The sequence below is a fragment of the Capricornis sumatraensis genome, chromosome 9 (assembly GCF_032405125.1).
Source record: "Capricornis sumatraensis isolate serow.1 chromosome 9, serow.2, whole genome shotgun sequence".
Lineage (NCBI taxonomy): Eukaryota > Metazoa > Chordata > Mammalia > Artiodactyla > Bovidae > Capricornis > Capricornis sumatraensis.
Genome location: NC_091077.1, coordinates 107,449,071 through 107,737,428, shown reverse-complemented (window position 1 = coordinate 107,737,428; position 288,358 = coordinate 107,449,071). Strand labels below are relative to the sequence as shown.

Genomic DNA, 288,358 nt, shown 5'->3' with positions numbered 1-288,358 from the left:
GCTCACAGCAGGCATGCCAGCAGTAATGAGCTCACAGCAGGGCTGGCAGCAGTACTGAGTTCACAGCAGGGATGCCAGCAGTACTGAGCTCACAGAGGAGATGGCAGGAGTACTGAGCTCATGGTGGGGATGGCAGGAGTACTGAGCTCACAGTGGGATGGCAGCAGTCCTGAGCTCACAGTGGGATGGCAGCAGTCCTGAGCTCATGGGAGATGGCAGCAGTACTGAGCTCACAGTGGGATGGCAGCAGTACTGAGCTCACAGTGGGATGGCAGCAGTACTGAGCTCACAGCGGGGATGGCAGCAGTACTGAGCTCACAGCGGGGATGGCAGCAGTACTGAGCTCACAGCGAGGATGGCAGCAGTACTGAGCTCACGGCGGGGATGGCAGCAGTACTGAGTTCACAGCGGGATGGCAGCAGTACTGAGCTCATGGCGGGGATGGCAGCAGTACTGAGCTCACAGTGGGGATGGCAGCAGTACTGAGCTCACGGCGGGGATGGCCGCAGTACTGAGCTCCCAGTGGGGATGGCAGGAGTACTGAGCTCACAGCGGGGATGGCAGCAGTACTGAGCTCACGGCGGGATGGCAGCAGTACTGAGCTCACGGCGGGATGGCAGCAGTACTGAGCTCATGGCGGGGATGGCAGCAGTACTGAGCTCACGGCGGGATGGCAGCAGTACTGAGCTCACAGCGGGGATGGCAGCAGTACTGAGCTCACGGCGGGGATGGCAGGAGTACTGAGCTCACAGCAGGGATGGCAGCAGTACTGAGCTCACAGCGGGGATGGCAGCAGTACTGAGCTCATAGCGGGATGGCAGCAGTACTGAGCTCACAGCACCTCTCTGAGAGTCACCGAGCACTGTCCAGTATACACTAAGTGTTCAGTGTACGGTAGTCATTGTTCCTGTTCCACACCCAGTACAAGGGAATTCGGCACATAAAGACGCCCAATCCGTGTTTATTGAATACACAGCTTCTACAAACGAACAAGAAAAGGATGTGTGAACTGTGCTCAGTCGCTCAGCCGTGTCTGGCTCTTTGTGGCCCTGTGGACTCTAGCCCATCAGGCTCCTCTGTCCAAGCCTCAGAAAAATGAGCACAGGGGACGGTAGGAAACACACAGGAAACGCACTGTCTGCAAACGCGTGGAAAGAGGCTCAAGCTCAGCAGTGATGGTAGAGACACAGATTAAAGCAACATTATTGTTTTAACCTCTGGATTGAAAAAAAGGTTTAAATGGCTGACTGATTATATCCAGTGCAAGTAAGGTTGTGGTGGATTCTTCCTACACATGGTTGATGGAATAGAAAGTAATAGAATAGCCCTAGAGAAATATTTGGCAATAATTTTGAAACCTTAGGTATACACATTAAGGAATCCCACCTCTAGGTATCTAGCCTGCAGAAATAATACATGGGTATGGAAAGATACTTCTTTAAGGATGCTCATTACACATTGTTTGAAATTTAAAACATTAGAAATAACATAAATGTTCATCAGTTAAAAACTACTTTAGAAAATGGTGATGCATTCATATAAGTAAATGAAATAGATTTAAAAAACGTCCATGATATGTATTCTTAAGGAGATATATTTAAAGAGAGAGCAAATTGCAGACCAATATAATAATAGCTAATATTGGTTGAGCACATGTTAGGATGGTAAGCAATCTACATGAATTACCTTATTTGGTCATCTATACTACTTCAGTTTCTTCAGATGTAAAATAAGGGATAAGACCAGATAAGCTCTAAGATCCTTCTCGTCCTAGCTCTAAATGCTACCTATACTAAGGTCCTTTTTTGAGAGCCATCTCCCTTGGAAAAGGCTGGGGCATGATGGTGCCTCTGGGAGCTGGACAGTCAGATTGATGTCTATTCTTACGGTTTCTACCATGGAAACTCTGTAGGAGATGATTCTGCTTCCTGGAAAATATTCACAGTCTTGTCCTCAGACATTAAACAAAGTGAGATCACTGCTAATTGGTGAAGAATGACTTTCTTACATTAAGTGACCTGGCTTCCTCTTACAGCCCGCCTTTAAAGCAGGGCGACCTCAAGTCTCTTAACTGTGCAGGAGACACCAGCCACATGCTCTCCTGAGTGTCTAATTATGGAGGGGCAACACTTTTCATCACCTCCCACATGCACAGAGCTTGACCTCCCAGTGGCCCTGGGGCTGTGATGGTGGCGAGGGCCAGCTCTCACCCTGGTGTCCGGCAGCGGGGGTGGCAGTGAGGTGTGCCAGCTGGAGGCAGTTGCCCGTCCTAGCAGAGCCTCGTGCTTGGTCCCCTCACCATCCACACCAGGCATGTGCAAAGGAGTGCCCCCCGTTCTGTCCTGTGGAGAAAGGGCAAATTTAAGGGCTGAACATGTGTGAAACAGTCTGGGAGTATAAGAACATGAGTAGTGAGTTCAATATTTTGACTGTGCTTTTCATATTTTTAGAAAAATCTTATCTTTTGTGAAAACATAGCAAAAAGGTTACTCCTACAACTGCTCTAATTTTAAGTTTTATTTCAAAGCAGAAAAAAGTGTCTCTAGTATCTGAGAAAAACAATGTATTTATTAGTAGGTACAAATTCAAAGTACAAAATAAACTCTGATTTTTGCTTATTTGATAGAGACTCTTCATCAAATAAAAACACTTATTGCATAATCCTATCCCAGACAGTATCACCTCTGTTGTGAAATCTGCTGGGACTTATTTGGATACCATTAGAAGCTCTGGTGGCAGAGGATGAGGTGGTTAAATAGCATCACCATCTCAATGGACGTGAGTCTGAGCACACTCCAGGAGGCAGTGAAGGACAGGGAAGCCTGGCGCGCTACAGTCCATAAAGTCGCAGAGAGTCAGACGTGACTTAGTGGCTGAACAACAGGTAGCACTGGTGAGAAAAACGTCCATCCGGGCGCTGGAAAAATGGGAACGATCTAGTCCAAGAGAGAATGAAAGCCAGCTTCTGGCATGTGTCAGACAACTGGGTATCAGTTTGGAAGCCGATGACTGTCTGTTGCCAAGGTCAGAGGCATGCATCCTCTTACATGGCCTGCAAGAATCCATGCAGACAGGGTGCTTAAAATTAAAAAGAAGATGAGGCAGGAGAACAGAACACAAGTGTATTTTCCTCTTCTGGAAATTTTTGTTTTCTGTAACAGGTTACTACCAGCTCTGACTCTCAGAGCAGTGTTAATATGCAGATGTTGTATCAATAATCAAGTTTCTACATTACACCTAAAAAACCATCTGCTGTCTTCTGCACCAAAGCCTGAATAAAGGCCAATAAAGTCACAAATAAACTAACACTATTCCTGAAGGATTTTCCCCCCAAGGCTAACAGAATCGACAGTGGACTAGCCTACCTATTCCCTATAAAAGATATTGGCTTTGAGAACTGCAGAGTGCAGACTGACTATCTGGCTTTACTCCATTTTTGTGTCCAACAATCTAGCAAGTAAGAAATGTAAACCTACAGCTCTAAAATGAGACCGAAGCTCAGCGCGCCGCTTCTGTCTCTGATACTGGCTCCACGGACCTTCAGGCTCTACAGAGACATAGCTTGGGCTTCCCTAGCGGCTCAGTGGTAGAGGATCTGCCTGCCAGAGCAGGATACGCAGGTCCGATGCCTGCTCTGGGAAGACCCGGCGTGCCAGGAGGTAGCTAAGCCTGTGCACCACATCTAGGGAGCCTGCACTCTGGGACCTGAGCTCTGCAGCGCGTGAAGCCACCGCCACGAGAGGCTTGTGCACGGCCGCTAGAGACAAGCCTGAACAACAACGAAGACCCAGCACGGCCAGTAAATAAACATTCAAAGAGCTTTCTTTAAAGAAAGACCTCGCTTGTTGCTACTTTGAACTCACGGCCAGAGTTCCACTTTGTCCGTCACCACCCTCCAACACCGACTTACTGGAGGGAGTAAAATGCTCCGCCCCCGTGTGGGTGCTCCTCCGCTCCTCCGCGTCCTCCCGAGGGCTGCGTCCTCCCGGAGCCTTGGGGAAACCCCGGGAAGAGACAGGGGTGGAGGCCAGTTTCGGAACGGCAAGAGGACCAGCTCAAGAGTGCACGCACGTGAGCCGTTTTCTCTAAGACTTGTCTTCAGCGGCAACGCGTGTGCCCAGTGCTGACTTCTGTGGTGTCCTCCTCATGCAGGTTCTATCCGTTGTCTGTTCACAACGAAGTTAGCCCCCTGAGGCTCCTGTACTTCCTCTGGAAAGCCCACCCGCCTCCTGGAGAAGGCTGAGCACCCCCAGGTATCCTGGCCTGGATTCTTATACTGGGGACTCAGCCACACAGTAAGAATAGGCGAGTAACTGAGTCAGGAATTCCTGTGCCTGAATTCTGGAGAGGGGAATAATTGAGGGAAATACTGGTTATTCAGTTTATTTTGAAAAGGGTAAGTTTTTAGTTTAAAAATTAGTGCCCCTCTTAGCCAACTTGCTTAAATGTTCTAGGTCTGTTGAAAAACTAGTATACCTGCTCTTATTTCTCCAGGTGGAAGAATTCATTACTCTTAGTTTTCCCCTTCCAGTTCAAACACAGACGGTCTTCCAGAGAGGCCCAGGGAGACCGATCCATTAAATCCCCCAGGGCTGTCAACCGCGGCTCTGCTTCAGAATGGGAAAGAAAGACACAGCCATCCTTCTGTCAGAAGGACTTTGGAGAGAATAAAAGAATCCTCTAGACACCATTTTCTGAACTTCAGCGTTTACTTATTTCTGTTGCATCACCAAATGATTTCAATTTGGGGTAGTATTCTAGTATATTTGATATTTGAAATTACACTGATTGGCATATATTTTTAAACATATAAATAAGACAGCCATTACTGTTTGACAGTTTTTTACACAAAATGGATTGTAAGAAACAAGTGAAAGGGAAAGTGTCAACAAAATTTTTAATAAAATTTAAAAGACAAATGCACAGAATTTCAGTAGGTGTATTAAGTCCATGTGGAATTTAAAATGACTTTTGTGGTTTATAATCCTTTTAAGATTCAATCTGGAAAATTGCTTTGGAACAATGAAAACATGAAATCAAATCATAAAGCAGACTAACGGATAAAGACTATAACACAAATGGACATATTTTATCCTGTCTGTTCACGATGAGAGCATATTTCTATTTCTTTTATGAGCACAAAGAAGGGCCTACATTAAGTTGCCTCACAATATTCATGACTTCTTTGGCAATATCCTAAGTAATTTTAAAGCTCTAATCTGATCATATATTTTTTTAATGTTCACAGTTGCCTACTGGTTCAATTCTTGTATATATATAAAAAAAAAGGTCAAAACCGCAGAGGTTCTGATGGCCCACAGACCAGCTGCTTCGAGGATTAGATCGTAGGTGCGGCCTTTCGCGCATTTACATTTTACTTTAAAATTATCGTCTTTGGATGTGATAATCAGTGTCTGCCAGGCACAGACTAGATAGACGAGATCAGAAACCACATCTTCTCATTGAGGTTTATTCCCTCACTATTTCTGTGCAACTTTTCAGAGCACATTGAAATTCTCTGCTGCAGTCGCCATGTGACTGGGTTTTAATGTACGGCTGCATGTCCCAAGGGCAGAGCAAATTATGCTCCCTGAACCCTTTATCTGTAGGCAGCAATACAACAGGGTAATGTAAAATAGAAGACAGATTTATTTAGACATAAACAATGTAAAAAATATTATTCGATACAAGAAACATAAAATCCAATATCCCAATAAATCTAGCTGGCAAGCCTCGCCTTATTGCTAAATGATCGCACAGAAGAACAAACTCCCTTTAATGTTTCCAGGTTGACAAATGCAGTATGTTCTGTCTACAGCCTCCTAACTTTGTCAGGAGCTATAAAGTCCTTCCCTCTTGGGTGCCAATATTTCTGAGGAGGTTTACAGGATTTCAGAATCTATCCTGTTGGAGCTTTCGGGAGGCCCTGGCCTTGTTTTTATCCCCCAATATTTATGGAAAACAGTGGGCACTACTGGAGTGTAATGTTCTAGAGTTGCTTCTATTTTGTCTTAAAATTATAATCAGTTATAAAAATGATCTGGGCCAGCACATCTCAGACCTTAGTGTGCTTATATATCACCTGAGGATCTTGTTAGAACGCAGACTCTGAGTCAGTTGTTCTGGGTGAGACCTGGGAGTCTTTATTTTGAACAAGATGTAGACAGTACTGCCTGTCTCAGGGCCTGTATCTGGTGTTGCAAGAATCTAGATGCCCTTGTTTCCAAAGGAGAAAAACCTGACCCAAACTGGACTGAGAAACTTGAGTTTGCACAGATCCTTAGGACAGTTGTGCCGGGAGGTCTATGACCCTCTTCCTGTGTGCGGGCCTGGGTCAGGCCCAGGGGCACAGGTTAGGGTGCATGGCGCCTCCTTTCTCTTGGTGCTGGTAGGGTTGTGGGGAGCCCAGGCCGGAAGGGGAGGGCTGGCGGAGCTCATCGAGGGGGCCGGAAGTCCACTTCCTCAGTCCAGCCCGCGGTCCTGCCAAGCCCTGAGGACTTCTGCATTCCTTCTGGCTCTCTCATGTGCTACCTACCTCCTCCCAACATTCCACGTTCCCCAGACTTTATTGTTCAGTTCAGTTCAGTCGCTCAGTTGTGTTGACTCTTTGCGACCCCATGGACCGCAGTACGCCAGGCCTCCCTGTCTATCACCAACTCCCGGAGTTCGCCCAAACTCACGTCCATTGAGTCGGTGATGGGCTTTATTGTAAATCTCTGCATCCCAGAGTCCTTTTTTTTTTTTTTTTTTTTTACTTTATTTTACTTTACTATACTGTATTGGTTTTGCCATACATTGACATGAATGAATGACTCACTGTTCCCTGATGATGGACCCGAATATTATCCTGACAGTGAGGTGGAACCCTGCAAAGTTTCTAGCAGGGAAACGGCCCTGGAAGAGCTAGAGTTCGGTCTGAGCTGTTGAATATCACACCAGCAGCGCCTAGGGCAGTGGCCGGCAGTAGGACTTCAGTGAGCGCTGCTGAATGAAGGGATGAGTGCGTCCATGCCTGTTTCCATTTCGGGCTGGCTTACTGCTTGAAGGGCCAAGAGTGACTTAGGGGATGTGAGAGTCTCACCTGTTCCGAGTCCCTACACTAAGCTCCGAGGCTGACCTCATTATTTCGTTTTATGAAATCCTTCCCAAAATCAGAGAGCAGTAAGTACAAACTGGTTTCTGTCTGGGTTTGAACCCAGAGCTCTCTAACCCCAGCACCTTTATTTTTAGCCCACTGCTCTTTCTGCTGCTGCTAAGTCACTTCAGTCGTGTCTGACTCTGTGTGACCCCATAGACAGCAGCCCACCAGGCTCGCCCGTCCCTGGGATTCTCCAGGCAAGAACACTGGAGTGGGTTGCCATTTCCTTCTCCAATGCGTGAAAGTGAAAAGTGAAAGTGAAGTCGCTCAGTTGTGTCCGACTCTTTGCGACCCCATGGACTGCAGCCCACCAGGCTCCTCCATCCATGGGATTTTCCAGGCAAGAGTACTGGAGTGGGGCGCCATCTCTGTTGCCTATAACTGTGCCATGCAGAGCAAGTGCGTTTCGGATGAAACTATAAAATGGCAACAGAAAGTGGGGCAAAATAATTAAATTCTCAGGAGGCTTAGGAGCCGATCAGATCTGGTTTCAAATTTGCTTCTTTCACTTAATAGTGACCTTGGGCAAATTAGTTGCCCTCTCTGTGTCTGATTTCGCTTCCGCCAATGGCAGTAACAAGGCCTGCTTCGCAGAACTCTGTAGCACAAACATAATACAGTGGAGGAAGGGTTTAGCAGACTATTCACCATATGCACAGTGCTCAGAGCATGGAAATTCTATTATTTATCTTTATTGTTGTTAACAAATGTGCTTACATTTTACTTGGAAAGATATAGACTGAATAATTCAGGAAGATTCTTTTTAATTAGGATGTTGTGAATAAGCTAGAAATTTCTCAGAATAAAATGCCGGATGGCTTATTGCTGATGACTTAATTATAATCTTGCCTAAGGACCACGGCCTGAAAATGCTTTCTAGGCACACAATTCTATTTTTTCCATGTTTTCTCAGCTAAATAAAGAGGGCAGTCATAGTACTGACCTACTTCATAAGTTTTTTGAAGAATGTCAAACTTGAGTGTCTTAAATAGTTTGAAAATGCAAGTAATATATACATTCTTATTAATAATTATCTTTTCTTCTGAGGTCCAATCCAAAACTACTTTGGTAAGCCACTGACTGAACAGTCTTTCTCTATCAGGCACTTGTCAATTGGTAGAACGGAAATTCCCCCAAGTAGTGTTGGAATATATTTTGGTGAGTTTCCATGGCAACCTATAGACTGCTTTAGAACGCCTTGACTCCGTAAGACTCACTTCTGTTACAATCAAGATAATCAATCACAATATTAGACCAACTTGAAGTATAATTCAAGCCAATTTCCATTTTTATTGAGTATATCATACTTTAATAATTTCTCTTCCTAGTACGCCTTTCACCTTATGTGAAAACACAAGTAACTTGCTTCATCTGGCAACTGCCATCTCACCGCTCATACACAACCACATCTCATGGATAAATATTGCTTAAACATTTCTTTTTCTTGGAACTATTTCCTTGATGACACTTGCCAGGCCAAAATTTTGGAATTCTGTTAAGTTCCTCAGTGTATTTTTATGCGAGACTAAATGAAAACCTGGCTTTAGTATTAGAACTCTTGCAAGAAAAGCGGATGATCATTTGATGAGAGTCATATAATATTTTCTTTGAACACGATCTTCTGTTAACCTGATTGATAATTTCTACTCAGAAATCTAGTTACAGAGAGAGAAATCGAGGACAATGAAGTCATTAACATTTTAACAATGCACTTTCCTGGCTGAGAGGAAGGTGCAATTAAGTTGTTTGGATTAATCTCAGGACAGAAAGGAAGGCTGTTCAGAGTAATGGGGGCCTGCGGGCTGAGGCCTCAAGTAGAAAAGAACAGTTATGTTCAAACCACTGTTTAACTTCCAGGAAAATGTTTCCATCATTCAGTGAGTCACACCTTTAGGGCACCTGTCAGTTGCGTATCTCTGCCCACGTTGGACAAATACTAAAGTCCTGTGGGCAACTTTAAATATATTTGCCTGTAGTTTGTATACCAACTTTCACTCCTTCCCTCTCCCTGTGGAAAACTCATAAATAATAGTTGAGGGATTTTATTTTCTCCTCTTATCCTTCTTTAAAAATAAAAAAAGACCTGCTAATTTTTAGAACTGTGATAATTTTCCTGATATTTATATAACAAGAGGAAAAAAATTTGTCAGACTCCCAAAACTCCCTGGGAGTTTGAGGTTAGCACATGTAAACTGTTATATATAGAATGGACACACAGCAAGGTCCGCGCTGCACAGCGAACTGTGCTCAGTCACCTGTGAATAGCCATCGTGGAAACAATATGGAAAAAGAATATCTACGCATGTGCATAACTGAATCACTGTGCTCTACAGCAGAAGTTAACATTGTAAATCTACTATGTTGCTGTTGTTGCTGAGTTGCTAAGTCGTGCCTGACTCGCTGCACCCCGTGAGCCCACCAGGCTCCTCCGTCCATGGGATTTCCAGGCAAGATTACTGGAGCGGGTTGCCAGTTCCTACTCCAGAGGATCTTCCTAACCCAGGGATCAAACTCTCATCTCCTGCTTGACAGGTACTAAACCACCAGGGAAGCCTGTAAATTAACTTTACTTCAGTGCCTGGAGAATCCCAGGGATGGGGGAGCCTGGTGGGCTGCCGTCTATGGGGTCGCACAGAGTCGGACACGACTGAAGTGACTTAGCAGCAGCAGCAGCAACAGCGGTGGGGAAAAAAAAAAGTTGTCAGAATTCCAGAGAAAATGTTTTTGCCAGGCATCTGAGTGAGGCAAGAGAGTAGAGAATGCCTTGGTGTCACCCAGGTTCCTTCGGTCGGAGCCTTACTGACTTACTAGTGGCTTAAGTAGAAAGAGTCAGTGGGGAGCTGAGAGAATGCGGGGAAACGCGTTAGAAAGGAGAGGAAGAAGAGCCCCTCACAGGCGATTTCTCGGGTTCTCGGGTTTGCAGCTCCGGAGGAGGCGCTCCAGCCTCCTGAGACACCGGAAGAGGGTAGCTGACAAGGGGCCGAGCTCCGAGGCTCTTTCCCCAGGGCCCTCAGGGCCCCCAGGGCGCCGTGATGGACGGCTGGCCTGAACCAGGCTGCAGTGGTGCGGGAAGGGGGACAGAGGTACCATTACTACAAGAGGGGGCCACGGAGAATAAGGAGTCAGAACGGGCGTGGAGGACTCTAGAGCTAGTCCTGGGCTCCATGCAGGAGGGAGCGTGTCTGGTGGAAGGAAGGCAGGCTTTGGGAGTGACAGCTAGAGGAGAATCTGAGAAAAAAGATGACCAGGGAGGGTGGGGGCTGTGCAGGGCGTGGGATGGCCCAGGCTGTGAGTGTGGTTCTGTCCCCAGGGCCCACGGGTCTTCAGGAACCCCCTTCCCCTCCCCTGAATCATCACATACCTGGTGGGTTTGCAGAAGTCAGAAAGAAGTGGCTCTGTGAAGGTTTGGTGCAGAGAGCAGAGCATAAACATCCAACGAGGGTTCCGAAGGGGAAATTCAGAGGATTCCCAGAGAGAGACAGCTGGGACTGTGTGGATTCTGCGAATATGGTGATAAGGCGTTGGGTGAGTTTCAGTTGCCTTCCAGTAACAAGGAGAAAGAGCCTGAATTTGGGGAGAGTTTAGGTGAGTCTGTTCCTTTCCTTGTAATTGTTTCCAGGCAGGAAGAGGTCCAGAGTGATCCGAGTGAGTCCTGACCCAGACCCAGTGATCCAGGGACTCAGGGCCTGAAAACAGTGTTCACACAGTAATAGCCGTGCTAACATCGAGGACGCGTCTGAAAGAACGTAAGCAGTGTCTGACGTTAGGATGGGGTCTCCTGGGGTTCACTCTGGCAGCAGTGCGTGCATTTCGATGGGTGTTGTGTGTTACTGACTTGGGTCCTGGGATCCTTTAATCAATATAAACTGATGAGGAATTCAGGCGAGGCTTTATTGGGACTCATGCTGTAACACAATGGAGCAAACACGGAGTCTCCCTTGCCGGCTCCCTGGGGAAGGCAGCTGTTGCTGGAATGGGCTGATGGCGGGGAGAACGGCAGGGCCACCTCCTGGCGGTGCTGTGTGCAGGGGTCTACCCTGCTTTCTGGCGTTCCGTGTCTTATTATTCATATGCACACAGTTACTTTAGTCTCTTACAGTTTCTTCTTATTCTGTGGCTCATGTAGACGTTTGTTTAGGTGCGAGTGCTCCAGTGAAGGGTCCCAGCTCCCAGCCTATCTCGTGTCCAAACCTCCACTGTTTGTGAGCACAAGTTGCTGGGGACCCTTCTACCCGCCTTCTGTCCAGCTGTCACCACCATGCCCCTCCATCCTCACTTAAAAGGGTGAGGTGGTGGCCCTGAGTTAGTATACCCTACACAGGAGTCTGTCTGTCCCCATTATATTTGTATGGAGTCTATGAATTTTCCTCTGGGCAGTACTTGGGAAACTAGACAAAGCGTCCACCTCGGGGACTGTCTGCTTTTCCAATAGGCACTTGATAAATTATTGGCAAGGGTTACGGAAGGAATCTCTTGGCTCTCCTCTTCTGGAAACCTTAGGTAGGTAGCTTGCCACCTTGACAGGTTTCGGACGCTAAGATCCAACCTTTTGGACTGTAGATACCTTCTCTATTTGCTTTATTTTATTATACCAAAGCATTCTTCTAAGAGTATGTTAAGGCATGTCTCTTTAAAGTTAATTAAATTAGAGTATATTTTGAAATCCCCTTGTGATTCCCTCAATTAAATGGATGTCACAAAAATAAATGAAAATTCCTGGTCTGGGGCATTCACTTGCATGAACCAAACAAATGAGTCAAGTCTCTTTGTAGTTCTAATATTCTAATAAATTTGTGTCAATATTTAGCTTCTATTTTATTTGAGGTATATTAGTCTTGGCATTTAGAAAATGAATGTTGAATAGTTATATTGGTTATACGGGATGAAGAGAAAAGCATCCTGACAATGATAAGATCTTTTGAGACTTGTAAACACTATTTTAGTGACCTAAAATAGATTTCAGGACTAAAAAAAAACGGGTTTTCATTCAGCCAGGAAACACCTACCAGTGTTCACCTAGGCACAAGTCTTTCCAGAGCTAAGAACCACTAAATGTTGCCTGATTATAACAAATTGTTCTCTTAGTTTAAACAAATAGTCTTTTCAGAGCAGTCAACCGTATCTTTATGTGAAACCTGAAGCTGTGTGTAACAGCTGTTTCATATTTTTAAAGTACTGAAACTGGCTGGATGCCACGTGCCCATGTAATACACCGTCTCTGTGTTGGAGCTGTGGTCTGCCAAGGAGGACACCCCAGTCACTGAGCTTCGGGCAGCCCAGGTGACATGTCCACAGAGGCAGCAGGGTCTGGAAAGGACGGGCTCTGGCTCTTCCTATTCCACGTAGCCACCGGATTCCCAGTCTAGCTCGGAGGAAAAGTCCTGTTCCAGTGTCGGACCCACACACGTGCTGCAGCCAACAAACTAATAACTTGGCACTCCTTAGAATCTGTATTTCTTTCTTCACACTTTGAGTACTATATTGGGGTACAGCTGATTAACAAATGAAGCAACCATTTCAGGTGAACAGTGAAGGGGCTCAGCCGTCCATGTATCCACTCTCCCCCAGCCTCCTCTCTCATCCCGGCTACCACAAAGCGCTGAGCAGAGTTCCATGTCCCGTACAGCAGCTCCTTGCTGGTTATCCATTTTAAACACAGCAGTGTGTCCCTGTCCATCCTCAAACCCCTGACTACCCCTTCCCTGTCCTTACCCCGGAAGCCATAAGCTCGTTGTCTGAGGCTGTGAGTCTGTCTCCGCCCCATAAGTACGTTCACTTGTACCATTTCTTTCTAGACTCCACATGTGAGGGGCACCATGCAGCATTCCCCCTTCTCTGTCTGACCCCCTCACCGGCGTGGTACTCTCTAGCCCATCCACACTGCTGCACACGGCGTTCTCTCGTTCTTTTCAATGGCTGAGTGACATTCCATTGCGTACGCGTGCCCCGTCGTCTTTATTCGCTCCTCTCTCGACGGGCATTTAGGTCGCCCCCTGTCTTGACTGGTGTGAGCAGTGCTGCAGCGAATACTGGGCTGCGTGGATCCTTTCAGATCATGTTTTGCTCTAGATATGCCAGGAATGGGATTGCAGGGTCGCATGGTAGCTCTATTTTTTGTCTTTTATGGACTGCAAGGAGGTCCAACCAGTCCCTTCTGAAGGAGATCAGCCCTGGGATTTCTTTGGAAGGAATGATGCTAAAGCTGAAACTCCAGTACTCTGGCCACCTCATGCAAAGAGTTGACTCATTGGAAAAGACTCTGATGCTGGGAGGGATTGGGGGCAGGAGGAGAAGGGGACGACCGAGGATGAGATGGCTGGATGGCATCATGGACTGGATGGACGTGAGTCTGAGTGAACTCGGGGAGATGGTGATGGACAGGGAGGCCTGGCGTGCTGCGATTCATGGGGTCGCAAAGAGTCGGACACGACTGAGCGACTGACCTGAACTGAACTAAAGGAACCTCCATACTGTTATCTATAGTGGCTGCACCAAGGTACATTCCCACCAACAGTGCAGGACGGCTCCCTTATTTCCACACCCTCTCCAGCATTTATTGTTTGTGGATTTTTTGGTGATAGCCATTCTGGCTGGTATGAGGTGGCATCTCATTGTAGTTTTGATCAAATCTGTATTTCTTACATATCGTTTTCCTCTCTGAAGATTGCTGGGGGCAGACTCAGCTCTTCCTCACTCTCCCTAGGCGATTCAGTCCCTGCCTAGACTTACACACCCAGCTCTGCGAAGGACACCTACCTTGCACTAAAGTCGACTTTGCACCATCCACTGTTCCTCAGGCATTCTTCTGGATATAGCCTTGAAGCTAAAACAAGTAGAACCCAGTAAGACTCAAAGAGAAAACAGGGTGGTTTTTTCCCTCCAAGTTCCCTTAAACCCTTTGTGTGCGTTAGGTCTTTCCCTATCAGTGGATGGAATCTTGGCTTTTACGTTCACTTGAAGACAATGTTTTAAAAGTCCTCCAGGAGCTTCTAGTCAAAGCACAATATCAGTAATTAAAATGTTTATTCCAGTATAGTAGTCAAAGCTGCAAACTTCAATCAAATGGAAAGCTTCTCTCCCTCTGTGTTGCGCTACTTCCAGCTGGATGCCGATGGTGGTAGAATGCATGCCCGGTCAGTCTCTTTATTCTCTGACTTATTCTTATTTTAAAGCTTTCCGATTCAATCAGCCTGGCTCTGACTTCTGCTCTGGGGGTGGGGTTAGAGAAAAACATGAGGCGGTAGGAAAGGTCTGTGCTGCTGCTGCTGTGATAAGATGTTGTGTGGTCTCTGGGCTTCCTTCATGCTCAAAGCTGACTTTTCCCCTGCTGGGTGCTTCTGAATGCTTTTCTGATATTTACGTACTGAAAATATCCAACTGCCTATTCATTTAATTTGGAGATGAGTCTCTTCCCCCTTGCATCTCAGGATTCCTGGTCATGTTCACATAGTTAATCTCCACTCTTGGGACTCTCATCCATCCTCCAAGCTGTCTTTTTAGGCAAAATCCAAACAGTTCCCAAAACAGCCTTCTTTTAAGTGTCATACCAAGGCGCACTTGGGTAAGCTGCGCTCTGGCACCCTGACAGCCTGTTCTCCACAGAGGCCACATGGGCAAAGGCCCGATCACAGTCTATCCAAGTTTTGGCTGGGTGCCCTGTGGTTCCCAGAACAAGGGGAGATAAACAGTCATGTGAAGAACCGTTCAACGCATTTTTTCATCTGCCTTCCTGTCTTGTGAGAGACTTCCATGAGACTGTTTCTCATCCTGATTTCAGCCAAGCACAGGGCTTTCTATTCACTTCTCTTCTCCCTCCTTCAGTTCAGTCGCTCAGTCGTGTCTGACTCTTTGCAACCCCATGGACTGCAGCAGGCCAGGCCTCCCTGTCCATCACCAACTCCCAGAGCTTGCTCAAACTCATATCCATCATGTTGGTGATTCCATCCAACATAGCATCCTATGTCATCCCCTTCTCCTCCTGCCTTCAACCTTTCCCAGCATCAGGGTCTTCTCAAATGAGTCAGTTCTTTGCATCAGGTGGCCAAAGTCTTGGAGTTTCAGCTTCAGCATCAGTCCTTCCAATGAATATTTAGGATTAATTTCCTTTAAGATGGACTGGTTGGATCTCCCTGCAGTCCAAGGGACTCTCAAGAGTCTTCTCCAACACCATAGTTCAAAAGCATCAATTCTTCAGTGCTCAGCTTTCTTTATAGTCCATCTCTCATATCCATAGATGACTAATGGAAAAACCATAGCCTTGACTAGACAAAACTTTGTCAGCAAAGTAATGTCTCTGCTTTTTAATACACTGTGTAGGTTCATCATAGCTTTTCTTCCAAGGAGTAAGTGTCTTTTAATTTCATGGCTGCAGTCACCATCGGCAGTGATATTGGAGCCCACGAGAGTAAGGTCTCTCACTGTTTCCACTGTTTCCCCATCTATTTGATATGAAGTCATGGAACCAGATGCCAGGATCTTAGTTTTCTGAATGTTGAGTTTTAAGCCGGCGTTTTTACTCTCCTGTGTTAGTCCATAACACTGACTGGCTATAGTTCAGGGTTGACTCCTTAGCATTTGACTGACCACCCTTCTTATTTGGTATCATCTCCCACCTGTCCTGTGGGAGAGCGGAACGGAGAACCGACACCGTGGTGGCCCTGACTTTGCTGTGCGAGCAGAGTCTATGCACCTGAATCCGCTGGGGCTCACTGTCACACTACCAGCCAAATCTCCGGACGTGCGGAGGCCAAGCTAGCGGTTTCCATGGTGACCCCAGGGCTTCAGCAGTTTCCATGGTGACCCCAGGGCTTCTGCCCACCTGCCACTACCCAGAGACTGCTTAACTGCTGGACAGTAACAAGCCAGCCATGCTCTCTCATCTTTATACTTTTCCAGTCTCTGTTCCTGACAAACTTCAAGATATAAGTCAAACTTTTAAGTCGTTTTCCTGAAGTTCTTCCTTGAGGTAGAGGAGTGGTGCAGACCAGCCTGACTGAATACGAGGCCCCAGTGCTCCGACAACTCTCCCACCACAGCAGTCCCCTCCCCAGCATCTTCACCAAGCTTGTTACATCCGCAGATATGCGTCTGTCTGCGAGACTGGCCAGCTGTCTTTCCATGCAGGCTTAGCGCTTTATTGTGGACTGGGAGCACAACTTGAAACCTGTAACCTGTTGTTTTAGTCTCAGTTTTTGAAGCATCAGTTTAAACGAAGACGGAACGATTCTAAGCAAAGTCTTTGGCGTTGACATCAACCCTGCATAGCACATTCAAATTATTCCTTGTGATAACCAAATAACCTTCCTGAAAGAACTTTCGCTCGAAAGCAAAATCACGTGTGCCCGTTTTGTTGCATCATCACTAATGATTTACCGCCCTTTACAAATTCCAACTCTTAGATACTGTCCTGACTGGCCCCCGCTTGATCTGGCTCTGGCATCAACCACGGGAAGGGTTAAATTCCAGGGTCCGGGCTCTGCCCTAGGCCGCCACGCGGGCAGCTTTAATGTAGAGCGCTGGCTGTCTGCTGCTCCCCTTTGCAGTCGCTTGTGAAGGCGAGGGTTCACTTCTGACACATTAGTCTCAGTCGCAAAGTTGCTGAATTTATAACCCTCTTACTTGCCATAATTAAATAACTGCAGAACCCGAAAATGCACAAGCTTCTCAAGAGCTCGAAGCCCTGGGAGCTTTCATATACCTTATTTGTCTCTAGTTAAATGTAGCTACAGCAGAGCCTCCGAGGTATGACCGTCTCTGGGACAAAAGTCGTGAAATAGCTGCTTTGGTTCCGGCACCTCTAGGGTCCCCTTTTGTTGCCTTCCCTCCCCTCAGGAGCGCCTGACGCTCTTCTGCTTAACGGAGGCAGAATTGCCGTATAACATTCTATCACTTTAGGTGTGCCGCATGGTGATCACTTATATATGTGGATATAGCTGGAATCACCAGTGTCCAGTCACCGCCCATCACCATACAGTTACAAAGAACATTTTCTCTCGTGCGATGAGGACATTTAAGATTTACTCTCCGAGCAGCTTGAGAGTAGTGCGGTGCAGTATTATTGACCAGAGTTGCCATGCCGTATATTGCATCCTCAGGACCTTTGTTTTGTTATCAGTTTGCACCTCCTGACCCCTTCACCCTTTTCTCCTGCCCGCTAACATCTTCAGTCCCCTGGCAACCACCGTTCTGTTTTCTGTGTCTGTGCGTTTTGTTTTGATGTTACTTTGTTTCGTTTCTTAGAGTCTGCACATAAATGAAATTATATGGCATTTGCCTTTCTCAGGGTACACCCATGTTGTCGCAAATGGCATTTGCCTTTCTCAGGGTACACCCATGTTGTCGCAAATGGCGACGTTCCACCCTCCGTTTGCAGGTGAGTGATATTCCGCTGCATGTGTGGACACCACGTCTCCTCCATGCGTTCATCCGGCAGCTGACTCTTGAATTGTTTCTGTATCTTGACTCTCATAAATAACCTACAGTGGACATGGAGGTGCATATTTTTAGATTAGCATTTTCATTCTCTTCGGATAAATGTCCAGAAGTAGGGAATGCGGAATCGTGTGGCAGTTCTACTTTTAATTTTTTGAGGAAACTTCATATTGCTTTCCATAGTAGCTGCAACGATTTGCATTCCTGTCAACTCTGCACAAGAGTTCCCCTTTCTCCACCTCCTCCGTAACACTTTCGTTTGTTGCCTTTCTGGTAATGGCCATTCTGACAGGGGTGAGGTGGTATTTCGCTGTGGTTTTGATTGGCATTGCCTCGATGATTAGTGATGTTGAGCATCTTTTCATGTGCCAGTTGGCCATTTGTGCCTAACACTCACATAGTTTCGCTAAAACACACCCTCTGAGGGCTGAGCCATGGCTCAGAGCCACACAGTCTCCCCGCTTCCCACTCAGACTCAGTCCTGTCTTGTTCTGACAGGTGCCTGCCTTGAGTTGATAAAGAGGGTCCTGGCCTTCTGTTCTGATTTTCCTCGCTTCTCCTACCAAGTGGGAGATTCTTGCTTCTCCATATATATTCTTCTGGACTTTTATAAGAATACAGGGAAAGAGGGCAGGGAGTGAGACAGGAGAAAGATGGTAACAGCTCATAATAACATTGTAATGCTCACTCCCCATGTATTCAAAGAAATTAGACCCTAATGGTAAAATTTCCAAACATTGCAAGAAAATGGAAGAAGCACAACCTAAGGCTATGAATCTTCATATTAAGACAAGAAATGTATATTTATGCCAGGCTTCTGTTTCCACTTAAAATAAGGCTTTGCTGGAAAGCTCTTTGAGACCTTTTAACTTATTAACATTTATTTATAGTATTATTCCTATAATAGGATAGACACTAACTGCTGAGCACCTCTGAATTAGCAGGTGCTTTCACTTTTCACTTTCATGCATTGGAGAAGGAAATGGCAACCCATTCCAGTGTTCTTGCCTGTAGAGTCCCAGGGACGGGGGAGCGTGATGGGCTGCAGTCCATGGGGTCGCACAGAGTCCGACACGACTGAAGCGACTTGGCAGAAGCAGCAGCAGCATACTTAGTATTTAACAAAAATTAGCCTCTGCAAACTGATAGCTGGCTTCTAGTGTATTCTCTCCCTCTTCAATAGTAATGAAGTTTCAGACAAGCACGGGGTTTTCCGCCTTGAGAGTATTTCTCAGCCTGCCTTAAGCAAGGTAGGTGGCCATGCAACTAAGTTCTTGTTTTCTAAGAATGTGGACACTGTGCAATTTCTGCATCACTTAAATAAAATTTTCTTATCCTTTGTTGCCTGACTCTTGCCCTTTTCCTGCTGGGTGACTCACAGATGTGTCCATAAACGAGCTTGGCCACACACAGAGCAAGAACCCAGGGAGCGCAGGAGCAGCACCGTGGAGCCATCTGGGCCCCTGACTGGCCGCGCCGGGCAGCGGTGTCTAGCTGTTCTGGACCAACTAGACCTTCCACAGAGACAGAGACGACTGGCCTTGCTTGAACTCCTGCCATTTTTATCACACTGTTAAGCATGTTCGCCTACATTCTAGGTAATATCTAAGCATAATTCGGCTTAACCATTTTAATTCCCAAGATATCTGTATCATTATTTCTGTTCTACAATAAGGAAATTAAAACTAAGAGGTTAAGAAAAAGTATGAGTATAAAAATAACAATCAGTTCAGTTCAGTTCAGTCGCTCAGTCGTGTCCGACTCTTTGCGACCCCATGAACTGCATCACGCCAGGCCTCCCTGTCCATCACCACCTCCCGGAGTCCACCCATGTCCATTGAGTCAGTGATGGCATCCAACCATCTCATCCTCTGTTGCCCCCTTCTCCTCCTGCCCTCAATCTTTCCCAGCATCAGGGTCTTTTCAAATGAGTCAGCTCTTCACATCAGATGGCCAAAGTACTGGAGTTTCAGCTTCAACATCAGTCCTTTCAATCAACACCCAGGGCTGATCTCCTTTAGGATGGACTAGTTGTATCTCCTTGCAGTCCAAGGGACTCTCAAGAGTCTTCTCCAACACCACAGTTCAAAAGTATCAATTCTTCGGTGCTCAGCTTTCTTTATAGTCCAACTCTCACATCCATACATGACCACTGGAAAAAACATAACCTTGACTAGACGGACCTTTGTTGACAAAGTAATGTCTCTGCTTTTTAATATGCTGTCTAGGTTGGTCATAACTTTCCTTCCAAGGAGTAAGCATCTTTTAATTTCATGGCTGCAGTCACCATCTCCAGTGACTTTAGAGCCTAGAAAAATGAAGTCTGACACTGTTTCCACTGTTTCCCCATCTATTTGCCATGAAGTGATGGGACCGGATGCCATGATCTTTGTTTTCTGAATGTTGAGCTTTAAGCCAACTTTTTCACTCTCCTCTTGCACTTTCATCAAGAGGCTCTTTAGTTCTTTACTTTCTGCCATAAGGGTGGTGTCATCTGCATATCTGAGGTTATTGATATTTCTCCCAGCAATCTTGATTCTAGCTTGTACTTCATCCAGCTCAGTGTTTCTCATGATGTACTCTGCATAGAAGTTAAATAAGCAGGGTGACAATATGCAGCCTTGACATACTCCTTTTCCTATTTGGAACCAGTCTGTTGTTCCATGTCCAGTTCTAACTGTTGCTTCCTGACCAGCATACAGGTTTCTCAAGAAGCAGGTTACGTGGTCTGGTATTCCCATCTCTCTCAGAATTTTCCACAGTTTATTGTGATCCACACAGTCAAAGGCTTTGGCATAGTCAATAAAGCAGAAATAGATATTTTTCTGGAACTCTCTTGCTTTTTCCATGATCCAGCGGATGTTGGCAATTTGATCTCTGGTTCCTCTGCCTTTCCTAAAACCAGCTTGAACATCAGGAAGTTCACAGTTCATGTATTGCTGAAGGCTGGCTTGGAGAATTTTGAGCATTACTTTGCTAGTGTGTGAGATGAGTACAATTGTGTGGTAGTTTGAGCATTCTTTGGCATTGCCTTTCTTTGGAATTGGAATGAAAACTGACCTTTTCCAGTCCTGTGGTCACTGCTGAGTTTTCCAAATCTGCTGTCATATTGAGTGCAGCACTTTCACAGCATCATCTTTCAGGATTTGAAATAGCTCCACTGGAATTCCATCACCTCTACTAGCTTTGTTTGTAGTGATGCTTCCTAAAGGCCGAGTTGACTTCACATTCCAGGATGTCTGGCTCTAGGTGAGTGATCACACTATCATGATTATCTGGGTCATGAAGGTCTTTTTTGTACAGTTCTGTGTATTCTTGCCACCTCTTCTTAATATCTTCTGCTTCTGTTATGTCCCTGCCATTTCTGTCCTTTATTGTGCCCATCTGTGCATGAAATGTTCCCTTTGTATCTCTAATTTTCTTGAAGAGATCTCTAGTCTTTCCCATTCTATTGTTTTCCTCTATTTCTTTGCTTTGATCACTGAGGAAGGCTTTCTTCTCTCCTAGGTATTCTTTGGAACTCTGCATTCAACTGGGTATATCTTTCCTTTTCTTCTTTGCCTTTCACTTCTCTTCTTTTCACAACTATTTGTAAGGCCTCCTCAGACAGCCATTTTGCTTTTTTGCATTTTTTTCCTTGGGGATGGTCTTGCTCGCTGTCTCCTGTACAATGTCATGAACTGCCGTCCATAGTTCTTCAGGCACTCTGTCTATCAGATCTAGTCCCTTATGTCTATTTCTCACTCCCACTGTATGTCTATTTCTCACTCCCACTGTATAATCATAAGAGATTTGATTTAGGTCACACCTGAAGGGTCTAGTGGTTTTCCCTACCTGTTTCTTAGTTTTCTTTTTTCCCCCTACAAATTTACATTAGAAAAGTCTTTAAATACATGTTGGGAAACTACCAAGTTCATGGTTTAGAGTAAAGATTTTCAAAGTGTTGTTTTTTACATGAAGCCTTGAATTTTTGTCATTGGCAGCGTACAGTGTAAATTGTTTTTCTTGAAGTGACAGGCTCGTTTTGTTCATTTTGGAGATCATATCTGCCAAATGCTCACGTCTGAATAAGGAAGGTTTGTCAGTCATTCGCTTAAGTAAAAATGATGTTGTGTGTAAAATGCTAGTTAGTTCAGCTCCCCACTCAGTGACAGAAGTGCTCTTCCTCGAGATAGCATCACGCTTCTGCATGCAGCAGAAGCAGTTTCCAGAAGTGCCTGGCATTTTATTACAAAGAAAACGAGAATGATAGATATGCAAGGATTAATAGCTAATAAAGTAACATTTTTATTACTTCATCAAGGATTATTAAGTGAAAGTGGCATTTGAATTTTATTTTTAGAATGTGAGTACATGGTGCCCAAGAGTGTACTGACTGAGACAAGAACAGCCTGGTGCCCTGCTTTGAATCTTGCCACATTGCCAGCAGTTTTACCCACCGTTGCTTTTGCACACCTGTAGAAATTTCATCATGGTGAAAAATCCAAACAATGTTTTGGTATTATTACAAAAATAACGCTGGAAAGCTCTTGGGGAACTTCAGGGGTCTGTGGACCTCCCTTGGAGGGTCTCTGCGGTAAACAGGCATACAAGAAAATGCAGCAGACAAAGGAGTCTCAGGACGATTAAAATGCTTTACTTGTGAAATGCACAGATGTTTCACCAAACGCGTCTAAACATCCTTTTTCCCTCCCACCCCAAGCTCTCATATTGCTGCTACTTTTGAGCCTTCCTCTCCAACCTCCCGAAGTCCCCCCCCCAGTAACTGCCCATGATCCTTTAATCCTTCTCTACCTACCTCCTACCTCCTAAAGGCGCAAAATGACTGGCTCAGAAATGTGAGGAGAAAGGAGACACAGACCACTGGGAAGCTAGAATCCTCTGCTTATTGAAAGGCAGTTGGAAAAGTTGAAAGTCCATATACTAATTTTTGTTGCCACATTTAAAGTCTTTTTGAGAAGCTGGTGGTTATCTGCTGTGTCAGATATTGACTGTTTATACTCAGCATGATCTCCATCCACCCAAACTCTTCCCTGTATTATAGTGCCTGGAAGTCTGGACAACACCACGCTCAAGCTCCCTCATCCCCTCCTTTAGGTTCTGCCAATGAAAGGCATCTTGCGGAAAATGTGGAAGGTGAAGGAGGAGACAGCCGTTATTCTCCCCCTGACTGGCTGGTGGATGTGTGCGTTGATAGTGGGCATGAACTGTACAGACGCTTGTGGGTGAGCTCCTGTGAATTTCCTACCTTGATGCTTCATGGGCTGTAATCACCAATCCCTCACTGTCATTCCTAGATTTCCAAATTCCCTTAAAGCCGTCAGGGTGTTTCCATGAGCCTGCAGTTCTCCTAGAAATGTTGTGAGTTTGTGGTTCCCTTTGTATTAAATCACGCCTTCTTCTGTAAACTGAAGAGGTAAGTGCTTCCCTGGCAGAAGCTTGACTGATGAAGCAGTGTTTGGTTTCTGAGTTCCCGGATGCAGAACCCCAAAGACAGGAATCTTGGATTAGTTCTCTGCCTTCCTTAGATTAGAAAGCAGTTAAGACTTCATTGCCCGTGAAAAATGGAATACTAGTAGTCTATAGAAATCAGTGGTAAAATATTTATCTGTAGTTTTCTGGAATGAAGTGTTTTTTTGCAGAAAATCCTTCAAGAGACTGCTGTTCCAATAGGATGTTTAGAGGGAATAAGGACTGATGATTAATCCATGCCAACAATTTCATCTTCTTAGTTCTTTGACTTTCTTATTATACAAATTATCTTTAAGGAAGACCACTGTTGGGTCCTCACTTCAGTTAACCAATAAGGCGAACTCTTTTTAGGGCTCTTTGCAGTCACTCAAAGTGAACCATGAATCCAGAATAGCTACGGTACTATTGGTACCATGGTTAACTGGTACGATGGTTACTGCACCCACGCTAATACATTTGCCTGTACTCAAAATGACCTTTCTCCATCTCTTGTCTAAAACCATTAGTTCCCATTCCCAATAATGCTTTTCAGGTTGCTGAGATCCTCCCCGGATCTGCTGGGCTCTGACCCTAGTTATAAATGAGTAGTGGAGCTGGGCCAGGAAGAGAATCTGGATCCCTGTGAAAGGTGCATCGTCAGTACCTTTAGGCTGGGGAGGAAGGGCAACTCAGTGGGACTTGGTAGCTGGTGAGTCTCAGAGTCATTGGAATTCACCCAAATGTCCTCATTTTTTGCTCCTTCTCAATCAGTCTCTAAACTTTCACATAAGACACCTGGCAGGTCTGTGAATTCTATTTGGGTTATAATTGTGCAACCTACAGAATAAAACAATCTTTATACACTAGCCACACGGCTATGAGATATTTTTAGGGCAGCCTTAGATCTCTGATTCTCTGTGCCTTGAACTGAAATCTGAAGTCCTACCCTTTTATTTAGAAGAAACCAGTCCTTCAGTTCAGCTCAGTTCAGTTCAGTCGCTCAGTCGTGTGTCACTCTTTGCCACCCCATGGACTGCAGCACGCCAGGCCTCCCTGTCCATCACCAACTCCCGGAGTTTACCCAAACCCATGACCATTGAGTCGGTGATGCCATCCAACCATCTCATCCTCTGCCATCCCCTTCTCCTCCTGCCCCTGATCTTTCCCAGCATCAGAGTCTTTTCAAATGAGTCAGTTCTTTGCATCAGGTGGCCAAAGCATTGGAGTTTCAGCTTCAGCATCAGTCCTTCCAATGAACACCCAGGACTGATCTCCTTTGGGATGGGCTGGTTGGCTCTCCTTGCAGTCCAGCCCATGCTATGATCTTATTGTCCTTATTCCTCTAAAAACCCTATTGTAGCAGCTAGTAGTCTCTTGAAGGTTTTTTCTGCAAAACAAACACTTCATTCCAGAAAACTATAATTATTTTGCCACTGCCTTCTGTGAACTACTGGTATTCCATTTTTCACTGGCTCATCCACCCCTTACCAGAGTCCTGAGTAGAGTCCAGAGGACAATTCCATCATGAAATTATTGAAAAGTATATTAGTAAGGGAAGCACCAGCATCCTTGAACATCGCAGTGGAGTCTGTCCCTTTTCAGATTAGACATGAAAGTGTAATAATAACAGAAGGATTACTGGGAATTGTAGAGGCCGGCTGACACAGCACTCAGCCACCAGAGAAATCAGGTAGCCAAGATTACTGTGCTGGGCAGCAGGCCAAAGTTCTAACCTGAAGGACTTCATCCACAGAGGTCTTTGGCAGTGACTTTTGGTCATAGTGTCCCTGGGACCAAAATGGATGGCCAGGCTAATAAATCCTTAGTTCATTTGCAAAATGTAGAAAAGTTAAATCTGGGTGAACAGGCATCTGATTTAATATTCACAGTAGAGAGACATGGACTTCGTCCTCAGACCTCAGCTAGTTTACAAGGTCCCTTAAAAAAAGAGGAGGAGGCGGGGCCCTTTGAGGAAGAACCCAGTGCGATTGTAACAAAAACGTAAAATTGTAAAATGTTCTGCTAACTTTCCCCCAAGGAAGTGCATTCGTCTATCACGGTGATTGTATGCTCTGCAGAAAGGGAGATCTCCAGATATTGCAGAATTTTGGACATTGGCTCTGAAATCACCCCCAAATTTTAGGTTCCAGCAGTGAGTGTGGGGACTTAGGAATACTGATAATGAATGGACGTGGAACTTGAGGTTTTCTCCCAGAGGGCTCAGAGGGTTTGTAAACCTAGCCTTGTTATTTCCCAAGTTTCCAAAAGCATATTTGGCAACTGGTCAAACTCTCACTTCCTGGCTGTTCACTTGAGGGTGATTATGATGGGAAGGGCCAAGAGGAAGCCCCTGGAACTGTCCCCTTTCTAAAAGTAGTAAATTAATAGTGCTACAACCCTGGGGAACCTTCAGAGATTAATATTATCACCAAAGGCTTGAAAGATACAGGGGTGATGATTCCTATTGCATCCAATCAACCTCTCCTGTTTGTCTTGTGCAGAAGAAAGATGAAGTTTGGAGAAAAACAGTGCATTATCATAAACTTAATCAGGTTGTGACACTAATTACAACTCCTGCCTCAAACGTGCTATCTTTTCTGGAGCAAATTAACACATCCTCTGGCATCCAGTTATGCCACTATTGATCTGGCAAAGGCTTTCTTCTCTGTACCAGTGCATGAAGGCCTCTTGCTGCAAATGGAAATGCTTTATTAAGCCTCTGACAAAGCCAGATAAGAGAATTACCGTGCAAGCATCGGGGTTTTTGAGCAAAACATGCTCTCTTCGACAGACAATTCCTCTTTTGAGAAACAGCTCTTGGAGTAAGTCTGGATCCAAGTAAAGAGTGAATGACAGAGCCTTCAGGCAACAGTGCGGCCTGAGCTGCCCGTCACGAGCTGGAAGTTGCTGAATTCACTGAGCCACCGTGGGGCGTGGGGCGGCATCACTCCAGAGTCGAGTGGAAGTTTACAAACGAGACCATGCTCCCCGAGGCTCGAAGGCAGAAAAGCTGTGTGAGCAGTTGGCTCAGCTTTCTCGTGGCTCCTCCTCCGGCCTCTTGGTTAGCTCTGCCTTGACCCACGCGTGCAGTCCTTGGTGGCATTGCCCCGTGATCATCTGGCTGATAAACGCCCACAACTTGGGCCTAATTTGGGGATAATTCTGCAAGGCCTACTGGCACAATCCAAAACTGGAGTGGTGCTACATTTTCACCTTAATATTCAGGGGCAGCCTGGAAAAGTAAGGTGAAAGGGTCTATCGTGGCTGTAAGAAGGAGCCACCAAAAGGGTGAGATAGAGGTCCTCGTATTCAGTTCAGTCAGTGCAGTCGCTCAGTCGTGTCCGACTCTGTGACCCCATGGACTGCAGCACGCCAGGCCTCCCTGTCCATCACCAACTCCCGGAGTTCACCTAAACTTATGTCCATCGAGTCGGTGATGCCATCCAGCCACCTCATCCTCTGTCGTCCCCTTCTCCTCCCGTCTTCAGTCTTTCACAGCATCAGGGTCTTTTCCAGTGAGTCAGCCCTTCCCATCGGGTGGCCCCCTCATATTACTCTTCGCACCCTCATCTTAGTCTTCCTGAAGCCATATAACGCACGCGACTTGACACATCGGAGGTTGCAACTTCAGCATCATCACCCCCTCACGCCTGCCCTCACGGCACCTCACTCTGCCGCTTATTCCATTCAGACTCACTAAGCGCTCTCCCCCTTCAGGACTTGGTTCAAGACGACACTTTCCTCTCAGTGACCTTTTCTGTGCTGCCCCCCGTGCCGCCAAGGCATTGAAGCCCTTTCAGATTTTCTACTATCACTCTCTTTATGTGTCTTATCACCCCATGCAATTTCTTCTATCTCTTCCTCCCAGTTTAAACCAACATCCCCTAAAACAGGGACCCCACACTCACATGCTCAGAGAGGGGAAGCAGATGACTGAAATCAGTGCTGAAGGTCTACCAGTTGCTTGTTAAACGCACTGGGTTATTTTCACTTCTCTAGTGGGACACTGTCTCCGCTATTTTTCTTAAAATGTGACCGTTTCGACCACAGAAAATTTTCCCTAGTGTCTTTTCAGACTCGTTGGTAAATGGGCACTAAGACTCACCCTTAGTGTCAGGAAGAAAGGGGCTGATGAAGACCAATGCAGACTGTAAAGCTCACACCCTGATGAGATGAGGAGGCTGCCGTTCAGGGTCAGGGTCGGACCCACCAGGAAGGCGGACTCACAGTGCCCGACATCACGACCTTTCTGTAGAAACTGCATCTCACCATTTCAAGTTTAGTCTCAAAGCTGCTGCAGCAGTTTGCCAGAGTGGGCCTGCAGGCCCCAATTTGCGAGCACTGCCCTACGGTACAGTGAGTTCCCTGAGGGCATGGAAGCAGCCTTCTTCACTTGTGGGTGCACACAGCCCAGTGCAGTGACTGGCCTGCAGTACCTTCTCCTTAGGTTTAGGTTACCTTGACTTAGATTTTAAAAATCTAATACCATTGTGTATTGTCTAATTCTATAGGTAGAAATCCTTAAAGAGATCTTTTTCTTTAAGTCTTGTTGGAGGATAGTTGATTTACAATGTCGTATGAATTTCAGCTGTCAGCAAGGTGGATCACCTCCTCTTTCAGATTCTTTTCCCATATAGGCCACGACAGAGTGCTGAGTAGAGCTCCCTGCGCCCTAGGGCAATTGTTAGAAGCCATCTCTTTCATATACAGTAGAGCATATATGTCAACACCAATCTCCCAGGTTATCCCTTCCCTCTCACCCCCCAGAAACTCCAGCTTTGTTCCTGTATCTGTTGCTCTGCTTCCGCTGTGTCCTGCTTTTAGATTCCACGCATCAGCAAAGGCTTGTGCTCTTTGTCTTTCTCTCTGGCTTGCTCCTCTCAGTATGGCGATCCGTGCAGCAATGGCGTCCTTTCGTTCCTTTCTGTGGCTCGGCAGTGCTCGTGTACCTGTGTGCCGCCGCTTTGTCCATCGCCTGTCAGCGGGCGTTTGGGTTGTCTCCATGTCTCGGCTACTGTGAGCAGCGCTGCTGTGAATATAGATGTGCGTGTATCTTTTTGACTTACAGTTCTTTCTGGATATACGCCCAGAAGTGGGATTAGATCAGGTGGTAATTCTATTTTTAGTTTTCTGAGGAACCACCATACTATTTCCCACGATGGCTGTACCAACTTACGTTCCCACCAATGGTGTGGAAGGGTGCCCTGCCCTTTTTTCCACACCCTCTCCAACATTTCGCTATTTGTAGACTTTTTAATAATTGCCATTCTGACTAGTGTGAGATACCTCATTGTGGTTTTGATTTGCATTTATCTAATAATTAATGATATTGAGCGTCTTTTCATGTGCCTATTGGCCATCTGTATCTCTTCTTTGGAGAAATGTCTAGTAAGGTCTTCTGCCCATTTTTAGATTGGAATTTTTTTAATTGTTGTATGAGCTGTCAGTATATTTTGGAAATTAAGCCTTTGTTAGTTGTGTCATTTGCAAATATTTTCTTCCATTCTATGGGTTGTCTATTTGTTTTCTTTATGGTTTCCTTTCCTGTGCAAAAACTCATACGTTTGGTTAGGTCCCAGTTATCTATTTATTTTTTTTTAATTTCTGTTGCCTTGGGAGACTGACCTAAGAAAACATGGGTATGATTTATGTAAGATTTATTGCCTATGCTTGAGATTTTTTTCCCAACTCTATTCATAGACAAGCAGAGCCTATCATATCACTTGTACATAATAGATGTTCAAACATGATTTGAGTTGTTGAAGGGAGATACATCAAGTGTTCATGAAGAGTTTAGTTTGTTTCTTTTATTAGATGTGTGGCAAGATATCACCGAAGACTTCAAGGTAGAGAACATTAAGACATGATTTTAATAAGGAGAATTAGGTCAAAAGAGATAATCAGTGCTGCCCTCAGAGGCGCAGTGGAGCAGCTCAGGGCTTTCTGAGCAAGAATGGGGGTGTGGGAGAACCCTGAGTGTCTGGGCGTTTGGTAACACAGTAAACTTTGCTTACTTGATATCTGTGGCTCAGGGTCATAGCAAGGCCCAGGGCTCTGCTTGGGCAATACCGAGCAACTGTGGGGCTGTCTCTGCTGGAGGCCACTCTCAGGAAGGCTCCTCCGATATCTGTGGCTCAGGGTCACAGCGAGGCTCAGGGCTCTGCTTGGGCAATACCAAGCAACGGTGGGACTGTCCCTGCTGGAGGCCATTCTCAGGGAGGCTCCTCCCCCAGGGTGGCCACCTTAAACATCACTGAAATGTCCACTCTGAGAAAGAAGCATAGTAAATGAAAGAAAGCTCTGAATAAAAAGCTAAAGAAACAGACTTGCTTTTTGAATTTTGTAACTTGAGAAAAAATGCTCAACATAATAAATGTTTTCAAAGATTAACAACTGCAAAGTAGTTGCTTTTGCAAATATTAGTAAGTGGTGCATTTATAAGGGAAACCAAATAAATAGTAACTGCCTATCTACTCATGTATACTACTGCTATAAAATGTAACTTTAGAAAAACGAAGACAAGAACTATTTTATGTAAACTTAAAAAATGATTGATAATTTGTTGAGTAAATATTGATTTGCATCCAATTTGCTTAGAAAAAAGATCAGTTGTGAATGTTTCCTGTTAAATTATCATGCCATAATTTAAGTGATGTATTTGTCTTGTCTAGTATATAATGAAAACGTTTTTTGGCAAACATTTGCCACATATGTTAAATAATGCACTTTATGATAATGATAATATTTAATTATGCTTATATAAAACTCATATGAATGTGAACAGCATTTAGAATATGGATAAGTTAGCGAGCAAAACTTTTCTTTCAAAATGCCCTTAGATAGGACTTTTAGATAGGACTTTGCTTTTATTTCTTTGAGATAATCAGCCACCTACACTTCCCAACACACAGTCCTAATTTGATACTGGATAAACAAGAAAATATTCAATTGTTGTATAGAACTAGGTAATAGGTCCTAGTGTATGAACTTTGATCAAAGTATTTAACACCTCACAGTAGTGATGCTATCTTATAAATCAGACCACATATTTTTAAAAGCTTCACTCACTGGTGTTTACTGAGTGCCTCTCGTGTGTTGGACACTGTTGCATTGAGAATATCTCAGTGACCAGACAGAGACGTCAGTCCACCTGGAGCTGAAATTCTGCACCATTGCAACACTAATAGCCCCGTTTTGTATTCTTCTGCGTGTTAGATATTCTGAAGTAAATAATAATGATAACACTAATTTACATTTATGAAATACAGTGTCTGACTTTTCAAAGTACTTTCAGATATATTGCGAGTTAACCTTTACACTCCCTTGGCCTTGAAATAAGCTTGGCAGAGGTCACTACCTCCGTGTTACAGATGAGGAAACCGGAGGGTAGGGTCTCACAGCCACTGTCTGAGGACGAGGCTCCTATCTCTGCAACCTGCACAGCTGTGTGAGCACAAGAATAAGGCAGAGGCAGAGGCTGAACAGGTGGAAGAACTTCAGCATCAGCGCCGTGGAGAGAGGAAGCTGACTGCCAGGACATGAAGGACGCCGGAGTGGCTGACGCTGGTGGCCGTGGCAGTCCCTGGCTGTTGGTAATCGCTCACGCTGGTCTCTCATCCTTCCTGGCACGTGGGCAAGGTTGCACCTCAGCGTCGTGAACTCAGGTCGGTGCTCTTGTTGTTAGTCCCTCAATCGTGTCCGACTCTTTGTGACCCCATGACCTGTAGCCCACCAGGCTCCTCTGTCCATGGAATTTTCCAGGCAAGAGTACTGGAGTGGGTTGCCATTCAGGGATGGGGAAGATCCCCTGGAGAAGGGAACGGCAACCCACTCCAGTATTTTTGCCTGGAAAGTTCCTGGCCACCTGAACTCCTTTGGCCAATCTAAGATGAACAGGAGGCTTTCAAAGCGGATGCATCTGCTGCCATGTCTCCCACCCCTCTGCTGCCATGCTCTGGGAGGCAAACTCAGGCGTGGCCTCCATCCCAGTGAATGTCTGAATGATGGAGGACAAGCAGGCCCCATTCTGGACTTGTAGCATAGATAAGAAATAAACTTATATCAAGGCGCTTCCCTTGTAGCTCAGTCAATATAGAATCTGTCTGCAATGCAGGAGACCTGGGTTCAATTCCTGGGTCAGGAAGATCCCCTGGAGAAGGAAATGGCCACCCACTCCAGTATTCTTGCCTGGAGAATCCCCATGGACAGAGGAGCCTGGCGGGCTACAGTCCACGGGGTCACAAGAGCCAGACACGACTTCGTGACTAAACCACCTCCACCACAAAGTTATATCAAGCCGTCGGTGTTTGGCATTTGTTGTTTATGTTTTGCTTCGCTTCACCTTGTTTCATGGTGGTTGTTACTGCCACGTAACCTGATCTCTCCTGGTTGATAGAAAGCACGGGCTTATACTGACATTAGTTTGTCAGATTATGTCCTTTCTTTTTCTACAGCTGTCTCAGCAGCTCAAGTATAGGTGTGAAAAGCAGGTAGTGAATTCATCCAGGGTTGAGATTTTGTCGGGCGGCTACAAAACTGTGGACCATGGTATCTAAGCTTAAGTCGGAGGGGGTCAAGCTGGAGAAGGCCCATGAGTGAAGAGAACGTAGAGGGGTCAACTTCTGCTATTTTATAATGTGGATGATCAATTATAGAGGAAGTAAATGAATATTTACTTTTCAAAAATAGGAGCTGTGATTGAAGTGTAGGATGGTATAATCAGAGATTAGGAAGTGGCCAGATTTCAGGTCATGACAGGGTACAGCACCAGGTGACTCAGCAGGAGAGAAGATGTTGGAAGAGACAGCAGTCGCGGGCCCGAGAGGCCGAGCGCTGCGCAGGCCGGCCGCCTGGCCGTCTGAGTGCTGTAGGACAGCCGCAGGGACTGGGGGAGGGAGGCAAGGGAGCTAGTCAGGCTGAGGACTGCGTCCAGTGGTCACATGCTTCCGAGAGACCGGCGCTTCCATTTATGAGACACGAGAGGCAGAAGCAATGGGCTGACACTCTGCGTGCAGTGGTGATCTACACAACGTGTGGAAGAGAAGACACAGCCGGCACTCGAGACGCTTGTAGGCCCAGGGGCTTCTCAGGGTGATGGCCAAACGCCTGTGCAGGTGAAAAGACTGAAGGAAGGTCGCTTGAAGAAGTTGAGGGTGTAGGTTACGCTTTGGCCATGGAAAAGGAGTTGTAAAGCGTTGAAGGAGAGCTTGGTGGCAGAGGAACAGGGGATTGGAGCAGGGAGACCAACAAAGCACTGATAGAACGAAAGTGAGAGGCGCTCAGTCGTGTCTGACTCTTTGCGACCCCGTGGACTACACAGTCCATGGAATTCTCCAGGCCAGAACACTGGAGTGGGTAGCCTTTCTCTTCTCCAGGGGATCTTCCCGACCGAGGGATCAAGCGCAGGCGTCCCACATTGCAGGCGGATTCTTTACCAGCTGAGTCACAAGGGAGACCCGTTAGAACGAAAGTTAGAGGTTAAAGCATAACTAGAAGGTGTCCTCGGAGAAGGCGATGGCACCCACTCCAGTCCTCTTGCCTGGAAAATCCCACGGGCGGAGCCTTGTGGGCTGCAGTCCATGGGATCACGAAGAGTCGGACACGACTGAGTGACTTCACTTTCACTTTTCACTTTCATGCATTGGAGAAGGAAATGGCAACCCACTCCAGTGTTCTTGCCTGGAGAATCCCAGGGACAGGGGAGCCTGGTGGGCTGCCGTCTCTGGGGTCACACAGAGTCGGACATGACTGAAGTGACTTAGCAGCAGCAGCAGCAGAATGTGTCCTTAGGAAAATAGGCATTTCAACCTGGGAGGACTTAGGTAGCTGTGATACTGTGACTTATAATAAGAAATATCCCTAGTGTTTAGTCTCCCTCTCTGGCGGCTCACATGGTAAAGAACCTGCCTGCAATGCGGGAGACTGGGGTTCTATTCCTAGGTCAGGAAGACTCCCTAAAGAAGAGCATGGCCACCCACTCCAGTCTTCTTGCCTGGAGAATTCCACGGACAGAGGAGCTGGAAAGACACACTCCATGGGGCCACAAGGGTTGGACACAACTGAAAAATTTTCACTCACTTTCACTTTTCCTGCTTCTTGCCTAGAGCTTCTAAAACTCTTGCAACTTGAGAACAGCAAAAGTATCTTTTGTTATGTTAATGGCATAACAAAATTAATGTGACTTTTAGGAAGCACCTAAGGATAAAGGAAATGGTACCCCACTCCAGTGTTCTTGCCTGGAGAATCCCATGGACGGAGGAGCCTGGTGGGCTACAGTCCATGGGGTCGCAAAGAGTCGGACACGACTGAGTGACTTCACTTTCACTTTCACTTTCACTAAGGATGAGGGCTGGTTTACCAGGAAACAATCGTGTGATTAAAAGGTTGGAACTTGCAGTCCCAACCTTAACTTCCTGAATGGCAGAGAGGGGTTGGAGGTTGATTCCGTTGCCAGTGGTCAATATTTTCATCAATCCTGCCTATGTAACGAAATCTCTATAAAAAGAGACTTGGGTTGGGAGGCCTTCCAGGTTGGTGAATGTTTGGGCCTAGAGAGGGCATGGAAACCACAGTCCTTCCAAAATCCCTTGCATCTCTTCCACTGGATGTTCATCTGTGTTCTTTACCATATCCTTACTGAACTGATGAGCGTAGGTGTGTTTCCCTGAGTTCTGTGAGCCTCTCAAATGATCAAACCTGAGAAGGGAATGAACAGAACCTCTGATGTGTGGCCTTGGTCAGAAGAACAGGTGACAACTTGAGCTTGGGAACAGAAGTGAGTCACATCTGACAGGACTGAGCCCTAACCTGTAGAATCTGATGCTGTCTCTGGGAAGATGGTGTCAGAATGGAGTTGAATTCTCGGGCATGCTGCTGGTGTCTGAGAATTGCTTGCAATTATGTGGGAGCCCTCCCCCTTTGCTGTAGCCAAACTCGCAGGAAATACTCAGAACTAAGGCTTTAGATGGTTTTGCACTGGTTATATCATAGAATCCAGAGTTTTCAGAACAATCTGGTAGGAAGTGATTCATCCAAAACCTCCTCCTTCTGAGATGAGTGACCCGAGGTCCTGTGACCTGCCCCGAGTGACATCTGTGGCCTGTCACAGAGCTGAGTCTACAGCCCAGGTCTTCTGACCCCAGCACTCGCCCTGCTGTGGGCGTTCAGCCTCCTGGAAGAGCAATGGCAGGCCACTGCCGCACAGCAGTTGCCCACATTCACAGCTAATGCTCACAGAGGACTCACAAATAGCATCCGGCTCATTCTTCCGGCAGTACTGCAAGAGGCAGACACTAGCATTATCCCCATTCTAGCTTCACAGGTGGAAAATAAAGGCTGGAGAAGGTACGTAACCAAGGCACACAGCTACGGAGCTGCAGCCTCGGGTCTGAACTTCCGTCCTCCCCGCCAGAGGCCTGCCCCTGACCAAGAACGCACTTTATCACTCGCTGTCACACGTGTTGCGGTTTGCCCCTCCCCTCCTTGTTAGCAGCATTAGCAGAACGGTGTCCCCCGCTGTACATGCCATCCCATGTGCCGGCCCCTGCCTGTGTGCAGGAGCAGATACCGTGTGTGAGACTAGCTCTTCCCCGTCACCCGTGGCCATCCGTTCCTGAAGCTCCTCGCCTCTGGGGAATGAAGCCAGAAAGAAGGATAAAAATGCAAGGGTGAGGAGCTGGGGTTTTACATTTTATTTTGATTTCCTAAATGACCGTAATTACCTAAAAGTGATACCTGTCTGCTCTTCCGCTGTCAGAAAGTAGCTGAAAGGCTTCGTAGCTGCTTAATTTGCGGGGTTCTCAGGCAGGCTAGTTCGATAGAACGGCGGGAGCCGCACCGAGTCACCTCTGCGGTAAACTGGGGCATGTGGGCCGGTCTCACACATCCCCTGCGCCTCGTGTTTCCTCGGGTCTGGGCAGAGATGGCTCTGGCTAGCGGGAGGGAAGGCAGGTTTATTCCGCTCCGGGCACAGGGTTCATTCACTAGGCCACAGCGTGTAAGTTCCCCCGTGTTCCAGGCGTGTGCGAGGTGACCGTCAGGAAATCAGGCTTACCTGACAAACCAGTGGGAAATGGACACTCGCGGTTCCACGTGGTGATTCCTGCAGGGCAACACATCCGGGCGCCAGGGAAACCTGGAGGAGGGGCTTGAACGTCACGGTAGGCTGTTCCCAAGAGATGTCGTGGGGCCGGAATGACGCAGAAGCAGCTGTTTCCCTTCAGAGAGGCGGAGCGGCAGTGCTGTCAGGGGGTGTGGCCGTGTTTCTTCTTTGGAGCAGACGTCTGCGTGCAGACCAGGGTGCCTGCAGCGCCCTGGGGGAACTCGGTGAGGGGGGCTCTGCGCCCCGGCCCCAGGCTCGTCGTGGTGAACGGAGTTCCCCGCTGTTGCTGCCCTGCCACTCTGGCAGTGCGGGATGGCCTCCAGGTTGGTTTCATGACGCGCTGGTTTGTTACTCTGAGCAGTCCCTACTTCAGGTGCCAATTCGCTCTTTCTTCTTAAAAGAAGAGTTGGAGGAAAAGAACGAGAGGAATGGCTGAACAGTTGCAGATCCGGCCTGTTGAAAAGGTCACCGTACTACTTCCTAAATGTTTCAGGCACTGTAAGTCCTTTCCACGTTCCATTCTACTGACAAGCACTGAAAGGGGACTGGGAAAGGGCACCAATTATTCATCTGCTTGTAAACCATGGTGGAGAGAGGAGGAGATGGTGCCCAGGCTATCCATGCCTTCTGCAGGCTTCACTTGGAGGCCTGTTTCGCACATGCCTTCTTGTGAGAAAGCTAACAGGGGTGACCTTGCGGGGTTTACCACAGAGATAAAGGAGAAACCAGGTGTACTAAATGAGTGAGCATTTGACCTTTCTCTTCTTATATATGTTCCTCCTTCTCATCTACCATCTACTCAGTGACCAATTTACTCGCAGGAAGCTTTCAACTAGAACACTCATAACTAACATTGGCCCAGAGCTAGCACTTGACAAAATGCTCGTGGCAGACACTGTTGATTATCTTATCCAACCTCCTTCCCTGCCCAGCTCTCTCCCACTATAGAGGCTGAACACCAAACACTTGCTTAGCCTTCCAAGTGTAGATGTGGCCGTGCCATTGAGTTCTCAGCTCAGTTCAGTTCAGTCGCTCAGTCGTGTCTGACTCTGCGACCCCATGAACCACAGCACACCAGGCCTCCCTGTCCATCACCAACTCCTGGAGTTCACCCAAACCCATGTCCATCGAGTCGGTGATGCCATCCGACCATCTCATCCTCTGTCGTCCCCTTCTCTTCCTGCCCTCAATCTTTTCCAGCATCAGAGTCTTTTCCAATGAGTCAGCTCTTCGCATCAGGTGGCCAAGGTATTGGAGTTTCAGCTTCAGCATCAGTCTGTCCAATCCTTCTAGTCCTTGGTTCTAGAGACTATGAAATATAAGTGAAGTCTGCTAAGAAGGCTCTGAGAAGATGGGAACAGACAAAACTCACGCACACTTCTCGGGTCACTTGGGACCATCTAGAGATCCAGCAGTCAGGCTGTGAGCCTGAAGCGTAATGCCCGCTTTGCTAAGGAAGTTGGAATGTTAAGATAAACGGGTCCTGAAACTCTGACGATGTCATCAAGCTGCTATACCTGCCAACCCCCCTGCAGATGTCTTGTTACAAGCACAAAATAAGCTTCTATTTGTTTCAAGTACTAGAATTTTAATTTTCTGTTCCTTGTAGCTGCAAGTATTTCTGACTGATGAGTGCTTTTATAGACAGTATCTGATTTGAGCTCCATGATAAACCTGTACTAGATTTTTAATATCCCCGTTTTACCAACGGAGAGAGAGAAATTAGTGTCAGTTGAGAGCACACTGGATGCAGGCCAGGACTTAAGTATGAGAAATCCTAAATTCTCTGAGCTTTCCCCACCATTCTTCCATCCCTATCTTGGATAAAAATTCAAACTTTCATAGGAAAGAAAGACAATCCAATAAAGAGTTATCTGATCCATCTACTAAGTGAATTCAGGTTCTTCTCTCACTCTTCAGCGACCAAAGTATTAGACAGTGTGTCGTGCTTTTGCTGTCTCTAAGTGTCTTACTTGCATAATATTTTCCCTGCAAAGTTAAAACTGAATTAGAGCTAGGAATATGTAAAATGTCTCTGAGTGTAGAAAACACAATGAACCTTGCTCATAACCAGAAAGATGGACAATATTATAAGTGCAGCTTTTGAAACTGAAGGCAGTTTTTTTTTTTCTTTTTAACTTGAAGGTGAACAGTCTCAGCATGAGCAGTGGTCCTCCTATAGTGCACGCAGTCGGAGGCCATCCCCAACCCTTTCCCCGTTACCATGTTGGCAGAGTAGGTGTCTGGGTTTCTTTCCTTCCAAATGCCTAAAGAAAGAGAACTGTCCCCCTCTGTAGGGCTTCGATCAACCGATCACAGCGGCTCCATCCCCCTCACCAGTGTTGGCCTAGGGCGGAAACGTGACCTAGCAACAAACCATGAGAAAAGGTCTAGAAAGATGGTTTCCACTTTGGACATTAGACGTTAACTCCCAGCTTGTGCATGCATGCTCAGTCATCTCAGTCGTGTCTGACTCTCTGCAACCCTATGGACTGTAGCCCTGCAGGCTCCTCTGTCCGTAGGTTTCTCCAGGCAGCAAGACTGGAGTGTGTTGCCATGCCCTCCTCCAGGAGATCTTCCTGACCCAGGGATCGAGCTCACATCTTCTATGTCTGCTGTATCGGCAGGCGAGTTCTTTACCGTGGGACCGCTGGCAAAGCCCCACCTCCTAGGTTGTGACAGGACGAATCCACTTCACTGTGAATGGCAGAGTGACAAATGGAAAGAGCCTGGATCCTTCTTGATAATCTTGAGCCACTGAATTCAATCTTGGAGTATCCCTATCTTTTGTCCATCTAGTCAAAGCTATGGTTTTTCCAGTAGTCATGTGTGGATGTGAGAGTTGGACCATAAGGAAAGCTGAGGGCTGAAGAATTGATGCTTTTGGACTGTGGTGTTGGAGAAGACTCTTTGAGAGCCCTTTGGACTGCAAGGAGATCCAACCAGTCCATCCTAAACCAAATCAGTCTTGAATATTCATTGGAAGGACTGACACTGAAGCTGAAACTCCAATACTTTTGCTACCTGATGCAAAGAACTAACTCCTTGGAAAAGACCCTGATGCTGGGAAAGATTGAAGGCAAGAGGAGAAGGGGACGACAGAGGAAGAGATGGTTGGATGGCATCACCGACTTGATGGACATGAGTTTGAATAAACTCCAGGGGTTGGTGATGGACAGGGAGGCCTGGCGTGCTGCGGTCCATGGGGTCTCAGAGTCAGACGTGACTGAGCAACAGAACTGAACTGATCCCTACATTTGGGCTTCTTGATGAGCCAGAAAAAATTTTTTTGTTAATTATTTACGTGAAGCTGAGTCAGCTAAAGGTGTAGTAACTGCATAGTTTCCTGATCTCAGGGGGATTTGGCCCTATTTGAAAGCATAGGAGTAGTTTAGTTGTCATCTTTGGCCACTGGGTCCAGGCAATATTGGGAGACTCCTCCTAGGCAACGCCTGAAAACTTCCCTGCATCTTGTTTCTCTCCCGGGTGGCCCGAACATTCATGACTATGTACACAGAATTCATAGTGTGACCCCAGGCTGGAGACCTTTAACAAAGACAAATTGAAAACCCAAGCCTAGTTATTGTGAATTGGGATTTCTTAAAATAGAACTGTTAATGCTGTTAACTGAATTGAGTTATGTTGTGGAAAATGCTTTATGTGTGCACCAAGATGTAAACATTTATCTTTTTCAGAATGAAAAGTACTTTGGGATTTTCTCTCTGGAAAACAGTATTGTGCAGAATATAGCAGTCTCGGTTCTGAGTGCAGGCCACCAGAATCCAACTTGCATATGTCTCACTAACCAAATGTGTGGCATGGAGCAAGTTACAACATGTCTCCGTGCTCCAATTTCCCCACCTGTGAAATGGATACAATAATAGCAATATGTGAACCAGGAACTTCCAGATGTTCAAGCTGGCTTTAGAAAAGGCAGAGGAACCAGAGATCAAATTGCCAACATCTGCTGGATCATGGAAAAAGCAAGAGATTTCCAGAAAAACATCTATTTCTGCTGTATTTTCTATGCCAAAGCCTTTGACTGTGTGGATCACAATAAACTGTGGAAAATTCTTCAAGAGATGGGAATACCAGACCACCTGACCTGCCTCTTGAGAAACCTATATGCAGGTCAGGAAGCAATAGTTAGAACTGGACATGGAACAACAGACTGGTTCCAAATAGGAAAAGGAGTATGTCAAGGCTGTATATTGTCACCCTGCTTATTTAACTGCTATGCAAAGTACATCATGAGAAACGCTGGGCTGGATGAAGCACAAGCTGGAATCAAGACGGCTGGGAGAAATATCAATAACCTCAGATATGCAGAGACACCGCCCTTATGGCAGAAACTTAAGAAGAACTAAAGAGCCTCTTGATGAAAGTGCAAGAGGAGAGTGAAAAAGTTGGCTTAAAGTTCAACATTCAGAAAACTAAGATCATGCCATCTGGTCCTATCACTTCATGGCAAATAAATGGGGAAATAATGGAAACAGTGGCTGACTTTATTTTTCTGGGCTCCAAAATCACTGTGGATGGTGATTGCAGCCATGAAATTAAAAGATGCTTACTCCTTAGAAGGAAAGTTATGACCAACCTAGACAGCATATTAAAAAGCAGAGACATTACTTTGCCAACAAAGATCCGTCTAGTCAAAGCTATGGTTTTCCCAGTGGTCATGTATGGATGTGAAAGTTGGACTGTGAAGAAAGCTGAGTGCCAAAGAATTGATGCTTTTGAACTGTGGTGTTGGAGAAGACTCTTGAGAGTCCCATAGACTGCAAAGAGATCCAACCAGTCCATTCTAAAGGAGATCAGCCCTGGGTGTTCATTGGAAGGACTGATGCTGAAGCTGAAGCTTCATTATTAGGCCACCTGATGGAAGAGCTGACTCATTTTAAAAAACCCTGATGCTGGGTAAGATTGAGGGCAGGAGGAAAAGGGGACGACAGAGGATGAGATGGTTGGATGGCATCACGGACTCAATGGACATGGGTTTCAGTGGACTCCGGGAGTTGGTGATGGACAGGGAGGCCTGGCGTGCTGTGGTCCATGGGGTTGCAGAGTCAGACACGACTGAGCAACTGAACTGAACTGAATAGTGCTTACCTGGTGGGATTCTTGTGAGGGTCTATCAGTTTTCATCATGTAATAGGCTCCAAGCAGTTGTTAGCTATTTTCATTATTTGCTGACTGGATTGCAGGCATCCTCTGTCTACTTCTTCCCTTTCTTTTTTGGGTGATATGTAATACTTTCGCTTGATTTTGGGAGGGTTTCCATGATTCTTCTGGAAAATTTTGACTATAATATGACTTCCTAATTCCTTCAGAATGACAGAAAATAGTATCTTGAAAAGTAGTTATACTACCTTCTACGTTTTTGTAACGAATATTGTTTCTACTAACACCATAAGTACACAAAGAGTGCTCTCAGTCACAGAATCCTCATGCTCTGTACCCTGGTGAACAAATCCTGGGTTATCTTAGTGTCCAGACTGTGTACGCGATACTGATTTCAGTAAATAACTCCAGTAAACTCCCTGTCTTTAGCCCACACTTCTCAGTGACTCCGTATTCTTATCGTAACTATCATTCACTTGTATACTATAACTTTAAAACTTCCTCCCAAGTGCAGCCAGTTCAGTTCAGAGAAGACTCTTGAGAGTCCCTTGGACTGCAAGGAGATCCAACCAGTCCATCCTAAAGGAGATCAGCCCTGGGTGTTCATTGGAAGGACTGATGTTAAAGCTGAAACTCCAATACTTTGGCCACCTCATGTGAAGAGTTGACTCATTGGAAAAGACCCTGATGCTGGGAGGGATTGGGGGCAGGAGGAGAAGGGGACGACAGAGGATGAGATGGCTGGATGGCATCACCAACTCGATGGACATGAGTTTGAGTAAGCTCGTAGTTGGTGATGGACAGGGAGGCCTGGCGTGCTGCGATTCATGGAGTCGCAAAGAGTTGGACATGACTGAGTGACTGAACTGAACTGAACTGAAAGGGTTGCACTTGGGGGGGAAGTTTTAAAGTTATAGTATACAAGTGAATGATAGCTATGATAAGAATACTGAGTCACTGAGAAATGTGAGCCAAGACCCTCACAAATGTTTTCGCAATGGGGTGTCTTTCCTCAGCAGTTTAGTATTTTATTCTTCTTTGCATATAATTTAACTTTACTATTTTTAGAGAATTATCTCTAAATATCCTGTGAGCAAAAGATTCTGGAAGGAAAGTTATTATACCTGATTTTTTTTTTTTTTTTGCATTTGAACTGAAGAATTCTGTAGCAGAATAAATATTCTTGTTTGTTATAGGCACCTTATCTGCAGAAAACAGTCCTCACGGTTTCAGATAAGGCCACTGGATGTATCAGTGTTTAAGTCATAATTATGATGTGAAGATTAACCTCTGACTTTTTTGCTTAGATTTTTCTCTGATACAGCTTCACTTTACTTTTTCATAAGTTCTCTACCATAAATAAGCATAACTACTGAAATCCTTTTCCTGCATAAAAGTCCTTTACTTATTTATTCATTCAAAGTTCTGCTGCTTACTCTAGCAGGGACAGAAAGATAAAGAGAACATAGGCTGTTTTCTATTTTAATAAAATTATAATGAAAATGTTCATGATCACCTCTTAACAGTTAAAGTACAGAAGGATGGCATAGACAAATACTATTTAAATAAAATGAAAATGTTTTATTAAATCACTAGCTTTTACAAGAAGCATCTTTTTCTCAATGTTAACACACAAAAGCTGCACTGTCTTGTGTTTAACTGTGCCAAAGAAAGTATCTAGAGCGGATTGAAGAATGATTCCTAAAGAAATTCAGATCAAGAAGATAAAAACGTGACAAGACTGAGAAGGTAAAATAACCTGAAAATCAGGCAGTAGACACAAGGCCAGGGGAAGCCGAGTCACAAATGGAAAATATTTTTTAATGGAGGGTACAGAGAAAAATGGCCACGTTTCCCCTCAGAGGGGAAAAGCTGAGAGAGCCTGACAGACTCAGTAGATAACGAATAACATGAGATTATCTTTGAGAGATACAGAGCATTAATTAAAGTCATCATCCTGTCAGCCAGGAAACACTGGCTACAGGCGTAGCTTTAACCGTAGAGTTCTGGAAGCGAGCAGTCCCAGAGGCGCTGATCCCGGAGAAAGGAAGAAAGAAGATGGTGGTGGGGGTGATGATGATAAAATAGAGTCGCCACCTTGCAGGGCGTCTGCTGTGTGGCAGGCACTCTGCTCACGGCGCCCCTGCCACTTCGTACCCTCCTCTGAATGGCCCCTGGCGAGCGCGGAGGATGCGCCGTGGGGCAGAGCGGCGGCGGGGCTCGCGCTCGGTCACCGTCGGATCGGTCGCTCCTCGCCCCTCTCCCACTGGGGCCTCATCGCGTCTGCACCCCTCCTCCACCGCACCGGCAGCTCTGCACCCTCTAGGGGACACGCGTCCAGGCCCGGCAGGGTCAGCAAGGGCGCAGCTGTACGACGCCGCGCCCCTCTGCGGGCGCAGGAGCCTGACTCCGCCCGTGTAACGGGCAGACAGATCCTGCTTCTGCGGCAGCACCGTCCACGCGCTCGATTCTGCGTGCGACACATTCCTTAGATCACGAATAGCTCCTGGAGTCAGCGATGTCGCCCGTAAATAGGGCTTCAAGCTGTGTGTTTAATGACTGTTGAATAAGAAAGTCGTTTTACTCAGGTTGTTTCTGTTTAGCTTATTTCCATATTTCACATCGAAAGCGCCTTTCTGCAGTAAGTAGCGGCCTACCTGGGGAGGCCCGGGGAGGTTAATTGAGGGCCCAGAGCCACGGAAGTGATTTGCTAGCAGAGCAAAACAGACCGGAGAAGCACTCGTCCCAGCCGATCGTCGCCTTTCTCCGTGTGAAATGTCAGTCTCCGGCCGACCTGCTTTGTTTTTCCGTGCATGCACTTTTCCGGTCATAACGGTTTTCATTCTAGGATGCCTAACCAAACACACGTTTCCTAGACGAGCTTGACATGTCCTATATAAGGAAGATAGCATTTGTTCTTGAATATTTTCCATTTGAATCCTAGCATCTCAATCTAACTGGATGGCATCAATAAGCATTGTTACTGATCAAGTTTCAGGCAAACAACTCCATTTAAAACAATCACATTTTTTAAAAATTGCCTAAAGGAACCGTATATAGATTTTAAAAATAAAGCTAAATAATTTCATATGATTGCATATGGATAGTGGTAACACACCATTAAATGTAAGACATTATTTGGCTTCCTATGTATTCCTAGTTTAAAAAAGTCAGCTCTATGAGACATAAAAATTCATATGTAAATAGCAATAGAAAAAATGCATCTTTTTCATAAGTGGTTAGTAATATCTTGTCTTAATGCAGTAACTAGTGTTCAAGATGATCCAAAGTAATTTTCTAAAAAAGAAAAATTGGTAATTGAGCCTTAAATTTTATTAAAAGTAACAATGATGAAATATAATAAATTTAGTATTCCTTTTCCCCGCGTACTAGTGAACTAGAATTTACATATAGAATAAAAATGACATGTCTCCTATAGCTTAATGATTGTTTTTCTGCCAGTCACTTTTTTGTTCATCTAAATGAACTTCTGCAACAAATGGTATCCTGTATAAATGGAATTTTACCTTTTCATCAAATGAAAGCGATTTAATTTTCTGCCTCAGAGAGAGTCCAATGCAAGGTAGGGCCAGCATAATTAATATGTACCTTTATAACTCCAATATCACAATATTTTGATTTTGCTTTACATCAGACACGTTGCCAGCTGGTGGGCAGCTTCTGTTTTTAGCTTTGTGGATTACATTAGTAACAGAGAAAAGCGCTATCATACACATTGTGATAAACTAATGAAACCAACATTCTGGTGTCGTTTGAGGAGACGATAATACAGCTGTTCGATAGTCTGACCTGCTTTGTTGTAACTCTTCATACTCCAGGTGCAGGGGGACTTACAATTATTTATAGCACGCTGGGGCTTAGGCAGCAGGGGCAGAACAGAAGCCCAAGGTGGGTATCCAGGAAAGGAGAAAGACTTAGGAAAGACTGATGAGGAAGACAGACAGCAAGGGATGAGTCAGAGCAGATGATGCCGACCGAGTGCTCACAGTCGGGACCAGTCGAGGGACAGATGACGAGAAGCAGGAGGCGGCCTGCAGAGAACACCTGAGTCTTTCCTAGGGTCAAAGTCTAAGGGAAGCGGCAGTTTCCCGCCTCAGTTTCAGGCCTCCACTTCTCAGGCGAGCTCATTCTTCAATGTGGTGCATATGAATCCCCTGAGGGTCTTTTACGATGCAGATTCTGATTTAGGAGTTCCAAGATGAGACCTAGGGTTTCCATTTCTGGCAAACTTCTGGATGATACTGATGCTGCTGGTACAGGTATCGTGTGTAATGCAGCAGAGTCTCAGGCCAACCCAGAAAGAGGCAAAGCAGATAACTAGAAAGCTAGCTGGAGTGGGCAGCAGAGGACTGGGGGGCAGTGTAGTTCCTAGCCGAGGCAGTCTTTGCGAATTTAATGTATTTCAGCTGAAAACCACACTTTGTTGGTGGCTGCTTGTTGTAGAATTTGAATTGCCCTTCAAAAAGATGCTGTCAAAATCCTAACCCCTATCAACTCAGAACGTGACTTTATTTGGAAATAGAGTCTTTAGCAAGGTTATCAAGTTCAAATGGGGTCATTCGGATAAGATCTAATCCAACATGACTAGTGTCCTGATAAAAAGGGAAAATCCAGACACAAAGACAGACATGCATGCTGTGTAGACAGACAGAGAGACGGTGGCCACACGACAGGAGCGATCCATCAGTGAGCCGGCAGCGCCGAGGGCCGCCGGCCATGCAGAGGGCTGCCGGCAGCGCAACACCGGAAGCCAGAGGAGGCCAGGCAGGGCCCTTCCCTAGAGCCACCACAGGCATGGCCCTGCCCACGCCGCGAATTCAGGCCCCTCGCCCCCAGAGCTGCCAGACAGAAAGCTCCTGTTGCTTTAGGTCACCTGGCTTTTGATATTTTGTTACAGCAGCCTAGTACATGTCTAACTGATAAGAATATTGGCTTGCCACATTTTTTAAAAATTGAAGTATAATTGACATATGATACTGTATTAGTTTCAAGCGCATAATATAGTGATTCATTATCTTTGTACATTACAAAGTCACCACAAGTCTAGTTATCACGTGTCACTGTGTAAACCTATTTCCGTATTAATAACTGCATTCCCTGTGCTCTAAGCTACATCCCCACGAGCTCTGTGCTTCACAACCTCCCGGGCTCCCTCGCCCATCACTCATCCCATCCCTCTCTACACTGGCAGCCCCACATAGTCCTTTGTATCTATGATTTAGGTTTACTTGTTTTTCAGATTCCACATATAAGTGAAATGGCACAGTATTTGCTTTTCTCTGACTCATCTCATCTAGCACAATACCCTGTAGGTCTCTCCATGTTCTCACAAATGGCAGTATCTCATTCTTGTTACGGCTGAGTAATATTCCGTTGTGTACGCACACCGCTTCTTTATCTGTTTATGGGCACATAGGCCGTTCCCATACCTTGGCTGTAAATAATGCTGAAGTGAACGTGGGAGTGAAAGTGTCTCTTCAAACGAGTGATTCTGTTTTCTCAGAGAAATACTGGAGTGTGGAGGCTCTACCTTCAGCTTTTTGAGGAGCCCACACGCAGTTCTCCATAGTGGCTGTGAAATTTGTGTTCTCACTGACAGTACACAAGGCTTCTGTTTCCTCCATTTCCTCACCAACACTCGTTATTTCTTGTCTTTTTGATGATAGCTTTTCTGATAGGTGTGAACGGGTATCTCGTGATTCCGAGTCGCGTCTCCCTAATGATTAGTGATATGGAGCATCTTTTCATGTGCTATGAGCCATCTGCATTGACGTCATATTTACACCTTTTTTGTTCTGGTTTCCATTGAGACTGCTTATTGTGGCTCTGTGCCACTCTCGCCTTCTGCCCTTCCTTCCATCGTAAGTGTTGACCACTACCTTTCCTGTGTGTTTGCCTTTACCAATGAGAATTTTCCTTTTGTAATTTTTTTCATATTTAGTTGTGGTCTTTCCTTTTCTACTAATAGAAATCCCTTTAAAGTCTATTATAGAGCTGCTTAGTGGTGATAAACTCCGTTAACTTTTGCTTGTCTGTAAAAGCTTTATCTTTTCTTCAAATTTAAAGGATAGCCTTGCTTTTGTACTGTCGTGTTGGAGGAGACTCTTGAGAGTCCCTTGGACTGCAAGGAGATCCAACCAGTCCATCCTAAAGGAGATCAGTCCTGGGTGTTCATTGGAAGGACTGATGCTGAAGGTGAAACTCCAATACTTTGGCCACCTCATGTGAAGAGTTGACTCATTGGAAAAGACCCTGATGCTGGGAGGAATTGGGGGCAGGAGGAGAAGGGGACAACAGAAGATGAGATGGTTAGATGGCATCACTAACTTGATGGACATGGGTTTGAGTAAGCTCCGGGAGTTGGTGATGGACAGGAAGGCCTGGTGTGCCGTGGTCCATGGGGTCGCAAAGGGTAGGACACGACCGAGTGACTGCACTGAACTTGTCATGTAGAGTACTCTTGATTGTACATTCAAGGGCTCTCTTCCCTTCATCACTCTGAAGGTATTAGGCTGCTCCTGCAAAGTTTTTTCTAAACGTTAGGTGCTGCTCATATGGGCATTCCTGTGCACGGAACTCAGTGGTTTTCTCTTGCAGTTTTTAATATTCCCTATTTTATCTTTTATTTTTGCCATTTTAATTGCCGTGTATCTTGGCATGGACCTGTCTGGATTCGTCTGGTTTGAGACTGTGCTTCCTGGATACCTGTTCCCTTACACAAGTTAGGGAAGTTTTCAACCATTATTTCTTCAAGTAAGGTTTCTGCCTCCACCCCTTCTGGGGCCTCTGCAACGTGAATCGATGTTGTCCTAGAGGTCTCCGATACAGTCCTCCTTTCTGTACCTTTCTCCCTCTTTTCTGTTCGGCTTGGGCGATCTCCAGCAGGAACATGTGCAGGCCCGCTCCTCTGCACCGCCCAGCCCACCGTCGCTCCCCCAGCGTTTCTCCTCCTCTTCCAGCTGCCGCACTCTCCAGCTCTCCGGCTCTTCTCTACACTCGGTCACGGTGCTGAAACGCCGCTGTTCGCCCACTCTCCCGAGCTCACCGAGCACGTTCCCGATCACTGCCCTGAGCCCCTCCTGGCAGACTGCTTACTTCCACTTTGCTTAGCTCTTCTTCTGGGGGTTGGTTTTGTTCCTTCGTTTGGAACATATCCCTCTGTCTCCCCATTCTGCCAAATTCTCTGCTTTTCTTTCGACGTCTGAGATGGTTTTGTCATCTTTTCACATCTTAGAGAAGCAGCCTTCTGCCGGGATAATCCGTGGGGCCGATCAGCACACTCCCATCAGTCACCAGCAGGACTCGCTCTGGGAAGGGGCCCCCCTGTGGCTCCCTAGGCCCCTCTGTTGAGTCAGGGGCAACACCTTCGGGGGCTCCTGCAGGTGGACACGCCCTGGCCTGAGTGCCGGCCGCCACCCACTGGGGCAGGGCTGGGTGGTAACAGGCTGCGGGGCCTGTTGGCCCTCAGGGCTGGTGGCTGGCCCTGGTGGGAAGGTCAGGGCTGGCAGAGGAGCAGGGGAGTCCCATGAGAAGTGCTGCCTGCTGGCAGGCAGCAATCCCCTGATGCTAGGAGGCCAGAGGGAGGGTCCCAACGGCGCTCGCCAGCACCAGGGGCCTTGTGGTGGAGTGAGCTCTCCCAGACAGCTCTCACCAGCGTCTGTGTCCCCAGAGCGAGTCCTCGCTGCCTCCTGCCTTGCCTGATGCCCTCCAAGACCAGCAAGTGGGTGTGACCCTGGCTCCTTCCAAATTACTGCCCCTGTGCTGGGACTTGGAGCACGTGAGATGTTGTGTGTGTCGTTTAGGAAGAGAGTCTGTTTCCCACAGACGTCAAGCTCTTCTGTATGCAGGCCACCAGTGAAAGCTCCACTGGCCTTCAGAATCAGTCTAGCCTGCAAGAGCCCCGGGCAAGGGAGACGAGGGTGGGCTGGGACCTCCTCCCCTTCGGGAGCATCTCTGCACTTACGACGCTATTCCCGTGACGGGCCACCTCCCTGGGGGCGCGGGTCTTGCCTATACCGCCTCTCTGCCTTTCCCTCTCATCTCATTGGGAGTCCTCATATCTTCAGTCGTGGGAAAACCCTTTCTGATAGTCTTCAGCCCGTCTTCATAGGTAGTTGCTCTGAAAACTGTTTTAAATAGTCGTAATTATAGTGTATCTGTCGGGGGAGGTGAACTCAGGGTCTTCTCACTCTGCTGTCTTGACCACATTTTGACTTGACACATTTTTGAACAAATATTCAATGAGAGGAAAACTAGACATAGAAATACTTAGTTCGTTGCCCAAGGTATACAACTACTTCATTGAAAGAAGGCTTGGAAACGCGATCTACTCGTTGTTAGTCAATGCCTTTCCTCTTCAGGAGGCTTCTTCCCAAGAGCACACACAGATGAACTCACCAATAAAGCAATACAGGTTTCCCAAACCTGTATTCTGCAGAACCTTTTCCAGGGTTTATTAACTGGTGCTGCTAAGAGTTTATGGTTAAACTGCAAAACACCTTAAATTCAAATACGCATTGACTTAAAGATCTAGGTAAAACCTATCAAAACCCAAACCATTAGAAAAACTTACAGAATGTATGAAGTGCGAAAAGCCAGCAGCCCCTGGTTTCTACAGTATAGGATCCCTTCTCCTCCCTGCACTGCTTAGCATCCTACAGAACACCACTTCAGAAAATGTAAGATGAGAGAGTGAGATTCACTCCAAATGAGAAAATCCATATGAGAAAATCCACGCTGACATAACAGCCACTTTAAGATTAATTGCGTCTCCCTCTAAGCTATCCAGCAGGCCGCCTGAGTTGCTGGTTGTTGTTTCCTCAAGGCAGAAAAGACGCTGCCCACTGGGCAGTATTTAAAAAGTGAATTTAAAGGTCTACCACACAAGGGAAGTAAGAGGTCAGTCGGAGTGACATGGGCAAAATGGAATCGAGCAAAACTGATAGGGTTTGCGAGGAAGAAATGGGAACAGGAAAGTCAAATATTTAAGGCCTATCTATGAGGTTACAGTCTTGCTTCAGAAAAATCCAACGAGCATAAAGCAAGATTTTTGACATTTACTATCCTTCCTATCCTAGTGAAGAGAAACCACGGCCCGAGGACCCGATGGGTGGCACTCTTCGGTGTTATGTTCAGTAACTGTGGTACCTCCCAAGGCTACTGTGACCTTGTGTGGGCACCGTGACACCACCGGGGGACGCCACTCACGGTGTGGACGCTGCGGACTTGTGCAATGATTAGAGCACTTTCGGCAGCAAGAGTCCAGCAAAACGAGCTCTGTATTATGACAGTTGCAAACAGGAGCAAAGTATCCTGAGGAAGGGGGAGCTTTTTCAAAGCTTCCCATGAGTTACCTGAGTTAGCAGCACCCCTGGCATCATTTCTCACAGCCTGTCTCATTCAGAACCCCATTTCAGCCAGGAAAGCTGTGCCATCCCACCATTCGACATTGGGATGGCACCAGAATGCCATCGGAAAAACAGTGTGGCTCCATCCAGTGACCCAGGCCGTGTGCCGTTGCCTTTAACCTGAGGAGCTAAGACTCCAACTAGACAGGGAGAGTACGTCTCTCTTTCAGGTACGTTCACAGACTCTTCAACAGTGTTCATTGCCCTGATAGGAAAAAGCAGCAGCTATACACGGAATTGAGTTTTGAATGCCATTTTCACACACAAGGACAATGCATTTTGAAATGTTAAAGGTGAGGATTTTAAAGACATGAACTGTATTACTCATTCAACACTGAAATTAAGTCACTACACTTGAGACATTACCTTAACTATTGGTGATAGCAGGATCAAAACAGGTGCAGTTCCACCTCCTTGGAGCTTATAGTCTGGTGGGGAAGACAGACTCCACAAGTTGTCGCACAAATAACAACACAATTACAACTGTAAAAACTTTAGGAGCTGAAATTACAGAGTGCGCTAAGCACTTGGAGCTTCCCTGGTGGCTCAGATGGTAAAGAATCTGCCTGCAGCACAGGAGACGCCGGTTCAATCCCTGGGTTGGGAAGATCCCCTGGAGAAGGAAATGGCAACCACTCCAGTGTTCTTTCCTGGAGAGTCCCATGGACAGCGGAGTCTGGAGGGCTACAATCCGTGGGGTCACAAGAGTCCGCACGACTGAAGTGACTTAGCACACACCGTTGCTCAGCACTGAGGCCCCAGGGCCCCTGTTAAGATGAGCGGGTCAGGGAAGCCCTGGGTGAGGAAGGCCCCGTACACTGCGGTGTGACACTGAGCAGGAGTTAGACAGGAAAGGCCTGGAGAAGGACGTCCAGGCGGAGGAGAGCTATGTGGCCCCCCTCAGGCAGGGGCGCCCTGGGGTGTTGGGGAAACAGAGTGAGCTGGAGGGGCCGCAGCGTTGACGGGAGAGGACGGGATTGAGTGTAGGGGCAGGTAGATTAGATGGTGCAGGCTCCTCCGCGGTAGGCTGGAAGGGTTACATGCTTTCAGGAGAGCGAAATGAAGCCTTTGAAGCTTTTTAAGCAGGAAAGGGATACCAGGTGCTTAAAAGCCTGCTTTGGTTCTGGGTGTGGCAAGATCGAAATAGGAAAGAACAGAGCTTGGAGACCAGTTGGCTATCGTATTTGTCCAAGTGAGAGGTGGTAGTTTCGTCTTGAAGGATGTCAGTAAAGATGGAGAGAGGTGGACAGGCTAGAGATATATACTGGAGGCGGAATCTAAGGAAATATAATCGGATATGAAACTTGTCATTTGTGGTAATAAAGGTACGTGAGTGAATATGAGATAATCCAAACAAGTGTGTATTTACACGGTGTTATACGCAGTTTATAATAAATGACATTTCATGTTTCCATGGTACATGGAAGTTTACTAAGCATTTTCTCAAAGATGAAAACTATTGAGCACCTGCTATGAGCCGGACACTGTTTTAGGTTCTGATGGCACAGCGGAGACAGGCCCAGGCCCTCGCCGAGCCTGCTTTCTGAAGATGGGGGCGGCCAGTGCAGTAAGGGGAAAGGGCATAGCCGGCGGCACTCACGTTTATAAGCTGAGGTGAAGCAGAGTGGCGAGCTGGAGGGGGCAGGCCAGCCTCTGCTGGCCACTTGCCGTGCCAGGGACGTCCTCCCTGGTGAGGCCACCTTCAGGGAGATAGCAAGTGGAGTGAAGGAATTTCGGCTGCAGGGATGTGGGGAAAACGGTAGGAGATACGGTTGGGGAGCCCGGCGGGGGGCCTGCAAGACGCTGCTCTCAGGGCATTTGTTCACTAGCGCCTTTCTTGTGAAACGATTGTGAACTGGCTGGATTTTTCTGCCAAAGATCCCTGGTCTCTCAGAGCGGTCTGCCTGGTACAGTTAACTCTGTCTTCCCCCAGGACCGAGGCTGGAGAGCTGTGATTCCTGAGCCCTCCATTACCATGCCCCCATCTTTGTAATCAGTCCTTTGTGAATAAACCCTCCTCAGATTATGCCAGTGTGTGCCAGCTGTCTATTTCCTGTTGGAACTCTGGTTGATGCAATGTTCAGTGAGTGTTTAAATAGAAAGTGAGATGGAATGATGGCCCAGACGTGCATTTGGATTTCAGCTTTTACGGGTGAGACACAAAGTTATTCTATAGACATTGATTCAGGGTTGATAGGACTCTAGGGAGATGTAAACACCAACCCATTTTTCCTTGAGGGCTTTAGTTTTTTCTGTTAACTTTAAAGAAGAAACATTTAAGATGCCTTTAGATTTCTCCATAAAAACCTTCAAGTTTTCCTTTGGTTCTGATTTAGAACATTGAACACACCAAGTCATTTTCATTTCTACATTAAAATTTTCAGCTTTTCCTCAAGTCTTCTCCCATGTAAGAATTGCTTCTGATATAAAGAAGCAATTTGCTGATGAAAAACTGTTCAACCTGACTGATAATCAAAGAAATGCATACACCAAATAATAAAATTAGTCAAAATATTGTAAAATTATAATATTTACCAATATTTAGTTATGATGCAAAGAAACAGGGAACCTCATTACATGCTGATGTTAGAATACTTTGGCAATACATTTCTGCAGGATGATTTGGCAATGAAAAGCCCTCAGTTAAAACAAACCAGCAGGTTACTTCTAGGAATTTAATCACAGAAAATAATCAGAGATGTAGCCATAGATACTTGCTACAGTATTTCTAATACCCCAAAAAAGAAAGTGAAAGAAAGAAAGTGAAGTCGCTCAGTCATGTCTGACTCTTTGCCATACCATGGACGGTAGCCTACCAGGCTCCTCTGTCCATGGGATTTTCCAGGCAAGAGTACTGGAGTGGATTGCCATTTCCTTCTCCAGGGGATCTTCCCAACCCAGGGATTGAACCTGGGTGTCCCTCATTGTAGACAGACGCTTTACTGTCTGAGCCACCAGGGAAGTCCAATACCCAAAAAAGGGGACCATAAATGTCTAATAATAATGAAAACAAGTTAAAATATAGTCCATTCATATGATAGAAATCTATGCATCTATTAAGAGAAAAAGACTCTATTAATGCATATGTATGGAATCCAGAAAAATGGTACAGAAGAACCTATTTGCAGGGCAGGTTAGAGACACAGATGTAGAGAGTGGACTTGTGGACGCAGAGTGGGAAGCGGGGAGGGACGAAACCAGAGCGCAGCGTTGCCATGTGCTCAGCACCACGTGTGAAACAGCTAGCGGGGAGCTGCTGCAAGGACAGGGGTCAGCTCGGCGCTCCATGATGACCGGGGCAGGGGCCGGGGAGGGAGGGAGGGGACAGGTGTGTACACGTGGCTGACGCTCAGTGTCGTACAGCAGAAACACTCAACACGGTGAAGCAACCGTGTTCCAGTCAAGTGAAGAGGAGACAAAGCATGGCCTCAGTCCTGGTTCTGAACTGAGGTCTAGTGGGAAACGTTCTTAAAAGGCCCACATCTAGGTCTCAGGAAGGAAAGAACCGAATCGGTAGGTTGGAAGTAAGATCCAACTTGCTCTATTTTTTAAAATCCACACAGGGGGTTCACTGCATGAAGAATTTAAAGCCATTAAGTAGAGGGCAGTATCCAACAACATGGGAATGTGTCCCAAGCATAAAGGTAAAGGTAGAAAGCTTGTTGTATACAGTAGAGCCTGCTTAAATAAAACCAAGAAAGTAAGTTCTAACAATGGGTAGGTACTGACCTCTGGGTCAGGGGACCATAGATGATTTTTGTTTCCTTTCTATTCCTTCGTGTACCATCTAAATTCTCTATCCCCAAATTGTCTTCATTTTCATTTTTAGAGAAAGACAGCATCTCTTCTTCGTTCATTTTGTTTCATGCTTGCTCAAGACCGTTCACACCTCATTCCTATCATTCAATTCTTGCTTCCCATTTTTAGCCAGTTTTAGAAAGCTCCTGCTAGTTTCAGGGACATTTAAATCCTAATTCTAAATGATGCATTTCTCGTTTGCTTGTTTTATAGCAAAGCAAACACTTTTATCTCCATGGCATATGAATTTTTATCTCCTGGACACTCTTCAGTAGCATCACAAATGTGACTGAACCTGAAATACTTCCTTGCTTCCTTTTAAGAATATAGTATTCCCAAGGAAATAGTCACAACCTCCTTGAATATACATTTAAGAAACTCGATAAAGAGCAAAGGAAATGTAAACATTATGAAGTATTTTCCTATAATGTACTATTAGCTTGCACCCTGCCTTTCTGATGAAAGAAATAAAAACTAGTAAAGTTGTCTGTTTCCACTATTCAATTCTGTCAGAATTATTCTATTTATTATTTGGGGTTAAAAAACTTGGAAATGGAAAATAATCTTGTTGTTCTGTGATCCCTTTAAGTGGGAAGTGCTCCTGTCTGAGTCCCCATTAGTTTTACTCAAACAAAATTTTACGGATGTAATACACATCTATGCAAACGTGTAAAAATTGTAATTGTTCTGTCTGATTAATTCTGTTATATGAATATGCCTCTGTAGTTGCCACAGAAGTCAAGAAACAGCACCTTCACTGCACAAGAGAAGCCCTAGCAGACGCCAGCACTGCCATACCCTAAGGCAGCCGCCGTTCACACCAATACCACAGACTGGCCTTAAATGGTTCTGAATTTTATGTGAATGGAATTATATACTACTTGTTCTTGTTTTTTTGTTCCTTAACATAAACATCTGTGAGATTAATCCACGTTTTACATGGATCAGTCATCTGCTCTTTGTTACTACAGCATAGTATTTCTTTATACGAATACACTGCAATGCATTCATCCATTCCACTGTTGACGGACTTGTGAGTTGTCTTCAAGCTTGGACCATTATGACTGTGAATAATGACGGTACCTTTTCCAATCCTGACGTCTTTTCCTTACTTTTCTTGACTTATTGCCCAGGCTAGAACCTCCGAGACAGTGTCAAATAAAAGTATAGGTTGCACATGTCCTGCTCTCATTCCCAACCTCCAGGCAGTGCTTTCTGCTGTTCACTGTTTGTTCTGAAGCTGGCGACCGGCTTTTTAAATAGATGTTGCTGTTGCTGTCCACTCTAAGTCACGTCCGACCCTTTGGACTATGTAGGACTGTGAACACAAAATAAATCTCAAGAGAAGATTTAAATAAAGAATGAAATAAGTGTGATAAAAGGGTGAACGAGAAAATTACTGTCAGTTATATGTATTTAACCGGTTAATTTGTTTACATTCAACAACCTGCAAAGCGTTAGTTATCTTGTACTTGCCGTTGTTTGGTCACCAAGTCATGTCCAGCTCTTTTGCACCCCACGGGCGTGGCTCCTCCGTCCAGGGGATTTCCCAGGCAAGAACACTGGAGTGGGTTGCCATCCCCTTCTCCAGGGGATCTTCCCGACCCAAGGATCGAACCCAGGTCTCCTGCATTGCAGGTGGGTTCTTTATTGCTGAACCAACAGAGAAATCTTTTTAAAAGATAGAGTTGGTCAAATTAAGGAAGTTTCCTTCTATTATGCTGAGAGGTTTTTTATTTTTGCTGTTTTTGAATGGGTATTAAATTTCATCAAATGTTTTAAACAGTTCTATGAGATATGATGTTTTCTTTGTTCTTTTAATGCAATGAATTATACTGACTGTTTCTGTGTAACTAAACCAAGCTTACCTCATTGACCATGCTGTCTGCGTCTTTTCTGCATATCACTGGCTTTGGCTTGCTAGCATTTTGTTTACATCCATGTTCATGAAAGGGATTGACTCTAATTTTTCTTTTCTGTAATATTCATATAGGCTTTTCTTCTCAAGATTATGGTGGCCTCAAAAAATAAGCTGACTGTTGTTTTCTGTTCTCTGGAAGTGTTTGTATAATATTAATATTATTTTGTCCTTTAATGTTTAGGAGAATTCATCAATGGTGTCATTTTGGCCTGGAATTTTTTATGGGATGAGTTTTAAATAGAAATCTGATTACTTATATTTAGTGATAATCATATATTTTTTCTTCTTATATCATTTTTTGAAAAAGGTTGTGTTTTTTCAATCAACTTGCCTATTTTATTTGACTTTTCAATTTGTTGGCAAAAAGTTAATACTATTCCACTATGTGTTTGTAACAGATGAAGAATTTATGTGATGTCATCATTTCTACAAGTGGTGTTAGGAATTCTCTTTCTCTCTCATCATTATTGTCAAGGGTTTATCTTTCTTATTAGACTTTTAAAGGGACTAGTTTTTACATTTGTTTATTCTTATTATTGGATTTAATGCTATTTCATTGTTTTTTTGAACTTTTATATATTATTTTTTCCCTCTACTTTTGGTGATTCTGCTGTTTTCTTTTCTTTACCTTTTGGGGCAAACGCTTAGATAATTGATTTTGTCTTTCTTTCTTTGAAATATATGCACTAAAAGTTATACATTTCCCTTTTAATGTAAGTTGCATTCTATAAGATTGGATATATTCTATTTGATATATTTAGAATATATCTAGAATATATCTGTATATTTAGAATATATTTGCTATATTCTGTTCATACACTTCAGTCCAAAATATTTTATAACTTTTATTGATCTCTCCTCTTTAAACAACAGATTTTGTGTAAATACACTCCAAATCTAGGGGCATTCGGTGGCTCCCTACTTTTTAGGTAGCTTTTTGGCTTCATTTCACCGTGGCCAGGAGTATGCTCACTATTGCGTCATTTGAAGTTTGCAGGGACATGTTTTATGGTCCAGTGTAGCTCAATCTGTAAATAACTCAAAAGCACTAGAAGCATTGTTTCTATTCTGAAGTTTGGGGTGCAATTTCCTAGATGCACCAATAAGTTCCATTTTGTAAACCATGTTGTTAAGTTATCTATATTCTAGCTAAAGTTCGTATGCCTCGTCAGTCTGTTACTGAGAGACGTAATTGAAATCGCCCTCTGTGATTCTCTCTAGTTTGAGGTGATTACAAATAAAGTTACTGTGGACATTCATATACAGGTTTTGTGTGAATGTAAATTTTTATTTGTCTTGGGAAAATAAATAGGAGTAGGATTGCTAGGTCTTATTTTAAGTGTATGATTAGTCTTATAAGAAATGGAAACCCTTTCATTTCCCAAACTGACTGTGCCACTTTCCATTCCCCCCAGAAATACATGGACGCCAGCAACTCTAGTGCATCTTTGCGAGTATTTGACTTTGTCTCTTTTTTTCATCATTGTAACTAGAATGTGTGGCATCTCGTTGTGATTTTAACTTACGTTTCACATCCTTAATAACTGAGGATGGTGAGCATTTTTCATGCACTCAGGTGTCATGTATATGTTGCTTTTGGTGAAGTCTCCTTTCAACTCTTTTGTTCATTTTTAATTGAATGATTTGTTCTCTTATTATTGGGTGTTTTGAGAGATCTTTACATACTCTGGATTCAAGTCCTTTATCAGAAATATAATTTACAAACGTTTCCCATCATTCTATAGCTTCTCTTTCTGTCCTCCTGAAAGTGTCTTTCAAAGAATAGGAGGTTTCAGTTTTGAGAAAGTCTAATATATCAATTTATTCCTTGATAGATTGAGCTTTTGCTACCATGGCTAAGGAATTTGTGCCTAACCTAAGTTCACAGACTTTCTTCTATTTTTTTCCTGGTAATTTTAAAATTAAATTCCAGACCTTGTCTTTGAAAGACTGTAGATATACTTTGAGGCTCTGGGTGATGTCGTCTTCCTCCTCAAGAGAATAAACTTCAGCTTCTGTTAGGCAGTTAGGTTAGAGGCAGACTATTTTAATCTAATTGGGGTTTGAAACAACTCAAATCTTGGTTTCAATTTTTGTGAGGGCAAGTATGTTCCCTCTTGCCCTAAAGTTTAAGCCTCCATGGGCCTCCCTGATAGCTCAGTTGGTAAAGGATCCATCTGCAATGCAGGAGACCCTGATTCGATTCCTGGGTTGGGAAGATCTGCTGGAGAGGGGAGAGGCTACCCACTCCAGGATTCTTGGGCTTCCCGTGTGGCTCAGTTGGTAAAGAATCTGCCCACAATGCGGTTGACCTGCGTTCAATCCCTGGGTTGGGAAGATCCCCTGGAGAAGGGAAAGATTACCCACTCCAGTATTCTGGCCTGGACAATTCCATGGACTGTATAGTTCTTGGGGTCGCAAAGAGTCGGACACTACTGAGAAACTTTCACTTTCACTTGAAGCCTTCATAGGGGCTCATTGAAAGTATAGAGTTTTTACCAGCCCTCTTCTCTGATGGGGCTTAAACTCAAATTTTTGTCTCATCAGCCTTGTGAGCCTGCCAGAAATTCTGCTTAGTTTTTATTCATTTCATCCATTGTTGGCAAATCAGCAAACGGCTCAGGAGAAATGTTCAACCAAATGTCAGGCTCTCCCTAGCTTCCCTTTTCTTCAGCATCACAGCTCTTCAAGCACAGGGGAAAGGCTCTTGGAAGCCCTTGGATGGCTTCAGATGTTTTCCTTATGCAGCTTTTATGATTTTAGTCAATGAGAGGTTTGGTCTGCTATATAAGCTAGTCTGACGTAATCAAAAGCCGAATTCCTCACCATCAGGTTTTCACACTGACAGTTCTAGAAGCATCATGTTAACTCCGTCTCAGAGATTAAGTTTCCTTTCTAGCAATCAGCCTATACTGGAAGCTAAGACATTATAGCACATAGGGTCGCACAGATGTAGGAAATGACTTTCTTTCCCTACAGAAGCAGAGATGAAGAAGAGGGCTTCTCTCTCCAGTGTTTCTGGGAAAATGTGTTTTACCAGCTTAGAATGAAAGAAGCTGATAACTTAACCACCTGTGCAAACCTGATGTAACAGTTTCTTTGCCTGAGCAGCATCTAAACTGAATTCCTCCTTCACTCATTTTATGTTTATTGCCCCACCCCCTGTGCCCTCTAATGGCTCACCATAGCAAACACGTGGGTCAAGTAATAGTTAGCATTCTATCCCGGACTTAAGGTGTGGTTCCCTAGGATGACCCAGGATGAAGGGACTTATCTTCAAAGTGTCAGATGAGAGAAAGCTTACATAGTCAACATTAAATCTTTGACAGCAGCTCAAAAATAACTGAAATGCAAGAAATACCAGACATAAATGTATATGTGCCAGCTTTCAAAATTGAAAGTAAATCCTGCTACGGATCCTAACTGGAAATGCTATAGAGTTTTTCAAGGGCTGCACCAATGGTCACACCAAGCTGAGTAAGGTTACAGGTAAAGCAAGCGAAGGTGAGCTTTATACAGAATGTGTGTGTGCACGCTCAGTCGCTCAGCCGTGTCTGACTCTGCGACCCCATGGACTATAGCCCGCAGGCTCCTCTGCCCATAGGATTTCCCAGGCAAGAATACTGGAGAGGCTTGCCATTTCCCGCTCCAGGGGATCTTCACGACCCAGGGGTTGAACCCGAATCTCCCGCATTACAGGCAGATTCTTTACCACTGTGCCACCTGGGAAACCCTTGTATACAAAATACAGAAATGGAAAAAGAAGGAGAAAGGGGGGACTCTTAAAAGAAATGTTTAGGTTATAAGGATAAATGAAAGGTTTAGCTTAATAATAAGCAACTGGACTAAGATACACAGCTAAAACAAAGACTCGTAATGTAAGGCTATTCTGAGCCTTCTAAACTGAGCATCTTTAAAAGATAGGTAGCAGGTGTCATCTGTGTCCATTTGCTCCACGCACAGAGGACAGAGTCGGTGGGATTAATCCACAGAGGAAAGGTCGGATCTCCAGCTCTGCTGCTAAGCCATGGACTGACCTTGGGAAGCTCACTTTCCCTAGGCCTCTGCGAAATGGCAGGTTTTCAGTGACCTTAAAGGCCTGTATGAGCCTAACCCAGCACTGGCTGTTGATATGAGGGAGTACTGGACTTATATTTCCCGGACATTTCACGCTCAGTGGAATTTACTAGGGTGGCATTCAGGCTGCTTTTTAAAAAAATCATAGAAGTATGGATTGTATAAATTTTTTTTACTCTTAATCATCAGTCATTTAATATATACAGATCAAACTGTAAATACAAGTACATACAATTTGCAGAGAACCTGGATTCATAAGCCTAATTGCCCATGGAAGTCATTACTTCAGACTCACACTGAGCTAAGTTTTGTGGATGATTTTACCCGCTGTGTACTCACTTTTGGATAAGTAGATATTTACCTCACTCAAGGAGAAAAGAGACTTTATCACCAAACAGTTATGTTAAAACTAAAATTTCCTATCAATTGTTTTAAAAGATACAGTGCTAACTCCATCCTTTACCTGGTATCACCCTAACTCTCTTTTTATTATTATATTTCTAGTTTAAAACAAAAATCTATATAGTGAACTATTTAAAAAATTTTTAAATTGGGGTATAATTGCTTTCCACTGCTGTGTTAGTTTCTGCTACACAGCTATAGGAATACACATATCCCTTCCCTCTGCACCTCTCTCCCAAGCCCCCCCTGCTCGGCCATCACAGGGTGCTGCCCCACTAGCTGTCTTCAATAGTGAAGCTATAATAACTCAAAAGCAGCCTGTGAAGCCAATCTTAGAAACGTCCATGCTTCTTTCACAGATGTCTTAGTAATTTATCTTATTTTTAAACTCCAACCCCCTCACTTAAAAGGCAGCTAACACTAGAGTACCCACCTGCAGTTATCTTAACATTTCACAAATGCAATTTAGTGACATTCAGGGGAGGCGGGAGCCTTTGAAGACAACGCAGGCCAGCCCTAACGTCAGACAGTTAAGGGATCAGAAACTCCAGACGTGGAAGTCACTTATCCAAGAAAACACTGCCTTATTTCTAACAGAGTCCTGTTCTCCTGTCTCTTTGCTAACTGCTCCTTGAGTCTAAGTTTATCAAATGTCCATGTAAGTGAAAACCATTTTACCAGTTGTTTAGACAGAGTTACAAAGCAAGAAAAACTCAGTTCTTGTTCTCAAAATCGGAAGTCCCAGGACAACCCGTCCCACCTGTTTCTCGTTCGCCCGTGTCCCTCAGGACCTGGTGAGAGCTCAGCCAGGGCATCAGGCGAAAGGGGACAAGATGGCCTAACCAGGAGCGGGCGCCCTCGGTTCAGAGATGAAGGCAGGCCGTGGGGCAGAAGGAAGCTGAGGGGAGCGCTCCGGGGGACACAGATGTGACAAGATGCACTCTTCAAGGGGAGACAGGAAGCAGCCAGGGGTCTGAGCATGTATGACCTTTACCATTAAAAGCCATCCAGTTTGCCCCAGTGTTAACCGGCATTTTCACTCTAAAGATTTTTTTTTTTCAAATTTTATATACAAAGAGCTAGCCTTATTTCTTCAGTCAAGTTGTAGCCTTGGATAATCCATTCAAGGGAGCTCACTTCATCTAATTTCACGAAGCCCACATCCTTCGTTTTCTGATGGAAGAAAGGGTGGCGCGCATTGAGGCTGCGTTTCTAGATTTTTGAGCAAGCATGGCAGCAGCAGCACCCGCAGGATTTCCATGAGTGGCTTCACCAGAGCTCTCCCGGGTGTGACTAGGCAAAAGGGAAGAGCCGGTGCACACACGCGCCCTTCAAGGTTTAGGGACAGGTTAGCACCTGGCAGTTTAGATGTGTTCTGTTCTGAAAGCACTTGGATCGGGTTTACTGTGTCCCAAGCCTGTTCTCAGCAGTTCCCAGGACTGAACTGTGTGGCTCCTGAAACAGCCCTGTCAGGTAGGTACTGTCCTTGCCTTGCGGTTGAGGAAACTGAGGTGTGAGGTTAAGGAACTCCCTCTAAGTCATCAGCTAGTGAACGGTAGAATCAAGACTTGAACCCAGGCAGTCTGGCGCTAGGATTCCTGGTGGCCTTCAAACACAACATCACGCTTGGTCCTGGGTGTGAGGAATAGGACAGGGACCCGGAAGAAATAAAGTCAGCCTCTTCTCTCCACTTGACCTGCCCTGGGATTCTCTCGAGGAGTAACGGGGCTTGGCCTAAGCTCAGCCCTTCCCTGCTATACTCGGCATCTCTTTATCCAAACCATCACTGTGCCCAGGTGACGCATGAACTGTCTGTGGGAACCCCATGTTTCACAGGCACTGCGTCATCTGTTGATGAGGGGAATGGGCAAGGGACCAGGGGCTCACCATGGAGGGCCTGAATAAGACAGGCTGCCAAATGTGGGGAATGGACACTCAAGAGCTAAGCTGGCTAACAGTCAGGCGCAAGAGTGGAGGCTGGCCCGTTGAAGTGAGGGTCTGAGAGAGAAGGAAGTGCTTGCTCTCCCCTGCTTAGCACAGTTACGTGCTGAGCAGTTGACCTGCATTACCTCATTTAATCCTCCTCACAGAGGAGGTTAAAAACTATATTCTGCCTTGAAGTAGAAGTCCTAGCGTCTGGGAGGGTTAACTATTTTGTTCAATACCTCGCAGCTTCTGTAAGCAGAGAAGAGGGGTCAGAATGCTCATCTGAGGCCCAGAGCAAGCCCGTCCTAGCCCGCCCTCCTGAGCCCCGCATTAGGACAGCCGATGGGGCCGAGCTAAGGGCAGACGTGCTGGGGCTTCTGGTGCGACGGTACAAAACTCAGTGTAGGCTCCTTGCCAGGGCCAGCCAGGACTGGAAAGGCAGCAGGAAGCAAGCCGATGTGGCTCGTAACCTGTGGATGAGTGCACAGGAGTCAAGAGGCCAGTGTTCAGGAGTGTGACCAAAGCTACCGTCCATGGCTAGGATTTCCGCCTCCAAGACTGGCTGAACAGGCTTCTTGGAGACCGAAGTCTATTTTTTAAAATGCATTTGAGCTCTTCTTGGGCAGACCCTCCAAGGATTCCCTGGTGGCTTAGAGGGTAGAGTCTGCCTGGAATGAGGGAGACCCGAGTTCGATCCCTGGGTTGGGAAGATCCCCTGGAGAAGGAAATGGCAACCCACTCCAGTATTCTTGCCTGGAAAAATCCCACTGATGGAGGAGCCTGGCGGGCTAAAGCCCATGGGGTCACAAAGAGTTGGACATGACTGAGCGACTTCTTGGCCATGACACTTGAACAGACCCTGGTGGACCCCAGCAGGGCAGGCACACTCTGTTGGGAAGCCTGGGAAACTGCCCTGGATGTGAAGGGCGCCAGTATGTAGTCGGACACACTGCCGCCCCCTGCTGTAGCTTTTACCACTCGGACCATGTGCAACAGAAGGGGCCAGTGGAGAGGTAGGGATTTGGTGCTTCAGGTTGTGGAATAAACCTGTTTGTTCATTTCAAGCCTCTACGTGGTTTTTCTATACCAGGTAACTGCTATATAACTGAGGATACGCAGCGGGTCTTGTCAGGCCCTCACTTCAGTGCTTTTTCTCGTGGTAAGGGTGAAAATAAGTGTCGGATGAATGACTAAATCCTACTGTGTTTTCATACATTGGACTTTAATTATGTAACCAGTAGCAAATCAAACTGGGGCTCCATAACGTCAGCTATTCTGGTTCCCGCCTTTTCTTCCATGTTTTACAGAGACGGGAAGCTCTGAGTTCACATTTAGTATTTGCTCAGAGGATGGATGGGGTGCCTTTCTTAGTTGTATTTATGTTGTTCATTATTCACGGTGAACCCCACAAGAGCATTTTGCAGTTCCTTGCCTGGTTTGTGGCATTGCGCTTAGGCACAGATATACAGTAAACAGAGCTCTTCTCTGGATTTCTTGAAACCAAACTGAATTTGAGATGCCAAGACGTATTAAAGGAGTTACTTTTGTTAACTATCTGATAAGCCAGAGGCCTTGCTCTTAGAGAAAAGTTCTCCAAAACTATTCTTTTGTCCCAAGGTTAACTTGATTTATGACAAGCTGCTATATATGAGATGGCTTCTCTCATGCTATGAGCTGCTTTAGAAGCAAAATTCCTCCTGGAATAACAGCAAGCACACCCCAGCATCTCTCTTAGCCCCTCTGTAACTTACCAAGAAAATCCACCCTCCAGCTGCATCAGCTCTTGCCATGAATAAAACTGGATTTACTTCTAAGAGTTATAGAAAGTGAGCAAAGTTAACAAGTATCTGCCATTAACACTTAATGCTGGAGAAAATGAATGCCCATACAAATGTCCAGTTTGTTGCTACAGTCTTTTCTAATTCTGGTCTTAAGTAGCCTAGTTCTCAGATTCACATACTAGGGGTACAACTCAGAAAATACAGCAGGGAAGAAGGTTTTGCTCCGAGAGATTGTAGCAACTACTTCCTTAATAAATTAACCAAATCTGTTTTCACAGATGTCTCAACTAACAAATTATTCACAAGCTTCCTTCTAGCAAGTTAATGAAAAACTAAATGTTATAAATGTTTGCAAGATTTCCTAAACCTAATATAAATTCATGATACAGTGATTAATGCAGCCTCAGTTCAGTTCAGTTCAGTCGCTCAGTCGTGTCCGGCTCTTTGTGACCCCATGAATCACAGCACGCCAGGCCTCCCTGTCCATCACCAACTCTCGGAGTTCACTCAGACTCACGTCCATCGAGTCGGTGATGCCATCCAGCCATCTCATCCTCGGTCGTCCCCTTCTCCTCCTGCCCCCAATCCCTCCCAGCATCGGAGTCCTTTCCAAAGAGTCAACTCTTCGCATGAGGTGGCCAAAGTACTGGAATTTCAGCTTTAACATCATTCCTTCCAAAGAAATCCCAGGGCTGATTTCCTTCAGAATGGACTGGTTGGATCTTCTTGCAGTCCAAGGGACTCTCAAGAGTCTTTTCCAACATCACAGTTCAAAAGCATCAATTCTTCAGCACTCAGCTTTCTTCACAGTCCAACTCTCACATCCATACATGACCACTGGAAAAACCATAGCCTTGACTAGATGGACCTTTGTTGGCAAAGTAATGTCTCTGCTTTTGAATATGCTATCTAGGTTGGTCATCACTTTCCTTCCAAGGAGTAAGCGTCTTTTAATTTCATGGCTGCAGTCACCATCTGCAGTGATTTTGGAGCACCCCAAAATAAAGTTTGCCACTGTTTCCACTGTTTCCCCATCTATTTCCCATGAAGTGATGGGACCAAATGCCATGATCTTCATTTTCTGAATGTTGAGCTTTAAGCCAACTTTTTCACTCTCCTTTTTCATTTTCATCAAGAGGCTTTTTAGTTCCTCTTCACTTTCTGCCATAAGGGTGGTGTCATCTGCATATCTGAGGTTATTGATATTTCTCCTGACAATCTTGATTCCAGCCTGTGTTTCTTCCAGCCCAGCATTTCTCATGATGTACTCTGCATAGAAGTTAAATAAGCAGGGTGACAATATACAGCCTTGACATACTCCTTTTCCTATTTGGAACTAGTCTGTTGTTCCATGTCCAGTTCTAACTCTTGCTTCCTGACCTGCATACAGATTTCTCAAGAGGCAGGTCAGGTGGTCTGGTATTCCCATCTCTTGAAGAATTTTCTACAGTTTACTGTGATCCACGCAGTCAAAGGCTTTGGCATGGCTTTACCCTCCTCTTTGCAGATGAAGAGAGTAAGGCACAGAGGAGGCAGGAGGCTTTCTCAACTTGGCACACCTACTAAAGGACACGGTGGGATATGGAACCGGGCGATCTGACCCCCGAAATTCATGCCCTCAGCCATTATGCCGCATGACCTCTCGTAGAGTCAAAAGCTCTAGAAAGACACCTGTGTGCCACTCAGCGCTCTTTCCCTCCTTCACTGATTGTGATGTACACCATGACAGCAGCCACTGATTTCCATCTCCCCACACTCTTGTGGGCTTTTATAGATGAATAAGCTTTCTTCCCTTCTTTCTCCTGGGAAAAGCTCCCTGCCCTTATCTGGAGGGAAGAAAAAGGGTGTTCCTACATTCCACTCACTCACTATTAGCTCTGCCCTAACTGCACATTCCTTGGTTTTCTTCTCTAAGAATTAGCCTTTTTGACCTTCAAAATCAATAGTGTCTTATCCTGAGCAGAGCTCAGAAAATCAAAACAGTAGGAGAATATGGGGCTGTCATTGTCTATGAAAAATGTCCTGACCTTAGTGGCACCCTGGCCACACAAACGGAATTTGCCTGTGCAGAGAGCAAAGGACTTTGCTGCAAGATAAGAGGGCTAGAATTCTTCTGGCTTTTAAGAAGTGGAATTTGTAACACCACCAATAAGTTCAATGACAGATGAGTTCCAGGTAACCTGAGGTAAGAATCTCTGTGTTTGAATTTGCTGGTTAGCCAGGTACAGGTCCATCCTAACAGCAGCCACCTAAATCTCATAGGCTGAGACTCGTGAAAGAATGGCTCCCAAAAGAAAATTACGGCGCTATGAAAAAATAAAAATAAGAGTAGAGGTGGGAAGAAACAAACCAACAGTAGGCCAATATGGGAGCCCAGTCTCCATCCTTCAGTTGAAAACCAGGGAAACTTCCTTAGCAGGACAGCTTTCTGGAGTGTTCTGGATTTAGCCCAGGATTTTCTGGGAGGAAACTAGACAATATAGAGGACGGATGAAAAGTGACATTTTTGAGCTCTCTAGTACCAAGAACAAGGGACAGGGGTTGGGTTACTCACCTCTTCAGCACTGCTTGTGGCTTTACCACAATTTCCTTGAAAGTTATCACATGAGACGTATTGTCATTCAGCCTAAATTACTGTACTGATACTCTGAGACCCTTAATTATGTTCAGGAAAAATCAACAGTCAGGTGGGTTTTTTAAAGTGAATATTTTATCAATTCAACAATGAGTATGGAAATGGGGAAGTAATTATATTTTTAATTTCATATTGGTCCTGTTTCACATTACCAGAAGTTGTATCTAGTTGGAAGTTAGGTTAATTTCTGAGATTTGGTGACTCAGAAGTCCCATATTTTGATGTCCTCACAAGACTTCATGCTAACACTTGTGTCTGCATGTTTTAACTGTCCCAGTTGTTATGAGTCTGACTCGATCAGTTATAAAATTTGAGTGTTAACATTGGATGCAGACTTGGAGAATTTACTGGTTAGAGACCAGAGACCCTGAAAGCTAGGGATAAAATTCAGGTCAGTCGTATCAGGGGAAAAAATTCTATGTAAACAAACAAGTTTGAGTATCGCAGTTCAGTTCAGTTCAGTTCAGTTCAGTCGCTCAGTCGTGTCCGACTCTGCGACCCCATAAATCGCAGCACGCCAGGCCTCCCTGTCCATCACCAACTCCCGGAGTTCACTCAGACTCATGTCCTTCGAGTCAGTGATGCCATCCAGCCATCTCATCCTCTGTCGTCCCCTTCTCCTCCTGCCCCTAATCCCTCCCAGCATCAGAGTCTTTTCCAATGAGTCAACTCTTCGCATGAGGTGGCCAAAGTACTGGAGTTTCAGCTTTAGCATCATTCCTTCCAAAGAAATCCCAGGGCTGATCTCCTTTAGAATGGACTGGTTGGATCTCCTTGCAGTCCAAGGGACTCTCAAGAGTCTTCTCCAACACCACAGTTCAAAAGCATCAATTCTTCGGTGCTCAGCTTTCTTCACAGTCCAACTCTTACATCCATATATGACCACAGGAAAAACCATAGCCTTCTGGTCATCGTATAAGATTAGGTCTATCATACTGGTCAACTGTGAGACCATCTTTTTTCTTATATAGTTTCTGAGTCCTTTTTCTTTGAGAAATGTAGGTTTCTTATCAAACCCTAGGCTTTTGTTGACTTGTAAATTTACACTGGATAAAAAGAGAACTGATGGGCCCCCAACTGATGGGCATCGTGCACAGTCGTGTAGGCTCTGTGGTTAGAATTCAGTGAACAGAACACACTGCTATGGTCTATGCCCATCCTTATGGCCTCTGGACTGGGGGCTGGGACAGCCCAAGGCAGCCTGTCTTCTGTGAGGAATACCTGGGCCTGGAGCATGTCCTTCACAGTTGAATCCAGTTCGCCTACCCACTCAGGCTGCTGCTGCTGCTAAGTCGCTTCAGTCATGTCCGACTCTGTGCGACCCCATAGACGGCAGCCCACCAGGCTCTCCCGTCCCTGGGGACTCTCCAGGCAAGAACACTGGAGTGGGTTGCCATTTCCTTCTCCAATGCGTGAAAGTGAAAAGTGAAAGTGAAGTCGCTCAGTTGTGCCGGCCCCTTAGCAACCCCATGGACTGCAGCCTACTAGGCACCTCCGTCCATGGGATTTTCCAGGCAAGAGTATTGGATTGAGGTGCCATTGCCTTCGCTGACCCACTCAGGCTAACCCTCCACAAAGGGACTCTGTTCACAAATCTTTCAGTATTCTTGGAACACACTGACAACTGCTTGTGTGTAGCATCTGAGCAGTCAGCACTGTGCTGCCCAAAGGCCCTCTTAAGCTCTGTCCAGGTTTTGTAGAATTATGGAACAGAACTCTACTTTTTCACCTCTATGAGATTTCTTTTGCTACCATTATTCTTTATCCTTCCACTGGTCTTGAAATAAGAACAGGGACTCTTAAATAGAACTCTTGAAAGAAACTGGCCTTCAAAACTTCACTCTTATATTCTTACTGTTTTGACTAACGACACAGCTGCTGATAAGACTAGTGACTTCCCTTCTGCTCATTTTCTAGCAGAATTAGTTGCTGCTTTTATACCCTCTGCTGCTAATTTTGCCGGCAAATCTCCGGAGGATTCTAGCCTAATTTTCTGCTACTAGAAGCAGAACTGCCGTTCTAGGAGGTCACCTAACATTATTTAATTCCTTCAGGGGATCTTGAAGAACAAAACCTATGGCAGTAATTCACACACAGGCATCAAATACAAATTAGGACCAATTTTTCAGACTGGCAAATTGATTGCCCTGAACCAGATAATTACTATTTCCCATAATCCTTGTGCCATGGGGTTGTTGTAAGAAGTAAATTATGTGTGTATGTTTATATATTATTAATAATATCATATATAATTTATGTTATTGGCAATATATTACATTATACTATATTATGTTGTATATTCAAATATAACCTAGCACTGGGCCTGACATATTGAAATGTAATAAATTTTAAGGTTTTAACAGCAAGTCAGAACCATTTAAGGTTTATAAATATGTCTCTAAGCCATCCTTTGTTTATCTGGAATTTGAAACATGTAGTCTATGGATTATACAAGCAATTTCCAGCTCTTCTCTCCTATTGAATCCCTTTTCTTCATTTCTTGTACTTCGGAAACACTGTCAGAAGGAAGACTGGAAAAGACAGAGGTGAAGCATTTCGCATTTCTCCAGACCGGCACTGTCAATGGAATGAGCGGTGTCTTGACATGTATGTCTCCCATCAAGGATAATGAACACTGGGAACAGGCAAGGTCCAGAACATTCCAGGACAGTAGCTGGGAGGTTAGACTTGGTGTCCATTTCATCCAAAACCCAAGGGGAGTCCCGAGGAAGGAGGCAGCTGGGAACAGGGCCTCAGAGTGAGATACCATGAACCATTCCAGTAAGAAGGAGAAATTTAAACTATCGAAGGGGATGAAAGTCAAAACCAGAGGAAACGGGGCCAGATTGAAGATAATAGGATGCCTCGTGGGACTCCTGTGCTAAATTTAGATAAATGTCTCTCTAGAGGTGAGAGCCAATGATGATTTTCACGCCGTGGGATTTCCCTCAGGCATTAAAGGCACTGATCAGCCTCTGGCAATACCCTCACCTTGATCATTGAGTAAGAGACGTTTGGGCTATTAACAAAACGGTAGATTTTTTTCTGAAGAGAAACACATATACAGATACAAACACACACACATACTTTTCTCCATTCATGAGCATGGAGCCACAGCTAATTTATATTGAAGGATGTGAGGATTGTGGCAGAAGGGTCATTGACAGGATAAAAGTTCAATAAGGTGATGGCGCAACTCACAAATCAACACCACCATAGGCCACAAAATGGTCTGTGATTGACACTATCGGCTGGGATCGGAAGCACCGTACGTAACTAGCCTGTGGACTTGATTGTTTGGGATGCCTTGTAACTGAAGAAAGCAGCAGTTAATGTTGGCTGGTTACAAGGTTTTGTTTAAATTTGTAATTATTTAGAATCAATTGCAGATTATGTGGAAAGATACAGGAAGCTTGAGTGGACACCACAACAATGTAATATTAGCAACAGCATAACCTGCTGTCTTCAATAGAAAGTAAAGAAATGGAGGGGGACAGAGCAAAGCCCAGAGTTTTGGCTGAAAATCAGTGCTGATCGCAGAGCAGGCCCCACACCTGCAGTTTGATCGGCATGGTTTCCTGACACTGTTTTTCCTAGACCGTGCTTTAGTCATAATGTCAGGACTCATAATGAATCAGAATCCAGTGCAGTCTGCTATCTTTGCTAATAATAATAAAGGCCAACCTGTAGAAATGATTCCCCTTTTCTCCTTAATACTGGGCTTCCCTGATAGCTCAGTTGGTAAAGAATCCGCCTGCAATGTGGGAGACCTGGGTTCAATCCCTGGGTTGGGAAGATTCCCCTGAAGAAGCAAAAGGCTACCCACTCCAGTATTCTGGAGAAATCCGTGGACTGTAGAGTCCATGGGGTCGCAAAGAGTTGACAGGACTGAGTGACTTTCACTTCACTTTCTCCTTAATAAACTAGGGAGGATTCAAGATTATCCTGAGCCCAGGGCCATTGCCCCTTCCGAAGTTCTCACACACACTCCTGGGTGAGAGAGAGAAGCTGCCTAAGAAATGAGGTCCTTTATGTACGTGAAGGTAAAAACCGGGGGTGGGAAGGGGAAGAGAGACGAGGAAGGACACCCCCTGCTTTGTCTGCGCGCAGGACTTGCCCTCGTTTTCTCCTAAGCGCTTGCTGCATCTCCTCAAATCCTCTGGTGGACACATGCCATTGTTTGGACCAACCAGTACCTGAACCCCTTTCCTCTTTGGGGGCACCCCCAGGGTATAAACCAGGGTATAAACTCAACTCCCCCTTGAAGAGGAAGACACCTAAGAGACATTTTCCCAGTCTCCCCTATGGTCACTGCACAGACACAAGATGTAAGCCTGTCCGGTCTGTCCAGCCTGCCCTAGACACGATTCCAAAGGCGGTGACGAGTCGAATCCGGGGCCGCAAGGATGCAGTCTGGCCAGGCCTCGGCAGGGCGGCCACGGGCTCTGTGGTCTGGTGGCTCATCCCTGCTCCAGGGCCTGTGGCGCTGGGGGAACCACTGGCCGCCTGCGCCCACTGCAGAGGCGGGGTGTGGCTCCAGAGAGTCCTGCATGGGGTGCAGCTCATTCCCTGATGACATGGCCTCCGAGCCTGATTCCCAAACTCTCCTGGAGGTTCTGTGATCAATCTAAATCCTTTAATTAAATAACTTCCTGCTCAAGCTAGCCAGCGTTATTTCTGTTGTGTGCAATCACAAATCAAACCTCGACGGAAACACTGTTCTGTGTTGCTTTCAAAAACAGTGGTAGAAAATGAGTTCCTACTGATTATGGAAGGGAGATTAATTTTTTTTAATAGATTAAGCTAAGGTTAACTGAACGTTACTAGTAACTGGTGCTGTGGTTTAAGTCTCACTACATACAGTCGTTATTATTACAACTTCACAAATAGAAAAAACAATACTCAGAAAGATTTGCCTGACATCAGTAAACAGGAGTCAGAATTCAAATTCAATGCTAATTCTTTATCCTACAGAAAGGAAACAAGGCTAAGTAACATTAGCACCTTAAATTACAAAGTGCAAATTTAAATAGGGTTACATCAAAATAATCAGGACATATGGTTTATGGTGATCCCATGTTCTTGTAGCAATTGTGAGCTATGGGGGGTGAAAAGAAAAGGCTTCTGAACTGGCTTAGTAATTGCTTCACCCACACACAAAATGAAAATACCAGAGTTCCCAGTCTTCCCTTGATCGTCTCGTTATTTCATCACAAACCGACGGTCGTGAAGAGCGGCTAGTGCTGCGAGAGACAGAGGAATGTGTTAAGGAGATAATTGACCCCTGTGTAAAGCCAGCCAGTTAAGGTTTCGATTGTCCGGAGTAGTGAAAATTGCCTATGGTTCCCTGTGGCTGTCAAAAAAGGCAATGGTTGCTGCATAATTGACAGAAACAAAATTATCTCTTTGCTGTTTGATCTTGCTTTTAACCGTTGCTCTAAATGGAGTGTCAGTTTAAGGTTAAAAAGTCTAAACAAAGAATGACGTGCTGTTTGTACGGAAAGCAGTATAGTTAGTGTAAAAAGCACGAAAGTGAGGAATGAATATCTCTGCTGGCCTCCTGTGTCCAGTCCTGAAAAACCCTGGCCTTAGTAACCAGTAACCTCTATGCTTAACCAACTGGCAGACCATGGGCTCAAATGTGCTTAGTTGCTCAGTCGTGTCCGACTCTTTGCGACCCCGTGGACAGCCCGCCAGGCTCCTCTGTCCATGGGGTTCTCCAGGCAAGATCCTGGACTGCGTGCCACGCCCCCTCCAGGGGATCTTCCCGACCCAGGGGTCCCATTCAACAGGTGGGTTCTTACCACTGAGCCACCAGGGAAGCCTGCGCATTCGAACAGTAACAGCAACACCGAAGAGACCTGGAGCCATGTTCTCCTCACACTCACTATTCCTTCCTCACTCCTCTGCTCTCTCTGCCCCTTTCCCACCCTGCCCCACCCCATAGGGAACCAGTTTCTTTAATGTTAGGATGATAGCGCTAGTGAAAGTCGCTCAGTCGTGTCCAACTCTTTGCAACCAGGCCAGAATACTGCACTGGGCAGCCCTTCCTTTCTCCACCGGATCTTCCCAACCCAGGGATCAAACCCGGGTCTCCCGCATTGCAGGTGGATTCTTTACCAGCTGAGCTGCCAGGGAAGCCTCAACGTTAGGACTATACTTCCTTCTTTTTGCACAAATAAGCAGATTTATTCATGCCCTTCTTTCTTTCATGACGGGGAGCTTATTATATATGTGAAGTATACAAAACGGCACCCTACACCATTATTCTTGCCTGGAAAATTCCAAGAACAGAGGAGCCTTCAGAGCTACGGTCCATGCGGCCGCAGAAAGTCAGACACAATTAGGACTGGCACAGTGGAGCACAATGTGTATGTGAAACATATATTGATATATACATCTGTATGGGTATACATGTATTTGTTGCTGTTCACTAGCTCAGTTGTGCCTGACTCTTTGCAACCCCGTGGACGGCAGCACACCAGTCTTCCCTGTCCATCACCATCTCCAGGAGCTGGCTCAGGCTCATGGCCATTGAGTCGGTGATGCCATTAAAGCATCTCACTCTCTGTCATCCTGTTCTCCTCCTGCCTTCAATCTTGCCCAGCATCAGGGTCATTTACAATCAGGCGGCTCTTCACATCAGGTGGCCAAAGTATTGGATCTTGAATTTCAGCATCAGTTTCTTTAACCACTGAGCCACCAGGGAAGCCTGCGCATTCCTTCCAATGAATATTCAGGACTGAATTCCTTTGGGACTCTCAAGAGGCTTCTCCAACACCCAAACTAAAAAGCATCCATTCTTTGGTGCTCAGCCTTCTTTATGGTCCAACTCTCACATCCATACATGACTACTGGAAAAACCATAGCTTTGCCTCTACGGACCTTTCTTGGCAAAATAATATCTCTGCTTTTTAAAACACTGTAGGTTTGTCCAATACTAAAATCAGATTGATTATATTCTTTGCAGCCAAAGATGGAGAGGCTCTATACAGTCAGCAAAAACAAGACTGGGAGCTGACTGTGGTTCAGGTTATAAACTCCTTATTGCCAAATTCAGACTTAAATTGAAGAAAGTAGGGAAAACCAGACTTCCCTTGTGGCTCAGCTGGTAAAGAATCCACCTGCAATGCGGGAGACCTGGATTCAATCCCTGGGTTCAGAAGATCCCTTGGAGAAGGGAAAGGCTCCCCACTCCACTATTCTGGCCTGTAGAGTTCCATGGACGGTACAGTCCATGCAGTCGCAGAGTCGGACACGACTGAAAACCACTAGGCCACTCAGCCATGACCTGAATCAGATCCCTTATGATCATACGTTGGAAGTGACAAATAGATTCAAGGGACTAGATCTGATAGACAGATTTCCCGAAGAACTATGGTCAGAGGTTTCTAACACTGTACAGGAGGCAGTGATCAAGATCCCCAAGAAAAAGAAATGCAAAAAGAAAAATGGCTGTCTGAGGAAGCCTTACAAATAGCTGAGAAAAGAAGAGAAATGAAAGGCAAAGGAGAAAAGGAAAGATATGTCCATCTGAAGGCAAAGTTCCAAAGAATACCTAGGAGAGATAAGAAAGCCTTCCTCAGCAATCAATGCAAAGAAATAGAGGAAAACAACAGAATGGGAAAGACTAGAGATCTCTTCAAGAAAATTAGAGATACCAAGGGAACATTTCATGCAAAGATGGGCACAATAAAGGACAGAAATGGCAGGGACCTAACAGAAGCAGAAGATATTAAGAAGAGGTGGCAAGAATACACAGAAGAACTGTACAAAAAAGATCTTAATATCTATGATGGTGTGATCACTCACCTAGAGCCAGACATCCTGGAGTGTGAAGTCAAGTGGGCCTTAGGAAGCATCACTATGAACAAAGCTAGTGGAGGTGATGGAATTCTAGCTGAGCTGTTTCAAATGGTAAAAGATGATGCTGTGAAAGTGCTGCACTCAATATGCCAGCAGTGGCCACAGGCCTGGAAAAGGTCAGTTTTCATTCCAATCCCAAAGAAAGGCAACGCCAAAGAATGCTCAAACTACCGCACAACTGCACTCATCTCACACACTACCAAAGTAATGTTCAGAATCCCCAAAGCTAGGCTTCAACAGTATGTGAACTGAGAACTTCCAGATGTTCAAGCTGGAGTTAGAAAAGGCAGAGGAACCAGAGATCAAATTGTCAACATCAGATGAATCATAGAAAAACAAGAGAGTTCCAGAAAAACATTTACTTCTGCTTCTTTGACTACACCAAAACCTTGGACTGTGTGGATCACAACAAACTGTGGAAAATTCCTCAAGAGATGAAGACCACCAGACCACCTGACCTGCCTCTTTAGAAATCTGTATGCAGGTCAGGAAGCAACAGTTAGAACTGGACATGGAACAACAGACTGGTTTCCAAATAGGAAAAGGAGTACGTCACCCTGCTTATTTAACTTATATGCAGAGTACATCATGAGAAACGCTGGGCTGGGTGAAGCACAAGCTGGAATCAAGATTGCCAGGAGAAATATCAATAACCTCAGATATGCAGATGACACCACTCTTATGGCAGAAAGTGAAGAGGAGCTAAAGAGTCTCTTGATTAAAGTGAAAGAGGAGAGTGAAAAAGCTGGCTTAAAAATATTCAGAAAACTAAGATCATGGCGTCCAGTCCCAACACTTCATGGGAAATAGATGGGGAAACAGTAGAAACAGTGAAGAGAGGCTTTGTTTTCTTGGGCTCCAAAATCACTGCAGATGGTGATTGCAGCCATGAAATCAAAAAACGCTTGCTCCTTAGAAAAGCTATGACCAACCTAGACAGCATATGAAAAAGCAAAGACATTACTTTGCAACAAATGTCCATCTATTCAAGGCTATGGTTTTTCCAGTGGTCATGTATGGATGGGAGAAATGGACCATAAAGAAAGCTGAGTGCCCAAGAATTGATGCTTTTGAACTGTGGTGTTAGAGAGGACTCTTGAGAGTCCCTTGGACAGCAAGGAGATCCAACCAGTTCATCCTAAAGGAAATCAGTCCTGAATATTCATTAGAACTGATACTGAAGCTGAAGTTCCGATACTTTGGTCACCTGATGGGAAGAACTGACTCATTAGAAAAGACCGTGATTCTGGGAAAGACTGAAGGTGGGAGGAGAAGGGGATGACAGAGGATGAGATGGCTGGATGGCATCACTGACTCGATGGACATGAGTCTGAGTGAACTCTAGGAGTTGGTGATGGACAGGGAGGCCTGGCATGCTGTGGTTCATGGGGTTACAAAGAGTCAGACATGACTGAGCAACTGAAAGTGAAAGAAAGTGAAAGTGAAAGTGAAGTCTTGTCCGACTCTTCGTGACCCATGGACTGTAGCCCACCAAGCTCCTCCATCCATGGGATTCTCCAGGCAAGAATACTGGAGTGGGTTGCCGTTTCCTTCTCCAGAGCAACTGAACTGAACTGAACTGAATTTCAGACTCTTGTTGACTATGAGGGCTACTCCATTTCTTCTAAGGGATTCTTGCCCACAGTAGTTGAGATAATGGTCATCTGAGTTAAATTCACCCATTCCAGGCCACTTTAGTTCACTGATTCCTAAAATGTCAATGTTCATTCTTGCCGTTTCTAATTCACCTTGACTCATGGACCTGAAACTCCAGGTGCCCACGCAATGCTGCTCTTCAGAGCATCAGGCTTGCTTCCATCACCAGTCATGTCCACTACTGGGAGGGGCTTTTGCTTTGGCGCCGCCTCTCTGTTCTCTCTGGAGCTATTTCTCCACTCTCCTCCTGTAGCACATCGGGCACCTACTGACCTGAGGAGTTTATGTTTCAGTGTCGTGCCTTTTTACCTTTTTATATAGTCAGTTATATACATGTATTATATGCATATGTAATAATATGCATCTGCTAATCCCAAACTCCTGATCCACCTCCCTACCCCCGCCCACGGCAACTACACGTCTGTCGTCTGTGTCTGTGAGGAGTTCACTTGTATCATATTCTCGGTTCCACATATAAGTGATATCAAATGGCACTTGTCTTTCTCTTTCCTACCACTTCTCTTGGCCTGGTCATCTCTGGGCGCATCCCTGTTGCTGCAGATGGCGTTACTCCAGCCCATTCTTTTTTACGGCTGAGTGGCGTTCTGTCGTATGCATGTAACACGTCCGCTTCATCCTCTCCTCTGTCACAAAGCATTGCGTCGTTTCCACGTTCTGGCTATTGTAAGTACTGCTGCGGTGAACCCTGGGCTGCATGTGTCTTGTTTGAATTTTAGTTTCCTCTGGATATATGCCTAGAGGTAGGATTGAAGGAGCATATGGAACTCCAGTTTTTGTGGAATCTCCATACTGGTTTCCATAGTGGTTGCACCAGTTTATAGTCCCACCAACAGCATGGGAGAGTTCCCTTTCCCCATACTTTCTCCAACATGTTTTATTTGGAGACTTTTTGATGATGGCCATTCTGACTGCTGTGAGGTGGTACCTCACTGTACTTTTTATTCGCATTTCTCTAATAATTAGAAATATTGAGCATCTTTTTATATGCCTGTTGGCCATCTGTTTGTCTTCTTTTTAGAAATTATTATTTAGGTCTTCAGCTCATTGTTTGATTGTTTTTTTTTTTGTTTTTTGTTATTGAATTGTATGAGCTGTTTGTATATTTTATAAATTAACCCCTTGCCAGTCACATCATTTACAAATATTTTCTACCAGCCCATACTTTGCCTTTTCATTTTGTTTATGGTTTCCTTTGCTATAAAAATTTTTTTAATTGGATTAGGTCCCATTTGTTTATTTCATAATTCTTATTTTTTAGTATTTTTATTGTGCATTGGGTTTTAATTTTGTCATAGGTCTTTTCAGTATCCATATAGATAATCATGTGATTTTTTTTCTTTAGCACAGTTGAGATAGTATATGATATTCATGTTTTTCCTAATATTTAACAAATTTTGTGTTCCTTGAATAAATTCCACTTGGTGTATGTCTTAATGTGGATTCCACTTGCTAATATTTATTTAGTATTTTTGCATCAATACCAAGAGGATATTGGTTAGTAGTTTTCTTTTTTGTATTGTTCTTTGCCTTTCTTCTCTTCCACTACTTTCTCTCTAATCATGTTTTTATTTTCTTTTACCTTATTCTCTTATTTATTTTCCTGCATTTCTTGTATGCCTATTAGATTTTTATGTCTTTTCTTCCCTCAGGCACCTTATATTCTTGTTATTTATCATATTTTTTGTCTTTTTAATACATTTCTTTCTGGAATTCAATCAACTCTGTGTATTTCTTCAAGTTTTTATCCTTTTATGTTCCTTTATTTTTTTAAATTTCTGGTTCAAAGGGTTTTTTTTTTTAATACCTTCAAATGCTTTGATGAGTATATATGATTCTGTTTGGAGTGTTGACTTACAAATTTCTTCTGTTTCTCATGGGAAGTAGGTTGTTACTCAGCTGATATATGTAAAAACTTTTTTCCTGATTGTTTTTGAAACAACTTTATATGAATTTGTTGATATTTCTTTTTATTTTTATGGTATTGTAGTAGTGGAGTGTTTGTAAGATTCCTGACTTAATGGATACATCTTTCAGCAATTTAGTAAGATCCATGTGCTTTTAGGGGTTATTATGTTCATTTTTTTAGTAGCAGGAGGAAGAAATGTAAACCATCCAATATTTTATTTCTCTTTGATCTTATAGGACCCTAAAATTTCTACCGTTTCTTTCATTTTCTCTTCATGACCCAATTACAAAGGATGTTTCTCCCCTCCTCCCCTTTTCCGTCTTCTGAAATAGTGTTTTGAACAATGGCCTTTAAATAACTCCTTCCACAGGGAAAGGACCCCCCTTTCCATGCTATCGTCTGCCTGGAGACTGTGATAACATTTCCGTATGGAAGGTGGTCTCAGACTTAACGGTAGTTTTGGGAGAGCTGTAAGCTTCTCTGCCGGCTTCGCTCTCCTGCTTTGCTGGAGTTTTCCTGTGTGCCTTTGCCCACTGCAGAGGCTTCTGGTCATACAGGGCTCAGCGAGCATGAGAGACCATGCGCTGGGGTGTGGCGATCTTTCTCTTTTAATTCACAGTCGTTTTAAAGTCTCGGCATTCTCTGTCTTGAAGTTATGCTGAAGGCATGGTTTTATACAGATTTGCATATCCTGTCTTGTTGCTTTGAATCCTTTGAGGAAGAAATATCAGGAGGTAAGTAGCTAGGCAGCAGTCACTGTCTTCGGCTACCCAGAAACCCCCAGTAACAGTTGTTTTGAAGTGCTTACCTGCTGACTTCAATTATATGGATCATCTGCTTGCTTTTGTTGATTTTGTTCCTCTTGATTGCTAGTCATATGAACTTGCCTCCTCACATGTCTAGTAATCCTTGATTGCAGATAGGATGTTCTGTACAAAAGACCCAGCGAAGTTCCAGTTACTCTTTTCCATAAGAAAAAAGTTTTCCATGTCTTCTTGCTGTGGATGAATTATGTCCTCCCATTCTTATACTGAAGCTCTAACTCCCAATGTGACCATATTTGGACATGGGACCGTCAAGGAAGTAATTAAGATTCAATGAAATCCCGTGAGTAGGACCCTCATCTGTTAAGATCAGTGACCTTGCTTACCACCTGCACCCCTCACCGTTCTCACACACGGAGGACAGGCCAGGAGAGGGTGCAGCTAAAAGGCCACCATCAGCAAACCAGGAAAAGACTCAAACAGAATCAGATCAGCTGAAACCTCGATCATGGCTTTCCCAAGCTCCATAGCTGTGACAAATAAAGTTTGCAGTGTTTAAACCCACTGGTAGTATGTTGTAACAGCAGCCCAAGCTGACTGAAGTGTGTGTTAGTTGCTCAGTCGTGTCTGACTCTTTGCAACCCCATGGGCTGTAGGCTACTAGGCTCCTCTGTCCATGGAATTTTCCAGCCAAGAATACTAAAGTGGGTTGCCATTCCTTTCTACAGGGAATCAAACTGCAGGGATCAAACCTGGGTCTCCTGTATTGCAGGCAGATTCTTTACTGTCTGAACAACCAGGAAAGCCCAATATTTATTTATATTTATTTGTGGGATCTAGTTCCCTGACTGGGAATTGAACCCAGGTCCCCTGCTTTGGGTGCACAGAGTATTAGCCACTGGACTGCCAGGGAAGTCCCCAGGCTGACTAATACACCACTACTAGGCAGAAGAATGTGGGCTAATCACTCAGATCCAATCAGGAACTGGACTGGCATAAAGTTTTAGTAAGATTCAGTTTATTTCTGGCTTAATCACTTTCCTTGTTCATAACTATCCCATAAGTATTTTCATTTCAAGCATGGTGATTCTTTGCCTTTTCATCACTGAAAGCCTGCAAAGACACATTTCTGCCCTTCAGAAGTTTGAAGCTTACTTTTTGGCCTCCCGTCCCATGCAACTGCAAGATTTGGCAAATGTCCAAAGTGGGAGACTGGCCGTGTGTTTGAGACAGATATCTTATTAATGAGAATTTGTTTCTAGGCTCTGTGAGACCTTGGGAGATTTCAATACAATGGGGAGACTCAGGCATTCATTTGAGGCTCTTCAAGTTTCCAGTGCTCCAGAAGATTATAAAAGCTTTGCTGGTTTCTCTTCTTCCAGCAAAGTCCCTGAACATGGGTCAAACCCAAGTATCATTCCATCTCTAAAACTGACAAATGCCCAGGAGGAAAACGCCCACAATTCGGGCTTGCCTCAGAGTCGCTCCCTCTAGAAGTCTGGCTCCTTTGGTCTCCATTGCTTCCACAGCTCTCTAATGCTTTGAAAATGACGTCTGTGATACTGTGTTATTCAAACAAGAGTAGTGGCCTACCACGGCCTGCTCAGAAGCAGCAGCCCTCCTCCACGTATTCTGCATCTTTACAAGTCTGGCCTTCCAAGAAAATCTAACAGAAGCGGAAGGAGATGAAGGTGGTAGGGAAGAAGGATGTAGAGATTACCACCCTCCGCAAGCACATCAAAAAGCAACTCTCGCCAAGCACAAACGGGAGACTGGCAGAAAGGCTCTTCCCGAACCACGGCTGAAAAGCAAGATCCACACAGTCAGGGAGGGAAGGAGGAGATGCGGTCAGGTTAGGACCCGCACGTCCAACAGAGGGCGCAGGAGGAGAGGGGGCATCACAGACTTCCCGATCCTTTCTGGGGGGCAGGTCCCAGCCACGTGTTAGGCGCCCCTGCGCTGGGGTCCAACACCAGGGATTCAAGTCGTCTCACTTGGTTTGAAAACCAGTGGAGCTTCCCAGAGGCTAAAGGAACCTAGACTCAGATGGAAACGAGAACCCAAGCATGCTCGATTGCTCCCGAAACAAGGCGGACAAGCAAACTGGAAACAGCCCGGGCCCTGCCCAGTTCCTGTGACCGCCCCGGCGTAAAGCCTGGCCTGAGCCGGGTGTGTGCTCAGGGTCCTCTTTCTGTGGCTCCACTCTGCACCAGGGTGGAGGCTGGCTGCCGGCGCCAAGGAGCGCGCATGCGTGGAGCAGGGCCAGCCCGGAGCAGCCCTGCAGCCGAGCAAGAGGAACGCGGCCGTCGCCGGGAGGCCTGGAGCTGGGGGTGCGTGGGACCCCCGAGCAGATCCCCGGCCCCCACTCACCCCTGCGCCAGCGCCTCTCCTGACGCTGCTCTCCGCCGGGGTGAAGAGGCCCCTGCCTGTCGAGGGGGATGCATGGAACAGCAAGAAGCCGAGTCAGCTGAGTGCCGGCCCAGCCTCTGGGTGGAGCAGGGCGTCTGCCACCAGAGAGGGCGCAGAGGCGCTGGGCGGGCCGCTGCGCGGGGCTCCCACTGGCTGGCGGGCCCATCCCAGCGCACGCCCAGCACACGCTAGACTCGCAACGGCACCGCGCAGACCCTCTTGCTCTCGTGTTCTCACCATTGGAGCAAAGTGCCCTCGGTAGGGGGGAGGGCACACACTGGGCGGAAACAGAGCCCGCCCTAACCTGACCCTCGGGCAGTCTGCTCCAGAGCCCTGGACCTCAGGCCTGCCCCGACGCGGGGCAGTGACCCCTGAGCAGAAGCCCCTGCTCACACAGGGCCTGGCTCCACCCCACCATCTGCAGCCCTAGGCGCACCAGGGTGACAGCTGCCAAACACCGTGGGCGAGGAGGCGACCCCTGCTCACTTTGGCTCCAGCTCTCCACCAAAGCCACTTGGCATACGTGGGGCCATAGGGACGCTCCCCACCAAGCGCACCCCAGTGAGACTTGGATCGATAGCCGCGTCACCTCATTTCAGAGAGACAGAAAGCTAAACAAAATGGAAAGACAGAAGACGTTGTTTCAAATGAAAGAACAAGAAGAAAAGCCTAATGAAATAGATAATTTACCAGATAAATATCTCCAAACATTACTAACCAAAATGCTAGTTGACCTTGGGGAAAGAACAGATAAACATAAGAATTTTAACAAGGAACTAGAAACTATAAAAAATGGCCTGGTCAGAACTGAAGAATACAACAAACGAGAAATACACTCAGAGGGAATGGACAGCAAAGTATAGGACAGGGGGAATGCACGCATGATGAGAAGATAGAGTAACGGGAATTGTGGAACCGGAACAAGAAAAATAGACACAGACTTAAAGAGATAGGGATGCTCTGGGACTTCCCTGATGCTCCAGAGGCAAGACTTAACCTTCCAGTGAAGGAGGTGCACGTTCAATCCGTGTTTGGTTAAACACACATGGGCTAAGATCCCACATGTCTCGCAGCCAAAAACCCGAAACAGAAAACAGAGACAATATTGTAACAAGCTCAGTAAACACTTTAAAATGGTCCCCATTAAAAAAAATTTTTTTAATGAATATATTTTAAGGAACCTCTAAGACAACGTCAGGTGTACCAACATTCACCTTATACGGGTCCCAGAAGAATAGAGAGAAACAGGTCAAAAAGTATTTGATGAAATTTTGGTTGAAATGCTCCCCGAAGCTGAAGAAGGAAACATTTTCAGCCACAGAAGGCACAGAGAGTGTTAAACATGATGAAACCAAAGAAATCCATACCAAGATATATAACAATTTTAGGCAGAACTTAAAGAGAGAATTTTAAAGCACCAAGAGCAAAACAAAGCGTCTCACACAAGGGAGCCCCACAAAGCGATCAGCTGACTTTTCTGCAGAAACTTTGTGAGCTAAAAGGGGGTCGAGTGATGTATTTACAGTGCAGCCGAATGGAAAGCAGTATGTAAGTTCCTCAAAAATTGGTAGTAAAACGACCACAAGATCCAACAATTCCCCTCCTGGGTATATATACAGTGAAAGTGAGGACACCGATTTGAAACCCTATCTGTACCCCAATATCATAGCAGTTTCACTTTTAACAACAGCCAAGAAACAGGAAACAACCTCAGTGACCATAAACAGATGATCAATAAAGAATGTGTTCTACACACACACACAGAAACGCAGACACACACGCAGACACACACACACACGCAGACACACACTCAGACACACATGCACAGACACAGGCAAACACACTCAGACATACACACACAGACACACACACAGACACACACACAGGCACACAGGCAGACATACACACGCAGACACACACACAGGCACACATGCAGACAAACATGCAGACACACAGACACACACGTAGAACACACGCAGACACACACACACGCTTACACACATGCAGACACACATATGCAGACACACACAGAGACACACACACAGAGATACATGGTTACACACATGCAGCCACACACACACACGCAGACACACGCAAAGACACAGACACACATACACAGACACACACGCAGACACATGCAGACACACACACCCAGACACACATGTAGACACACACACAGAGACACACACGCAGACAGACATGCAGACACACACGCAGACACACACAGAGACACACGCTTACACACATGCAGACACACACGTAGATACACACGGAGACACACACACAGACACACATGCAGACACACATGCAGACACAAACACAGACACACGCAGGCACACACGCAGACACACACAGACTCACGCTTACACACATGCAGTTACACACATGCAGACACACACACGCAGACACAAATGCAGACACACGCAAACACACACGCAGACACACGGTTACACACACAGATACACATGCAGACACACACACAGACACAAACACAGACTCACGCTTACACACATGCGGACACACACACGCAGACACACGCAGACACACGCAGACACACACACGCAGACACAAACAGGCAGACACACACACACAGACACACACACGCAGACACACACATAGACACACACGCAGACACACAGACACAGACACACGCTTACTCACATGCAGACACACACGCAGACACACACAGAGACACACGCTTACACACATGCAGACACACACGTAGATACACACGGAGACACACACACAGACACACATGCAGACACAAACACAGACACATGCAGGCACACACGCAGACACACACAGACTCACGCTTACACACATGCAGACACACACAAGCAGACACAGATACAGACACACACACTCACGCAGACACAAATGCAGACACACACGCAAACACACACGCAGACACACGGTTACACACACACAGATACACATGCAGACACACACACAGACACACACGGAGACAAACATGCAGACACACACACAGACACAAACACAGACTCACGCTTACACACATGCGGACACACACACGCAGACACACGCAGACACACGCAGACACACGCAGACACACACACAGACACACACACGCAGACACACACATAGACACACACGCAGACACACAGACACAGACACACGCTTACTCACATGCAGACACACACGCAGACACACACAGAGACACACGCAGACACACATGCAGAAACACACAGGCAGAAACAGACAAGGACATAGATGCAGACACGCACACGCAGACACACACAGACACACATGCAGACACACACACGCAGACAAAGACACAGACACACACAGACACACGCTTACACACACGCAGACACATGCAGAAACAAACACACAGACACACGGTTACATACATGCAGCCACACACACGCAGACACACATGCAGACACACACGCAGACGCACACGCAGACACACATGCAGACACACACGCAGACGCACACGCACACACACATGCAGATACACACACAGACATGCACATGCAGACACATGCATTCACACAGGCATACACACACAGGCAGACACACATGCAGACACACACACGCAGACACACACGCATACACACACGCAGACACATGCAGACACACATGCAGACACACACGCAGACACACACAAGCAGACACACACAGACACAGATGCAGACACACACGCAGACACACACGCAGACACTGTTACACACACATGGAAACACATGTAGACACACAAACGCAGACACAGACACACATGCTGACACACACGCAGACACAAATGCAGACACACACAGAGACACACACGCAGAAACATGCTTACACACATGCAGACACACACACGCAGACACACATGCAGACACACACGCGGACACACACGCAGACACACATGCAGACACGGTTACACACAGAGAGACACACATGCAGACACGGTTACACACACAGACACACACGCAGACACACACTTACACACATGCAGACACACACATGCAGATACACACGCATTTACACACGCATACACACACAGGCAGACACACATGCTTACACACATGCAGACACACACGCAGACATGGTTACACACACACAGACACACACGCAGACACACGCTTACACACATGCAGACACACAAGCAGACACACACAGACAGATGCAGACACACACGCAGACACACACACACAGACACGGTTACACACACACGGAAACACATGTAGACACAGAAACGCAGACACAGACACACACACGCTGACACACACGCAGACACAAATACAGACACACGCAGACACACACACACGCAGACACACACGCAGACACACACGCAGACACACACGCAGACACAGTTACACACACGCAGACACACACAGACACACATGCAGACACACACGCAGACACACACGCAGACACACGGTTACACACACATGGAAACATGTAGACACACAGACACAGACACACACACGCTGACACACACGCAGACACAAATGCAGACACACACAGACACACGCTTACACACATGCAGACACACACACGCAGACACACATGCAGACACACACGCAGACACACACGCAGACACGGTTACACACACACAGACACACATGCAGACACACGCTTACACACATGCAGACACACACGCAGACACACATGCAGACACACACGCAGACATGGTTACACACAGAGACACACGCAGACACATGCTTACACACATCCAGACACACACATGCAGACACAGATGCAGACACACACGCAGACACACACAAGCAGACACACACAGACACACATGCAGACACACATGCAGACACACACGCAGACACATGGTTACACACACACGGAAACACATGTAGACACACAAATGCAGACACAGACACACACACTGACACACGCAGACACAAATGCAGACACACACACGCAGACACATGCTTACACACATGAAGACACACACAGACACACACGCACACACACGCATTCACACACACCGACATACACAGGCAGACACACACGCAGACACACACAGACAGACACAGACACACACATGCAGACACACGCAGCACGGTTACACACACAGACACACATGCAGACACACACACGCAGACACAGACACAGAGACACACACACAGACACACATGCAGACACACACGTAGACACACGCTTACACACATGCAGACACACACACGCAGACACACATGCAGACACACACATGCAGACAGACTTACAGACACGCATTCACTCACGCAGACATACACACGCATTCACACACACAGACACACACGCAGACACACACGCAGACACACTCACGCAGACACACAGTTACACACACACAGACACACATGCAGACACACACACAGACACACAGATACACACGCCGACTCACACAGACACACACACAGACAGACACTTACACACATGCAGACACACACGCAAACTCACACACGCAGACACACACACACAGACAGTTACACATACGCAGACACACACGCAGACACATATAGACACACACACAGACACACACACAGAGACACACACGCAGACACACACACAGACACATATACTACGGAATGTTACTCGGCCGTTAAAAAGAAGGACGTTTAGCCACTTGCAGCAACTTGGATGAATTTGGAGGATATCATGCTTAGCGAGATAATTCAGACAGAGAAAGACAAATACTCTTGGTACCACTCATAGAGAAAATCTGAAATATATAGCAGAATAGAAACAGACTCACAGAGCAAGCAAACTAGTAGTTACCAGTAGGAAGAGGGTTGGGGTAAGAGCAAGACGGGAGTAGGGGGCCGAGAGGTAGAAACTGCTGTGTATAAAACAAATAAACCAGTAAAATAAAAAAATAAAATAAAACAAATAAAACTTGAGACTACATTGGGCAGCACAGGGAAGACAGCCAGTAGTTTCTAATGACCTTAAATGGAGTATAATCTATAAAAACACTGAATCGGTGTGTTGTATTGTACACCTGAAACATAAAATATATAAATCACCTGTACTTTAATTTTTTAAAAAAGGAGCTAACAGAATGAAATGCATGTTTATTGGAATGGGTGGCTAGGTAAATGAGTAAGTAGAGCCAATTTTACCTGCTTCCTGATCTTCACTAGTTCAAGTTTACCACTCTCCTGAGGAAGACAGTGTTACTCTGGCAATACAGCAGAAGAACTGTGGTCAAGACTCAGGAACATACAGGAACATGCAGCCAAGGAAACGCCTCTGAAGCACGAACCAGCCAGACCTGGGCAATGTAGCTTCCTGCTCTCAGCCTTTGTTTCGCCAGCGTTTGGTTTCAAGGTCTCCTCCACAGCCCCAAGAAGGTGTGTAACAGGAGAGACATCTGCTCGCCAGTTTGCTGTCTGTCTTCCCGACTAGCCTCTGTAGGGGCAGATTCTGTCTTGCCTGATAGTTCATCCTCAGTATCTAGCACAGTGCCTGACCCACAGTGTCTGCTCAGAGCATTTGTTTAAATGAGTGAGTGAATAAACGATTATCTCAAAGTCCTTTCACAGTCTGGCTTGTTAGCAGATTAAGCTGCTTAAATGCATAAAACAGAAGTAAAGCAAGGCTGTGGAAGTTATTGCCCATAACTAACATTCACACATGGCATTGCTTTTAGAAACAGGAGCAATCAATTGTTGTTGTTTAGATGCTGAGTTGTGTCTAACTCTTTTGCGACCCCATGGACTGTTAGCCCTCCAGGCTCCTCTGGCCCTGGATTTCCCAGGAAGAATACTGGAGTGGATTGCCATTTCCTTCTCTGGGGGATCATCCCAGAGAGAGATCAAACCTGCATCTCCAGCAGCTTCTGCATTGGCAGGAAGATTCTTCTCCACTGAGCCACTAGGGAACCCCAAGCAATCCATAACTTTGGTCTAAAAGAAACAGAAGCTCAAGGATATATTCTATTTTACAGTCCCAAATAATAATTTTTGATGAGATTACATTGCCCTAAAACTCCTCAAATCTTACCCATCAGGTAAGAAGAACTTTGCATAAAATGTTCCACAAGCAAAACTTCAAAGTGTAGCTAACTGGAAATATTTTCAACTTCCTAGACTAACTATGATGATTGGCCATTTGGAACTTGGCATAGGAACTTCATCAACAGTTATATTTACACATACCAACACCAATAAGATTGGCATTACGAATCCAACCAGGGGAATTTTGAGGAAACTAAAGTCAACTTTGTATATTATTTATTTCATTTTTTTCCTTTGAAGAATATCTTTTCACAAGAGCCTTAGGTAAAAGGAATATAATTTTCTTTAAAAGTGCAAGGCTATAGGATACAATCAATTCTTACTAAAAATCTGGATAAAAATCAATTTTAGAATGTCCTTGGGTGAAAAAGTAATATTAAAAATATTATAATGTGTGAACATACACATTTTACTTATGTGTTGTTGAAAATGTTCAGTAGCAGGATAATTGGCCATAGGGGATGATTCCTGTTAAATACTCCAAAAAAATCTACTCTGTTACTATTTAATTTTCTAAATCAACACAAATGAAGCAATTGCAAGAAGAGCCAGAGTAAAGCATGTGGGCTTTGAATTCAAATCTCTGCTCTTGTGTCACCAGTGATGTAACTGACTTTTCTGAACCTCATCGTCTGAACTTAAAGTGAAAGTTATTGAGAGACCTCAGAGGAGTCATCTGCAGTCCAGGAGGACAATAAGGGTTAACTAGTAGATAAAGGTCCATTTTCATTTCAATCCCAAAGCAGGGCAATGCCAAAGAATGTTCAAACTACTGCACAATAACACTCACTTCACACACTAGCAAAGTAATGCTCAAAATTCTCCAAGTCAGGCTTCAACACTTAGTGAGCTGAGGACTCCCAGATGTTCAAACTGGATTCACAAAAGGCAGAAGAACCAGAGCTCAAACTGCCAACATCTGTTGGATCATTGAAAAAGCAAAAGAGTTCCAGAAGAACATCTACTTCTGCTTTATTGACTACGCCAAAGCCTTTGACTCTGTGGATCACAACAAACTGTGGAAAATTCTTAAAGAGAAGAGAATACCAGACCACCTTACCCATCTCCTGAGAAACCTATATGCAGGTCAAGGAGCAACAGTTAGAACCAGACATGGAACAACAGACTGGTTCCAAATTGGGAAAGGAATACATCAAGGCTGTACATTGTCACCCTGCTTATTTAGCTTATGTGCAGAGTACATCATGCGAAATGCCAGGCTGGATGAAGCATAAGCTGGAAGCAAGATTGCCAGGAGAAGTATCAATAACTTGAGATATGCAGATGACATCATCCTTAAGGCAGAAAGTGAAGAAAAACTAAAGAGCCTCTTGATGAAAGTGAAAGAGGAGAGTGGAAAAGATGGCTTAAAACCCAACATTCAAAAGACTAAGATCGTGACATCCGGTCCCATCACTTCATGGCAAATAGATGGGGAAACAGTGGAAGCGGTGGTTGACACTATTTACCCTGGGCTCCAAAAGCACTGCAGATGGTGACTGCAGCCATGAAATTGAAAGACGCTTGCTCCTTGGAAGGAGACCTATGACCAGCCTAGACAGCACATCAAAACGCAGAGACGTCACTTTGCCCACAAAGGTCCGTCTAGTCAAAGCTATGGTTTTCCCAGTAGTCATGTGTGGATGTGAGAGTTGGACTGTAAAGAAAGCTGAGCACTGAAGAATTGAGGCTTTTGAACTGTGGTGTTGGAGGAGAGTCTTGAGAGTCCCTTGGACTGCGAGGAGATCCAACCAGTCCATCCTAAAGGGGATCAGTCCTGGGTGGTCATTGGAAGGACTGATGCTGAAGCTGAAACTCCAGTACTTAGGCCTCTTATGTGAAGAGCCAATTCCTTGGAAAAGACCCTGATGCTGGGAAAGATTGAAGGTGGAAGGAGAAGGGGGCGACAGAGGATGAGATGGTTGGATGGCATCACCGACTTGATGGACATGAGTTTGAGCAGGCTCTGGGCGATGGTGAAGGACAGGGATCCTGGCGTGCTGCAGTCCGTAGGGTTGCAAAGAGTTGGTCACGACTGAACAACTGAAGAAGACAAGTAGAAAAAGCAGGAACTGATCTAAGAAAGAAGAGGAGCTGTAAAGATCAACCAGAGCGTAGGGAGAGAAAACTACAGGATGAGGTGAGAAAGAGGCAGAACAATGACAGGATTTTCGTTCCTGTAACCATAGGGTGGGAGATCTAGGGAGCAAAGGACTCCGGCCAGGTAGGAACAAAGGTCTCTGTCAAAACTACATAATTATGCCCTACCTGAGGTTGCCCTGGTGATAGGATCCGTGCTTTAACATAATAACATTACAAAGAAAACCATTCCTTGTAACTGAATAAATGTTTCCTTAAGAATGATCTGGGAGGCAGTTTGAAAGGGGATTAGGTGACAGCCCAAGCTTCCTGTTGCAACAGAGAAACATGATTGTGCGGGAAAGGGGCACGGAGAGCACCTGCCATGGAGGACCTGCTGCTTCTCGGAGCTGCACTTGGTGAGTCAGAGGTGATGGCCAGTCGGGTACAGTTACACATCTCCACTGGCCACTTAGTCTAATCAGACTGCTGCTGGGAAGGAAACCACCGAAATCAGGAGCCCTGGCCGGGGAATGGCCCGTGCCCATCCTCCTGGTGCCTGCCTGCAGAGGCTGGTGTACCCAGGCCTCCCTGGAGGGCTCTCCCAGCCTTTCCAACCTTCTTGGAGGATGGCACCTGCCTGGAGGAGGCAGGGCAGAATGGATCCCCAGGGATGACAGTGCCAGTCACATAGGAGGTTCTGAGAATTAACTGAGAAAACTTATTATAAAAGTACTTAACACGTGAGAGCAGAGCAAGTGTTGGTTTCCTCACAGCCTCTCCCAGCACTTGCCGTCGGTTACACACTGACTTTCGGGTTCCCTGACATCTCAGTGGTGAAGAACCTGCTTGCCAATGCAGGAGACCCGGGTTCAATCTCTGGGTCGGGAAGGTCCCCTGGAAGGGAAATGGCAACCCCCTCCAGTGCCCTTGCCTGGGAAATCCCATGGACAGAGGAGCCTGGCAGCCACAGTCCATGGGGTCGCAGAGAGTCAGACGTGTTTGGGCATGCACACACACACACTCACTTTCGCTTGAAGTATTAAAGTTGTTTTCGTGGTTTATTTCATGGTTTATTTTATGGTTAATTTATGGTTTTATTTTCTGTTTTATTTCATGTTTTATTTTAAACCTTAGCCCACACCCCCAGGCCCATATAATGTATTTGTGTTTATATATGGTACCAAAACCAGACAAGTCAACATATTTGCCTGATAAACTATTTACTCAAAATCCAATATATGTGAATGGATAAAGAAGTTGTGGTACATATATACAATGAAATATTACTCAGCCTTAAAAAGGAACAAATTTGAGTCAGTTCTACTGGGGTGAGGAAACCAGAGGCTCTTATATAGAGTGAATTAAGTCAGAAAGAGAAAAACAGATATCATATATTAATGCATAGATATGGAATCCAGAAAAAATGGCACTGACGAACCCATCTGCAGGGCAGGAACAGAGATGCGAGCACAGAGAACAGCCTTGTGGAGACAGCAGGGGAAGAAGGTGGGCCGGCTAGAGGGGCAGGGCTGAAACGCACCCACTACCGTGCGTGCAGCCAGCCAGCGGGAAGGCGCGTTATGGCACATGGAGCCCATGCTCCGTGACAACGTGGAGGGCCGGGAAAGGGCGCAGGGTGGGAGGGTGCTGCAAGAGGGAGGAGACGTGTGATATCTGTCGATGATTCACGTTGGTGTATGGCAGGAATGTAACCAGTGCTGGTTGTTGTGGTTTCTGACAACACAACATTGTAAAGCAATTAACCTTCAATTTAAAATTTTTTAATTATCCTTTAAAAAAATTCAGTCTATAATTTTGGGGGCCTAGACTTTTCAAATAAAAGCATTAAAGTAGTATGGTGATTTTTAGAATAAAGGAAGCAAAAAGCACTGTACGAGTTTTCTTTTCCCTCTCTGCCCCAGACGTCTTGCTAGTCTGTGTGTACAAAGTCTTCGGTTCCTCAAGACTCATGTGTTGTCATGGGTGTTGCTGAACGAGGAATAAACAGAGGAAGAAAACCTACTGAGACATCATGTCTACTGTGGGGATTTCAGAAGCAAAGCCTACTGAGACACGATGTCTACTGTGGGATTTCAGATGTGGGCTCCAGAGATCTTCACTCTTAGAAACCATTCTCATCTTTCAGCTTACGGAAACCATCCAAAACTATGTGCTTATGGGACCTCATGGAAACCAAGGTGTTTTTTCCAGAAGGATCTGGAAGGATGAAAGAGATAATGAGAAAGAGACCAGAGAAAAAGCCTTATGGTGAATTCAGTGTACCATGTTTCCTGGATCATTTTAAATGGCTATTATCTTTAAAATAAAAGATTGCATTTTATTATACCAACAGAAAATGTCATTAACCATGCATTTAACTGTTTCTGGTCTCAGGATTTCATAATAGAATTAGCTTCCCATTAACAAATAAAATATTACATCAGACAGGGAAAGATAAATACTACATGATATCACTTTTATGTGGAATCTTAAAAAATATTAAAAATGAATCTGTATACAGCAGATTCACAGGCCTAGAAAACAAATTCATGGTTATCAAAGGAGAGGCGGGAAGAGACAAGTTAGCAGTATGGGATTAACAGATACAGATTACTACACATAGAATAGAAAAGCAGGAAGAACTTAATGTTTAGCACAGGGAATTATATTCAATATTTTAAATAACCTATGGCAGAACACAATCTGCAAAACCCTGAATCTCGAAGCTATGCACCTGAAACTACCACAATACTGCAAATTAACTTCGTGTCTGTGTGTGTGTTAGTCGCTCAGTCATGTCTGACTCTTTGTGACCCCAGGGACTGTAGCCCTCCAGGCTCCTCTGTCCATGGAATTCTCTAGGAGTTGCCATTGCCTTCTCCAGGGGATCTTCCTGACCAGATTGAACCCAGGTCTCCCTCATGGCAAGCAGACTCTACTGTCTGAGCCACGAGGGAAGCCCTGTAAATCAACTATACTTCAATTAAAAAAAATAAAATTTTAAATCATTCTAGGCTATATTGTTTCCAAAACCTATTTCGGTTGCTCACTAAAAATCAAGAAAAGGGACAAGGCTGAACCTTGTGGACTGCACAGCGAAGGATTTGTGGGGCTAAATGGCTGCTGTCTCTATAATCAACAGCTTTTCAGACAAAGAAATACAGAGTCACTGGGAAGAACTGTTGCCTGCCGTTTCCCTCAGTTAGAACTCTTAGCAGTAAGTAACAGAAATAAGTATCAAACTGGCGTAAGAAGGAAAGAGGAGAGCAAGAAACAGCAAGGGAGAGGGGAGAGAGGAAACCCAAAGGAATCTGAGATTTAATGACCGGAGCAGCACGGAGGCAGCTCTCACTTCAGGCAGGGTGGGTGCTTGGCCGAGACGGTACTGTTAGGATTCGCTTTTCCTTCATGTTCTAAGTCAAGTATTCTCTGTGTTGGCTTGACTCTCAGACAGGCGCTTTCCATCTTCTGCCCCTTATAAGCTCTGTGGAGACTTATATCCTCCCAGCTTCCAATCAAACAAAAAAAAAAAGGAAGAAAGGGAGGGAGGGAGGGAGAAAAAGGAGCTTCCTTGTTGTCCCAAGAGAAAGCCACAAACTGAGTCTTATTGGCCTAGCTAGGTTCATGTGACCAATGACAGCCAGGATACAGGAGCCTCCTTTGGGCCAGTTTTGGGTCATATCATCGATCACCCCAGGAGCCATCTGAACATCCCGGAGGGCCACGTGGGCTAGTGAAGTCTTACCAAACATGACCTTACTTGTTTACAATCACTGTAGCAATGTGTTTCCTCTAAGTCCAGGCCTACCTCCCTACCATTCATGTCTCAATTCAGCTTTGGGACAAATTGTTCCTAAGCAGACAGTCAGCTTGTTTTATGCCAGCGACACACACCTAGCTTTATCACTTTCTTACGCTTATCGCAACATGCCTTGCTATATATTAAAATTTGGCTCTGCAGGGAACACCATGATAAATTGACTTGTTGCGGGAAAGGAAAATGTCTGTCGATAACATCACCGGGAAGATATGTGTTAGTTTGCTCCGAGGGACGAGTCTCACTCCTCCGTGCCGAGGTCTTAATTGGATTTCAAGTTTGCTCTTGCTGAAGGACGGGTGTGGAAACTTGGGGGCGTAGCACAAGCTTGTCTTTCTGTTCTCAACAGACAAAAGGAATAAAGCCCTTGTTTATTGAGTGAGCTTGTCAGCGTGAGGGCATACTGCGTGGTTCCTGGCTCAGATGGCAATCAGTAAAGCGGCCGCATCAGGGAGGGAAAGGAGCTTCTTTCCCAGCCGTGCTGTGCTGTCTCCAGGGGTGTCTCAAGGAAGGACTTCAGCGCCGTGGAGCATGGCAAGGAGAAGAATGTGGCTTTGGAATTAGAACTGAAGTTAAGTCCTGGTCCTGCCTTTGTAGGCCCTGGATAATTTACTTCTCTGCCATTTAAGCCTCCATTTCTTCACCTAATGTGAGACTATCAACATCCATCCCACTGAACTGTCTTAGTTCCTTCAGGCTGCTACAACGATATGCCATGGACAGGCGGCTCATCAACAGGAGAGATTTATTTCCTATGGTTCCGGAGACTGACTGCCTAGGAGCATGATGCTGGCATGGTGGACGAGGGCACTCTTCCGAGTCTCGGACTTCTCCTTGTGTTCCCACGTGGAGGAAGGAACTAAGGAGCTCTGGACCCTGTTTTACACGAGGACTGATCTCATTTAGGCGGGCTCCACCCTCATGACCTAATCACCTCTCACACGCCTGACTTCCCAATAAAATGGTAGGGATTTCCACATTTGACCTTTGGAGGGACACAGGCTTTCAGGCAGCAGCACTAACTTACAGGGCCAGTTTGAGGTTCAAATGGAATAAAGGACTTAAGTTACACTTATTTATCATTTATCCCTGTGTCTCTTCTATAAATGAAACACCCACAGGCTGAGTCTTGTTCAGCTTTGTGAGTTTCAGGGCCTAACTGTGCCTGGAAGTCAAAGTATACTCAACCAATGTTGCATAAACAGATAAATCTACAGACAAGTGATCAAATAGAGGAATGAATGAATGGATGAGAGCCATGGGATAGAGAGAGAGAGAAAAATATTGTTCAGCACTGGCTCAGAAGAGTTCTGTGATTAAACAATATTTTAACAGTATCTCAAAGCTTAGAATCCCTATCTTTGATGCTGTATGTTGTTTTTCTCCTGGGCTTCTCTTAGTTGAAAATAAGGCCACATATCACGATTTGGGAAGAAGAGCAAATCTCTTGGTGGAGAAACAGCCAAGAAAATTACTGCTCTCCTAGCTCAAAGAGAAACATTAATTAAAAGTAAGACATGGGCAAGAAGTAAAATGGCGAGCTTGTAAGATAATTAACACTTAGTAATCCTCTTTTAGAGAATGGCTGTCTTGTTGCAGATACCCTTGGTTATTTACATTATTTCTGAAGAAAACCTTTGAAATGCCTGGAGGTGACTTTTTTCCTTTTTATAAACATTCTTTCCGATCCCTTTTGGAGTCTCTCCACACATTTATCTGATAGAGCATATACAGTCAGTAAGTTTAGGAAAATGGGAATGGATTTAGGTAAACCTGAGATTGTTCTGCTTATTTACAATGATGGCAACTGGGGTGGGGAGGGGCTTTGCTATGAAAAAATATTCCATATGTGTGATTGTGTGGTCTCCAGAATTATGTGCTCTAAAGTTTCTATTTCATCTTCATTTACTCTTTCTTTGTTTAATCATTTGCAGTATGGAAAAAATGCTCTCTGATTACTATTTTAAAGTCATGGAAAACAGTGATTCATATATACATATATATAAGTGTTTAAATGGGCGACTAAATATCGCCAAGGGAGGGGAGGGCTGCAGGATGGCTTTGGAGAGGTGCTCTTGTATTCTTCTGGTCACGCATCTCTGTGCTCTATTGCTTGCAACTATAACTCCATAGATTGTCTCACAGACACATTCTCACATGTTCATCCAGCTACAAGAACAACATGAAAGAGATTTCCACAAGAACTTCTACAGTTTGTGTCAAGTGAAAGAGTACATGAAACTAGAAAGAAGCCTCTCACTGTGCTCACATTTGGATTTCTCTGAATATCCAAGGTATGGTAAGCAGGGTATGCTTCTCAGCCCTGTGCCACGGATGTAGAATCTGGAGGCAGAGGGAGAACGGAGACAGACTCTCGGTTTCCCGCCACTAAAGACACTTTGTGTCAGCTTCCCAGTGCAGAGTACAAGGAAGAAACCAGGATCTAAACTGGCTACAGTCTCTAAACTGGCAGCAAAGCTGTTAGTAAGAGTCTGCTGCAGGGCGAGAGAGGATGGGTGTCTGCCCTGCTCCTTCCCATTCGTGAGCAGAATCACTGGTTCTGAGGGTTTACTGGAGAGGACAAGCAGTAATGAGCTCGTTTCAGAAATGAGCTCAGCAGGTCCAATGCAAGTGGGCAAAGGACAGGAGCTGAGAGTTTCTACGCTCAAGAAGCAAGTGGCTTTTAAACACTTGGAAATGAATTAGATCTCTCTGATGAAGAAAAGACAAAACTGTAGCGATACACCGTGTTCATATGGCAGACCAAGCAGAACTCAAACGTTCTCTGGGTGGAAGAGGGCCACAGTGCTGCTGTTGGTGGGGGTCAAAACTGACAAAAGTCTTTGGAAATCTATTTGGAACTATCTACCAAAATGTAAAATGGACATAGAAAGGTCCATGAGGCACACACCTCTCTAGGACTCTTCTTGCAGATATGGTCACGCTCATGCGCAAGAGCATATATACAGTGCCACGGATCTTCCTTGTGACAGGATTTTCTCCCAATAAACCCATCAAAACCTGAAAATATTGTAGGTGGAAGATGCATTTAATACACCTAACATGCTGCACATCGTAGCTCAACCTAACCTTCTTAACTGTGCTCGGAGCGCTTACATCAGCCTACAGTTGGACAGAATCATCTAACACAAAGCCTATTTTATGATAAACTACTGAAGATTGCACCCTCGCTCCCAGGTTATTCACATTCGGTGCACAGATACGTAATGTTGGTTCCATCTCCAAAACCACACACCTGTCTGTTCCTCACATCTCTTCTGTCCTTACCCTGGAGTCGATCATCATTAGCTATCAGTTTGGCTATCAGGGTTGCCTTCCTAGAGGCCACCATCTTTCTTGCCTTCCTAGAGGCATTTTTCTACATCAGGGCCGTAATGGTTTTTAAACGTAAGTCATAATGCAATTGAATTTAGACTCCTTGTAGACCTTTCGACCTTTCGACTCCTTTAGACTCTGTAGGACCTGGGTCCTCCCAGCTCTTCCAAGCTCATCTCCCGCCTCAGTCTGTTGCCCTACCTGTGCTCTCGATTCAGATTTTGCGTCTGACACACCCGGCTCTTTGTGGACTGATGCCGTGTGGATTCACAGCATCTTCTCCCAAGAAGCTTCTTTCACCGGTTGTTCACACGGTCATCCTCATGTCACCCTCAAGGAGACTTATTCTACTTTTTCGAGAGCCTTTCCTTCCCCACTTTTTCTCTGTTATGAAGTACAGTTTATCTCCTTCATGCTCATCTTGATTATTGCTCCTCTCCTTTGTTTTCCAACTACGTGTAGTAGGAGCTTTGCCCAACATCTCCCGCACCTGGAATAGTCTCTGTTCCTTAAAAAGTGCTCATTCGATGTTGACGACTAAACTAATGAGTGATTTTTTTTTAGTATTATCTTGTTTAAAGCACTCCAACATCAAAGTCTTTATGTACTTTCAAATATATAAAATTGGAATGAAAATCTGTAAGGTTAGATTTGTCTGTCTTCTATTTTGCTATCACACTTGCTAGGAAATTTCTTGAGTAGTTTATAGGATCAAGACATGATGACACGGCTAGCCTTTCCATCGGCCAAATAATACATGAACATAGCTCAGAGATGCAGATACACCAGAATGTACGCGATTTTCACAGCAGTGAGATTCATGGCCTTTAAAAATATGTAGAACAAGATGAAACAAATGTTTTCAGGAGATGTTCAGGTGCTCTTTTCTAAAAATAACATACATAACCACAAATCAATGTTTAAAGCCAGATGGTTAATGAAGGCCAGCCAGGAAACTCCCATAATTCACAGTAATGAGGATGGTAATGAGCTCCCATTATAAACCAAACTGCAGTGTGACACACTATATCTATTTCAAATAACAGTAATTTGATTGTTTCGTATTTTGCAAAGCTCCAAAGCTTAATTTATGGGGAAAAATGTTAGAAAGGCTGATTGATGGAACTAATCATGCCTAATTAGTCAAGTGGAAGGTGGCCTAAATTTTATTAACAAAACCTGTTTGAATGTCAGATATCATCAGAAAGGAAACAATATTCAAATTCAAATGAAAGTAAAGATCTTTCAAAATATGAAGGAAGTCCCATTACTGTAGTTGAAAAGAAATGTTTTTTTCCTCAACTCTGTGATGTCTTTACTTTCCTAACAGGACTCTAGTGTAGGTGGGTTCTGTTGATCAGAATGCTTTAGGGACTTGGCCGCTATACAAAAATGCCAGAGATTAAATGTTATTTTAGAGTCAGAAACAAACGTGTGCTCTCACACTTAAAGTTCACCTTGATCTCAGACACGTAGTCAGGAAAGGCATTCTCAGTCTCCTAGAGTGACGGGCAGGAGCACGCTGCACGGGCAGACTGTTTAATGCGATTTCATTGACAGGTTTGCCCTTGAGTGACGTGTCCTGCCGGGCCACCTTCTTGTGAAAGGATGGGATGCTCAGGGTCAAGAACTGAGAAGGCAAGAATGCAATACCCATAATCATTTCCATCTAATGTGGAGTTGGCTGCTCACACATATATGTCTGGAAGACAGGCCATTGCAATTGATGTGTCTGTTTGATGCTCTGTATTTTTTATGTTATTTTTATTAAACTATTATTGGGTCCTCAGGAATTCTAAGCCACAGTTTTTCCTAAAATGTGACAAGATTTGTAGACAGACATGCTTGGACAAATTCTGATCTTTTTTAACATTTCTGAATCGATCTCAGTTATATTTACTGAGTATCGGAGTTTTGTTTTCTGATCTGGGAGCAAAAGGACAAAACGGAAGGTGTGAGTTGCTACACTGAAGACTGAAGAGTTACGTGCATTTAGCCCTTCTTCCACTCCTCTCTCCATATGCTGATTCAGTTCAGTTCACTCGCTCAGTCGTGTCTGACTCTCCGCAACCCCGTGGACTGCAGCACGCCAGGCCTCCCTGTCCATCACCAACTCCCGGAGTTCACTCAGACTCATGTCCATTGATTTGGTGATGCCATCCAGCCATCTCATCCTCTGTCGTCCCCTTCTCCTCCTGCCTTCAGTCTTTCCCAGCATCAGGGTCTTTTCAAATGTGTCAGTTCTTCACATGAGGTGGCCAAAGTATTGGAGTTTCAGCTTCAGCATCAGTCCTTCCAATGACCACCCAGGACTGATCTCCTTCAGAATGGACTGGTTGGATCTCCTTGCACTCCAAGGGACTCTCAAGAGTCTTCTCCAACACCATAGTTCAAAAGCATCAATTCTTTGGCTCTCAGCTTTCTTTATGGTCCAATTCTCATATCCATACATGACCACAGGAAAAACCATAGCCTTGACTAGACGGACCTTCGTTGGCAAAGTAATGTCTCTGCTTTTTAAGATGCTGTCTAGGTTGGTCATAACTTTCCTTTCAAAGAGTAAGCATCTTTTAATTTCATGGCTGCAGTCACCATCTGCAGTGATTTTGGAGCCCAAAAAGATAAAGTCTGTCAGTGTTTCCGTTGTTTCCCCATCTATTTGCCATGAAGTGATGGGACCAGATGCCATGATCTTAGCTTTCTGAATGTTGAGCTTTAAGCCAACTTTTTCCACTCTCCTCTTTCACTTTCATTAAGAGGCTCTTTAGTTCTTCTTTGCTTTCTGCCATAAGGGTGGTATATGCTGGTATGCCATATGCTGGTAGCCAGGTCTTAACCATCCAGGGAAGAGATTAAAGGTCTCTGGAAATCCTATACCAACTCAACAGGAAGTTCTAAAGAGGCTAACAGCAAAGTTATTGAGTAAATAGGCCAACCAGATCACCCTAAATGAAATTCATAATGTATAAGGCCAGTTAATGCACTCAAAGTGGCCAGTAAACTGTTTAAAATACTACAAAGCATGAAAAGATCATATATGTCAAACATGAGCAGACAATATATATGCATCTATAATTATTTATAAAATATTCAAACATATGAGAAGACAACAATACGGTGAAGTATGGTAAGACAAGTGCTGTCAGATATTGGAAGTCAGCATATAATTTGAAAGACAGAGACCAAAACAGATAGATTTAAAGCAACTTGGAGACAACAGACTACTCAGGAAAGAGAAAACCTGAAAAATGAGAACAAAACAGCTTTAGTGTCTACAGAGAGAGGAGTGCTCCTGCAACCAAAACCAAGAACTGGATACTAGAGAAATAGACCGCAAAGAAGAGCGCTTACAAATGAAAACTATTATAGCTAAAGATGAAAACTCAGAGTTTTCAGAAGACTCAAGAGAAAATTCAGATAATTGTTGAAGAGTGAAAAGTCAAATGGTGATTAAACCGATAAAAAAAATGAAGCAAGTGGAAACAGTTGTAACTCTAGGTAGAACACAAAGTTGTTCCAGAAAGGAATAATGGTCGTCATTTACCACGTCTCAGCTAAAAATAAATTCTAAAAATAAAATTTACGTAGTCATAATAATGTGTGAATATACAATATTGATTTAACCAAAATTGGCATATAAATCTACTGGAAGAAAAGGAAATGGAAAGACTGGCACATGTCGAGAGGAGAGAGAGGGAGACGCGAGTCTAAACTTCACAGCGAGAAGCCCGCGAACAGTGTCAGGACGGGACACTCAGGAAGCGGCAAGAATGCTCCTGAGAGTCAGGAAGCTCACTGACCACGTCCTGAGATGAAAGTGATTAATTCTGGGGAGAACAGAAAGTTGACAAGGCTGGAGCCACGCCGTATTTCGTAGCAAATCTTGTCAGCTACGGGAATCTTGAGATGTGGTATATGATCAGCCTTAATAAACACGAAACCTAAAAGGAAAGACCGAAGGCAGAAGGAGAAGAGGGCAGCAGAGGATGAGAGAGTTGGAGGGCATGGCCGGTCCAATGAAGGTGAACTCTGAACTCGGGCAAACTCCGGGGAGTCTGGCGTGCGGCAGTCTGTGGGGTCACGAAGACTCAGACACAACTTGGCAACTAAACAACAAACGGGAAAGCGGAGGAGGCAAGGGCGGAGGCGGTGCCAGCCGTGCCGGGGAGCAACAGGCAAGGGCGGAGGCGGTGCCGCCTCGGGCAGCCACACGCACAGGGGAACGAGGCCAGGCTGAGCGATGCCCGGCGCGTCTCTCTGTGTCTCCAGCCTCGTCACGCTGGGGAGAGAGCAGTGCGGAGACCGCACGGAGGGTGGCGGCATGTGACACGGTAGGCGTCACCAGGAGGCTGCAGGGTTCTCGGCCTCCAGGCGTGCCGCGCTCTCAGGTCTAGACTCTGCGTCTGCACGGAGGGCGGCCTTGGGCGAGGCGCTAGACTCTGCAAGCCCTGGCAGCCCAGCTGCCGCTCGTTGGGCTCGTCATTTCTGTGCTCTTCACCGTGTGTAGCAGAGAGGTTTCTGCAGAATGAGCGCCCAGATGCTTCTTTATAGGTGGTTCGGACTGCTATTTCCTTTGGGTAAATATTCCCTATATTTAAACAAATATGTAAAATACATTTTTGTAGAATAATCTGTTTGGAAACTGATAAGACATGGAGATAGTGCCAAGCAGTCACCATCTCATGAAGCTTTTTACATAATAACTCAAATATAGCCAAAACGCTTTTTAAATTTCTCTGAAATCACCTTCAAAAGCCAAAATACTTTTCAAAAAATTTGTTACTAATTTTTAGATTTTGGACATCCATGCTTTTTACCGAAAACTTTGAAAAATACAGAAACATATACAGAATCAATGTTAATCCTGCCACTTAAAAATAATCATAAAAGTTTGGGTATATAATCCAGGTTTTTAAAAATCTATATATCCATATACAAGTTTTAAAAATTTGGAAATACTCTCTATGTTTGGTAACCTGATTTTTTCAATTAATGTTTTATAAACATTTCCCCTCGCCGTTAAAATATTATTGTCATTATCATTTTAATGGCTTCATAGTGTTCAACAGTTGTACAGCAATTTTTTGCCAGGTTTATCTAACGTTTTCTATACTTTGTTTTTATAAATAACACTGTAATGAGTAACCTTGTACATGAACTCTGTGCACATTTATTACAGTGGGGGTAGAATTTTAATTCTTGGAAGTTATTTTAATTTCTAGAGGTAGAATTTCTGGGAAAAAATGAGAATGTGTATTTTTAAAAACTCATTACTACCAAGTTTCTCTTCAGCCGACACTTTAACCAGCAGTCCACATTTCATATTTTTGAATGCGCTCAAAATTGACAAAACCTGACTTTTGAAAGTAAACTCCTCACTAGGCATCACGCGTCCTCCCGTAGATTATAATCTCTTTGAGCTTGGAGGCCACTTTTTAAAAGTTCGTCTTTTATTACATTCTCTGAAACTTCAAGAAAAAGTAGTTTTGTATTAATACCCAGTAAGTAAGGTCAGTCATCAAACTGGGTGATGCTGTTTGAGTCAAAACAATATGACTGGGAAGCAACAACGCTGTGTGTATTGCCAACAGGCTTTGAGGCACAGCTACACCCTCATTCACGAGCACAGAGAACCCCTGTCGCAGAAGACAAATGGCAGATACGTGGGGTTTATCTATTTTCTCTGATGGCTTCTTCCAACTGATGGTTGTTTCTTCAGATTATCCAGAGGTGACGCTCATTACAAGAAATCCCCAAAGAATAGAGCATACAGACAATGACAGAAGTGCGCGCTGGTCGGTGTCGTTTCAGACGCGAATGAGACAAACTTGAAGTGAGTACACACATAGATGAATAAAGGAAACCTCAGTGAACAGCCTCAGGGGAATAAGGGTGAATTTCGCTGCTGTTTTAAATTCTCCTTTATTGAAAAACAGCCCCATTGGATTCTAAAAGTAGCTTGCAAGAAGAGCTTCCTTCAACTGCTGTCTAAAAGTGCTATTCAAAAATTGTTCTCAACACAGAGAGGGGTATTCACAGCGCTGGCACGTAGGCAGGACAAACGAAGCTTGAGTGACACCTTTCCAGCCCAGGGAGGAGGTAGCTGGAAGTCAGACACAGCTGCTACAGATGACCTACGTCAGGTCTCCGTGTAAAAGGCCAATTCTCTCCCCAGGTTCACTGGAAATGGGGCCCTGCTCCCTAGAAACCCGTGCAGCCTCTGAAATGCCCTGGAGTTTCACCTTGGCGGCCTCTCCGACTAAGGGCGTCATTAGTGACTCACCAGGGGCGCTCCCTCTCAGCGGGGAAGCACGGAGACTTTCTTCCATCGCTGGTAACGTCTGCTTTCATCCAACATGACTGCCTCCCGGGTCAAGCCCGCCTAGGGGACTACTGAAAGAACCCAGGACCGCACCTTGGTGGAAAGGAGAAAGCGGCTGGTTTCCGTGCCTTCTGCACCGGCAGAGTAATGCAGCCTGCACATCCTGAACTGTTTCCAAGACGAACATGCAGTTCAGTTCAGTTCAGTCGCTCAGTCGTGTCTGATTCTTGGCAACCCCATGGACTGCAGCACGCCAGGCCTCCCTGTCCATCACCAGCTCCCAGAGTTTACCCAAACTCATGTCCATTGAGTCAGTGATGCCACCCAACCATCTCATCCTCTGTCGTCCCCTTCTCCTCCCATCTTCAATCTTTCCCAGCATCAGGGGCTTTTCAAATGTGTCAGTGCTTCACATCAGGTGGCCAGAGGATTGGAGTTTCAGCTTCAGCATCTGTCCTTCCAATGAACATTCAGGACTGATCTCCTTTAGGATGGACTGGTTGTATCTCCTTGCAGTCCAAGAGACTCTCAAGAGTCTTCTCCAACACCACACTTCAAAAGCATCAATTCTTCAGCGCTCAGCTTTGAATTCGGTGCTCAAACATGCAGAGAGAGGCTTAAAGGGTGTTTCCATACCGTCTTTAAACCTCTGTGGCTAGAGTTAAGATCTCTGAATTAGGTAAAATTTGGTCCCGCCGTCAAAATTGTGAAGAGGACAAGGTTTTCACTCAGTTTTAAACAAAACCCGAGAGATCCTCAGTATTTCCTGCAGTTCAGGAGCCACACTAGGCGCTCCCCACTTCCTAGCTCGTTTGAATCTGACGGTGTTCCAGGGACGTTTGCTGCCTACTCCCACTCTAACAAATGAAGGGAAGGACCTAACAGACGGGAAGCAATATATCCAAAGTTAACCAGTCAGCAAATGGCAAACCCAAAGTGTGCGCTTCTGTCTTATTAATTCTTAAACCTCTTTTCATGGCTCCTCCCCATTTCTATTTCTTTCTTGGTGTTCCCTCTTTTCTGAGCTCTTCGTATTCAAACTGATTTTCAACCCACTGTCATGTTAGAAGGGATTTAATGATATCGTTTTAATATATAGGTAATAATATAATTTTTAGTTTTGGTGGCATTTGAGCAGGGAGAAACCATAGGATGAAATTTCAGTGATGAAATGCTAGGTAAGTGACAGTTTGATACAGGATGTATTTTGAGATTATAGTCTTGGAAAAAGAGGCTGAAGTTTCTAGTGGGACACTCTAAGTCTCAGTTCTATCAGATCCTGAAGTCAGGGACTACGTGTTTTTGTCCATCTCTGTTACAGAGACATGGACAAGACATGCTTGAAAAATATCTTCTGAGGAGAATGATGAAAACCTGTTGGGGTTTCAGGGAAAAAGCACACCTGAAGGAGATGAAAGCAGCATAAGACTCTTTTGTATGAATGTTGGGATGACTTGCATCTTTTTCCAGCCTCTCAAAGTTATCGCTATAAACATAAAACTGCATCTCCCCCTTTCAACCCTTAACTCATTGACATGAACACTCAGCATAACTGAGTAATGGAAATAAGACATTTTTCTTGTCACTAGTTAAAGAAAATGTGTTACTAGTCTTCTTTGAGTATATGTTTTGATAATGCTGAGAGAAATTGTGAGTTAGAAGGAAAAGAAAAACTGTTTTTTCCCTGAGTTTGTATAGAAAAATTGGTAGCTCAGAACTTGTGTTGAATAGGCAATTGACAAGTCTACAGGGCAGGTATTCAGCACCCATAAAAAAGAACACTTGAGACCTGAGCCAGCTGAGAGCGCCTGGTTATCATCCTCAACAATCAAAACAAACCTCCAGTGAGCATCTAGCATGTATAAAAATATAATCTAGGCAGAGGAAAAATAAAAAGTAGGAGATCTTAAAATCTATTTTGGGTGGCAGACTATGCCTATTCATCCACCTACACGTTAAAAGTGATCAAAGCAAAGTGAATGTCTTGCATAAATGACCCCATTTTATCCCTCATCTCCATGATGTTACATAATTATCCTCACCTATGAAGGTTAATCTGGTCTATTCTTTCACCTTTTCACTTTCTTTCCCAGCATGGAAATAAAACTAGGGTTTATCACAATGATTAAAAAATGACTATGTAAATTTTAAGAATCTTTTCATTTTAGGTAATTTCAGGCTTAGAGAAGAATTGAAAAATAGTACCGATTTCCCACTATTCATTCAACTTCCCTTGATGTTAACAGCTTACTCAACCAAAGAGGTGAGGGTGGTGGTGCTGGTAGTTTAGTGGCTAAGTCGTGTCTGGCTCTTTGGCACCCTACGGACTGTACCCCGCCAGGCTCCTCTGGCCATGGGCTTTCCCAGGCAGGAATACAGAAGTGGGTTGCCAGTTCCTTTTCCCAGGGACCTTCCTGACCCGGGGATCAAAGCGTGTGTCCTGCAAGTCCATTACCACTGAGCCACCCAGGAAGCCAGATGAAGCGGCAGAGAGTGCTGATCTCGAAACCAAGGAGCTGCCACGGTACACTGCTGTGAAGCAAGGACGTCTGCAGACTGCCTCAGCCCTTCTGCAGTGTCCTTCCTCCGTGTCCCAAGGTCTCGCTCACGCTGGTCAGGCATCCCTCGCTCCAGTCTTTGACAGTTCCTTCATCCGTTGTTGTCTCTCATTAAAGTTAGGCTTTTGAAGCGTACGGGTCAGTTACTTTGTAGGTCGTCCCTCAGTCTGGGTGTTTCATGTCTTCTCAGGCTTTGACTGGGTTTGTGCATTATTAGAAGGAATATCACAGGAGCGTGTCGCACCAGGGGTGGCTGATCTGGGTCTGCCTCACTGTTGCCGAGACTAGTCTCAGATGAGGCATGCCTGCCCAATTCCCCACCGCAAATCTGCTATTTTCCCCTTTGTGATTAACAAGTATTTTAGATAATACAATGTATTTTGAAATTATTCAAACTTCTTATTTATTCTTAAATTTCACCCACTAAGCAACTCACTTTTGAAGAAAAGGCACATGGAATCCAGGTACAGGAGAACTCTACTAGTGAAATCAAAAGCCAGACTAGACTGGTGGCCGTTATGATCATCCTAGAGGATCTTAGAAATGCTAAGCACGAGCATATGAAACAAAAGCACCCTCAAAAAGGCATAAAGAGTAAAGCAATTTACCATTAATACCCCCAAAAAAACCTTCTCTTTTCAGTAATTCAAGGACAGAGCTAAAATAAAGAGAAAAAATATGAAGAGAAATAGGAGGGATTCCAGACAGATTCCGTAGTTTTCAGAGGTACATTCTTATTTGTATTTCTTAACTCATTTTCAGTGAGTTATATGGTTCACAGATGAAATAAAAATCACATTTCCAGCATTCCTTAGATCATAAAGAGCCGTGGACTTTGGGGTTTCTGAGTCTTAAACTTTGGAAGGCTATTGAATGCTTCCTGCTGAAATTATTTTATTAATTTTCCTTCAGCATGCTTAGAACATTTCAAAATCTTTATTCAAGTTACATTGTAAAACATGCCTTCCGAATTATTTCTGTATCAACTTTCCTAGCTGTAAAATGCAAAAAGACTCTTGAATCCTGTCTTTGTAGAACTGATTTGACCTCCAGTAGTCCCAACAGCACTAACTCGAGCATATACAAAGGAACATTACTATTATATGGTTCATCATACCAAAAAAAAAAAAGCAGTTTGAAGCTAATTGATGTAAAATACAAAAATACCTATATTATTAATGAAACAATTATGTACTGTTTTTTTCTGATTCAGTAATAACATCAATGGCCAATATATATTTATCACTTTTTATGTGCCAGGGACTAATCCAGTTACATGGATTACCTCATTTAATTGTCACTTCATGAGATGTCAAAAATTATGAAGGATTTGAGATGTTTACCCTATTCGGAAATTAATAAAATAGCCTCCCATAGTTTAATAGATGCTGGTAGAAGACATAAGACTCCTGGGTCAGAGACAAAGGACTTTATTACCCCCAGAGACAGCAAAAACCAGAGTGACAGCATTTCCCTGGGCCAGTTCTCCAAGCCCCAGTCCCACGGGACAACACGAAGAACACACAGTGGGTCACATCATGGAAGAGGAGCCCTGAATTCAGGAAACCGGAGTCTTCTAAAACAGACAGCAGGCTACTCTTTGCTCCAAAGGGAGGGACTGTCACTGTCTTTTAAGGGTATTTACTGTACGGACATCCTGGAACAGTTTGTCTAGAACCAAGAAAGGCATTCTGTGCCTATACTTTGGGACATGTAGAAATGCAGGATGCTCAGGAATTATCTCACAGCATGATGAAAAATTAAAAAGCAAAGACATTACTTTGGCAACAGAGGTACATCTAGTCAAAGCTATGGTTTTTCCTGCGGTCATGCATGGGTGTGAAAGTTGGACCGTAAAGAAAGTTGAGAGCAGAAAAATTGATGCTTTTGAACTATGGTGTTGGAGAAGACTCTTGAGAGTCTCTTGAGCTGCAGGAGATCCAACCAGTCCATCCTAAAGAAAATCAGTCCTGAATATTCATTGGAAGGAGTGATGCTGAAGCTGAAACTCCAATACTTTGGCCACCTGATGCGAAGAACTGACTCATTTGAAAAGACCCTGATGCTGGGAAAGATTGAAGGCAGGAGGAGAAGGGGTTGACAGAGGATGAGATGGTTGGACGGCATCACTGACTCGATGGACATGAGTTTAAGTAAACTCTGGGAGTTGGTGATGGACAGGGAGGCCTGGTGTGCTGCAGTCCTTGGGGTCGCAAAGAGCCGGACACGACTGAGCGACTGAACTAAACTGAGCAGATGATGTAGGTGCTATCATGATTCTGCTTACATGTGAAGAGCCCGAAGCTTAGAAAGAACTGCACGAATTTAAGGAACCATTCAAAGAGTGGGTTGGGTATAAAGGTGCACCCAACGGAAGTTTCTGGAGATGTTTTGAAAAATAAATTGTGCTTCCTCTCTGTGATGTCACTCTTAAAAAGTAAATCTTAACTTCCAAATACAATTTCACTCCTACTTTGCTTGAGAAAGTATGTCACAATAGAAAAAATACTGGAGCCCTGAAGTCAGGTTGTGTCAAGCTGGAATTTTAGCTCAATAGTTGCTAACCCCTCTGAGACTGTTTTCTCCTCTGTGAAACAGGAATGCCTTGTAGAGCCATCATGGCAATTAAATGAAGTCACAGGTGTGAGGTTCCCAGAACTGAATCCTGGCACACACATTTCAACAACAGAAAGCAGCAACAGTGCCTTGTGAGACTGTTGTAAGCAAAGTCCTCTTCACTTCTGTTGCTCTCAGAATTGGGAGAGTCCAGCAATCAAGCCAGGAGGCGCAAACAGCAGCGTCCTTGGCAGGGCACCAGCCTGTTGCCTGCGCAGGCTGCCTTAAGGGGCCTTGGAGACACCACTTTCCAGTGGACATTCGTGACTGACACGCTGGCCTCAGCCTAGGCTCCAGACAGGCGCGCGCGGTGACCTTCCTGGGCGCACAGTGGGCAGAGTCCACGTTGACTAAGTCATCACGTCCGTCCACACCGAGCTGCAGGGCAGGAGCTGGTGATGGCGGCCCTCCGTGGGACCAACCTCAGGTTCCCCGGCTGCCGAAAGAGCCCCACCCCCAAGAGCCGGGGATTCACTAGATTTAATGCCGACGAGCTAGAAAGTGTGGTGACCGCAGAGCAGCTCATCCCAGAGGGCTGTGGGGTCAGACTCCTCCGACCGTGGCCTCTGGACAAACGCCAGCCCTGCACTCGTGAGAGCCTCGGGGCTGACCCTGCTTAATCACGCCCGCCAAGGCACCCTACTTCCTGTCCAAAAAAACCAGAAGGGTTTTAAGTCCTGTTTTTCGTGTAAAAGCTTTCTCAGGCATTGGAGGTGTGTCATATTAAATGCAACTTTTTTCGTTGAAAGATTAATTTTAAACATGGGGTGAAAACTCTTTAAGCTGTGAAAGCATTAGCTTTCAGCATTAGAATGGATGTTGTTCTTTTAAAAGTTCTCCTGATATTTCTTTAATGACTCGGAGCAGGAAAGCTTGTCATTTTCCCTAAACCAATGTGAATAAAATACCAATGTATGGTGAAAGTCAGAGTTGGGAGGAGCTCAGTAATCTACATTTTGCATAATGTGTGCCCCACTGACCAGCTCACATGGCCCCGTGACTACACAGGGAGCTGGGCTGTGCCAGAGACAGCTCTGTTGATCTTTTATCCATCCACGTGCAGAGGTATTGGAAGATGAAATTGCGTTTTACATTCACTTAAAAGTTATGCCACAACCATTAGATAAAAGCAAGAATAATTGCCTGCTCAGTGGGCAGGCTGCTACAGAGGCGGAAGCACTCATCAAACAGCGGTGTTTCCAGCTTTGGCAGATGGAGCATCACTTTCTTTGGTGAGTTCCTCCACCCTGTAAAATTTAATGATTTCCCCTCCCTGCGGAGTGCTGAACAAATTATTGTCCGCAATGGCTTGATGTCGATTTGCTTTCTAAAGCCTCTCAACTTTAACTAATAGTTGCAATCCAAATTAACAATAACCAAGGAAGTATGGAAATTATGGGTGCATTCTGGTAGTTCACTTCAAACTAAGCTTGTTATCTGCATGAAATACAACCTTGCCTCCATGAATAATTCTCAAAAACGTTGAATTTAAAATGAGCGCTGGGTAGGATAAACAGTAGTTGAATAATACTTAAACTCCACCATCTGGTATTCCAGTATTTTAATGTGAGCTGAATTTCTTTTATTAGGTGTTTATTTGTGATTCTTTCAGTATGGATTCTTTTCTTATGCAGAGCAAGCTCCACAAATTGGACAGTAGTAAGAGTTACGATGCAGGACAATTTTTCTTTATAGTAATTCTCTTAAAGAGAAACACAGTCTCAGAATCTCAACCATTTCCCAGAAGATAACCTAAAAGAAATTTGCCTTAATTCAGAGCCCTTATTTGTAAGACTCCTTAAGGTCGGTGAGTGTAGAGGGAGGGAGAGAGCTGTTCAGGTGCTAGGAAAAAAAGGACAGCGTATGGCAAAGCATTAATGACGAGAAACAAAGGTGCAAAATGATTAGTAGTAGGAGACACAGGGCAGGATAAAAAAGGCAATGACAAATATGTAGTAATAATCTTTCGGAGGAAAATAAGAAAATAAAGAATTTTTGAAAGATGGAATGGGTATCATCAAAGGAAGATTTAATGGGCTTATTTTGGTGGAAAAAAAAATCAATCAATGTTATTGCCCAAAAAATGTTATACTAAAGTATTCCAGTGACTTAAGGTGAAATTTGCAAGAGAATAATTTTTCTCCTTTCTGATGTGAGAAATACAATAAAAGGTACCGAGGACGCAGAAAACCATAATTATGACACGTACATAGCTCCTTACTGTTTACCGGACACGTTCACACGCGTGATTCCCTTTGACAGACACAAAGCTCTGCACAAGCTGGGTAAGAACTGCTCTTATCACCTCTCTGCACTTCACCAACAGGCTCACCTGAGGAGCGACAGTATCTTAAAGTCAGTTTTATTTTTCAAAACCGTCAACTTTGTTTATTTTTCTAATCAGCACGAACCAAAGTGGGATATTCTGGGTGTGTTCCAAGTAGTATCGTGGTCTGCTTGAAATGTGCCTTCCTTCTAACCCAGAGTTCAGTTCTTGCTGACACGGCCCCACCTACGGAAGCCTGACTCTGCGCCACCTGAAGCAGCCTCTGTGAGTAGTCCCTTAACTGCTCTATGCAGCGTCTCCCGACCTGACATGGATGGAGCACTTCAAGTCTGACAAAGTTCTCTTTCGCATCCATGATCTCACTCAGTGTTCACAGCAACTGTGTGAAGCAAACATTGCTCTTTTCTAAACTAGAGTAAATTTAAATTCGCACTTGGTAATTGGTCCGCCCTGCAGCATGCTGACAATAAATGCTAGAGATAGGTCTCCACTCAAGGTCTTCAGCTGTGAGACCTGGGGTTGGGTTGGTTGCTTTCTAAGACCTCTTCGCTTTCTATCTTCCCTCTGTTCAAAGACTGCCTGGGAGAATCTGTTGTTGTTTACATATCACTAGTATTTTACTGGTGAATTGTATAATGACTCGAAGAAAGAAGAAAGAAACGTCTAGCTATGCAAGGACTTCGTGACACCTCCTGTCTGTATGTGGTGGGAAGGATAAAAGATGAACCAAACCTTTCTCCACCCTCAGAGCGCGTGCTCTGGCTTGGGGCATCATATATGAATATCCACCCCCAGAAAGTCTCCACAAGTACGCTCAGAGTCAGGCTGGGCAGGTGACCTTCACTCTTAAGCCACAGGATTGGCTTAAACACTCAGGGACTAAAGCAGTGAAGCAGAAGAATAGTAACCCAGATCTTACGTGCTGTCTACACTGCTAGCATATCTCTTCTCCTCCGGAAAGATGCTGGAATGTATCTTCTTATAAGTGATAATAATAATATTGTCATCTTTCTTATTATGCAGGGTCAGTATAGCCCTTCTAGCACAATTAAGTTAGGCAAAATTCATTCAATACCTGAAATGTGATGCGCATGTATTTGAGTCCAGAAAGAATCACAAATACGGAGAATGTGTAGAGTTCAGGCATTAGCTGTGCTTCGTGGGGGTGAGGGTGGGAGGAAGGGATAGTTGGAAGTTTGAGATCAACATGTGTGCACCGCTGTCTTTAAAGTGGGCAACTGACAAGGACCCACTGTGTGGCGCAGGGAGCTCTGCTCGGTGTGACGCAAGAGTCTGTACGGAAAGGGGTCGGGGGGGGAACTGATCCGCGTGTATGAAAGGCGAGTCACTTTGCTCGGCACCTGAAACCACCACCGCGTTGCTAATAAGCTATACGCCAACATAAAAAGTTAAAAAACAAAAAACAAATTAAAAGACACCTTTGTCTTCAAAGTAATCTTCTTCTGTTTTGCTGAGTCTTTATCAAGATCTGCCAAAAAGTCATTCAAGTGACCCGTTCAAATTTTTCTTTCTCTTAACTTTTAAAAGTACTAAAGTGAGTCACTGGAATGAATGAAAGGCAAAAGAGCAGAATGGAAAAAACCAGAAGCAGAAGATCAAGACTCTTAGCCTCTAACTAAGTGAGATCCGACAAGTTCTCTGCTACCCGTAACTGTGCGGTGTCACTAAGGTGTGCCTTGTGAGGTGTTTCCTCAGAGGCAACCCATCTGCTCGTTCCTGCTGAGCTTGTAACAGGGCACACGACGCATATTTTCTCCATGAAACAAGCAAGCGGGACGTCAGAGCAGATCTTGGAAGATGCTGAGAGCTGGACGCTGGGTAGTGGATTGCCCTGACAGCAGCCAGTAAGTAATGCGTGTGCGTCAGTTCTGAACACTCTTCATTTAAATCGCAGCCCTGCATCAAACTTCAGGCAACAGTGTAAGACGAAGGAGGCCCCACGCAAGAAGGAAATTATAATAATGCAGCTTGCAATACAATTTCATTTCAAAAACCATTTTTCATATAAACTGGTATCCAAAGTGCTTTACCAAATAAAATAGTACAAGAAAGTGGACAGCATGTGGTATAAACTACAGAAAACAGTGGTGCGAGGGTATTATATGTGGAGCAAATTAAAGCATCCCATCATAAAGCCAAGCGCAGGGGGCAGAGCGTGAAGAGGCCCCATAAGGTGCGGAATTTTAGAGGAGGCTTCAGAAACGTGCACGCTGTTAAGAAAGCCACTTTCCCCCCACTTGAGCTTTTAAAATGAAGTATTAATACTTGCCATTCTCTTTCCCTAATGCCATTCTCTCTTTGTGAAATGCTTTAACCTGTCGGTTTTATACAGCTGAATTTGTGGATGCTTAGCTTGACTGTTGCAATAAACCAGAAAGAAGGAGGCGTTCTGTGTGAAGAATCAAAGAACCCCCAAAATGGGCTGATTGTCCAGAAGTGGCAAACGTACATGTGGCAGAAATCCTCTCCCGGGCGTTTATGGCAGGGTCTAAGTACTTCAAGGCTCTTATCTGTTCTTCCAAATAAATCCGAATATGTTCATTGGAAAACATTAACTACCATAACTCAAATCACATGTCCGTACCTGATTGCATAGCGTCTGGCTTGTCATCCTAGTTTTTGAGAAATTAAAAGGAATTTTAGTTATCATCAACAGATGAATCTTTAGAGGAACGCCAGCCTGAACTTTCTTTCCTCTGGGTCTTTGCCCTCTGTTCATTCTTGTCCATTTAGAACGCTTTTCACCCTTTCTCCAAGGATTCGTTTTGTTTTTCGTGGCCTAACTTCAGGGACAGCTCCTTCAGGGCGCCGCCTCTGACCTTTCCTTCCTGTCTCCTCCAAGCTACCCTGACATCTCACCTGATTTCTCTCGTTCTGTTGTTTACCTTCAGTGAGTTAGCAGGTGCTAGCTGCTGCTCATCTGGTAGAACTTTGTAAAGACGTAGGCCCAGAATCGGGTCTGTTAGCTGGCAAGGCATGATGACCCTAAGCCCACGGGTTAAAAGATTGCCAAATCACGGACTTACAAAGAAATAGCCAGCAATTTCTCAACAGTCATAGGAAGGGTCATCCCTAGGATTCTAGGATAACATGTTTCTCTTCCTGGAACGAAGGGATGTTTACTTTCCTGCAGGTCTCTGTCTGCGAGACAGAGTGACTTTTAAAGCTGTTTGCTCAGTGACCTTGTGGACTCTCGATCCAGACTTGGCTTCAGCTTTGGGCAGAGCCTCCCGGTGGCCCTGGGGCAGGGTGGGTGGGGCTGACCTTGGCTTCCTCAGCCTTTGCAAGCTCAGCACCTCTCAGGCGCTGAAAGGCTGGACCTTTCTCCTGCGTATTGCTTGTTCTTATCTCTTTTTCAAGAACATTTGAAAAAAACCATGGGAAAAACAACAATCCCAGTCTGGGACTGCACAGTGAAGAGAGCCTGTGAGTTATGTCTCTGTAATCTCTGTGTTTAGTAAAGGAGTTCACGTTTCCTAACTTCTTTTCCTAAAACCATGGTGTGTGCGCGCGGGCACACACACACACACACACACACACACTCTCCATCTTTTTTCTGTTAAGGACTCTCTGTTCCTCACTCTCTCGGTTTCTTGGACACGGGAATGGGCAGCACAGGACGTGTCCTCCCCGCAAGACTTTGTCCATGAATGTATAGAGTTTCAGAGTCACGTCACGGTGTGTGTACAGCCTTCTACGCTCCCTCTGACATTTACTTAAAACCATAAGCACTAATTCAGTGTTGCTGCACAGCCTTTGTAATTCAGGGTAGAGAGTGTGGGTGTCTAACAGACCTGGGGGCATATCTTACCTCTGTCATTTAGTAATTGTATTACCTGGGGTGATTAACCTCTCTGGGAATCACCTTGGCCCTAAAATAGGGTTGACAATATCTGCCTTGTACTGTCAGGAGAAAGAAGTGTGTTCTGGGATGCAGTCTTAATGCTAGACCTCTATTAAATGTCCAATACATTTTGACTAAAAATAACCTTCAGAAAATAGAAATGTTTAAGTGGTATAGTATCCCATCATATAGAAAATGAATGTTATTTTTGAACTACAACCACTTTAACACATGATCAGATTCTTATTGTGTATCCATAGTCTCTTTGAATTCCAATTTCACATTTGGTCACATAAACGGATATCAAATCATTGTGTTGTACATCTTAAACATGCACAAAATTTTATGTCAAATATAGGTCAACGAGGCTGGAAAAGTGATTCCAGTTTCAGCCACTTGAATGTGGTGCCCACCCCTTGCCCGCGTGCAGTGGCCCCTCCAGCGACAGCTCTTTCGTGTGGGAACGTGCTCATTTCCGCGCATCCCTCTGCGCCCCGTCCCTCCTTCATGCTGGGTACACACTGCTCCTAACAGACATATTCGCCTGCTGGCATTTGTGTTTGCATTGAGAATATTCATGGGCTTCATCCCTAGGTGTTTTCATGTGATGTGAAGTGGTTTCAGAATGTTTGCATAACAGAGAAATAAGCGGTTAAGCACCCAGTAGATGAATAGAGAGGCTTTTCAGAGACCAAACGTGTTAATGAGGAAGTTGTCAGACTTCACAGGTTCGGTTTGAATCCTCCTGTTATTTGTGAAACCAGGGAAACAGGAAGAATGAATTTGACTGATCACTGTAGATAGGGGGGCTTTGGTCGGAAAATTTATTTCTTTTTAATTACTAACGCTCTGTAAATAAATAAAGAGCCCTGATTTATATATAAATTTTTCATATTAATATCTATAAATACAATTGGTCTTCGTGGTCATTAAAGAGTGAGCAGTGAAACTTTACCAGGTTAGGCTTTGTTTTGTTTTGCAGAGAGGAGTGTTATGGTTGGGCAAAGATCTTAACTGTCATCTCCAGAATCCACTTTTGCAAATTTGAGTAGAAAGGAGCTGGTGAGACGATATTAGACGGTTCACAGGATGTCTGGTGGGGCCGCAGGATCCAACTAGAAACCTGCGCGTCCATGAACAGCACCAATCGCTCCTTTTCTGAGCAGCGATACCAGACTCTAGCACTTGGCACCTGAGATGCTGAGAGCAGGGGTCCAGAAGCACTGCCACCCCCAGCCCCCAGAGCGGGACCCTCCCACCTGCTGGCTTCCTAGGAACACCTGCCTCCTCACCTGCTCCCTCCAGCTGTCTCCGGACAGCTGGGCCCGGGGAAGCTAGGTCATGCCTGCCCCCTAATGCAGGGAGTCTGGGATTGCAGGCTTGCCGGCTTCCTCTGGGAAGGTGGGACATATAAGGCAGGAAATTATCGTAATATGAAGGAAGTGCTTAAACGTGCAGGGAGCTCGAGTGATGAGTATACATCACGGGCCCAGGCATTTGCGTGTTCTGTGTGTACTGACTGCGGATTTCTGGCCCTGGGGAGAAACTCCCCACTGCCAAGTATTTTTCAGCTCTCTGGAGATGGACTCCACGTTCCTCAGTTCCCAGATGGTTCAGACACTGTGCCACAAACAAAACGTGCCACTCGTGAAACACGTACCCATTCCTCCGTTCCTTCCCTCACTGGGGTGCTCAGTGTTCATGTAGGGTATTGTGGTGATGAAGATAAAACTGATTTTAAAAAGTGTGTGTGTAGCCGTATTGGACATCACATGTTGCCATGTAGCGACTTATGACCTCACCTCTGGTTTATGGTGTATCCAGTGGTTGGATAACTATGGTTGGATAGTGAAAGTCACTCAGTCGTGTCCGACTCTGTGTGACCCCATGGACTCTATAGTCCATGGAACTCTCCAGGCAAGAATACTGGAGTGGATAGCCATTCCCTTCAATCCAGGGATCGAAACCAGGTCTCCCGTTTTGCAAGCGGATTCTTTACTAGTGAGCCACAAGGGAAGCCCATGGTTGGATAATATAATATATATCCAGTTATAAGTAATTTAGCAAAAGAAAAAGGAGTAAACTGTTTCTTAGAAATGTGATGGCATAAGAGGGAAACAGGGTGGACGAGTAAAGCAACTAAATACTGTCTCATAATACAAGAGAGTGTATAATCCCAGCTTGATTAGGCAAGTGGCCCTCAGGCAGAATGCTGATCAGCCACTCTAAGCGGATAAATAGTGACCGGCATGGTCAATGTTTCCAAATAATAACTATAGAGCCGTTTTATGGGAGGAAAACAAATCTGTCCTTCAGTGACATATTTAGAAACTTTATCAGTCCTTGACATTTGTAGCTGAGAAGGATTCAATCTGTTTTGTTAAGTTTAATTGTAGGCCAAATAATTAGTGTATGTAGAGAATTCATGAAGATATGTCAATATGATACGAACAACAAGAGATAAATAACTGATTTTACTAATGATGAGTTTCTCACTGAACCATCTATATGCCCTGAAAATGGTCTAATACTGCTTAATATATTTTATAATGTCTTTTAAAATTATAAATATAGTATGTTTATTAGAGAAAATTAAGAAATATAGATAAGCAAAAAAAGGGGGGGGGCGGGAATCCAGAGAACTTCTCAGCTTGTGATTTTATTTGCTTTCTTGTTGTTGAGTCACTAAGTCTTATCTGACTCTCTGAGACCCCATGGATTGCAGCAAGCACGCCAGGCCTCTCTGTCCAACTACCGGAGTTCACTCAAACTCACGTGCATTGAGTTGATGATGCCATCCAACCATCTCATCCTCTGTCGCCTCCTTCTCCTCCTGCCCCCAATCTTTCCCAGCATCAGGGTCTTTTCCGATGAGTCAGCTCTTCACATCAGGTGGCCAAAGTATTGGAGTTCCAGCTTCAGCATCAGGCCTTCCAATGAACACCCAGGACTGATTTCCTTTAGAATGGACTGGTTGGATCTCCTTGCAGTCCAAGGGACTCTCAAGAGTCTTCTCCAACACCACAGTTCAGAAGCATCAATTCTTCAGTGCTCAGCCTTCTTTATGGTCCAACTCTCATATCTGTACACAACTACTGGAAAAACCATAGCTTTGACTAGACCAACCTTTGTGGGCAAAGTGATGTCTCTGCTTTTTAATATGCTGTCTAGGTTCATAGTTTTTCTTCCAAGGAGCAAGCATCTTTGAATTTCATGGCTACAGAGACCATTGACAGCAATTTTGGAGCCCAAGAAAAGAAAGTCTGTCACTGTTTCCACTTTTTCCCCATCTATTTACCATGAAGTGACTGGACCAGATGCCATGATCTTTGTTTTCTGAATGCTGAGTTTTAAGCCCTCGTTTCCACTCTCCTCTTTCACTTCATCAAGAGGCTCTTTAGTTCCTCTTCACTTTCTGCCATTAGAGCGGTATCATCTGCACATCTGAGGTTGTTGATACCTGCTTAGGTTAAGAGTGCGTGGCTTAAACACCAGATGTTTTCTCGTCATTCTGGCAGCTGACAGCCCCAGATCACGAGCTGGCCAGTGTAGCTCCTGGTGAGATCTCTCTTCCTGACTTGTGGACGGCCGCCTTCTCTCCGTGCCCTCAGGTGGTGAGCAGAGAGAGAGCCAGCAAGCTCTCTGCTGTTTCCTCTTACCACCCCAGAGGCTTGCCCTGTGCCCTCATCTAACTTTAAATTACCTCCCACAGGCCTCATCTCCAAATATTTTCATACTGAGGTTGCGCTTTTGACATATATAAGGTTGGGGGACACATCACAGTTCAGAAGATAACTCCTGTTGAATATTTAAATTCTGGAGGGTTTTCTCATAAGAACAAAAAATTTTGTAGAAAATGAAAATGATTTGTAAGTCTCTGCTTGTCATTTAATACTATTCTGAGAATATCTCCCCTTTTGTATAATTATATAATTAAATATATAAAAATATTTCAAATATCTTCAAATGTTTTTTTGTAGCATTAGGGTCAATAGTAACATAAAAGTCTGCTTCATGTATGTATTCTAATTAGTTTCTCAGTTCACATACTGACAGACATTTATTTTTTATAATCTGAAAATATTTTAAAACTGCTATAAAGAATATTCTTATAATCATTTCTATGTTGTTTGCCTGTAATTACTCTGGGTAGTATAACCTCTGGGGCAAAGGTTTTTAATAGCTTTGCCAAATTTCACTTGAGAAAGTTTATTCCAAGTATATTCTCCACTAATAATATAAGGAAAGCCTGTTTTTGATGTTTTCATCTTGAACCAGTATTAACACAAGGAATCATCATTTTAAAGATTTTGCCAGAGATATGACAGTGTTGTTTCCCTTTTTATTTTTTTTATGAAAGGTTTTAATTAACCTTTTTTTGTAGAGGTTCTGTCTATCACTAGAAAGGTCTTCCTTACTTCAAACTTAGTTTTCACAAGTATTTTAATGTCACACTTCAAAAATGTTACTGTGTGTATGTTTTTATTTTAAATACATCTTGAATTCATTTGAGTTTAAAATACTTTTTTGAGTGATTAGCATGTTGTCCTAGTGTTTTCTGAAATTGAGTACAATTATGCATAAAATTTTGTTATGTCCTACAGAAAGGAAAAATTCTAATTAGTGATATATAAAACTAGGCCTCACTTTAAAGGGTCCTTCACTATAAAATAGTCCTTTTATGGGTTAGACTCTGAGGATCAAGTTATTATGAAGGTCATATGGATTGACACTAGCCAGCTGTTGGTAATGTCATTTTTAAAACATTATGTGAATGTGACCTATGATCATTCCCTGAATAGCGATCCTGAAAATTAAATCCCCACATATACAATTTGGCTCCAGCATGGGAGGTTGTGCATAATTTTCTCTTTAAGCCTACCTCATTCTAATCTTAAAATCAGCAATACAAGACTACAAGCATAATTAGTTTTGAGTGTCAAATTAATCTTTGTTATTTCTTGACATTTACAGCAAGGATATTGTTGCTATTGTAATTCTTTAAACAAAAATAGCTATCTAATAAAATATTTAAGTGCTTTTTCCAGTTCACTTAGAATTTCAAACTGCCACTAGATGGGGTCATTAAGTCTTACCAAACTGGGTCCAATATAATGTAATGATCTTGAAGCAAAAGATGTGTAATGTTTTAGCACTCCAATGGAGGTAATTACTAACACATCTCCAGAAAACCATGATTTTAGCTGAACTGGAAGGAATGCCAAATTTATTTCTTTCATAAAAAGTTATGCTAGTAAATGTTACAAGTTGGCTTTAAAACCTTTCTTCTCAAGATGTACATACAAAAACCACTAACATGGTTATGTATATATTCACAATAACCAACTGGAAAACTTTATACAAGAGACAATCCCGTTCACAGTAGGTCCAAAGACTATAAAGTACTCAGGAACAATGCTAACAACAGATGTGCAAGGCCTTTATACAGAAAATTATCAAGCATTCTTAAACAGCATTAAAAAGTCCTTAAAAAATGATGAGATATACAATGTTCATGGATGGAAAAACTAAATAAGATAAAGATATCAGCTTCTGCAGATTGCTCTACATATTATCAATATATTACAGTTTCAATCAAAATACTAATACAGTTGCTTGTGTAAGTTAAGAAACTGATACAAAATCTGCATATTATAATACATGACTTGATACATAGTCTGTTCAATTTAAAAAGGAACCATATGGGAGTAACTTGCCTTACATGACTAATGGAACAAAATAGAAATTCAATTTTTAAAAAATCCATGGTGGCATCTAGAAATCAAAGAAGAGAAAATTCACATTGGAAAATATTAAATCTAAATAAAATAAAATTTTTATTTTACATGAGTGAGATACATTCCAGGACAACTAAGAACCTAGGATAAGGAAGATTCTTTTTTAAATAAGATACAAAAAGCATAAGACAAAATGTGATTAAGTTTCCCAAATTAACTTCTGTGCATTGAGAGACAGCACAAAGAGAAAGGAAAGAAAAGCCCTGAACTGAGATTTTTGCAACGCATACACAAATCATATATCCTTCTTACAGATAAAATTTAAAAAAAATAAGCAATCCTATGTAAGTATGACAACTCACAGAGTAGGGAACCTGAGCGGCCAATTAACTGAGGAAAAGATGTTTCAATTCACTGTTATTGTGGTTTCCTTGCTAAGTTGTGTCCATCTCTTTGCACCTCCTTGGACTGTAGCCTGCCAGGCTCTTCTGTCCATGGGATTTCTCAGACAAAATGCTGGAGTTGGTTGTCTACCTTCTCCAGGGGATCTCTCTGACCCAGGGATCAAACCCGGGTCGCTGTTGTTAAGGAAATGCAATTAAAACTACATAAAGTCGCTTGTCAAACTGGTGAAAGTTTACAAATCTGTTAGCTCTAAGCTTTGCGATAATGTGTAGAAACGGTGCCTCCTATGTGTTCAGTGTGCATCCTAGCAGGCTGTAAGTTGGTCATTATTTTCTAGGACAACTTGTAAATATCAAGTAAATGTCAGGATTCTCATCTCCTGCTACCCAGCAATTTCACTTCAAAATGCATATTATAGAAGCAACATATTTCATAAAAACAAAAATTTGGAAAAAACTAAACATACTATTGGTAGGTGACTGGATAAATAAGTGTGGTTATCATTGTGTTACATTATTTAACAGTTTACATGAATTTAGCAATGTGACCAACAAGCCGGTGCTTGTGGATAGTTATTTATTTATAAAACTATAAACAAATTCAGAGCAATAAATATTAGGCTCATGGTCATGTTATTTCTGGGGCAGGTGGAAAGGGAGACACAAGAAATGTCAGCTGTTTCATTCCATTTATAAAAAAAATTAAAACAAATAGGGAAAATGTTGAGATTTGATAAGTTGGGTAACAAATACATGGGTATTATTCACTTATATATTTAAAATATATCATAAAGAAAGCATTTTCCTTCAACATTCAAATTTCATTTTTAAGGAAATAAGAGGATTCTGACGTGTCAGTTCAGCTATCTGACACTCAGAGTTGCTTTTCAATGCCAGCTTATTTTTGGGGTGGCGGTGATGCAGCATGAGCAATCTAAGCCCCCTGATGGGGGCGATTTGGGGGCGGGATCCAACCCATGCCCCGGCAGTGAATGTCCACATGCTTAATCACTGGACCTCCAGGAAAGCCCTTCTTTGTTTTTTGTGTTTTAATGATTACTTCTAGCATTTTCTCACAAGAACTAGAATTTTCTTTCATTTTGGTCTTCCTTTTTGAGAGGCAACAACATATCTTTCCACTGTTTCCCCATCTATTTCCCATGAAGTGATGGGACCAGATGCCATGATCTTCGTTTTCTGAGTGTTGAGCTTTAAGCCAACTTTTTCAGTCTCCTCTTGCACTTTCATCAAGAGGCTTTTTAATTCCTCTTCACTTTTTGCTATAAGGGTGGTGTCATCTGCATATCAGAGGTTATTGATATTTCTCCCGGCAATCTTGATTCCAGCTTGTGCTTCATCCAGCCCAGTGTTTCTCATGATGTACTCTGCATATAAGTTAAATAAGCAGGGTGACAATATACAGCCTTGACGTACTCCTTTTCCTATTTGGAACCAGTCTGTTGTTCCATGTCCAGTTCTAACCGTTGCTTTCTGACCTGCATACAGATTTCTCAAGAGGCAGGTCAGGTGGTCTGGTATTCCCATCTCTCTCAGAATTTTCCACAGTTTATTGTGATCCACACAGTCAAAGGCTTTGGCATGTAGAATTGATGCTTTTGAACTGTGGTGTTGGAGAAGACTCTTGAGAGTGCCTTGGACTACAAGGAGATCCAACCAGTCCATTCTGAAGGAGATCAGCCCTGGGATTTCTTTGGAAGGAATGATGCCAAAGCTGAAGCTCCAGTACTTTGGCCACCTCATGCGAAGAGTTGACTCATTGGAAAAGACTCTGATGCTGGGAGGGATTGGGGGCAGGAGGAGAAGGGGACGACCGAGGATGAGACGGCTGGATGGCATCATGGACTCGATGGACGTGAGTCTGAGTGAACTCCAGGAGTTGGTGATGGACAGGGAGGCCTGGCATGCTGCGGTTCATGGAGTTGCAAAGAGTCGGACACGACTGAGCGACTGAACTGAACTGAACATATCTTCCTATCTCTAGAGGCATGCAACCTATTTTGTTTCCAGAGCCCTGAAATATCACTGGAAGCTCTTCCCCAGTATATTTTCTGTTATCTGCTTGGTTATCAGAGCCACTCATCTTGGACCTACTCTAGCCCAAACAAAAAAAGAGCCGAGATAAAGAAACTATAATTGTATCCTTTGTATAACAAAGACACAGGTCTGCTGACCAGATTCCTCCACCTCACGCTTCATTCTCTTTCACACCACTACCTGCCATTTCAATGTAGTAAATTATGAACCCCATTTGCAAATAATCATATTAAATTATACACTGAGTAAGTAGAAAAAAATTGTAACCACAGTTCTTCAGGAACTTGGATCAGATGGCAAGAGCTACTTCTCTGGCATTGTCATCAGTCTTCACCAAACAAAATTAATTAATTTGCAAAAGGCATTTTTACAAATTGTATAATTGGTGGAAAATTGCTTTACACTGTTGTGTGGGTTTCTGCCGTACAGCAATGCAAACCAGGCGCGATCCTCTCGTCCCACAGGCTTTGAGTGTGTGTCTCTTCATTGTCAGTGGTTCCCAGGCACTTTTTGAATTCCTCTTTGATTTCTTCAGTGGCCTCTTGGCTATTTAGAAATGCATTGTTACCCTCCAGGTGTTTGTGTTTTTCATAGTTTTTTCCCCCTGTAATTGATATCTAATCTTACAGCTTTATAGTCAGAAAAACTGCTTGGTACAATTTCAATTTTCTTAAATTTACCAAGACTTGATTTATGACCCAAGATATGATCTATCCTGAGAATGTTCCTTGTGCACTTAAGAAAATGAAGTGTTTCTGGATGGAATGTCCTAGAGACAGCAATTAGGCCTGCCTCCCCCAGTGTGCCACTTAAAGCTGTGTCTCCTTACTAATTTTCTGTCTGGATGGTCCGCTCATCGGCGTCAGCGGGAGGATCGCAGTCTTCCGCTGCTGCTGCGCTGCTGCCGACTTCCCCTTTTACAGCTGTGAGCCGTCGCCTCGTGTACTGAGGTCCTTCTATGTTGGGTTCATGGATATCCATATATCTATATCTTCTTGGATTGATCCCTTGAGCGCCAGGCAGTGCTCTTCCCCGTCTTTTGTGATGGGCTTCACTTTAAGCCTGTTTCATCCGATGCGAGTGTTGCTGCTCCTGCTCCCTAATTCCCACCCGTGTGGAATCACTTGTTCCAGGTCCTCACTCTCAGTCAGTAGGTGCCCCTAGGTCTGAAGCGGATCTCTGGTAGACAGCATATATAGAGGGCTTGTTTTTGTACACATTCAGCCAGTCTGTATTTTTTGGTTGGAGCATTTAATAATTTACATTTAAAGGTAATTATTGATATGTCAGACTTTATTTTGGTGGGCTCCAAAATCACTGCAGATGGTGACTGCAGCCATGAAATTAAAAGACGCTTACTCCTTGGAAGGAAATTTATGACCAACCTAGATAGTATGTTGAAAAGCAGAGACATTACTTTGCCAACAAAGGTCCGTCTAGTCAAGGCTATGGTTTTTCCAGTGGTCACGTATGGATGTGAGAGTTGGACTGTGAAGAAAGCTGAGCACCGAAGAATTGATGCTTTTGAACTGTGGTGTTGGAGAAAACTGTTGAGAGTCCCTTGGACTGCAAGGAGGTCCAACCAGTCCATCCTAAAGGATATCAGTCCTGGGTGTTCATTGGAGAGACTGATGCTAAAGCTGAAACTCCAATACTTTGGTCACCTCATGCGAAGAGTTGACTCATTGGAAAAGACTCTGATGCTGGGAGGGATTGAGGGTAGGCAGAGAAGGGGGCAGCAGAAGATGAGATGGTTGGATGGCATGAGTTTGGGCAAACTTTGGGAGATAGGGAAGGACAGAAAAGCCTGCTGTGCTGCAGCTCATGGTGTCGTAAAGAGTCAGACACGACTCACAGTGACTGAACAAGGACAACGTGATCTTACTACCATTTGCTTTTTGATTTGGGGGCTTTTTGTAGGTCTTTTCCTTCTCTTGCGTTTCCTGTCTAGAGAAGTTCCTTTAGCGTTTGTTGTAGAGCTGGTTTGGGGGTGCTGAATTCTCTTAACTTTTGCTAATCTGTGGAGCTTTTGATTTCTCTGTCAACTCTGAATGAGATCCTTGCTGTATAATCTTGATTACAAGTTTTTCCTTACATCACTTTCAGTATATCCTGCCCCTGCCTTCTGGCCTGCAGAGTTTCTGCTGAAAGATCAGCAGCTGACCTAATGGGGAGTCCTTTGTGTGTTATTTGTTGCTTTTAATATTTTTTCCTTGTGTTTAATATTTGTTAGTTTGATTAATGTGTGTGTTGGCATGTTTCTTTTTGGATTTATCCTGTATGGGACTCTCTGGGCTTCTTGGACTTGGGTGGCTATTTCCTTTCCCATGTTAGAGAAGGTTTCAACTGTAATCTCCTCAGCTATTTTCTCATACCCTTTCTTTTTCGTTTAAGTTCAAGCACGTTCTGAGAGATCTGCATCTTTCCCTCCCACCCCCACGTTTTCTATTTTTGACGCAGCATTTAACATCTTCACGTGTTTACCCCTCACTGCTCATCGTAGTTGCCGCTACAATTTTTGCATTTTAATTTTCATACTAGCTCATTTTTGTGACTGAGCCTAGCCTTTACTATTTATTTACTTTTCCTGGTGGAATTTTCACTTTCCTATAGATTCTTACTTCTTGTTATAGCATTTTCTTTTCCACTTACAGAAGACCCTTTGCCATTTCTTTTAGGGTAGGTTTAGTATTGATGACCTCTTTTAGTTTTTGCTTGCTTGAGAAGTTTGGTATCGTCTTTCAGTTCTCAGCGATAATCCTGCTGCGTAGAGTATCCTGAATATGCTCTTCCCGTTGGCACTTTGAATATGTCACAGCAGTCCCTTTACTCTTGCAAAGTTTCTGTAGAAAAATTAGCTGGTAGCCTAAGGCGGGTCCCTTGTATATGACTTTTTGTTTTTCTCTTGCTGCCTTTAGAATTCTCTCTTTAACTCTTGCATTTTAACTGGAACATATCTTGCTGTGGGTCTGTTTGTGTTCACCTTATTTGGGATCCTCTGTGCTTCTTATACCCGGAGATATATGTTTATCTATATATAAGTGTATATATCTCTATAGGGCTCCTTGGTGGTTCAGATGGTAAGGCATTTGCCTGCAGTGCAGGAGACCCAGGTTTGATCCCTGGGTCAGGAAGATCCTCTGGAGAAGGGACTGGCTACCAACTTGGTATTCTTGGAGAATTCCATGGATACAGGAGCCAGGCAGGTTTTTATGTATATATGTATATACATGTGTGTATGTGTATGTGTGTGTATGTGTGATTCTTCAGATTTGGGGAGTTTTAGCCATAGTTCAACCAAAGACATGTTTGATAACCTTCTCCCTCTCTTCTTCTGGGATTTCTATAATGCAAATATTTATGTGTTTGCTATTATCCCATAGATTGCTTCGAATGTATCTATTTTTAAATTTGTTTTTCTTTTGCTATTCTGACTCAGTGATTTTTATTATTCTATCTTCCAGATCACATGCATTCTTCTGTATCACTTGCCCTGACTGTGTGCTTAGTCATATCTGATGCTTTACAAGACTTTGGACTGTAGCCCACCAGGCTCCTCTGTCCATGGGATTTTTCAGGTAAGAATACTGGAGCGGGTTGCCCTTTCCTTCTCTATGGGATCTTTCCAACCCAGGGATCAAACCCGCATCTTCCGTGTCTCCTGCATTGCAGGCAGGTTCTTCACCTGCTGAGCCATCAGGGAAGCCTTAGTCAGCTATTGACACGCTCTAGTTTGGTTTTATTTCAGCGTGCACTTTTATTTTATTTATTGTATTCTTTAGCTCTGACTGCTTCTTTTGTCTTTAGTTCTGAAGCTAGCTCTTTATATCTCTCGTTCCCTGATAAAATTCTCACTATGTTCACCTATCTTTCCTGTATTTTACTGAGTGTCCTATGACTAATGCTTTGAATTCTTTATGTAGTAAACTGTGTGATTCTGTTTCATTATTCATTGTTTTCAGGAGTTTTCTGTTGAGCTTTCATTTGAGGTCAGTTCCTGAGCCTTCTCATTTTGCCTAACTTTCTCTGTCTTTCTGAATTTAGGTAAAACAGTTACTTGTTGTGGTCTGGAGGGCGTCTCTTTATGTGGGAGTATCCTCCTGCCCTTCTCATTCCCCAGTGCCTTTGGTGGGAGAGCTGGATTTGACTTGAAAATAAGTCATATCTTTGGTCAGGGGTTACTGGCATCTGCCATCTTGGTAGGAGGCGAGGCTGGCGATGGGCTGGGGCTGAAGCCGAGTGTGGGTCAGGGTTTGCCCACTGCTCGGTGGCCAGAACTGCTACACCAGGGGTAGGGTCTGATCCCAGCCTGATGGAACAGAATCTCAAGGTCAGGTTCAGTCCAGCTCTGTTCCTTTTGTTAGCTAGTCAGAATAGAAAAAAGGAGTCCAAAATGGCTGTGGCTAAAAGTTAAGGAAGGGAAAAGCCTGCGGAAATAGAACAAAGGAAGTTCCGAGGACCAGAGTGAGGACTTCAGGAAAGCAAACCGCAGTCCTGGGTAGGCCAGTTTACATAAGGCAGGCCGGGGGGAAACCTAAAAAGAGGAGCCAAAGTCGGGCTGGGCCTCTTTCTTCTCTTCGCATCTTTTGGGTCAGCCTGCCCTCAAACCTGGAGGATGTATTTTCCTTTATTTTTGAAATAAAACTGAGCTGTAACACTGGTCCATCGCTTCCAATTTTTGTTGTGATGAGACAGAACCGAGGAGATTACACACTCCCCCGACACTTTCAAGTGCACGCTCTCCCCTCGCCCAGCAGCAGTGCCCCTGCCCCTGAGGAAGCATTATTGGGGCGAGAAGGGTGTGTACAGCGCTTGGCTGGTTAGGGGTGAGGGCTGTCACGGGCCAACAGCAGACAGAGGTCCAGACTGGCCCCAGTGTTTCACTCGTGAAGTGCCGGCAGCGGCTGCCCCTGCCCTGCTCACACACGGCTTGAGGCTGGAGTCTTCTTTGCTGCTCATGAAGGATCACTCCCACAGCTTGTCTCTGCCGCCCCTGTGCTGAGGGACAGGGGCGCTGCCCGGGCTCCCAGCGTGCACGCGGCATGGACTGCCTGCAGAGAGGGCACCCGTCTGCCCTCCCTGCATCGGTGCCAGCACTGGCTGCCCCCATCCCCCTCGATGCCTCCCCGGTGCTCAGCCACCTCTGTGGCCCCTGGCCAAGCTCCCCCTGAGATGCTGTAGCCCTCAGCCCAGTGCGGAGCTGTGATGTGAAGTAGGCAGGGCTGGAGCACTTGCCCAGCTTAGGAGGGGCATGTGCTGGGGCTGGCACAGGACGCCACAGCCCCTGCAGCAGCCCACAGTCTGCCCTGTATGCCCTGCCTCAAAGACAAGTCAGGGCAGAGTCCAGGCCTCCCCCGGCCCTCCTCCAAGAACCCTCCCAAATACCAAGGGGTGGGTTCCAAATGCTCATGCTCCCTCAGTGAAACCCCAGGAATTATGTGCCCACTATTTGGCTCAAACCACTCCCTCTCCAGGCTGGACCTCCTGCTGTGTAATCTCTCGCTTTCCTTCTAAGCCCCCTCCTGGGGCAGACGTCCTGACGGGATCACCTCTCTTCCCTCCCCACCCTTTTCCTTGTTTGTACAGGAGCCTTTTGGCCAGTTCCCAGTTTAGATTTCAGTGAGAATTGCTCCTCAAGCAGATCTATTTTTGCGGTGAGTTCCATGTCCTCCTACTCTGCCCTCTTGATCAATTTCCTTCAGTCGGTCTTGATGAAGTTCAGTAATCATTTACTGAAAATTAAGACTCAAATTGTTCTTGCTCTTCCTATCCTCTCCAATTCTTTCTGTCACAGGATTGAGGAAAACAATTAGCCCCCTCTAGAAGACTTCCCTTGTGGCTCAGACGGTAAAGCGTCTGTCTACAATGCAGGAGACGCGGGTTCCATCCCTGGGTTGGGAAGGTCCTCTGGAGAAGGAAATGGCAACCCACTGCAGGACTCTTGCCTGGAAAATCCCATGGATGGAGGAGCGTGGTATGCTAGAGTCCATGGGGTCACAAGGAGTCAGACACAACTGAGCGACTTCACTTGGTCTTGGTCTAGAGACATAAAGAAAGGGAATTAGGGAGCAGTATGTCAAATTCCATTAGCACTCTTCACCAGGTTCTATTAGAGCCTTCCCTTGCCTTGTGCCCTTATGCAGCGTTTGGGTCCAGGGTGCTTTTCGATGTCCCCTCAAATGTGTAGTTGTATGGTTTTCTCTTCCTGGAACAGTACAGACTGTCCTTGTTCCTGTCCACAGTGCATTCCTGGAAACCTTTCCATATAAGGATCTGTGCTAACACAGATCCCTTTCCCTCATAAGATTGGCGTCGTTCCTGAGGGTCATAGTCCTAAAGGGTTTCCCAGCTGGTGCGAGTGGTAAAGAACCCGCCTGCCAATGCGGGAGGTGTAAGAGGCTCAGGTGTGACTCTGGGTCGGGAAGATCCCCTGGAGAAGGAAATGGCCACCCACTCCAGATCCTTGCCTGGAGAAGCCCGTGGACAGAGGAGCGTGGGGGGCTGCAGGCCACGGGGTTGCACAGAGTAGGGCACGACTGAGCGACTAACACACTTCAGGACAGATTCAGCAGAACTTGGGTAGAGACAGGACACTGCAGACTAAAAATATCTTCAAAATCTTTGTTACTCCTTCCATTAAGAGACTCTGTCCTCTCCTCAAATCTCAAAACTCTAAGGGCCTTGCTGGATCAATGTGGCAGAGGTGTCTTGCTGAGACTCGTGAGGCCAGCTCATAAAAAGTCTTGTGGTTTCCCCCTGGGTCTCCTGGAACAATCCGTCTTGGTCCTCAGTGTCTGGGCTGTGATGAAACCCAAGAAACCCTGCAAAGAGGTTCACGTGGGGAACAAAGGCCCCCCCACCAACCAACAACCCAGCTAAGCTTTCAGCCACCAGCCAGCGCTAGCAGTGTGGCTGCATGTTCAGCATGACTGAACTACCTTGAGCTACGCCAGCTGACACCAGGTGGGGCAGGGAGAAGCTGACACCGTTGGGTCTTACCCACGTTGCAGATTTGAGAGCCGTTAATAAAGGGATAATGAATTATTGCTGTTTTGTTAAATTTCTTATTGAGCTATAGTTGATTTACAATGTTGTGTTAGTTTCAGGTATAAGGAAAACGATCTAGTTGTATAGTTTTTGTCCTTTTTCATTAAAGGTTAGTTGAATATAATCCCCTGTGCTACACTGTAAGTCTAATCAGTGTTCTGAAGAGGTCATTTTTATGAGAATGTGTAAACCCAAAAATAAGTCTCAAGGGAGAATTCTTTTATTTCAGAGAAATCAATATATATTATCTATAAACAAGTGACATATCTATTTAGGGTGCCGGCTAGAATTATGCTATATGTAGATTGCATTTAAACACCTTATTTAGTCTTACAATGTAGCATATGAACCTCTTTTTGCTCTAAAAGTAGGTAAATTCCTAAGCAAATTGTCAGTTTAATCAATAACTTTGGAGATAAACTATTGCTGGAAAAGCATGAGCCTACTAACTTGGTAGAAGTACAACTTTTACACTTCCTTTTAGGTAACACTGTTAAATAATTTTGAGTAAATAACTTGTATCAACTCATTCCTTTCGCACTCCATCCGTTTCGTTAGGGAGGATTATGGCAACTATTTTAAAAAGATTTCAGTAAATAGACTCTGAAGTTGAAATTGGAATTATTTCTGCTTAATCTTTTCATGCATCAAAAAGTTTTAAAGACATAACTCATGGCATTTCTTCAGTGACTCAAGAGTGTGTGTTTTTACAGCACTTAACTGTTCATGCAATGGCTTTCGTCTTTTCCTGAGTAGCTCAAAATAGGAAAAATACTGGAATCCCTTTTGTCTGCTGTCCAGCCGAGTGTAAGTGTTCCTTATAGGCAGGTGCCTGGCAAGTCTTCAGGAAGAAAGGGGAAGTGGACGGGGAGAGGCAGGGAGGGCGCCCTTGGAAACCCGCTTCCGCATCCAATCAGGAGACAACCTGAGACCGCTCCGCTCCGCCTCTGGCTGATTCACAAAACGCAAATGCTCACTTGTACAAGGAGCACAACACGTCCTAGACTGGGAAGACGGCGTTCCCGCAGGGAGAACACGGTTTCGGTGACAAGCACGTCTCTTCTCCCGCTACCATTAATGCTGCCTCGGGCAACCACACCAGCCTCGTGGCACGACTGGTACTAGCCGTCTCCCGTTAGCTAGGTCCTCCTGCTGAAGACATGACAGAAGAAGGAACACCGCCTGCCCTTCTGCAGCACCGATGGGCACAGCACTGGGCGGAGCTTGTCTTTAACCTACTAAGTTAGAAGGTTTGGGCTTACATGTAACGTTTACGCATTCTGAGCGTTTATATATATTATATGTATATGTAATACAGAGCAGCTGGTATCAGGGGCGGTTATAAGGATCGCAGTGACTCACTTAGTGCTGTTGTTGTTGGTCAGTCGCTCAGTCGTGTCCGACTCTTTGGGGCCCCATGGACGGCAGCACGCCAGTCTGCACTCTTCTTCACCATCTCCCTGGGTTTGCTCAAACTCATGTCCATTGAGTCGATGATGCCATCCAACCATCTCACCCTCTGTCGTCCCCTTCTCCTGCCTTCAATCCTTCCCAGCATCAGGGTGTTTTCCATTGAGTCAGCTCTTCCCATCAGGTGACCAAAGTACTGGAGTTTCAGCTTCAGCAACAGTTCTTCCAATGAACACCCAGGACTGATCTCCATTAGGATGGACTGGTTGGACTTCCTTGCAGTCCAAGGGACTCTCAACAGTCTTCTCCAACACCACAGTTCAAAAGCATCAATTCTCCGGTGCTCAGCTTTCTTCACAGTCCAGCTCTCACATCATACGCGCATACTGGAAAAACCATAGTGCTGACTATATGGACCTTTGTCAACAAAATGATGACTTTGACTTTTAATAAGCTGTCTGCGAGTTACCACAAGTACCGTGCACCTGACTAAGCATCTTTCTATTATTGTGCTCAATTTATGACAGCAGCCTTGCCTGGTAGTATTGTTCTGCCCTTTTTGAAGATAGGGAAATCGAGGTTAAATGACTTTGTAAGGAGTGAATCCAGCATTTCAACTCCATCAGTCACCAAAGCTCCTTCCCTTTCAACAACCCCCACACTTATATTAAAAACCAGTATGTTTACTGAAATGTTTTTGAGTGGCCACTACTATAAGTGGTATTTGGTGGGGATTACATGTGAGTTCCTAAATTTATTTAGAGAGAACGTCTCATTCAAGTTTTCCTGTGGAAGTCTAAGCCTTAGAACTTATTTCTTCTTTATCAAAGTCAGCGTTATGGTATTATGACTTATGTAAGACTATTCAAGATGGCTGAATTTGAAGACTCTAGAAGAAAGTGTTGGATCTCAGAATTTCAGGAGGGGATTGATTCATTCATTCTACACGGACTGTGTAAGCACTGACTTTGACCTTTAGAATATAGCAGTAATGAAACACAAACAGCCTTGAACTTAATGAGCCCATAGTGGTACCTCTCCTTTCAAATCCAATGAAACAAAATGCAATGAGGTTATGAGGGTGGGGAAGGTGTATTAAAGAGAACAGATGACCCTGATCATTGCTGGGTCTGGAAATTGCTGAAGTGCCAGCTTCAGCACCAGATTATCTGGGAGCAGGTAAAAATGTTGATCTCTCCCAGGACTGAACCTTACGCTCCCTCTTTCAAAACAAATGTCAGAAGATCTTTCTATTATGAATTCCCAGACAGAAATGGAAGCTCACTGATGCACGTTAAATTCCATCAAAGGATTAAAAAGGAGAAGAAATGAAAGAGAAGTTCTGGACATGGTTGGGTACCGTTAGATATGGTTAACGCATCTTAATTCCGCTTGCAAACCCTCTTGATGTTGAATAACAAGGAGAAATTAAGATGCGGCACAGGGCCACGTGCTTTGCCAGAAGCAGTTTAATCCATAACCTGTGACGTGGACTTTCTTGTCCAGCACTTCTTTTCGAAACCTTTCTCTGCTATACCCCCACATAACCATTATGCGTCATGCTAATAATTCCTCCTGCTCTGTGCTTCCAACACACACGTCTCCTTCAAGTTAAGGAAACAGGCTTCCCCTGGAGGAAGATACTGCTGACAACTCCAAAGTGAAGACAGTTCTAATGGGAAATACCTTGGCACTATTGCAGGGGCTGCCAATGGGGCTGTTTCTGGTGATCAATTAGGAACTGGCAGATGTTAAATTGACATGTGTTAGGAAATAGCTTTCAGAGACTCATGTTTCAAAACGTATAAAAGAAAAAACAGATGATAGCACTTTTTTTTTGGCTTAAAATGGATATCTAGAAAATTGCACCAGATGTGTTAAGATGTTTCTCTCTAGAAACATTTTCTGTTTCCTGAGAAGGAATGAGCAAAAGCAGAAGTGAGATATATGCTTCTCAAAGTGTGCTTTGGTCTTCTTTTATAAATTTTAAATTTCAATTGTGATTGAAATATTTGAACAGAATTAACAGGGGAAAAACCAATAAATTCAATATTTTTATAATTGGTGTAGATTTTACAAACTGATGAATTATTCAGTTCTTCATATAGATTGGTCAGGGAAATTAGTGGGGAAATCTAAATAGAATCCTAAGGGAACACACTTCATGGAGAAACCTGAAATATGGAAAACAGTGGAATGAGATAACTTATTCGGTTCAATAATAACTGAAATGTTACTCTCACTCCCCTGACGTTTTTACCTCAAATGATTCATTCTCACATAGGAAAGACACTAACACAGAAAAGCATGCTTAGGAAGCTGGCGTTCTCACTGTACAGAGTCCAGCTTGATGAGGACATTGACGGTTTTTGCCTGTCTTGACAGTCTTCTCCTTCAGGTGACAGCAAGTGTAACATATGTTTGAGGAACCATCCTTTTTCCAAACTCTATGCAGCTGCTCTCCACAACTGGGCTGCTGGCTGGTCTCCAGGGGTGAGTAGTGATCTTCGATTGGTGAATCAGTGGGTTCTAATCTCATAGCTGCAACAACTGACTTAGTGTTGGGCACATGGCTCAAGTTAGGCCAGTGAGACACACTCTTGGAACTCTTGCGGGGTGCGTGTGTGCGTGCGTGTGCACGCATGTGTCCTAGCTCAGCCGTGTCCGACTCTTTGCAACCCCATGGACTGTAGCTCACCAGGCTCCTCTGTCCACGGGATTTTCCAGGCAAGAATACTGGAGTGGGTTGTCATTTCCTCCTCAGGGGATCTTCCTGATCCAGGGATCGAACCCACATCTCTGCAACACATGGTAGGGCCATGGAAAGAAAAAGGACTTCTCCTCCTATTGGAATTCAACTTGTTGGATATAATCATTGATCTCCTAAAAGACACTTTACCACCATGAAAGCAGGGTCTATTTAAGAATTAAGCCAAAACAGAGGCAAGCAAGGGGTGGAGGGGCTAGAGGCTGATCGAGACTGAGTCCGGATGGCATCTTTTTAGCCGGCGCATCTAACCTGCTCTTAACTTCTCAGTTAGTTAGGCTAATTCCCCTTCTTCAACACCCATTTGCACTGTTTCGTTCATGTGCCATCAAGAGAGCATGGCAGCTACATGAGAAACTGCTTTAGACAGAGGGAATTCAGAGCATCCCTTGGAAGAAGTCGTACTGGGCTGAACTTGAAGGAAACTCGACTTCAGTGAGCAGAGGTGGAGAGAAGAGCCTCGCTGAGCGCAGCGGCACTGGGGTCACTCTGAGGTGGGAAGTCGTTTCGGGGTCGTCTCGGGATCCACGAAGAACCCCAGGTCGGATCTCGGTCCCAGTTTCCCCGTGTAGACTCCAAACAGCCCTGCCGACGGCTCCTCGTTTCGTGAGGTGGGCTGTGCTCTGCGAAAGGAAGCGGGTGCGCTTCCGTGTGGGCAGAAACATGGCCTGGCGCCTGCGTAAACAGACCTGTGTACAGCAGTGATGGAGACACGGACAGAGGGACAGCCTGTGGGGCTGGGGAGCCCACACCCATGGCCTGAAAATCCTGCCCCACCGGGGGGACCGCAAGACTTCCCTGCAAGCATAATGGTCGCTCAGGAAGAACTGCAAATCTAAACTGGCTACAAAAAGGTCACCTCTGAGGATGGTGGCTTTGTAAGATTTTTGAACAGAGGCAGAAAGGTATGTTATATCACATATACAGAACACACACACACACACACACAAACACGTATACAGATAAAAAACAAAGTTAACAAAATAGGACTTCCCTTTGCTGCTGCTTATGAAGTCTGAAAGTTTTTATTCTACCATTCTGCATTCTGTTTCTTTCTCTATTTCTGAATGCTAATTGAGCCCACTAAATTGACTTCATAGCCCACTTTCCAACTAACTGTTTTAAACACTCTGACCTAAAAGAGCTGTTGGAAAGGACCAGCCAGTGTCCCCGTAGGTGGCCACACCAATGCAGCAGCCGCAGCAGGCGACCACGGCGGTCGCCCCTCCTGGCCAGAGTTGCAGCCTCCTGGTTCTTGTTATTTACTTTTGTGTAGGCCATGTAGTCATGAGATTCGACATTTAAAAAATGCAAGAGAACACACGGTGAAAACTCTTTCCCATTCTTGCCTCTCAGCCACCCAGCTCCCCTCCTCAGGGGCAGTCAATGCTACTACTTTCTTCTGTCATCGTCCAGAGATACCCTCTGCAAACACAAGTATAGACGCATACTATAATAACATAAGTATTCTCCCCTTATGTTACATCAGAATAGCATAATCACAGCACTGTTCCATGCCTTTCTTATCTCCCCTTAGCATGTCTTGGTAATTATTCCACCAATAGAAATAATAATATTTCACCATACCTTATGCCACTATTCACTGAACCAGACGCCTACTGACTCCATATTTAGACTGCTTCCAATGTTTTCCTCTTACAGACACTAACGTACTGAATAATTGACTCATCATTTGCTGACGCATCTTTTTCCACATATGAGAATACTGATACTAATATCCTTAGAAATAGAATTGCTTAGTTAAAGGGTGCCTATGTTTGTAGTTCTGATATTGTCAAATCGCTTCCAGAACCTGTTGTTCAAGTTTGTGCTAGTTTTATACTTGCATGTCCTTAAAAATAGTGTTAATAAGTTTCCCCGTGTTCCCCAGTGATTGGAGGAAAAATGATATCTCAACATGGTTTTCATTTCCGTTTTTATTATGAAAAAGACTGAGCATTTCTGTATATGCGTAAGAGCCAGTGGTGTGTTTCCTGCCACTCTTTTTTCACATTCTTCGCATCTACTTTGAAGAGCAACCGTCAGCTGCCAAGTGAAGTAAGCACGGGCACTGGGCTTAGCAGGTCTAAATAGCCGAGTGACTGTGTGGGTATTTAACGAAAGTCATGCCCTTGCAGAGTACTGTGCAAAGTACTGTGGGGCAGAAAAATTGTACCCTAGTTATCATTAATCTACGTGGAGGCGACGTAATTATTCCAGCTGCTCTCACAGCTGGCGTACCCTCAAAGTCCAAGCAACCTCTGGTTCCATGCCAGTTTAGATTGTGGATGAAATAATCTGCACCCCAAACCCCGAACTTGCTGCACTGGGTGATACCAGTGCAAAGACGAGTAAGACGGAGCTCCGAGGGGGAATAAAGCAACGAGATCAAAGCTGTCTGTTGCCCCTGGCACAGTGGAGGGTGACGTTGGAAGTGGCCAGGTGTGCTGGGGTGAAAGCTTCACTCAGGGAGTCATGAGAGATGAGCTCTCAGAACCTCTCCTGAGGGGGCTCCTTGGCTACAAAGCCCTCACCACCCTCGCCTGAATTCTTGAAACTGACCGATGTTCTCACCCTGAACCCTAACGTTGCTTATTTCCTCAGATCACTTGCCCCCTTTGCTTTGCATCAGTCACTGTTCGTCCTTCTAAGTTGTAACCATCCGAAAGGCAAGAATTAGGTCTTACTTATACCCAAGGCTGGGCAAAATAGGCTTTCAGTAGATATTCTTGAATGGATGAAAGAAAGAGTGAACGGGTGAGTTCATCCCTTCCAAAACGTGTGGTCTCGTGGCACTTCTCCTCCTCACCACATTATTGATCCGCCAGAGCCATTCTCCGCAGGTGCAACGCCCCACAGATGTCAAAGCCAGGCCTGAGCTCCACTCAAGCCACCGAGGGGCCTGTCTCCCTGCAAGGGTGTCTACAGAACACCCCTGACTAAGGCATATTGTCAGGACCCTAGATTATCAAATGGCTTTATCAGGGTAAAGGAGGTATTTTAGTTTTTATAATGTCTCAGAGTTATTTAATTCACAGTTTTGGAAGACAGCTAAATAATAAAGATGCTTACTAAACTGCCAGTTTAGGAATATGGTTGCGTGTGTGTGTGTGCTCATCACTCAGTCGTGTTCAGCTCTCTGTGGCCCCATGGACCATAGCCGACCCGGCTCCTCTGCCCATGGTTTTCCCAGGCAAGAATACTGGAGGGGGCGCCATTTCCTACTCCAGGGGATCTTCCCAACCCAGAGATCAAGCCCATGTCTCTTGTGTCTCCTACATTGGCAGGCAGATTCTTTACCACTAGCCCCACCTGGGAAGTCCCTTGGTTATATATATATATATAACTCAAATGTTCCCTAGGATTTATTTATGAAAATAATGAACATGTCTAATATAGGCATGGTCTTATTAACCATCAGTCTCACTTTACCTGAGCGTGAAACACATATAATTGAATATACATATATAAATTTTAGAAGGTAAATGACTGAAACTTCTTCTGCAGGTGCCTGATATTTAAAGAGACCACAGCTTTGGACCACCATCTAGAAGGTCCGTGATTCGACCTTTTTAGGTCGATTCGACCTGATTAGGCCTTAAGTTTAAGGACTCCTAGAGACTCTCTTACAGACCCGGGGACTGAACCCAGCCCTCTCGCATTGCAGGCAGATTCTTTACCATCTCAGCCACCAGTAACCCTTATGTTTCAGTACATTGCAGCATGTGTCTTCTGCCCGTGTTGGAGACAGGAAGAAGACAACCGCTTTCTTACAGAAGAACGCTAGTTTCTCTGAGTTTTTCCCTCTTCTCTGTAAAAATTCCTGTTCGTTGCCTGGTCCAAGTTATGACTTGGTAACTAAGGCTTCCAGCAGGAATTAACAAACAGAAATCTTTATCTTTTGGCTATTTCTGAGTCAACGGGAGCTAAAAGTTCAGAATGTGCTTTTTCCCATGTTTCTCACTCATAGTTAGATTTTGCCATCAGTGTTGTCAATGGCAACGTGAGATAAGAAATCTCTTCTATGGAAATGTTTAAAGCTTTCTTTCCTTGCTTCTTTGTTTTCCTATTTATTTATTATTTTGGCTAAACTAAGTTTGCTTCACTTCCAACAATGAACCTACTTTTCAGAGCTTCACCTGTCACTTATTTGAGACTATAAAGGGTCCAGGAACCATGCTGAAGCTCGTAAATATTACACCAGCGCTCCGACCTGCCAGCCCAGCTAGCATATACAACCCTCATGTTGCACCCAGCAGGTCAAGCCGCAGACCTCAAATGACAGCTATATGGCCTGTCGCAAGCACCCCGTGTGGCAAGGAGAAGTCTAGGTATGCTAGATATACGGCCACTGATTCTCTTCTGCACTCAGGATGTCTTCACATTAATAAAGCAAACCAACAGCACATATTTCAACATTCTTTGACTGCACTCCAAAATTTGGAAGGGAAACTTTTGTTTAAAAAAAAAAATACACATTCTGGTGAAACTCAAAATAGCTTGAAACCATAAACTTTTGGGAAATTTTGACTCTTATTTTAGGTTAAAAATGCTCCCAGATGAAAGAGAATTTGGGGTTATGAAAACACCTCATTTATCTCTGTGACATTTATAGGGTATTTTTATTAGATATAATTTCATTTCTGTTAATGTAGGTTCTCAACTCCATCAAACGCTTAATGCAATAAAACTTTTAAGGCCATATTTATTATCAGAGGTATGCAAACCATTTTTGATGGTAATATTTTTAGAAGCGTCACTAAAATCAAGATGAGAGGTGCTCTCTGCTTGACAATACTAAAAGCTGACATACTCTTACATCTGCAGTCCCACATCCAATTAAAATAAAACGAATTATGACATTAAATCTTGAAGGCAATAAGACTAGGGATGTTCACAGGTCCCAGGACTGGATCGTCAGCTACACGTGAGGACATGTTTGGCTGAACATTCGCATCGTAAGCACAAGGAACAGAGAGGAGGAACAGCTCCAGTTTGGTTTCAATCACACAGCTTCTCCAAGAATATTCGGTACTAGGAAAAGTACTTTCAAAGGGTTTATGCTTAAAATTGTGGCAAAGTCAGTGCCTTGTGTTCACCCGATCTATTTCGTTCTCTCTTCTGAACATGGCAGAACATAGCATCTTACGGCTCCTTGTGGTCAGCTGTGGCCAGGCAGCCCATGCTGGCCACCAGCCTGTGACGGGGGGGAAGGTGCCCCTAGCACAGACTGAAGGCCACCTATCGAGATGACAAAACCCCAAGATGGGAACCGCCTGAGTCATAACACAGGAGACAGTATTATTCTTGCATTACGAACAGGAAATAAACTTTTGTTGTGTTGAGTCATGGGGATTTCAGAATTAATTTGCCACTGCAAGATAACCTAGCCTGTTCTAAGTGTCCTAGTCAGAGAAACAAATTTTCAGTATAAATAGTGGAAAAAATTATTTGATTGGGGCTTAATCTTAAAAAGAAAAATTATGGAAATCAGTTTATTTTCTCCTAATGGTTAATAAAGTATAAATTATAATGTTATATTGGGCTTCCCTGGTAGCTCAGATAGTAAAGAATCTGCCTGCAATGAGGGAGACCTGGGTTTAATCCCTGGGAAGATCCCCTGGAGAAGAGAAAGCTATCCACTATAGTATTCTTGCCTAGAGAATCCCATGGACAGAGGAATCTGGCAGGCTACAGTCCATGGGGCCTCAAAGAGTCGGACAAGACCGAGCGAGTTTCACACACACAATGTTATAGTAATAATTGTGCTTAAAATAGAGAATGAATCAAATGTTGGGTTATTGCCATTTTTCCCTTAAAGGACTCATTTATGGCTACTAGTCTTCAAAATCTACTGTAAGGATGGAGTATGTCCCTTTATAATCTTTTAAGCTTACTAAATTGATATATAATATGCATCCTAAGTGGAGAAGGCAGTGGCACCCCACTCCAGTACTCTTGCCTGGAAAATCCCATGGACAGAGGAGCCTGGTGGGCTGCAGTCCATGGGGTCGCAACTGAGCGACTTCACTTTCACTTTCCACTTTGATGCATTGGAGAAGGAAATGGCAACCCACCCCAGTGTTCTTGCCTGGAGAATCCCAGGGATGGTGGAGCCTGGTGGGCTGCCGTCCATGGGGTCGCACAGAGTCAGACACGACTGAAGCAACTTAGCAGCAGCAGCAGCAGCAGCATACATCCTAAGGATTTCTCTTAGGTCAAAATGTGAAATTTAACCATAGGAGGAACATTTAATTTTTTTTAAGTTAACAAATGTTTAAATTAAGTTCTTGGAAAATTCTTTTGGAAGTTTTAGAAAACTTGGTATATAAATAAGTATTTTACATATTTTTTTAAAAAAGAATAGGTATTATCATTTTTATTTAACTTCAGGGTATATCCTAATTCTAATTAATTTTAATTGAATTTCAAATAAATTGGAATGTATTTCAGGCTGCTCAGGTTGCTGAAAGGCAACCTCTTGTTTAGCTACAAATAATCCCAGAATGCAGGGTCTGACAGGTTAGGCCTCATCCCATGATCCCACCCAGGGGCCATGATACAGAAAGAGAGAGCAGTGCCAGCAAATGGCATAGAGGTGGAAGCTCCATACACAGAAATCATGATATACCAAGACACTGAACAAGCGCCTCTACAGCCAGCACCAAAACCCCCTAATGACAGAGTCCTTGTTTCTATGTGTTTCATGTCTTATAAGAAACCTCTAGCCTATCTGGTGGCCTAGCTCGGGTGCTGACACTTTGACAAACCTTCTTTGGCAAGTGGAATTTTCCTGTCATTTTCATTATTTCATTTCCCCAAAAGGAAAGTTGTTGTTTTAAACATTCTTCATTCTTAGATAAACTTCATGATGAACACAAAGATTTTATCCTTCATTGGTGCTGTGTTACATCAGTCGTGTCCGACTCTGTGCGACCCCATAGACGGCAGCCCACCAGGCTCCCCCGTCCCTGGGATTCTCCACGCAAGAACACTGGAGTGGGTTCCCATTTCCTTCTCCAATGCATGAAAGTGAAAAGTGAAAGTGAAGTTCCTCAGTCGTGTCTGACTCTTCGTGACCCCATGGACTGTAGCCCACCAGGCTCCTCCGTCCATGGGATTTTCCAGGCAAGAGTACTGGAGTGGGGTGCCATCGCCTTCTCCATTATCCTTCATTAGTTATACATAAATCTTGTATTTCTGGTGCATGTCACTTCCTTTAAAGGATTCCAGAAGTTTTATGAAATCAAGAAAATGCCTTATACAATTTTAGTATATTTTAATTCTCAATTCAAATGGATTGGAAAATATCCTCTATTTTCCAAAGCAGTATAATTAGCAAATGCAAAAGGATTTATTGTACAAATTTCATGCAAATTTTGATTAGATCATTTGACCCATTAAACTCAATTTTAATTTCACATAAAAATTTCAGAAGTTTGTATATTTTGCTAATTTGTTATGAACATTAATGAGTTACAATTAGCCTAGTTACTGTTAATTTAATATATTGAATATGTGTTGCTGCTGCTGCTGCTAAGTCGCTTCAGTCGTGTCCGACTCTGTGCGACCCCATGGACGGCAGCCCACCAGGCTCCCCCGTCCCTGGGATTCTCCAGGCAAGAACACTGGAGTGGGCTGCCAGTTCCTTCTCCAAGGCGTGAAAGTGAAAAGTGAAAGTGAAGTCGCTCAGTCATGTCCGACCCTTAGCAACCCCATGGACTGCGGCCCACCAGGCTCCTCCGTCCATGGGATTTTCCAGGCAAGGGTGCTGGAGTGGGGTGCCATTGCCTTCTCTGAAGTATTACATTAGCATAATTTAAAGCTCAATAACTTTAGAAGGTATGCAGTGTGTCCGTGCTCCTCATCTGCCAGGAGCCTCTGTCCTCTGCAGGTAACTGCTGAGCCATCCCAGTGTGCTGTGTGCGCATCGCTGCTCTTTCATTTAGTCACTGAAATCAGGGTGACTATTTCGCAACCCCATGGACAGTAGCCTGCCAGCTTCCTCTGTCCATGGGATTCTCTAGGCAAGAATACTGGAGTGGGTTTCCATTTCCTTCTATGGAAGATCTTCCCAAGCCAGGGATCCAACTCGCATCTGCTGCGTCCCCGGCTTTGGCAGGTGGATTCTCTACCACGGCATCACTGCGTGCCCTGAAGCAGACACAAACACGAACCAACCAAAGTCTTCCCCTCTCAGCTGACTCGTCTCCTCTGCAGCAGTGAGCACGCCTCAGCAGCCTCTCTGTCCGCACACAGCGGTCCTTTGGCGTCTTTCCTGGTTTCCTCCTCCTCTCTCTCTGGCTCCTCTTTATTCTCACCTGCAGGCATGGCTTCCTTTGTGTGTCTATTACAAACATTTCTGTTTTTGCATGGTGTATTCTTCCCCATTGAAGATTGCCTATACCTATTCGGGTGTGAATGAAAGTATCGGCATCAGAGTAATTTGTGGACTAAGAAAGCCTTTTCAGAAGAGATGAGTCTGAAGGATAAGGAGGATTTAGCTAGAGAAGAAAAAGAATCCCTGGGTCCGGAAGATCCCCTGGAGGAAGAAATGGCAACCCACTTACAGTATTCTTGCCTGGAGAATCCCCTCTTGCTAGACAGAGGAGCCTGGCAGGCTACAATCTTTGGGGTTTCCTAAGAGTCGGACATGACTGAACACGTGTGTGTGTGTGCAAAGATATTTCTAGATGGAGGGAAGAGCATATAGAAAGAAATACAGATAAAAGAGGGACGAAATTTGCAAATAGTGATCAGCTCAATGTCTAACAACAAATATTTGTTGTGAATATTGACTGAAAGGATGAGTATTATAAAAGGCATTTTTAACAGAAGAGAATTATTTTGCTAAATCATCCATGCAAATTATACAACCTGAATGAAATTAAATGGAACCTATAAGAACTGGATCTGTGAGCAAATTGAATGAATAAAAGTGAAACCATTTGAATGTTTTAACTGGTAAACTAGTGTCTCAATCTGCTGGTCATTTCGACATAGCAGCCTGCTTTAGGTCAGCTTGCTGTGTGGGGAGCTTGTCGCAGCTTTGCAGAGTCTCTGAGCCTCTCTCCATCTGCTATAGAAGATTCTGCTGCAGAATCTTAAAGTATCCTTCACCAGAGGGCAAGACCTTCCCTGTTAATTGCACCGCTTTTTAAGTCTATCAACCATAAGGGCATGGCAAAGTCCAGTTGCCTTCTCTCACCTGAGAGAATAGAACAGTCTCCCATAGTTACAAATTGATGGCCAAAGGCCAAAATGGAAAGAAGCCATTCAGCTTCTTCTGTGAGGACAGCATTTTGACTGCGAGAAGGTGAAGTGAAGATGAAAGTTGCTCAGTTGCCTCCGACTCTTTGCAGCCCCATGGTCTATACAGTCCATGCAATTCTCCAGGCCAGAATACTGCAGTGGGCAGCCTTCCCTCCTCCAGGGGGTCCTCCCAACCCAGGGACTGAGCCCAGATCTCCCGCACTACAGGCGGATTCTTTACCAGCTGAGCCACCAGGGAAGCCCAAGAATACTGGAGTGGGTAGCCTGCCCCTTCTCTAGCGGATCTTCCCAACCCAGGGATCAAACTGGTCATGGGAATTTTGTCTTTAACTGAATACTTCCAGTTGTTTAATCTTTTTTTAAAAACTTCATTTATTCATTTTAATTGGGGGATAATTACAATTTTGCAATGGCTTTAGCCATACATCCACCTGAATCAGCCGTGGGCATATGCTGTTCCCCATCCTGAGCCCACGCCCCGCTCCCTCCCCGCCCGACCCCTCCAGGGTGTCCTGGAGCACGGCTTTGGGTGCCCTGCTTCAGGCATCAAACATGCGCCGGCCATCTACTTCACACACAGCAATGCACGTCTCAGTGCTGCTCTCAGATCATCCCACCCTGGCCTTCTCTGTTGCTTAATCTCGATTTTGTTAAACTGACTGTCTGCATGTCCGTAAGATCCCTCTAGCTGCATCAGCAATGGTTAGGAGCCTGAGGAGCAGGTCCCCACGCAGAGTCAGCACTATGGCCAAGTCTTACTGCTCCATTCCCCTGGACCCCGCCACCCTCATCTGTGCTAACATCACAGAACTGGTAAGAGGGTCACATAAAACAAAACTGCTTCTTTAGGTCTTAGAATGCGGTCGTAGAGTTGCTGTAGAAGTCTCCTGAACTTGGACTTACCTCTGTTTGGTTTAAATTTCTTCTTATTGCAGTGAGAAAGAATTAACAATTTACCAACAGATAGAGCATTTCATACTGCCTTCATTCCCTGTGAATTCCATGTTCCCATAAGAAAAAGAAAATCATCAGATGGAAATGCCAGAGGTCTCAAGCCCATTTGGAAGTTTTTAGGAGGCTCTCTCGTAACGAGGAGTATGACATGATTGCCGAGGTAAGAAGGGCTGGATTCTACGTCCTGCTTGTACTGTGTAATGCTGACAAGTCGCAACCTTTGCAGGATATGTTTCTTTACCAGCAAAATAAGTCCATGTGATCTCCAAGACCCCTTACAATTCCAAAACAAACCATGATTTTTCTCATGGCAGCTGTCTTTAAATGTACAAATGTTGATGTCATATATTGGAAGGGATAACAAAATAGAGTTTTAATTTCTCAGTCTATTTCAATGACTTAAAAATTACAGTTTTTAAATCAAAAAGGCAAAATCCTTAGTGATGCTAATAAAGGACCAATAATGATTTCTCTTCTTCACGCAGATGTATTTAGAAGGATGCTAGCCACATGGAGGCTAATTTTGCACTGAGCCAGAGCCGATCCAGTGACTAGGCCTGAATGTCCATCTCAGCGAGATTGCAAAGGGCATTGATAGGAGAGGAGGTGAGAGGGGATGAGGTCTCTGTATCAAGTAAATTATCGATTTGCACCTAAAAGCCAAGGTGTCTATTCAAAGGCCATGTTTTTGAAAAAGACAAATATTCCTTGGCTAGTTCAAAAGCTATGAAGCCATTTTGAGGTTTCTATTCAATAGACTGAAAGGGAAAAACTGAGAATTCTAAGTTCAGTTCAGTATTGAAATACTCCTGAGTGTCAACTTGCTGCTAAATATATGCTAAATGCGAAATTTCTCAGTTATCATAGACATAGAGAAAATTGACTACGTCTCTCAGTTTTCCATTAACTTTGAAAAATTAATTTGATTTGGCATCAGACGTTGTCAACACATAATTTTAAAGTAGTGAGATCAGGGCTTTTTAGGGGAAAGTCAGCTTGGAAAGGTTGAACTTAACAACAACAAAAATAAAACCCTTGATGTCCTCCATACAAAGATAATATGTGTGTTCCTATGTATTTTTTCAGATGCAGGTGGGGTTGCTCGTCTTAATCTGCTTTTCTCACCAACACTGCATGTTGAACACCCTCATGCGTCCCTGAACCTCACGTGTGTAAACAGCAGTTTCACGCTGGTGCTCCGAGGAGGCCCAGGCTTTTCCTGAGGTTCCTGAGGGGTTTCCAGGATTTGGACTGTGGCCAAGTGGACAGAGGGCCTCCACACCCTGACCCCACCCTGAATCCAACCTTCATCAATAGCAGGCTTTCAAACACATGCTTTACTTAAAAAAAAAAAAAAAAGCTTTTCTGTTTAAAAGATTCTGCCTCTAAAAAGAAAAATTTTGAATCACTGCTGCTTTTTTCCAGTTTTGTTTTATTTTTGGCTGCACTGGGGCTTCACCACATCTTGCAGGGCTTGCCTAGTTGCGGCAAGCAGGGCCTACTCTGCCGAAGTGCATGGGCTTCTTACAAGGCAGCTTGTCTTGTTGCAGGGCGCAGGCCCTGCGTGCACGGCTGCAGTAGTTGCAGCTGCTGGGGCTCGGTAGGTGTGGAACACAGGCTGAGTTGCCCCACGATATGTGGGATCTTCCTGAGCCAGGGATGGAACCTATGTCCTCTGCATTGGCAGGCAGATTCTTAGCTGCTGGATCACCAGGGAGGCCCTAGGCAAGTTTTAATGTCTGTAATTGTGAGCATGTATATATGTATCATGGGGTTCCCTGGTGGCTTGGATGGTAAAGAATCTGCCTGCAATGCAGGAGATGTGAGTTCAGTCCCTGGGTCAGGAAGTTCAATCCCTGGGTCCCCTGGAGGAGGACATGGCTGCCCACTCCAGTCTTCTTGCCTGGAGAATCCCATGGATGGTTGAGTCTGGGAGGCTACGGTCCATGGGGTCACAAAGAGCCAGACGTGACTTAGTGACTATATAGCAGCAGCGTATGTATCATATTCCGATTAATAGATTCCTTTTGACACAGTAGGTAAGAGTCACTTCCTAGATTTGAATCCCAGCTCTGTCACTGATGAGCTACATCACTGTGGTTGTCTTAAAACACCCATAAATTCTTTGACACTCCTGCCACAAATACATATATTAATCAAGAACCTGTGTTAATCAGAATGCATTCAGCTTCAACGACAAATAATCCAACCCAAAATGACTTTTGCAAAAAGAAAAAAGAAAAAGGACTTATCTACTTCCACAGGTATTCATTGGAGAAGGAAATGGCCACCCACTCCAGTATTCTTGCCTGGAGAATTCAATGGACAGTGGAGCCTGGCAGGCTGCAGTCCATGGGGTCGCAAAGAGTCGGACACAACTGAGCAATTTTCACAATTTTCAAGTACAGGTATTCATATTAGCTTCAGGCAAGGCGGGATCCAGGTACTCATCAAATCTGTTTTTAACTCTTGACCACTCGGCCATCCTTACTTTCATGAACACTTTATTTTCAAATTTACCTTCACATCAGGGTCCCTGAAATTTCCGGATTTATATCTAGAAGTTTCACATTATGATCAGAGTTCTTACTTGTAGCTATACACACTGACTCTGAGGATTAAACAGAAAATGAGTTTATTAAAAGACTACTTTGTAAGCTGCTGCTGCTGCTGCTAAGTCGCTTCAGTCGTGTCCGACTCTATGCGACCCCATAGACGGCAGCCCACCAGGCTCCGCAGTCTCTGGGATTCTCCAAGCAAGAACACTGGAGTGGGTTGCCATTTCCTTCTCCAACTTTGTAAGCTACAGAATTGTAAAGGCAAGAACCACGCCTGCAGCCAAGCTTCCAACAAGAATGGTCTAAAGAAACCACCACGAAGCTGCCACGGGCTCTACCAGCGCTGGACGCTTTCTGTACACTGGTGTCAGAACATTGTCAAATGCTGATGGGAGTGAAGCCAGTCCCAGTCCAGAAACTCATCCATGCAACCGCTGCCACCCTCAGAGCCGCTCCTCTTGGTCATTTTCCTCGCCAGCCCGGTAGGACCCCCAGAGCGTCCTTCCTTGAGCTGTTGACTTCCCAGTCAAAGCTTCACACAACAGAGTGCTTGATGAAGGCACGTAGGCCATATGCCGATTTCTTCACTGCTAAAGAGACCGGATCTTCTGTCTTCTACCTTGGTGAGACAGACCTCATAAAGCAGAAATTCTGGGAAACTTGGGACTTTGGTTCAAATGTGCTGGGCCAAAGCCATGGCAAATATCCCGAAGAACAGCGCCAGGGGGGAGTGACTTCGCAGCAGTTACAGACCCAGCCGCCCTGGTATCCACATGCAGAGCTTGGTTTGACTTCAGCACTGCCTGCCTCCTCCCAGAGTCAGAATATTAGCCTGTATGAACCAAAACCAAGCTGGAACAGTAGGCTCCTTCCCAGAATGCTTCCAGCAGATGAGCTGTTTCATACAACTATCGTATTGTGAGCTTTTAAAAATGCTCTAAAATAAGGGCCACGTGAGAAAGGAAGTTAACTTGGCAGACAGTCAGAACATAAAATTGTAAATGAGTTAATGACATCTCATAATCTCTAAACTTTGCTTATTTGAAGAATAATTGGGCTGCATCACTACATCATATGAGCAGTTCAAGGGAAGAAGAGGAACGTGCAGGCGGCGGCGCCTGAGCAGTTTATAGCTGAAAACGCAGCTCCTTCGGTAGTGTTGACGCTTCGACCTTTCATTCAGATATGTGCTATGGTCTTCACAAAAGGGTCTCAACCTTAATCACTCATTCTAGAAACAAATTTACCCTCATCTGATGCTGATCGCCATCGTACAGTTAATAAGATATGAACGCATCAAATATTAAAAATCAATTATGTTACAGAAAATGTGATGAATGATCGGAAAGGATTGAATGCCATTTAGACTAAGAAAAATCTTCCGCTGTGATTATTTTAAGAATACATCTTTTATAACTAATTTAACTTGGTAACTCAACATTTTCGCACCTGTCTATTGCATTTTGTAATATAAAGATAAATTTCTAAACTAATATCTGTCAGTTTCTTACATGTTTTTCTCCATATGGCAACAAATTGAAAACGCTGTGCTTGTCAGAAACTGGATGTAATGGGAACAGAGAAGTATTTATAGAGGTGGCCCTCAAGAACTTAGAAATGAAGGGGGTGGATTGCTGTACGAGACAAGCTGTAAAATGAGTATCATTACCATATTTTGATGGACAGGTTCTCCTGCAAAAGGGATAACTTGCTAGGTCTTCAGAACTATAAAGTGTAGATGCTGTCTATAACGTTACTGTCAGGTCAGCCAAGAAACCCAGAAAAAAGAGGGCCATGGAGGGTGGTTTGGGGTCCTTCCCCACACACACAAAGGAGAGTTATCAAGGATAACATTGGCCATGTCCATCTCAACAGATTCTTAATGAGAGAAGGGCTTAGGCATCACGTTTTGAATACCGTCCCTAAGGCAAAACTATATCCATGGAGTTTTGGACACATCAACCCTGTTAGTAACAGACCTTTGATTTATGCAATTCCTGTTACTAAAATCTTTATGTGTAGGGAAACTTTTAGTCACATAATCTTGATTGTAAGAAGGGAAAACTCTTCATTCTGACTGTGGGTCTTCCAGTTCTCGTGACAGTTATTTCTCATTTTAAGCTAATAAGTATACATCCTGATCCTCCCAGATCTCCTGGGCAGCTTACCTTTAGTCAGTGTCACAGGACTTGTAGAAATTGACCATTGTCAGTGGCCTCTCCCTAAACCCACTTGCAACCGCTGATCTATCTGGGGATTTTATACTTGATCCTAAACTAAGCTATGGCTGCAATACTAGAAACCAAACCGAGGTCTGTAAACAAAGAAACCACAGTTGGCTAAGAAAAAAGAGTTGGGGGTGCGTGATTTCTCAAGCTGGATTTCAACAGCCACCACTGGGTAGGTGGTCCAATCAGCTGAAAGATGGTGCTGCAAATGAGCATCTTTTCAGAGCCCGGGACGGGCGCATGTGGGACAAGAAGGCCTCCAAATGAGGCGTTCCTCCTTGCATAACTCTTTTTTAGATTCATTTACTTTTGACTGGAGGATAATCTGCTTTACAGCACTGTGTTGCTTTCTGCAGCACATCAGCATGAGCCAGCCACGGGTATACATGTGTCCCCTCCCTCTCGAGCCTCGCTCCCGACTGCCACCTCAGCCCACCCCTCTCGGGTATCACAGAGAGCTGGGTTGAGCTCTCTGTGTTACACAGTAACTTCCACTGACTATCTGTTTCACTCAGGGTAACGCATGCTTCCGTTCTGCCCTCTCAATCCACCCCACTCTCACCTTCCCCTACTATGCCCGTAAGCCTGCTCTCTCTGGCTCCATTTACATTGCTGATAGTCATGGAGTTGGGTTCAGTTCTTTGAGCTCCCAGGGACTCTAGCCCGCCAGGCTCCTCTGTCCATGGGATTCTTCAGGCGAGAATACTGGGCTGGGGTTGCCATTTCCTTCTCCAGGATATTTTTCTGACCCAGGGATTGAACTCAGGTCTCCTGCATTGCAGGCAGATTCTTAACCATCTAGCCACCAGGGAAGCATCTCCATTGCTATTCTGAAAATAAGTTCATCAGTACCATCTTTCTAGATGCCATATACACCTTCATAACTCTAAATTTTATGGTGAACAATGTGTGTGTGTGTCCACGTGCAAATGTATGAGAGAGAGAGAGGCTAATAGACTTTCCTGATGTCGGGCCTAGAAGTCAAACTACTGCCAAATCAAAATCGTCACTGTGGTGGCCAGTGTGGTAGATGTCGACCATCTGAGTGAGAAAGGAGGAGCAGGCTCAGAGTGCCCTCCACATAAGGATGTACCCTGGGCCTGACCTAGGAGAGGGTCCTGATGCGTGCGTTGCTGCCTCCGTAATGCCCACTGTGGTCACTCTTGCACTCCTTCCAATCTCCAAGACCTACGAAGGAACTGTGTTTCAATTTCAAGCTGTCCGTGAATGGAAATTTTCTCAAACATGGATTTTGCCAAAAGTCGAATAACAATTTACTAGCTGACATTAATCAACCACTGCAGTACTCTTGCCTGGAACATCCCATGGACGGAGGAGCCTGGCAGGCTGCAGTCCATGGGGTCGCTGAGAGTCGGACATGACTGAGCAACTTCACTTTCACTTTTCACTTTCATGCATTGGAGAAGGAAATGGCAACCCACTCTAGTGTTCTTGCCTGGAGAATCCCAGGGATGGGGGAGCCTGGTGGGCTACTGTCTACAGGGTCGCACAGAGTCAGACACGACTGAAGCAGCTTAGCAGCAGCCGCAGCTGACACTAACGAAGTGCTTCGTATGTATCAAGTAGTTACGACTGCCTGGGTTAACTAGAAGTGCAGCGATGTAGTGGGGGTGGAAGAACACTTTTCCACAAAAGGGAGCACTGCCTCCAAGAGAAGAAAGATGTTCTGCAAAAACAAAATAAGCAATGTTTTGATTTGAGTTTCTCAGTCCCTTGGTCTGCAAGGAGATCAAGCCAGTCAATCCCAAAGGAAATCAGTTCTGAATGTTCATTGGAAGGACTGATGCTGAAGCTGAAACTCCAATACTTTAGCCACCTGATGTGAAGAGCTGACTCATTAGAAAAGACGCTGATGCTGGGAAAGATTGAAGGCAGAAGGAGAAGGGGATGACAGAGGATGAGATGGTTGGATGGCATCACCGACTCGATGGACATGAGTTTGGGTAAACTCCAGGAGTTGGTGATGGACAGGGAGGCCTGGCATGTTGCCGTCCAAGGGGTTGAACACGACTGAGCGCCTGAACAACAACAATATAATATAAGTGAAATTGAACAACTTTTTACATCTTTATGGGCAGTTTTTATACTCTTTTAGGGAATTGCCTGTTTCTGTCTTTCCCCCATTTTCCTAATGCTTTTTGCTTCTCTCTCCCTCTATTTTTTTGATCTTATTTCATTTTTAACATAGACTTTGTTTCAGAACAGTTGTAGTACGAGCCAGTATTCCACATGATGTCCCACTATTGGCTTCCAGAGGCTGCACACATTCATTGGCTTATAGTCCCTTTCAATCTCTGAAGCCAGCAACGGCAGATCATGTGTTTCTCAACATGTCTTCTCTTTCTGATTCTTCTGCTTCCCTCTTCCCCATTTAATGCTGTGTGATTACATCAGGTCAATTGAAATAGTCTCTTCATCTTAAAATCAGCTGATTAGCAATCTTAATTTTATCTGCAAGCCCAATTCCCCCTTGCTGTGTAGCAGAATATATTCATGCGTTCTGATGACTCAGTTCAGTTCAGTTCAGTCGCTCAGTCATGTCCGACTCTTTGTGACCCCATGGACTGCAGCACACCAGGCCTCCCTGTCCATCACCAACTCCTGGAGTCCACCCAAACCCATGTCCATCGAGTCGGTGATGCCATCCAACCATCTCATCTTCTGTTGTCCCCTTCTCCTCCTGCCCTCAATCTTTCCCAGCATCAGCGTTCTTTTCTAATGAGTCAGCTCTTCACATCAGGTGGCCAAAGTATTGGAGTTTCAGCTTCAGCATCAGTCCTTCCAATGAACACCCAGGACTGATCTCCTTTAGGATGGACTGGTTGGATCTCCTTGCAGTCCAAGGGACTCTCAAGAGTCTTCTCCAACACCACAGTTCAGAAGCATCAACTCTTTGGTGATCAGCTTTCTTTACAGTTCAACTCTCACATCCACACATGACCACAGGAAAAACCATAGCCTTGACTAGATGGACCTTTTTTGGCAAAGTAATGTCTCTGGCTTTTGAATATGCTATCTAAGTTGGTCATAACTTTCCTTCCAAGGAGTAAGTGTATTTTAATTTCATGGCTGCAATCACCATCTGCAGTGATTTTGGAGCCCAGGAAAATAAAGTCAGCCATTGTTTCCACTGTTTCCCCATCTATTTCCCATGAAGTGATGGGACTGGATGCCATGATTTTAGTTTTCTGAATGTTGAGCTTTAAGCCAACTTTTTCACTCTCCTCTTTCACTTTCATCAAGAGGCTCTTTAGTGCTTCTTCTCTTTCTTGCCATGTAGCAGAATGTATTCATGGGTTCTGGTGATTAGCTTGTGAACATCTTTGAGGAACCATTTTTCTCTCTACAAAGGCCATCAGTATTCCTTGTTTACAAGCAATAGAAATTGTCTCCAACTTAAGCAGATAGAGAATTTATTAGGTGAATAAAGGTTTAGCTCATAGAATTACAGAGAAGCTGAATAACTTTGTGTTGGAATGGATGTGAAACAGAGCAGCTCTGGATATCTAGAAAGTAGGGGATGATTGACAATCTTTTTAATAGACACTACTATCTTGATGAATAGCTCTCACTATGCTTTATTCTTATACTGCTCAAGATTGAAATTCCAGGGGGAAATAGACTCTGACTGGCTTTTCATAAGTAATGTATCCACTCCTAAGCCAAAATTGGGATGAACACCTTGATTAATGAATCCACAAAGATTGTATGCAACGAGAGGTGGTTCTTCCCCAAGGCCAATTCCAGACATTATTACCAGAAGAAGAAATGTATGTTAGGCAGGCAAGATAGGAGATATCCACGGTAGTATGGGCAGGTATTCTGAGCAATAATAGCAGAGTCAGCTAGACTGTAGTGGCATCGTAATAAAGTGTGTATGGTATGAACAAGTTTCATTTGCCTAGCAGGGGGCATGTAAACAGCCTCCCCAGATAACAGCAGGAAGGTAGACTCAACCGGTAGGACTGTCCCGGAGTGTGCAGATGAGAGGTTTTACCCAATGACACAAGGCAAAGGCAGCTAGCAAATGCTTTAGCTTTGAAGAATACTAATAGCAGCTGCAGTTAAGGAAACTCAGGTCAACGGACCTGGGAGCAAACGGAGTCAGAAGTTAGATTCAAAATGTAGTTATGCCACTAGTAGGTAAGCACAAATCTTACCTAGTTATTTCCATTCTCTCTTTAGTGAAAGACAAGTCTGATTTCCTAGAGATCAATTATTTCTTCAGATCTTTGCAGCAAGGAGGCAGGACACATAATTTTCGGTACTGTGCTTAGTCACTCAGTCGTGTCCAGCCCTTTGTGACCCCATGGACTGTAGCCTGCCAGGCTCCTCCATTCAGGGAGATTCTCCAGGCAAGAATACTGGAGTGAGTTGCCATGTCTTCTTCCAGAGGATCTTCCCAACCCAGATATCGAATCCAGCTCTCCCGCATTGCAGGCAAATTCTTTACTGTCTGAGCCAGCAGGGCAGCCCAAGAATACTGGAGTGGGTAACCTAACCCTTCTCCAGGGATCTTCCCAACCCAATAATGGCATATCTAAAAACTCCTACGCAGTGACTCAGCATAACCTCTCATAATGATAACCACAGAAGCAAGACTACACAAAACTTCTTTATCCTACTCCATTCGTTTTTGTCTTTCAAGCCCCGTAATTATCTGCCTCATTGTTCTTTGTACCCAGTAGCCATTCTTTCACAGTTAGTCAGTAAAGAAATTTATACATTCATCCTAGCCAAATCCTTGACAAGAATGTGCTCCACATAAAATTGCCAGATGATTTTCAAAGAAACTAATTTTAAAAGTCACACATTTGAAGGTTGATGTTTAGGCTTCACAAAGAGAAATCACTAAAGTAAAATGATGCTCAAAAATACTTGCAACTTACATCTATGACAAAGATAAAAAGGATTCCTGGTCAGAACTACTACTCGTCAGGAATCCTGAAAGCAATATGAGACTCAGGCTGTGAATCTGAAAAGGAATGTGAAGTATTAGCAAGTACTATCAATGCACCGTCATCATTGCCGAGAAATATTTCCCCCTTGCTTCTGAAATAGCATCCGTTTTTATCTGGATTATAGCCGCTCCCCCTCTGTCCCCCTCGTTTTGCTGGCCGGTGGAATAGATGATTCATCTCACCATCTGGGCTGCAGGGAAGAGAGCTGCATGGCTGAATGAAGCTGAATATTATCTACATAATGATGGCCCTGCAGTCCAAAATACCTCTCTTTCTCAGTGTCCTCATCGACACTTAGTCTTTCTTCAAAACAAAATTAGGGGGTATTCTACAAAAGCAATTTCTGGCTACTTCTTCCCACCTCTAAGTCAACATTTCCAAACTTTTGGCAATATAGACTCCAGGCAGCACTGACTTTTCAAAGGCTTGGTAATCCCTGAAAAGCCTAGATTAAATTAATTTAGCAAAATATTATAGCACCATGTTTTTTGAGGTGCCATTCAAAACTCTTCATAACACCATTCCTCAAAAGCAAAGTCAGCACCTGAAGAGACAAATGTCTGTCTTTGCTTTGAGATAAGATTTAAGGTTGCACAAATGTGGCAGGTTTTCAGTGTATCATGATGCCTGTCTCTGTGTGTGTATGTTTATATGCTCTTTGCTAAATGCCAGGATACAGTGGAGAAGAAAAAGACATACATCTTGCCTTCATAGAGTTTACAGATGAGTGTGATCAAATATACAGACCATCTGTAGAATACACATGTATTTCTAAGCATATAAGACCTGTGTTTAAAATGCTGCTGCTGCTGCTATTGCTGCTGCTAAGTCGCTTCAGTCGTGTCCGACTCTGTGCGACCCCATAGACAGCAGCCCACCAGGCTCCCCCGTCCCTGGGATTCTCCAGGCAAGAACACTGGGGTGGGTTGCCATTGCCTTCTTCAATGCGTGAAAGTGAAAGAGAAGTCACTCAGTCGTGTCTGACTCTTAGCGACCCTGTGGACTGCAGCCTAGCAGGCTCCTCCATCCATGAGATTTTCCAGGCAAGAGTACTGGAGTGGGGTGCCATTGCCTACTCCGGTTTAAAACACAGGTAATCAAATTCTGTTTATGTAAGATTACTTTCTTTTCGTAAAGAGCTAATGCAAGCCATGTGGTTCATAGCTTTATATTGTTTATATATATATATATATGTGCACACATAGGCTCCAAAACCACTGCAGATGGTGACTGCAGCCATGGGATCAGAAGACGATTGCCTCTTGGAAAGAAAGGTATGACGACCCTGGGCAGTGTGTTGAAAAGCAGAGACGTTACTCTGCCAACAAAGGTCTGTATAGTCGAGGCTATGGTCTTCCCTTTGGTCATGTACAGTTGTGAGAGCTGGACTATAAAGAAGGCAGAACGCCAAAGAATTGATGCCTTCGAACTGTGGTGCTGGAGAAGACTCCTGAGAGTCCCTTGGATAGCGAGGAGACCAAGCCAGTCAATCTTAAGGGAGATCCACCCTGAATATTCACTGGAAGGGCTGATGCTGAAGCTGAAGCTCCAGTATTTTGGTCACCTGAGGCGAACAGGCGACTCATCGGAAAAGTCCCTGATGCTGAGAAAAATTGAGGGCAGGAGAAGAGGGCATCAGAGGATGAGATGGCTGGACGACATCACCAATGCAGTGAACATTAACTTGGACAAACTCCGGGAGATGGTGAGGGACAGGGAGGCCCAGCGCGGTACAGTCCATGGGGTCACAGAGTCGGACATTATACATATATATATCCTTATGCTCTCTTTTCAGTTTCTGAAATATGACTAAGAATTTCAGGTATCTGAAGAAACAAGTCTACTAATAAAATAATAGTCTGAGTACTGGCAAGCATTGCTGAGGAAAGGGAACCAAGACTGTGATGAGTCTGTTAGCTTACACAAGGCACAGCTGAAGGGACTGGTAATATTCAGTATGAAAAACCGTTGGCCTGTGTAAATCTCAGAAACTTAGAGCTGAAAGGGATTTTATTAGGATGGTGCTGGTCTAGGTGCTAAGTTGTGTCCGACTCTTGTGACCCCCTGCCTTCCAGTCTCCTCTGTCCACAGGGCATCCCAGGCAAGAATCCTGGAGTGGGTTGCCATCTCCTTCTCCAGGGGGTCTTCCCGACCCAGGGATGGGGCCCGGATCTCCTGCAACACAGGCGGATTCTTTACCGACTGAGCTACCGAGGAAGCCCTTTTACTAAGATAATTTAATCCAAATATTTCATTTTGCAGGAAGAAAAGGATACAGTAACTTCTTTTAGACTATGGAGTTGGCCAGTGGTAGAATAAGGTTTCAGAGAAGGCAATGGCAACCCACTCCAGGACTCTTGCCTGGAAAATCCCATGGCTAGAGGAGCCTAGTAGGCTGCGGTCCATAGGGTCACGAAGAGTCGGACACAACTGAGCGACTTCACTTTCACTTTTCACTTTTATGCACTGGAGAAGGCAATGGCAACCCACTCCAGTACTCTTGCCTGGAAAATCCCATGGCTAGAGGAGCCTAGTAGGCTGCGGTCCATAGGGTCACGAAGAGTCGGACACAACTGAGCGACTTCACTTTCACTTTTCACTTTTATGCACTGGAGAAGGCAATGGCAACCCACTCCAGTACTCTTGCCTGGAAAATCCCATGGCTAGAGGAGCCTAGTAGGCTGTGGTCCATAGGGTCACGAAGAGTCGGACACAACTGAGCGACTTCACTTTCACTTTTCACTTTTATGCACTGGAGAAGGAAATGGCAACCCACTCCAGAGTTCTTGCCTGGAGAATCCCAGGAACAGAGGAGCCTGGTGGGCTGCCGTCTATGGGGTCGCACAGAGTCAGACACGACTGAAGTGACTTAGCAGCAGCAGCAGCAGAATAAGGTTTATGACTGGAATCTCGCAAAGTTCAATGTTCTTTCTTCAGTTTCATTCTGTATTTCCATGCAGCTGACTTTTAACTTCAGAAATGCTGTTTCCATCAGCATCAGTGATTGACTAACCAGCCAGTCAATCATTGTCATCACTAATATTTGCTGAATGTCCACTCTGCTGGTTACTGATCTAGGCACTAAATAATTGCATTATATCTCATAGCAACTCTCTAGGGTAGTTACTGTTCTAATCCTCATTTTTCAGTTGTAGCAAACAAGAATTAGAGCAGTCATCCAGCTAGAAAGAAACAAAGTCAGAAATCAAATATTGGTCTGAGTCCAGTAGTTAAAATAAACTTGTTCTTCACTCTATTCTGAATAACTAGAGTCATCAGATCTAGGATTCATGAGTGGATGTTGTAAGAGAGAAAGTTCATCCTATATAAAGAGGAAACTTCTAACATTGCAATACTAACATGTCAGAGTTGGAGTGAAACTCTATTTCAATGAACTCCTCAAATACTACAAGTATTGAAATGGATCGTGAGGAAAGATTTCTGCATTGACTAAGAAGCTGAACCATTGATATCAACTCTTTCTTCTAAATCCTTCATTTTTTATCTTTCAGAAATCATTTGATATAGTATTTTAGATCTCACAACCTATTTATCTCTGCATTTTGCTATTACTATAATTAGAAGAATCTATTTTCTAAACACATTTAAGCATTCACATTTCTAAAAGTCATACGGAATGTTGGTTCTGAATATCAGCTATGTGCTTGGAGGTGGCCATGTATTCTGTCTTTTGGCTACCTAGAATGCAAACCTCTTTGCTGTTTGAGGAATTTCCTACTATATAAATCCTGCTGCTGCTGCTGCTGCTGCTGCTGCTGCTGCTAAGTTGCTTCAGTCATGTCTGACTCTTTATGACCCCATAGACAGCAGTGCACCAGGCTCCCCTGCCCCTGGGACTCTCCAGGCAAGAACACTGGAGTGGGTTGCAATTTCCTTCTCCAATGCATGAAAGTGAAAGTGAAGTCGCTCAGTCGTGTCCAACTCCTAGCGACCCCGTGGACTGCAGCCCACCAGGCTCCTCCGTCCCTGGGATTTTCCAGGCAAGAGTACTGGGGTGGGGTGCCATTGTCTTCTCTGATACAAATCCTAAGTGGAGGCAAAACTTTCCATTATAGCAGCAGAAAATGCCAGATACCTGCTTTCCTACCCTAGTGGCACATGACAGGCTCTGGTAATCAGATGCCCCCTTCAGGGACTTTGGCTCAGGAGCCAGTGATTAAAGCAGCATAGTCAGAGAATAATTCTTTTGGCAACAAGGGCAATCAGTTTTCCAATGCAGAGTCGCCAAGAGCAAAACTCAGTACTGGTGCAGGTGTACCATCCAGTGCTCAGTGGATGGTATATATACATAACAGATCTTCTTTATCCATTCGTTTGTTGACGGACACTTAAGTCGCTTCCACATCTTGGCTATTGTGAGTCATGCAGCTCTGAACACTGGGTTGCATGTACTTTTCAGAATTTGTGTTTTCAGTCTCTTTGGATATATACCCAGCAGTGGATTTGCTGACTCGTATGGCATTTTGAGAAAATCTCTGGTGGCTCAGATGGTAAAGAGTCTGCCTGCAGTACAGGAGACCTGGGTTCAATTCCTGGGTCAGGAAGATCCCCTGGAGAAAGGAAAGGCCACCCACTCTAGTGTTCTTGCATGGAGAATCCCTATAGACGGAGGAACCTGGTAGGCTGCAGTCCGTAGGGTCAAAAAGAGTCAGACAGGACTGCGTGACTATGCGCACAGCACATGGCATTTTGGGGCTTCCCAGGTGGCGCCGGTGGTAAGGAACCCATCTGCCAGCGCAGGAGGCATGAGGGGTGCAGTTTCGATCCCTGGCTCAGGAAGATCTGGAGGAGGGCATGGCAACCGACTCCAGTATTCTTGTCTGGGAAATCCCATGGACAGAGGAGCCTGGCGGGCTACAGTCCATGGGGTTGCCAAGAGCTGGACACAACTGAAGTGACTTAGCACCCCACACACATGTGGTATTTTTAGCTTTTTTGAGAAACCTCTGTACTGTTTCCCACAGTGACTACACCGGTTGACATTCCCACAAACACAGTACACTAGGGCTACTTCCTCCCGAACATTTGTTATTTGTAGTCTTTTTGATTCTAACCTTACTGACAGGCATGAATTTTTATTGCAATTGGTTTTGATTTGCATTTCTCTGATGATTAGTAATGGTGAGCATCTTTTCATGTGCCTGTTGGCCATCTGTATGTCTTCTTTGGAATAATGTCTTTTCTTATCTTCTGTCTATTTTTCAACTGGGTTGTTTCGGGGGTTTTGATATTGAGTTATACAAGCTATTTATATATTTGTATAGTAACCCTTTATTGGTCATATCATTTGCAAATATTTTCTTCCTTATAGTAGGTTGGCTTTCCATTTTGCTAATGGTTTCCTTTCCTATGCAAAAATTCTTCAGTTTAATTAGGTCTTGTTTGTTTCATTTTGCCTTTGTTTCCTTTGCTTTGCTGCTAAGTCGCTTCAGTCGTGTCCGACTCTGTGCGACCCCATAGACGGCAGCCCACTGGGCTCCCCCGTCCCTGGGACTCTCCAGGCAAGAACACTGGAGTGGGTTGCCATTTCCTTCTCCAATGCATGAAAGTGAAAAGTGAAAGTGAAGTCACTCTGTCGTGTTTGACTCTTAGCGACCCCATCGACTGCAGCCCACCAGGCTCCTCCACCCATGGGATTTTCCAGGCAAGAGTACTGGAGTGGGGTGCCATTGCCTTCTCCTCCTTTGCCTTAGACTTATCCAAAACATTGCTAGGATTTATGCCAAAGAATGTTCTGCCTATGTTTTCTTCTAGGGATTTTATGATTATACTCATATCTATATCTTTAACCCATACTGAGTTTATTTTTCTATATGATTTGAGATGTTGCAATCTCATTCTTTTACATGTAGCTATCCAGGTTGCCAGCACCATTGAGTAAGTGAACTGTTTTTCTCCACTGTGATACTTACCTCTTTTGTCACAGACTAATAGAACAGGCGTGTGGGCTTATTACTGGGCTCTCTGTTCTATTTGTCTGTATGTCTGTCTGATGCCAGTACCATGGCGTTTTGATTACTATAGCTCTTTGTAGTCTAGTCTGAAGTCAGGAAGTATGGTATTTCCAGCTTTGTTCTTTTTTCTCAAGATTACTTTGGTTATTCAGGGTCTTTTGTGGTTCAATATAAACTTCAGGATTATTTGGCCTAATTCTGTGAAAAATGTCACGGATATTTTGATAAGGGTTGCATTAAATCTGCAGATTGCTTTGGGTAGTGGTGCCTTTTAACAATATTAATTTTTCCAACCCATGAACGTGAACATGTTATATTTCCACTTATTTGTATATCTTCAATTTCCTTCATCAGTGCTTTAGAGCTTACAGAGTATAAATCTTTTGCCTCCTTGGTTAAATTTATTCTTATATTTTATTATTTTTTATGCAATTATAGATGGGATTTTTTAAAAATTCTCTTTATGATAGTTTATTAGTGTATAGAAAATCACAGACTTCTCTCTATTAGTCTTATATCCTAAAACTTTACTGAATTCATTTATTAGTTCTCATTTTTTTGGTGGAGACTTTAGGGTTTTCCATATATATTACCATGTCATCTGTAAAGAGTGACAGTTTTATTTCTACCTTTCAAATTTGGATGCCTCACATTTCTTTTTCTTGTCTGATTGCTATGGCGATGACTTCCAGTATACTAAGTCCCCTACACATGAACTTTCACGTTGTGAACTTTCTAAGATACGAGCATGTGTTTGTGTGTCCAGTCACGTGAGTTTGTCCCCGTACCTGGCATACACTGTCATGTATGTCCATCCTCTACGAGTGGCTGTGGTCTGGTGAGACTGAGCAAAAGCAGCCGGCAGCGACGGACCACGCAGAAGCATGGCCGAGAGGAGCTACCCCACACCCAAGGTCGGGGCAGCAGCCAGGAGGAGCTACCCCATGTCCAAGGAGTGGCGGCTGTGCAGGCGCAGGAGGGCCTAGAAGAGCTACTCCACGTTCAAGGTCAGGAGGGGAAGCCGTGAGGAGATACCCCTCGACCACGGCAAGGAGCAGCGGCTGCACTTTGCTGGAGCAGCCATGAAGAGATAACCCACGTCCAAGGTAAGAGAAACCCAAGTAAGATGGTAGGTGTTGCAAGAGGCATCAGAGGGCAGACACACTGAAACCATAACCACAGAAAACTAGTCAATCTAATCACACTAGGACCACAGCCTTGTCTAACTCAATGAAACTAAGCCATGCCGTGTGGGGCCACCCAAGATGGGTTGGTCATGGTGGAGAGGTCTGACAGAATGTGGTCCACTGGAGAAGGGAATGGCAAACCACTTCAGTATTCTTACCTTGAGAATCCCATGAACACTATGACAAGGCAAAATGATAGGATACTGAAAGAGGAACTCCCCAGGTGATTAGGTGCCCAATATGCTACTGGAGATCAGTGGAGAAATAACTCCAGAAAGAATGAAGGGATGGAGCCAAAGCAAAAACAGTAGCCAGTTGTGGATGTGACTGGTGATAGAAACAAGGTCTGATGCTGTAAAGAGCAATATTGCATAGGAACTTGGAATGTCAGGTCCATGAATTAAGGCAAATTGGAAGTGGTCAAACAAGAGATGGCAAGGGTGAACATCGACATTCTAGGAATCAGCGAACTAAAATGGACTGGAATGGGTGAATATAACTCAGATGACCATTATATCTACTACTACGGGCAGGAATCCCTCAGAAGAAATGGAGTAGCCATCATGGTCAAAAAAAGAGTCCAAAATGCAGTACTTGGATGCAATCTCAGAAACGACAGAATGACCTCTCTTTGTTTCCAAGACAAACCATTCAATATCACAGTAATCCAAGTCTAGGCCCCAACCAGTAATGCTGAAGAAGCTGAAGTTGAATGGTTCTATGAAGGGCTACAAGACTGTTTAGAACTAACACCCCCAAAAGATGTCATTTTCATTATAGGGGATTGGAATGCAAAAGTAGGAAGTCAAGAAACACCTGGAGTAACAGGCAAATTTGGCCTTGGAATGCAGAATGAAGCAGGGCAAGGGCTAATAGCGTTTTGCCAAGAGAATGCACTGGTCATAGCAGACACCCTCTTCCAACAACACAAGAGAAGACTCTACACATGGACATCACCAGATGGTCAACACTGAAATCAGATTGATTATATTCTATGCAGCCAAAGATGGAGAAGCTCTATACAGTCAACAAAAACAAGACTGGGAGCTGACCATGGCACAGATCATGAACTCCTTATTGCCAAATTCAGACTTAAATTGAAGAAAATAGGGAAAGCCACTAGACCATTCAGGTATGACCTACATCAAAACCCTTATGATTATACAGTGGAAGTGAGAAATAGATTTAAGGGTCTAGATCTGATAGATAGAGTGCCTGATGAACTTTGGATGGAGGTTCCAGACATTGTACAAGAGACAGGGATCAAGACCATCCCCCTGGAAAAGAAATGCAAAAAAGCAAAATGGCTGTCTGGGGAAGCATTACAAATAGCTGTGAAAAGAAGAGAGGCGAAAAGCAAAGGAGAAAAGGAAAGATATAAGCATCTGGATGCAGAGTTCCAAAGAAGAGCAAGGAGAGATAAGAAAGCCTTCCTCAGCGATCAGTGCAAAGAAATAGAGGAAAACAACAGAATGGGAAAGACTAGAGATCTCTTCAAGAAAATTAGAGATACCAAGGGAGCATTTTATGGAAAGATGGGCTCGATAAAGGACAGAAATGGTATGGACCTAACAGAAGCAGAAGATATTAAGAAGAGGTGGCAAGAATACACAGAAGAACTGTACGAAAAAGATCATGACCCAGATAATCATGATGGTGTGATCACTCACCTAGAGGCAGACATCCTGGAATGTGAAGTCAAGTGGGCCTTAGGAAGCATCATGATGAACAAAGCTAGTGGAGGTGATGGAATCCCAGTTCAGCTATTTCAAATCCTGAAGGATGATGCTGTGAAAGTGCTGTACTCAGTATGCTAGCAAATTTGGAAAACTCAGCAGTGGCCACAGGATTGGAAAAAGTCAGTTTTCATTCCAATCCCAAAGAAAGGCAATGCCAAAGAATGCTTAAACTACCACACAATTGCACTCATCTCACATGCTAGTAAAGTAATGCTCAAAACTCTCCAAGCCAGACTTCAGCAGTATGTGAACCGTGAACTTTCAGATGTTCAAGCTGGTTTTAGAAAAGGCAGAGGAACCAGAGATCAAATTGCCAACATCCACTGGATCATGGAAAAAGCAAGAGAGTTCCAGAAAAACATCTATTTCTGCTTTATTGACTATGCCAAAGCCTTGACTGTGTGGATCACAATCAAGTGTGGAAAATTCTGAAAGAGATGGGAATACCAGACCACCTGACCTGCCTCTTGAGAAATCTGTATGCAGGCCAGGAAGCAACAGTTAGAACTGGACATGGAACAACAGACTGGTTCCAAATAGGAAAAGGGGTATGTCAAAGCTGTATATTGTCACCCTGCTTATTTAACTTTTATCCAGAGTACATCATGAGAAACACTGGGCTAGGAGAAGCACAAGCTGGAATCAAGATTGCCAGGAGAAATATTAACAACCTCAGATATGCAGATGACACCATCCTTATTGCAGAAAGTGAAAAGGAGCTAAAAAGCCTCTTGATGAAAGTGAAAGAGGAGAGTGAAAAAGTTGGCTTAAAGCTCAACATTCAGAAAACTAAGGTCATGGCATCCAGTCCCATCACTTCATGGGAAATAGATGGGGAAACAGTGGAAACAGTGTCAGACTTTATTTTTGGGGGGGCTCCAAAATCACTGCAGATGGTGATTTCAGCCATGAAATTAAAAAATGCTTACTCCTTGGAAGGAAAGTTATGACCAACCTAGTTAGCATATTAAAAAGCAGACATTACTTTGCTAACAAAGGTCCATCTAGTCAAGGCTATGGTTTTTCCAGTGGTCACGTATGGATGTGAGAGTTGGACTGTGAAGAAAGGTGAGCACCAAAGAATTGATGCTTTTGAACCATGGTGTTGGAGAAGACTCTTGAGAGTTTCTTGGACTGCAAGGAGATCCCACCAGTCCATTTTAAAGGCGATCAGTCCTGGGTATTCATTGGAAGGACTGATGCTGAAGCTGAAACTCCAATACCTGGCCACCTCATGCAAAGAGTTGACTCATTGGAAAAGACCCTGATGCTGGGAGGGATTGGGGGCAGGAAGAGAAGGGGACGACAGAGGATGAGATGGCTGGATGGCATCACCAACTCGATGAACATGAGTTTGAGTGAACTCTGGGAGTTGGTGATGGACAGGGACGCCTGGCGTGCTGCGATTCACGGGGTTGCAAGGAGTCGGACACGACTGAGTGAGTGAACTTACTGACTGTTCTATAGAGAGTATGGTAGTACGGTATCTTTATTTCCATCCCAGGATGTCTAGAGGCAAGTGTAAACGCAGCAGTGATACAGATGTACTCTAAGAGGTGCCAAGCAATAGCAATGGAGACAAAAATGAACATAATTTAGAGTGGAGCAAGGCAAAAAGATGTAGAGGTCACTCATTCATAACAGGAGTCATTCAACCATCGGCATGATTCTAACAAAAAAAAGACAAGATGTAACAACTCGTGCTGATGATGTTTACAATAGTATCAAAGACGCATGGGAAGTGATGGAGGAGATGGAGAAACTTCTCAGTGTGTGGATGCAGGACCAGCATAGGATCAAGTTCCACTCAGGTTAATGCGGACTCAAGAGAAAGCTGAAAGCTTTACAAAGATTTGAAGAAGAAACACAGCAAAGACTCAGAGGTTTTATTTTAATGCTCGCCACGGCTGGTTTCATCAGTTCAAGGCTGGAGCCAGCGTTTGCAACATAAAGGAAAGCGGTGAGGTGGTGAGTGTTGATATGGCAGCTGCCCAGGAATTTCTTGAAACACTTCGAGAAATTACTCATAAAGGCACATATTAATGCAAGCAGGTTTTTAATGTGGATGAGACAGGACCATACTGGAAGAGAACGCCAGACCAAAGTTACATCAGTAACGAGGAAAAGTTGATGCCAGGCTATAAAGCAGCAAAGAATAGGTTAGCCCTACTGTTTGGTGGCAATGCTTCTGGCAATATGAAGCTGAAGCCTACCTTAGTTTATCATTAAGAGAACCCAAGGGCCCTTAGAAACATAGCCGAGGGCTTTCTTCCTGTTATGTGGAAGAGTAGCCCCAAAGCCTGGGTTACACAGATCGTTTTCCAAGACTGGTTTTCCCACCACTTTGTTCCAGAGGAAGAGAAATGTTGCTTAGAGAAGGACATTCAATATTTTGCTGCTTGACGACCCTCTGGTAAACCCTCAGAGGGTAAATGCTCTTGGTAAATCCATGGGTGACCTTCATCCAACATCAGAGTAGTGCATCCACCCCCAAATACTGTGTTGCTCATCCAGCCTTTGGAACGGGGAGCTACAGCAACTTTCAAGACCTATCATTCATGTCACACTTTTTTTCTGGCAGTAAAGGTGAGTGATGAATCAGAAACAACCCTGCAACAACTTTGAAAGGATTACAACATATTCAAGGCCATAAAAAAAAAAGAAAAAGAAAAAACGTTGAATTTGCTTTGTGTGAGGTTATGGTTGGCTGTCACCATGATTGAGAGAACCTTTGCTCACAGTTTGTTCACAATTTTCATGGATTTGAAAAGGTAGATGAGGAGTCCAGAAAGTTGTTCAGCAACTCAGGGACACTCAGGGAGAAGCTGGAGCTGGATATGCAAGAGGATGAATTCACTGAACTGCTTGCTGCTCCACACAAGGAGTTTACTAATGAAGACCCTTCTGGAACTGGAGTTCCAGAGAAAGGATGAAGAGAGACGAGAGGGAAAAGAAAGTAAGTGGAGATTCATGACACAAGAAACGGCAAGGGGAGTCTATTTGAGGAAGCGCTCTTTGCTTTTGAGGCACAGGATCCGATCATAGGATGGTACACAAAGGCGGCAGCAGCCATGCAGAATGCCGGCCAGAGCCACCTCGTCGTCTATGACGAGGAAAAGAGAGCTACTACCCATATACACCACATCCTTGTTTTCAAGACGGTAGATAGAGTTGAATCCAGCAAGGAATAAGAGCCTGTGCTATCAGCGTCAGTCACGAGTGAGACTGCACCCTGCCCTCCACCTCCTATTGCCGACGACGCTTCAGCCCCACCATCTCCCACGTCCTCTCCCTCTTGCAGTCAGTGACTCTTCGTTCCTGTTCCCTCGATGCCAGCCCCTGTATGCCAGCTGTTGTTCTATTGTCCTGTATTTTTCAAAGTATTAGGCTATAAGATTAGGGACCTTTATTTTTCTGTGTTTGTTTTTTATGTATCAATATTGTTTGCATGAAAAGTATTATTAACCTATTGCATTATAGGACTATATAGCCAATCCTGGTACGTGGATACCAAGGCTGATTTTGTTTAACTAATGGATGAATAGGACTTAAAAACACATGATTAGAATGGAACTCATTCGTATATAGTGAACTTACTATACTATGTTAAATAGATGTGACAAGAGAGGTCATTCTTCTCTTCTGTCTGATTTTAAGGGGGAAAGCGCTCTCAGTTCCCACCATTATGATGTTAGCTGTAAGAACCATATAAAAAAGATCTTCACAACCCAGATAATCCTGATGGTATGATCACTCACCTAGAGCAAGACATCCTGGAATGCGAAGTCAAGTGGACCTTAGGAAGCATCACTATGAACAAAGCTAGTGGAGGTGATGGAATTCCAGGTGAGCTATTTCAAATCCTAAAAGACAACGCTGTGAAAGTGCTGCTCTCAATATGCCAGCAAATTTGGAAAACTCAGCAGTGGCCACAGGATTGCAAAAGGTCAGTTTTCATTCCAATCCCAAAGAAAGGCAATGCCAAAGAATGCTCACACTACCACACAATTGCACTCATCTCACATGCTAGTAAAGTAATGCTCAAAACTCTCCAAGCCAGGCTTCAGCAATATGTGAACTGAGAACTTCCAGATGTTTAAGCTGGTTTTAGAAAAGGCAGAGGAACCAGAGATTAAATTGTCAACATCCACTGGATCATGGGAAAAGCAAGAGAGTTCCAGAAAAACATCTATTTCTGCTTTATAGACTATGCCAAAGCCTTTGACTGTGGGGATCACAATCAACTGTGGAAAATTCTGAAAGAGATGGGAATACCAGACCACCTGACCTGCCTCTTGAGAAATCTGTATACAGATCAGGAAGCAGCAGTTAGAACTGGACATGGAACAATAGACTGTCTCCGAATAGGAAAAGGAGTATGTCAAGGCTGTATATTGTCACCCTGCTTATTTAACTTCTATGCAGAGTTAACATCATGAGAAACACTGGGCTGGAGGAAGCACAAGCTGGAATCAAGATTGCCGGGAGAAATATCAATAACCTCATATATGCAGATGATACCACCCTTATGGCAGAAAGCGAAGAGGAACTAAAGAGCCTCTTGATGAAAGTGAAAGAGGAGAGTGAAAAAAGCTGGCTTGAAGCTCAACATCCAGAAAACTAAGATCATGGCATCTGGTCCCATCACTTCATGCAAATAGATGGGGAAACAGTGGAAACAGTGACAGATTTTATTTGAGGGGGGCCTTCAAAATCACTGCAGATGGTGATTGCAGCCATGAAATTAAAAGACATTTGCTCCTTGGAAGAAAAGTTATGACCAACCTAGACAGCATATTCAAAAGCAGAGACATTACTTTGCCAACAAAGGTCCATGCAGTCAAGGCTATGGTTTTTCCAGTGGAAATGTATGGATGTGAAAGTTGGACTATAAAGAATGCTGAGTGCCAAAGAATTGATGCTTTTGAAGTGTGGTGTTGGAGAAGACTGTTGAGAGTCCCTTGGACTGCAAGGAGATCCAACCAGTCCATCCTAAAGGAAATCAGTCCTGGGTGTTCATTGGAAGGACTGATGTTGAAGCTGAAACTCCAATACATTTGCCACCTGATGAGAAGAACTGACTCATTGTAAAAGACCCTGATGCTGGGAAAGATTGAAGGTGGCAGGAGAAGGGGACGACAGAGGATGAGATGGTTGGATGGCATCACCAACACAATGGACATGAGTTTGAGTAAACTCTGGGAGTTGGTCATAAACAGGGAGGCTTGACATGCTGCAGTCCATGGGGTCGCAAAGAATTGGATACAGTTGAGTGGCTGAACTGAGCTGAGCTATGGGTTTTTCATATATGCCTTTTATTGTGTTCAGTTATGTTCCCTCTATACCGACTTTGATGCATTTTTATCATGAATGGACATTGAATTTTGTCAAAAAAATTTTTCCACTTATTGAGATAATCATATAGTTTTTCTTCTTCAGTGTGTTAATGTGGTGTATCACACTGATTGATTTGCAGATAATGAAGCATCCATGCTTCCCTGGAACAAGCCTCACTTGATCACAGTGTATGATCTTCTTTATTTGTTGAATTCAGTTCAATAGAACTTTGTTGAGGATTTCTGCATGTATATTCATCAGGGATATTAGCCTATAATTTTCTGTGATGGCTTTCTTTACAGTATCACAGTAACTGTGGCCTCATAGTATGAATCGGAAGTGTGTCATCCTTTTCAAGTTTTTGGAATCATTTGAGAAAGATAGTATTAGCTCTTATCTATGTGTTTGGTACAATGCCTCTGTGAAGATGTTCAGTCTCGGACCTGTGTTTGCTTGGAGTTTTTTAAATCACAAATTCAATTTTACTACCAGTGATTGTTTTATTCAGATTGTCTATTTCTTCCTGATTCAGTCTTGGAATATTGTATGTTTCTAGAAATGTATGTCTTCTATTTTGTCCAATCGTTAGCATATAACTGTTCATAGTATTCTCATATTATTATTTTTGTATCTCTGTGATATTGGTTATTTCTCTTCTGTTTAGGCCCTCTTTTCTTCTTGATGAGCTTGGATAAAGGTTTATCATTTTGATAATCGATTCAAAAAAACAGCAGTTGTTTTCATTGGTATTTCTATTGCTCTTGGAATCTGTTTTATTTATTTCTCTGATTTTTATTTTTTCCTTTCTACAACTGATTTTGAGCCTTGTTTGTTCTTTTCCTAAATCTTTCAGATGATAGGTTAACTTGAGACTTTCCTTATATCTTGAGGTGCACTTGTATCACTATAAATTTCCCTCTTAAAACTAATTTTGCTATATCCCTTAAGCTTTGGAATGAATGCTACAATTTCATTTTCATTTTTCTCAAGGTATATTGATTTCCTCATTAGTTTCTTCATTGACTCATTTTTTTCTTAGTAACCTGCTGTTTTGGAGAAGGTAATGGCACCCCACTCCAGTACTCTTGCCTGGAAAATCCCATGGACGGAGGAGCCTGGTGGGCTGCAGTCCATGGGGTCGCTAAGAGTCAGATACGACTGAGTGACTTCACTTTCACTTTTCACTTTCATGCATTGGAGAGGAAATGGCAACCCACTCCAGTGTTCTTGCCTGGAGAATCCCAGGGACGGGGGAGCCTGGTGGGCTGCTGTCTATGGGGTCGCACAGAGTCGGACACGACTGAAGCGACTTAGCAGCAGCAGCAGCAGCCTGCTGTTTAATCTCCACGTTTGTGTTTTCCCCATTTTTCTCCCAGTCCTTGAATTCTAGTTTCATAATGTTGTGGTCAGAGAACATGCCTGATATGATTTTTAGCCTCTTCACTCCCTGAGACTTGTTTTGTGCCCTAGTATGTGATCTACCTCTGAGAACATTTCCCTCATACTTGAAAAAAAAAAGTGTATTCTGCTGTGTGGGGATGGAGTGTCCTGTAGATATCAAGTCCAACTGATCTTTTGTAGTGATTAAGCCCACTGTTGCCTTCATGATTCTACATCTGAATGACTTGTCCTTTGACGTGAGTGGGGTGTTGAAGCGCCTACTGCTCTCATAGCAGGCTTCCCAGGTGGCAGCAGTGGCCAGGAAGCCGCCTGCCAGGGCAGGAGACAGACGAGATGTGGGTTCAATCCCTGGGTCAGGAAGATTCCTGGGAGAAAGAAATGGGAAGCCACTCCAGTATTCTTGCCTGGAGAGTCTCATGGACAGAGGAGCCTGGTGGGCTACAGTCCATGGGGTCATAGAGAGTCAGACATGATTAAGCACACCTCTAGTAGTAGTATTATCATATTATTGGTGATTTTCCCCTGTATGTCCATTAATATTTGCTTTATGTATTTAATTGCTCCTGTATCTGTTACATATGTGTTAATAAATAAAAAATTCTCTTCTTATACTGATCTATTTACCATGATATAATACCCTTCTTTGTCTTTTTTTTAAATAGAGTTTGTTTTTGATTCTATTTTGTGTTATATGAGTATTGCTACACCCACTTGCTTGGCATATGTTTGCATGAAATATGTTTTTCCATCTCCTCATTTTCAGTCTCTGTATGATTTTAGCTCAGAATTGAATATCTTAAAAGCAACATAGAGGTGAGGTTTTTTTTTCTTTTCTTTTTTACTCGGTCAGTCACCACACATCCTTTGTTTGGAGCATTTACTCATTTGACATTTAAAGTGATTATTGGGGACTTCTCTGTAGTCCATGATTAAGAACCCACAATCCAGGCTTCTGGTTCAAGAGGGCGAAGTAGGTGGCCATGCGCTCATCTGCTACTGTGAGAGCACCAAAATCATACATAGCTGTTGAACAACCATCTACAGGAGGATGCCAGAACCTGCCAAAAAAAGATACCTCGCTTCCAAAGACAAAGAAGAAGCTACAGCAAGATGAGCAAGATGGCAGGACGGGCACAATTGTGATAAAATCAAATCCCACAGCTGCCAGGTGGGTGACCCACAAAGGGGAGGACAACAATATGAAAAAGTTCTCCCAAGGCTGTGGTTTTTCCAGGGGTCACGTATGGATGTGAGAGTTGTACTATAGAGAAAGCTGAGTGCCGAAGAATTAATACTTTTGAAGTGTGGTGTTGGAGAAGATTCTTGAGAGTCCCTTGGACTGCAAGGAGATTCAACCACTCCATCCTAAAGGAGATCAGTCTGAATATTCATTGGAAAAACTGATGTTGAAGCTGAAACTCCAATGCTTTGGCCACCTGATGTGAAAAGCTGACTCATTTGAAAAAACCCTAATGCTGGGAAGGATTGAAGGCAGGAGGAGAGGGGACGACAGAGGATGAGATGGTTGGACAGCATCACCGACTCAATGAACATGAGTTTGAGTAAACTCCAGGAGGTGGTGATGGACAGGGAGGCCTGGTGTGCCGCGGTCCATGGGGTCGCAGAGTTAGACATGACTGAGCAACTGAACTGAACTGAACTGTTGTGAAGGTTTGGAACCTCATGTCAGGCTTCCCAGCCTGGGGACCCAAGAAGGGACTGGAAATCCCCACGAAATCTGACCACAAAGGTCAGCGGGATTTGTTTACAAGACTTCCCATAGGACTGGGGGAAACAGAAACTCCAGTCTTGGATGGTACAAACAAAACCTTGCCTGCACCCAGACCCAGAGGAAAGGAGCAATGGCTCCACAGGAAACTGAACCAAACCTCCCTGCTAGTGTTGGAGGGTCTGCTGTGGAGGCGTGGGTAACCAGGGGCTCACCACAGGGACAGGGGTCTATCAGCAGCTGTCTGGGCAGGTCCCCTCTGAAGTAAGGGACCATAGACCCTATAGACCCAAGGGCTAGGCTGCCTCAGGCCAAAAACTACCACCTGCGAATGTGAAAGAGGAGAGCGAAAAGGTTGGCTTAAGGCTCAACATTCAGAAAACGAAGATCATGGCATCTGGTCCCATCACTTCATGGGAAATAGAGGGGGAAACAGTGGAAACAGTGTCAGACTTTATTTTTTGGGGGGCTCCCAAATCACTGCAGATGGTGACTGCAGCCATGAAATTAAAAGACGCTTACTCCTTGGAAGAAAAGTTATGACCAACCTAGATAGTATATTCAAAAGCAGAGACATTACTTTGCCGACTAAGGTCTGTCTAGTCAAGGCTATGGTTTTTCCTGTGGTCATGTATGGATGTGAGAGTTGGACTGTAAAGAAGGCTGAGCACTGAATTGATGCTTTTGAACTGTGGTGTTGGAGAAGAGTCTTGAGAGTCCCTTGGACTGCAAGGAGATCCAACCAGTCCATTCTGAAGGAGAACAGCCCTGGGATTTCTTTGGAAGGAATGATGCTGAAGCTGAAACTCCAGTACTTGGGCTACCTCATGCGAAGAGTTGACTCATTGGAAAAGACTCTGATGCTGGGAGGGACTGGGGGCAGAAGAAGAAGGGGACGACCGAGGATGAGATGGCTGGATGGCATCACGGACTCGATGGACGTGAATCTGAGTGAACTCCAGGAGTTCGTGATGGACAGGGAAGCCTGGCGTGCTGCGATTCATGGGGTTGCAAAGAGTCGGACACGACTAAGCTACTGAACTGAACTGAACTGATGTCAACGCCACCCATCAACAGATAATTGGATTAAAGCTTTTCTGAGCAAAGACCTGCCTACCAGAGTAAGAACCAGCTTTTCCCACCACCATCAGTCCCCCCATCAGGATGCTTACACAAGCCTCTTAGCCTCCTCCATCAGAGGGCAGACAGAAGAAGCAGAGAGAACCACAATCCTGCAGTGACTGAAACAAAACCACATTACATTTCATTATGATAAAAAGCAGGTAGTTACATCGCAGATGAAGGAACAAGATAAAACCCCAGAAACAACTAAATAAAGGGAAGCTAGGCAACCGTCCAGAAAAAGAATTCACAATAATGATAGTGAATGTGATTCAGGATCTTGGAAAAAGAATGGAGGCATGGATTGAGAAGATATGAGAAATGTTCACCAAAGACCTGAGAGAACTAAAGAACTTCTAAACAGAGATGAATAATACACTGCAAGGGACCCACAGCACAAAAGCCGAGGCAGGAGCACGGGGAAATGACCTGTTGGACGCAATGCTGGAAACCAATGCCACAAAACAGAATAAGAAAAGAGGATGAAAATAAATGAGGACAGCCTAAGAGGCCTCTGGGACAACGTTAAACACACCAGCATTCTTGCTATAGGGGTAGCAGAAGGAGAAGAGAGAGAGAAAGGCCCTGAGAAAATATTTGAAGAGATAATAGCTGAAAAATTCCCTAACATGGGAAAGGAAAAAATCAACCAAATCCCAGAAGCACATAGCGTGCCAGGCAGGATAAACCAAAGAAGGAACACATCAAAGCACAGAGTAATCAAACTGACAAAAATTAAAGACAGAGATAGAATATCAAAAGTAACAAGGGGAAAAGGACAAATAACATACAAGGGAACTCCCATCAGGACACCAGCTGATTTCTCAACAGAAAGTCTACAGGCCAGAAGGGAATGGCATGATATACTGATGTAAGGAAGATATACCCATTTTAATGCAGAGTTCCAAAGAATATCAAGGAGAGATAAGAAAGCCTTCCTCAGTGATCAGTGCAAAGACATAGAGAAAACAATAGAATGGGAAAGACGAGAGACGTCTTCAAGAATATTAGAGATACCAAGGGAACATTCCATGCAACGAGGGGCACAATAAAGGACAGAAATGGTATGGACCTAACAGAAGCAGAAGACACTAAGAAGAGGTGGCAAGAATACACAGAAGAACAATACAAAAAAGATCTTCAGTTCAGTTCAGTTCAGTCGCTCAGTCGTATCCGACTCTTTGCTACCCCATGAACTGCAGCACGCCAGGCCTCCCTGTCCATCACCACCTCCCGGAGTTCACCCAGACTCAGGTCCATCGAGTCCATGATGCCATCCAGCCATCTCATCCTCGGTCGTCCCCTTCTCCTCCTGCCCCCAATCCCTCCCAGCATCAGAGTCTTTTCCAATGAGTCAACTCTTCGCATGAGGTGGCCAAAGTACTGGAGCTTCAACTTTAGCATCATTCCTTCCAAAGAAATCCCAGGGCTGATCGCCTTCAGAATGGACTGGTTGGATCTCCTTGCAGTCCAAGGGACTCTCAAGAGTCTTCTCCAACACCACAGTTCAAAAGCACCAATTCTTCGGCGCTCAGCCTTCTTTACAGTCCAACACTCACATCCATACATGACCACAGGAAAAACCATAGCCTTGACTAGACAGACTTTAGTCGGCAAAGTAATGTCTCCGCTTTTGTATATGCTATCTAGGTTGGTCATAACTTTTCTTCCAAGGAGTAAGCGTCTTTTAATTTCATGGCTGCAATCACCATCTGCAGTGATTTGGGAGCCCCCAAAAATAAAGTCTGACACTGTTTCCGCTGTTTCCCCATCTATTTCCCATGAAGTGATGGGACCGGATGCCATGATCTTCGTTTTCTGAATGTTGAGCTTTAAGCCAGCTTTTTCACTCTCCTCTTTCACTTTCATCAAGAGGCTCTTTAGCTCCTCTTCAATTTCTGCCATAAGGGTGGTGTCATCTGTATGTGTGAGGTTATTGATATTTCTCCCAGCAATCTTGATTCCAGCTTGTGTTTCTTCCAGTCCAGCGTTTCTCATGATGTACTCTGCATATAAGTTAAACAAGCAGGGTGACAATATACAGCCTTGACGTACTCCTTTTCCTGTTTGGAACCAGTCTGTTGTTCCATGTCCAGTTCTAACTGTTGCTTCCTGACCTGCATACAGATTTCTCAAGAGGCAGGTTAGGTGGTCTGGTATTCCCATCTCTTTCAGAATTTTCCACAGTTTATTGTCATCCAGACAGTCAAAGGCTTTGGCATAGTCTATAGAGCAGATATAGATGTTTTTCTGAAACTCTTTTGCTTTTTCCCTGATCCAGTGGATGTTGGCAATTTGATCTCTGGTTACTCTGCCTTTTCTAAAACCAGCTTGAACATTAGGGAGTTCAAGCTGATCTTCAAAAAAGATCTCCACAACCCAGATAATCACGATGGTGTGATCACTCATCTAGAGCCAGACATCCTGGAATGTGAAGTCAAGTGGGCCTTAGAAAGCATCATGATGAACAAAGCTAGTGGAGGTGATGGAATTCCAGTGGAGCTATTTCAAATCCTGAAAGATGATGCTGTGAAAGTGCTGGACGCAATATACCAGCAAATCTGGAAAACTCAGTAGTGGCCACAGGACTGGGAAAGATCTGTTTTCATTCTAATCCCAAAGAAAGGCAATTTAAAGAATGTTCAAACTACCGCACAATTGCACTCATCTCACACGCTAGTGAAGTAATGCTCAAAATTCTCCAAGCCAGGCTTCAACAATACATGAACCGTGAACTTCCAGATTTTCGACCTGGACTTAGAAAAGGCAGAGGAACTAGAGATCAAAATGCCAACAGCTGTTGGATCATTGAAAAAGCAAGAAAGTTCCAGAAAAACATCTATTTCTGTTTTATTGACTATGCCAAAGCCTTTGACTGTGTGGATCACAATAAACTGTGGAAAATTCTGAAAGAGATGGGAATACCAGACCACCTGACCTGCCTCTTGAGAAATCTGTATGCAGGCCAGGAAGCAACAGTTAGAACTGGACATGGAACAACAGACTGTCTCCAAATAGGAAAAGGAGTACGTCAAGGCTGTATATCGTCACCCTGCTTATTTAACTTATATGCAGAGTACATCATGAGAAATGCTGGACTGGAAGAAACACAAGCTGGAATCAAGATTGCTGGGAGAAATATCAATAACCTCAGATATGCAGATGACACCACCATTATGGCAGAAAGCAAAGAAGAACTAAAGAGCCTCTTGATGAAAGTGAAAGAGGAGAGTGAAAAAGCTGGCTTAAAGCTCAACATTCAGAAAACGAAGATCATGGCATCCGGTCCCATCATTTCATGGGAAATAGATTGGGAAACAGTGGAAACAGTGTCAGACTTTATTTTTGGGGGCTCCCAAATCACTGCAGATGGTGATTGCAGCCATGAAATTAAAAGATGCTTACTCCTTGGAAGAAAAGTTATGACCAACCTAGATAGCATATTGAAAGCAGAGACATTACTTTGCCGACTAAAGTCTGTCTAGTCAAGGCTATGGTTTTTCCTGTGGTCATGTATGGATGTGAGAGTTGGACTGTGAAGATGGCTGAGCGCCAAAGAATTGATGCTTTTGAACTGTGGTGTTGGAGAAGACTCTTGAGAGTCCCTTGGACTGCAAGGAGATCCAACCAGTCCATTCAGAAGGAGATCTTTGGAAGGAATGATGCTAAAGCTGAAACTCCAGTACTTTGGCCACCTCATGCAAAGAGTTGACTCTTTGGAAAGGACTCTGATGCTGGGAGGGATTGGGGGCAGGAGGAGAAGGGGACGACAGAGGATGAGATGGCTGGATGGCATCATGGACTCGATGGATGTGAGTCTGAGTGAACTCCGGGAGTTGGTGATGGACAGCGAGGCCTGGCATGCTGCGATTCATGGGGTCGCAGAGTCAGACATGACTGAGCGACTGAATGAACTGAATGTATGACTGAATAACTCACACAAAATAACTTTTTGAAATTTAGAATGTTTATCCTTTTGCCAGTTTTTCTAAATGTCCTATGGATAATAACATATACAAAATTTTACATATATTTGTATAGAATATGATTAATATAAATTAATTAAATATAAATATATTATATATTATTAATAACATCATTCAAGGTGCTCCTATGCTCATTTTTTCTGCATTTGATAAAGTATTCTCAGAAAATTGTTGATATGTCTCACTATGATAATATATTTTTACTTTTCCCTTGTATGTCTTCTGATTTTTGCTTTGTGTATCTTTGCTTCTTTTAAGGTGTCTAATGGTTCATGCTATCTTCTTTGTGAACTGTAGCCTCTATCATTAAAAATATTCATCTTTGTTTCATATTTAAAATAAATAAAATTAAATTTGAATTGAAAAACAAAAAAGAATCCACCTTCCAATGCAGGCGACATGGGTTTGATGGCTGGTTGGGGAACTGAGATGCCAGCTACCGGGAGAGCGCCTGGCCAATGCCACATCAGAGAAAGAGAGCCCACAGACTGTGACCAAGACTTGGCACAGCCAAACAAGCACCGGAAATGCTCAGTGACCATCGATTGGTAAATACGCCATTTTTTCACTTGTTTCCTGGTTATGTTCATAGTTCCTTCTCATTTCTTTTCGCTTCTTTCCTTGTGGGTTGATGTTTTTCTTTAGTGGTGTGCTTGGTCCTTTTCCTATGGTTTTTGTGTATCTATTATACGGTTTTGTTTTGTGGTTACCAAAGGATTCAAATATATCGACCTAGAACAATATCTGCTTGTTTTAAACTGGCAGTCATTCAGGGTCGAAAAGAATTGGAAGCATTACTGCACCTGTACTTTTGCTCCTCTCCCCTGCACTGTGTGCTTCTTGATGTCATTCTCTGCATCTTCATGCTCGTCCCTCCTCTGTTTCCGGTAGTTAGTGCTGATCTTACTTTTTGGTCTTTTAATCTTTGTGCTAATTTATTTAAGTGGTTGATTCATAGCCTTTGGTATACATTTACTTTACTTGTGGGATTTTTTATTTCCTGTAGATTCTTACTTCTTGTCGTAGCCATTTCTTTTCCACTTAGAGAAGACTCTCTATATCTTTTAGGGCAGGTTTAGTATTGATGAACTCCTTTCATTCTGAGAAATTCATTGTCACTTCTTTAATTCTAAATCATAATCTTGTTGAGTAGAATACCCTGGAGTTCACTGTTGGCAAAAGCAGACTTTGAACAGACCATGATAGAAGCAGGATTGGGAGAGAACTGGGCCAGAGCCCTGTGAGCACCAGGGTGGAAAGCGGGTTGATTGCAGCCTGACCTCAGCTTGGTTCATTCTGTCCTGCAACAGGAGCTTCTCAGCTGTGGAGTTGGAATGCAAGGCCTCTTGAAAAAAATGGACCCTGTTCCTTACTGAGAAAGTATGAAGGTTCTGGTTGAATCAATGCAACAAGGTTGTTGTGTAACCTGAGTGTCCAGAGCTAAAAACCTTGTGACTGTTGTGAAGAACCAAGTACTGTATTAAATTTGGGTAAAAATTTCAACCTTTTTAGCCTTCCTATTTGGAGAAAGTATAACCCTTTAAATAAAAATATTATTAACATAGAAATTATATAGAGCTCCTAAAATTCTGTTATGCTGGTAGAATGTTGCTAGTCCTATTTCTCGTAATTATCTTAAATTGTAACCTGCCTGCCAGTGCAGGAGACAGAAGAGACCCGGGTTCTATCGCTGGGTCCAGAAGGTCTGCGGAAGAGAGCCATGGCAACCTGCTGCAGGATTCCTGCGTGAGAATCCCCGTGGACAAATGAGCCTGGTGGGCTGCAGTCCCCAGGGCCGCAGAGAGGGGCACGCAGTGGCTGAGCACGCACACACACTACCTGCCACACCGGTGGCCACACTTCTTTCAACTGCACTGTAATCAGATCTTCAAGCTTGACCTTTCAAAGGTCTTTTGCCATTTATTGTTATACTCTGATGCTTTTGCAAAATTCTTCATCTTCAAGAAGACTCATGGAAAGGACTTTGTGAGAAGTGCAGGCTTCTGAGAACTCTCAGATCATACTATCAAACTGGATAAGAAATTAGAGAATTCTAATAAGGAGATCCAACCAGTCCATTCTGAAGGAGACCAGCCCTGGGATTTCTTTGGAAGGAATGATACTAAAGCTGAAACTCCAGTACTTTGGCCACCTCATGCGAAGAGTTCACTCACTGGAAAAGACTCTGATGCTGGGAGGGGTTGGGGGCAGGAGGAGAAGGGGACGACAGACGATGAGATGGCTGAATGGCATCACTGACTCGATGGACGTGAGTCTGAGTGAACTCTGGAAGTTGGTGATGGACAGGGTGGCCTGGTGTGCTGCGATTCACGGGGTCGCACAGAGTTGGACACGACTGAGTGACTGAACTGAACTGAACTGAACTGAATGGAAAATCCAATGGCTTCATAAAACTATTAACAGAAGATTAGGATCAGGAATTAGTTAAATAGGACTGAGTGGACCTGTAAGTATGGTTATAATTCTTTGGTTTTGTCTGAAATATTACTGTTTTTTACCTGTGTTTTCCAGATATAAGGAAGGTTTTAAACTACACCCCTACAAATAGAATTGAAACTGTCTTTCCTCGCTACCTGATCTCTCCAGAATTTGGAAACTCTTAGGCTCCCAGAAGCTTTCTCAGATGTGCATGTGTGTGCTAAGTCTTTTTAGCCATGTCCAACTCTTTGGGACTCTGTGGACTGCAGCCCACCAGGCTCCTCTGTCTGTGGGATTGTCCAGGCAAGATACTGGAGAGGGTTGCCATGCCCTTCTCCGGGGATCTTCCTGACCTAGGGATCGAACCCATATCTCTTATATCCCCTGCACTGGCAGGCAGGTTCTTTACCAGTAGCGCCACCTGGGAAGCCCTTTCTCAGGTATAAGGAAGGTCAACTTCTAACAGGTGCCAGAATCTCAAGGTATTTCAGGACCTCCAGATGAGAAGGATTCACTCGAATCTATCATCCAAATTTATAGATATCACAGGTGAAAACTGTAACACATCCCTGTTGTGACTTTCCTGGCCCTGAAAGGTTTTTTGTGTGTGTGTGTGTGTTTTTTTTTTTAGTTCAATCTGATCGCTTATGAAAAGCTTCAACAGAACCAATTTAAAAGCCTATTGATCAATTTACCACAGACTTATTTCACAAACAGATTAGTCTTAATTTGGCCATATTTGGTAGAAGTAAGGGTAATTTTAAAGAGAAAACAGATGTTTTAGTGAATATTAAATTCTAGTTTTATCCATGGAGGTCTGTATTCACTGGCTAAGACTCACTTTCTAGACAGTTACTTGTGAAGTTTAGTTTCTGAACAGACACTCTGAGTTTGTTTCTGAAGTTTGTCTAGCTTTGGATGAAGATCTGATTCACCGTGACCAGCAACTGGGAGATGACGCATCCTGGAAAAGATATCAGGTAACAGCCTCTTTATAGCCGCCTTGGAAACCATGCCAGGCTGCTCCTGGATGAACGGCAACTCCTGGTTTTGACACCTGATTGCAACTCAGACAGGCGCAACCGCACCAGGATGAGCAGATGGCGGCATCTGAAACAGACAGATGACTCAAGATGCGGAACTAGGCCTGTGTGCTGACCTTTGACAGTTGCTCACACTTGTGCTTATGAACCAAATGTATCTTGTCTTTGTGCTCAATCTTAGGCAAGTTTCAAAAATAAATAAAATTGCTGTTTATGGCCAAATACCTATGTTCATTACTCCTCGATTGCCTTGTTGGATTTTTCCTCTCCAGGGCCCTAACTGGATGGCTCTTGGAAATTTTTAAAGAAAAGAAACTCTGGCACCACACAAGCTAATGTTATCACCAGTATAACTGAGACTTTCTGATCCAGCCAATTAATAACGCCTATTCTCAACCTGGCCATAAATACTCCTTTTCAGGAGGTGTTATATTTTGGGTAGCTCCTAACAGGCCCCAGTGGATTTTCTCAACAAGTTTATGACATTGGCTCTCCCCAGGTTGTTTAGGAAGATATATAATTGGTTTCCCTTGGGCTCAAGGTCACCTACAAGTAACCTTGGAAACAGCTCCGGCCAGTCTGCCAATCTGCATTTAATACAGGCACACTGAGCTCAGTCAGTTTTCCAAAAGTATGATCATTTGATCACAGTGTTTGTTCCTTCACTTAGAACAGAAGATATTACTCATGTAGAGGCTTTAACAGAATTCACTCAGCAAGCTTTGAATGACAGTAACCAACCCATTAGGGTCTCAGTTTGGGAGTCTCCATGATGGGAAAAGCAGTCTCGGGAATTCACAGCCCTCAGCACTTTAGCTGCTTCCCAAGGAGGAATTTGGCGTGCTGCCATCTGTGGGGTCACAGAGTCGGACATAACTGAGCGACTGAACGGAACTGAATGGGGAATTTGTGCTGTAATATGTACTGAGTGCTGTGTCTTTATACCTGGTGAGTCTTCAAATGTAACTAGCCTTACAACCCACGTGAAGCGTCACACCTCTGCTCGGAACGATTCTCTTCCCTTAGAGGAAGCACCAGGAAAATGCTTTGGTTTAGGAGGATCTTGGCTTAAGTTTTTGCTAATGATGTTGTTAATCCTACAGGCAATTTTAGTTACACTTTGTGGAACTTACAAGGTAATAGTTTCTTTTATGCTATGTGTCACTTGCTTATACCAAGATAGTATGTTTATATTTTCAATCAAATGAAAATATAGATTATGCCAATAGTTCTCGATAAAATAATAGGCATACACAATGTGCATGTGAGAAAAATTGGTTAAAGTCTTACTGGACAACCTAGAATTGACTGTCAGTCCTTGCCAAACATTCTGCTAGTATAAATAACCCCATAAAAACAGAACCAACATATTAGCACTTGGTATCAAGGGATATGACAGACCCAGGGAAGGAAAGCAACTACCCTAGAAAATATTTGCTCACCCACTGCTTTCTATCAAGTGATGAATGATCAAAGGGGGGAAATTGTGAAATAAAATTCATATTTTATGACAAGACAAGAAGCATTTAAATAAAAAATTTTTTTGTTTACCGTTTGGTTTCCTCTCTCCCCTCTACTGCACATGACACAATGACCAAACCTCCTCCATTAGAAGTACCTGCTCAGCCACAAAAAGCAACATTTTCCTGGCATCAGTAGGACAGCGCCTTAAAAGATAACATTGCTTCTAGGCTTGTAAGGGACCATGATGATGCTTAGATATGGACCATGTAAACTGTCAACGATAAGTCATTTAATGCATATCCCTCTGCCTCAAAACAACTTGTATTACTGTGTCTTGAATTCAAATGGGCAGAATAGTTCTCAGAGCTTTTTTTATCAATAAAAAATAAATGAGACTTTTTTATCAACAGTGGTGTCTGGCCATTGAATTTCTGTTTGGTTAGCTTAGTGCTTATCTAATGATCAGACTGAGATTTCCTTAAATGCCTGGAATCAGTATGTCTCCCAGGGTTTGTTGAGTGTCTGGTGTACGTGTTTGGGTCACGGTTCAGCACCAAGCCAGGCAGTTGACAGTTTCCCATTAGTCTTCATTTCTTACTTATGCAAAGCCTCAAGATCAGCCTTCGTTGTTGTTGTTCAATTGCTCAGTCATGTCCCACTCTTTGAGACCCCATGGACTGCGGCATACCGTGCTTCCCTGTCCTTCACCATCTCCCGGAGCTTGCACAAACTCATGTCCATTGAGTCGGTGATGCCATCCAACCATCTCCTACTCTGTCATCCGCTTCTCCTCCTGCCTTCAGTCTTTCCCAGCATCAGGGTCTTTTGCAATGAGTCGGCTCCTCGCCTCAGGTGACCAAAGTATTGGAGCTTCGGCTTCAGCATCAGTCCTTCCAATGAGTATTCAGGGTTGATTTCCTTTAGGATTGACTGGTTTGATCTCCCTGCAGTCCCAAGGACTCTCAAGAGTGAATATTCAGGGCCTTCTCAAGTCTTGCCCAAGTTTATGCACTGCTTAGCATAATCCTTGGCATGCGTGTTGGTTTCTGGATTCTTATGAATGTGCTGGAGCTTAAAAGCTTCTACAGACATTCTCCAGCTTTTCCTTCTAAGCTTTCTGTTTAACCAATTTTGCTGCTCCAAACTGTTTCCACTGCCTAAGGTGTGGCAGAGTTAATCAATTCCCTCTCAGTGTTTGTTTGCTTCTTTTTTGACAAGCGCTTCTGGGGAAAAAGCTTTCCCAGCCTTGCAAGTGAGATTTTCTGGGGAACCAGCAGATCGGTCAAATGATGACTCTTCTCTTGGAAATAGGCTCTGAAGGAGCTACAGCCTCATTCTACCTTGTCTGGTATCTGCCACTATGCTCCTTTTCACCACGATTGTCAGCTATTATTTTTCAGTGCAACAGTGGAGCTGGAGTTGAGGAGATTGGATTAGAGTAAGCTATTTTCTTGAATAAATGCTTCCTAGGTTGCTGCAAGCCCTTGGTTGATTTCCAGAGTTCTGAAAAAGTTGACTCTGATAATTTTGCCAGCTTTCTCATCACTTTTATGGAGAAAATAATTTTCAGAGGTGCTTACATCTCCATTTTTGTGATGTAACTCTAAGGTTATAATTCAAATTCAGGTCCTCTCCCTTGCTGACCAATCCTCCACCTATTACATCTGTGGTTCTCAGACTTTACATGCATCAGAATCACCTCAAAGGCTAAAATACAGATTGCTGGACTCCACACCTAGAGTTTCCAAGTCAGGTCTGAAGTTGGACCTACCTGAGAATTTGCATTTTAAAAACATTAATGCTGATTCTGTTGGTATGGGGATCACACCTCAAGAACTACTGCATTCTATCCTGTAGAAATCAAAAGTGGCGCCTTCATTTCATTGCCATAGGCAGTGCTTCCCCTCTCCGAAATCAACAATAATACATATAAATCATTAATACATATCTGAACTGAGGTGTTGGAGAAGACTCTTGAGAGTCCCTTGGACAGCAAGGAGATCCAACCAGTCCATCCTAAAGGAAATCAGTCCTGAATATTCACTGGAAGGACTGAGGCTGAAGCTGAAACTCCAATACTTTGGCCACCTGATTCGAAGAACTGACTCATTGGAAAAGACCCTGATGCTGGGAAAGATTGAAGGCAGGAGGAGAAGGGGACGACAGAGGATGGGATGGTTGGATGACATCACTGACTCAACGGACATGAGTTTGAATAAGCTCCAAGAGTTAGTGATGGACAGGGAGGCCTGGCGTGCTGCAGTCCATGGGGTCACAAGAGTCAGACACAACTAAGTGACTGAACTGAACTGATATACCTATATTTATCTATCTATCTATCTATATTATACAATACATAAGTATTTAGTACTTACTACATGCTAGGTATTGAAACATGGGGAGAGGGACATGGCACAACCTTTGAAAAAAATGGCATAGCCCATATTTACCTAACAGGGGAGATACAATGATTCCGAAGGTAGTTTTTCCAAAGTGGGGCTCGTCCATTGCACTCCGGCTGTGCTGACCTCTGTGATCTCCCCAAATGTGGGAAACACGGCTGCATGGTTTGTGGTAGTGGGGAACTCTCCCCCCAGGGGAAAAAAAAAAGAATAACATAGCCCAAGATACAACATAAACAGATTGTAACCAAATGGGTCCAAGATGTCAGATAAGTCAATTTCGACTAGACCTTAATCCTCAATATATGCTCTTTGTAATACATCAACAAGCTAAACGACAAACCCAGAGGCACCATGGCAGTTCCACAGGAGCTAGTATGCAGTGAGAGTATAGCCTTTTGATTCTAGAATACATGGAGTGTTTTTCAAAGAGTAACATAGATCGATTCTGATGCCTTGGGACATGCATGCAGGATTAAAAAAAAAGACAACATAGTGAGAGCGATTCCTATTTTGGTTCTATTTTTGTCTCCTTTGATTACATCATGATAAAAATACCATTTCTCTGCTTGCTTTTAAACTATGTTTCTAGTGCTTGGTAACCTTCCGTTTTTCACAGGCAGTAGGTTTTAGGCTTAGAGATTTTAGTAGAAAAAATGTTCTTTAATTCCCAGAATTTAAAAGCTTTGCTTTATGTTCACTTCTCCTTCAGTTGCTTTCAACTTGGGAGAGGTGATACAGGCTTTCAATTTACAGTAATTTACGAAGCCTCCCTCTTAAAGAAATTGAAGGAAAAACACATTTATTTAAAGAAAATAAATACTACTGTGAATGTATACACAGATATGATATGGAAGAGATTAAAACTTGGAAAACCCTGCCCCAACAAACAGGTTAGTGTGTCCAATTGGATCAGTATAGTTAGTTAGTTAGTTCAGTTGCTCAGTCATGTCCCACTCTTTGCGATCCCATGAATCGCAGCACGCCAGGCCTCCCTGTCCATCATCCTAAAAGGAAACAAGGGAAACGTGACTAAAGTATCAGTTCTTCAAAGAGGAAGAGACTTGGATGGAGAAAGAGCAACACCTGTGAAACGGAGAAATATCAAGCAGGAAATGGTTTCTTGGTAAGAAATGTACTACATCAGTGGGCTGAGAGTTTCATTCCACAAACTGCCCAGCCAATTCTCATAGTCCAACTTTTATAGTAAACTTGAGATACTTTTGTTTTCATCAACAGTAGTCCGGGTTCCCTGGCAGCTGGGTTCCTGGCAGGAGGTTTTGCAGTTGCCAGGGACAGCACAGGAAGTGGGGCTCTTGACTCTTGGTGCAGGTGATAAGATAAATGCATCCTGGGCACTGGGTGCGTGTGTGGTGGGGGTGAAGGGGCTTGTGGTAAGATGGGAGGAGAGAGGGACTGTAATCACAGAAGCAGACAGGTTCAACATGAAAAAAGGACATGTTTGTATTTTGGTTTCAAGTGATGGGAGCTGATACTTACCAGCTTGACAACCCATCAGCCCCAAGGTGCAAACTGGAAGCCTCTGGTCAGGCCATGGCTATACAGAGGAAACGTAGGCATCCCCATATAACCCGCCCCCACCCCAAGAGAATCAGAAATGAGGGTACAGACGACTGCCTGCTGGACTGTGGGGTGGGAGGGGAGAAGGCCAAGGTGGGCAGGGAGGGAGAGCTGCCCTTCTTCCTTCTGCTAGCTTCTCTCGGTCTACCCATGACGCCGGGAGACCTTAATCTTGTTAGTTAGGTCTAACAAGATTAACAGTCAAATCCTAACAGTCAAATTAGGATTGATTTTGGAAACTGTGGTGTTGGAGAAGACTCTTGAGAGTCCGTTGGACAGCAAGGAGATCCAACCAGTACATCCTAAAGGACATCAGTCCTGAATATTCATTGGAAGGACTAATGCTGAAGCTGAAACTCCAATACTTTGGCTACCTGATGCGAACAACCGACTCATTGGAAAAGACCCTTATGCTGGGAAAGATTGAAGGCGGGAGAAGGGGACGACAGAGGATGAGATGGTTGGATGGTATCACCGACTAGCAAGCTCACGGGGTTGGTGATGGACAGGGAGGCCTGGCGTGCTGCAGTCCAGGGGGTCGCAGAGTCGGACAGGACTGAGCGCCTGGACTGACCGAGGACTGATTTTGATACCTCCCTCTCGCGTGCTGCGCCTTCATTTCTCAAAGCCTAACTGCGCCAGTCCTTCTCCAGATCTCGGCACGGCCTCCCTTCCCCTGAGAGCCCGCCCTCGTCTCCCCGCTCAACCCACTGGAGGCCTAGCGGGCCCGGCCCGGCCAGGCGCCCCGCCCCCTCAAACGTCGCAGTGCTGCAGGGAAAGGGGGCGGGGCCGGGCGGGGGTGGGGTTTGTCCTTCCGCTCTAGGGCCAATCGGCGAGGGTCCCCCTTACCGAGACGGGGGAGCGGGGGGCAAAGACGAGACGAGTGTTTTCCCCTTCTCCGCCACGTCCCAACTACTGACGCGCGCCCACTTCTCAGGTTCCGATTGGGCATGCGGCTTACCCCCGCAGCGGCCTGTTAAGCCTATTGGTCGAGTCCGCTTTGGGGGCGGGGGCTTGCGTGCTCCCCGCCCTCGCCTGCGCCGCGGCGCAAGGGGCGGGGCGCGCCGCCGCCGCCGGTGTTTCCGCCGCCGCCGGCTGCTGCGCGTTGGGCGGGGGAGGAGTCGGAGGCGGAGAAGAAGGCGGTGGCGGCGGGTGGAGGACCGGGCGCCGTCCTCGCTCCGGAGCCGCTTCTCAGCTCGGTGAGGGGATTGCTTTCATTTTCTTTAAATGAGGCTGGTCCCGGCGTCTGGCGTGCGAGGGGCACGGCCGGGAAGCTGCCGCCTCCGCCGCCGGCGTCTCTCCGCCCCGGCCCTCGAGCGGGGCCCGTCCGCGGCCCGCCGCGCCGGCCATGGTGGGTGGGGTCCCTGGCTGGGAGAGGCCGTCCTCGCCGCCTGGGCCCGCTCCTCCAGCGGCGGCCGCGGGGCCTCCGCAGGCCGCTGCCCCTCGCTGCCCTTGGCGGCTGGGCCCGCGAGCGCTGCCTTTCTCCGTCAGCGCGGCTGAGGAGAGCGTCTGCCCCGGCGCGCTCACCGCCCCCGGCGCCCCGTGGGGAGCCCCCCGCTCAGCCCGCTCACCCGGCCCGCGGGGAGCCCCCTCCCGCGCGCCCCTCTGGAGAGCCCCGCGCGCCCGCGGTCCGTCGCCCCGTGTGGAGACCCCCCCCCCGGTGACCCCCGGCCGGGCACCCCGTTAGAGCCGAGCCGTCGGACGCCGCGGGCCTGCGGCAGCTCCGCGCCCCCGAGAGCCGCCCGCGGCCGTCGCCCCCTGCCCCGCAGTCGTCCCCGAGGCTCGGGCGCGCAGCCCCGCGCCCCCCGCGCCCCCGGCAGCGCGCGGGGTCAGGGCCGGCCCCCGCCCCGGCCTGGCTCGGCGGGACGGCTCGGCAGTGGCTCTGCGCGTCCAGGCGCTGAGCGCCGCTCGGACCGAGGCCAGCAGGAGACGGGAGCCTTCTTCACTGCGAGGGAGAGCTGTTGAGAAGACCTCTCTCCAGGCCTTTTTTTTTTCCTCTTTTTTTTCTAACAGACGCATAGGCTCTGCGTTGAGTCGGCTGCTTCCGGGAAAGTTGTTTTTTTAAAGGCCTAATATAGTCTTATTTTTTATCATGACCTGTTTGGTAAGTTAGATTTCTTTACATTGGCAGCCCCTTTTGGTGAAGACTATAGATCATTTGCAGAGTGTGTGAATAAACACGAAGATAAACATCTAAAAGATTTTTAACGAACGTTTGGACTTTTTTCCCACATGTCTTCTGGAATTTATTATTTTTATATGAAGTAATTTTAATTTTTAAAATTCAGTTACAGACATGCAAACTAGATGTAAAATTTCAGCAATGCCGAAAATGAACCATTAAACTACAATGTGAACATTGCTGTTTGTCCTCCCGTCTCATCCCAGAGTCTAGAACAATGCCGTACGCCTTCCTAGTGTGCACTTTTAAACACATGTGCGTACATGTGAAGTTGGGAGAGTTGGGTGGGAATATAGTAAACACGTTGATATAGCACTTGCTTTTTTCGCCAAATTATGTATCTTGGCCATCTTCCCTTGTAAATTATAAGTCCCCTTGGTACTTTTTAAAAGCTAAATAATATTTAAATAATTTCAATGGGCTCTATTAACCGTTCCCTTACTGATAGACATTTAAGTTAGTTTCTTTTTCTAATCACAAATAATGCTTTATTTGAATCCACGTTTTACAGTTACTTGTTTTTACTAATATCCTTTAAATTTTCTTAAATTTAAAACTTCCGACAGCATGGGAAGGCTGTGAGGTAGAGTGCACCTCCCCCTTCCCCTTCTAGTTCTGCCTTCATTCTAGGAGTCAGCTGTTCAGTAAATTTCCTCTTTATGTGATTATTTCTGGAGCATGTATTCCTAGAAATTGAATTGCTAGATTAAAAACAGTATGCATTTAAATTTTGATAACCGTTTCTCCCTACTTAGTACTCTTTTCGAAGTTAATCTTATGCATTCTACAGATGAACTTTAGACTCAACTTGCAAATTAGATAAAAGATCCTTTAGGTGTTTTGAGTGAGGTTATATTGAAATTTTAGATTAATATGGAGCAAATTAACCTTTGTGATACTGAATCTCTCCCTTCTGATAGATATGTATGTATAGCATGTCTCTTAATTCACATCTTGCTTAAGGAAAGTTTTATAGTTTTATTCCATAAAACTCTATGTATGGCATACCATCTTGGTAGCTCTGCTGGATAGAAACTTTCAGTAACATTTATTTCTCACCCCCCAGTTATACCAAAGCTTTTGAATTTTTTTCTGCTTATCATGTATCTAACCACTTAACTCAGAGAAGGCAATGGCACCCCACTCCACTCTTGCCTGGAAAATCCCATGGATGGAGGAGCCTGGTGGGCTGCAGTCCATGGGGTCGGGAAGAGTCAGACATGACTGAGCGACTTCACTTTCCTTTTCATTCTCATGCATTGGAGAATAAAATGGCAACCCACTCCAGTGTTCTTGCCTGGAGAATCCCAGGGACAGGGGAGCCTGGTGGGCTGCCGTCTGTGGGGTCACACAGAGTCGGACACGACTGAAGTGACTTAGCAGCAGCAGCCGCAACCACTTAACTGAGTTGATTTTCTGAAAATATTCACAGTTTTGTGGCTTTTAAATTTTATAATTTGTGTTTTCCTCATTACATTAGGACTTTCCTGGTGGCTCAGCTGGTAAAGAATCTGCCTGCAATGCAGGAGAACCGGGTTCGTTCCCAGTTTTGGGACAGTCCCCTGGAGAAGGGACTGGCAGCTCACTCCAGTATTCTTGCCTGGAGAATCCCCAAGGACAGGGGAGCCTGGTGGGCTGTAGTCCTTGGGGTCACAAAGAGTCTGACTGGATTGAGTGACTTAACACTTTCACTTTTCTTTCTCATTACTTTGGCTAGTAACATTTTTATACAATGTTAAATAATAGCAGTGATAGTTCACAACTTGATGGTGGTTTAGACTTTAAGGGGATCTGATGTTTTAGCATCAATTACGATGTTTACCGAAGCTTTCTGATAAACGGAGAGTATAATAGGTTAAAATATTTTCTTGTATTCTTAACTTTCCAAGTGATTTTATTGTTGTTTTTAACTTCTGATGATATTTAAAAAAATCATAAATGGGTATTGAATTTTATTGATGTTTTTGATACCTTTTGAGTATTTGTATAGGGGCATCACCATTATTCCCTGGTTAGTATTTTCTCAAAAGAGCTGGTTTTTTTACAGAATCAATTTTATTGAGGATAATTTACTTATAATAAAATACATAGATTTAAAATGTACGGCTCCGTGTGTTTTGACAGATGTATACAGTCATGTCACCACTACCAAAATCAATAGTAGAATATTTTCGTTACTACAGTCAAGATATTGAATATTTCTCTCATCCCCAGAAGTTCCCTTCTACCCTTGCTCAGTAAGTCACTTTTTTGCCCTCGGCTCTAGGAAACAGTCTGTCCTCTTTTTCTCACTCTAGATGGGTTTCATTTGTTCTAGAATTTTATATAAATAAATTATGTAATGTATATTCTTCTGTGTCCATGTTTTTTTTTTCCACTGTGTTATTTTTAAGGATAATCCATGTGTTTGTATGTTTAGCTGGTTCACGGCTTTTGTTGCTGATTAGTAGTTTATGGTGTATTGATTTACCACAATAATTGACCATTTCACCTATGTATGGGTATTTGGATTGTCTCGAGTTTAGGATTCTTATTAATAAAGCTCTACAAACATTCATTCATGAATGTGTGAACATATATTTTCATTTCTCTTGGTTAAATACTTATAAATGGATTTGTTGGGTTGTATTGTAAATGAATATTTAATTGTAAGAACGTGCCAAACTGTCCCCCATTTTACAGTTCCAGTGGCTCTATGTTCTCATCAAACTTGGTCAATTTTAGCCCTTCTAGTGGGTATGTAGTAGTATGACACTTCTAAATTTGTATTTATGTGATGGCTAATGCTGCTGAGAACTTGTCGTTTATTATGGGTCGTTTGTATGTCTTCCTTTGTAAAGTGTGTGTTCAGGTCTTTTCTGTCTTTGAGCACTGAGTTGCTTGTCTTACTGGCTTGGAGGAATTCTTCACACAGTTTTCTGTAGAAGTCCTTCGCCCCGTACGGACGCACACACGCTCAGTACAGTCTGAAGCTCACCTTTTCATTGTCCCAGAGGAGCTTTCAGTTTTGATTAAATTCATTTCATCGATTTCCCTTCTATAATTTGTTTCTGTGTTCCAAGTTTGCTCAGTACAAAGTCAGGCATATTTCCCCTTACATTTTCTTCTTCAGATGTTACTATTTTTATGTCAAGGGGTAGCAGTCTGTTTTGAGTTATTTTTGTATATGGTGTGAAATAAGGATCAGGTTTATTTTCCCGGTTCTAGCACCGCTTGGTCAAAAGTCAGCTTGGCCTTGTACGTGAGTGTGCTTCTGGACTCCCCTTGATCTCTGCTGTCTTCCGTTTTGCCAGTGCCACTTCGCCATTCATGATGATTGTTGCTTTATAATAAGGTTTAAAATCAGATAGCGCAAGTTCTTCAGCTTTATTTTCCAAAGTCATTCTGGCTCTTCTAGTTCCCTTTGCTTTTCCATAAAATTTTTTAGCAGTAACTTGTCGGTTTCTCCAAAAAAGACTGAGGGGGTATTAATCTAGATTACATTGAATGCATTGATCAATTTGATAAGAATTGACATCTTAATATTGAATAATCATGTAGGCACATGAGATATCTCTGGTTTTAATCAAAGGTCTTCATTTTCCTTCATTAATATTTTATAGTTGCAAGATACAGAAGTTGTTGCTCTTGTCAGGTTTATATCCAGGTATCTCATCACTTCTAAAAATATTGGAAATGATAATTTTCCAAAGTTTCCACGTCCAGTTGTTAACTGACAGTATGTAGAAATACAGTTGATTTTGAATACTGATCTTGAACCTCGCAACCTTGCTAAACTCACCTATCCTAGTAACTTTTTTTTCCTTTGTAGATTCTTTTGGATTTTCTCATGTAGAAAGTTAGCATCATTTGTGAATACAGAGCATTTTTGTTTCTTTCGTTTTCAATTTGTATGTAGCCACCTCCCCTGTACCTTTTTTCCCCTTGTTTCCCTGACGAGGACCTCCAGGATGATGTTGAAAGCAGTGGTGAGAACAGGTACCTTCGTAATCCTAGGGAAAGAAATCTTTCAGTCTTTCATTAGTAAGGCTACTAGGGCCTTTTATCAGGTTTTATTATATACTACATATCATGGTTAAGTAAAATAATCCTTTAATCAAGTTAAGGATGTCCCCATTCTGTTCTTGGATGAGAATTTTTTAATCAGGATTGAACATTGAGTGTGCCCAGATGTTTTACCTGTTATTTATTTAGATAATCTTCTGATTTAATCTTCCTTGGTGTGTTAATAAGATGAATCACATTGATTTATTTTCAAATGTTGTGTCAACCTTGCATTCTCTAGATCAGCCTCACTTGGTAATGATGTATTATTTTCATAAGTTAGGTTAGATTTGCTAATATTTTGTAGAGTATTTTTTTGTATCTGTGTCCTTGAAAGATACATTTTTGTGTAATATTTTTGTATCAGGACAATGCTGGTCTCATAGATGTAAGTGTTTCTTCCTCTGCATTTCCTGAAAAATTTTGGATAGGATTACTATTTCTTTCATAAATGTTTATCAGAGTTTGCAAGCTAAGTTACCTGGGCCTAGATTTCTCCATTGAACAGGGATGGTTTAGTTGCCTTAATGGATGTAGGATGGTAAGGATACCCTAATTCTGTCTTAAAAACATAGTCAGCCTTTGAGTATGTGAGTCACCTAATATATGAGTTTTAGTAGTGTGGGCGTTTCAGGGAATCTGTCTCTGTTAATCGCCATGGAGCTGCTGCTTGTTGTCCCTCTAGTAGCTGTGGCATCCGTAGTGATGTCCTTTCTTTCATTCCAGATGTTGTCAATGTGACCTCTCTTTTGTCTTCATTAGTTCATTTCCAGGTTTATCAATTGTGTTAACTTCTCTAAAGATCCAGCTTTTTATTTTATTACTTTAAAAAAAGCTTTGAGATACCCTGATTTTAACTCTTTACTGTTTCTTCTTAAGTGCTTTGGATTTAAATCCACTCAGATTTTTCAGGTGTAAGCTTAAAAGGCTGTTGATTTGAGACCTTTCTTCTTTTCCTTCTGAGTCCTACATCACATGGCCTCACAGATCTTTATGTTGATATTTTCTGAGTTCTTTTGTGACTTTCACATTGACCCATGGATTATTTAGATGTATATTGTTTAATTCCCAATTATTTGGTGATTTTTGCCCATCTCTTTCTGTAACTGATTTCTAGGCTTAATTTTATTGTAGATGGAAAACATACTTTGTATAATTTTGTTTGACTTCTTTGAAGTTTTATAAATCAGAATATGGTCAGTCTTGGTAAATGTCTGTGCAATTCAAAATAATGTATGTCATGTTGCTTTGGGGCAGGATATTCTATAAAGTCTGCATTCCATTTTAAATACTAAATTAATCATTTGTATTAAATACTCTGTAATTGTTAGGTCAGGTTGACATGTGATGCTCGCTGAGGCTTTGTCTCCTTGTTTTGCTGGTCACTGCAAGAAGAGCTGAAGTTCAAGTGTAATTGTGGGTTTGTCTATTTCTGCTTCATCTTCCAACTGTCTTCACTTCATGTGTTTTGAACCTCTGTTGTTAGGTACGTGTGTGTTTAGGAGTGTTACGTGGTCTTGGTGAGTTGACCCCTGTATCATTATGTAGTACCCTTCTTTACCTCTGGTAATATTTCTTCTGCAGACTACTTTTCTGATATCGATAGTGCTACTCTGTCTTCCTTTTGGTTAGTGATTGCGTGATTAAAAAACTTTCAAAGGCATTTATTTAAAAAAACACTGAAAACACGCATAATATGAAGATAAAAAGACTGAGTAAGTATCCAGTACTTTGGCCACCTCATGCGAAGAGTTGACTCACTGGAAAAGACTCTGATGCTGGGAGGGATTGGGGGCAGGAGGAGAAGGGGACGACAGAGGATGAGATGGCTGGATGTCATCACTGACTCGATGGACGCGAGTCTGAGTGAAACTCCGGGAGTTGGTGTTGGACAGGGAGGCCTGGCGTGCTGTGATTCATGGGGTCGCAAAGAGTCGGACGCGACTGAACTGAAGTATTGTTTGCAAGTACTCACCAAAAGTTAACTGATATGCCTGCATTAGTTGTAATATTGTTCAGAATAGACATAAAGGAAGAAATATTGCAAGAAATAGGAAAATATCATAATAAGTAGGTCAGTTCATCAAGACAACAATAATCCTAAGTGTATGTTTATCTGATAACATTGTCTCTGAATATAGAAGTTAATATAATTAGTAACGATAGGTATGCATTCATAACTGGAGATTTTAAATATGCATTTGGTATAACTAATAGAACAAATTATAAAAATGTTAGGAAATAGGAAATTTGAATGACATGATTAATCATCATCATATAATTGACATTAATAGAACATTTTGTCTAAACCTGAAGGCTGTGCTTTTCTTTTCAAGCACATATGGGACATTTGTTGAAATACTGTGGTCCTTAAAAAGTATCATCAAATTTCACAGGATGGAAATTATATAGTACATGTTCTTTGAACCCTGTGGAATTAACTACAATTCAGTCTTGCCTGGGAAATCCCTTAGACAGAGGAGCCTGGCAGGCTACAGTCATGGAGTCACAAAAGAGTTGGACATGACTTAGCAATTAAACACTTTAAAGACGCACACAGTACAAAAGTAAAAAGCCGCTGAACAGCAGCAGCAACATAAAAATAACTAGCTAGGTCCATGGGGTTGCACAGAGTTGGGCACAACTGAAGTGACTTTGCATGCATGCATGCATTGGAGAAGGAAATGGCAACCCACTCCAGTATTCTTGCCTGGAGAATCCCTGGGACAGAGGAGCCTGGTGGGCTGCCATCTGTGAGGTTGCACAGAGTCAGACACGACTGAAGCAACTTAGCAGCAGCAGGCTGCAAATGTTTGAAAATTAACCAAGACATTTTAAATAGCACATGAATCAAAATGAAGTCATGATGAAAATTAGAAAACATTTTTATCTGAAAAATAACAAAAAGATTACATCCGAGCTTATTGAGTGCCACTGAAGCAGTGCTCGGAGAGTACTCTATATACAGGCATACTTCAGTTTTTATTGTGCTTTGCTTCATTGCAGTTCATGGATACTGTGTTTCTTTACGGATTGAGGAATTCATTAGTGCCTCTTGTCCAGTAGCATTTTCTCACTGATAGAGTTAGCATATCCTTATCAGTTGAGGAATAGAAGAAAACTGTTAATTTTCTGTATAGTATCAGCAACAACAAAAAAATGCTACAGCTGATATAATACTCAGTGAAAAACCTTGTTTCATGTCCCCTATCTTTTTCTCTCTTTAACTACATTGGAATCTTAACCAGTGCCCTCAGGTTAGAAAAGGTTAATTTTAAAAAATGGAAAACAAATTTTAAAAGTGTTTGCCAGTAAAGTTTTAGAATATGTGAATTTAAAAAGATACAAGGGTACAAAGACAACTTGCGAAAATGTAAGTTGTATGCTAGCAACCAAAAGTACTTCTGGAAAAGCATCAGAATATGTAAGATACCTAAGAATAAACCTAATAAAAACTTTGGCAAAACTTCTACACTGAAAATTATAAAACAGTGCTAGGAGACATTTTGAAATACCGAAGTATGTGGAGAAATACTTCATCTTTATATCGCAGGAACTCACTATTGTTAAAATGTCGGTTTCCTCCAAGTTGAGCTGTAGGTTCAATATGATTTCACTTAAAGTCCCAGAAGATTAGAATGAAATGGATTGCAAAATTCATATCAAAATGTAAATGTCTCAAGACTTGCTATAAAGTTAGAGTAATTAACAAGTTAGAGTAATTAGAACAAGATGGACAAAAAGACCGGTGGAGGAATATGAGTGTCTAGAAGTGGAACCTTCACATATGTAGTATCTTGGATTATGGCAAAAGCTCCACTGAAGTTAATAAACATGTTTCATAAATTGTGTTAGGTAAATTGGATATTGAATATTTGGGGAAAAAAATGAACCTTGATTTCTACCTGATACTGTATTCATTTGAGTTGAACCTGTATAAGCTAAAATTATCAAGTTTCTAGAAGCAAACCTAGAATGTCATCAGCCTGGATTAGACAGAAATTTCTTAAACATAAAGTTGGTAAATTAGACGACGCTAAGTTATGAATTTCTATTCATGAAGATGTAAAAACAACAGGCAAGCCACAGACTACAAGAATATACTCACATTAAGTAAATCTGGTGAAAGACTTGTATCCAGAAAGTATAACCTAAAAATCAAAAAGGAAAAGGGAAGCTACACACTTTATAAAATCTGCAAGAAAGCAGGCAGGTTCTTCACAGAAGATACCCAAAAGGGCAGTGTGCATAGGCAAAGGCACTCTGCATTATTACTCATCAGGGAAACGTCACAATGAGGCACCGTCCCATCACGCCCCTGCCAAATGGCTGAAATTAGAGACCGACAATACCAAGTGTTGCCAAGGATATGAATCAATATCAAGTGTTGCCAAGGATATGAAACAACACTCTTATATATTGCTGGTGGGAATGTAAGTTGTTTCAGCTGCTTTACAAAGCTGTCAGGATCTGTTATAGCCGAATGTAGCTTTGTACTGTGACCCAGTAATTCCAGGTCATGGATACTCAAGAAAAGTTGGGGAAAGAAGCCCATACAAAGATGTTTATAACAACATGAATGAATCTCAGAAACATTCTGTCAAGCAAAAGTAAATAGACACAGAAGAGCTTATGATGCCTGATTCCACTTCTGTGAAGGTTAAAATCTGAAAAACTTAACTGGGGTAATGGAAGTCAGGAGACTGGTTGCCTTTGGGTTGAGAGGAGTCAGTGTCTTAGAAGGGATGAGAGAAAACCCTCTGAAGTGATGATAAATAATTTTGATCTAGGTGAGTAGCTAGATAAATATATGTAAAAATTCTTTGGATTGTAATGTATGCTTAAGAGTTTTGTATGTGAACAATTCTTCAATAAATGATTGCAAAGAAAAGGGAAAAAATGTCAAAGTTTTTATCATGGAAATTTCCAAACATGTCTATAGATTACAAGGAACCCCCATGTACATACCATCTTGCTTCAACATTTTGCCTTGCTAGTTTTTTGTATCTCTTCAACCTTCACTCAAGTTTCTCTTTTTTTTTGATAGTACACACATCTCAGTATCTATCACAGATACATTATTCTGAGCATATTTTGTGTTTTTTTAGCATCAAATGACATTTGTTACCTTTTGGTATGCATAACATTGAATTTTTTACTTTCTTTGTTTTCTGTACCCTGGTTTTTTCTTTCTCTGGCTTATTGACATGAAAATAAATCTCTACAGCTTTTTTTAAAAATTGAGGTGTAGTTGATTTACAGTGTTATGTTGGTTCTTTCCAGCTTTGCTGCTTAAAGCTCATTGATTTGTGTATCTCGAAGGAGGGTAGGTTGAGCAGCATTCTTGTTACTTGTGACACTTGATTCAGAGATCTTCCTATCTAAATGAGAGGTAAACTTGAGGAGTATTCTTCATCTCTTTAAAATGAATTAATATTTTATTCTTTCATCTCACTTTTCTTTGACTCTAATCTTTTCCTGCCTTAGCCAATTATACTTTAAGGTAAACCACAGAAATTATTTATTGTTCTAGTGTGTTGAGAGTTGTATTTCACTTCTTGCCTCAAAGATTGCTATTGATAGCCTTAAAAAAATTTTTTTACAAGACTTTTCTTTAACAGAATGAGAAGTTTATAAAAACTTAGATACAAGCTTTACCAGAACAGAATTTGAAAATACAGCTTTTTGTCTATAAAAAATTTTAGATCATTTGTTTCTGATTCCATATGTTTATGTTTGAGTTATATTTTGTAATGTGGTTCTCACTGTACCAGTGCTGAGTTTATTGTTCCTTTTTTACGATAGTTTGCAAGGCCATCTCCAGAGAAGAGTAGCAGTTAAGAGTAGTGGGTGAGGGGAGACGGCAGTGGCCCCCACTCCCGTCCTCTCGCCTGGCAAACCCCATGGGCGGAGGAGCCTGGGGGGCCACAGTCCAGGGGGTGGCTAAGAGTCAGACACGGCTGAGCGGCTTCACCTTCACTTTTCACTTTCATGCCTTGGAGAAGGAAATGGCAGCCCACTCCAGTGTTCTTGCCTGGAGAATCCCAGGGACCGGGGAGCCTGATGGGCTGCCGTCTGTGGGGTCGCACAGAGTCGGACACGACTGAAGCGACTTAGCAGCAGCAGCGGCAGGTTAAGGGAAGAGTAGTAGATAACCAAGTATAGCCTTCTGTCTTATCTCTTGTTACTAGGGATAACAAACCCTTTTCATCTCAGAAGTTTTGACAGCTGCTCCTTAAAATTTCTCTCTGATTTAGGCAGTATTGTTACCGTCTCTAAAGTTGTTCATTTGCAGAGTTTGCTAGTCATGCCTTGGAAGTTTCCTCGTGGTGGTGGTCATTCACTTAGTCATGTCTGACTCTTGTGAGCCCATGGACTGCAGCACGCCAAGTTTCCCTGTCCTTCACTGTCTCCCTGAGTTTGCTCAAACTCATGTCCATCAAGTCAGACTCCTGTCCATTTCATCCTGTCATCCCTTCTCCTCTTACCCTCAGTCTTTGCCACCATCAGGGTCTTTCCCAGTGAGTCAGCTTTTCTCATCAGGTGGCCAAAGTATTAGAGCTTCAACTTCAGCACCATTCCTTCCAATGAATATTGGGTTGATTTCCTTTAGAATTGACTGGTTTGATCTCCCTGTTGTCCAAGGGACTCTCAAGAGTCTTCTCCAGCACCACAGTTCAAAAGCATAAATTCTTTGGTGCTCAGCCTTCTTTATGGTCCAAGTCTCACATCCATACATGACTGCTAGAAAAACAATAGCCTTAACTATACAGACCTCTGTCAGCAAAGTGATGTCTCTGCTTTTTAATACACTGTCTAGGTTTTTCAGAACTTTTCTTCCAAAAAGCAAGTGTCTTTTAATTTGGTGGCTGCAGTCACCATCTGCAGTTACTTTGGAGCTCAAGAAAATGATATCTGAGACTGTTTCTACATTTTCCCCATCTATTTGCCGTGAATTGATGGGACCGGATGCCAAGATCTTAGTTTTCTGAATGTTGAGTTTTAAGCCAGCTTTTTCACTCCTTTTTCACCTTCATCAAGAGGCTCTTTAGTTCCTCTTCCCTTTCTGCCATAAGGGTGGTGTCATCTGCATATCCGAGGTTATTGACATTTCTTCCCACGGTCTTGATCTCAGCTTGTGCTTCATCCAGCCCAGCGTCTCACACGATGTACTCTGCAAATATGTTAAATGGGCAGAGTGGCAGTAGACAGCTTTGCTGTACTTCTTTGCGAATTTTGAACCAGTTCATTGTTCCTGTTCAGTTCTGACTGTTGCTTCTTGTCCTGCATACAGGCTTCTCAGGAGGCAGGTAATGTGGTCTGGTATTCCCATCTCATTAAGAATTTTCCACAATTTGTTGTGATCCTTACAGTTAAAGGCTTTAGCATAATCAATGAAGCAGAAGTACATCTTTTTGTGGAATTCCTTGCTTTTTCTGTGATCCAGCATATGTTGGCAGTTTGATCTCTTGTGTAGCAGCCTGTAACTTTAAGTCTGGTTGGTTGCTTGATTTACTGCCATTAGTTGAGGTAATATTTCCAGTTGCTTACAGTGGTATATGGAATTAATATCACTTTAGTCCTCATTAATTGTGTGTATACTAGTTAGATGTACTGATTATTTTGCACTTGTAAATATGTATAAGCAATCATTGGTGCTTGTTGTTAGAAAACATGAAATATCTAGAGACACATTAAAAATACGTGTTAGATGTAATGAAAGTATAAGCTTAAGTTGCTGATAGTGGATCTTTATTAATCTCTTGGGACATTTACTTTGCCTTGGCAGCTGAAAATGGGAGGATGAGACGATGCTAGGGAGCTAGGCTTGAATGCGATGGGCTCCAGCATGTATGAGACTGCTTTCTGGTGGCATCTGTCAGAGCTCGTCATAAACCTATTTTGTCATGAAGTTTTTATTTTTGAATTTATAGCTTAAGTGTGGTAATAATTACAAAGCTTTGTGTGACTAAAAAGTTATTTTACTGAAAGGAAATATGGGCTAGGTAATTATAAAAGTTTGTTTTAAGAGAAATTTTAAGAACCGTTTCTAGGGTACTTTGATATATGTAAAGCTAAATATGGGAGAATACAAAGTAAATATTTCAGAGAGCTTGGAAGAGTAATTAAGACTCCCCCCCTTAAAATAGTTGGATCAAGCTGTATTTGTTTCTGAAATATTGTTTGTTCTTTTTTTAAAAAATATATATGATATTATCTAAGCTTTAGGTGTTCAACATTTGTGTTCATTACAAAGTGATCATCACCAGAAGTCTGGTCACCATTCATCATCATTTACTCGACCCCTTTCACCTCTTGTGCCCACCCCCTTAATTAACTTTTCTGTTTCTGCCTCTAAGTCACGTCAGTCACTTTAAAAGTAGATTATTTCTAGGCAGTCTAATGAACGGGCTTCCCTGGTGGCTCAGGTGGTAAAGAATCTGCCTGTAATGAGGGAGACCTGGATTCGATCCCTAGGTTGGGAAGATCTCTTGGAGGAGGGCATGGCAACGCACTCCAGTATTGTCTGGAGAATCCCATGGACAGAGGAGCCTGGTGGGCTTTGGTTCATGGGGTCGCAGAGAGTCATTTTTCAGAGTGATCATGACCAAAAGTCTCGTTGCCTTTCATTACCACATACTTGACTGCCTCCACCCATTTTGCCCACCACCTTAATTAACTTTTTTGTTTCTAAAAGGACACTTTTAAAGTAGATTACTTCTAGGTAACCTATTGAATAGGAGAAAATATTTGCAAATCATGTATTTGATAAGGGGTTCATATTCAAAATGTATAAATAATTCATGCAACTCAATAACAAAAAAATAAGTAGACCTTTTTCCAAAGAAGACATACAGATGGCTCTCAGACACATGAAAACATGCAGAGTTTAGGTGCTAAGCCGCAGTGCAGACATTGTCAGCAAGCGAATGGTGCAGATAATTCATTTACACTGTCGTCCCCAATATGGCGCTCCCAGGATGAGAATAGGCAGGTCTCTTACAGGGAGAAAATGCACTTTTGTGAGATGGTATTAGAGAATCTTTGTGGTGGGGACGCATAAGAAAATTCAGAATCTAAGCACAGGTAATTTAAATCGGTTGTATTTATTATCTAATACAGGATAGTTTTGTGCAGTAATAGACGTAACAGCTCAGGATGTGTATTATATCATAGTTTCTGTGGGTCAGACGTCCAGGAGCAGCCTGACTGGATGGTTTTGGCTCAAGGCCTCGTGAGGGTTACAATCAAGATGGAACTGCAGTCATAAAAAGCCTTGAATGAGGCTGAAGAATCTGCTTCCTCGATGGTTTATTCTCATGGCTATTTCCAGAAGACATTGGTTTCTTCTGCCTTTGGCAGAAACTGCCAGTTCCTCATCACATGGGCCATTCTGCAGGACTACGGAGTGATCTTAGGGTACAGCAGCCCGCTTCTCTGAGAGCGCATGAGCCAAGAGCGTGAGGAGGAAGCCGCAGTGTCTTGTGCCTGAGTCTCGTACATCACATAGTCACTGCTGTCACTTTGTCTTCGTTAGAAACAAATTACTAAGGATAGCCCACACTTAATGGGAACCAATTAGGTTCTGCTTTTTTAAGGAGAAGTATCAGAGGATTCGTGGACATGCTGTAAAACCACTACATTATCCTAACAGCTATGGCAATATTACACAAATGAGTAGCCTACATTGCAAAAATAATAGTAATGAATGTGAACTTTGAATATTACACAGGCCGGAGCATTAGTTGACTACTCAGTGGCATGTGTGTGCGTGCATGCATGCATGCTAAGTCACTTCCTTTGTGTCTGGCTCTTTCTGACCCCATGGACTGTGGCCTTCCAGTCTGGACAGAGTTGCCACGTGTAGGGTGGAGTTGCCATGTGTAGGGGAACTGATTCTGAAGGCAGTTCGCGGTGCAGCTTGGTGTGTGTGCGCGGCTTCAGTGTGGACTGTGCTCATTTAGGTATGTGAGCGCTCGTTACTCTGTTCGCTTGAGTCTTTTGCTTTATTACCATTTTAGATTTTTAGTTTTCTGAATTACTTCTACTACTAGCTTTCATTTAATGTGTGTGAGTTGCAACTTGAATCTAAGTATTCCCAACTCTTTCTTTTAACTGTATTTCTGTATTTCCATCAGAGAAAGGGGCACAGAATTGTCATGCATTCATTCATCCCTTCATTGACAGCTGTTTAAGTCTGTATCATTATGTTACACAGTATACCGACACAGTTCATTTCATAGACATCACACACTTAAAGCAAGGTCTTTGTCTTTAAATTCACTCTTTCATCTCTGCCGTGGGAGGGTAGAGCCCGTATTCAGCCTTTTCCTTGTGTTCTTTTGAAGATTGTTCCCATTACCTATCTCTAACTGCTGGCATATTATCCTAGTTAAGAGGTAAAATGATGACACCTAAGTTAATGATTGGAAGATCTAGAATTAATACTTCCCTGAGTAATTCCTTTAATTCTTAGACAACAGCACATTTGTATAGTGTTTTTTTGTTTTGTTTTTGCAATTAGGAGGAAGTATGTGAACACTCAGGAATTTGAAATGAATAATTGTCACAAGTAGAGAGGAATCATATGTTATTATTAGATGAATAGTACTAGCAAAGGAAACATTTCTTCAGAGTAAAGAGACCAAATGTTCCCAGTAAACTTTACATACAAATCTGCCACTGATGAATTAATTGTTTTAATCTTGATGTATAACTATGGTTTTTATTGTTCATCCTCTGTTCTGCTTTCTTTTCTCTTTTATACTTCAGAGATAGGAATGAGTGGCCCTGTTATAGGGCTTATCTGTGGGAGAAGGCAGTGGCACCCCACTCCAGCACTCTTGCCTGGAAAACCCCATGGACAGAGGAGCCTGGTGGGCTGCGGTCCATGGGGTCACAACTGAGCGACTTCACTTTCACTTTCCAGTTTGATGCATTGGAGAAGGAAATGGCAGCCCACCCCAGTGTTCTTGCCTGGAGAATCCCAGGGATGGAGGAGCCTGGTGGGCTGCCATCTACGGGGTCGCACAGAGTCGGACGTGACTGAAGTGACTTAGCAGCAGCAACAGCAGCAGCAGGACGTATCTATATAGCTGGCCTGGATAAAACAGAGATAATTGATATCCACAGAGAGATTCTAGTTTACATTTTATTCATAAGACAAGAACCACTATTGAAAATGACGATGATAGAAGAAGCAGGGAACAAGAAACACAAGAAATCTGAAAAATTATTATAGAGAATATTAGAAAGCCAGAAATACAAAAGTACATGAACTCTATCATTCTGTACATTGAAAATGAGAAAGAAAAGTTTAGAGACAAAGAATTAAACTCTGTGGGCCAAATACAGAGAAAATAAGGAAAGAAAAATGAATAACTGAGGAAATTTTATGTGAGTCTTTAAAGCAGCCCTTGGAACTTAGAACTGGACATGGAACAACAGACTGGTTCCAAATAGGAAAAGGAGTACGTCAAGGCTGTATATTGTCACCCTGCTTATTTAACTTATATGCAGAGTACATCATGAGAAATGCTGGACTGGAAGAAGCACAAGCTGGAATCAAGATTGCTGGGAGAAATATCAATAACCTCAGATATGCAGATGACACCACCCTTATGGCAGAAAGTGGAGAGGAGCTAAAAAGCCTCTTGATGAAAGTGAAAGAGGAGAGTGAAAAAGTTGGCTTAAAGCTCAACATTCAGAAAACGAATATCGTGGCATCTGGTCCCATCACTTCATGGGAAATAGATGGGGAAACACTAGAAACAGTGTCAGCCTTTATTTTTGGGGGCTCTAAAATCACTGCAGATGGTGATTGCAGCCATGCAATTAAAAGACGCTTACTTCTTGGAAGAAAAGTTATGACCAACCTAGATAGCATATACAAAAGCAGAGACATTACTTTGCTGACTAAGGTCCATCTAGTCAAGGCTATGGTTTTTCCAGTAGTCATGTATGGATGTGAGAGTTGGACTGTGAAGAAGGCTGAGCGCCGAAGAATTGATGCTTTTGAACTGTGATGTTGGAGAAGACTGTTGAGAGTCCCTTGGACTGCAAGGAGATCCAACCAGTCCATTCTGAAGGAGATTCAGCCCTGGGATTTCTTTGGAAGGAATGATGCTAAAGCTGAAACTTCAGTACTTTGGCCACCTCATGCAAAGAGTTGACTCATTGGAATGACTTTGATGCTGGGAGGGATTGGGGGCAGGAGGAGAAGGGGATGACAGAGAATAAGATGGCTGCCTGGCATCACTGACTCGATGGACATGAATCTGAGTGAACTCCAGGAGTTGGTGACGGACAGGGAGGCCTGGTGTGCTGCGATTCATGAGGTCACCCAAGAGTTGGACACGACTGAGCGACTGAACTGAAAGCAACCCTACTAGTGCTGTGTGATAGAAATTTTTTAAATGGCCAAAGAAAGTCCTTGTGAAATACAGAAAACCATTTCATGGGAGAAAATCCTAGTTACTCTAGAAAGACAAATTGCTTTACTTACAAAAGAACAAGAAATAAACTGACAGGACAGTTTCTTAACAGCAACATGGGATGCTTAAAAAGCAGTGCCTTTTAGAGGTTGGAAAAATGATTTTGTTTCAAACAGAAGTCAAGAGTGTGATGGAAAGAGGAACTATTTTGATATGTAAAGACTCAGCTTCGACCTGCTTACATAAAATTCCTAAAACAGTTACTTGAGAATCTTCTAATAAAGACAAAAGGAACACACCCCTGTTCCTGAAACAAAGAAAAGAGGGGAGAACATGGATTTCAAATGAGGGGACCTAACTCAGAACACAACCAGAAGATTGCCCAGAAGTGTCGGATCTTGACAGCAAGTAGACTTCGTTTTTATCAGGAAGTTGGAGGGCTCCAAAAAGAATCTTGTAGAAAGAAATGGATTTATGTTGAAGGAAAGCATGATTAAGAAAGAGGGGGATTTTAACGATTTCTGCGTTCTCACCACCTCTCTCTCCGCGGCACGCTCTGATGGGGCTTCTGTGTTCACCGTCCTACCTAAGACGCTGTTTCCAAGAGCCCCAGTCCCCTCCCTGTTGCTAGGCCCAGGGTCAGCTACAGATCCTTGCCACGTGCTGCTTTTAGCAGCAGGCTGGCCCAGGGGATCGCTTCTCTCATCTGAAGTTCTTTCTTCATTGGCATCCACACTCCTAGAGTTTTCTCTTTCTCTCCCGTGCCTCTTTCACTGGTTGGTTTTCCAGGCAATTCTTTTTCCCTGACCTCTTAATTTTAGAGGCCATCTCTAACAAACCCTTTTTGAATATTAATCTATATCCTGATAACTCCCAAATTATACTGGCAGTTCAAAATTCTCCAATCAGCTCCAGCCTCTTATTTAACGTTTCTACTTGGAGTGTTCTTGCCTGGAGAATCCCAGGGACGGGGGAGCCTGATGGGCTGCCGTGTATGGGGTCGCAGAGAGTCGGACACGACTGAAGCGACTTAGCAGTAGCATCTAGTAGATACCTCAGATTTAATACATCCAGAAGTAAACTCAGTATACTTTCTCCAAACCTGCTTCTCCCACAAATTTCCTACATCAGGTAATGGCCATCTGCTGTTCTAGTTGCCTGGGCTGTAAGACTTAAGGGTCAGCCTCGTATTCTGGCCTTCCTTTATAACCCACATCAGAAAATTTTGTTGCCTCTGCTTTCAAAATATATCCGCAATCTGGTAAATTCTCACTGCCTCTGTTTTTACCCTGTTCCAAACCACTCTGATCTGGTGTCAGTATTTTCATAGCTTTCTAACCAGTCTTGCGACCTTTGACCCTGTTCCCTTCAGTCTAAACACAGTAGCCAGAGTGTTCCTTTTAAAGAAGTGAGGTAATGTCTCTTCTGAGAACTATTTAGTGGTTTTCCATCTCAACTCAGAATAACACCTGCATTTCTTACCTTGGGCTTCCCTGGCAGCTCAGCTGGTAGAGAATCCGCCTGCAGTGCGGGAGACCTGGGTTCGATCCCTGGGTTGGGAAGATCCCCTGGAGAAGGGAAAGGCTACGCACTCCAGGATTCTCGGGCTTCCCTGGCAGATCAGCTGGTAAAGAATCTGCCTGCAATGCAGGAGACCTGGGTTTGATCCCTGGGTTGGAAAGATCCCCTGGAGAAGGGAAAGGCTATACACTCCAGTATTGTGGCCTGGAGAATTCCATGGACAGTCTGGGGTTGCAAAGAGTCAGACATGACTGAGTGACTTTCAGTTTGACTTTCTGGTCTTACCTTGTAAAGACTTACGTGATCAGTTCCATTTTACTCCCCCATCCGTAATTTAACCCCATCTGTTACTTTCTTGCTCATTCCACCCCAGACTTGTTGCCGTGGTCACTTCTGGGAATCCTCACTTGAGAGTCTCCTTTTGTACTGCTGAGGATGTTCTTTCCTGCACGTGGGGCTCCCTCTCTCACGGGTGTTTGTCCAGTGATCCCTTCTTGGTGAGGCCGTCCCTAACTTTGCTGTTTTAAGCTGCATAATCCCAGCAGCTCTTGAGTCCCAGCTCTGCTTTGCTCTATAGATGTCATCTGTGGGCTTCCCAAGTGGCTCAGTGGTAGAGAATCCACCTGCCAGTGCAGGAGACACAGGTTCAATCTCTGGATGGAAGAGGTCTCCCTGGACCAGGAAATAGCGGCCTACGCCAGTGTTCTTGCCTGGGAAAGTCCCATGGACAGAGGAGCCTGGTGGGCTCCAAGTCCCTGGGGTCGCAAGAAGACTGACTCCACTGAGCGACTGAGCGCGCACACACACGTGTGTTGTCTAACATCTATTTCTTGTTTTATTTAGTGTCTGTACCCCGTACTACAATGTTAGGAGGGCTTAAGATGGCAGGAGTATTTGTCTATTTTGTTCATTTTCGTATCTTCAGCACTGAAGATAGTGCCCGGAATATTGCCTTATTTCCAAGAAAAGGCTTTGGGTGAAATATCCATGCGCTCAAATCCATGGCCATGCTTTAAGTCTGCCGTGTATTGTGCTGTGAGTCTGTGAAGATGCCAGTTACTGCAGGTTATTTTTCTTATTATTGAAACAGTATTAATCAGAGCTTGTGTTTTTGCCAGTATGGCAGGATTATTGTTTTGATATTCCTTTCCCTTTTAGCTACTGTTAACAGTCTGACTTGACTCAGCAATATTAGAGCAGTAAACAGCCTATTGCTGGGTTTATAATTTATATGGGAGAATGTGTATGTATACTTTTATATGTGTTAATTTATAGCTAGCTGTATGGCTAGACAGATAGCATATAGATTGAAACTAATTTTCAGAGCTGGCATCTTCTAATAACTTTAAGTTGGTGGTGGGCAGTTAGCAGTAGCTCAGGTGTTAAGGTATTTAAGTAAAAAGCTAAGCTCTTGCCAAACTTTAAAAAGCACAGGTTGTAACTTTTAAAATACAAAATACATGGATTTCAAAACATGAAGTTTTTATATGTTACATGGTAAATTTTGCTTTCCTGATTTAGAATAGGTTCTTTGGGATTAAAATATCTGGTCAATTGACTATTCTAAAGAATAGTCGACATATCATTTTTTACAGTTACCGTCATAAGCCATTATACATTTTTTAAATGAAGTTTGTGTTCTTAGGGTTAACTTCTTTTAACAGTGGCAGGGCTAAGGCAACTTTAGTGTTTGATGGAGAAGCAAAGATAGCATAGTTTGTAGTAGATGCCCAAAGTGCTATATAACAGAAGTTTGGTCATATACCCCAATCCACACTTCTCCTGATATATTTGCTTATGTACTTATAAATTATTCATGTGTTATCATCATTGTCTTTCTTAAGGATGACATGTACTTAAGGCAAGGTTTTCCAAGAGGATGCTAAATGTTTTTGAATAGCCATCTTCATAGTTTTGGGATTTTTGTGATTGCCTTCTCAAATCCAGCATGCATTTCTGTGTTGTTACGGGCAGGCTAAGAACTTCACTAGAAGCGCTAGTTTTGCCGTTTTGTTTTGTGCTTCTGTTTTTATTAATGTTGTGTTTAATCTGTGGTTTCTTTGTAGGAATCTTTTGCAGCGTATCCACTGTGTGAGTAAAAACTAAGTCACCTCCATAATTCCACTAAGCTGGGTACACGGACACTGCCGTCTATGTCACAGTGTATTGAGGACGAGCCAGCAGGTGAGCAGAGTTTGCGTTAGTCACTCTAGATGGAGGGCTTCGTATTTTCCCCTCTGGGTTCCTTGTGAACTGTATACGATGTTTAATCTTGGTCTTATTTAAGGCCAGTTTCAGTCCATGTACTGAATATTTATAAAGCTTAATTTCTAATTTTTGATACAAAAATGAGTATAAATAGAAATTGTTAAATTTTCTTTTCCTACCCCCTTGGCATCTATTGTGGTTTACACTTTGGAGACTATTTTTGTGGAGGTGTTAAAGGTACTGGTTCTGGAGTCACAAGTTCAGTCCAGTCGCTCAGTCGTGTCCGACTCTTTGTGACCATGAACCGCGGCACGCCAGGCCTCCCTGTGCATCACCAGCTCCCGGAGTTCACTCAGACTCACGGCCATCGAGTCAGTGATGCCATCCAGCCATCTCATCCTCGGTCATCTCCTTCTCCTCCCGCCTTCCATCTTTCCCAGCATCAGGGTCTTAGTCAGCTCTTCACATCAGGTGGCCAAAGTATGGGAGTTTCAGCTTCAGCACCAGTCCTTCGAATGAACACTCAAGACTGATTTCCTTTAGGATGGACTGGTTGGATCTCCTTGCAGTCCAAGGGACTCTCAAGTCTTCTCCAACATCACAGTTCAAAAGCATCAGTTCTTTGGTGCTCAGCTTTCTTTATAGTGCAACTCTTACATCCATACATGACCACTGGAAAAACCATAGCCTTGACTCGACGGACCTTTGTTGGCAAAGTAATGTCTCTACTTTTTAACATGCTGTCTAGGTTGGTGATAGCTTTTCTTCCAAGGAGAGTGTCTTTTAATTTCATGGCTGCAGTCATCATCCACAGTGATTTTGGAGCCCAGAGAAATAAAGTCGGCCACTGTTTCCACTGTTTCCCTATCTATTTCCCATGAAGTGATGGGACCAGATGCCATGATCTTACTTTTCTAAATATTGAGCTTTAAGGCAACTTTTTCACTCTCTTCTTTTTACTTTCATCAAGAGGCTCTTTAGTTCTTCTTCACTTTCTGCCATAAAGGTGGTGTCCTCTGCATATCTGAGGTTATTGATATTTCTCCCAGCAATCTTGATTCCAGCTTGTGCGTCATCCAGCCCAGCTTTTCTCATGATTTACTCTGCATATAAGTGTGACAATATATAGCCTTGACGTACTTCTTTCCCGATTTGGAACCAGTCTGTTCTTCCATGTCCAGTTCTAACTGTTGCTTCCTGACCTGCATACAGATTTCTCAGGAGGCAGGTTAGGTGGTCTGGTATTCCCATCTCTTGAAGAATTTTCCAGTTTGTTGTGATCCACACAGTCAAAGGCTTTGGCATAGTCAGTTAAGCAGAGTAGATGTTTTTTTGGAACTCTCTTGCTTTTTCTGTGATCAGGCGGATGTTGGCAATTTGATCTCTGGTTCCTCTGTCTTTTCTAAATCCAGCTTGACATCTGGAAGTTCATGGTTCACGTATTCCTGAAGCCTGGCTTGGAGAATTTTGAGCATTACTTTACTAGTGTGTGAGATGAGTGCAGTTGTGCAGTAGTTTGAGCATTCTTTGGCATTGCCTTTCTTTGGGATTGGAATTTGTGCTTAGAAGCAATTATATTTTTTGTTTTAATACCCTAAAACAGAAATGTGTGACTTTCATTTGCTGATTATCCCATGTTCTGTCAGGAAATATTCTATTAGTTCTGCATAACGTGTGTGAATTGCCCCTGACTAAGCAGACTTATTCTGTGTAGATGTGAGATAATGTCCTACTTAGTAAAAGATGCTAATCTTTGCTGTTGTATATCGCTTAGGCTCAGAACTTAGTACTTACGTTGTTCAGATATTTTTGACTTTTTTTACCATGCGTATAACATTGGTAGTTTTGAAAAGTTTGACTTGGCTTACCACTGTTTTCTTTTGGAGAGTTTTACTTGACCCTAATCTTTGGGGTATATTTTATTGTGGTCCAGTTGGTTCTTTGTAGTACAGATAGCATTAAATAAATTACTTGTGAGAAACGTAGACAGCATATTAAAAAGCAGAGACATTACTTTGCTGACAAAGGTCCGTATAGTCAAAGCTGAGGTTTTTGCAGTAATCGTGTGGATGTGAGAGTTGGACTATAAAGAAGGCTGAGCGCCGAAGAATTGGTGCTGCATTTGAACTGTGGTGTTGGAAAAGACTCTTGAGAGTCTCTTGGACTGCAAGGAGATCCAACCAGTCCCTCCTTAAGGAAATCAGCCCTGAATATTCATTGGAAGGACTGATGCTCAAACTGAATCTCCAATACTTTGACCAGTTGGTGTGAAGAGCCATTAGAAAAGACCCTGATGCTGGGAAAGATGGAAGGTGGGAAGAGAAGGGGACGACAGAGGACAAGGTGGTTGGATGGCATCACCGACTTGATGGATATGGGTTTGAGTAAGCTCTGGGAAATAGTGAAGGACAGGGAGGCCTGGTGTGCTGCAGTCCATGGGGTCACTAAGAGTCGGACACAGCTGAACAACTGAACAGCAATTTGACTGGAATTTATTCACTTTTAATGTAATTGAAACCATTATATTATATGCGAGTAATTCACTCAACAAATTTGTATTGAGCAGTTATACATAAGGTACTTAGATAATTTGAAGGATCATTCTCCAATCCTTTAGCAGCTTTTACAGTCTAGTAATTCGGCATGTGGAAAAAATGGGGGGTAGGTTATGTTATAAAAAGCTGCAATACCTTAAAGGAACCAAGAAAAGATATTTGGGGGAGGGATGAAGGGGGTCACATAACTCTCAGAAAGTAATATACTTACTTTTCAGGTTAGTTTTATGTTACTAGTAAGGGGCACTTGGTGTTCAGTAGCATATGATTTGACAGATAACAGCATATGTGTCCATTGGCAGGCAGGCATGCTGGCCCCTGAGCACCCCGAGTGGTCGGGATGTCAGTCTCAGTGAAGAAGACTCCCACCAGAGTCGCCATGTGTTGCAGGAAGGGGGACGCCTTCCAGGGCCCGAAACTGGGCTCTTGTCTAACACTCGGAGATGAATTGTCTGAGGAGACACATGTGCTGACAAAGCAAGAGCCTTTATTGGGAAAGGGCACCCGGGGGCGAGCAGCAGGGTGAGGGAGCCCAGGAGAGTGTCACAACGAAAGCCACGGCTGTGCCTCTTTCTGACTCTGTCTTTCAGTGATGGATCAAGACTCTAGCAAGGCTGCCTGGCCGAAACCAGCAGGAGGGTATCAGACTATTACCGGCAGGAGATACGGCAGAAGACATGCGTATGTCAGCTTCAAGCCGTGCATGACCAGGCACGAGAGGAGCTTAGGTCGGGCTGGCGACGACTATGAAGTGCTGGAACTGGACAGCGCTCCGGAGGAAAGCGCCTCAGGTACGCAGCCTGGAGGTGCTCAGGGCTGTGAGTAGCGATGCGAAGAGCGACCTTGTGGTGCTTGAGGTAGTGAGTGGGTTGTGTGTGTGTCTTGAGCACAAATGCTGTATATTTCCTGTCAGGAATTTCTATTTTAAAATTTTCTGTTGAACTTAATAGTATATTCATAGAAGAAAATAGAACGCAGCCTGTCGTTAATCCGTGACAGCATTGTCATCGCTGGGATTACACTGTCCCATCGTTCCGCCAGAGGACATGTTCAAGGAAAAGAATTTTCTTTTTTAATGTGCACTGAGTATATTCTCCCCTGCATATTACATTTAAATAGCTTTTTTGTTGTTTGGTTTTATTTGTATCTCTAAATAATTTAACTTGGTTAATTTGATATTTTTAGAATCATTATATAAAATACAAAGGTCAAGTAATAGTTTTTTTATTTAAAATTCCTTAGTTATTCATTACTCAAACAGTATTTTGCAGGTATCCATGAACTGTGGCTTCCCAGATGGCTTGGTGGTAAAGAATCTGCCTGCCAGTGTGGAGAGGCGGGTCCGATCTCTGGGTCGGGAGGATCTGGAGAAGGAAATGGCAACCTACTCCAGTGCTCATGCCTGGGAAATCCTGTGGACAGAGGAGCCTGGTGGGCTGCAGTCCATGGGGTCGCAGAGTTGGTCACACTTTGCAACTAAAGAATAACAGCAGTGCATGTACTGTAACTACACATTTTTAATGTCAATTTCCTCTTATCCTGAGCAAGCTTGATAATTCTAGGGTTTTTTTGTGCGTCATTTATGTATAAGAATATGAATTATTAGCTAAGGTCATTCTGCTAAAGAAGCCTTTTTGTGATCTGACAAGACTTACCTTTAGTTATTTATAATTTATAAAATTTTGTCTCAACAGGTCTTGGTGTCTTAATTTTTTTTTTAGTTATACATTAGTGTAAAAGATAGTTGTGCTGAAAGTAATTTGGAGGGTATATAGCATTTTACTCTTGTCTCATAGTTCTTAGAAACTATGACAAAGAGAATCAATATATAGACTTTTTTGTTGTTTTCCAGTCATAGCTGTAACATAACTGAAGTTAACTCATTGTAGATATATTATAACAGTTCATTTTGGGGATAGAAATTTAATATTATATATCTGGTGACTGAGATATAATCTGAATTGACATAGAACACAGTCTCACTTCTGTTAGCTCTGTTACCTGTTTCAATAGCTATTTTAAACCCTTTAAAGAGATCTACATGTGATAAAATAATTTAAGTCTGAATCTCCCTTTCTAGCCTCTGGAAGAGCAGATTGGTTATCCTAGGCCTTCTCTCAGGTCTCTCATCAGTCTCTCTTAAATATCTTGTATAGAACACTTTAAGCATTAGGGTTTGGGTGAAAAACCTACAGATGTCCGAGAGAGGATATTGAGAGGCTATACAGTGGCATAAAAGAGCTCACAGGGTAGCCAGTCTGCCCCTCCCGGCTAAGTTAGGGCGTATAGAAGCTCCAGTCAGAGAAACTCACTCACATTCTCAAATAGGTAATAACTGGTGTGGTTTCTAGTTAAAGAGTCATTATTAAGTGTTATCTAAATTAGCCCCTCTAAATATGTTTCCTTTTGTTCTGTGAAGGTTCCAGTCCCCTGGATCAAGTTCATTCTTCTGTCCCCAGTGACCCTTTATCAGAAAAAAGTGAAGCAGAAGTTCCCATTTGTGATACAGCATTGAACCAATCCATTGAGAGCACTCCATCCTTCGCTGCAGGGCGTCGTAGCGAGGAAGGCAGGGAGCCCTTAGGAAGCGGCGTGGATCTGCACAGTCACTCTGAGGGAGGATGTACTCCGGGAGTTTGTAATGCTTCAGGTGTCCAACATGGAGTTACACTGGCTCATACTGACTTTTACGATCCAGACGGCAGACGTGGAGAGGATAATGGCCATCTTCAGCTCTCTGCAGGCGTTGTGGAAGGTGGCAGCTGTCAGGCAGCCCTGGGTGATACGGTATTTGAGTTGGAAAACGGAGAGGCAGAGGCACACACTGGTCTCCCACCAGCAGCTCCCTCTTTCAACTGTGAATTAAGAGACGAGTTTGGAGAGGCAGATTCAGCACCTCCAGTGGAAAGGTCTGCTGAGAACAATCAGGAATTTCAGACAGCCTCTTCTGAAGATGAAGTGGTTAGAAAGGAACAACAAAGTAATGCTAGCCAGGAGAGACAGAGAGAAAGCTCAGCTGAAGATTCAGCCTGTGCTCCCAGGCATATTTGCAGTGAAGAAACCACCAGTGATAGGGGCAAAAACCAGGGAAGTTCCCTTGAGCAGGTGGTGAGGCCCAAAGTTAGGAAAGTGATAAGTTCAAGCCAGGTGGACCAAGAAACAGGTTTTAATAGGCATGAGGCCAAACAAAGAAGTGTTCAGAGGTGGAGAGAGGCTTTGGAAGTTGAGGAAAATGGCTCAGATGACCTCTTAATAAAATGTGATGAGTATGACGGAGAGCATGATTGTATGTTCTTGGATCTGCCTTTCGCAAGAGTCACACAGAGGGAAGCAGAAGATCGCCAGCTAACAGCGGAGAGCGGAGCCCCAGTAAGGCGAGAGGCTGTGGATAACACATTTTGGAATGGCTGTGGAGATTATTACCAACTGTATGACAAAGATGAAGATAGGTGAGTTTTGTGCAGTGCTTTGTGAGATTGTGTAGTGAGCAAAGCGGCTTATTTTCTAGCACTGTTTATGTTTGGTGGATGGGCTCTCTGTCATGGTCATGGAATCAGCTATTTTGACTCATCAGATATTTTTATTTACCCAGTGCTAGCCATGCATACTGGTTAGTTTTCATAGAAATGCTCTCTGAGGTGTTTCAGTAGTTTATGGATCTTAAAAGTTCAGGTAGTAACTATTCATTATTAAAAAATGAAAAAAAAAAAAACAATAGTGATACTAATTACTTCAGTTCATGGTATTTCAGTTAATGCTGATAAAATGCAAGGTAAACATTTGTTGTATTTTAAAAAATTTCTTACGTTAGGCCAGTCTGGATTTACAATGTGGTTAAGATCAAGGAAATTTTGGTTGATAGTATTATGTTTACTTTGCCAATATTTATTAATATCACCTGTTTATTCTTCCTGTTGCCATTCCTATCAGTTTATTTTTTATTTTTATTTAGCATTTATTTTTCATTAGTAACTTTATGTGGTACATTTGTTATTTTCCACATTTGTAGATGAAACTGAGGCATAAGAGTATTTACTAACTTCCTTAGGCCACAGAGCTAGTAAAAGGTGGACCTGGAATTTGATTGTCCACTTACTAACTCCAGGCTCTCTGTTCTTCACTGCTGTAATTTACTGTTTTGAGGAGAACATATCACTTGTCTTGTAAGAAGCATTCTGATTCCTCTTACATGGATCCTTCTTTCCCATACTGTAAGACAACAGAAAGAACAGAAATGAAGAGTTTCTCTGTCCAGCTGCTGACTTTTCAGTACCCAGAGTCTAGACTTTTGTCTGCTCTTTTACACCTGTGGTCATGCTTGGAGTGCTCAATTGCAGTGCAATTTCAAGATTTTCTCAATTTTAGAAAAATATTGTTTTTTTTTAACTAGAAAGTTCTACAAAGGAAGAAATTTATGTGTGTGAATATGAATGCATTTTATATATTTTCTTTGCCATCATAAAATTAATAAAATTGTCTTGATTTGGGGGATGTGTAAATTGAGCTTCCATACTGAAGCGTGTAGCTTGTAGCAGCGGCTGGAGTCTTTCTGCTGTCGCCTTGACGTTGAGGGCATGTGCCGGCCTGTCTTATGCTTTTCCAGTGTAGGCGCACAGTCTTTTACCCAAAATCCATGAAGTTCTAAAAACAGCAATTGACCACAAAACCCGACTAGTCTTGATTGCAGATCTAGATATGAACTAAAATTAGGCCCCTTTTCGAGTATACAGTTCACTGCAGAAGTATGAGAACATTTGATTTTTGGTGCTGACTTAGACTCCATTGGTAATGTTAAGTAGTATTTCTAAATCTTGAGGGGAGGTTGAAGTTCTAAATTCTGAAACATAGTCCTCAGGTTTTTGGATTGGATTATGAACATCTGTTAGACCTTTAGATTACTATTAAAAACACTTAATAATCCTCGATATCTTATGATTTGAAAGTATAAGGTTGGTGTACTTTTTTTACCACATTTTTGCTTTTTTGAAGAAAATCATTTAGCTTGGCTATGCTTTCTCCACTATAGACACATTAATCAAAAATAAAAACCTCTTTAGTTTGCATTTTGTAGTCAAGCCTAATGTCATCAAATGAAGTTGCTGAAATATTTATGCTATTTGCCAACCACAAGAAAAAGGATGGTTTTGAGTCTGTGAGGTTTTTGTATTTTTTCTGCTTTATAAAACTTAAAGGTGACATACTTGAAGAGTTTTCTCATCACGTTAAGAGTATAACAGCTACAAGTAGAACTCTTTCATCAAGAAAACAAACTAAAATTTACTGTGACATTTTACGGTATAGGATTTTTTTGGCCACTTAAAAATACATAGTTTATTCTTTATAAGTGGAAAATATTTTAAAGAATATATGTTTGCTTCCCTGAAAAATTCTAAATGATCATATAAGCACATGTGAAACATTATACTTTATGGGATAAACATTGCAGCTGGTGAAGTTGCTCTGAGCTGTTTGACAGGAACTGAGCACCACCTTATTAAATTAGAGCTGCAAGGGGAATTTTAATAGGCAGTGTATAATTACCAGACTTGGAATTAGACCAAAGAGCTAAGGTTCATACTCGGCTCTTTTGAAATATACCCTGAGAATGTTAACTGTTTGAGCACAAGATCGTGAGTTTAAAAGAACCTTTTGCCCATGGCAGCAGATTTTAACCTTGGGCCTAATTGTTCTGAAAAGAGGTGTGCCATCTCCTGACCACTTCTTACAGCACTTGAGGTTTTTTTCTCAGAGTTTTTCTGTCCGTAGGCCTTATCCTTGCTTAAAAGGTAAGAAACCTTACCTTATCTAATGTAAACATGTCAGGACAACTTTCTGTTGTTGATGACTTTGGGAGAATGAAAGGAATATTACTTATAGTTGATTTTGATTTGATTTATTTAAAAAGAATTTCTTGAAGTCCTCCTAAAGGTCACATTTGTTCCAGGCACTCTGTAAATACAAATAATAGTGATGGCTATTGCCTTGATCTTCATCAACCTTATGCGAAAGACAGAATATACAGATAGTTACCATGAGGCTAAATTAAGCTCCTTTCCTCTCCTATGTGTTAGTTGAAATCTGTGAAGAAAGCTCCTCTGATCATACTATCTCCCAACAAGTGAAATATCTATGAACAGCCACAGCAAATATCTGTAAGCACAATACTCTAGTATTTTAGCAAAACTTTCTGTCTTGTTTCCAAGTGCATAGTTGAGAAGGAATAAATTGGTGATAAATAACTTTGTTCCTCAGGCATACCTGGGGAGTCGTAGATTACAGTATTTGGATATTGAGGGAAAAGACCAGAAAGCTGTAAAAGGCAGACACAATTCAAGAAGAAGCCTAGGGGCTTCCCTGGCAGTCCAGTGGTCGCAACTGCACACTGCCAAGGGCCGGGGCTTGATCCCTGGTCGGGAGACTAAGCTCCCACAAGCCCTACGATGAGGCCAAAAAAAAGAAAAAATCTTAACTATTTCGGTCTTATTTATTAAATGAAGCCGACTTACAGATTTGAAAAACTTCTATCGTATCATTTTATCACAGCATAATTCAGTGTTAGTACTAGTAAAAAGCCCCAAACTGCTTAGATTATGTTTAGTATACTATTTTTGAGAATGCCAAGAATTATATAATCAGTTCAGTCGCTCAGTCATGTCCGACTCTTTGCCACCTCACGGACTGCAGCGCGCTGGGCCTCCCTGCCCATCACCAACTCCCGGAGTTTACTCAGACTCATGTCCATTGAGTCAGTGATGCCATCCAACCATCTCATCCTCTGTCATCCCCTTCTCCTCCTGCCTTCAGTCTTTCCCAGCATCAGGGTCTTTTCCAGTGAGTCAGTTCTTCACATCAGTCGGCCAAAGTATGGGAGCTTCATCTTCAACATCAGTTCTTCCAATGAATATTCAGGACTGATTTCCTTTAGGATGGACTGGTTGGATCTCCTTGCAGGCTAAGGGACTCTCAAGAGTCTTCTCCAACACCACACTTTTTAATATAATTTCCTTCCAGTGTATTTTCAATAAAGTTCTAAAATTGTTTTTGATCCACAGCTGGTCAGATAAGAAAACTATGTAAAATTTCATTCTTCCGTAAGCTTCTATATAGTTTAATTTTTAGGGGTGGTATAAATATATAAATATCAGAGAAGACAGATCATCCTTATGAGATTTAGGGACTCAGAGGTTGATTTGGGCTAATTTTGCTTCTTATTTCTAACTAGGATTTGTACCTAAAGTATTTTATCTAGAAACCACTTACAGTTTTTTCTAATTGGAGGATAATTGCTTTATAGCGTGTTGGTTTCTGCTGTACAATAGGTGTGAATCAGCTGTAAGTGTACATATACCTACATATATCTCCTCCCTCTTGAGCCTCCTCCCCACCGCCCCCGTCTCACCCCTCTAGATGGTCACAGAGCACCAAGCTTGAACCCCCTTTGTTACACAGCACCTGCCCACTAAGTGTCTGTGTATTCCAATGCTACTCTCTCAGTTTGTCCCACTTTGTCCTCCCCTCACTGTGCCCACAAGTCTTTTCTCTGTGCTTGCATCTCTGTTCCTGCCCTGCAGATAGGTTCATCAGTACTGTTTTTCTAGATTCCACGTATCTGTGGTTTTATATTTGCTTTTCTCTTTCTGACTTGCTTCACTGTGCATAATAGGCTCCAGGTTCATCCACCTCAATTCAGCTGACTCACGTCTGTTCCTTTTTATGGGTGAGTAATATTCCACCGTATACGTGCACCACCACGTCTTTATCCGTTCACCTGTCAGTGGACGACCAGTTGCTCCCGTGTTCTGGCTGCTGTAAACAGTGCTGCCGTGAACATTGGGGTGCATGTAGCTTTTTTGAATTACGATAGAAAAACCACTTACATGAACGTTGGGGTGCATGTAGCTTTTTTGAATTACGATAGAAAAACCACTTACATGCAGAGTCCATCACGCCAAATGCCAGGCTGGATGGAGCACAAGCTGGAATCAAGATTGCTGGGAGAATTGTCAGTAAGCTCAGAGGTGCAGATGACACCACCCTTATGGCAGAAAGTGAAGGAACTAAAGAGCCTCTTGATGGAGGTGGAAGATGAGAGTGGAAAAGCGGACTTAAAACCCAGCATTCAGAAGACTAAGGCCATGCCATCTGGTCCCATCACTTCTGGCAAATAGATGGGGAAACAGTGGAAGCAGTGAGAGGCTGTATTTTCTTGGGCTCCAGAATCACTGAGGACAGTGCCTGCAGCCATGAAATTCAAAGATGCTCCTTGGAAGAAAAGCTACGATACACCTAGGTGGTGTTTTAAAAAGCAGAGATACTACTTTGCTGACGAAGGTCCATATAGTAGTCAAAAGTTGTGGTTTTTCCATTAATCATGTACGGATGTGAGGGTTGGACTATAAAGAAGGCTGAGCATGAAAGAATTGATGTTTTCGAATTGTGGTGCTAGAGAAGACTCTTGAGAGTCCCATGGACTGCAGGGAAATCCAACCAGTCAATTCTAAAGGAAATCAACCCTAAGTATCCATTGTAAGGACTGATGCTGAAACTGAAGCTCCAGTACTTTGGCCACCTGAACTGACTCATTGGAAAACACCTTGATGCTGGGAAAGATTGAGGGCAGGAGGAGAAGGGGGCAACAGAGGGTGAGGTGGTTGGATGGCATCATCAACAACAGACGTGAGTTTGAGGAAACTCTGGGAGGTAGTGAAAGACAGGGAAACCTGGCGTGCTGCAGTCCACGGGGTGGCAAAGAGTCTGACGTGACTGAGCAGCTGAGCAACGGACAGCAACAGAATCCACATATAATTTCATTCCTATGAAAAACTTTTCTTGGTTCACAGTTAAATTTGTAAAGAGCGTAGTATTTGAGTAAGTCACAGTTTTCTGCTTTTGAATATGGTTCTAAATGCTCATGGGCGACAGTACTAGTGAAAGACCATGTGAAACGCTCAGGGGTATCTTAGTTTCTCCTTTGAGAAATTTAAAATGTTTACCTCAGGTGCTTTCACAATCAAGAACAAATGAGTCCTCACGAGTCCAAGACTGATCTGTGTCCTGTCTGCTCTGTTGCTTGTTCTTGGAAAATTACTTTAAAATCTTTTTCTTTTAGTTCCTTATCGTCCTGTCACTCAGTCTGTTAACTGTGTCTCTGCTTTCCTGGAGACACTGAGATAGTAGGATGTGATCACCTTGTTTTCCTCCCTCCGAAAGAATACGTATTAGCATACTAACATAAGTGAAAAGTGAAAGCGAAGTCGCTCAGCCACGTCCGACTCTTTGTGACCCGTGGACTGTAGCCCACCAGGCTCCTCCGTCTATGGGATTCTCCAGGCAAGAATACTGGAGTGAGTTGCCATTTCCTTCTCCAGGGGATCTTCCCGACCCAGGGATCGAACCCAGGTCTCCCACATTGCAGGCAGACGCTTTACCCTCTGTGCCACCAGGGAAGCCTGTACTAACATAATACGTTGTTATTGGTTCCTGTTTTAAATTTCTTCCGAAGTTTTTTCTTCAGCGTTGTGTCTGATACCTTGCTTATTTATTGTCTTTACCCCTAGGTTCCTTCAGTTTTTCTAAATCTTGGGGGCAACATTGATTGATCTTGCTTCCTCTTTTTATTGCTTGCCTGCTTATGTTTCCCACTGCTCAGTTTTCAGAATAAGTGTTTCACATCACTGCATTTTTTATTTCACTATCTACTCTTACTAAATGCCTCAAAATTTTAATTCCCTTTATTATCTCTATATTCTCTAGTTTCCATAGCTAATTGATTTTTTACTCTGTACACATCTGCTGCGATTGAGCTGTTTGCTCACCCTTTTCTGCTCATGGTTTCTCTTCCACTGATCTATGTTGGATGCTTCTTTGCTATGTCTTCTTTGGGGTCTGCAAACTTTTTTTTTAAAGATTAACCAGATAGTAAATATTTTAAGCTCTGTGGACCAAAAGGCAAAATTGAGGATATTATGTGGATACCTATGTGAACATTTTAAAGTGCAAAAAACACCCTTAGCTTCCAGGCCAGTGAAAAACAGACGGGTGGGCAGATCCTGCTTTTGCACCGGGGCATGATTTGCTGAGCTCTGGTGTGAAGCTGTCAGGGGACCAGGAGACTGACAGTACTGTCGGTTTGTCTATTCAGTAAGACAGACCAGAAGGTATTGAGTAGATTTCCTTTGGTAGAGAAAGGGAAATGGTGGTGTGCTGGCAGGAAATCCTATTGAAATTCCTAAGCAGGTAGGTTATACAGTGAAAGAAGTTAAACTACCACTTTTATTAAATGTTTGCCATTTTCTGAAAATTGTGCAAATCATTTTATCTGTTTTTCATTTAAACATCACTGTAGCCTTGAAAGGTAAACATTAATGTCCTCATTTCACAGATGAGGAAAAGTGAACTCAGGGAAGTTCATTCATTGTCCAGGCTTGTACTGAAGTACTGAACAGATCCTAAGTTAACTGTCAGACTTCAAAGCCTGCTCTTGCCATCATCATATTCCACCGTCAGGGTGAAAAAGGCTGTCATACATCATAGATGGAACTTCACCTGATGTTAAATGTGGTATCTTGTTTCTTCAGTAAAGAAATAATCTATGGTAGGTTTTTTGCTTTTCGTAGTAAAAAATCTTAATCATAGTTAAATTTCCTTTGACTAGCTCTCTGAACCAATTTGGAGTTTTAGAGCTACAAATGAGTAGCAGACATTAAATTGGGAAATTTGTCATAGATAATAATGTTCAGAATGAAATAATAATAGGAAATTATTGATATATTACTTTTTACCAATTATATCATCCATGTGTATTAATTTCTAGAGCACATACACTAAAGATTGTTGGTCCTTTTTAAATAAACTGATATCACTGAAAATTCACTATTTAAAATCATTTGATAATACAGTCTTAGTTAACTTCTAAGAGCTTACAGATACTTCACAATACAAGCAAATCTCCTTGGATGCCTTTCTGGTAAAAAGAAACTGAGTTTGCACTCACGAAAGATGCCTTTAAATGCAGCGCTAAAGGAGCAGCTGCATCTCAGTGGCTCAGACTGAGTGAATAAGAAGGCTAGTCTACGAGTTAGTTGAAAAACAAAGGAAACAGGGCTGTAGGGGAAGGTCTTGAAGGAACGACCTGGCCCTGAAATGAAGAAAGAAGGTGAGGCGGTGGTGAACACATCCATGGTGGTGGGAGCGAGAGTTGTGATGAAACTTCGTATTAGAGGGGCAGCGTTTGGAGTAGAGCCTGTTGGAAGGAAAGTGCCGGATGTGAGAATGTACTCGCAACTGGGGCCAGATTGTACTGAATCATCAGTGCCATTCGAAGTTAACACTTTTTTTTTTCTATACACGAATATTTTTTCGAGTGGCTAAAATATATTACATGGTACAAAGTTTTCTTAATTCTTATCATTATATATTTATTTTGATGTGAATCAGAAAAAAATAAAAGCTGGCACATCACATTAGGAACTTTACGAATATTGCTTAGGAGATAACTAAAATGTATTTAGGTAACAAAAAAAAGTATTGTTTAAAAAAATGATTTGTTAGTAGTTGCTGATGACTGACTTTTACCAGGCCCTGTTAGAATGTTTTCTGTGTGTTAACACATTTACTCCTCAAATAAACTCAGTGTGATAGTGGATACTATTATTATATTATTCTGATAGGTGACGCAGTAAAGGCACAGAGACATTAAATAACTTTTCCGCAGCTAATAACTGGTGAATTCAAATCCAGGCTAGCTGACTCCAGAACCTGTGTTCTCAGCTGCATTACCTTAAGGCACAATGTTACTGGACAGCTAGAGCAAGAATGGTGAGGGCTGTAGGGAGATGGCTCATGTGTGTGAAATAAGCTTTAGTGGAGAGGAACTGTTGAAGTTCCTATATTGTTTTAATGTAAATCTATTATTTATAATATTTTATTATAAAATATAATATTTTTGGAGTAACATTATAAATGTACTGTTTGAGGTAAATTGAAGTGATAGGAATATTCAGAATATGTTTTTTAATTGAGTTGAGGGAGTTGGGATTAAATTTAGGGACACTAGCTAGTAAAGTAATGCCTAAAATTCTCCAAGCCAGGCTTCAGCAATACATGAACTGTGAACTTCCAGATGTTCAAGCTGGTTTTAGAAAAGGCAGAGGAACCAGAGATCAAATTGCCAACATCCGCTGGATCATCGAAAAAGCAAGAGAGTTCCAGAAAAACATCTATTTCTGCTTTATTGACTGTGCCAAAGCCTTTGACTGCGTGGATCACGATAAACTGTGGAAAATTCTGAAAGAGATGGGAATACCAGACCACCAGACCTGCCTCGTGGGAAACCTATATGCCGGTCAGGAAGCAACAGTTAGAACTGGACATGAAATAACAGACTGATTCCAAATAGGAAAAGGAGTATGTCAAGGCTGTATATTGTCACCCTGCTTATTTAGCTTAGATGCAGAGTACATCATGAGAAATGCTGGGCTGGAAGAAACAAGCTGGAATCAAGATTGCCGGGAGAAATACCAATAACCTCAGATATGCGGATGACACCACCCTTCTGGCAGAAAGTCAAGAAGGACTAAAGAGCCTCTTGATGAAAGTGAAAGAGGAGAGTGAAAATGTTGGCTTAAAGCTCAACATTCAGAAAACGAAGATCATGGCATCTGGTCCCATCACTTCATGGGAAATAGATGGGGAAACAGTAGAAACAGTGTCAGACTTTATTTTTGGGGGCTCCAAAATCACTGCAGATGGTGACTACAGCCGTGAAATTAAAAGATGCTTACTCCTTGGAAGGAAAGTTACGACCAATGTAGACAGCATATTAAAAAGCAGAGACATTGTCAACAAAGGTCCATCTAGTCAAGGCTATGGTTTTTCCTGTGGTCATGTATGGATGTGAGAGTTGGACTGTGAAGAAAGCTGAGTGCTGAAAACTTGATGCTTTTGAACTGTGGTGTTGGAGAAGACTCTTGAGAGTCCCTTGGACTGCAAGGAGATCCAACCAGTCCATCCTAACGGAAATCAGTCCTGAATATTCAATGGAAGGACTGATACTGAAGCTGAAACTCCAATACTTTGGCCACCTCATGCGAAGAGCTGACTCATTTGAAAAGACTCTGATGCCAGGAAAGATTGAGGGCAGGAGGAGAAGGGGACGACAGAGGATGAGATGGCTGGATGGCAACACCCACTCGATGTACATGGTTTTGGGTAGACTGTGAGAGTTGGTGATGGACAGGGAGGCCTGGTGTGCTGCAGTTCAGGGGGTCGCAGAGTTGGACACGACTGGGCAACTGAACTGAACTGAGTTAATAATTAATTGTCTTAAGTCTAGGTTTGGAGAAAACACTTGAGCCAGAGAGTTTTAGGGGAAATGGAGAAAAGGGGGCTAGAATATAAGAGCCATTGAACAGAAAAGATGGGAAGAGAGGACTTACGTGTGGGGAGCTTGTGAGGAGTCAGAGACCTGTCCAGCTGAAGGGCAAGGTAATCTCATTAGCAGATAAAAAATTAAGATAGGGACTTAAATAGCAGATGAACTTTGTTATGACTACATAATTTTTAAAAGAAATGTGAAAATCTAAGAAATATTTGGTGGGCAGTTAGTGGTTATGAAAGCTTAGTATGTGGTCAGGGCTGGGGATATATGTTTAAAAAGTTACCTACTTAGAGGTGAGTGTTATATATAATGAGTAGCAGTGATGTAGGCCAGGTGTCTACAAGCTTTCTTAAAGGGTCAGATATTAAGTATTTTAGGTTTTGCTGACTAAGAGGCAAAATCAAATATAAAAACCATTTTTGGCTCACATACCATTAAAAAAGCGGCAGCAGGGCCAGATTTGGCTAACGAGATGCATAGTTTGCCAGTTCTCAACATAAGCGTCTTAAATATATTGATAGTTGATCATAGACATCCTTTTTATATTGAAATTTAGAGGTATTACATCAGGTATTTCTCTAATTGATAAAAGTTCAGAGGTTTCGTATGATATCTTTCTGGACAGGACCTTACTCTGAGTGAAATGTTTAATAATGAAGTTTGTTTTTAAGCAAGGGTGTTAAACATTTCCACAAACTAATGTAGAAATCTTACCCTGCTTCTTAAAGACAAACCAAAATTGGAGTTGGTAATTTAGCTATAAATTTGAGAAGCTTCATAGTCAAGGAAAGTTAGTTCAATAAGCTCCTTTAAAACTGTTTCTTTGTTAGATTTTGACACTGATACAAGTCTGAAAATGATTTGCTTGATCGTAGGGTATTCTTTGGGTCAGAGAGGGTTTTACAGAGTAGAAGCAGCTTTGGCGCTTACCCAGTGAAGGCCCACCTGTTACTCGCTATGCCAGGGCTTTGTTCTCTTCCTTCCCCAGGATATCTGTGTCCTGCTGCCCATTGTTTTCTGAAAATTGGAAGTTGACTTTATTTCTTTACTTCTGTTAGCTTCTCAGAGCTCAGATCAGTGCTGCTCTCTGTTAATAACATCTTGATCTCTTGGGTTCATCTGCCTGTAGAAGACGACACTACCAAGTATCACGTCCTTTCAGAACCATAAAGCTTGTTGTTTTTTTGTTTTCTTAAAAGTCAGTGCAAAAAAGGTAATCTTTAAGGGAATTCTTGACCAGAATGATTGATATTACTGGAAAGAGCATTTATGATCTATATTCAGCACTGTTAAGTAATATGGTAGCTTTTGGTAACGTAAGATGTGGCTTCCCTGGGGGCTTGGGGGTAAGCCAGGAACCCACCTACCAACGCAGGAGATGCAGGTTGGATCCCTGGGTCAGAGAGACCCCCTGGGGAAGGGGATGGCAGCCTGATCCAGGATCCTTTCCTGGGAAAATCCACGGACAGAGGAGCCTTGGCGGGCCACGCCCGTGGGGTTGCAGAAGAGCTGGACATGACTTAGTGACTGGACAACAGCGGATACAGGATGGCGAATGCTTTGCAGGTTGTTGAATGTAAACAGATGAACCCGTTAAATACATATAACTAAAAGTAGTTTTTCTGAAATTTTTCTCTAACCCTTTATCACTAATTTTATTCCTTATCTGAATATTCTGTTGAGATTTATTTTGTGTTCATAGTCCTACCAAAGGACTTCAGTAAAGATTTGTCAGTGCAGTTTTGTATGAATTTGAATGTTTCTCCATTGCAAAGTCTTTTTTGTAAAAGGAAGAGGAAAAAATAGGTAAGCTTTTTAAGCATGGTAATAGTGAAAATTTATTCACAGAGGATATGATACCAGTTGTCAGTAGGTAGTTACAAAGTTGTTGTGGATAGGTCCGGTGAGTAACAGCTCTTATTATATATTCCGGATACCATTTAAATTGTGATTATTAAAATTTTGTTTAGAATATGTCTAAAATATAAGGAGCCTATATCTAAGCATCATGGAATTAGTTACTTTAATGAAGAAAAAAATAAATTGATAATTTCATAACTTGCCATATAATATATTCATTTGAAAATGTTACATTCTGCTGAATATTTATATTCATTTTAAAATGTGTTAAAATTGAATCAGCTCCTGATGAAACATCTAAAACATCAGTAGTCCATTCTCTACCATAATGCCTGGTTAACACTCCAAATGATAAATACACTTATAATGACAGTTTTTTTCTGTTCTAAATTTGCAGTTCAGAATGCAGTGATGGAGAATGGTCTGCTTCTTTGCCTCATCGATTTTCTGGTACAGAGAAAGATCAGTCCTCAAGCGATGAAAGCTGGGAGACCCTGCCAGGAAAAGAGGAGAATGAGCCTGAGCTGCAGAGTGACAGCAGTGGTCCGGAGGAGGAGAACCAGGAGCTGTCTCTTCAGGAAGGGTGCGTTAGCAGGGGGGCCTGTGATCGTTAGGCGTGTCGCAGGGAGCGCCACGCAGCACACTCAGATGCTCAGTGTGTGCTAACCACAGTTACAAGCCCTGTGTAGGACCAGTAGATTCTGCTCAATTTTGTTATGCTTTCGGTTATTTTCCAAAGAACAATTAACTTGAAAATACTGGTAATTACAGTGTCTTCTCTTGAAGTACAGTCTGTTTCCATTTTGCTTTATTAAAAGAAACCGTGGGCATTTCAGCAATCATTTTGGTTAAGTCAGGTATGAGTGAATCAGAGCCACCTGCTCCTCAGTGGAGACGCTGACGAGGCGGAAGGGAGAGCCGTCGGGGGGAGTCAGTGGTTTGTTGTTAGGGATGCAGGCAGTTGTAAAAGGTGAAGTTTTACTGTTGCTATCTGATTGCATTGGGTGATATATCCAAGTAGTGGGTTGATGTTAAATATCTGTGTTTTCCTAACTAATGGGAATGCTCTAGTGCAGAGCTTGTCAAGTTTATACTCTGAAGGGCTAGATAGTAAATATTTTCAGCTTTGTGTGTCAGTGTCTATTGGAGCTACTCAGTTCTATTGTTGCAGTGTTAAAGTAGCTGTAGGCAATATGTAAATCAATGGGTCATTTACATAGCTGTCTTCCAGTAAAACTGTTTTATGAAAACAGGTGGCAGGCTGGAAATGAGCTGTGGGCCATTGTTTACCAGCTCTTGCTCCACTAGTATTTCCCGGGTAAGAGAGACTCTGATGTTTAGATTGATTTCATACATACAGAAAGAATATGTACTCATATTCTCATATACAAAGAATTTTTTTTGTTTTAAATCACATTAAAGAAATTTTCCCCATTTTGTATTTTATAGGTTTCTGGTAAGAATGTTTGTTGAATTTTACAGTCTTGTTAGCACCAGTGGAAATGACATAGTGATTTTTTACTTTTGGCCTGGTAATCTTGAGCAGTTATTCTGTTACTCAATTTCCTCATATTCAGCTACCCTTACTACTTCTTATAATTAGCCCAGCATGATCACACAGTCATGGTTGATTGTTGTTTTAATAAGCTGCTAGATTGTTTTTGCAGTGGCACCCCACTCCAGTACTCTTGCCTGGAAAATCCCATGGACGGAGGAGCCTGGTGGGCTGCAGTCCATGGGGTCGCTAAGAGTCGGAGACGACTGAGCGACTTCACTTAGAGTTTTCACTTTCGTGCATTGGAGAGGGAAATGGCAACCCACCTCAGTGTTCTTGCCTGGAGAATCCCAGGGACGGCGGAGCCTGGTGGGCTGCCGTCTGTGGGGTCGCACAGAGTCGGACACGACTGAAGAGACTTAGTAGTAGGAGTAGATTCTTTTTGTGGCGTTTTGCATAGAATTTTTACATGAGAGCTGTGTGAATTTTCCCTATTTGTGGTTTTTTTTTTTTTTTTTTGGTCTTGATAATTTGATACTCTCATTGCTAAAAGAGTATATAAATATATATATGTATTAATATGCATTGTATCTCTTGGTGTTTAAATAGCTTCTTATTCCTTTAAAGGCTGTTAGTATTTGTGAAACCTTTCAGGCTTAGTATTTTAGTTTGAGGGAGTATTTCTTTGATAATTAAAATTTCTTTATGATGATAATTGGTTCTGATTTAGTCTGGTGAAATCTATTTTGGTAAGTGTGTTTTCTTAGGAAAAAACTATTTCAACTTGGACAAATGTCAAATTTTTACTTTTCAAAAAATATAAATTTCCAGCTTGAGATTAATTCTATAAGAAAATCTACAAATAAAAAACATTAGAAAATTTGTAAAGAAAGGAATGTACAAACGATTGGTTTTGATCATTGTTTTGATAACTGGTTGAAGTGGCATTTTTTTCCTTCTTCCTAACTTTATGTTTGATCATCTTTATTATTAGTTAGTTTCAGTTCAGTTGAGTTCAGTCGCTCAGTCGTGTCCAACTCTTTGTGACCCCATGGACTGCAGCACACCAGGCCTCCCTGTCCATCACCAACTCCCAGAGCTTACTCAGACTCATGTCCTTTGAGTCGGTGATGCCATCCAACCATCTCATTCTCTGCCGTCCCCTTCTCTTCCTGCCTTCAATTAGTTAGTTTACTAAGTATTAAATTTTTTGTATGTAATTTGTGAAAAATTTCATATGTAATGTTTGGTATGTAACTATGACGCAACAAACATTTACTGAGCGTGCCGTATGTGCCATGTGCTGAGCGTGCAGTAAGCGTTGTACTGGACCCTGGGGTTGTGTCAGTGAACAAGGCCAGGCTCCGTCATGAAGCTTACGTGATGGTGGCGGTGGCAGGCAATATGTAAGATGGAAATAATCGTAAGTCACAAGCGGATGATCATGGTGAAGGGAATGAAGCATAAATGTAATGAAGCAACCAATAGGCGCTTATAGTACTTAGAATGGTCAGGGAGGACTTCTCTTAGGAATTGACTTTTGAACTGAGTTCTAAAAGATGAGAATTGGCAGTTGAGGGAGAGCTTTTTTTTTTTTTTAATATATATTTATTTTAGTTGGAGGTTGATTACTTTACAATATTGTATTGGTTTTGCCATATATCAACATGAATCCGCCACAGGTATACACGTGTTCCCCATCCTAAAACCCCCTCCCTCCTCCCTTCCCGTACCATCCCTCTGGGTCGTTCCAGTGCACCAGCCCCAAGCATCCAGTATGATGCATCGAACCTGGACTGGCGATTCGTTTCATATATGATATTATACACGTTTCAGTGCCATTCTCCCAAATCATCCCACCCTCTCCCTCTCCCAGAGTCCAGAAGACTGTTCTATACATCTGTGTCTCTCTTTCTGTCTCTCATACAGAGTTATCATTACCATCTTTCTAAATTCCATATATATGTGTTAGTATACTGTATTGGTGTTTTTCTTTCTGGCTTACTCCAGTCTATAATCTGCTCCAGTTTCATCCACCTCATTAGAACTGACTCAAATGTATTCTTTTTAATGGCTGAGTAATACTCCATTGTGTATATGTACCACAGCTTTCTTATCCATTGATCTGCTGACGGACATCTAGGTTGCTTCCATGTCCTGGCTATTATAAACAATGCTGTGATGAACATTGGGGTACACGTGTCTCTTTCAGTTCTGGTTTCCTCGGTGTGTATGCCCAGCAGTGGGATTGCTGGGTCATAAGGCAGTTTTATTTCCAGTTTTTTAAGGAATCTCCACACTGTTCTCCATAGTGGCTGTACTAGTTTGCATTCCCACCAACAGTGTAAGAGGGTTCCCTTTAATCCATACCCTCTCCAGCATTTATTGCTTGTAGACTTATGGATCACAGCCATTCTGACTGGCGTGAAATGGTACCTCATTGTGGTTTTGATTTGCATTTCTCTGATAATGAGTGATGTTGAGCATCTTTTCATGTGTTTGTTAGCCATCTGTATGTCTTCTTTGGAGAAATGTCTATTTAGTTCTTTGGCCCATTTTTTGATTGGGTCATTTATTTTTCTGGAATTGAGCTGCAGGAGTTAGTCCCAAACAGGATAAACCCAAGGCGAAACACCCCAAGACACATATTAATCAAATTAACAAAGATCAAACACAAAGAACAAATATTAAAAGCAGCAAGGGAAAAACAACAAATAACACACAAGGGGGTTCCCATAAGGATAACAGCTGATCTTTCAATAGAAACTCTTCAGGCCAGGAGGGAATGGCAAGACATACTTAAAGTGATGAAAGAAAATAACCTACAGCCCAGATTACTGTACCCAGCAAGGATCTCATTCAAATATGAAGGAGAAATCAAAAGCTTTACAGACAAGCAAAAGCTGAGAGAATTCAGCACCACCAAACCAGCTCTCCAACAAATGCTAAAGGATATTCTCTAGACGGGAAACACAAAAAGGGTGTATAAACCAAAACCCAAAACAATAAAGTAAATGGCAATGGGATCATACTTATCAATAATTACCTTAAACGTAAATGGGTTGAATGCCCCAACCAAAAGACAAAGACTGGCTGAATGGATACAAAAACAAGACCCCTATATATGTTGTCTACAAGAGACCCACCTCAAAACAGGGGACACATACAGACTGAAAGTGAAGGGCTGGAGAAAGATATTCCATGCAGATAGAGACCGAAACAAAGCAGGAGTAGCAATACTCATATCAGATAGAATAGACTTTAAAACAAAGGCTGTGAAAAGAGACAAAGAAAGACACTACATAATGATCAGTGGATCAATCCAAGAAGATAAAACAATTATCAATATATGGTATGAAAGGGGAAATTAACAATAACACAATAATAGTGGGAGATTTAATACCCTGCTCACACCTATGGACAGATCAACTAAACAGAAAATTAACAAAGAAACACAAACTTTAAATGATACAATAGACCAGTTAGACCTAAGTGATATCTATAGGACATTTCACCCGAAAACAATGAATTTCACCTTTTTCTCAAGCATACACGGAACCTTCTCCAGGATAGATCACATCCTGGGCGATAAATCTAGCCTTGGTAAATTCAAAAAAATTGAAATCATCCCAAGCATCTTTTCTGACCACAATGCAGTAAGATTAGATCTCAATTACAGGAGAAAAACTATTAAAAATTCCAACTTATGGAGGGTGAACAACATGCTGCTGAATAACCAAGAAATCACAGAATAAATAAAAAAAGAAATAAAAATATGCATAGAAATGAATGAAAATGAAAACACAACAACCCAAAACCTGTGGGACACTATAAAAGCAGTGCTAAGAGGAAAGTTCATAGCAATACAGGCATACCTCAAGAAACAAGAAAAAAGTCAAATAATCTAACTCTACACCTAAAGCAACTAGAAAAGGAAGAAATGGAGAACCCCAGAGTTAGTAGAAGGAAAGAAATCTTAAAAATTAGGGCAGAAATAAATGCAAAAGAAACAAAAGAGACATAGTAAAAATCAACAAAGCAAAAAGCTGGTTCTTTGAAAGGATAAATAAAATTGACAAACCATTAGCCAGACTCATCAAGAAACAAAGGGAGAAAAATCAAATCAATAAAATTAGAAATGAAAATGGAGAGATCCCAACAGACAACACAGAAATACAAAGGATCATAAGAGACTACTATCAGCAATTCTATGCCAATACAATGGACAACGTGGAAGAAATGGACAAATTCTTAGAAAAGTACAATTTTCCAAAACTGAACCAGGAAGAAATAGAAAATCTTAACAGACCCATCACAAGCACGGAAATGGAAACTGTAATCAGAAATCTTCCAGCAAACAAAAGCCCAGGTCCAGATGGCTTCACAGCTGAATTCTACCAAAAATTTAGAGAAGAGCTAACACCTATCCTACTCAAACTCTTCCAGAAAATTGCAGAGGAAGGTAAACTTTCAGACTCATTCTATGAGGCCACCATCACCCTAATACCAAAACCTGACAAAGATGCTACCAAAAAAGAAAACTACAGGCCAATATCACTGATGAACATAGATGCATAAATCCTTAACAAAATTCTAGCAATCAGAATCCAACAACACATTAAAAAGATCATACACCATGACCAGGTGGGCTTTATCCCAGGGATGCAAGGATTTTTCAATATCCGCAAATCAATCAATGTAATACACCACATTAACAAATTGAAAAATAAAAGCCATATGATTATCTCAGTAGATGCAGACAAAGCCTTTGATAAAATTCAACATCCGTTTATGATAAAAACTCTCCAGAAAGCAGGAATAGAGGGAACATACCTCAACATAATAAAAGCTATATATGACAAACCCACAGCAAACATTATCCTCAGTGGTGAAAAATTGAAAGCATTTCCCCTAAAGTCAGGAACAAGACAAGGGTGCCCACTTTCGCCACTACTATTCAACATAGTTCTGGAAGTTTTGGCTGCAGCAATCAGAGCAGAAAAAGAAATAAAAGGAATCCAAATTGGAAAAGAAGAAGTAAAACTCTCACTGTTTGCAGATGACATGATCCTCTACATAGAAAACCCTAAAGACTCCACCAGAAAATTACTAGAGCTAATCAGTGAATATAGTAAAGTTGCAGGATATAAAGTCAACACACACAAATCCCTTGCATTCCTATACACTAATAACGAGAAAATAGAAATTAAGGAAACAATTCCATTCACCATTGCAACAAAAAGAATAAAATACTTAACGAATATATCTACCTAAAGAAACTAAAGACCTATATATAGAAACTATAAAACACTGGTGAAAGAAATCAAAGAGGACACTAATAGATGGAAGAAATATACTGTGTTCATGGATCGGAAGAATCAATATAGTGAAAATGAGTATACTACCCAAAGCAATCTATAGATTCAATGCAATCCCTATCAAGCTACCAACGGTATTTTTCACAGAGCGAGAACAAATAATTTCACAATTTGTATGGAAATACAAAAAAACTCGAATAGCCAAAGGAATGTTGAGAAAGAAGAATGGAACTGGAGGAATCAACCTGCCTGACTTCAGGCTCTACTACAAAGCCACAGTCATCAAGACAGTATGGTACTGGCACAAAGACAGAAATATAGACCAATGGAACAAAATAGAAAGCCCAGAGATAAATCCATGCACCTATGGACATCTTATCTTCGACAAAGGAGGCAAGAATATACAATGGATGAAAGACAATCTCTTTAACAAGTGGTGCTGGGAAAACTGGTCAACCACTTGGCAAAAGAATGAAACTAGATCACTTTCTAACACCACACACAAAAATAAACTCAAAATGCATTAAAGGTCTAAATATAAGACCAGAAACTATAAAACTCCTAGAGGAGAACATAGGCAAAACACTCTCTGACATAAATCACAGCAGGATCCTCTGTGTCCCACCTCCCAGAATATTGGAGATAAAACCAAAAATAAACAGATGGGACCTAATTAAACTTAAAAGCTTTTGCCCAACAAAGGAAACTATAAGCAAGGTGAAAAGACGGCCTTCAGAATGGGAGACTATAATAGCAAATGAAGCAACTGACAAACAACTAATCTCAAAAATACACAAGCAACTCTTGAGGGAGCACTTTCTAGGCAGTAGGAAGGATCTGAGCAGAGGTGCTGGAAAGGAAAGGGCATGGCATGCGAGAAGACCATGGGGCTGAAGCAGATGAGCAGCGGAGAGCAAGATGAGAGGGCGTGGGCGGGAACCAGGGTGAACAGCACACAGCAGCTGAAAGTGTTGAGAGAGCGGTGAGAGTTTAAGTGTGGAGAATTAACTGATTTAATACACATTTTTAAAAGATCAAACAGATTTGTGGAGATTGAATTGGAAAGGGACTAAAGTAAAAAAGAAGGTAAGAGTGAGTTAGGCTGTGAGGGGTTATCTGATAGTGATAGAATAAACAAGTTTGGGACTATTTTTGAGTTAGGATTGGTGTGTGAGAGAGGGAGAAGTCAGTCAATTATGACTGGGTATTTTATTTGAGCATTAGGTAGACATTAATGTCATTGACTAAGATGAGGAAGCCTGGGGAGAAAATATGGGAAGTAGGAACCCCTTTTTGGAATTTTAAGTGTGAGTTAGACATGCATTGTAGGTGGCAGGAGACACGTGGATATTTAGCTTAGAAGTTTAAGGGAAGTGTCCTGAATTGTAGTTAGATGTACAGATACATGCATACAAACAGAAACACATTTGGAAGTCATCTAGTGCTTGCATTAGTATCCTGTAATAAAAAACGCAGTAATTTGATTTAAAAAAATAGAAGTCACTTGGTGAGAAGGGCAGAACTAACACGCTGTGCAGCAGTGGTATTTCCGTTGATGGGCAAGGTCGGCGTTGGAGTGTATAGTTTGGGAGAGGTCCGAAAGTTATCTTTGGACATAAGGTAAATTTGTATGGTAAAATTTTAAGGATAGTCATTATAAGAATAAATACAGAGTATATGTGTTAGAAACCTGTATACAAGGAAAAAAGAAACTTGAGACATGGAAAAGTAACATTTAAAGTCAATCCAAATAACAGTAAAGAAAGGAAGAAAAAGCATTGAAACATGGAAGAAAAACAGAGATTAAAAAAGCAGCACGTAAGAAAAGTTCTGTAATATAAACTGTTTACTCTCTGCTTGTGAAAGATAAAGCTTCAAATCAGTTAGATTTTTAAGTTAAATGTTGTTTATAAAACCCACACTTAAAGCATTAGCATACAGAAAGATTGAAGGTTAAAGGACAGAAAACGGTATTTCAGGGAAATGCTGACTGAAAGAAAACGGACTAGCCATACTAGCGTTAGCAAAGCAGGCTTAAAGACAGAAGAGCATCACTGGGGAGGGCGGTGGCCACTGCATGATAAGGCCAATTTTCCAGTAAAATGCAGCAGTTTTAAACTTGAATGTACCTAATAAAATAGACCCAAAAGATTTAAATCAAAATTTAATCAAACTAGAGAATATTGACAGATTTTCTGTCATATTAGAAAAATTTTAAATACCTTTCGGAATTTCTAATTCATGGATACAAAAAATTAATTGCAGATTTGAGGCACTCATTTAAACAAGGTTTAATGAACACTGCATGCTGTGGAATACAAACACACAGGAAGTGAATGTGTCCTAGAGACTGCACAGCACAGATTGACACGTTTCGAAGAGTCAGGATCCTGCAGACCAGTTTCTCTGACCGTCATGCAATTAATCTTATAAATAATACATGTATGTTATATAAAACCCCCTTTGCATTTGAAATTATCTGTCCTTGTAAAAAAACCAGTAGGACAAAAAGAAATCATACTAGAAGTTTAAACAGCATGCAACTCAATGATAGTGAAACCACCACCAATCACAACCTGTGGGATTATAGTAAAATTGATATTTACAGGTACATTTATCTTTATAAATACTTAACGTTAGGAAAAAAACAAAAGCTGAAGATGGAGTAGCTATGCATTTAACTTAGAAAATAGAAAAGGAATATTAGAATAAATAAACTAAGATAGGATAAGAATCAAGTTAGAGAAGACGAGAACAAAAGTCAACTTAATTAGAAAACAGTAACAGCAGGGAGAATCAGAGAAGCCGGAAGCTGATACTCTGCAAAGGTAAGAACAAGAAGACGTTGCCATTGGTAGTGAGCAGGAAAGTACAGATGACACAGATGGGTGACCTGGGAGTGCGGACGGGGACAGAGCTGCAAAGCCAGTGGAGGCCTGTGGACCAAGAAGAGCACCGTGAACTTGGGAGCGGTGCACCCGAAGACTTAGAGGCTGACAGATTCCCAGAAGAGTGGAGTTCATCAACACTCACTGCCCTAGATAATGTGATAACTATTACAGATACGCAGTCAGTGGTTTATACTCTTTCCATGGAGAAAACAACCAATCCAAATGGTTTTAGAGCTGAATTCTCTTAAATTCTCTCTAGACTTTCAAAGGTCATATCATACTATTCCAGAGAATGAGAAAAGAACTGTTTTTCCAAGTCATTCAAATAAGGCCAGTATAACCCTAGTAACAAAAGAAAATTACAAGCTTATGTAATTCATTAAAGTATACAGCAGACTCTTAAACAGAATTATTGGAAATCTGGATTTGTTAAGTGTATTTTTTTTTTTTTTTTACAATGGAGAAAAGACAATCTCTTTATTTTTTTTTTTTTATTTTTTTTTTTTATTTTTTTTAATTTTAAAATCTTTAATTTTTACATGTGTTCCCAAACATGAACCCCCCTCCCACCTCCCTCCCCATAACATCTCAGTGAGTCATCCCCATGCACCAACCCCAAGCATGTTAAGTGTATTTTTTAACAGATAAAATTCAGTTACCAATTTGAGTTTATTCCAGGTATGTAAAAGTAGTTTCATGTAGAATACCTATAAATGTTATCACCACATTAGCAAAATACAGGAGAAAATTCAAATGACAGATTCTCTGGGTTTTTCTTTTTTTCTGTGGGGGAAAAAAAGTCACTTGTAATGTTCAGCATCTCATCATGATAAAAATTCAGAAACTAGGATCACAACAGAATTTCCTTGCCCTCATAAAACCTATCTAAAAAAACAAATAATTTTCAATAAAGAAGCATTAAAAAAAGCTTCCCCCTTAAGATCAGGAGTAAGACAAGTGTACCATTTCTGTGGGCATTGAGGGGGAAGTGTTAGCATGGCAGGATGGGAGATTAGTAAAAGATAAAAAAGATAGAAAAGAAGAGAGCCAAATTAGGAAACTGTACTTACAGTGTAAGTCTTAATGTGCAGAGTAGATAGTGAGCTAGAAATCAGTAAGCAGAACTTAGTCTGATTGTGAAATGATCAAAACCTTGAGCAGATAACTCACTGAAGAGGAAATATTAACAGTGAATTAAAAATATCAAAAGATGCTTAGATCATTAGCAATCAGGGAGTGTACATTGAGAGCACAAGGAGGGGGACTTCCCTGGTGGCCTCGTGGTTAGGACTCTGAGCTTCTCATGCAGGGAGTGCAGGATCAGTCCCTGGTCGGGGAACTAAGATCCCGCATGCTGTGTGGTGCAGCCCAGAAATAACAGCAGCAGCAATGAAAGGGCCACAGGGAGGTGTCTTCTTTTAATCACCTGTTGTGTTAGCGGTGTCAGATGTCTTGGAGGATGTAGATCAGTTCTCACTCGCTGCTTGTTGAGGTGGACATTACCCAGGTATGTATTAATAAGAAAGATGAATGTATTCATACATAGAGTATTACACAGCAGAGGGGATGAATGAGCCATAGTTACACGCAGAAACATGGGTGAATCTTAAAGATAGAATGCTGCATGAGAGTGACCATCCCTGGGAAAATGTGTATCATACCTATTTCATAAAGTTTAAAAACAGGCAGTAGTCAGCGTCTCATTTAAGTACAGGGAAACAGTGAAAACGCCTTTCGGAAGCAGCGGAATGGAAGCAGCATGGACATGATGGCACCTCGTCAGGCCAAGGGGGTAGAGGCAGTGTAGACAGAGCACAAGGGCGTGCTGGTCGGAGCCGATGTTCTTCCTGGCTTGGGTGGCTGGGCTCCGATTGCTCAGCACAGTGTACTGGGGAACTAAAATAGGTGGCATATATTCTGCATTTGGAAAAAAAAAAGGAATTAAAAAATAAAGGGAATTGAAGGTGAGGAAATGGAGATACCCAGTTCTTTACAAAAGGGAAGAGATCCCAGGTGGATTTGGGGCCTAGAAAAGGGTTGTCCTCACCCCTAAAAACCGAGAAGCATGATTGTTTGCTTATAGAATGTTCAAAGAGAAAGTGACTGATAATTAGAGCAAAGGTAAGTGAGATTCTTGAGAAGATGGTCCAGAGCTCAGGAAGAGGGCCTCTGGGATCAGAGAGACTCCTCCATTGTGGTTCGTGGGGAGCTAACAGCTGGTGCTTGGTACTTCTGTAGTCCTGTTGTTCTTTTTTTTTTTTTTAGATCAGAATTCCTTTTGTCACACTATCAGGCCAACTCGGTCCAGCCACAGTGCCCCTCTTCTGGCCTGACGGGTCCTGTGTTAAATGGTGAATGACTCTGTGTGGCATGCTGAGCGCACGCGCCACACAGCACGGATTCTGTGTTTCACAGCTGTGTTGTGATGAATTGTGAGCGAGAGAAACAAATGGTTAAGCAAAATATGTAGCCAAGGATTATATAGTTGAAAGAGTATTAATGACATCATCATTTAGATTCAGAATAATTTCTTATTTTAGTTTTCTTCTTTGAATTTAAAAACCTCATAAATTAATATTTCTTATACTGAATAATTTTCAACCATTTATTTGAGTTTTATGTTAGCTCTCTGAATTATAGCATAATAGTCATTTTGATAGCTGTATAATAAGAAAAAATGTATTTCTTGTAGGTGTATATTGAAATAACAGACACTTTCAAGTACTGTTCTAGGCTTAATCTAAATTATTTGACTTTTAAAAGATTTCTTTTTCAAGGGTTTATTATTACATTTGCAACACAGAGAGGGAACCTATTAAGTGTCGAGCGCATGTTACAGGGAGTGAGGCTCTGAGGAGTGCGCTGGGCTCAGTTGCTCAGGCACATCCGACTCTGCGGCCCCGTGGACAGAAGCCCACCAGGCCCCCGGGCCATGGGATTCCCCAGGCAGGAGCACTGCAGTGGGTTGCCATGCCCTCCTCCAGGGTAGTGAGGAGAGACAACAGCATGTCACGCCCTTGAGAAGTGGCCAGCCTAGGAGGAGGCGAGTGAGTCCCAAGAGTTAGAGGACTCTGCCAGGTACGCCCAGAAAGCAGTGAAGAGAGGCCTGCTGCGCAGAGATGCTTAGCTTGATTTGTACTTAAAAACTGCTTGAGGCTTAATTTCACTGAAACTAAATTATGCACAAGAAAGCATCTACTGTCTTTATGTATTAGACATTAAAACTTTAACAAAATAAGCATATTTTGGTATGCTCATTTCTCTTGTTTTATTAGACTAAATCATAAAAGCATGTTATTGTGAAGTGTAGTTGAGGAGCAGAGATTAAACATTAATGGATTTAAGTATAGAAGGAGATGGTTTCTTTAAAATGTGCTGCTTCTTGTATGTGGGCACTGTCTGCATCTCATTCATAAATGTTTTTATCCCTAAAGTTAAATTTTCACATCACAGTGAATAGAGTTCTAATTAGCTGTTCTTCAAGTTGAGATACATAAATTGTTGTATAACGTTATTTCTCATCTTAAACCCAAACTAAAATGAAACTTTGCTGAGACTATATTATTTAACCTCCTTTTGGTATACCAAAAGGTATTTTTTTGTCAAATAAAATGAATAAGAAGATTCTACCAGTATAATTGTCTTATTTGTAAATTTGAAAGTAGCTTTTGTTCAGTGTTTGCAGCCTTGAAATGCCATTTTTTCTTATGTATTATAATTATTAATTTTTCTCAGTTTGGTCTTTGTGTCCAAGTTTTTGGTGTTTCCATGAGCATTTTCTTTAATGTGTATGTTGTGAACTTTAGCGATTAATTTGTCTTTGGCTTCAAAGATAAGTTAAATTTATTTAATCATAAGATTAATTTATTTTTGGCTTTTCCATGAGCATTTTCTTTATAATGTGTATGTTGTGGACTTTAGCAATTAATTTATCTTTGGCTTCAAAATTTTGCATCATGTTTAGAACGACACTGAGATTTTTGTGGAAATTTCTCTTGTGGTTCTTTTAGTACTTGTGTTTTTTAGAGGCATTGAAGGGAGACGTGCATTTCTGTAAAATAGATCTGGAATTTATTTAAGGTAAATAATGACATCAGAATGTGACGCCCCCCCCCCCGCCCCCACTGTGTGTGCCCAGTGGTCTCAGTGTCATTCATCAAATGGCCTTTTCCCCTGTTGTTTTGAAATACTTTCACTTTTCTTATCTTCTTCATCTGTGTCATTGATTTGCCTATCCGTTTCTGTTAGCTTATTTTCTAGTGGATGCATGACTAATGATAAACAATAAAGTCATAAGTAAAAGGAAGGTCTGTAAGGAGAATGAGCAGAATGCTGCATCAGCAGCGACTGGTGAGCTGCTTGAAATGAGTGGTCACGACAGGCTTCCCTTGAAGCAGCGACATTGCTTGGTCTGAGCAGCATGCATCTGGTGGACGGCGTTTCACGTGGAGGGGGTGTCGGCGAGGCTGGCTGAGCTCCCCAGCTCCGGGAGGAGAGCGCGCAGCGGGAGAGCAGTGCAGGTGGGGGCGGCGAGCCCAGGGCCGGCTCCTGCTTTGCAGGGTTAGTAGGCCAGGCCGAGCAGTGTGGCCGTACTGTGACTGAGGGGAGCTACTCGAGATCGGGATGTAGCCGTTCAGATAGTGAGAGTGCAGATGATGTATACCGAGTAAACGGGTTCACATCTGAACAAGGCAGATTTCTTAGACTCATGTAAGTACCAAGAATTTAGAATTTAAGTGAAGTTTCTACTTGCACTAAAGAGAGCTCTTTAAAGAAAAAATTTATGATATGTTTTAAAGTAATAATATCTTTTCTTCCATGAAAATGTTTGTAATAGGGAACAAACATCCTTGGAAGAGGGAGAAATTCCTTGGTTACAGTACAGTGAAGTCAATGAGAGCAGCAGTGATGAAGGGAATGAGCCCGCTAACGAATTTGCACAGCCAGAAGCTTTCATGTTGGATGGTAACAACAACCTTGAGGATGACTCCAGCGTGAGTGAAGACTTGGATGTGGACTGGAGGTATGTAGCACAGCGTGCGTGCCATGCTCACCGTTCACTGCGTAGAATTCGTTCATGACTCTAAATTATGAAGACTGGATCTCTGACACTAGGGAATATTTCGATTTTTCTCATCTGTCAGTCTTCCTCTCCTTCCAAGCTCATTTCAGATATTGCTTCCTACATGAACTCTAGTCATTGACCTCTTCCTTCTTTGACCATTAACTCTACAGATGCTTACCTTGTATCCTAGTTATTCACATACTTGTTTGAGATTTCTGACTTTTAAATTTGGTGTTAAAAATTTTTTTTCATGATAAATTATATTGTGTGTGCTGATCCCCTTAATATAGCACTTAATATAATCCTGTAAAAAATAAAAGTCCATGATGAATACTACTTGAAGAATTTCAAAACCTGTGATTGAATCAGAAGAATCAAGACTATAATTTTCCTTCTGTATTTGCAAAATACAGTTGTATATTCCCAGAGATGTTGAATGGATTAAATTTACTTCATGCTGCAAAGAATAGTGAGCTTCAAATAAAAGTAACATGTACATTAAATGGATTATAGAATTGTTACTGCTTGTGATAGAATGATCAGAATTTATCTATTTTGGTTTATAAACTTAGACTTTTTTTTCAAGTGTGCACAGCCCTCCGTGAATAATTACTGAGATGTAGAGAGAATGTTTGTTCCAGCTACTCTGTTTTTGTTACTTTTTCTGGAAAAAATTATGGCTTGATACTACCCTTATTTTCTTCTCTGCACAGATATATTTTTAAGAATTTGTCTTATTTTTCCAGTTAAAATTCCGTTACAGAAAATTTAGAAAAATAAAGGTAAGAAAAACTCATTCAGACCCCTGGTGATATATTTTTAAGGCCTCCTTTGTGTCTTCAGTTTCTCTTTCTGAATATTTTTTCTTTGTACTTCTCTAAATTTTTCCAGACACGAAACACAGTGTCTCCGTGATTCTCCTTGCTGACCCGTTCCTCCCTCCCGAGGGGAAGAGTCAGAGCAGATCTTAGTGACCCTGTTACTGAAGCAGAAGTGGGATTTCTTCACAGCCACACAGTTAGTTTGTAATGCATACTGCAGGCTCTCTTCTGAGACCTGTTTTCTGTCTTCCCAAGCATAATGGAATCAGTGGCCTCACCTGGTCCTCGTCTGGGTGACCTTGAACACCGCCTTTGTTTCTCCCCTCCTTCAGGCCTGCCCACTCCCCTCTTACTGAGCTTGTTCATTCTGACTTTTTTCCTGATGACATGATGCACCGTCGTTTCTGACAGTGCTCAGCAGGATTGTATACTCAGCATCATCTCTGCATGTTGGGAGACACTTAGGGTTTCATATGAGAAATACTGTATAAACACTCCACCCTACAGAAGCACGAAAATTTACTTGATTATTTCCTTATTGAAATAGTGCAGTAAATTTTTCACCCATAAAACTTGATCTGTACATCAGATTGTTTCTCTAGGACAGATTAATAAGAGATGGTATTACTAATGTGATATTTTTTAAGATCTTGATGTATATATTTCTAAATAACCTTCAAAAAAGGCTTCCCGTAAAAATTTGAAGAAATGATTGAGGTCTTTATTGAATGAATTTTAACTTAAATTTGAAAGCTTCCAATTCATTGATGATTGTTCTGGATATGGCTGTTGTATTAAGCTTGTAAAGACATTACTGATTGCTCCCCAAGTTGTGAAGCTTCAAAGTAGTTTGTTTTTTTCTAATATGGAAACCAATTTTTAGCCTTGATTTTTAAGACAAAATTTATGAAATTACTGTTCTGAATTTTGTCTAAATATGGCAACGCCTCATTATTTGCTTTGGTGGTATTCTGTTTGATTTATGTGGTAGTAGCTAAATGTTGATAAGGTAAAAATATGGTTTGATTTTCACATTAAAATAGCATGTCATTTTGGCATCTTAAAGGAATGCCCATGGTGAACAGCAGCAATTCTTATGTGACTCCAAAATTTAACGCTTTTTTTTTTCTTTTCAGTTTTGCCTCTGCATAGAAAAAAAAAAATTAAAGTCTTTGGTTTTTTATTTTAGCTTAAAGGAAAATGGAAAAAATCCTCTATCAAAAGTTGGCTTGCTTTTTTGTTTTCATTAAGTCACAGAAATGCTATAGGATAACCAGAGACTATTTCATGGATTTGTATGGTAGGAGTTGATGTGCAAAAAACATAGATTTTAGATTTAGACACATCCCAAATGTACCATTTATTTATTCTTTGATAACAACTTAAGTTTCCTCTTGGTTAGAAATTGAGTTACCATTATTATTTTTTAATAATTATCAGCCTAATAAGAAATTGGGATGATAATACTTAACCTAATTAGATTGTGAGAAATTAATTCTTTATGGCTATAATCATGGTTTAAGAGTAGAATTTTTAAAACTCTTGAAATTATTTCAGACTTACAGAAAAATGGCAGACAGTAGTACAGAAAATTCCCATATACCTTTCACTAAGATTCTGTAAATATTAACATTTACCATGTTCATGTTGCCATTCTTTCCTTTATTTATATTTTTTTCTGACGCATTTAGTAATGATTGCCTCTTTACTTAGAAATCACCTAGAATGAATTTCATTAAAATGGGAAGATTTTCATATACAGTAAAATTATAAAAATCAGAAAATCAATACTGATACAAGTACTATTCTAATCTACAGAGCTATTCAGATATCTGTAATTGTCCCACTAATGCCATTAGAGATTTTTTTTCTGATGCAGTCCAAGATATATTAGTTAACACGTTTTCTTTAGTTTCTTTTAATCTGAAACATTTCCTTGGTCTTAGTTTTTTATGAATTTGGTATTTTTAAAAGTACAAGCTGCTTATTTTGTAGAATGACTTGTCGGGAGCCACATTAGGCGTTACTGACAAAATGGAGGCATGGCCCCCAACCCCCTCTCCTCACCCCACAGGCTCGGTCCCAGGATGAACGAGTTAGCTCTTGTGATTCTGACTTGTTTCTTCCTTTCTTCAGTTGAGTTGGCTGGAAAGAATGTTAAGGTGCTTATTGTTCTTGAGAGAAGCATGAGAAAGCACAAAGCCTTCTGCAGTTGTGCCCAGAAAATAATCTATAAAGTAACCATTGACATTTGTTCAAGGATCTTTACAAAGAATGTCCCAGGGTGAGCATGTAGGCCGCAGCTTGAGGCCACGGGAAGGATTGTTATCTGAGACCTGTTTCTGAGGGAAATGTTTATGGCAAAGAAGTTTGTTGAGCTTAGGGTTTAGGAATAATTAGGAATAGCTAGAAGCCTTTTTAGGAGATAGTGAGCTTAGGATCCTAGGGGCAAGCAGGATTAGAAAGATAAGAAATGAACTGAGGAGTGTGGTAGGCAGCCCAGACATAGCATGCAGTGTACTCACAAGGAAACACGATTCTGAGAGAACTGCTGAAGCAGGAGCTCTGCTTGAAGGGCAACAAGGAGACAACAGTCTGGGTGAAGGGGAACTGAAAATGTCAAACCTCTGACCTGATGCTTTTGTCAAAGGATAAAAGAAGACCTGATGCTTGAAATAAACGTGTAGCCCCGCGCCTCGAGTCAGAGGCTGCATCATTCCCCGCCGACACCGCTCATCCCTTCAGGCTGGTCCCCTGGCTGCTGGAGCTGAACTCCAGCAATGTCTCTTAGGTTAATTTTGTCTGATGGCATGGTTAGGTGTGAGTTAGATGGCGTTAGCAGGCAGACCATAGGAGCAGGGTTCTGTTCTCAGTGCGTGTCAGGAGGCACATGGTGTCAAGCCGTCCCATGAGGACATTGATTCTGATCACTCTGTGAAGGTACTGCCTCTCAGAGTTCACCCCTGCACAGTTCCCATTTTTACCATTGAGTGGGAAGATAACCTGTCTCCTCTCAAGCTGCTGTGTTAGTGTCTGTGGTGCTTCTCGTCTGAGGCAGTTATTACCAGGGTTTTTACCAAGTGAACAATACTGGAATGTTTAATGTTCACTGGTCGTTCTTCAGTTACCAGGGTACAACCAAATTATGCTCTGAGTGTCTAGGTTTGTTTAGCTTAGACAAGAAAAGAATTTTATGGGATGCTGGATTCCATCACTTGAAAGAGTAAGGGGACATAGTTTGTGTTGCTTCAGCAGGCAGAGCTCGAGCACTGAACTCGTACATTTCAAACTTGGAATGTGGGCTCTCCTCTGCCACGCACGCCTGCTTAGAGAGCAGTGTGTGTCCTGCGTGCAGAGAGCGGCTCTGCTGCTTCCTGAATGCCTGATCTGGTGCCATCTCTGCACAGCACCTGTGTGCACTTACTCATCTAATTTGTTTTATAAATAAACAGTAACAACCCAATAAAAATTTCATATTGTTTAACAATAATTCAGTTAAATGTGACATTAAATTCCTATCTGTCTGACTCCAAGATTCTTCCTCTCTGACCTGTATCCCACTGATAGATGAAGGAGTTAACAGTGCGGTTGGATTCAGTAATCTAAGGTTTAATTCTAATTCTAAAATCTGTGATTGTGTGAAAATGCCCGTTCCTTTCGTACTGTATGATGTCTGCTGATTTTTAGATACTACTAAGCTGTAGTATAGTCTTCATAGAAATACTTTAGATCTCTGGGCCATAGCTCTGTAATTTTAATGGAGGCACCGAGGCACATCGTAACTGTTTTGAGCTATTAGCATAAGTGCCTGGGTGTTATTGACTGTGATACTCAGTTTCTGATAGGAATGTGGAGGTCAACAGAAGCTTGTCTTTAACTAGACAAAGTAAGCCCATTTTTGGAGATGTTGAATTCGAGGTGGTAGGAGTTCATTGAGGTAAAGCGCCCCACAGAAAATTAAAAATATAGGTCAAGAACTCAAGAGAGAGTTTGTATTAGGTAAAGGCTTAGGAATTGTCTGCAGAAAGGATAATTGAGGAGATGGAATTCCAGCAGAACAAGATTTAGAAAGATGACGGAGGATATCTTATATTTTCTGAACCTTTAAGTATTTAGTATTTCCAAGTCTAGAGGAAAGGGAGGAATCTGTGTATATATAAAGGTGGAGGGGAGAAGATGAGAACCAGATTAAGACATAATATTTTCTTCCAAGTGGCTTACAACCTTCAGAGTAATAGAAGTGAGCAGTTAGGAGCTCAGATCTTTTTCAGACTGAAAAAGTCCTTAGAAAAATAGAAGAGAAATTAATGAGAAAAACTTGAGAAAATAAAGTATTCTTAAGCCAGAGCGATTAAGCAGTGCAAGGTAAGAGAAGAAAAAGAGGCTTTGACCAGTGATAGACTTAGAGCAGAGGGAGCAGTTCTTACCATGCTCTCACCAAAGTTCACGTTGGAAACCGAAATTAAGGGGAAAGACACGGGAAGGAATTAGTAGATAAGAAGTGTTGCCTTTATCCCAGCCATACACGGTTCCCAGAACTAGAACTAGAAACAGCAGAGGATTTTCTTACGAACTTTGTGCAGTGAGCGTGGCAGCCTGTTAGGGATGGCAATGGCATCTTAACTCCTTACACCTAGCGTTTAATTTCCTGTTGGGTTCTTCTCGCCCCTCACCCCGTAAGATTATACTAAAATATTTTAAGGTTTTCTGCTTGTGTGCTTATTGGCTTCCCAGTATGCTAGTGTGTAATTATGTCTTCACCATTCAGGTTTCCCAAATCACGGTTGTACTTTTTTTTCCCCCAGCTTGTTTGATGGCTTCGCAGATGGACTCGGAGTTGCTGAAGCTATTTCTTATGTGGATCCTCAGTTCCTCACTTACATGGCGCTGGAAGAGCGCTTAGCCCAGGCTATGGAGGTATTTTAGTGCTCTGGTACCTATATATGGCTGGTGGGATGCACAGTGATAAAAATGAAAGATTTTTCTAAACTGCTTTCAAGAAAAGGTGAATAATTTTCTTGCCAGTATAATAGCAGTTACTGAGTAGTGGTTCAGGGTATATATAAATTATACTTGACATCCTGCCCATTTGCCTGAAATTACAGTATTTTCCAGTATCTACTGCAGAGTATAGTATTTGTTTTTTTACATTTAGGAAATACACTTCCTCTATTGAATTATACAGGTCTGTGAATCTGAATATTTTTTATACACGTACACACAAGTATCTTTGTTAAATGAAATTAAAGATATCTAAAGATATATTTCAGATTACTTCCCTTTTTTGGTTCGTATGGCTTCTGAATCTATGTAGCTGCTGAATGCGGTTGGAAAATTTACTCCCCCTCATCCCCACACATGTACACAGGTTCATAAACATGGACATTGGGTGCCTGTTTGTCTTGCCTTCTTTGCTTTGTTTGACCAAAACACAAATAGCTTCTTCAAAATTGTATTTGCCTGTGGTCGAAAGCCCAGGCTTTTTCACGTTTGGGAACTTGCATTGCACCAGTGGATGGTGTTGTTAAGAAGTCTTTTCATCACTGTCTCCGTGGTGATTTCCAGTGGAGGAGTGGTAATAAGATGAATGAGTCAAAAGTAAAAGAAGGAAACAGAACGAGAGGACTTTCAGGGACACTGTAATGGTATCTTACCTTGAAACCCCGTGAGATTAGATTTGTAAAGTAGGAAACAGAGACAGACCTCCTTACCTACACGTGCGTGTGCACATGTAGGTCACCTCTGCCTCAGCGTCACTGAGGCGTGTGTCATCCTCCACGGAGATCATTGCTCTCAGTTACTCTTCATAGTGTATGTTTTTCTCAGAGTGGCTACAGGAGAAATATTATATTGTGGTGATTGTTTTGAAATGTATAGAAATCCCCAGTCACTATGTTGGTAGTGTACTAATGAACTAATACACTGTTGTAGGTCGATTATACATTGAAAACAAACAAACTCAGGAAAAGAGATGACGTTTGTGGTTACTAGAGGCAAGGGGTTGTGGGGAAGCAGGGATTGGATGAAAGCGGTCAGAAGCATAGACTCCCAGTTATGCGATGAATGCGGAGAAGACGATGGCACCCCACTCCAGTACTCTTGCCTGGAAAATCCCACGGATGGAGGAGCCTGGTGAGCTGCCATCTGCGGGGCCGCACAGAGTCGGACACGACTGGCGCGCCTTAGCAGCAGCAGCAGCAGCACACAGTAGATGCCTGCTGGAGATGGATGTGCAACGTGGTGGGTGTAGGTGACGCTGCGTATAGTGACCGCATGTGTGAAAACTGTGAAGAGGGTCAATCTTAAGACTTCTCATCACAAGGAAATAATTTTTTTCTGTTTAATTTTTCATCTGTTGAGATGATGGGTGTTGACTAGACTTGTTGGGATAATGGTTTCATAGTGTTATCTATGTCAAATCATCATGCTATATATATCAAATTTACATGGTACTGTATATCAATTATATTGCAGTAGAACTGGGAGGGGGGGAAATACTGTATACTAGAAGAAAAGTTAGAACGTCATGAGACAGAATTATACATTCTTAGGGCTTTTCCCAGGTTATATAACTTGCCTTGCCAAATTCTGACACGAAAACTGTGGTGCAGCATGATAACCTGCATCAGAAATAGAATGTGTAAAGGTTAAAGATTACGAACTTCCTTGGGTCAAACAAATTTTAAGTGACCACACAGATACGTCAGTGTTAGAGTCTGGTTTTGCAGTGCTTAGATAGTTTTTCCCATTATGCTAGTGGCTTATGGTCTCCTATGATGTGGTAATATCTTTAGAAAGACGTTTTGAAAATTAAAAACTTCATTATTTGCTATTAATGAGAAATGTGACATTTGGCATCTTAAAAGAGCTAGAGAGGCTTGTCCCGAGGGTCATGCTGGGTAAAGGCAGTAGCTGCGTGGCAAAGACCCGAGCAGGAAAGAGCCTCGCACGCCCAGGGAGCTTAGACTCTCTCACTGCTGCCCTCCGTTCCCAGGGAGGCCCCGTGGCTGCGCACTCTCAGTCGTTCTTACCCATCAGGTTAGCGGCGTTAAGTGTCTCCCTTCCCCACAGCATACCCGCTGCTTCAGATTGAGTGCTCAGCTTTATTTTATTTGGATTTGACTGAGACGTGTTTCACTCCTAGGGAACCAGTACAGTTCCTTCTTCCTGTCAGTCTTGGGAAATCTTTATTTTCCTTGGTCTAGCATGCACTTACTTAATCATTTTGGAAAATGAACTGAAATAATTTACAATTGAGGATTTTTCCTTTTAGTTTTAACACTAACATTTTGTAAATAAGTGAAAAACAGGTATGAATAATAAGCAAACTGAGCGCTTTGCTTTTGTTTTTTTTTTTCTTAGCAACCGTCTCTTTTTGGCAGTGGTGGTTTTCATTTCTGTTATCCTTCCAATACTAGACTGACCTTTCTTTTTGCGTAGTTGCTGTTGGTTAATACACTGGCAATAAACATTTGCCTCATATCTTTCTCAGATTTGAGTGAGAAATAGGGCAAAATACTTAAGGTTTTTACCTGTTTGACACAGTGTTATTAAAACTTTTTACTTAGTCTCCCCCAAATTTAAGTTTTCCTTTGTACGTCTTGACATTGACATCTAAAGACTTTTAGCATAAAACCTAAGTAATATTATTTAACCTATTATACCAGTTTGCAGTAAAAATATCTTCAGCAATTTAAATGTAAAAAAAAAAACCTGGTGTAGATTGAGTTAAAGTTGTTTGTGGTATCTATTGATAAAGAACAAACTTACAAATTTTATATATAATTACTTAAACATAAAGTAAACTTTCATTAGAAATGCATCTCTTAATGACAGAGGCTTTTTTTTCCTTCCTGATTGAGTGAATTTATTTGTAGAGGGAGACACAAGTCAGCATGAACTTTATTTCTGCTTTTCATCTTTATGAATGAAGGTTGGGAAACCTTATTCAGATAAATCAATTGGTAGGGATGGAAGGAGTTTATCATAACATTATCACTGAATTCTTCTGAGGTATTTGCCAAAATCCCCAAAACTTGTTGAGAGCCTCCTTCAGTTTTTTTTGAAAGTGGAAGATGGGAAGTCCTCCACAGAGGTTTGTTATTCAGTCATTACAGCTCAGCTTGGCCCCAGTCTTTGAGATTGCCCCTCTGAATGGGAAAGAAGAATGCTTTTATTTATAAAGTGGAGAAAGAGGAGCGTATAAAAAGGAATGCGGAGTAGGAGAGCCAGCATGATCCTGTGATAGGAGGTGCGTTGTTAGGCAGATTCCTTTGAAGAGAGATTACATAAGAAAGTTAATGGAAGTTTGGTCTTTTCAAGGCTCCATACCCGTAAGCCCCGAGGAAACCCCTCACATATTTACAGAGCACTGCGTATACACTGGGGTGCAGGCCTTAGAAAGATAGTAAGTGGGATGAGCACATAGGCTTTTGAGTCAGAGTGATTCTTGCAGGCAGTGTGACCTTGGATAGTTGACTTATCCTCTTTAAGTTGTAGGTCCTCATCTACAAAATGGGGAAAACAAAGTTTTCCACTTAGCAAGGTATCTGGTGTCGTCATAAGCTCTCCGTAAATGGCTCTATTCAAAGATGCCTTCAGATTATCAGCTAGCCAAGTGGTAATCGTCTAACATCATGAATTAGTGGTAATCACTAATCTGGAATTAGTGGTCATTCAAAGTCCGTAATAAATCATTTGGTGTAAGTCTTCATTCTTTAAAAGCTAAATTATTTTATTCTTTAGAAACTAGATTCTGTGCTGACAAAGGATTGTGCTGCTTTAAGGCTGTTTAGGCCATCTAGTTGTCTTTCTGACACTTGGGCTAACATCTGAATATATATTGTACTAAGGTGTAGACAGGTTTTTACGGATTTTCGTAGCAGTGGCTGTAAAGTGGTCTTTCTTGCACTTGTTGCTTATAAGTGACCCCAGATCATCTTACATATATGTAAGTGCCAAGATAATAAGTTAATTTTACCTATATTGAAATTAACAGATGAGTTCTTACAGAGTTTACCTTGAGAAGTACATAGGGAATTGAAGGGCATTCATGATTGCAGCTGTAGTTAACTCATGAGAAAGAAAGGAGAAGTAACAGGCTCTTACTTTCCATTTCCCTGTCTCTTTATGGGAAAGTTTTACTGTAAAGAGAGCTCATAAACAAACAGAAGGGATTCTATTATAGGGAGATCCATTTGGGGAGGGTATTCTAGGCTAACTCTGCTTTAATACACGTTTGTGTCCCTGGGCTCATTATTCCTTTTTGATGACTGCAATATGTAGTGCTGATAAATACCTGAAATTTCAACATATGTAAAAATCACTGTAACAAGGGATCAGAATGAAAAGGGCGTGTTCGGTAATAAAGATCGTGCTATAGAGTATGGAGCAAGCACACGCAAGGAGCAGCCGCCACCAGGCCCACCTGAGGAAGGGCCCGCACTGTGCTCCGTGGCTGGGGTCCACACCTTGGTGGAGATGGCACAGCCGTGGCTCAGTGAATGGCAGAGAGGGCGCTGCGGTCCTCGGCTGGCAGAACTTGGGGCAGACCAGCCCTGGAGGGTGATGTCTGCCTGGAACGCTGTGTCCGCGGTGGGGCTGGGGAAGCCTACTGGCCGCGTGCCCTGCAAGAGCTGGGTGCTAGAGAAGCTGTGTGCACTGCAGGAGTCGGCTGTTTGTGCCACAGAAGCTGGTTGGGCTTCTCACGAGGATCGGGAGCAAAGTCCTTTCCCTGCTGCTCCGTCTCTTGAGTAGTCTCTGTGAACAAAGCTTGGCATCATGATAGCTGTCAGGAGGGAAAATATTTAACGGCCCAAATCCATTTTCACAGAGCTTATTAAAGTAGTGAATTTAGATCTGAGAAGTGAGAATTGGTCATTGGAACAGTCCATATATCTTTGACTGCTTAGAGTCTGTATACCCCTTTCAACAAACATTTGAGCTCCCATCCAATACACAACAGTTACGTTTCTGTCTAACAAGATACAACAGAAGTTTTCACTCTTTCCCCTGATGAGCAGATGCAGAGCCCCAAGAGTCACTGCATTCATTGCTGGCAATGTTAATGACTCCACAAGCCAAGGCAGTCGTACTGAATGTTCTTTTCCGTAAAGATTAAACTGTAAAGTTGACTTCTGTATAAAATAAAAATGGGAAGGATGGAAAGAATGGTTAGATGCAGATGAACGTAAACATACACCAAGCAGATGGAGCGTCTGCAGAGCCGCTGGCCCCCGTTTCCATGCTTGGCCACGGGCTGTAATTGGCAGCTGCCGTGTCCTTCCCCCTTGTTTTCCCCGTCCTCAGCGAGGGTCTGCCTGGTTAGGGTTCTTTCCTTGGTGGTGGGACCCAAGCCTGCGGCTCTCTGGAGCCTGGTGTCCTCAGTCACCTTGCCTTTTCTGGCTGCTGTCGTCTTCTGGTGACTTTACTGTTGGAGATAGAAGTACTAAGAGATGTGGGCCCTGCACGCAGTTATCCCTCTACAGGATGTTCAAGGAGAGGAAAGTGGTTTGTGGATGGTCAGCCGCTCCTGCTGGTAAAGGAGACTCGAGTGGCATAGGGATTCAAAACAGTTGCATCTGAATTCAACCACAAATCCTCATTCTGAGCTTTAGGATCCTGTTTTTAACCAGTTAGTGGTATAATATCTGAGAAACTTGACTAGACTTAGAATTAATTTAAAATGTATGTTTGATTTTTAGAAATAAGAGATTTTTTTCCAGGGCTATCATGGGCACACTCTGGTTCTCATCCTGTGCTTCCCTTTGGAAGTTAGTGGGCCCAGGTTTGTCCTTTTCCCCTTGTTGGCCTGCAGGGACACTCGGAAGGGCCCCTCACACGTCAGTTTTTGCAGTTGCCGTCACTGCCGTGAGGTCGGGTGGGGCGGGCAGCTGGGCTCCCCAGGCGCGCGCTTCAGTCGGCACGTGGCTGCGTTTCGCCACAGACAGTGCAGTTCTGACGCTGCAGCCTGTGCCTCGAGGGCCTCCCACTCCAGGCAGTGAGGCGCTCAGCACTGAGCTCATGCCGAAAGATCCCGCCACACAGTCCGTTCTTCCTTCACGGGATCGCGCCTGACACCAGTTCTTTGTGTGTCTGGGCTCAGCCGCAGGAAAGGAAACAGGAGTTTGAGCAGGATAAGAAATCCTAACTACAGTTAGGCTGTGTGTGTACCCGACTGTTTTCAACTCTGTGGCCCCATGGACTGCAGCCCGCCCGGCTCCTCCGTCCATGTGATTTCCCAGGCAAGAATCCTGGAGTGGGTTGCCCTGCCCTTCTCTGGGGGATCTTCCTGAGCCAGGGATCGAACCCGCTTCTCCTGTGTCTCTTCACTGTGCCTCATGGGAGGCCCGAGTAAAGTGAGTTCGGAAGAATATAGCAGTAGCAGATTTAAGGGATAGCCTTAGGGCTGAGACGAAGCACTCTGCCTCTCTGCCCACAGGGTTAGGATGCAGACGGTGCTGAAGAGGACGCAGCCGTGGTTCTTAGACAAGTGTTTGTACTGCTAGGCTGCCAGAACTTGCTGGAAATACGCCCTCTGGTTTTTGGCAAAAATCTGGCTTTGGAGTGCTGGAGAAGCTGTTCCCAGGGAAGTGACTAACTGGAAGCACTCCTACGATAAAGCCACCCAAGGTGGGTGCCGGGGAGGCTGCTGGCGCCTCGCCCTGCAGCTGTGAGGCACGGGGAGAGTGCGTGGGCTTCTCGAGCCAGACTCTAGGGAAGCCGCTCACTGGAGGCCCTGTGGGTAGAGACAGGAAGGCCTCCTCCCCGCTGGGGGCAAGCCCGCTGGAACCAAGCAGCAGGCCTTCCCTCCGGTCTCTCCAGCGCCCTCTACTGCCTGAGCCTGAGGCAGAGGAAGGACGCCTAACAGGCCCAGACCCGTTCCACAGCCTGGAAAGAAGGCGCATCTGGCGCTGAGAGGCAGGGGCCCTGCCGCTGGCGCACTGGGCTGCTGTCTGCAGGTCTGTCTGCAAGTCCAGCGTCAGACTAGGGTTCACGGTTAATAACCGTGTTTATTAACTTCTACAGAAAACCTGTCTTTGCCATTTCCTTTTTCAGTCCTGACTTTGCTTTGGCCCTATGCTCTGTTGTAAGTCTTCTCAAATTCTTTTTGGAAAGGTGGTTGTTGAAATACGTAGGCTAGATTATGAGGAGTATACAAAAGACTGTGTTTACCATCCAAGGCAACACAGTGTTAACCATCAGGCAGAATCCTATTCCTACCTAGAAAGCCTAGTTTATTTTGTATTGTGGTAACAGGCCTGTAATGTGAAATTTACCATTCTAGCCATTTTAAGTAAATAGTTAAGAGGCATTAAGTACATAAACAGGAACCACATCCCTGCTCTTCTCATTCTGTGGCAGCCTTCATTCTCCTGTCTGCCCTATGGATTTTACTGCTTTAGGTACCTCGTATCAGTGCAGTGCAGTCGCTCAGTCGTGTCTGACTCTTTGCGACCCCATGAATCGCAGCACGCCAGGCCTGCCTGTCCATCACCAACTCCCGGACTTCACTCAGACTCATGTCCATCAAGTCAGAGATGCCATCCAGCCATCTCATCCTGGGTCGTCCCCTTCTCCTCCTGCCCCCAATCCTTCCCAGCATCAGAGTCTTTTCCAATGAGTCAACTCTTCGCATGAGGTGGCCAAAGTACTGGAGCTTCAGCTTTAGCACCATTCCTTCCAAAGAAATCCCAGGGTTGATCTCCTTCAGAATGGACTGGTTGGATCTCCTTGCAGTCCAAGGGACTCTCAAGAGTCTTCTCCAACACCACAGTTCAAAAGCATCAATTCTTTGGTGCTCAGCCTTCTTCACAGTCCAACTCTCACATCCATACATGACCAAAGGAAAAACCATAGCCTTGACTAGACTGACTTTAGTCAGCAAAGTAGTGTCTCTGCTTTTGAATATGCTATCTAGGTTGGTCATAACTTTTCTTCCAAGGAGTAAGCGTCTTTTAATTTCGTGGCTGCAGTCACCATCTGCAGTGATTTTGGAGCCCCCCAAAATAAAGTCTGACAGTGTTTCCACTGTTTCCCCATCTATTTCTCATGAAGTGATGGGACTGGATGCCATGATCTTCATTTTCTGAATGTTGAGCTTTAAGCCAACTTTCTCACTCTCCTCTTTCACTTTCATCAAGAGGCTTTTTAGTTCCTCTTCACTTTCTGCCATAAGGGTGGTGTCATCTGCATATCTGAGGTTATTGATATTTTTCCCAGCAATCTTGATTCCAGCTTGGGCTTCATCCAGCCCAGCGTTTCTCATGATGTACTCTGCAGAGACGTTAAATAAGCAGGGTGACAATATGCAGCCTTGATGTACTCCTTTTCCTATTTGGAACCAGTCTGTTGTTCCATGTCCAGTTCTAACTGTTGCTTCCTGACCTACAGGAAGATTTCTCAAGAGGCAGGTCAGGTGGTCTAGTATTTCCATCTCTTGAAGAATTTTCCACAGTTTATTGTGATCCACACAGTAAAAGGCTTTGGCATCATCAATAAAGCAGATGTTTTTCTGGAACTCTCGGTTTTTCCATGATCCAGCGGATGCTGGCAATTTGATCTCTGGTTCCTCTGCCTTTTCTAAAACCAGCTTGAACATCAGGAAGTTCACGGCTCACATATTGCTGAAGCCTGGCTTGGAGAATTTTGGACATTACTTTACTAGCATGTGAGATGGGTGCAACTGTGTGGTAGTTTGAGAATTCTTTGGCATTGCCTTTCTTTGGGATTGGAATGAAAACTGACATTTTCCAGTCCTGTGGCTGGAAAAGCCATGCCCTCCTCCATGGACCATCCTGACCCAGGGGCTTGACCACTAGCAGAAGCCCTATGGTCCGCCTTAAACCTACACAGCCTCGTATCAGGGATACAGCATCTCTCCGTCTGCGATTGGCCTGTTTCACCTTGCAGTGTCTTCAGCGTTCCCCCTTGTTTTAGCGTGTGTCAGAACTCCCTTATTTTTCAAGGCTGAATTGTACTCCACTGCTTGTATGTACCACATTGTTCCAGCTTTATTGGGATATAAGTGACATGTAACATTGTGTAGGTTTAAGGCAGACCGCGAGGCTTCCCGGGCGGTGCTGTAAAGTCCCTGGGTCAGGAGGGTCCCTGGAGGAGGGCCTGGCAACACACTGCAGTGTCCTCGCCTGGAGAATCCCAGGGACAGAGGAGCCTGGCAGGCTGCAGTCCACGGGGCTGCACAGTCTGACACGACTGAAGCGAGTTGGCACACAAGCGTACCAGGCGCACAGTATGTTGGTTTGATACACTTGTGATTATCACAGGAGAGTTGCTACCCTCCGTCAGCTCACGTAACTACCGTTTCTGTCTTGTGAGAGCATCTGAGACTCGCTCCCTCTCCTGACTTCAGGCACACAGTGCAGCTTTGTCACCTGCGGTCAGCTTGCCGCCCTGGATGCCCAGCCCTGGCTTGCCTTGCGCCTGGAAGCCTGCTGTTTCCGCCCTCGTGCACCAGTCTCTGCTCCGTGTCAGGCTGACTCTTGGTGAGTGGTGTAGGGCGGCTGTTGCTCAGTCACTGAGCCGTGTCTGACTCTTTACAGCCCCTGGACCACAGCACACCTGGCTTCCCTGTCTTATACCTTCGCCCACAGCTTGTTCAGACTCAGCCCATTGAGCCGGTGGTGCCCTCCAACCGTCTCCTCCTCTGGCGTCCCCTTCTCCTCCCACCTTCAGTCTTGCCCAGCATCAGGGTGTTTTCCAGTGAGTCGGCTCTTCACATCAGCTGGCCAGAGTACTGGAGCTTCAGCTTCAGCATCAGTCCTTCAGTGAATATTTAGGGTTGGTTTCCCTTAGGATGGACTGGTTGGATCTCCTTGCAGTCTGCAGTACTCTCAAGAGTCTTCTCAAGCACCACAGTCCAGAGGCGTCCGTCACTCTTAGGGATTCAGCTTTACGCACGTGATGCTCCATCTGCATGTGATGTCTCGGTCCTCCCAGTACCGCTTGTTGAGGAGATTGTCCTTTCCCCATTGAGCAGCCCTGGCTCCTTTATCAGGTCCTGTATTTTCCAGGGTTTATTTCTAGGTTCTTGATTCTGTTCCACTGTTGTGTGTGTCTATATTTTTCCAGTTCCATACTGTTTTAATCACTATGCTTTATAGTACCAGGAAATGTGATGCCTTCAGCTTTGTTCTTTGCTTTGGCTATTCACGATCAGGGTCTTTTGTGGTTCTATACAAATTTTAATGTAAAGTTAGGTTGCCTGAATAATTTTTTTTTTTTTTAATGTAGACTTTTTTTGTTACAAACTTTCCTCTTAGATCTGTTTTTGCTTCATCCTGTAAGTTTTGGCATACTGAACATGTGAACAACCCATTGGTTGTTAGAAGTGTTTTGTTTAATTCCACGTAGTTACGAATTTTCCAGTTTCTTCCTGTTGTTGATTTTTTATTTCTTGCCATTTTGGTCAGAAACGATTGTCAGTGTGACTTGAGGCTTATCAAGTTGTCAAGACTTGTCTTGAGCTAGGCTCTAACGTGGAGACTGCCCCGTGTGCACCCAGGAAGAGTGTGCCCTGCTGCTTGCTCTGTGGAGCGTTCTGCGTCTGCCTGTTGGGTCCGTGTCACCTAGAGCAGAGCCCAAGTCCAGGGTTTCCTGTTTGTTTCCTGTCTGGGTAGTGTGTGTGCTGCTGAAAGTGAGTTACTGAACTCCCCTGATACTACCTTAGTGCTGTCTAGTCTCACTTGAGGTCTGTCTTACTTGCTCACTGTGCTGAGGCCTGATCTCACTTGAGGCCTGATCTCACTTGAGGTCTGGTTTACTTGCTCACTGTGCTGAGGCCTAATCTCACTTGAGGTCTGGTTTACTTGCTCACTGTGCTGAGGCCTAATCTCACTTGAGGTCTGGTTTACTTGCTCACTGTGCTGAGGCCTAATCTCACTTGAGGTCTGGTTTACTTGCTCACTGTGCTGAGGCCTAATCTCACTTGAGGTCTGGTTTACTTGCTCACTGTGCTGAGGCCTAATCTCACTTGAGGTCTGGTTTACTTGCTCACTGTGCTGAGGCCTAATCTCACTTGAGGTCTGGTTTACTTGCTCACTGTGCTGAGGCCTAATCTTACTTCAGGTCTGGTTTACTTGCTCACTATGCTGAGGTCTGGTCTCACTTGAGGTCTGGTCTTACTTGCTCACTGTGCTGAGGCCTGGTCTCACTTGGGGTCTGTCTCACTTGCTCACTGTGCTGAGGCTCTCCTCCTCATTGCTGCCTAGCCTCACTTGAGGTCTGGTCTCACTCGCTCCCTGTGCCGAGGCCTCTGCTATTCGGTCCCTATCTTTTATGGTTGTCACACCCTCTTGATGAGTTGATTCTTCATATAATAGTCGTCTTTGCCTCTTACTACAGTTTTTGGCTTAAAGTTTCTTTTATCTAAAGCAATAGAGCTGCCCCTGCTCTTTGACTTCTCTTGAATAGAGTGTCTTTTTCCATCCCTTCACTTTGAGCCTGTGTGTTTCCTGAAAGCTGGAGTCAGTCTCTTACAGGTACGCATGGTTAGTCGAGTCGGCTTCTCTTTCTCCTTTTGCCGCTGTGTGCCTTGGTAAGAGGCATGCAGAGAGTGGTATGTAGAGTGGTGGGGAGAACGGTGAGAAGCTACTAATTCTCTCTCACCCACTATTTTCTGGCTGTTTTGTAGGTCCCTTGTTCCTTTCTCTCTCTCCTGTTGTCTTCTTTGTGACTTGAGTCCATTATCTTTTGTGTAGATAATGTAGATGTATTATCTACACAGAAATCTAATGCAGATATTTGCTTAATGATTTCTGTGAGCTTTACATAAGACATCTTAATAGCTTATTTTTGCTGGTAACAACTTCAGTTGCATGCAAAAACCTCTGCCCTTTTATTCCCCCTTAAGGTTTTGATGTCCCAGCTTCTCTTCGTATATTGAGTATTCTTCAGCAAGTTATTGTAGCGTACTCATTTTTGATACTCTTACCCTTTAACCTTAATACTAAGTAAAATGGTTAATGTACTGCCATATTACAGTATCAGAGTACTCTGAATTTGACCATATACTTAGCTTTTCTAACCAGTTTGTTCATCCGTTCATCAGTATATATTTGGTTTATTTCTACCTTTTAGATCTTGTGAGTATAGGTCCTGTCTGCAGTCGTAATTTAATTGTAGTCAAAAGGGCTAACAAGCCACAAGAGGAGGAGGCTGAGTCCTGCTGGATGGTCCTATGATCTGCTGTCTTCCTGTCTTTCTTAGAAGAGTGACTTTTTCCAGACATTTGAGTCCTTAAATAAAGTTCACAGCCCGGATAGCTGGGAGTTCGGGCACATCTCAGTGAGGTCACAGGTTTAGTCCGAGGGCATCACAGAGGAGTGAGGCGCACGGGTGTCATGTCCCTCGGTGCGTGCAGTTAGGTGTATGCTGTGCTGTATTAAGTGTGCGGCAGCCGCGTGTCTGAAGAAGTGTGTGCGCCTGAATGTGAGAGTGCTTCACTGCTGGAAACACTGGCCGTCATCTTAGCCCTCAGTGAGTCACAGCGACGGTGAAGTTCACTGATCCCAGATCATCAGAACAAAGATAATAATAGAAAGTCTGAAATGGGAGGATTGCTGAAATGGGACGCAGAGGCATGAAATGAGAAATGCTGTTGGAAAAAGGGGCACTGATAGATTTGTCTGAGGCAGGGCTGCCAGAAATCTTTGGTTTGTAAAAAGTGCTGTATCTGCCAGGTGCAGTAAAACGAGCTGCGCCAGTGCTGGTGAGCTGGTAACGTGGGTGCAAGGACTCTGTGCCAGGAGTAGACGCTGCCATTCAGGAGCACAGTATTTGCTTCCCTGCCTTGAACGTCTTGTAACCTTGGCCATATTTTACTTTCATGAGTTGAACCTGTCCAAAATATTACTTTCTTTCATGTGACTGATCTCACACAGAAACTCACAAGTTAGAAGAGGACCACTGTTGTGAAAATATAAGTATGGTAGTCAAATAAATGGTTATTGAGACAAAATAGATTTTTGTTGTATTTGTAAGAAATAGGTAGGTTTGTTTGTTTTCCCCGTGTTTATGATATTTTTGGTTCAGTGTGGAACCAAAGCAAAAGAAACCAGCAGGAAGAGGGGTGATGTTGGATGTGAGTTTAGATGACACCTTTAAACATGGCTTTCATTGCTGCTTAAAAAGTGTATCTAACAGTGTTGTGACTGTCCATTTCCAGACTGCCCTGGCACACTTAGAGTCTCTTGCAGTGGATGTGGAAGTGGCCAATCCACCAGCCAGTAAGGAGAGCATTGATGGTCTTCCAGAGACCCTTGTTCTTGAAGATCACACTGGTAAGAGCAAAGATTATCTCGAATAAACGTGTCAGATGGCACGTTGCGTATTCAAGTATGTTAACCAGGGCACATAGAAGACAAGAATACTGTCAGACATTTTCATTAGATTCTCTGTGAAACTCAGCTCTGACGAACTTACCTAATGGGATGTTCAAGTTCATCAGGTAGCAGGTTGGGCAGATACTCTCCAGTCAGCCTTTCTACAAAAGCAGTGTTTGTTAAATTCCGAATTATCGTGCATTAAGCAGAAATGCATTGCCAATTGATCAAATCCTGGTTCTTTCATCTTCTGTAGTTAGCATTTATGAGTTAGTGTGTTGGATTTCAACTTTATTAAAACGGAACTTTGTGGGATTGATGAGTCGCACCATCTGTCTTCAGCTGTCGGTCAGGAGCAGTGCTGCCCAATCTGCTGCAGTGAGTATATTAAGGACGACATAGCGACGGAGCTGCCCTGCCACCACTTCTTTCACAAGCCTTGCGTCTCGATTTGGCTACAAAAGGTGAGCTGCGGGTTTACTTGTTTAGAATTAATATTTTAATCATTTCTTCTACAAGTTAATCATGATAGTAGTGTTTAAGCCTGTTAGCTATGTACTCAAAATGTTTTTTAATTTAGTGTTTAAAATTGGTTACCTTTTAAAGATTACAGATTAACGGTAATATCAAGCTATTTTACCTTACTGAAGTGTGAGTCGCTCAGTCGTATTCATCTCTCTGTGACCTCATGGACTGTAGCCTGCCAGGCTCCTCTGTCCATAGGATTTCCCAGGCACGAACACTGGAGTGGGTTGCCATTTCCTTCTCCAGGGGATCTTCTTACCCAGGGATTGAACCTGGTTCTCCTGCACTGCAGGCAGATTCTTTACTGTCTGAACCGTCAGGGAATCTCTTTAACTTACTAACATTTTCTAAAAAACAATGAGAGAAAATGATGTTAGGATAAAACTAGTTAGATCTTTGATTGTATTTCTGAAATCGGATGTTTTCAAAAATATCTTAAGCCGGGAAGTCTTTGGGGCTACTCAAGAGTACTGTAACATTGTACAGATATTCTGCTAACATGAGACGGTATCTCTAAAAAGGAGGATAAACAAGGTCTTCCTGTGTCGCACAGGCAGCTATAGTCAATATCCTGTGAGGAACCGTAATGGAAAGTAATATGGGAAAGAACACACGGATTCGCCATATAGTAGAAATTAACACAGCATTCTGAATCAACTGTGCTTCAATAAAATATTTAAAATGTAAAGTAAAAATGTGTTTGATAAATATTTAATAACCTACCAAGTACCTCTGGTGCGATTTTTATATACTGTTTTTTAATGTTCACCCAATAATTTTTAAGTATATTTGAATTACTTAAAAAAGTATTCTTTAAATCTCAGTGAACTCTGTTCTCCCATAAAGGATATTTACATGCAGTTCAGCAGAAGCTTTCCCAGCTTGGTTGCTTCTGGATACGGCGCTCTGTCTCCTCCATGACCGCTTCCTCTGATCGCCTCTCTCTCACATCCACCCTCTCCGTCCTCCCTTTTCTTCCCTTTCTTTGGCTTTGGTCTTGGTCCCCTTCTGCTGCCACTTCATCTCTGTCAAAATTAGAGTTAATATCTCTCAGATCCAGTGCAGAGGTGTTCATTATTCCTTTATAATACCCAGAGTTTCTGCCTAGGCTTTCCAGGCCTTCTGGGACCTGGTCTGTCCTTCAGATTTACTCCTCGGTACCTTTGCTCATGCCTAGCCTGGTGTGAGCATCTCCTCACTGTAAACAGAGAGGTTCTGGGGAGGTCCGGCTTGCGTTCCGCCTTTTCTGTTCTCGGCATCCCTTCCGATAAACACCCGCAATAGTGTCAGAGCCGCAAGGAGGGCCTCGTGTGGTCTCTGCTGCTGCGTGTCCCTCCTGGGTGGTGCACGCGCGCTTCCCCGCTTCATCCTGGCAGCTCGGGGACATGTTGGTGTCCTCACTCTCGTCTCCAGGTAGCTGTCACTCCCGCAAGGCTCCGCGGCCGGAGTGCTCGGCGGAGACTGGGCTCCTCTGTGTGGCTCTCAGATGTTGCTCTTCGGCTCCATCTCCGTGACAGGTGCACAGTGCCTGTTTGCTGAATTAAGTTCTTGAGTTGTACATATTACTTATGTTGTACAGTCTTGAATTGTGAATGATTTTGCCTTAACCCAAGGTCGTAGTTTCTTTATTCTCTTTCCTGTCAGGAAGCAGCATAGTGTGAAGCCTTTCCTCTGGGGAGAAGGTTCCCAAGATTCGTATCTTTGTCACCTTCAAAAGCATGATTTCTTCAACCTGTTTTCTATCGGGGAGATCGCTGGGAGAAAGATTTGTGAGGGGATTATCTATTGCCAGGTGGCAATCTCTGTAATCTGCCGTTGGTCCTAAAACCATGCACTCCCAGTCTAGCTGCTTTCCCTGGTCCACCTTCCCTCATTGATTTGTTTTATTATTCAGAAGGCACCTAACTCTTAACTTTCTGAAAACGAAGTATATGGCTTATAAAGAAGGGCTGCAGTCCATCTGCTCTGACGTATCTGTACCACACTAGAGTGAGGTTTTACTATATATGTGGAAGATCCTAGGGGGCTGATTTGATGTAATAAATACGTGAATTGAGTGGGTCCCTGGTTTCTCTTAATACATACACCATAGATGCATAATAATTCACTTTAGAGGAGGACGTGCCCTGCGACTCTAGCTCACCCTTGTGGCGCCAGTGCTAAGTGGAGAGGAGAGTAGATGCTCAGTGAGTACTCACTAAAGGAAGATGAGTGACCTGTAACACACAGAACTGATGGGGAGACGTTGGTCCCCTCAGGGAAGTCGAGAGTCTGACTGGGATGAGGGGAAAGTGCCTCAGAATTCTGCTTCTCTGTATTCGTGGATTGGCATTCGTTTTTACATTATGAGACTTTTTTAGGATAATGCTACTGTTCTGATACTTCATAGCAATTCAGACCTTTCCGTTTGTTGGCTGCGAACTTGCTTTTTCTCTCCCTCCATTTTTCTCTCTCCAGTCCGGGACCTGCCCCGTGTGCCGCCGTCACTTCCCACCTGCTGTGATGGAAACGCCCGCTGCTGCTTCCTCTGAGCCTGATCGTGACACCCCCCCTGCAAGTGACAGTGCTGCAGAAGCCCCCTAAACCTTCCCACTTGGATGAGATCAGTCTATCAAAGTAAATCTGCAGATTCCTTCTAAATCTGATGTGCAAATAATTATATATAAATATATTAAAAATGCTATATATAGTCTATGCCATAGTTTAGAAAGAGAATATTAACCTTTCTAAACTTAAGTTTAGGTTTGCAGAAAGTGCTAAACGTTTTCAAGCTGAATGTTGACGTAGTGCATCCGTTTTCTTTAGTTTAACATGTTATTAATTGTAAAGTCAAGCTTATCAGTTCATTCTCTCCAGAAGAAATAATCATCTATGTGGCACACATTGTTGATTTTGTCTGGAGTACTGCCACTAAGTGATTATAATTAAGCTTTCCTATTTGCATCAAATGTGAAGATTGTGATTACAACAGTAGTAAAATTTGGTTTCGTTGGAAATAAAAAGGAATTATAAAGCATGCTTTTTCTTTGGTCCCTTTGCTTCATCAAAACCTCTTGGTTCATAATACTGAGTGGTTTTGTAAGAAGGTGTCTCTTCTTTCAAATTAAGGCTTTTTAGAATGCCAGCCAGAACTTCCAGCTAGAGCATCGCAAAGTGCTTCTATCCTAACTGTGGTCTCTTCGCAATGGTCAGGTAGGAAATTAGTCATTGTATCTGAACTGGTGGACGTGTGTAAAGTTAGTAAAGAAAAGTAAGCAATCTCCTGGGCTCAGTGCTTGGTGCAGTGAGACGAATTAGATGCCTTGTGAGATCCTTTCTGTTTGTCTAAAGTTATACTTGAAAGTCCAGAACACTCACGGCACATTCTGTGATAAATACTGGATATAGTTAAAGGGAGTTTTCACTCTGTAATATTTTGGAAAGTCTGAAAAAGAAAGCATGAAGTGTTTTAAAACACTCATTCTGTTGTATCCCAAAGGAAAATCTGAATCCTTAGAAAAACTAGGAAGTTAATTGTACTATCTTGTATAAAGCATCAAATTGATGGAGTACAGGACAGATCTGACCACAGCTTTCTTACAACATAGCTAACCCTTCCTCTGTTATGGTTTATTGTTTTAAAGTGTTGCTGGACAGAGATTATTCATAGTACATTATCAGCCTTTGTTTCTCTGCACCAATATATTTTGGTGAAACTGTTCACCCAGAGTTAAAATGGTGTCAAATGAAGCTGCAGATGAAAAACGAATAGACTGTGTGATTCCCTCGTACCTGTGTGGACAGAACTGAGCAGGTAACACAGCTCTGGTGTTGATTTCCTTTCTATAGAAGGAAAGATGCTGACCTCAGATTCATCCTCTGAAAGAGACCTGTTCACAAGCTTTTACACAAGAGAGGAAATCAGCTTTCCTCACATTTTTTTTTTTAGTGGGAAACCTGACCACAGAGTCATCTCTGTAATTATGAAACCAAACTAAGACTGCACAGCTCTCTGTTTAGGTCATCCCACCCGGTAGGCAAGTCTATGTCAACATGGACATGAAATTTAACTTAGAGATGCTTTAGGTGCCAAGACCAGAAAAGGATGATGGGTCTTAGAATGCCACATTTGAGCAAGTAAAATAGTAAAGCACGTGGTGAGTGTACATCCATCAAAGTAGTACATTGATAATTTAGTTTGGACACTAAAACAGGAGTGTTTATATGGCTTCCCAAATGCAGAGTTTATGTTTTATTTGTGTAATTTCTCTGAGTATTTATATTCCATCTCTTTTCTCCATTCTTAAATGAATTTTCACTGTTGGCACATTTGAGGCTTAAATATAAGGAACATAAAACTTGCATTCTAATTTTTGCATATATTGTAAATGTGTCTGGTATTTACAGCAAAGTACTGTGTATCCTTTTATGGGTAAAACAAAGCTGAACGTTGCATGCCTGCACTGTGGTGGCTTTGTAGTTTAGAGGTCCTGTGGGGCATCTGTGACTTCGGAAATGCTCACATTCAGGCCTTAACGTTGCATTAGGTAGCATGTTTTCCTTCTGATGTATATAAGCACTGTTGTATAAACTAATCTTTGCTTGTTTTCTACTCCATGGTCTTTCCATACCATATTTCATTGATAATCAGTTAGTGTCAAGGGGTCAAATCAGATTAAAGTTAATTCTCATGTGTATATTGTGGAAATTTGTGGTTAGTGTGATTTTTGTTGTTGTTATTTGTTTCCTTTAAGTAATAATGATCAGTTGTGACACTTACTGGTTAAAATGACATTGTTACAGGTTTTCTCTGTAATAAGCCACACATTATATTTAGGCAGTATAATGGGACCTTGGTTTTCTTCTAGATAGCAGCTGTCAGAAAGAAAATATTTCTTCTTTGCCTATTAAGATTTAGCTATTATCTGCCAGTTGTTAAGAGTTGGTTCCAGATTCAACCAGCAGTGTTGAGAGCTGAGCTTAAGAGAGCTGTTGTACTTTTTGCTTTCCATCTGTTTCTGCCCTTTGTTCTTGGCTCCCTACTGTCTATAAACAGCTGCTGTGAAGGAGAAAAGTTCAATAAGAGTTAGCTTAAAAATTCTGTAAAAAATAAAATTGAGGTTTTAGAATTGTCATTGTAACAAGCTGATACAATCTGAGGCTGACAAGGCAACTAAATTTTGAAAAAGTAAAGAATATATGATGGTAAATTAGAAGTGTTAATACTACTTAAAATATTGTTTCTCTTATTTCTCTATTATATGTTAAGTAACTTGACCTAATAATTTTATTTTTTTTAAAGTTTTCTTCTTTCTTGTAATATGAATGCTGATATTTAAAGGTAAATCTATGTGGTTTTCTTTTGTGTTTCTTGTTTATCTCTAAGCTAACTAAGTCTTTAAGATTATTTGTGATCTGGATTTATATATAAGCTGTTAAATATATGTGAACTGTTAAAATGGAATGCAAGCTTTTCAAAAGCCCAGGTCTAAATGTAATGATTGGTTTATTGTTCTACAACCCCAGACCATCATTTTTTGTGTAAATCATAAACAATAAACAGGATATACTCAGTGGTCATTTCTAATATTTAATTGTGTAGTCATATCACTTCTATAACGTAACCTCCTCGAGGATTTAGTGTTAATAGCAAAGAACACAGGTCTTAACAGGAAGTCTGGAGTAGGCTCCTGAGCAAATGATTTTATAGTCCTTCCACTGTGATCCAAGAAGGAAGAGGCTAAAAGAGAACTCGGCTGTACAGAAGTGGTTGGTGGCCTTGCAGAGGGTGAGCCACTCAGCGCCCCTGCAAGGGCTGGATTTCATTATCACGGGAGTGTCGCCCGCACGCTCCTACAGATAGCACGTGTGAAGCTAGGCAGAAAGGTCTTATTCCTTCTACGTGGCCACCTCTTCGTATCTCCCCTCAGGCTTCATACTTTTCTCAGATCTTGGATGATACCTATTCTGGACCAGCTGGCATTGACTGTTTCAGTCTCTCACGTATAATGCGTAGCTTAGAACTAAACACAGTTCTGCAGTCTGACTAAAGCAGGATCCAGAAGCATTATTGCCATCATCAAGGTGAATCTCATATGACCATTAGAACTAGTATATGTTGACATTATTATTATCATGACCGTCATTTTTAGGCACATGTATCACATTATTGTCTTTTGCTAAACCTCAAGGTATTGCTGGTAAGCCAGGCTGGTTCCTAATAATTACTTACACAATTTGCCATTAACCTAATTGAAGGACTACGTTCATCCTTACTAAAATTAAGTTGTAAAGGTCTGTATGAACTCTTGATTCTTCTCCCAGCCTGTGTCAGTCCCAGTTTTGATGAAGTATGTCTCTGGTGTTTAGAGGCTTTCTCCAGGTTACTGATAAATACTGAACAAAACAGGATGAAATACAGGCCCTCTTCAGAATGCCACTGTGGACAGCGCTCTAGATTACCTTGACCCACCAATCAGTGCTTTGGGTACAGTTGTTGAAGCAACTACTAGTCACTTAGATGCTTACGTTTCCTAAAAGGACACTGTAAGAATAAGAAGTATTGTCCTGTTTGGTTGACAAGCACTATGGAAGTAGCCTAATCTTGCTAGTATATTAAATCAAGAAAGCAAGTGAAGTTAACCTGGAAATGTTTCACTCTTAGTGAAAGCATGCTACCTCCTTTCTAACTGCTCACATTGCCATCTGTTAACCTTCTCTCTAGAAATTTGGTAAATGACCAATGTCAACCTAACTTTTTTTAATTTTTGGAATCTACCATTTTTCTTCAAAAATTAATGATACTTGAATTAACGTGACCTTAACAAGTCACTTAATCACTCTGCTTCTGTTTTCTCTATAAAGTAAGGACTCTGAATTAAAGGTTCAGTACTGCTTGTTTGTGCATGGGTAAAAGTGTGAAAAAAAATGTTCTTTGTTGATGTGCAGAGTGAGGGGGAAATACAGTTGCTTTCTATCATTGTTTGATGTTAGCACTGCCTTTTAGGATTGATGAACGTTTTAGCTAAAAACCTTAAAAGCATCTTAATCACTTCTTAGGAGCCCAAAGAGTTTGACATGGAAACTTTATTAAATCAAAAGAAAGAAAATTAATGTCAGTTTTACTAAAAGGCTACATGCCTAGATCTGGGGTCACAAAGAGTTGGACATGACTGAGCGGCTGAACTGAACTGTACATGCCTAGATATGGCAATTTATTCCATTTTCTTTTTAATTTATAATCATATGCAGTTCTTTAGTGAATATTAGAGGGAGGAGGTCTAATGCAGGGAAAACACTGCATTTCAGACCTTCACTGTCAGAGACATTCAGTAAGCCACCATGGTTCCTTTTCCTTTGATAATAAAACAGCAATTCTTCAGATTAATTGAGAAAAGTGCATTTTTACATTCTAAGAATAGTTCCAATTTACGAGGTATTAAATATTAGACATAGTTTTAGGCTGTCTGTTTTAGCTAATCTTCATAATGAGTCTGCAGAGTAGTTTATGCTGTCACAACTTTTACAAATGAAAAAATTGAGTCCTGGTTCTGAAGCAGAAACCCCAGGGTTCTGGGTGGTCCATGCCACCTTTCTGGGTAGGAACAGTGTGATTGGTGTGAGTATTTAACCAGGTTGTTTGAAATGATGTCTGAGTTTTTAAAATGGGAAAGGAAGCCTGTTTAAAATTCTGAAAAATACTTTGTTAGTTTTTCCTTTGCATATTACGTTACTAAATTGTTACAGAGAGACGTTTTTGCCTTAAGTAATGTATTGCTGACCAAAGTTCTAATGTCCTAGTTAGTGAAGTTTCTTAGCCACCATTAAAATCTATGAGAACTTCTCCCTTTGCCTAATTTGGAGGAATCCTTAAGTTATTCTGTGGAGGCTGTCTCTAGCCTGAGAGGTAAGTAGCATCTTCTTGTCTCTTCAGCCAGTGAGACCTCACTGGTGCAGACATATGCGTATAAGTGACAAGCCCTGCTCTTTCCAGGCCATTGGAGTCCTTGCATCAGAAGCCTTGGGCATTTGCCTCCACACTTGCAGTCAGTAGGAACAGACATATGACCCAGGGTTTCCTTTTGATTTTAGTCCTTAAGTGATATTTTAAATTCTTTCCAGGCATTTAAATCTGTGCCCTAGTTCTCCTATTTCATTCCCATTTTCTTGTTAAAAGACCTCAGATGTTACAGCTATTATAAGGGGCCTCCCTCCATACCATTGTGCTGATTGGCCTTTGGCTTCCACAGATACCTCTTCTTGGTCTGGACCAAGGAGCCTTCATTCCTGGTATTGCAGTACCTTCGGTTTGGAGCCACGAAAGAATGTCAGAGTTTTCATTTTAGTTTAAATTCACGTTTCAGGCAGATGAGGATAGAAATGGGGAGCTTACAAAATCAGCCTTGTCTGGAAAGCAAGCGCTAGCCTAGATTGGATGATGAATTACAAGTGAACTGTGATTATGGCCCACATCTACTTGAGTAAATAGCATCTGAAAGAAGACGTTTAAGTTTTTTAGTAAAAATTGCTTGCCTTATAAAAATAATATATTAGACATAGCCTGGCAACCTCCCTGAATCTGTGGAAACAATTTCATCAAATCCAACAAATGAACTCTGTACCTTGACCTGCTGTCTAATAATGCTTACCAGGTGCTGCCTCTAGCACTACTGTGAACAAGATCGCCAGCCTCCCTGGCCGCCTCAAGTGTCTTGTATTGAGGAGACTCGACCACGTATTTTCCCCAAAGCAGCCAAATGCTCCATATGGGAAGGGGTTCTTCTTGGCCTGGGGTGTGCCTGGCTTTTCCGTGATTATCCAAGTGAGAAACAACCAAAGCAGGGAGAAAGACCAACACGTGCTGAGCCCTGCAAGGTGACCAGCTTCCAGCAGCTCCTTTCATTCCCCAATGACTTGTAGCTCTGTTACTGTGTTTATAAGTTGAAGATCTAGGAGGTTACATGCCCTGTGGCCTCCGGAAGGTCCTGATGCCTCCCAATCCAGGAAGCTGGCAAGAACTTTTCTGCAGAGAGAGGGCTGGCTGCAACAGAAGCAGAGGTGGCTGTCCCGCCTCCCCCCACGCTGCGCTGCATTGCCTTCTACTCGCTGCGCTCGGGGCGCTTACACACAGGCGTCCAGTTTGCTTCTCCCCAGAAAATGGAACAGAAAGCCAGCAATTCTCAGTCACCGGCTTCCTGCTGGCTGAGTAACCTCTGGTACAAGATACTGTGTGAGTTTTGGTCACGATGCTGCAGGACCAAAACTTGTTAGATGTAGACCTAACTCCCCAAAGTCATCGAAAGGTTACGCAGAGGCAGAGGGTCACGTGGCTGGTGAGGAAGCTCCTCAGTGCCTTGTGCTGCTTCCTGCACAGGTCAGCGAGTTAACACTCACGGTGAGCGTGAAGGAAGTAAACTTGAGCTGATGTAAGGGGGGTATTAAAGTCCCTTAGACTCTGAATAGACTAACCTGCCTGTTCAATAGCCTAACCTAGCATTCAGAGAAAGAAAACTACTCAAGTTAGTAATTATCGTTATTAATAACCACAGAGAATAAGCCCAAAGAGGCTAAGGAGAGGATCCTAAACATATTAAACCGAATTATAGTCTCCTACCTAAAATGGTAGGAGGAGTGAAATCACGTTTAGAATCGAACCCCATTCCTGCCAGAGACGCTCAGAGGGCTCAAACACACCTTGTGCACCCACAGAGACTGTGACAGAACTGTCTCTGGGCGTCTCCTGAGGACATGCGGGTCAGCAGTGGCCTGCCGCAGGGCCAGGGGCTCTGGGTGCAGCAGACCAGGGTCTGGCATAAGCCCTCTTGGAGGAGGTCACCATTAACCCCACCATGGAGCCGCCAGAACTTCCCCAGGACTGGGGAAGCATACTCTAGGAGGGCACAAACAAAACCTGGTGTGCAGCAGGACCCAGGAGAAAGGAGCAGTGACCCCCACAAGAGACTGACTGAGACTTGCCCATGCGTGTCCAGGAGCCTCTGGCAGAGACGTGGGTGGTGGTGGCCTGCTGCACAGCTGGGGGCACTCGGGATCTTTTGCCATAATCTTCATTACCTCCACCATAGTTTGGCCTCAGGTCAAACAAGAGGGAGGGAACACAGCCCCGCCCACCAACAGAATATTGGATTAAGATTTACTGAGCATGGCCTGCCTCCAAGGCCAGGGAGGAGTTACCCCCCTTCTGAGGTCAGAGGCAGCCAGGAGGAGCCACCTCGCCCTGAGGCCAGGGGGTGGCCCTGAGGAGCAACCTAAGGAGCAGTGGCTGCCCAGGCATAGGAGGGCCTAGAGGAGATAACCCACACTGAAGGTCAGGAACAGCGGAGGTAAGGAGATAACCCTCGTCCAAGGTAAGGAGCAGTGGCTGTGCTTTGCAGTGGCTGTGCTCCAGTGCTTTGCTGGAGCAGCCGTGAAGAGATACCCCATGCCCAATGTAAGAGAAACCCAAGTAAGATGGTAGGTGTTGCAAGAGGGCATCAGAGGGCAGACACACTGAAACCATATTCACGGAAAACTAGTCAATCTAATCACTCTAGGACCACAGCCTTGTCTAACTCAATGAAACCAAGCGATGCCCGTGGGGCAACCCAAGATGGGCGGGTTGTGGTGGAGAGGTCTGACGGAATGTGATCCACTGGAGAAGGGAATGGCAAACCACTTCAGTATTCTTGCCTTGAAAACGCCATGAACAGTATGAAAAGGCAAAATGATAGGATACTGAAAGAGGAACTCCCCAGGTCAGTAGGCGCCCAATATGCTACTGGAGCTCAGTGGAGAAATAATTCCAGAAAGAATGAAGGGATGGAGCCAAAGCAAAAACAACACCCAGCTGTGGATGTGACTGGTGATAGAAGCAAGGTCCGATGCTGTAAAGAGCAATATTGCATAGGAACCTGGAATGTCAGGTCCATGAATCAAGGCAAATTGGAAGTGATCAAACAGGAGATGGCAAGGGTGAACGTCGACATTCTAGGAATCAGCAAACTAAAATGGACTGGAATGGGTGAATTTAACTCAGATGACCATTATATCTACTACTGCGGACAGGAATCTCTCAGAAGAAATGGAGTAGCCATCATGGTCAACGAAAGAGTCTGAAATGCAGTACTTGGATGCAATCTCAAACGTGACAGAATGATCTCTGTTCTTTTCCAAGGAAAACCATTCAATATCACTGTAATCCAAGTCTATGCCCCAACTAGTAACGCTGAAGAAGCTGAAGTTGAACAGTTCTATGAAGACCTACAAGACCTTTTAGAACTAACACCCAAAAAACATGTCGTTTTCATTATAGGGGATTGGAATGCAAAAGTAGGAAGTCAAGAAACACCTGGAGTAACAGGCAAATTTGGCCTTGGAATACGGAATGAAGCAGGGCAAAGACTAATAGAGTTTTGCCAAGAAAATGCACTGGTCATAGCAAATACCCTCTTCCAACAACACAAGAGGAGACTCTACACATGGACATCACCAGATGGTCAACACCAAAATCAGATTGATTATATTCTTTGCAGCCAAATATGGAGAAGCTCTCTACAGTCAACAAAAACAAGACCAGGGGCTGACTGTGGCTCAGATCATGAACTCCTCATTACCAAATTCAGACTGAAATTGAAGAAAGCAGGGAAAACCACTAGACCATTCAGGTATGTCCTAAATCAAATCCCTTATGATTCTACAGTGGAAGTGAGAAATAGATTTAAGGGCCTAGATATGATAGATAGAGTGCCTGATGAACTATGGAATGAGGTTTGTGACATTGTACAGGAGACAGGGATCAAGACCATCCCAATGGAAAAGAAATGCAAAAAAGCAAAATGGCTGTCTGGGGAAGCATTACAAATAGCTGTGAAAAGAAGAGAAGTGAAAAGCAAAGGAGAAAAGGAAAGATATAAGCACCTGAATGCAGAATTCCAAAGAATAGCAAGAAGAGATAAGAAAGCCTTCTTCAGCGATCAGTGCAAAGAAATAGAGGCAAACAACAGAATGGGAAAGACTAGAGATCTCTTCAAGAAAATTAGATACCAAGGGAACAGTTCATGCAAAGATGGGCTCGACAAATGACAGAAATGGTATGGACCTAACAGAAGCAGAAGATATTAAGAAGAGGTGGCCAGAATACACAGAAGAACTGTACAAAAAAGATCTTCATGACCTGCATAATCACGATGGTGTGATCACTCATCTAGAGCCAGATATCCTGGAATGTGAAGTCAAGTGAGCCTTAGAAAGCGTCACTACGAACAAAGCTAGTGGAGGTGATGGAATTCCAGTTGAGCTATTTCAAATCCTGAGAGATGATGCTGTGAAAGTGCTGCACTCAATATGCCAGCAAATTTGGAAAACTCAGCAGTGGCCACAGGACTGGAAACGGTCAGTTTTCATTCCAATCCCAAAGAAAGGCAATGCAAAAGAATGCTCAAACTGCCACACAATTGCACTCATCTCACATGCTAGTAAAGTAATGCTCAAAATTCTCCAAGCCAGACTTCAGCAATACGTGAACCGTGAACTTCCTAATGTTCAAGCTGGTTTTAGAAAAGGCAGAGGAACCAGAGATCAAATTGCCAACATCTGCTGTGTCATGGAAAATGCAAGAGAGTTCCAGAAAAACATCTATTTCTGCTTTATTGACTATGCCAAAGCCTTTGACTGTGTGGATCACAATAAACTGGAAAATTCTGAAAGAGATGGGAATACCAGACCACCTAACCTGCCTCTTGAGAAATCTGTATGCAGGCCAGGAAGCAACAGTTAGAACTGGACATGGAACAACAGACTGGTTTCAAATAGGAAAAGAAGTGTGTCAGGGCTGTATATTGTTACCCTGCTTATTTAACTTCTCTGCAGAGTACATCATGATAAACGCTGGACTGGAAGAAACACAAGCTGGAATCAAGATTGCCATGAGAAATATCAATCACCTCAGATATGCAGATGACACTACCTTTATGGCAGAAAGTGAAGAGGAACTTAAAAGCCTCTTGATGAAAGTGAAAGAGGAGAGCGAAAAAGTTGGCTTAAAGCTCAACATTCAGAAAACTAAGATCATGGCATCTGGTCCCATCACTTCATGGGAAATAGATGGGGAAACAGTGGAAACAGTGTCAGACTTTATTTTGGGGGGCTCCAAAATCACTGCAGATGGTGATTGCAGCCATGAAATTAAAAGACGCTTACTCCTTGGAAGAAAAGTTATGACCAACCTAGATAGTAAATTCAAAAGCAGAGACATTACTTTGCCGACTAAGGTCCGTCTAGTCAAGGCTATGGTTTTTCCAGTGGTCATGTATGGATGTGAGAGGTGGGCTGTGAAGAAGGCTGAGCACCGAAGAATTGATGCTTTTGAACTGTGGTGTTGGAGAAGACTCTTGAGAGTCCCTTGGACTGCAAGGAGATCCAACCAGTCCATTCTGAAGGAGATCAGCCCTGGGATTTCTTTGGAAGGAATGGTGCTAAAGCTGAAGCTCCAGTACTTTGGCCACCTCATGGGAAGAGTTGACTCATTGGAAAAGACTTTCATGCTGGGAGGTATAGGGGGCAGGAGGAGAAGGGGACGACCCAGGATGAGATGGCTGGATGGCAACACTGACTCGATGGATGCAGGTCTGAGTGAACTCCGGGAGTTGGTGATGGACAGGGAGGCCTGGCGTGCTGTGATCCATGGAGTCGCAGAGTCGGACACAACTGAGCAACTGAACTGAACTGAACTGAGTGAGCATGGCCCGGAACAAGACCCTGTTACCCCCTCAGTCTCTCCCATCAGGAAGCTTCCATAAGCCTCTTGTCCTTCTCCATCACAGGGCAGATGGACTGACAACCACAATCATAGAAAACTAAGGAAACTGATCACATGAACCACAGCCTGTCTAACTCAATGAAACTATGAGCCATGCCACATGGGGCCACCCGAGACGGACGGGTCATGCTGGAGATCTCTGACAAAATGTCCACTGGAGAAGGGAAAGACAACCACTTCAGTATTCTTGCCTTGAGAACCCCATGAACAGTATGAAAAGGCAAAAAGATAGGATACTGAAAGATAAACTCTCCAGGTCAGTAGGTGCCCAATACGCTACTGGACATCAGTGGAGAAATAACTCCAGAAACAATGAAGAGAAGGAGCCAAAGCAAAAACAACACCCAGTTGTGGATGTGACTGGTGATGGAAGCAAGGTCCGATGCTGTAAAGAGCAATATTGCATAGGAACCTGGAATGTCAGGTCCATGAATCAAGGCAAATTGGAAGTGGTCAAACAGGAGATGGCAAGAGTGAACGTCAATATTCTAGGAATCAGTGAACTAAAATGGACTGGAATGGGTGAATTTAACTCAGATGACCATTATATCTACTACTGTGGGCAGGAATCCCTCAGAAGAAATGGAGTAGCCATCATGGTCAACAAAAGAGTTCAAAATGCAGTACTTGGATGCTATCTCAAAAATGACAGAATGATCTCTGTTGGTTTCTAGGGCAAACCATTCAATATCACGGTAATCCAAGTCTATGCCCTGATCAGTAATGCTAAAGAAGCTGAAGTTGAATGGTTCTATGAAGACCTACAAGACCTTATAGAACTAACACCCAAAAAATGATGTCCTTTTCATTATAGGGGACTGGAATGCAAAAGTGGGAAGTCAAGGACCACCTGGAGTAACAGGCAAATTTGGCCTTGGAATATGGAATGAAGCAGGGCAAAGGCTAATAGAGTTTTGCCAAGAGAATTCATTAGACATAGCAAACATCACTAGATGGTCAAGACCAAAATCAGATTGCTTATATTCTTGGACGTCAAAGATGGAGAAGCTCTATACAGTCAGCAAAAACAAGACCAGGATCTGTGGCTCAGATCATGAATTCCTCATTGCCAAATTCAGACTTAAAGTAAGTAGGGAAAACCACTAGACCATTCAGGTATGACCTAAATCAAATCCCTTACGATTATACAGTGGAAGTGGGAAATAGATTTAAGGGACTAGATCTGATAGAGTGCCTGATGAACTATGGAAGGAGGTTCATGACATTGTACAGGAGGCAGGAATCAAGACCACCCTCAAGAAAAAGAAATGCAAAAAAGCAAAATGGTTGTCTGAGGAGGCGTTACAAATAGCTATGAAAAGAGAAGCAAAAGGCAAAGGAGAAAGGGAAAGATATACCCATTTAAATGCAGAGTTCCAAAGAATAGCAAGGAGAGATAAGAACGCCTTCCTCAGTGACCAGGGCAGAGAAATAGAGAAAAACAATAGAATGGGAAAGACTAGAGATCCCTTCAAGAAAATTAGAGATACCAAGGGAACATTTCATGCAAAGATGGGCACAGTAAAGGACAGAAATGTTAGGGACCTAACAGAAGCAGGAGATATTAAGAAGAGGTGGCAAGAATACACAGAACTATACAAAAAAGATCTTCATGACCCAGATAATCATGGATGGTGTGATCACTCACCTAGAGCCAGATATCCTGGAATGTGAAGTCAAGTGGGCCTTAGGAAGCATCAGTCCAAACAAACCTAGTGGAGGTGATGGAATTCCAGTTGAGCTATTTCGTCCATTTCAAGTCTTGTAGATGATGCTGTGAAAGAGCTGCACTCAATATGCCAGCAAATTTGGAAAACTCACCAGTGGCCACAGGACTGGAAAAGGTCAGTTTTCATTCCAACCCCAAAGAAAGACAATGCCAAAGAATGTTCAAACTACTTCACAATTGCACTCATCTCACACACTAGTAAAGTAATGCTCAAAATTCTCCAAGCCAGACTTCAACAGTATGTGAACCATGAACTTCTATATGTTCAAGCTGGATTTAGAAAAGGCAGAGGAACCAGAGATCAACATCAGTTGGATCATCAAAAAATCAAGAGAGTTCCAGAAAACATCTATTTCTGCTTTATTGACTATACCAAAGCCTTTGACTGTGTGGATCACAATAAACTGTGGAAAATTCTGAAAGAGATGGAAATATCAGACCACCTGACCTGCCTCTTGAGAAATCTGTATGCAGGTCAGGAAGCAACAGTTAGAACTGGACATGGAACAACAGACTGGTTCCAAATCGGGGAAGGGGTACATAAAGGCTGTATATTGTTACCCTGCTTATTTAACTTATATGCAGAGTACATCATGAGAAATGCTGGGCTGGATGAAGCACAAGGTGGAATCAAGATTGCCAGGAGAAATAGCAATAACCTCAGATATGCAGATGACACCACTCTAATGGCAGAAAGTGAAGAAGAACTAAAGATCCTCTTGATGAAAGTGAAAGAGGAGAGTGAAAAAGTTGGCTTAAAACTCAACATTCAGAAAACCAAGATCATGGCATCTGGTCCCATCACTTCATGGCAGATAGATGGGGAAGCAATGGAAGCAGTGGGAGACTTTATTTTGGGGGGTTCCAAAATCACTGCAGATGGTGACTGCAGCCATGAAATTAAAAGATGCTTGCTCCTTGAAAGGAAAGTTATGACCAACCTAGACATCAAAATGCTGAGACATTGCTTTGTCAACAAGGGTCCGTCTAGTCAAGGCTATGGTTTTTTCAGTGGTCATGTATGGATGTGACAGTTGGTCCGTAAAGAAGGCTGAGTGCCAAAGAATTGATACTTTTGAACTGTGATGTTGGAGAAGACTCTTGAGAGTCCCTTGGATGCAAGGGGATCCAAGCAGTCCATCCTAAAGGAAATCAGTCCTGAATACTCATTGGAAGGACTGATGCAGAAGTTGAAACTCCAATCCTTTGGCCCCTGATGGGAAGGGCTGACTCATTTGAAAAGACCCTGATGCTGGGAAAGATTGAAGGCAGGAAGAGAAGGGGATGACAGAGGATGAGATGGTTGGATGGCATCACCAACTCAATGGACATGAGTGTGGGTAAGCTCCAGGAGGCCTGGCGTGCCACAGTCTATGGGGTCACAGAGTCGGACACGACTGAGCGACTGAGCTGAACTGAACCTGAGAAAAAGATCTCAGCAGATGTAGACATTTATGTTACTTTCCAATCCACTGCAGACAGAATTGTGCGTCCACTGATCTCTCGTCATTCCCTATGGTTCCTGCAGTACCACTGGCCAGTATCCACCTCTCTGAGTAAGCAAGAGCAATACTGTGGTCAACAGAAGCCTGCTGTTTGCACACTGATCAAACCAGGGTGGAAAGCAGGTTGTGATTGAACTGGGCTGCATGTCAGACGCCCCTGCTGTCTCTCGGCCTGAGTACATGGTCTTCTCCGTCCTAACTAGTGACTGTCCTGGATAGCCAGCCCTTTGGTTAATGAATACCCACGGCCTCATCGTCTCCAGAAACAAGAGGCTGGGAGAGCACTGCCCAAGCGACTTGGCCGGAGGTGCCTTTCCTGTCCATAGACTGCTTTGTACTTGGATGAATGAAAAATGAACAATTAAATTACAAATATATTACCTCACCTAAGGAGGAGGTCGTGGCTTGCCCATGATCATACAAGCAGAATACTGGAGCTAAGACTTGGAGGGGGTTTTCTGACCATGCCCACGACTGTTTCTGCCTTCTTGCCCAGGGTCATCCTCCAGAGAGTCAGGGCAACAGCAAGCGTAGATCAGATATAGGTTGTGTTTGCTTCTAAAGCTGCTTTGTGCCTGGGTCCTCAGCTGCCTGCAGGCCAAGTAGGAAATAATGACAGATAAGCAGATAAGATTTTGCTTATGAATTCCTACGTTTATTCTTCCTTTCTGGGCCCATTTTGAGTTAGGAAAGGCTTGGGGTGAGGAGGTAGAAGGAAGTGGCAGAGAAAGGAGCCAGAATGAGACAGGACAGGAAAGCAGCGTCTGGCTCTAGAACCTGAGGAATTTCTCAGCAGGTGTTTGGTGCTCTTGCAGCACAAGTGCTAAGCTTCTGAAGATTTCTAAGATACATGTCACGAGTGTCAGAAGACATTTTAATAACATTTGAAAAGGTGGCTGAGAAACTAAAGGACACACAGCATGTCCATGCCGTACACCCATTCTCGGTCTGCAGGGGACTTGACAACTACACATTTTACCACACTGACAAAAGAATGCCCTATGTCTGTTTGTGTGTAACAGTGATCCCTGTTCCTCAAAAAGGTCCGTGTCCCTAGGACAGTTGTTTTGGCTTCGACCTCCCCTCCCTGAGACATTCTCACAGGCCCTCCTGAAGCCGAGTGGGTCTCCCACTGTGGAGGGTCAGAAATAGGCTTTGCCTGACTTGACCTTGAGTCTGAGCCGCGGGCTGGAAGGAGGGGTGCAGAATCCAGGCTCCGGAGGACAGAGAGGGAAGGCCCTTCCGCCCTCGGTGTGAGGGTGCCGGCCGGGGCCACGTCCCGCCCCAGCCCGCGCTGCCCGCACCCGCCCCCCAGCCCTCTGTCCGCTGCGGGATGGTCCACAGTCAGCGCAGCGCTGTGCAAGCCGCCTTCCCTGCCGGCGTCCAGACCCTGCTGTTGGGATGCTCTGCTTCCGGTCACTGTAAAAGCTGAGCCGCTCTGGTTCAGGAAGACACTGCAATTCGTGTCCTAAAGGAGTTCGTTTCTTCTCCCCTGGTTGGACTCCCTCTGCAGAAAATTCTACCTACCTCTCACCTTGGGCCCGTTTTCCCCCGTGGTTCCTCCTGGAAACTCTGAGGAAGGCCTCGTGGGAATCTGTTTCTTCAGCTCCCGGCAGGAGGTGAGGTGTACTTCATTTCTTCCGGAGTGGAGCCTTGCCTGCCTTTGCATTTCTGAGAGCTTGCTTTTTACAACAGGCCCTTTAGGAAAATGAAAGTACAGGGTGGAATTTTTGAGCTTTTTAAGGATAATGCTGATTAGTCATCCCTGGGAGATGGTGATTGCTTCGTGGTCCTGAAGGAGGGAACCTGCTGGGTTTTAAAAAAAAAAATCACATTTGAAGGGAATGCTTTGTCTTGTAAATTGAGTAATGGCCTTCTCTAGTGATCTGTTAAAAGTAAGAGATGATGTCCCCAAAAGGGAGGGTAGGCTTCACTGCACCCAAGGAGAGCATCTTTTTCTTTTCAAACTTAAGTTTGTATATACAGACTTAAGGTTGTTTTGTGCAGTTTCTTGAGCCTGGGAACTGGGAAACTGAGGCAACACCTACACACTCCAAATTAGAAAGTAAGAAAAATACCCTCAATCCTGGTGACTGCAGAAGTAAGAGGCACGGCCCATTTCTCCCCATCTCTCCCTCCTTCCCCCCTTTGCTCCTCCTTCATTAGCTGGCGGACTCAGTTTAAACCCAAACCCACACATTTATCAGCTGTGAGACGTCGAGTGGCTTGCCGGACCTCCACGCCTCATCTGTACCCTGGGGCTGCCTCCTCATCTCTTTCCACCCTGGCCGTGGGCCTGCTAAGATGCACGGCTGGACAGATGGACCCTCTGGGCCAGGTCAGCATGCGCCCTGGATCCAGTGTCTGCCCTGGGGTGCGTCCTCAGCTGCTTTGATCGCCCTGGCCGTGGGCCCACGGAGACGCACGGCTGGACAGACGGGCCCTCTGGCCCAGGTCAGCATGCACCCTGGACCCGGCGTCTCCCCTGGGGTGCGTCCTCAGCTGCTTTGATCGCCCTGGCAGTGGGCCCGCGGAGACGCGCGGCTGGACAGACGGGCCCTCTGGGCCAGGTCAGCATGCGCCCTGGATCCGGTGTCTCCCCTGGGGTGCGTCCTCAGCTGCTTTGATCGCCCTGGCCGTGGGCCCGCGGAGACGCGCGGCTGGACAGACGGGCCCTCTGGGCCGGGTCAGCATATGCCCTGGACCCGGCGTCTCCCCTGGGGTGCGTCCTCAGCTGCTTTGATCGCCCTGGCAGTGGGCCCGCGGAGACGCGCGGCTGGACAGACGGGCCCTCTGGGCCGGGTCAGCATATGCCCTGGACCCGGCGTCTCCCCTGGGGTGCGTCCTCAGCTGCTTTGATCACCCTGGCAGTGGGCCCGCGGAGACGCGCGGCTGGACAGACGGGCCCTCTGGGCCGGGTCAGCATATGCCCTGGACCCGGCGTCTCCCCTGGGGTGCGTCCTCAGCTGCTTTGATCGCCCTGGCAGTGGGCCCGCAGAGACGCGCGGCTGGACAGACGGGCCCTCTGGGCCGGGTCAGCATATGCCCTGGACCCGGCGTCTCCCCTGGGGTGCGTCCTCAGCTGCTTTGATCGCCCTGGCCGTGGGCCCACGGAGACGCACGGCTGGACAGACGGGCCCTCTGGGCCGGGTCAGCATATGCCCTGGACCCGGCGTCTCCCCTGGGGTGCGTCCTCAGCTGCTTTGATCGCCCTGGCCGTGGGCCCACGGAGACGCACGGCTGGACAGACGGGCCCTCTGGGCCGGGTCAGCATATGCCCTGGACCCGGCGTCTCCCCTGGGGTGCGTCCTCAGCTGCTTTGATCGCCCTGGCAGTGGGCCTGTGGAGACCCGCGTAGATCCCGGCTGTCACATCTGCGGGTCGTTCTGGGGCCCTACGTCCGGCTCTGGTTCCAGGAGGATGGCTTGGCCATGAGTCTCTCCCGCTGACCGACGGGATGTTTCTTTTGAAAAAGTAGACAAGATTAGGCCCCCGAATCATGCTAATATGGGGCACCTCTGACTCACACCAAAATGGAGCCAGTTCAGTCTTGGCAGGAGCCGCTCAGCCTGTGGCCCTCGGCTGGCGCCCATGGGTGTCCTTTCCCTGTTTCACGCCTGCCGCTGGCAGCCAGGGCGGCCAGCCAGCTCTAGCAGGTCATCACTGGGGTGGCTTGCCGTCTTCTCTGAGGACCCTGAGACCCCTGCCCCACCCGCAGACCCTTTGCATACACATCCTCTCCTGCCTCCGGTCATGGTGATATGGTCTCTCACAGGCTGGTCTTAAACCGAGCTGGACCAGGGGTCAGAGTTTCTCGTACCAAAGGAACTGCTTCCTCCGTCCAGCAATATCCCTTCCTGATGATGGTGTGTGGAAGGCAGGGGTGTGGTCCCAGTGGAAAGAGATCAGTTCTAGGAATGAAGTAGTTGCAGCCTCAGGAGTTCTAGAGAGGATGCCGTTGGAAGATGCGCTGTTCTGTTTATGCCGTAAAATTCAGAACAGGACATCTCCCATATCTAGAGGGTGAATTTGTGTTCACATTTTCCTGCCTTACTCTGGGTAGGACCTGCGGGTGTGATCGTCACCCGTGAAGCACAATAGCAGCCTTTGATGGAGCCATGGGAAGCTGGCATCCAGTCCACGTCAGGAGTGATGATGCAACCAGCGTTAAGTAAGAGAAGGAGGAAGCTGCAGAGGCAAGAAGACCCATGTTGTGTCAACGCAAGCAGGTTCTGATAGCCGTGGCATCGTGAGTTATGCTACTGCTAACATTTCCTCATGGTGGGAAATAGGAAGTTAGCCAGGAACATTGGATATGATAATAAAGAACATGAATAAGTGGTTTCTAGATCTGGACAGGAAGAAAGGGCTCCGGCATAGAATGAAAACCTTCACGTGTGCTGATGGGTCGTAAATGTGTAAGTACACCTTTTCTCATTATTGGTGCTAAATCTTGATTGACGAATCACAATACCTCACATGGGCCCTTGAGTTTTATAATGTATTTTTTAATCATTTATATAGACAAGGGCCCAACAAAGGTATTTTCAGAGCTCTTCACACCTTAGGAAATGCCTTGGAAAAAAGCATTTGCTCAAAGAATAAAGCCATTCTCCCGTCTTACCTTTATTAGTAACAAAGGTGCTGTTTTGACCGCTATCTGCCACCCTTCTGTCTTATTCCTCGGTTTCTTTAGAATTTGATCAGGGAAGATGGGTGCTGTTTATTCAGACACTCTCACAGTCCCCAATAGTAAGCATTCGAAGTCAGTTACTGGCTTCCCTGATGGCTCAGCAGTAAAGAATCCGCCTGCCAGTGCAGGAGTTGCAAGTTTGATCCCTGGGTTGGGAAGATCCCCTAGAGGAGGGCGCAGTATTCTTGCCTGGGAAATCCCGTGGACAGAGGAGCCTGGTGGGCCACAGTCCCTTGGGTCACAAAGACTTGAACACACGGAGTGACTAAAAACAACAAAGGTTAAATATTATAATTTTATAAGCTTTCAGGTTACATTTTTTTTTTTTACTATTGAGGTATAATTGACATCTAACATCATGATAGTTCCAGGTATGCAAGATAAGGACTCACTGTGGGTATATGTTGCAAAGTGGTCACCACTGTAAATCTAGTTAGCGTCCATCATCATACGTAGTTACAAAATTTATTCCTTACGATGAGAACTGTTGAGGTTTGCAAGTATTTTCTCCCATTCAGTACACTGTCTTTTCATTTCGTTGATGATTTCCTTTGTTGTGCAGAGGGTTTGGGATTTGATGTAATCCCATTTGTCTATTTCTACCTTTGGAGTCAGATCCAAAACATCATGGCTAAAACTGAGTCAAGGAGCTTACCACTTATGTTCTTTCTAAGAGCTTTACGGTTTCAGTTCTTATACTCAAGCCTCTAAATCCATTCTGAGTTAATCTTTGTGTATAGTGAAGGTGGCGCCAGTGGTGAAGAACCCGCTGCCAGTGCAAGTGAAGCAAGAGACGTGGGTTCGATCCCTGGGTTGGAAAGATCCCCTGGAGAAGGCAATGGCAACGCACCCCAGTATTCTTGCCTTGGAGAATCCCATGCACAGAGGAGCATGGCGGGCTACAGCCGTGGCCTCGCAGAGCCAGACGCGGCTGAAGCGCCTTAGCGTGCACACGTGCGTCATGGCAGCTGTTGGCCCAGTTCCATCCTTCTGCGTGTGCTCTCCTGTGCTCCCAACACTGTTCACTGAAGAGACTGTCCTTTCCCAGCGGCATCTGCTTGACTCTTTTATCGCGAATTTATTGACCACATACGCATGGTTTTGTTTCTGGGCTCTCTTCTGTTCCATCGACCTATTTATGTGCTTGTTTGCCGATCAGATACAGTTTTTATTTTGTTTTATTTATTTATTTATGGCTGTGCAGATTCTTTACCACTGAGCCTCCAGGGACGCCCCAAATACTATTTTGATTACTACAGTTTTGTAATATGGTTTGAAATTAGGGAGCATATGCTGCCTCCCTCACTTAGCTGTTGAGGGTCTTTTGTGGCTCCATACAGATTTTAGCACTGGTTGTTCTACTTCTATGAGAAGCATCATTGGAATATTCAGAGACTGCATTGGGTCTCTAGATTCCTTTGAGTAGTATGGACATTTAACATTGTTGATTCTTATGAGCATAGATGTCTTTTCATTTATTTGTGTCTTCTTCAATTTTTTTCATCAATGTCTTATACATTTTAGTGTACAGACCTCTCACTTCCATGGTTAAATTTATTTCTAGGTATTTTATTCTTTTTGATGCAACTCTAGATGGGATTATTTCCTCCATTTTTCTTTCTGATAGTTTATTATTAGATTATAGAATCACAGGAGATTTTTGTATATTTATTTTATATCCTTCAACTGTACTATATTCATTGATTAGTTCAAGCAGTTTTTTTAGTCTAATAGGGTTTTCTATATATAGAAGTCTAATAGGGTTTTCTATATATATTATCATGTAATCTACCAATAATGACATTTTTAATTTTTCCTTTCTGGTTTGGATGTCTTCATTTATTATTTATTTATTTATTTTTGCCTAAATGCTCTGGCTAGGACTTTCAGTACTATGGTGAGTAAAAGTGGCCTTGTCTTATTTCAGATCTTAGAGGAAAAGCTTGCGGGTTTTCAGCGTTGACTATGATGTTCGCTATGGACTTGTCATTTATGGCCTTTATTATGTTGAGCTACGTTCTTCTATACCCACTTGGTTGAGACTTTTATCATAAGTCGATATTGAACTTTCTCACATTCTTTTTCTGCATGTACTGAGATGATAATATGGGTTTTTATACTTCATTTTGTTAATATGGTTTATCATGTTAATTGATTTATCAATGTTGCATCATCCTTCTATCCCTGGAATAAATATTTGATCATGGTGTATGACTCTTTTAATGAATTGTTGAATTTAACTTGTTAATATTTTGTTTAGAATATTTTAATCTATGTTCGTTAGTGATATTGGCAATAATTTTCTCTTTTGTGTTCTTTTCTGGTTTTGGTATCAGGCTAGTGCTGGTGTTATTAAATGAGTTTGAAAGTGTTTTCTTTTTTGCTGTTGTTGTTTGTTTCTTGAAAGAATTTCAGAAGGATTGGTATTCATTCTATGAATGTTTGGTAGAAGTCTCCAGTGAAGCCATCAGGCTCTGGACTTTGGTTTATTGGACGATTTTCAATTATCAATTCAATTTTGTTGCTAGTAATTATTTTGTTCATCACCGAAAGATGAACTCCCCAGGTTGGTAGGTGCCCAATACGCTACTGAAGAAGAATGGAGAAATAGCTACAGAAAGAATGAAGAGGCTGAGCCAGGATGAAAACAATGCCCAGATGTGGATGTGACCGCTGATGGAAGTAAAGTCTGATGCTGTAAAGAACAATATTGAATAAGAACCTGGAATGTCAGGTCCATGAATCAAGGCAAATTGGAAGTGGTCAAACAGGAAGAGGGTGCCGGCGACGGAATGAAACACCAACACTGCAAAGTGGTTTAAATCTTTATATTTTAACACTTGCTTCTTACAGCTACTTTATTTTTATATCCCTTGCACAACAACCTACAGGGCAAGCTGCCAAGCACTATGATTCCGAGACTATACAGTGCGCAGGCGCAGGGCAAAATAACCTTTACCTTGACTTATTTACTGCAGCTAAGACTTTGTTTTGGGGAACTTCCTTATCAACTTAGAATCCGTTTTGTCCCAGGGTCTGTTCCTTTTGAGGAATCAGAGAAACATCCTTGTGTGCAAGAAATGTTCTTTTCCCACGGGAACAAACAGGATTCTTAGCTGAACATCTCGTTTGCAAGAATGTTCAGCCCTGGTTGAGAGTCTCGTTTGCAAGCACTTCTCAACCTTCCTTAAACCTAGTTCCCTACACTGGGCAGAACATCTCATTTGCAAGAATGTTCAGCCCTGGTTGAGAGTCTCGTTTGCAAGCACTTCTCAACCTTCTTTATACCTTGTTCCCTACAAGAGGGCAAGAGTGACCTTGGACATTTTGGGAATCAGTGAAGTAAAATGGACTGAAACGGATGAATTTAACTTCAGTGACCATTATATCTACTACTGTGGGCAGGAATCCCTTAAAAGGAATAGAGTAGCCATCATAGTCAAAAAAAGAGTCCAAACTGCAGTACCTAGATGCAATCTCAGAAGCGACAGAATGATCTCTGTTTGTTTCCAAGGCAAACCATTCAATATCATGGTAATCCAAGTCTATGCCCCACCCAGTAATGCTGAAGAAGCTGAAGTTGAATGGTTCTATGAAAACCTGTAAGACCTTCTAGAACTAACACCCCAAAAAAGATGTCCTTTTCATCATAGGGGACTGGAATGCAAAAATAGGAAGTCAAGAAATACCTGGTTCAGTTCAGTTCAGTTGCTGTCATGTCTGACTCTTTGTGACCCCATGAACCACAGCACCCCAGGCCTCCCTGTCCATCACCAACTCCCAGAGTTCACCCAAACCCATGTCCATTGAGTCAGTAATGCCATCCCACCATCTTATCCTCTGTCATTCCCTTCTCCTCCTGCCCTCAATCTTTCCCAGCATCAGGGTCTTTTCAAATGAGTCAGCTCTCTGCATCAGGTGGCCAAAGTATTAGAGCTTCAGCTTCAGCATTAGTCCTTCCAATGAATATTCAGGACTGATTTCCTTTAGGATGGACTGGTTGTATGTCCTTGCAGTCCAAGGGACTCTCGAGAGTCTTCTCCAACACAACAGTTCAAAAATATCAATTCTTCGGTGCTCAACTTTCTTTATAGTCCAACTCTCACATCCATACATGCCCACTGGGAAAACCATAGCCTTGACTAGATGGACCTTTGTTGACAAAGTAATGTCTCTGCTTTTTAATATGCTGTCTAGGTTGTTCATAACTTTCCTTCCAAGGAGTAAGTGTCTTTTAATTTCATGGTTGCAGTCACCATCTACAGTGATTTTGGAGTCCAGAGAAATAAAGTCAGCCACTGTTTCCCCATCTATTTGCCATGAAGTGACAGGACTGGATGCCATGATCTTACAAATACCTGGAATAACAGGCAAATTTGGCCTTGGAGTACAGAATGAAGCAGGGCAAAGACTAATGGAGTTTTGCCAAGAGAATGCACTGGTCATAACAAACACTCTCTTCCAACAGCACAAGAGAACTCTACTCATGGACATCATGGTCAACACTGAAATCAGACTGATTATATGCTTTGCAGTCAAAGATGGAGAAGCTCTACACAGTCAGCAAAAACAAGGCCAGGAGCAGACTGTGGCTCAGATCATGAACTCTTTATTACCAAATTCAGACTTAAATTGAAGAAAGTAGGGAAAACCGTGAGATCATTAAATCAAATCCCTTGTGATTATACAGTGGAAGTAACAAACAGATTCAAGGGATTAGATATGATACAGTGCCTGAAGAACTATGGTTGGAGGTGTGTAACATTGAACTGGAGGCAGTGATCAAAACTATCCCCAAGAATAAGAAATGCAAAAAGTCAAAATGCTTGTCTTAGGAGGCCTTACAAATAGCTAAGAAAAGAAGAGAAGTGAAAGGTAAAGGAGGAAAGGAGAGATTTACCCATTTGAATGCAGAGTTCCAAAGAAAAGCAAGGAGAGATAAGAAAGCCTTCCTCAGTGATCAATGCAAAGAAATAGAGGGAAACAGTAGAATGGAAAAGACTGGAGATCTCTTCAAGAAAATTAGAGATACCAAGGGACCATTTCATGCAAACTTGGGCTCAGTAAAGGACATAAAGGGTATGAACCTAACAGAAGCAGAAGATAATAAGAAGAGGTGGCAAGAATATACAGAAGAACTATACAAAAAAGGTCTTAATGACCCAGATAACCACGATGGTGTGATCACTCACCTAGAGCCAGACATACTGGGGTGGGAAGTCAAGTGGGCCTTAGGAAGCATCACTACAAACAAAGCTAGTGGAGGTGATGGAATTCCAGGGGAGCTATTTCAAGTCCAAAAGGATGATGCTGTGAAAGTGCTACATTCAATATGCCAGCAAATCTGGAAAACTCACCAGTGGCCACAGGACTGGAAACGGTCAGTTTTCATTCCAATCCCAAAGAAAGGCAATGCCAAAGAATGTTCAAACTACTTCACAATTGCACTCATCTCACACACTAGCAAAGTAATGCTCAAAATTCTCCTAAGTCAGGCTTCAACAGTTCATGAACCAAGAACTTCCAGATGTTCAAGCTGGATTTAGAAAAGGCAGAGGAACCAGAGATGAAATTGCCAACATGTACTGGATCATGGAAAAAGCAAGGGAATTCCAGGAAAACATCTACATCTGCTTCACTGACTTTGCTAACACCTTTGACTGTGTGGATCACAATAATCTGTGGAAAATTCTTAAAGAGATGGGAATACCAGACCACCTGACCTGCCTCCTGAGAAATCTGTATGCAGGTCAAGAAGCAACAGTTAGAACCAGACTTGAAACATCTGACTGGTTCCAAATCAGGAAAGGAGTACGTCAAGGTTGTATATTGTCACCCTGCTTATTTAACTCATATGCAGAGTATATCGTGAGAAACTCTGGGCTGGATGAAGCACAAGCTGGAATCAAGATTGAAGGGAGAAATATCAATAACCTCAGGTATGCAGATGACACCACCCTTATGGCAGAAAGTGAAGAGGAACTAAAGATCTTCTTGAAGAAGGTGAAAGAGGAGAGTGAAAAAGCTGTTTTTTAAAATTCAGCATTCAAAACACTAAGATCTTGGTATCTGGTTCCATCACATCATGGCAAATAGATGGGGAAACAATAGAAACAGTGAGAGACTTTATTTTGGGGGGCTCCAAAATCACTGCAGATGGTGACTGCAGCCATGAAATTAAAAGATATTTGCTCCTTGGAAGAAAAGTTATGACCAATTTAGACTGCATATTAAAAAAGAGACATTCCTTTGCCAACAAAGGTCCATCTAGTCAAGGCTATGGTTTTTCCAGTAGTCATGTATGGATGTGAGAGTTGGGCCATAAAGAAAGCTGAGCACCAAAGAATTGATGCTTTTGAACTGTGATGTTGGAGAAGGCTGTTGAGAGTCCCTTGGACTGCAAGGAGATCCAACCAGTCCATCCTAAAGGAAATCAGTCCTGAATATTCATTGGAAGGACTGATGCTGAAGCTGAAGCTCTGATACTTCGGCCACCTGATGCGAAGA

At 43.5% G+C, this 288,358-nt stretch overlaps 2 protein-coding genes and 2 pseudogenes across 3 annotated transcripts; all 4 read left to right on the top strand.

Annotated features, from left to right (window-relative positions):
* The first annotated feature begins 108,661 nt into the window (after positions 1–108,661).
* LOC138086706 (small nucleolar RNA SNORA70) lies at positions 108,662–108,767 on the top strand (annotated as a pseudogene).
* A 61,941-nt stretch (positions 108,768–170,708) lies between these two features.
* On the top strand, positions 170,709–187,158 carry LOC138086367 (basic salivary proline-rich protein 2-like). The gene is made up of 3 exons (XM_068981133.1): positions 170,709–170,896; positions 186,148–186,693; positions 186,753–187,158. The coding sequence occupies exons 1-3, from the start codon at positions 170,709–170,711 to the stop codon at positions 187,156–187,158; spliced, it is 1,140 nt and encodes a 379-aa protein (XP_068837234.1).
* On the top strand, positions 183,954–184,105 carry LOC138086730 (U1 spliceosomal RNA; annotated as a pseudogene).
* Positions 186,624–265,671, top strand: PJA2 (praja ring finger ubiquitin ligase 2). 2 transcript variants are annotated; one of them, XM_068979709.1, is made up of 10 exons: positions 186,624–186,693; positions 207,742–207,859; positions 211,029–211,229; positions 212,858–213,887; positions 226,074–226,259; positions 240,218–240,403; positions 246,072–246,183; positions 259,451–259,565; positions 259,950–260,071; positions 262,590–265,671. In XM_068979709.1, the coding sequence occupies exons 2-10, from the start codon at positions 207,829–207,831 to the stop codon at positions 262,713–262,715; spliced, it is 2,109 nt and encodes a 702-aa protein (XP_068835810.1). In that variant the 5' UTR covers positions 186,624–186,693; positions 207,742–207,828; the 3' UTR covers positions 262,716–265,671. The 2 variants fall into 2 exon arrangements, with proteins under 2 accessions (XP_068835810.1, XP_068835811.1); XM_068979710.1 differs by lacking the exon at positions 207,742–207,859 and having other exon boundaries at positions 186,663–186,693.
* Positions 265,672–288,358: the final 22,687 nt, after the last annotated feature.

Coding starts and splice junctions, on each gene's coding strand:
- LOC138086367 (XM_068981133.1), top strand. CDS start 170,709: ATGCGCTCATCTGCTACTGTGAGAGCACCAAAATCATACATAGCTGTT. Junction 170,897..186,147: donor TCAAATCCCACAGCTGCCAG/GTGGGTGACCCA, acceptor GTCCTTCTCCAG/ATCTCGGCACGGCCTCCCTT. Junction 186,694..186,752: donor CGGAGCCGCTTCTCAGCTCG/GTGAGGGGATTG, acceptor CTGGCGTGCGAG/GGGCACGGCCGGGAAGCTGC.
- PJA2 (XM_068979709.1), top strand. CDS start 207,829: ATGTCACAGTGTATTGAGGACGAGCCAGCAG. Junction 207,860..211,028: donor TATTGAGGACGAGCCAGCAG/GTGAGCAGAGTT, acceptor TCTGTCTTTCAG/TGATGGATCAAGACTCTAGC. Junction 259,566..259,949: donor TGTTCTTGAAGATCACACTG/GTAAGAGCAAAG, acceptor ATCTGTCTTCAG/CTGTCGGTCAGGAGCAGTGC.